Genomic DNA, 266,814 nt, shown 5'->3' on the forward strand with positions numbered 1-266,814 from the left:
ACTTTTAGCAGCTAGACTCAAACAGAACCTATAAAGAAAATTGCAAGGGTTGATTTTAGCACGCTTTTACGAAATAAACAAAAATTGAGGTCAACTGAACTTAGTTACTCAGTAGTAGTTCAGTTCTGAACTTAGTAATTATTCAGTAGTTTATTACTCAAGGAGACCTAAACCTACTTTATTAACTCAGGGTGATATCTTTCCCCATTTCTTTTCATACTATTTAGCTTTTGCTGCTCTTTCCAAAAGATTGAGTAGAAGTTATCAATTTTATCCTCATCTTGAGCTAAAAAAATGTATGATATTAACGTAAACTTCACAAAAACACACGACACAAAAAGACTGAGTTATATGCATTGTGTAGGTGCATCACATTACATTTGTAGCTTCATTAGAATAGTTATAAGTAACATATTCTGGATTACCAGCTTTGTAATCGGTATGATACCTGCTTTAACAATGGCTGTCATGTCATCTGACATAATTTTATCTACCTCCACTTGCACCGTATCATCAGCTAACAGAGTCGAAACCTTAGCTTCTAATTCTCTAATGCTAATAAAGAATTACTTCATAACAACAAGACTATCTTAAATAATACTGTTTTATTTCTATCTTCTGGCATTGCTCAATCTACATATAGTTAAGTGTAAAACGCACAGCTACTGACACTGACAATCTTGCGAATGAGACTATTACTAATACGATTACGAAGTGCAATATCACCAAATTTCATTAGCAGTAAAGGTGGAGGTAATTCGAGATGGTAGGTTAAATGTTGGCTGCGCTGATCGTTTTAAAGGTTGATCTTTAACCATATGGTAATAATTTAGCCTTTTCTGGTTGAGCCGTCTCTCTTTTTCATCTACACTACAACAACTCCTGCACTGACCACTTTCCTTGAGAAAAAGTTCACAACTTGCATTTCTAACAACAAGAAATTTGGTTCATTTAACAAGAAAAGTCTCTCCTTCTCCTTTTTTACAAATTTTCTCGAAGGTATCTTAAACAGAGTCACGGCAGGTGACCTGTTGTTGCACATTGGTAAACAGCACAAATTTGCCATTATTTCAGACTATTTAGCTTATTTCAATAACTTAAAGCCTGCAACATAAGACCTGTACTATTGAGTCTTAATCTGTAAAGTTTTTATTCTGCGCGTGGAGCGAAATTTTATGCGCAGATGAAACAATACAATATGACTCGGTCTATCTAAATTTTTCATCCATTCATTTTATTTTTCACCTTAAATGTGGTGAACGAAAAAATCTTCCCGCGCAACTCAAGTAGGCTAAGCCATGCCTTGATACAAAACAGCAGCATTATCAGTTTAAGGAACTGAAAATAAGTTAATTGCTGAACCTAAAACTCTCACCTGATTTCATTAATTAATTTCAATTAAAGTTAACACCTATTGGATCCCAACAACTGCACCCTAATAATAAGACTAATCTGTTCCAGCAGCAAACAGATCTGAAAATCATTGTCGTCGTCTGCATGTTTATTGTTATGTAGTGAACCGTGACCGTGGAGAAAGTAGAATATGCTCCAAGAGAATAAAAGAAAGAAACATGACGTCATGCGCAAAAGAGAAGTTTCTACTCATGTGTTTAAATCTCTTTGGTCCGTCTTAGCGAACCAAAATTTTAGGTATGTGGAATACAATAAATAATTGAAAGTTCTGACTTCTCGAGAAGGCTGAGTGTCCTTTCCAGCAAGCACACCAATATGAAAAAGCCTACAAAGTTAAAGTCTAAAATTTTTTTAACCAATTAATTTAAGGTAGTTCAAGACCACATACTTCTATTTGGCTTTTTTATTAGGAAGATGCGTATTGTTTTTCTTGAATTGGTATTAAAAGGCTTTTCTCACTCTATGCTTACACCCTCCAAAAAGCAATGAATATAACGACATGGTTGACTTAACATAAGTTGCCATCGTGATTTTCAATGCTCTAGGAGTCTAGATTAAACTGTACAAGACTGATAGAAGATATAGCCTGCTAGTGCAGTTAAAATAACCTATCAATGCATATGCCTACCTTGGTATTTGGTGTCTACTGTACATGTAAGATACTTGATTTACAGCTAGGAATTTAAGACTTTGTTTTTTGTTAAGGAACAGGAATTTGCAGCGTCAATGAACGAAGAACATCGCGTTCTGACCAAAATAATAGTCTAGCGTAGCCCATACATACTGACATATCCCGATACCGGTAGCATAAGACGAGCGAAATGGTAAATTGATTTCGCTGTCTTATAACTGCTTTATAAACTGTATATAACTCATTCTAAATTTCTGTGTGTTCTTCTAACTAACTTCTATTCTAACGGTAAACGATGCGACATGTACAAGTTTATATTCGTCTGCAAAATAATGTTTTTGATGGAGATAGCGTGTACCTCATATTGATAATGGTCGTTTAAACGCCAATTTATAATAAATAAACAAAGAATTGATGCTTTAGTATACTTCATAAATTTCTCATTGAAAACTGTTGGACATATATCAACACCTTAAATAGGGCTCAACTACCTCTAAAAAACAACATAACATATAGGCCTAGGCCTACTGAACTCAATATTTTTACAGCCACCAAAATCTCCACAAACACGTTCGGGAAAATCAACTCCCACCAGAGGGAAACCAAAAGAAGATGAAAAGTTAGTAGATGAAGAGGAAGAAAAGTTACGAGTAGAACAAGAAGAAAAAGAACGACGTGAGAAGGAGGTTGGTTCTGATTCGTTACTGCAACGTTTGGTCAGTTGGTATTTTGCACCATTAATATTTGTCTGTTGTATCAAACTTTGAAGCATCGACATTTATGTTCTACATGGAAATTCATTATTCAACATGAATAGCATATTTTAAACTTTAAAACAGCGATTTTAAACCAGTGGGAAATTTTGCAAGTTTAGGTGGGAAATCATAAATTTTTGCAATTCTGCTGTAAACACAAATCATACACATGAAAAAAGTGTTGTTGTCGATTAGCATTTATAATACTCTACTGAAGCTGCACTCACTCAATACACCCAAATTATACGACCAGCTCATACTTTAATCGATGTAAAGAAAGATCGAGTGTTATACTTAGCTAAGCTGTGCAGACTTTGAATTTGTAATACCTTTATGATTAAATTGTGATCATGGGCACGTGCACAGCAGATTAGATTCTGCTGTGTTTATGTGTATCACCAATAATTTCAGTACATGACTTACTTGAAAAGACTAGGTACACACTACATAGCTGCAATATTATCGACCATAGCTGCGTTATCATCATCCTTTATTATTGAGACAACTATGTCTGCTACATTGGCATTTGGAAAAACATGGTTCTGTGCTTACCTTAAATTCCAATTACCCTTAAATTTGCATTTCAGTTTCATTTTGTGATAAATTTACCTGGTGGGATTGCTATCAATTGGTTAAATTGAAGTGTTTGGTTGGTAACGTTCAATTATGTATAGAAGTGAGGCTTACAGTATTTGAGCGCTAATCAGACGATAGCTTTAACATTTGTTCAGTATGCCTTTAAAACCAAATGAAATTGTTTTAAAACCAAGAGGGGCAAATTTGGGTTTAGTGGTTGACTTCAGTGTAAATTCAGATCAAAGATGTAAGAACCGCTGCTTTAAAACATGCACATGGTTTATTGAAATCCTTTGGTTTTTTTCCAAACCCCAATGGTCACATAAACACCCATTATAACAATTAATTTTGCTGGTTGTGTAACGTTTAATCAAAAAAAATGTATAGTCAAAACAACACTTCCTGAATTTGCTGTTTGCCTTGCATTGGTCACATCATTGTATGTTTGTACTATCAAGGATATTGTCATTTCTTCAGCAAAGGCGTTACAATTTAATTTCACTTTATGTGGATAACTGAGGTTGAAATGAATGCTTCCTTTATGTTACGTTTTTTAATGTATGCACCTTTCTTTTGCCCATAGCATCCAAGGGTGCTATGCTGTTACATGTGCATGCACTATTGGTAGCTGCTGAAATTTATACTTTGCTTTTAATTATAGCGTTTTTGCTTAAATAATACCTGCAAAAAGCCGATCAAAAAATGTAATAAGCCAAATTTCCTGATTATTTTATAGGCAAAAATGAAGCTAGAGGAGAAAAGGATTTCAGCTCTTCGTGCAATCCGTGATCAGCAAGAAAGTGAAACTGAACAAGAACTTCGTATTGTTCATGCAACTGTAGAAAAAGTTATCAATGATAGGAGAGCAAATGCTGAGGTTATTGTTCTTTACTAAGATTAATAACTTAAGTACAAATATTTCAGAGATGTGCATAACATTAAAAAACGAATCGATCTTATGTTCACTTTTGTAATGGGTGCATTTCTATTTCAGTGGAAGAGGTTCATGAAATGTGATGGTAGACCAGACCCTACATCTGTCAAGGAGATTAACACATTCATTGCACTATCAAAAGACAAAGGAAAAAAAGATATTAATGTTGTTCTAGATGACGCAAAGTTGATTCTGTCTGTAAGTACTGACCCATGACAATGACTGTATTGCTCGGCAAAGGGCATACTTGCACAAATATATTGTTGAGTTTTGATCACATCCCAAACTTTTCATTTGTTTTAAAAACAATGAGTAGACCATAAAGCCCTTGAGTTACCATTATTTTCTTCATCTTAAAACTTCTTATGATAAGTACTTAACCTCATCTATCCATTCCAGTTAATCAGTGAACTGAAGTTCATACTGAAGGATGCAGATTCTGATGAAGAAACAGAGACAACAGCAAATCACAAGCAAACCATTCTCTCTCTTCAGGATCTCCTAATTACACAATACAATGAAGCAACACTCAAGTTGCTTAAGGTATAACTTGTTAAACATTTTTTTATGAATACCGTTGCTATTCTATTTAACTATATGGCATTGCATTATTTATCATAATTGTTCAAAATTAAGTTCTGTTTGTGCCGTAACAGGTACCATCGTGTTTTTGATTGACATTTTTGATTTAAAAAAATACACAATATGACACAAATGGATGTAGTCATAATACATACACCTTTATCACACAGGAAGCAAGCTACGAAGCAGATTCTGAAACCGGAAATTTGCAAAAAGTCATTAAAGATGCAAATGAGACTTTGATGTTGTGGGGAAATTTGAACAAGAACCCTCGATTTAAGGCATTTGAATTTGAATCAGAGAAATTCCAGTTTGAGCTGCCTAAGGTTTTGGCTATGGCAGATATAGCGGGTGTGTATGTGTGAATTTTTTTGAATCTGTCATCAATTATTTCATATATCTATTGTGTAAACCAAATATTGTTTACAGTTCGAGTGTTAAAAACTAGATTTGACCACTATTCACATCAATGTTCAACATGTTTACCACAAAAGAAGAAGACAGAAGTTGGTGAGCTACTTTTGAAAAACAAATTTTTTAGTCACGAAGTCTTTTATCACTGGGTTAACTACGAAAGTCATTGTTTAGATTCACTGTTGCTTGTTATACTACCTAATAGTTGATTTTCTTTGTTTGTCTATAGCTGCAGCAGAGGAGCAAACTGGAAAAGAGCCGATAACAGAAAAAGAAGAAGTTCCAAAAGTTGATGCTGGAGAAAATAAAGAAGTGGATGACACAAAGTCCACAACAACGGATGGAAGAAAGGTTAAAATTTGAGAAATACAACTTGGATGTCATAAAACAAGACTATGCAAAATAGTTTTTATTTTATATTTTTTTGTTTTTATGATCATTTTGTTTCCTCAACTCTTTTTCCCAATTCTATTTAACAAACGTTACTGCTGTATCAGGCTAGAAGGTTTATAAATTTTAGAAAGCATACAGATAGCACCGTTAAGTATAACATGATTTTCTTGATTAAACATGAGTACAAGTTATTATATGTTAATTAACCATAATTACATTTTTCAGAGTGCTATGAGTGCAGTTTCCAATAAAGAAGAGAAAGAGGGAGGAGAAGAAAATGCTGAAGATAAACCTGATCGTGGTAAAAATTTTATCAAAAAAATATAACCAAACCTTTCATCAGATCCTTGTCTTAAACCACATATGAAGAAATTTCATTACCCAGTTATGCAAGTCTGTTGAATATTATTCATTACTATTTCCAAAACTATCCTAAACCCAGTAAAGAAAATAAACTGAAATCTTGAACTTCTCATAAAATTCAGGTTTAACAACCCTGACTCTCAAAAAGAAGGTTTATTCTAGTGTAGGTACTTGCATATATTTGGGGTGACATGTCATGTTCTTGAAAATTGAGTTAGTTTTTTGCCATCAATTAGATGAACATGCAGCCACACCTGAAATCAAGGTAGAGTCTGAACATGTGGAACTGGAGGAAATTCTTGATCCTGACGTAGTTGACCTTCGACAGTTTACACCTCTGGGAGGAGTTTATCATCTTGATCTTCTCCAGATGCCTCCTCAGCCTAAAGTAGTCCGTGGGTGGACTCTCACACAGGCAAGCTTACTTGACAAATCCTAAAACGAGTAAACACAGCTAACTCTGTGCTTTGAAAGATCTATCAACTCAAAATTAAAAGCACTGCCCAATTCATTTCATTTCACCTATTTTGTTTTTCCAATATCTTATTGTTTAAAATTATATGTAGATCATTAATAAACCCCTGACAAATGTGACATATCCTGTGGACATACTGGCCGGCAAAACTCCTTCAAGAGCAGCATCTGCTGCTCCAGAAGGCAGGGAGGAAGGGAGCAGTCCATCCAAAACCTCACATGAACAACCTCCAATTGGCATTACAATGAGTTTACCAGATGATGTCATGTTCTTTGAAGAACCTCAAGTTGCTATGTGGGATCATACAGGTACTGGTACAGGCAATTTTATCCCATCCGAAAACGTCAAATGTCATATTTGTGGCAACTGCTTGACTTGTAAAACCCTCTACTTACATTTAAGACAAGCACTGGAAAAACACCACGGTACCAGATTCAACAACGTATGATGAAGAAAAACGAGTCATTTCGTTTAAGACCAATGAGTTTGGTGTGTTCTGCTTGATGCAAGACACTCACCTGAATATGCCATTTCAATCTTGGGAACTGAGACCGAAAGGCACTGACGCAGTCGTATTGACAGTTACTGCTGCCATTGCTGAAGCCGAAATAGAAATAAAGGTTTGTTTAACTGGTTATGGGCTCATGGCATATAAATAACTTGCCCCACTAATTATGACCAATGCTGCTTTTGTAATACTGAGACACAAACGCTTAATTAGTGATTACACTCATATCTAGCATTGCTTTGCAATCAACCACACTCAGTTTTTTCACTTCTCTTGGCCATATTGGACCAATCAGGATTGTTTATAACAAACTTTATGAACACAGCTGTTACATGATAACCTTGTTATACGTTTTTACAGGGTACAAAATGTAGACTAAATCCTCCAGAAGAAGATTCACCAAAAGAACTCTCACATATCTTTGATAAATGGATGTCGGTTGATGAACTCATTCAGGGGATGCGAGCAGCTGGAGTAAACTTGTTCCCTGCATCTGATTCAAGAAAATTCGTCAGCATCCAGGAAAAAGTAAGCATGAAATAACTTACTCTTAAACTTTTTTGTCAAATGAAAGCATTGTAATTCTGTGCTACCTCGCTTAACAGGTATTACCAGGTTTAGCAACTTTGGCACATTTTTAACAGCCCTAAGTAGCAGAAACTGAAACAGTAACAGAAAGTGCAGTGTTAAGCATGAAAGTCAGGGTCTTTTTTACTTTTGCATTCTCATACCTAGGTTTAATATTGAGGTATTAGTACGTCATAGCTTAATACGTCAATATTCCTTCCCTCCAAAGCATTCACATGAAAGTGCAAAAGTAAACGAGACCACCCGCCAAGGACCTATTTTCACGGGGAAGGGGGAGACAAGTCCCCCCAACTTTCAAACAAGAGAGACCTAAAAACCTGGCCTTAAAGTTTACTTCAAATGAACTTTAGAAAAACATACCTGTTAAAACCTTGAAACAATCACTTTAGAAGTAACTGGACCAACTAAAATTTCTTGAAAAAAGTAATTCGGTACCGACGGTATCAGTACTGAAAAAGTACCGCCATGCAGTAATTCGGTACCATAGTACTGCCAATGCATATCACGCAAATTTCGTCACCACCAAAGTTTTCTAGCAAACTAGGTCCCTGCCACCCACACAACCTAGAGTCAATTTGCATATGGCCCTTATGGATCGCGAGCGATCAAAAGTGCCCAGGAAGCTATTCACCTGAAATTTTGTATAGATAAAAATGTTGAAAGTCAGGTCACTTGTTAAACAACTGCGCATGGCATTCCGCGCGTCGTGGGTGGGAAAGTCGCAGGTGGGAGGTATAGACGCGCAAACAATCCGATGCTAGCCATTTGATTACATGTTTCGGAATGAAGGTTTAACGAACGGCTGGGTGAAGACGGGCTAATACCAATTCTACTTCCTTTTAACTTAAGCTGTAGCAGCAATTACATGCGCTACGCTAATAATGTGAAGATATGCAAACGACTTCTATTAATTATTACACCAAAACTCAGTAAGCTTTTATGGTACGGTACAAAAATGTTTGTTGCAGACCGTCGATGTGGATCAAGTCTACGATCAAATGGCCATTCTCTCCACAGCGTTTGCTTTTCAGTGGAGTAAATGGAACAGTGACATCATCAAGTCGCGAATTGCCATTCAGGTATTTAGTTTTACACAACGTTCTGCTGAACTCAAGAATATTAACTGTAAGTACTGGTAATACCAATAGTATTTACTTGTATTTTGTCAGGCCGCTCCGTTCTACGTAGCTGACGACAGCTCACGTGCTTCGGTTCCTGATGATGACTGGTCGACGTATTTGATAGGTGACGACCGCACTTACAAACTTGCACTGACGGAGTTTGACAACGACTTTAGCGATGAAATAGCATCTGGATCCTTCTACCATTACGACCTTATGCATGCAATGCGACTGAGTCCTGTACGGGATGACCCGGATGGGAAGATTCTGGCATCGTTGAACCAAAGATCGAGATCAGCCAATCGCTTTTACGTTGACACGGTCCAAACGCTTCTTAGGGCATCCAAAATTATCTCCTTTTCTTAAAACGAATTACTATTATTTTTAAATTCTTTATGCTTTGTTTTAATAAAACATAATTCAACTGCTTTGCGTTCCTTGTAAATCAAAACCTGACGTTAAACTTAGGCGTGAAGAAGCCTCTTTGTTGCGTGGTAGAGCTATGAATTTTGGATTCAATGCTGTCTTAGTCATATCCGATGTTTCAGAAGGCAACGACCACGACGTCATTAAAAGGGATTGTTTCAGTACTTATAAGAAAATAAAACTAGAGAAGCTCTAGCCCATGACAATTAGTTCAACAAACAGATTTAATGCTTGTAGCCTGAACCAAGATTGGAACAACTTTCAGCGGATAAAAGCAAATTTACCCTTTTAAACTTTGAGTATTACAGCAAAACTTCCAAAAAAAGACATTTTGCTGTCGTATGCTAACTGAAAAAATCCGTGAGAAATAAACGTTGCTTCCTTTCAGCAAAACAGGACTTTCATGAATCTAGGCTACACCTCACTATGAAACATGGCTAAATTTGGATCTATCATGCTTCCCCAAAAACCATTTTTTATAAATAACAGCACCTGTCATGACACCGTCTTCAAAATTCAAAACCCCGCAACAACACGAAATTATGCAATGCTTGCAGTTCGGATTAAGAATGAGTTGGAAAGAAACGAGTTCCAACTTTATTGTCAACGATGAAAAAAATCGGAATTACGTGATAAGAACGCGACTTAATAATTTGTCAAATTCATCAACTTTATCCAATACGTCTTTTTAATTCCCAAAAAGTTTTGAATAATAGCCAAGTATTTATTTTCTGTGTGCTATCTCTTGTGTGGCAGAATTATTCCGGCGTAAGTATATCGCAGGGTTTCCTTTGAAACAAAACAACACATAACAGAATTATTCGTTGAATTTTTAGATTATATCTTTGCGTTTGCACGTTTCGCATTTGCGATTAATGGTTATTGGGTGATTCACAATTACGTTGCGACATATCCGTCATACCGTTGACGATAGGCGTATTGCAAAACTTGTAATAATTCGTTAAAACGTAAGAGCTCATCTTTATGAATTGCTAGTAGCGACTCATGTTATAAACCCGCCCGACATGACGGTAATCGTTGTGTGCATGGTTTGCGTAATGCTGCTAGAGCTTTGGTTTATGTCATTTGAAGTAAAACGATAAAAATCGTTTTATACTTCAAAGTCCAAGTCCAGCTGAAACAAACTACTACCACATTCAAGCCGCGTTGTCATAGCGCACGCTTTTAAAGGAATATAGTTATATTTGTGGACTTCCGGCTCGGGTCATAGCACGGACGCGAATTGGGTCACATTTCCTAGAGCACGGTGCGTATCTCGACTGTTAAAATTCAAACCATATGCTTGCCAGTCGCAAATTTACGGTTTTTACTGCAGTTCAACGCAGCAGTACGTTGCATTCACATTCAATGACTGTCGAACCCATTACGTTGCAACTATATCCAGTTGTTTTAGTTCGCTGACGGCTGCTATCAGGACAATGAACGCGTAGTTCCGGTTTTGAAAGCATTCTTTTTGCGGATGGTTCTGCCCGTAGTATGGGAATATGCTGTCTATCTGATGCATATTAAAGTCGGATGTCTACACTGCACTTTCAATTCTGCAACGGTCCAATAATATCGGGGTATCCTCCACTAAGTGTTGTAGTAGTTGACAGATGGTCAAAAAATATCGAGATTGAGTATCATACTCTTCTGCCAACGCGTTGTAAGAACCTCCTTACTTGGCGCAACCTGCTGGACACAAACTCATACTAAACGTAAACGTAAAGAATTTCAAAATGCTGGTATCAGAACTGCTATATACCAATTTAAAGAGACATTTTGTAACAACGTATAATAATAATTTTTGTCAGTTAGACTATACAGTTTGTAGATAAAAACACATCGCGAGAAACTTACAACGCAGTAAGAGCATGCTATGACATCATATTCCGCACAAGCTGCATAAAACAAAATGCCTGTTAGGGCGTGATCAAGCAAGAAGCACTAGCACAAAAAAAATCTTGAAAGTGTTGTAAGTTACTCATCAATATACCAGTCACGGGTACACAGTTTGCGATGTCATCAAAAATAAAGTACTTTATAACGTTTAGTTCTTCGCGATTTTAAAAGTTCTTTTCCATAAGATTTTGTGGACCATAAGTAATCAACCTAAATGTTGACAAATTCCTTAAAAAGCATATATCAATCGTGCAAACAGTTCCTGTTATTTTTACACTAGATTTCAATCAGCAGAGTTAATTTGTTGATAATAAAGAAAGCACCAATTTTCAGCTAAAACTTAATTACTTTAAAACCGTGACTGTTTATTACAGAATAAATTTGCTTGCTTATGTCTCAACCATAATCCCAAATCACTAACCAAAGGGCTACAGCACAACTATTGAGCAATGCATGCAACTTAAACGGCATGAGAACCTGTACATAATACGATTGCCGCTTTTCACCACATAAAAAAACAAATTTTAAAATAAATTATCCTTTTACTGATGTTAATATATTGATACATATTACTCAACTCATAGGTAAGCAAGTGTTATTTCATCAATATTGTTATCAAGGTTTACGCAAATCAATACATTCAACGACTCCCAATGTAACCTAAGGTGACATGGGTTTAATTTAATATTACAAGCAAACATCAAACCAGTGAAGCGTATTACAGTCTGCGAAAGATTCTGCATCGATGTACAGTTTGCACACCAGTGAAGATGGGCGACTCTCGAAGCTTTGGCCACGAACAATAAAACTTATAAAAGCTTTAAAAATCATAAAAGCACAATAAAAATATTACCTGTACATGTACAATTGATTCCCACGTGATTAAACTGCAAGGCCTAAAACCGGACAATAGCGGCTTGCATAACTACATCTTGGACAGTTAAAATTGCTCACAAAGTAAAGAAAAATGTACAAAATTGAGATAAGTCTATGAATCGAAGCCAAAATAGTAAATCATAGAATAGGAGTAGCTTCATTACATTTCAATTGCAAACCGTTTGCAATTTGAATATTTCATTGAAAAGATTAGTGCAAATAGTTATACGTTCAAACAGAGTTTAAGATGGCAATCATCCAATGCATGATGCTATTGACTGTCGACGACATTAATTGAAAAGACAGAAAGGTGTACTTTAATTTTGACAATAAAATATTTGAAATTGGGCTATAAATTGCAACTATCTTGCCAATTTGATACCAGGTAAGTTTTACAGGTGATGTCAATAATTTCAGGTATATATAAAATGTCTGAACACCAAATCTCAGCATTTGGATTCATTGCAGTTATAAGTTAGCTAAAGCAGTATACACGTCTACTGTCCACAGTCAACCAAGCCCACCTGCATCAAGATTTAATCATGGGAGTTAAATAAAATTTTCATTTAAAGAAGGTTAATACCATAAAACAGATTTCACAAAATATAAGCAAAAACTGTCATCAAAGGCCAACAAAGATTCCCTTGAATTGCGTGATGTTGCAATTAAAAGAATTAAACTTTCTTTCGGCTTGAACCTTCACGTTTTGTGTCCGTTAATGGATTTTAACCATATTCAGGATTTTTTGGTGTCAATTACTTTCACGTGAGTGAATGGAAACCATCCAGTCTTACTGTTACATGTGCCTTCCCACTGTCCATTTTTGTTCATCTTTGTTACTTTGATGATGTCTCCAACCTTTATTAAAAGAGTTACCAGCATGTTTTAGTACCATATTTTGTATAAAAATGTGCAACAACCATATAGAACAGTGGTTCTCAAACTGTGGTACGCGTACCACTAGTGGTACGCGAGAGCTTTTTAAGTGGTACCGCGTACCGCTGAACATGATTTTCGATGTGCTGTGAGTAATGTGTTGCCCCGGATAGACAAGCTTGTGCAGAAGAAACAGTTGCTTCTATCAAATTAAATTGTGTTTTCTTGCTATTCATTGGTGTTATGGTATAGTAATAACGGTAATAACTAATAAATACCGGTACATTTGAGTAAAATAAGTCATTCAGGAGCCAGGTGGTACGCAGTGTAGCAAAAAAAACGAATGAGTGGTACGCGATCGCAAAAAGTTTGAGAAACACTGATATAGAATGAAGTTATTTGAATGTCCAGTATATATACATCTTTAAACGTGCACAAATACTGACAATACTATAGGTACTGCATCTGTATCAGAGTTATCTCACTTCGCAGATGAGATGACAAGATAAAAAAAATCTGTCAAGTAATTCAATTCCTTATGATAAACTTGGTTTAACAGAGATTATTCTTAGCCTCGTAAAATCTATTTTTTGTAGTTAAATAACTCCAGTGTAGACATATTCAAGTTCTTAAGATCAACCCTTTCAAACTTACTTCCAAGGCAAGTGCAGTTGGATCGTATGCATTAGGAACTCTCCTGGTTATAACTTCAGCATATACAGGATCATTTGCACTAGGCATTGACATAGGTCTCGACTGGATCTGGCAAGGAAGTTGGTAACATTACAGTTGCATTGCACAGTGAAAACACAACTAAATATGTATACATCCAATACATACATCCAGATGTTAAAAAATGAATGTATGATACCAAACTGAATGTTTAATAGTATGCTCAATTTAACTAACTCGGTATTGATCACCATTGTCTTAAGTATTGTTTGTACATATTCAAAAACAAAAAGTCACTTAAAAGTTAATTAAATTTTTGCAGGGTAGGCTTAGCCATAATTTTACAAAGTAGGCTTTAATCCAGCAGGCAATTTAATATACTGTATCACAACTGTGATTCAAATTATATCGCATTGCCTGAGCAGGCACACTAGCATACTGCATCTACAACATAATTACAGCCAGTGATTTTATAATGAAAAAAATATAACAAATGCAACAGATATTATTTATAATTCAAACTATTTCAACAATTCTAAAAATATGTTTTCAGCAATTCAATAAGAAAGCAAACTAGGATTTTAACACTTGGCAAAACAAAGTACACTAAAATCAATGTTTTCTAGGACTGACATGGGTATTCTTTTCGGTATTTGGAGTGCAAATGAGATAGATTTACTTTAGATGTTTGTTTTTCATGGAAAGCATTACTGTCCAAGGCTGTATTAAATTTTGACCAAGTCTAGATAAAGTCTTTTCAACGAAGCATATGATTTCTATTTAAACATTACCCTTTGGCTGAAGTTATAAAATTAATTTTGCTTTGCGTACAAACAAAAACAACTGTTACCAATTCCGGAAGCTGGTGTTTATTGCAAAATAACATCAGTTTACGGAAATATGTTTATAATACAATTACATACCATGGCAACCTGAGAACATAAAGTGGGACCTTACTTATCCACACCATTTGTCCCCAGAGCATCAGGTCAGATACAAGAAATTTACAAATAAATTAAATATATGAACTTCGAAATAATGAGTTTTACTGTTGTAACAACTACTATGAATATATGACATCATATTACTCAAATCTATCAATATGTCAGGAAGCAAAATTCAGACATACCAAATTGATATTTTACAGCCAAGTATATATATACTGAATTAGCTTAAACAATAAACGCTATCATTAAGCAATAAAAACTGTTTGCATAATATTAAACAGTACAGCAGCAGATAATTAAGAAAGCAAATTCTATGCTACGATAAATATACAATCAATCCTCTCCTACCTGTGATAATCCAGGAGACAAGTATGTTCCTGGTGTGGAATTCCGGTTTGGTACGTGAACCTCCACATAGGGAACAGGAATTTGGCCAATTCGGCCATGAGAATTTCTGGCGTTCCACCAATTTTCTTCTGGCTTTTCTACAATTTCTAATATTTCTCCCTTTGAAAAAGGTAAGTCATCTGAATCATCACTTTTAAAATCAAACAATGCTCGTACAAGAACTGGCATCGCTTCTCGCTTTGGAGGACTGACATCAGCTACATCTTTGCCGTAACTTGATGGGGGTCCATTGACAGATCCCAAAGCAGGTGGGTAGGACTGGTGACTGTTGGCAGGATGGGAACTCCCAGGCTTTGGCAATTTAGTGCTTGGTTCAATTAAAGTTGTTGTGTCCAAATAATGAACTTTGTAGAAATCTAAAAGTTCTGGCATTGAATCAAACATTTGATCACCAATCTTTAAGCGCTGTTGCATGTTATTGATGATGTAATGGCTAACTTTGCTATTTTCACTGACAGATAGCACATAATCTCCAGGACAGGTTGTGCTGTCACGAACTAAAAATGTTCCATGTTTTTGTCGGAGCAATTTCTCCTGAGATTCTTTGCGGTTGACTGCTCCAAAATACCAGGAGTCCTTATCATGAGAATTAAAATTGGCAGATGCCATTACGAGAAAAGGATATCACCTGGGTATAACAAACAGAAAACTTCAGCATGCTTTAACAACTGAAAGCAACATTTAACGGTTAACAGTATAATCTACACAAAACAGAACTCTGCAAAAAGAATTTATCTACAAAATCCTATCTTAACTATAACACTGTAAGTGCTTATATGAGTAGGCTACATCTTTATGTAAAATATAAGTAAATAGAATGGCTGTCTTGGGAAAAAGCATATAAACAAATACTTCGTAAATACTTTAGGAACATCTAATCTTTATCTGTAGTATTTACTAACACATTTAAACATACACAGGTAATAACCATACAAAGATGAAGTCTTTCTAACATTTGTACTCCCACACGTTATGAGCCAGACTAGAAAAGATGGCTCAACAAAGAGATGCTGGGGTGCTGACAAAGTAACCGGGTGCAGGACAGCAAAGTTTGAAGTGCATTGGGTTCAATATTGAAGAATACAAGACTTAGGCTAAACGTAAAACTCATTTTCAGAAAAAGAGTGCAACTTTCAAACTACTTCCTTGCTTGCCACTAAAAAACGAGGAAACAATTGTTTTCTGTTGTTTTTCTTTCAAAGACAAGCAAGGAAATGGTTGAAAGACTGCACTTGGGCCTTATATTGTACATTGGTGTAATAAAAACAAAGTTACAATATAATATTTTCTTAATAAATTTTGATATGGGAGTGAAGAAATTTGAGAGAAACCAAAAACATACAGTAAACATATCGATATAATTAAAGTACACCAATACGACCCAATTCAACAAAATGCCCTGCATACGGTAAGCTGCAAGGAATCTAAGACTAATCAGTCAGTTTGCAACTAATTTGAAAATTTTGTTTTTAAATGACTACGGAAAGCATTCAGTGTACCAATACCCTCTAGTGCCCAAACACAGACTATAGTATTTGGCTTTCCTCAGCAGTTTACAAGTTATATATATATTTCTTATTTTCAGCAAGGTTTATAAACTTATGCAACCAAGTGTTGTGCCACTTGCAACAAACAATAGGAAGAGAAACAATAAGAGAAACGCTGTGCATGAACATGTTATTAAGACAATATAAGTTGCCTGAAAGAAAAACCTTATCCTGACTTCCTGTGTCCATATCTAAACAATTATGATCACATAGACTAGAGACTGTATAAAAGCAAAAGTAATTCCTGGGAGTTCTTTTACTGTTTCTACAAGTATACATTGCATTGGGTAATCATAGAGAGATATCGCGCACTGCTGCAGAAAAGTTAGTTGTTATATTGGTTGAACAATATGGCAATTGTGTTGCTGGTCGTCACTTTGGTATGTCTGACCGCAACGTAAGGAGGTGGTGAAAACGCAAAGCTGACCTAGAAACATTACTGAAATTGAAAAAGGCAAAGAGAGGTGCGCCTGCAGCTTTCATACAATTAGACGCAAAACTAAGAGTGGGTCAAAGAACAAAGGAGTGCTGAAATTAGGATCAGCGCTACAGATATCTGCTTTAAAGATTTGGAAATTGTAAAACAATTTGATGGTGCAGTCAGCAACTTCAAAGCAAACGTTGGACCAAGTCAGGGCTTTCTAAAACGCCATGAACTCTAAATTCGTTGATGCATCCACATAGCCTAACATAAGCTGGAACAATTCCAACGATTCCAAAATAATTAAACGACATGGTGAGAAGAAATACGATTTATCTCAAACTGGAAACGGTGGCCAGACTCCAGTGACCTCCAATATTCCGTATCAACAAACACTTGATAGTAAGGGTGGATAACCTGTCAACATAAGAAAGACAGATAACAAAAAAAATAATTTTACTGTGATGCTTTCGGTAACTGGTGGCGAAGCAAAACTGCTACCATATGTTGTATTCAAGCAAAAAACTTTGCGGAAAGAAAAGTTACAGGCCTTGAGGTACGAGTACATAAAAAATATTGGTTTGATACCGATGTAACACATGGTCGGATTGAAACTGTTCGGGGCAAACAACTAGCTGGACTACATAAACAACAATCTTTGCTTGCTTTGGGTGCTTTCCGATGCCGACGACAAAACTCAAAGTCAAAGATCAGTAAAAGGAGATGAACACCGACCTTGCAACTATTCCCGAGAATATAACAAGAATTCCACGACCGCAGGATGTTAGTTTAAACAGACATTTTAAGTTGAAATTGCGTGAAGAATGGAATTGGTGGATTGTAGAAGGCCAAAAAAGTTTTACAAAGACTTGCGGAATTCAACAGCCTACAACCACAAAAGCGTGTTAGTGGATTAAGGATGCATGGCGAAGCATACCTGAATATTATATGGTTTTATCATTTAAAAAATACTGCATAAAAATGCTCTACATGGCACCGACGACCACCTAATCTATGAAGACACTGACTGCATTGATGATGGCGCCAACATCGAAAATGAATTATTAGACATTGCGTATGCGGACAATGGAGACAAAGATATTTTACAATCTATTTTAGAAGCAAGCAATGACGATAGAATTTAAAGATTTTTGAGTCCGGGAGTTTTTTTTTTCTATTTTGTAGTTTTTTCGTAGTTGTCATTGTTTATCGTTATCGTTTACCTATTTAAGTTCATAAAATTTAGAAAGTTGCAGCCAAATAGCCTGTTATTAATTACCGACAGACCATAGTGGAAAGTGTAACACACACACCAACCCAAACTGTAACATTTATATGGCTGTTTGTAGCAAGTTGTTGTGTGTGCCAAACAACCAAACTGAGAAATGCAAGTGTACAAAAATGCTTGGACGCACCTAAACAAATTGACTTAAGTGCACGGTTTCAAACTTGACTACAAAGTATGGCAGTTTGAAATTGGCACTCAAACAACTTAATTTGTCTTCTTTGTTTGTTATATATCAGCGTGACAATTAAAAAGTTTAACGTTCAGATTATTGATTAGGCCGATTGAGTCATCGTGTGTGCAGGTGCTACAGTTTATATTATGGATCACACAGTACTTTGTGTACAGTTTGACTAATTAAATCTTTAAGTGAACTGAAAATTATGTAGAGTCATACCCAAGTTAACAAAGTTGAGTCACAAGTCAAGTCATATCGCTTACATTTCAAGACTCGAGTCAAATCAAGTCAATTGATATCTGAAAACAAGTACTTTAAGTACAAGTACATCTTTTTCAGATTTTTCAATCAACTTTTTATGTCAATTATGCTACTTGAGAGTGACAATTGTGCCACTTCAATTCCTAATTCACCTACATTTATTTTAATGTTACTGCTTAATATTAATGAAATAAATGATGAATACCACATTTTTTTGTCATTTTATGTCAAACTGTATTGATCCTGGCATGGTTAAACAGTATCGTACTGTAGCAGTTTCGGTAATTGTGAATATTCAGATAATATGACCAAAATAGTCTGGTACTAAGATGGTCATAATAAGCAGAGTCTACTGTAATACGCTACTGAGAGGAAAATACCATTTCTATCAACAAGTCACAAAGATTAGGAATTTTACATACTTTGAGATATTTTGTTGCACCGTATAGGCTAGGCGAAGACAGAAATTTTTTGCACTAAATTTCAGAGTCATATTGCACCATCCAGCCTCTGCTGGTTACAAGTTTGCTTGCAGTGCACCGGATAAATGTGTCAAAAGTGGTAATGACGAAATTTGCACCACTCCAAGGTAATACTTATAATGTAGAATATGCAGCAAATTGGCAATACCAACTTTTTGTAGGGCATCCAGCTAACAGCCACTGCTCTAAAATTTAACGTCTACAAGTGTCCTGAAATTAGTCTTTGCACACACTATTTCTTATCGATAACTACCTTATCGCACTTTCCATGTTGCAGTCCGCCTAGTGAGCCATAAGATGCAATTCATGCTTGTCTTGAAGACAAACTATGGCAGTATGGTAGGCTACTGACAAATTGCAAACTACAGCACTTTTAACTGTATAAGATCAGTAGGGTAAAGGCACTAAGGCAGAGCAGCAGCGCTGGAAAATGTGGCTAAGATAAATAAACTCAGAATTCAAGCTGGCGATGTGAAAATGTTAAGATAGTTTGCACTTTTTGCCACTTACTATTGGAGTATTTACTAATTCGCTTGGTAATAATTAAGATATGGTCTAGTGCAGAAGTGTACAACCATAAATGACGTCACAATTTGAGTAGTTGCTCTAGTATACAAATGCATTTTGTGGTTGTGCGCTAATACACTAGACTTGCAAAGATTTCCTAAAACTAAATTAAATTATAATTCCGAGATATAACTAAGTTCCCAAACTAGGCTAGACCTACTTAGCATTTTACAGCCTTGCTTCAGTCCTTGCTTTCGCTGCTAGCCACAAAGTAGACAAACAGGTCTATTTTCATGCTTATTCAAGTTTTACTGTATGTACAGTTCCAAAATAACTAGATACTACTGTAACATATTGTACCTAGGTAACCAAGCATCCGACCTTTCTTTTACAACATTGCTCCAAAATAAACTTGTGATAAACCAAAGAGTTGATAATAATTATCCAACATGCTTTGAATCTGCGGAGTATGAATTACAATATCGAATTTAGGTCGTCAAAAAACTTTTGTAACTTTTCAAGTAAAAGTTAAAAAGGGAATTATAAATTAATTATGAAAGTTAATTCTATAGGATGCCAACTTATATTCTGTTTTTATATTTCACTACAAACTGGGATAACACGGTTTAACCACATTCAAGTTATTTTGGGACATCGACTTTTTTCCTGCTTGAGAGCGTAATCATATCTAGTTATCTACTGTAAAAGAGTTCCTTAACATAAAAGTTTTGGTTGCAGCGTTGCCAAATTGAACAACCTTAAAGAGCTGGATTTGCCATGAAAAAGTGCAAATATCGTTATTGGAAATGACCAATTTCTTTTGAAAAAAGTTCACCTATTTAACTCTACTATATGTGACTTTTTAACCGAAAGTTTAACCATTGCAATAAGCTGTGGTAAAAAACAATTTAAAAAAGACTTCTCAAAAAAAACTAAAAAATCTAGTACAAATAGACATTAACGAAAAAACTAGAAAACGTTATCGTATCGTTAATTTTTCGCATTGTCTGTTGGGGGAACGAAAAATAAAATGCAAACCATTATAACCTGATAAAAAATAAAAACTTTACCAGCAAATAATGAGCAGGAAAAAACAGTAGGCCTAAAGCCCAGGGAGGAAAACGTATAAGAATAACGTGCAGCGGCTTTTTCTACTAACATTGCACCTGCTCTTGCAATGCGTTTTCCAGTTGATTCACATTTATGAATATTTTTGGAAAAAGTTTATTTCAACTCCCACACTATAAAACTCATGCTTTTGTCAGTGATGACTGATGAGACAGACAAAGAGATTGTGTTGTGGCATTTGTAGTGATACAAATTGTGCATGTTATTAAGAAAGTTGTACTGTCTTTGGTTGGTTATCTCATTCAAACATTTACTTCATAAAAACGGAAATAGTTATAGCCGAATTTCAATCAATAGATGATTTTGGGAAATGCTTTTCAAATCCTTGTAGTATACTTTGAGTGTTACGAATTTAGAAATGTTTTTGTTGACAAAGTTCTGTGACGTAAATAGTGTTGTCAAATTGTTAGTGGTTAGAAAAGATAGGCCTCCCTCCTCCCTATATTCTGTGGCAAATCGATAGGCTATGTAGAACTGGTGGCCTTAACTGATTGGCTATAGCAAAAGCGATTAATACAATTGATCTTAGTTTAGCCTAATCATGCTTCTTATAAAATCTCTTTTCTGGAAAATCGGGGCTTATTAAAGGTCTATCGGAAAAGTGTGGTTGTGGAAATGATACACGATAATTTCTTCTGACGTGAATACAACTACATTTCGGAATGTAAGAATTTAGATTTTATGAACGTTGTGCTGACTTAAAGAAACAATAAGGGGTAGTATAAACAAAGGAGTCAAGAGTAAAATAGACAAAGAAAGTTCTAAAATCTAAAGGAACAAATGATGCCTTTTTGTTAAGTTTTGTCTTCCGAGTTCTGGGTCACACCGTCCTTATCACAACTATGCTTTATCACATGAGTAGGCCTATGTACAGGTGCATCAACTCAAGTTACCTTTGTCGCCTAGACACATCAACTACAATGCACCTGACTATGAGAAAATCCTTAACGAGCTCCCTAACTCTAAGTATTTTATTGATTTTCAATCGATGCGCAGCTCTATGTCTGAAACCAACCTTCTTAAGGAGCAAATGTAACATGTCTTAGCAGGTCTTACTATGACCGATGAAACTATGGTCAACGGCTCCTACGTCGCAGACACATTTGCGCACACCGCGAAACAAACGTTACTCCTTGCACTGTCGCAGACTTCAAATCCATTTCTTTCGGTTCTTACATGCATACTGCAACTCCTCGCAATTATGTGGCCTCTTTTTCTCATCATCGGGTACTTATCCGATCATCTCTCCACCTTTTGCAGTATGCCAGATCCCTTGTCTCTCGTAATCGCGCTTAGCGACACCAACATCGACCACCAGTTGCACATTCACAGCAAAATCAACAGTTGCCTTTCCCTCGACGTTCTCGTAATCGGGATCACGACATATGGCCGCGGGAAAGTGGCCGCGAACAAACTCACCGGGGTCAACTGAACGTGACGTAAATTGACCGCGGACAAACTGACTGTGACATAAACTGGCCGGCGATGAAATTAACCGTCGATAAATTGGCCGGCGATCAAATTAACCGACGACAAATTGGCCGTCAAAAGGTCAAAATTCTAATTCACTATCTAGTCGCTATCTAGTCACTATCCAGTATGCTTTTTTCATTTAAATCAAAATGTCAGGAAGCACATGCAGCAAATCGGACTTCAAAGAAGGTTTCAAAATGATCCAGAATTTGCACTACTGCTGCGTCACATACCGGCTTTGGCATTCGTTCCAATACAGCATCTGATTGAGGCTTTTGAAACATTAGAGGAATTTTTGCCTGATGAAATGCTTCCGCTTCTCGACTACTTTGAGCGTACTTACATCGGGCGTCGCTTTCGAACTCAGCTCCGAAGAGACCCGCCATATTCACATGACTTCTGGAACGTCCATGTTCGGGTGTTAAATGGCGAAGCCAGAACCAACAACAAAGTTGAAGGTCACCACAATCTAATAAACAGGATGTTATCAATGCAACACCCAACCATTTGGAAATTTATAGAAGCTTTGAGGAAATTGCAGAACATAAACAAAAACAAGATTGAGGCGCTCTATGCCCAAGGGCCTCCTGTCAAAAGGAGGAAATACAAGGATCTGGATGCGCGACTTCAAACCATCGTTGAAGATTTTGCAAACCGTGACATATTAGATTTTCTCAGAGGCATCGCCCACAACCTACAATTTGCGCAATAAACTTCCTTGTTTGTCAAATAACAGTTTGTGTAAATTTTAGTGCCCATATTATGTAGTGTCATATGTGTTTTGCAGTGAACGTCTTTTAATGTTGTTACTCGTATTTCTCGTATTTCCGGAAATATTTCTGTTAATTTCAATAAACGTTTCAATGTGTATTGAAATAAAAAAAAATTTTGTTAAAAACAAAGGAAATAGTTACAAACAAATATTTACATATCATATACTACCATCAACTTAAACACAATAATTCAGCACTTGCACGATCAATTTACCTCCCGGTCAATTTTCATTCCGGTCAGTCTGTTCCCGGTTAATTTCATCGCCGGCCAGTTTATGTCACAGTCAGTTTGTCCGCGGTCAATTTACGTCACGTTCAGTTGACCCCGGTGAGTTTGTTCGCGGCCACTTTCCCGCGGCCATATGTCGTGGAACCCTCGTAATCAACCACCTTCTTCTGGACATTCCAATGACGCGCCTCCCGATTCTCCTTCTCGCGATGCTTTCGCAAAAACCCACACAATTTAAATTTAAGTTACATTATTTATATCACTTTGTTTTTGAGTACCTTTAATTTCATGTACATGTCCCATCTTCTTGTTTTCCTCCATAGCCTACTTCATCGCCATTGGTGAATTTCTTTCTTCTCTCTTGTTTGTATAGTTGCAAGCTTATTTCCTTTTTCTTTGCTGCATAGCTTCGTCTTTGTGCTTATATCGTTTTTTAATCTTCCCGCTTTATTGGTTGTTTATTATTAACGTTTATGATTTTTCGCTGTTTCACTCATCTCATTAGGAGATGCAGTTTGCTTGAACAACCTTCAACTCCTCTAGCTTTTCCACAGATTTTGTCGTCACTACCGTTGGTGCCAACGAAACTTCATTATGTCGGTGTTTCCTTTATCTTCTCCTGGCTTCCATATTGACGATACCATTTACCATTTACCACGACACCCGATTCACCGTTTCCACAGTCGTCTCTCTCACCGTAACTATCGCTTACCAGACCAGGTCAACAAGGCTCTAATTACTTCATTCCCCGGCGCATTGGTCTGGCTGATAGGCAACGAGCGGTGATTCGATATAAAAACAATTTCAGCCATTTGAAAAAACATTTTGATGCCAGTTCTTGCTTTTCCTACGCCACCATCCACTTCGGCCTGCAGATCTCCTATCTTGGTTGTAGCCACTGGAAAAAAAAACATTTTAGCTGGTTCTACAATTTTCTTCATCGGGAAAAATCTATACCATGATAACGACTACATCTGCTCTCCATTTGGCTTACTTGCAGCAATTTTACGACTTGCTCGCGTGCCATGTTGCCAGTGCCGAAAATCTGCAATACAAACAGTATTTCCAAAACATGTTACTCTCGGAGTTTCACTCCATGATTTAGTTGTATTATCATCTTTAATTTTTCACTCATTTGCCAATGACTTCATTAAATGAATGTTGATTGTGCATGCTCACGTTTGTTCTCTTCAGTATGTTACATTTACATTGTTAACTTTCTCGTAGAGGGGGAGGAATGCAGCGGTTTGGGTGGCTTTTTTTAATGACATTGCACCAGTTCTTGCAATGCGTTTTCCAATTGTGAACTAAGTCCGAAATGTTCTTCCTTATTGCCTGCAGATGTGTTCATATAAACTTTGTTGAGAATTCGTCACTCGCTATCTTGGCGACGAAGATACCGAGATTTTTTGTTGATAAAGTGCAAGGCAGCCAAATTTTTAGCCAAACACGTGAGCACATGTGACACTATGCAAATAAACATACAGACAATGGGTAGACGGTCAAACAAATGCAGAAAGGTACCGAAGGTACTTCTGTTAGGTTTTATATTGGTAGTCTTAACCTTTTGCACTGGATAGCTAAAAACTGACCAAAGTTAATTTTACTTAACAGGAAAATAAGTTAAATTCTGAAAGTTATGTAATAGATTACGTCAGCATAGGCTTTCTTTTTTTATTTCAGTTGATGGCTGAGGTCGTAAGCGCGAAGGCAGATTTGATGGCCATATCAGGGAAAGCGGTGGCAGTTTATGAGATAAGATATGTAGCTTACTGACATAGAAATTTACTAAGCATAAAATTACTATCTTTATTGTTTTAACTGGATTTTCGTGAGAAGTTTTTCGTCCATGAAGAAAATGATGTAAGTAGGCAGTTGTCATTTTCCTTGTGTTTTGGCAGTGACTATTTCACCGTAAGTAAGTCACGCAGTTTCTTGTTAAAGATAGGTTGTTAGGTTATGAGAATGGTTATGCAAAAAGTTGATTTTAGTTATTTAGGGTATGATTAAAGGGATCTAGTATACAACCACAAGATGCCTTTGTATACAAGACCACAGCTACTCAAATTGTGACGTCATCTGTTTGTGCACTTCTGTACTAGACCCCACTTTTTCACTAGAAAAAATCATACGATTGAAGCTCTTATTTTGTGTTCCAACACTAAAATTTTTCATGTTTATCCCTTTTATAATTTACTTTTTCCATGAGTGCATGAAAAAAAATTGGCATATACCTTCAATATGGTTAAGAGTGGAGAGAACTCAGACAGCTATAGATGTGTATAACATGCAAGACTTTTCATTACGAGCAGATGGCTCAGAAAGGTCTTAAGGCTTGCAGACATTTTAGTTTAAAGGATAAAATGCTTCAAATGCAAACTAGGCTACGGCATTTAATTGAATAACATATCTAACTATCTTCCAATTAATCAATTATAATATGTTTTTATTTTCACTAAGAAATGCTTGCACATGTTTAGGCCTTGTTGTCAATTACAGTGGAAAGCATGGAAACTGCACTCTCAAGATCTTTGAAGAATTGTGCTTATTGCACTTGAACATCCACTTAGGAAGGGTGCAATCTTCAAAAATGGGAGACATTCATTTTGGCTCTTAAACCGTATTGCTCTTCATTAGACAAAAATATCATTATGCTTCCTTTCTTTAGAGGTTGCACATTTACTGCCGGAAAAATAGACCCCAAAGGCTTGACATATTTCCTAACAAACTGCAAAATGCACCAACTTGCACTCGTTTACCCGGGTGCAAGTGGATAATTTTTGCCTTCCTGCACCCTCGAGAGATTGTTGAAAGTGCCATGCTTTCCAGTCTGGCTCATTCATTCTCCACTCCGTATTCAGATAAATTGGTATGAATATTTATAAAGTATGAAATATGATTCCACAGATAAATTGACATTGTACACCTGTACAAATTTTACGTTTATGAAGTAGTATGAATACAATCACTTAAGTACATTTACTCAGAATTTCAAAAATGGTTTTGTCCGGTTGCCAGAAGTTTGCATACAGTGTTGGTCATGTACTTAATGACCTGTGTGCCTCGATGTGGTTCAGTTATTTGCTGGTCTTTTTTCACAAGGTATATATGTATGTTACTGTTCTGGATTAGGCTCCATGGTGTATTAAAATGTTTGCGATTTGGTTGAGTAGTTTTTGTAACAGCCATCATTAATTGGAAATAAGTTCATTATTAATTGTTCTTAGTTAATTCTATTTCACTTGTTGTTTGTTGTATGAAATGTAATTTTTTCATGTAGAGCATGCCAGAAATTATGTTATCATTAGTGTATATATTTATATACAGCATATCGAAATGATAGCTTATGATAATATGTTTAGATTAATACCATATTTTAATACATATATATGTTTAGATTTTGCAATTTAGTAACAGCATGTCTGGATACATACTTTTGGTGGGACAAATTGCTGATGGCATAGCTACTCCATTTGTAGGTTATGAGTCGGATAAATCCAGCATAACTTGTAAATACGGTCGCAGGAAATCATGGCATTTGGTTGGTGAGTTGCTAGCATATACTTCATATCGTTCTTAACAGATAGTACAGTATATATATACATTAGTTTTTAGTACAAAAGCAATGTAGCGTTTCAGAAAACCTGTAATAAATACTTAAAAGTCACTAGTTTAAAAGAACTGCACAGGATATCCATGCAAGAATCTTAGACGGGAAATGAACAATTTCCAACTTCCTTTAGGAACCATCTGTGTTACCTTGACATTTCCTTTGCTCTACATGCACTGTATTGGTTGCAGTCAAACTACTGCAGAGTATGCTCAGTTTGTGTATTATGCACCGCTTGTGGTCATATTTCAGTTTGGTTGGGCATCTACACAAATCAATCATTTAGCTCTGATACCTGACCTCACCAATGATGATGGAGACAAAGTAACATTAAATGCTTTCAGGTATGGAGCTTGGAAGTCATTACATAGTTTGATAAAAAATTTTGACTGTCATGTGTTGATATTATGCATGTAGTTTCACATCATTCATCACTACAATGCCATCTTGAATTTCATTAACTTAAATACTGGTATATGTAATTGTTTACTTTTAAAGATACGCCTTCACAGTATTTAGCAGCATATTGGTATATGGCATCGCTTGGTTGGTTTTGGATCTTCCTGGCTCTACTAGCAATGGGCATGAACTTTCTCCTATTGATGCTCCATCATTCAGGGTAAATGTTAATGATCATATTATTTTTCCAAATGAACTAATAACCAGACAAACTATTGATTGCCATATTTAATTAAGATGTTAACACTGTGCAGTATTGATATTTAAAACGGATATGTTAATATTTACTGATATAGGATTAATGGCAAGTTACCCAAGTTTGTTTAACCAAATTTTGTTGGTCAAAGCATAGATTATGCCATGATTAGCATTTATGAATAAAATTATATGCCATGTGGCAAAGAATGATGCAATAGTCTCACATATAATGATCATCCATAAATAGAATTTGACTATGATTTAATTTGTTTTTCTTCAGAACTTGGTACTGTCTGTGGTTGGTATTGGTATTGTTTTCTCAGGGATTTTCCACTTTGTCTTGAAAGAGCCACCTCGCACAGCTCATGCTAGCCCAGGTCTGACAGTTAATGGGCCAGATGGTATGTTAGTGCCCGTCGTAATGAAAAAAAAACTAATATGGAACAAGGCGAAAGATTTAACTACAGTACCTGAATGATTGTTCATATAATGGGCACAAATAATTCTCCATTCCATTATTAACTTTTTACTTATGTGTTTTGCTGTTTTACTAGCAGTGAATTGCCTTTGTTTTATGTATCTTCAGTGACACTGCTTAATTGTTGAAGATTTATCATTGTAAAAAATCGTGACATTATTGGCAGTTACCTCAAAATTTGACAAATTAGCTTATCCTGTCACGTCAGTTTAAATCTTTATTGCTTGCTCTAAAATTACCTGCGGTAATTAACTTTTGGTTTTTGCAAAAATTTAAATGTTCAATTATTGCAATTTTTGGTATAAATATCATAACTATTATTTGTAAATTGCGGTTGACCACATTTCACCTTCTAATTATAACATTGCAATCATTTGTAGAAACTGAGACACTTCTTTCCCATGGCGACCAAGGATTGTCTGAAAAGACAACCCTACTCAGAAAACAGACGTCAGGTAAGATGATATAAGTGACAATTTTTTAAAAAAATACTAAGCTCAGAAATTGAGTTTTTGTTAAACCATGAGTGTAACCAACAACTGAATATGCTTAAGCAAAGCTTTGAACAAGCATGTTTTATTGGAAATAAATTTGTACTTTGTATTTCTATTTCAAACATGTGCTTGATTGCTATAAATATTATTTGGACTTTAATTAAAGCATTATACAAGTTTTGCTTGTGTACGTTATTGATTTTTGAGAATTTGCATAGATATTTTTGACATTCTGGAATGGATTAACTTACTTGTTATGGTTACCTTAGGAAAAAATATTTGCAAATCAAATTTTATAGAACTTTAATAATCTTGACTCTTGAGGATCAAATAAAGTTTGTGTTCTTAGACATTGTTGTATTTAATGTTGATCCATTATAAAAATCACTAATAATTAATCAGTTATATAACAGATATTTTATCCTAACTTGCAGTGACTTTTAACTTGCTTCCTGCTTGTAAATGTCACAAGAATGTGTTTTTTTTTATATTTAACTCACAAAACTAAGAACTTGCTTGCAAACATTGCATAACATATTTTATTACCCACACAAAGAAATTGCAACACTCTTTACTTTTACATATTTGAGATGGGTTATTTTGTGGTTTTGGATTTTCATTTTTGAATCAAATAACATTGAAATATTTAGGTTTATTTAATCTATTGTAATGATCACAATTTTCAGTAAATGCAATTTTTTTATTGCAGACACAGTCACGTCTACTAGCAACATGCTTCACTGGTATCAGTGGTTCAAGAAACTCCCCTTTTATCAAGTAATAGTTTTAATCCTAATTAATTTTTAGAGCTTAGTGCTGCATCATTTAGTGTAAACAACTTTCATTTGTTTTATTTGCTTCAGTTAGTTTTATTTTTGCAGTATGACCCCAGTATAATTTCACATTTTTTTAGATGGCAATGCTTTATATGTGTACAAGACTGGTTGTCAATCTTTCTCAGGTAAATCTGAAAAATAATTTGTGAAGCTCTGTGCCGCATTATGGTGTTTTTGTACTGATTACAATTTTTTTTATTTTATACATTTTTGTCTTGAATTTTGCCCCGAAGGCAACCCATGACATTTGCTTTGTAAAGTGTCTACTTGCTATAACACTACTGAATGATTTTACAGGATGAAAACTGAATGAGTGAATGTGTTTTTGTAGGTTTACTTGCCAATGTTTTTAACTGACACTTTAAAGATGCACAAAAAGTTTATTGCCATTGTTCCTCTGATTGCGTACCTTTCAAGTTTTTTAGCTGCATTGTTAGTACGGCCCATTTCGAAAATTGTTCGGCAGGAAGTAAGAAAGTCAATTTTTTCACACATTTATATGTTTTTATTTACATATTAACCTTTTTATACATACCCATAAATTTTCGCTGATTATTAACTTATGTTCTTAAAAGTGGCCTAACTTTATTGTTGAGAACTAAGCTTTTATTATGTAGGTCATGTACTTTTGGGGTGCAGCATTTGTTGTAAGTTCTTGTGTGTGGGGAAATTTCATACCTGAACAAAGTATGCAAATATTTGGTCAAGCCATTTTACTTGGGTTTGGAAATTCGATCATTCTTATTATATCACTTTCAATGACCGCAAGGTTGATTGGAAAGGAGACAGTAAGTAGTTTAAGCTTTATGTTGTATCATAAATTGTATATGGCAATTCAGTCGGATACATTATCATTATAAGATTACCGGTTATGACACTGCACAAATTTCTGGTTTCTACTAGCCATGTAGTCATACAATGATATCATCAACACGACTGTAGCATTCAAATACTTGCTCAGTTTTTGTAAATTTGTAAACAACTGAATTCTCTTACACTGTTTATAGCTTTTCATTCATAAGCTATTCTGTTTTAGGCCACAGGAGCATTTGTGTACGGTGCTATGAGTCTAACTGATAAAATTTCGAATGGAATTGCAGTTGTTGTCATTCAAAACCTTAATCCCTGCAAGTGAGTCACTAACAGTATAAAATCTAATTTGACTTGAGTTAGAAACATCCATCATTTACTAGTTGAGTTTATTCTATGACTATGACCAACAAATTTTTCACTGCGCTCGGATGAGGTCAGTTGATATGTTATTTTCTATCTTGCAGGTGCAATTGTCCCCTATGTGCAATATATTTCCGTACAGTTATGACCTATGTTATTGGTGGAATAATGCTGGTAGCTGTTGTCACTTTGTTTATCACTGCCATAACAAGAAAAAATGAACCACTGGACGACGGTAGATATTTTCTTTGTCTGATAGTGGTGATGGTTGAATGTACTGGCAAACTATTAAGGCTCTTAAAAATTATACACTGTCTGATCAACAAAAGTAAATATTGTTAGCAGTCATACTTGCAGGGCTTATTTTGTTTATTTCTTCAATGACATCACTATTGTACAGGAAGGAGAGCTGGAACAGCTGAAGCATAGGATGGAAAATGCGAATGAAATACTTCATATACTGTATAATATTCCTTGGGAAAGTTCAAATTGCATTTAACGCTTCTCTAAAATATTTTTCATTTGATGATTGTGACCACCCGTTTGTAATTGAGACCATATTCCAATCCTGTTAATGGATGTTGTATTACATTTATTAGATTTTTCTTGTCAAGATGTCAACAAACACGTGATAAAAACATACTGCTTTCAATTAAGTTCGTTTGTTAAATTATATTATCACTACAATCCATATCAAAGGCACTAATGAATGGATTTTTGATTTCACAAAACAAATGTACAAATACTTTCTTGTCAAGTAAGACGAGTGAACTTTGAGATTTACCGTCACTGTGAAATATGCATTTTCTGCGATTCGCATTTGCGTCTTAAGTTTGTTGAATCTAAAATTGTTTCAGGCTTTCTGCCAAGTTTATGATCAAGATTTCATAATGTTATATGTTTATATCTGTCTGAGTGAAGTGTTATTGTTTTTTTCCTTATGCACACATCGATCAATATGGAAAGTGTTTCATGTAATTGTATCGCTAGTATGACCCTGGAAATATGTCAATGTCATGTTAAAATTAAAAGAAACACGGTTCCGTATTCTTACGCGTCAAGAAGCTAGCCGATCCTCTCCAACTTTTCCTTTAAAACAGGGCTACTCAACTGGCGGACCGCGGTCCGAATGCGGACCTTTTCAGTGTTGAATCTGGACTTTATCTGTCTCAGTATTTACGCAAATGAAATCGTTCATCTTTAGTTTTGTTATTCCTGCTTACTCAATTAATCGGCGAGTATGTAAGTGGTAAATTAATACCCATCCAGAGAATTATTATATTATATACCGTATTTTAATACATTTGTATGACTAAGTTATTTCATGAGAGTTATAACGGACCTAAGCAAATTTTGAACTATTGTAACTGAACCTTTGCTAAGAATAGTTGAGTAGCCCTGCTTTAAAGATATCAAGATTTAATATGTGCATGGAGTTGTGGTAAATCATTATATGTTATCAAACTATGCTATCCTTATTACCTGTGATAACTTAATACCCTTTGCTGCAATGGTGCCTCTCTAGTGTACAGTATTAGTACAATCTGAAGTGCAAAATTATTATGCCGAGGTTTGTATATACAAAATGTTATTATTTATTCCTATGCCTTTTGTGTTATTCCCTTCGTCTGTTTTGAATTATTGGGAAGAGAACGGACAAAGCAACTTCATACTCTGACCATGACAATACAATTAGTTAATTAATTGCTTTTGCTAGTAAGAACTTCGGCTTTGAAACTTGCTATTACTGTAATTTGATAAAGCATCATAATAGGTAAGATCAAATTTTCAAGAACAAGAATTTAATTTTGTCGGAACTGGCAAATATAATCCTGCAATATTTTGCGGGAGTGAATTGTGCTAAATGAATGATATCTAAGGATATGATACCACGACATGGGCGTACCGAATTTTCTCTTAAAAATTAATAGGCCTAAGCTACATATGTCATATCACACCTATTTCTGAGACGTTCGCAAATTTTCTGTCGCCGTGTAGTCTAACAAAGAGTCCAGCTGTAGATGATTAAAATTATTCGACATAATTGCTTTCAGATAGCCAGTTAAGATCGGAGAAAGGACGCAACCTTGGTTAAATTTTGTTAAGAAAGAAGAAATGCTTTTGTTACGACCAAAAATATGATAATATAAAATCTTAGCCTACATACTCTTTGTTGCGACATATATTTTGTGTTTTCAGTAAAAGTTGAACGTCGTCAACAGACATTTTTTGTAGGTGGGATAGACAATTGTCTAAGTGGCAGTGTTGTAATGACTCGAGTCACTTTTTTAAATGACATAACTTGACTCGTGTCAATGCTTGAAATGACTTGACTTGAGTCTAGGGAAACTAACTTGACGCAAGTCATTAACGGAATAAATGTTTAATGCTGCCCTCGACCCTTGTGTTTTTTTTCGTCATCTAGTTCAACGTAGTTTGAATGAGAAAACTTGCATTTTGTCATACTTCAGAAAACCTTCAGAAGCTAACATGAAATTGAGCCGGGGTCATTAATGTTAGATCTTGTTGGGGATGTTGTAGGTTATTTCAATTTGGTAATTACTGTGAAAAATACATGATAGCCTACACGGTAATGTTGCCTACTTCTCTGTTGTTGCATCATATTTTAGCATGACTTTACTTTACTTGAGTTAATTAGTAATTTGACTCGACTGGACTTAAGTCAACTTCCCAAATGACTTGACTTGACTTGAGTCTAAAAAAATTATTCGCTTACAACACTGGCAGATGGGTTTAATTTCAGAAAAAATGTTTAGCCTATAGTGTTTGTGTTTCATGGAGGCTGACTTTTTGCCTGCAGGATTGACACATTTTTTGCATTAAAACTTAAAAATTTTAAGTTGTCAGCTTGTAACTACAAATAGGTACCACAACAGGAGAATGAATGTTCCAGGGGACTGAAAAGGTCCTAAACCTAAAGAGTCATGCAAGAAAATTAGCTGAATAAACAATAAACCAACCACCATGACTAATAAGCTGTCTAAATTGTAATTGTAACGTTTATACAATTCATTTTTAAATTTTTGTAGGAGAAATAGAAACGCTTAGGGTTTTGGATAAGGAAACAGCCTTTATGACACAATGTCATTCTGATAGAAGTATGCAACAAATTATTTTGTCACAACTCTTTACTATCGCTTTCTTCTCCCCCTTCAGTATTTAAAGCTATGTTGTGATCGCCAGGTTTTGTGTTTATCTTTGTGACGACTTCAGAAAATCCGTTTGTGTGTGATGTAATCATGGTTGAGGGTATGGGAAGTTGTAGCATTGTCGTATAATGTGTAGTTAATATGCATATCATGGACATATGATGCGTTTAATATATTGCATAGGACTCGTGTTTGTATACGTAGATTGTAGCAAGGTTTGTATATGTGTAGGCTATATAGCATGTATAGGCTACGTCTGAGCGTTGATGTTGTTCCGTAATAAAAAAAGAAAGTAGCGTATGGTCAATCGTAAATAGTTAGTCATGTTTACAAAACAAAGCGTAATAGGCTAGATAGATAGACTAGTGTTAGGCCTAGTCAGTAGCGAACTTCTCTACATCGAAGGTTTAATGTTAGATTGCAGGATGTTTTGCTCGTCCACTGACTGACTGAAAATTTGTCATCTAGGTTAATATGGTATGTCAGTTTGGTAACTAGGCTAGCATGCCATATAGCAGTATAGGGTTATGTTACCAACCGACCGCCAAGAAACAGAGTGACGATTTCACCGTATGTATTATTTCATTATCATATAGGCTATGTATGTCGGCCCGTTGATAAAGATAGGCGGTAAGGTTGGGAGAATTGGTTGGCTATGAAAAAAGTCGATTTAAACTAGCCTATTTTTCCTAGGGTTAAATTGAATTTAGATAAGACCTAGAAGTAGAACGAAACTTTTAGGCTACATTTGGGTTACTAGGCCTATATTATAAAATTCAAGTTAGCTTAACAATAAACCATAACAAATGGCTTTGAACGGATGAAATACTGGCAATTGTCATTTTTCAGGCTTTTTAAGTGGTCCTTTTAAGATTGTGCTTGCTGCACTCAAACGGCACCATATTTCCCAGTCTGCTATTTTTTTAGCTTTAACAAAATTCTGACAAGATGTAAAAACCCTGATTTGGTGCATTTACTATAATAGATGATTTATTATGCCATATTTGTCACAAATTAGAATTACTTAGGGTACTACTGTAAACGGAAGTTACAACCTTTATAACTTGGGTAATATTGATAAATAAAACCTTGCTGTTAAGTTTATCATACAGTACTTCCTTGATTATCCAGTCTAGTTGGGGCAATGTTTTTTGAAATTTGAGCGGATAAACAAAAAAATGATGTTTGAATTCTTATATTTAAGAAAAAAAATCACTGTTTTATTTTTCACGCTGCTTTTCAATATGTACTCATCTCAAAATTTTAAGTTGCAATAAGCATTTAGTTTTTATTGATGAACTGCAAGTACAGTAGCATAAATAGGAATAGGCTATATCAGATATCACTATGTAGCTATAGCTGCATGAGGCCTCATACTTTGTTTGTTTTATTGCATTTTTAGGTCAAAAATTCCTTTCATCATGCGACCACATAATCGAATGCCAGTTAAATGAAGTACGGATAAATGGGATAATTGAAGAAGCGCTTTATATGTTTGCCACTTGGTATAATTTTAATAAAAAGAGACTGCTCTTTTGGTGTATGACTTCTCTGAATAATAACTGTATCCAACATTTCACTGACTCGTGCAGATGATATGGACCAGGGTAAATTACAGCATGAGATAATAGTAAATAGTTTTTGCAAAACCCACAAAAATAAAATTGCCTAGATATTAACAAAATTTCTACAAAATGCATATAAATTATGACGTATAGTTTTTACGACATAAAAACGCAAAATTCCTGGTACATGATAAGCAAGATATACAGTATATATACCTTAGAAGAAAGTTGCATCAAAGCGAAGTGCTTTCATATTGCAATAAACTTGGCTAAAAGGTGTAAGGCAAGGGTCTTCAATTAACTTTACTTTCCAATCCCACTTATAGATGTTTAATTTTATTGTTCCCAGGATAAGTTATATGTTAAAACTGTTTCAGCATTGTGTGGTGACTGTCTTTGTGAGTTTTTGTTTACACACTGGGTCATAGGCACTATATGTAAAACTGATATATCAACAAACTGTATGTTGTCATTCATGGAACAAGCTTGAGCTAAAATTATACAAATTAACCATGGCCGCATCAGCACGATGTACTCAATTTCATTCGCAAGTTAATAAGCTTATGTGTTCTGCCACGTCGAGACTCTATGGAACAGGTTGGTAAATTTACTTTCAGGCCTAAATTTGATCTGGTATATTGTCAGCTTGGTGCCTGTTTTACTTTCGTGATTTAGGCTTTATTTAAAAAATAATTTTTAAACAATCTGACTTAGTGTTATGATTTCACCAACGTGGGTAATGGTGTCACCATGTAATAAGATGTTTACTTTAGCATAAAGAGTGTTGTAATACTATTGCACTGGCATCATGTTTCAATCTGTAATTACATAAAAGCACTACCCACATGAAAACAAACAATGCAAAAACATTCAATCTTTAAATAATTCATAATAATAATTCATATAAATGATTTCTTATACCTACCATAGGTATCCCAATTGCTCTATCCCAGGATGCTATACCCAAAGCAAGGGAGTCTATGGCTTTTTCACTTTTCATAAATCCAAGTGTTATGCCAAAATCAGTGACTTACGCCAAATTACTTTCAAGCAAGAAAAATTTTGATCCTTCCCTTATTCCTTTTGTCTCTTACTCAACTGACGGAGATGATGACCAAACTAAAAATGACAAAAATCAAGACACTAATCGCCTTACTATGCTGTCTGATTCGAGCAAAGAAGGCAGTAAAACTCCTCGGGGAGGTGGCAGTGATCGAAGAAGTAGTGGTGGCAGCAAAAGGCAATCGGGATCAGACACTGGCGATTCAATAAATTGTCCTAACTGTGGTATTCCTTGTGAAAAGACAACCACTGTGTGTAAGCATATGTTCTTGTATATATTTATTAAGATGTTAAATCTAACAGCTTTTTCTTTTAATAACAAACATTTGTTTTGGAAACAGGTTGTATGTTATGATAAACGCAAATGAGATATGTGTGTTTTAGTGATAACTTGTTCTGTCAGGTTCTTCTTCATTTCTGGAATGTAAAAGTTGTGGCTATCTTTATACTATGACAGAATCTGAAAGTAAAACTTCTTTTGATAAACCCCCAGAATCGGTTTGGGATCAACGACCCCCACCACCTCCCAAAAAGGTATGACATTATTATTGTGTAAAGATGGACATCGTCATCTGTTTACTTGTAAATGTGTGCTATTAATTCAAATTCTTCTTACACAGTAGAATGGCATATTTGTGACACTTTCTATGGGTATGAATATTGTTTTTCAAACTTGTAATTGTCAACTTGCACATTTGAATATTTCAATTTAAAGTTAGTGTTGTGTACCAGTGTCTGAAATAAATCCCCCTATCATTTCATCACTGCAGATTTGTGAATATCTAGACAAGTATGTAGTTGGCCAAGACCATGCCAAGAAAGTGTTATCAGTGGCAGTATATAATCACTATAAGAGGATTTATAGGAATGTACCAACTAGACAAGTGGCCCCATCTGCCATGGAAGCAGAACGATCTCAACAAATTTATTCATCGCGAGGTATGTGGAATGAAGGTCACCTGAGCTGTAAATTGCTTTCTTTTAAATTCTTTTATAATAAAGTATATACTCTAACATGTTGTAATGTATTTTTCATTATTTATACATCTTAGGTCAATATTGTTGTAATTAACTTCAAGAAGACACAGTTTTTTTCTATAAAATTGTTGTTTTGTTAGAGAGTCAAGTCAATAGAAAGTATTTACTCAAGAGTCTTAAAATTCTGTTGTTTTTTGCTTGTTTGAAAGCACTGTGTGGTCAATATTTGAATAATAATATCAAAATGCTATGAGTTTGGGCTGGTTTTGTTGAATTTATTGTCTTGTAATTACCAATATTTTACAACTTTATTGTTGACAATACCAAACTTTGTCAATGGCATATATGAACAGCAACACTGGTGTAGCGAATACATTGAGGCATGATTTAAGGTTTTCGAATTCAGGGCTAAATTCTATATCTTAGTAAAACAGTATAAGAAGTTTTTGTACACTATATTCAACGTAAAAATATGTTATTTAGCGTTTAGGGCAGCATTAAAAAGATTGTTTTGGTATAGACTTATTTGGGAAGCAAAATCTAGAGGAGGCTGAGAGATTAAAATCTAAAAACCATACTTACTTGTCACCTGGTCACAATGGTAAGATAGGTATGTAAGGTGTTTCCATAACAATAATCTTAGTTTTGATGGAATGCTGTTTGTGTTGGTGACTGTGCTTAGTCTTTTTGTTGCAGTTTCAGTTCCGTTCATCCTCACAGTTAAGTGTATTAGTGGATAGATTTGTTGATCAACAGTATTCATCAAGTTTATTTGATTTATAGTTAGTATGTTATAGGACTTAGAAGACATCAGATGGTTCAGAAGTGTAAAATTTTGGAAAATTACTAACAATACTCTCTAACATTTTAACTAGGTACAATCAGAATATATTTATACACACACCTACCTGATCTATTGTGTGTTTTAGATGTGCTTCACATCGCTGGCCTACCAAACATGCCATCTCCTGGATCAAAACCTCACATAATCGTGAGATATCCTCCTTTGATGATGAACGAACATGAAAAACCCAACAAGGAGAAGAACCTCTTCGATGAAGAAGTGGAAATGGTCAATCTGGATAAGAGCAACATTTTAATGCTTGGTCCCACTGGCTCAGGTAAATAGAATACTTAGTTTTTTGAAGATATGCTTTGCTGTGTTATATCCAAAAGCTTGTCCATCTAGCAATTTTGTTATGTTGATTCCTAAATATTGCTGTATTGACTTTTGGCAACATTTGTGCACTACAATTTAATGCTTTTGAATTTTTTCAGGCAAAACACTGTTGGCCCAGACCCTTGCTAAATGTCTAGATGTGCCGTTTGCGATCTGTGATTGCACGACGCTAACTCAAGCTGGGTATGTTGGGGAAGATATTGAATCAGTTATTGCCAAACTACTGCAGGAGGCAAATGGAAATGTGGACAAAGCTCAACAAGGTTAACAATTTTGGTTATCAGAGAAAAATATTAATTCAACTCTTTCATTTTGTTACTCACTGCTAGAAGTTAGTGCTGATTAACCATGTTAAATAAACTTCACTAATTCGCTTTTGAAATCAAATCGCTGCACTTTAGGTTTTATAATTCAATGAGTTATGCATCCTGCTATTTTTTTTTACTGTAGTTTAAGTGCATATTTTACGAATGAGATTGTTTCATTTAATAAGACAAATAGCTTCACGTAAATTTCTTGTTAAATAATTTGGTTGCTTATTTTGCTATGGCTCATAAAACGATTACATTAAGCATGTTACTAAAAGAAATACTGTAGCATTCATAACAAATAGCATACCACGTAAGGAGAATAGCATAATTATATATTATTTATTACAACAGGCATTGTATTTCTTGATGAAGTTGACAAGATCAGCAGTGTACCAGGAATTCATCAACTCCGTGACGTCGGTGGTGAAGGAGTGCAACAGGTAATTGAATTTCTCATTTGTTTTTGATTTTTCTTGTAAGCACAAACAGAACCAAGTGGTTCTGTGAAAACCGTTAGTAGTGAGTCACAAGCAGGAAAGGCTTTGTTTGGCAAAAATTACGTCGTTTTATTTGTTTGCATAAACACCCTGGTAATTGTTGCAGGATCTGACATATTATAACTTCATGCATGAAATGTATTTGCACCAATTGTGATCAAACATTTTTACTGATATGTTGTACACCTTAAGTTGTAGTTTGACATTTTTCCAACGTTTTCTACGCGTGAAAAGTCCACTAACTTTCTATTGCAACATGAAATAGTTATGTAATCACTCTCCTCATTTGTATTGCCTGCGGCTATATTGTCTTAAATGTTCAAGGTTTCATCTGTATGTGTTAAGGTTTGCACACAACATAACATGCTTTCATAGCCTTTGTTTACCATCGCGGGGTCAACCAGGAACTGTTACTGGTTGAATGGATGACCTGGAATAACTTCTTTTGAATTGTTGTAGGGGTGTCAACACAAAGTTAAATTACCGCAGATGTGCATGATGTGTTGAGCCAATGAATGACAAATTCTTTAATGATGTTATTGACAGAATAAGCTGCTATCATGACACTGCAATCAGTGGTTTCCATTACAGAGCAAGTTGGAAAACAAACAATGTTGCTTTGAAAATTTTTGTTTATTGACATGTTTTAACAGTAACCTCTGCCAAGAGTTAGTCATTCTGAAATCTTCTGGTATTTCTGCTAATTCTTTAATTCCTAACTCAATGATTGAGGTTAAGCTTGGGGTATTTTTATTGTGTTAGTTCTCATGCCATCAAATCATGGCAATGCAAGCTATGCAATTTTTTTCAATGCACCATTTTTTGGCAAGAAACACCACTACATCTTTAAAAACCTTTCATTTAGCTGCCTTAAATCCATCTTTTTTAAGCACAGTGAAATTTTTAACTCCAGCTGGAGGTATCCATTTAATAACGTCATTCATAGTTTGATTTCAATGATGGTGAATTTGTTCAAGTTGGTAAATTTGGTAGTGCTTAGAATACAGTCCAGTACAATTTGGCAGATGATGGACATGATTGAAAACAAGATTGGTCATTACCTTGACATATTGTTAACATGGGGGCACCATGCAAACATTACAAATTAGAACAAATTGAAATGACTAACATACCTGCTGTGAAAACATTATATGACAAAATAAGTGACGTTTTTGACCAATTCTGAAACAGAATAGATTATTCATGCCCTAGGTTTGACAAAACACTGACATTCTAGCGTTCAAGTTAAGTTTAAAACATGTCTATGTGTATTTAATGTTAATTGTTTGGGGGTTAGATGTGCTACTTGCTCTTCTAATTGTCGAGTTAAGGAGAGTCAAGTTGTTGAACATTTGTATACTAACAGTTGTTCATTGAGTTAATAGTTAACTGTTTATTTTCATTTATAGGGCTTGTTGAAGATGTTGGAAGGCACAGTCCTCAATGTACCAGAACGTAATTCTAGGAAACTACGTGGAGAATCGGTGGCAGTTGACACTACAAACATACTTTTCATTGCATCTGGTGCTTTTAACGGTCTAGATAAATTTATAGGGAGGAGAAAAAATGATAAGGTGGTTTGATTAATGAAAGTGATTAATATTTTTCATTCTACAGTTCAAGCTTCCGTGTCAACCTGTTCCTGCGATACACTTGTAGAGAAACACCATCAAATTAGATAAAACAACTATCTTTTTAGACATTTGGATTTAACAACAACAGCAAAGTTGACAAAACGCAAGAAGAGAAAGTTGCTCAGGCAACAATGGGCTTCAACCAGCAGGAATTGAAGTCGGCTCTTGAAGAAAACAAAGAAAGGGACGAACTGTTAATGCATGTCGAAGCTAGGTATGGGGTACATAGTAATATGCGACAGCAACTTATAGTTAGCAAGTTGAGAGAAACTATTTACGTCTGAATATCATTGTTCGTATACAATATTTCGTGATTGCGATATGGTTTTTATTTTCCTCTGGTTTATTTGTAGTGACTTGGTTGAATTCGGGATGATTCCAGAATTTGTTGGACGTCTGCCAATCAGTGTGTCCCTTCACAGTCTTTCTACAGAGCATTTGGTCCAGATATTAACCGAACCAAAGAATGCTGTGGTTCCTCAGTTCCAGGTATAAGTTATTATTTCATTAACAAAAGCATGTCATAAAACTCCCTGCTATTGTGCTTTACATTATACAGTGGAATTTGGCTAATACATGCACGATTAACACAAACAACCGTTTATAACAAGGGTCGGCAACCTACGGCCCGCGGGCCCGGCCCGGCCTGCGAAATCGTCTGGCCCGAGACATAAAAATGGTGCGAAGGCGGTATACTAGTAGGCTATCTCGTACTAAGTACGAGATTGTCTGTAGACTAGACTAGTCGTTATAGATACAAAGAGAGATGCACACGAGCTTGAATTACTGAATTTTGCTCACGCTTTTCCGACATTCGTTCTCTACAAAATAAATTCAGGCTATTCAGTACTCCTTTTGATGTGGACGCCAATACCATTCCCGAAAAATTTCAAATGGACCTTATTCAAGTGTGAATACATTATATTTTGCTCTTTTTGTGATTGGTATGATTGAGATTGCAGCAATGTAGCGTAATAGGCATCCAGGCCGGATAGCGACTGTCAAAACAGCGACTTCATAATAGCGACGTAATCAAGTGAGCGACATTCCAAACAGCGATTGTATAAATGCCGACCGCATTAAAACAGCGACTGTTATGATAGCGACTTAACTAGGCTTACCATATTTTTTTGATTGAAAAGCGGAAGAAAATGCAAACAAGTACCGAAACCGTACGAAATAAGTTCTTTCAATAACCTAACTGCAAAAAGATCATCTCCTCCTCCTCCTAGCCTACTATTACTGAACAGTGAACAAGCGAATGCGCTAACAATCAACTCACCACTGGACCAATTACCCGCTACAATGATGTAACAATTACTTTCACATTTAACACAACGAAACAAGAACACGCATCGGGTATTGCTTTTCAGCAAATTGGCTAAACAAACCAATCACATCATGCTAATATTCGTGTAGTGTGGGGCAATGCTGGCTCAGTAAATGCCAAAGCGGGACTTTTAGTTGACTGATCGGGACGCCGGGACAAAGCCTTTAAAAGCGGGACTGTCCCGGCTAAAACGGGACAATTTAGAAATAAACGTGGCTTGATTTTTATTGCAAGACTTTTGGTTGTTTTAAAGTCCCTTTTGGTTTCAATCTTTCACTACGCAGTGTTTGCCTGTTTGTGCGTGCATACGTGTGTAGAGAGGTGTGGGGGATGGAAGGTATGTGCGGAGGGGGTGAAAGAGTGCGTGTGCGCGTAAGCCTTGGATTTAATAAAAGAAGTGAGGTCGCTGTTTTTGATGAATCGCTGTCGTGTAGTCGCTCTATTGACAGTCGCTGTTTTAAATGAATCGCTGTCGTGTGGTCGCTCTATTGACAGTCGCTATTTGGAACCCGAGCCAGCGTAATATACTGAAGTGAGTGTGAATTATAGTATTAATGAAAATTCCGGCCCGCCAAAGAGTTGTACACTCGACATTTGGCCCGTGACTAGCAAAAGGTTGCCGACCCCTGGTTTATAACATCCAAATTGCTTGGGACAGAATTTTCCTATTTATTTCTTCTACTGTATAAAAAGCCTGGTTAATACGTCCGCCTATCGCTCAATACCTCCATTGTCAATTTCCTATGCAGGCAACGTTTTCTTCGAACTGTGTTTAAATATGATGGACTTTAACTTTTATGAACAAATATCTAATCAAACAAGCTGAGTAAGTAAATGGCTATTTACTGTTAAAAACAATAACTGATTATGTGCAAATATCTAATCAAACAGAGGTTTTTAGAACATCAAACACAGATTGGTATTTTTTGTCATTAATCAAGTAAAGCAGTTTTTCGTAGCACATAAAACTAGGGTTGAACTATCCGAATATCAGTTAACCGATTAACTGATGCAATTTTAGCTATCTGATATCTGGATGAAATTTTGTTGATTGACCGGATAACAAATGCAAAACTTTGTTACTGTGTTTTAATGCCTTTTTAGCAAATTTTGAACTCCTGTTTTCAAAAACGGGTTGTCTAGCAGAACAAAAGTGGTGTTTGACTCCATGTTGAAGTCAATTGAAGCTTAATTCACAGCTTTTCGTCCTTTATTTTCTACAAAATCTTAAATATTGAAAGAATTAATTCTATTATGCCTCAAACAATACACAAATCGATTGAAATGCGGAAGTACAATTATAAGTTATCCTCCAGCCATTTAACAATTGACTGTACCAAGGTTAGGATGCATTGCTAGGTGAGGACAGGGCTGTTTTATAAAGAAAGCTGTTTGAGATCGATTGTACACTTTATGATATAATTTTAGCAGTTAATGTGTTTTTTTCTAGTTACTTGAAAACTTTTATTGTTTTCCGCTGAAAAGAGGGGGAAGCATTGTATAACGGTCATTTAACTATTACAAATTTGGGCCTGTAGTAGTTGAAAATTGTGGCTGTAGTGCCACTACATAGGAGTATGTTTTGTACAGACAAAGGTGTTTTAAATGTTATTGCCCTTTGCTGAACAGAGATTTTGCTAGAGCATACTTATGAACAACAAATTATTTTCAAATTTGTGGATGGTCACGTATAGCCTGAAACAGGCTGTCATGTATTTGCTGATAAAACATTTTAATGATACTGTAACGTTTATACTAATAATTAAATTAATCCTTTATGCACTGTAATGGGTCTGGCTACACCTTTCCATAATGTAATATGGGCCACAAACAGTGTAGATAAAAACTGACTATGGAATTGGTTAATACCAGTCGTATGTGTTAATAATTTTATTGCCATAATTATTCATATTTTTACTGAGGTCACGTATGTATTTGATAAACATAACTGTACAAAGATGTTCACCATAAATTTAGGGATGATTTTTGTAAACTAAGTCGCCTTTGAGTTTGCGGAAGGTATATAATTGCTAATAGATAGTAACCTTTTCTATGTGCTTATTGGAAAGTTATATAATTTTTATACTGCAGGCCCTGTTTAACATGGACAAGGCTGATCTAGCCATCACTCCTGCTGCTTTGAAGGCAATTGCTGATCTTGCCTTGGAAAGAAAAACAGGAGCTAGAGGACTTCGCTCTATTATGGTTCGTTAAGTTGTAAAGGTTATTATTAGTTTGCAGTTACTGGTTCACATTGTCTGAATTAAGTAAATAATGTTGTTATAATTTATGCACCAAGCAGTTTTTTATAAGAACTCAAAGTTAGCTACTAAAGAAACGAGATTATTTTCAAACGTGTTTAATAAATCACATATTTTTGTGACATTACATACTCTTGGCATTGGTTTTTCAATTATTGGCATTGACAGTTATTGATGTATTTGTATTCATATCTTATTGCCATTCAACGTGCATATGATTATGTGTGTGCCACGCTGATATTGTTGTAATGGTAATACCGAAGCGAACATGACAACATTTGGCAAATTCATTCTTACTCTTCAGGAGAAACTCTTGCTTGATCCCATGTTTGATGTTCCGGGAAGTGATATCATCGGTGTCTGCATTGACGAAGACGTTGTAAGATCAAGCAAGTCACCCGACTACATCCGTTCTCCACAAGCAAAGGAGGACTATGGGGATATGTCCAAGGAGAAGGAAGATGAAAACTCCGATCGTGTTGCAGCTTACAATGATTAACTTCTCCTCGTGTTAGGTATGTTATTCCTGCCACGACTTAAATTTATTGTTGTACATGTCTAGTATTGTTTATGTATTGACTTTTTTGTGGATTGGGTCTTTGTTTTGCATTATGTTGGATTGTCTATGTCACCCTCGCACTCACACTAAGATTGTTAAAAGCTGGCATTTTGTGAAATTTTAAAACCATATACAAGTTCTAATTGAAAGCACCATTTTTACACTATACTCTAGTTTTACCAAAGTTTCTGAAACTGGTAAATGCATTTTAACTTTATTACATGCATCTGTTCCCTACCAGCTGTACGACACTTTACGCAATGCAATACCCACTTCTTTTGTGGACTGTTTTAAGCGCCGTGTGCATTTCCAACTTTTTTGTGTTGAAATTTTGGTGTACCTTTTTATTCGAGATATTTTTCTGTTTTTTTTTTTTCTTATCTGGTGAGCGCGCTGTGATGTAAAAGGCACTCGTTTTTGTCATTTTCTTCTCCAAGCTTTGCTCTTTGCAGCTATGCTCAAATTTTAAATCTTACACTCGCGTGTATAAATCCAACTGTAGAAACCGTCAAACCTGAAGCCTTGCTAAATGTTGTTTTCTTATGTGGGAATGTCTGAACTATAGTTATTGCCTTTCTTTGGCCATAGAAGTAGTTTAATGATGTTGCGTATAAATGAAACATGTGAAATATACGACAAACGAGGCACAATGCGACTTGAAATCGATGTGACAGGATAATGTTCTTTGGAGTAAATAGTTGTCAGCTGGGCAGACGCATCAACATATAACAACAGGCCCAAATTCATATACTGTAATTAGTTTCTTGAAACGAGCGTATCTCGGGGAATTCCCTTCTGGTGATAGGGTATCAGCGTTCTTGCAAATGCTACCGTAAGTCCTTTGTTGGCAGGACATGATGGATGATGACAATTCATCATATCAGGACTTCGCTTCATTGATCTGTTTCTTTAGCATCTTCCTGTAAAACTCGTACCTACGAAAAAAAATAGCATCCATCAAGAGAGGAAATTCCTTTTCGAGCCACAGGTGAGATTTAGTTTGACAGGTAAGTTGCAGCGTCGATCATTAGCCCACAGGATGTCCTCAACTGACAATTAAGAGACAATAGCTGAAACGTTGAATGTGATTTGGCAACGTGAAGAAATATGTCGAATTCTATCCACGAGACGTCTTGCAAAATTTAAGTTGCTTATAGGAAAAGTAGTACAGTAATTAACCGTTTACGCATTTTCTTCACTTCTCTCTCTTCTTCCTCGTGAAACTTCTTCAAGAACATTTGCAAGATTCCGACATCCAATTTGATATACTGCGCCACCTAAAGACATGTTATAAGTAACTAGTTTAAGTAACTGCATGCATGGCCATGCAAACCAGCACGTTATTTATCAGTATGTGGTATAGATAGCATTAGCGATAGTGGGTGTGACGCTACATAATTTTGTAAGACTAGAAATGATGCAAGGTTGAACCGAATGCCCAAATGCTTAATCTCCATTAAGCCAGGTTCATCTGAGTAAATCATAATACAGTAACTTCAATGTCATCTTGAAACAACTGAGCCAAGTGTATTCGTATGTCAGCCGTTCGAATACACTGGACATCTCAAAGCATATAGTGATGCTACATAGTTAGCCAAGTAAGCATTTTGAATTTTTGCTTTGAATAATTACCTCCAGAGGAATTTCTTGGTGCATTTTTTTCTCCATTAGGAAAATTTTACCGAGTTTTTCATTTGGGCCGATTAGGACTCGACTAAGAATTGGAATTTCGTCACGGGGCATTTCCCGACGTTCTACAAAAAATGGCAACGTTTCAACTCTGGTAGAAATTGTTGTACGCCTTAAACGTAAAACATAGATATACCTCATTAGGACCGATTACTTTCTCCGCCTACCTTGAGTTTCTTTCACAACGTAAAAGGAAAACTCATCCGCCGGATTTTCGACGCGAAACTTATTGAGCAATTTCGTGATGACGTCGTTAGCGTTGTTTTGACTTGAAACTCGAACTTTAGTGACTGAACCGAATGCTGGTGTGAAGACTGAAGTCTAGCATGGATAAGAAATTACATACGCTTACACATTTTGCAGTGTCATACTGTAGTTACAAATAACATTGCTAAAACAATACAGATACGTGATTGCTCTTCGACATTAATAGTGCTATTTAATTATACCAATGGCTTGCAGTAATTAGCTACGCATTACGGATTTTATTTTCTTCAGATGCGTGATCGTTAGTCGCCCAATGTTAAATCAGCTTTGTTTTTTCAGTACATCTAAGTCTATGATGTGAACAAGTAAATTCAAAGTTAAAAATTTACCTTGTGATTGTAAGCATGTCCGTTGATTGAGGCTCTGTGGCGTAAGTTCCTTACACCTTTCTTCCTCATAATGACACTGTTTGTTCGCAACAAGCTCTCAGAAACATCCGTATCGTCTAAAATAGTGTAGTATATATCAACCACATTATGTTAATCGATGCAGTAAATCTTATTTCAAGTAGTAACACTTGTTTACTGGGGACACAAGATAGGGCTTTATACAAAGATGTATATATACAAGATGTAAATATAATCAAGGCGGTCTAACGATACAGGCGGAAGTCAACCAGCGTATTACGTTATTGAACGCGAGGCTTGTAAACAAAGTGTGGGCAACACTATTTAGTATTTACGTAGGCTACTGTACCTTTGCTTTGGCCAGGAACGACGAGCCGGTTAGCAGATTTTCGTTGTCTGCGTGTTTCTCCCCAGATAGCGTTATCCAAATCCACCGTTTGCCCTGTATCATGTGGCGAGGAATTACTCACTTTCGTATGATTCATAATATCATTTCGTACAGTTTCTGAATTTATTGGCTTACTAAATAAAATTTATACCGAATAATCACGCAGATCAATTGATTATACACTATATACAGTTTAATTTTCGCTGGAAGGAGTCCCCGATCAAAACCCACTTAAAGTTAAAACCCCATAAATATTTTATGAAACTGTAGCTACTTTAGAGACTGCAGATGGTGATCTAAGCAGCTGCTTACCTGATATTACCAGCGAGTTTCTTTCCGAGCTTCTGAATATAAGACAAAAGATAACCGTTGAGTTACAATTTATCAATCACAACAGACTTACCCTCCTTTCTCGATAGTTTTTGGTCTGATTTTCACGCTTTCATCAGCAACCTATACAAAAGTATAAGCATAGCTGACTATTGCTTTTACTTTTTTTTATCGGAAAGTGCAGCTATACGCTGGCACTTACGCTATTGAAAAAGTAAGAGCATACCCATCATGACTTTTCTTGCCTACCTGTAGTCTAATTGCTGTTTTTAAACCCCAGTAAATGTTCAACAACCCCTCAATCACCAAATCTCCATTCTTCGTCATTCGTTTGCGAAGTTGTTCAGATCCGTCGTCATAATATGTGTTGTAATCGTTTAGTCTTGCCATAAAGAAATCTCTACAAAATTTGTACCATATTAATTATTATTAAAACTTTTGTTGCTGGTCTAACTGTTTTCTCTGTTAGCTTGTTATGTGTTTTCCTTACTTTGGAACAGAGCGGCTTCCACTCAACCGAATGTCACTCATATTGGTGATCTACAATTTTCTTCTTATACGTCTAGCATAAACGACAATATTCCGTTACTTTACGATTCGTGAAGCGAAAACAGTCGTATCGGAATAGGCTGCTTACTGCAGTCCTCTGCTGATTTTACAACACAAAAACAATATCCTCTGCAAGCTGCTTTGGTACCCAGCTACTATGAAATTACGTGACAGAAACAACGCGTATCTTTATGTGGTTATGACGTAAAAGTCACGTGCTTCCGCTGGGATTGCCTTATAAAAGCAGAGTGTTTTGCCCAATATGCCAATAAAACACATGCTTGGTGGAACGCCTAAAAAGGGTTACCAGGCATTCTACCAAACATGGAAAAACGACAATTTTGCAGTTTCAAAATCATGTGCATAAAATTGTTGCACGAATCTAGTGTTATTGCGAAAGAACGCCTCGTAGTTAGTTGATAACGTTGCGCAAACTGGGTGATCAGCAATTTGACATCTTATCAGTTGTCACACATATGCCAACATTTAAAAACAATTAGGCTAACTCACATGAACTTTAAAAACAACTCGGCTAACTCACATGAACTTTAAAAACAATTAGGCTAACTCGCATGAACTTTAACAACAGTCAGGCTAACTCGCATGAAATTTTCTAGTAATGGTGACGCAATACGCGTACCAGGTCCTACACCAGCCTTTCAGTTTGATGTCAAATAGGCTATAGCTATACGCTTATATGAAAATAGCATATCCATATGATGGCCTGAGTGAGAAGGAATTGACTTACAACTTAATAATTATAACCCATCGATACTCGATCCTGTCAGGGGCGTACATTTGTGTACTTGTAACTTGACCCGAGTTTATGCATCGTGTACACTGGAGATTCTGTGAAAAATAGTTTTGTACAAAATTGGTCGAAACATAAAAATTTCACAGTAGGTCTGTCTACACCAACTAAGTGACATAGCCCAACTTAAGCGCTACCTTACCTCGACGTGTGAGAACCTTTGCTGTAAATTGTCATCACGAACAACGCACTTGTTTTCGCTTTCGCTTTCTTATTTTCTCTTTATTTATCATCATCAGTTACCGATGTCATAAATATCTATATAGTAGGCTATCTATATAGCTAGGTATCAACCGAAACATTCTCCAAGTATACAATTTTTACCGAAACCCTTACAATTATTTTAAAAAATTCCGTTGTGTTAAATGGATGTGCTAAGACATGAAAAGTACCCAAAAAGAGTGGTAGGTTAATGGCGGTACGCAGAAAAGCGTACAATAACTCCACACTTATTTTTTAATAAGAAATGTTTGGTTAGAATAACTTTTACTAAAATGGTTTTTAGTTTGTTCCGTATGAGCACAGCATTTAAGGTAAAATTTTCTTACAGAGTTTCTTAGTTTTTCTAAACTTGAACTTGTTTTGAAACCACAATTCAATGAAAAAAACGCCAAATTCAACAAAATTGGAGCTTTCAGCAAAGTTTTGAGCATAATCATACAACTTTATACATAATGCAAGTAACAAAAAAGCTTCTTAATCTTTGCCTGATACAAGAGTTTGTTAGCTCTCCATAATAAGGTTTCTGTATAGTTTCTTATGAAGGATTTCTTGTAAAAATGAGAGTATCGGATCAAATCACTGATTCTCCTGCAACGAATTTTAGATAAAAAATAACGTATTTTTGTCTGAGATATTAATTTGCTAAGTTAGAATAAACTTTGCATCAGATTAATCTTTCTGGGTGCTCTCACATACTTTCTTATCTGTACGCCTTATAAAGTTATATCCACCAGTGCATTAAATAAGTTTGTTGTTGCATCGTTTAAATATCTGGTAAAAGTTTAAATACAGTAAAGTAAAACACAACAACTCTTATTCGCTTTAGTCTTTCAATAGTTTTGTTGTTTCCAAGGGCTGATTTATTTTTGTTTATGCGGCCGCTTAAATGCGGTGGGTGTGAGAATGGAAATTCCTATTTGGGGATTTACGCACAGCAATACTGTACCATAGATATCTTATGTATAATAATGCAATAAATCAATGACATTCTTCATTACTTTACTTCAATGACCAAAGTGTGAAACGTTTTGTTCAACCAGCATTAGGTAAGGAAAAGCTAGGAAGTGGCCGGTTCTGATAGACAAAAAAGCAAAGAAATTCTCAAGTTATACAAAACTTGTACACTTTGAAAATGATGATACTTATCAATAGAAATGTATTGTGATACAGATAAACACTATTTTAGGCAGACAGGCAGTTTGTGTGTAACTGATGTTATCTTAATTTGCCTTTGAAAAATTGAAATCCACGATTTTCCCACCTTGTAGCAGCTACTGCATAAGTAATGGGAAATGATTAGGATGGTGGACTATTGTACCCTGTTCACAATAGCATTCATATCTTCTTACAGGGCCAACTTTAATGTCAACACACTTACTAAAAAATTGGTATTTATTGAGTGTTGAGTGTTTCAGTTGGATTGGTCCAACAAGGAATATAAATTCATATTCCTAGTTGGCATCACTTGGCAATTCTGCCATTTTTCCCTTTAAATGTTAACTTATCATAACTTAAAGGTACACTAGCACGCTAGCCGTACTGCAAAATTGATCTTTGTTATTAGGGTTTAATGTTCAATGAGTTAGATTTAGGTGAGGTCTATAGTTTACTATGTTATAATATTTCAGTTTTAAGGTTAGCAGAAAACTGAAAAGGATCTTCAAACAAGTTGTTTTTTTCTGGTGAAATAATAACAGCTTTTCCTAATTCCTTGTATTCAACACATGTTGCCTGGTAATTACCAATTCAGTAACCAAGATGACAGACTTACCTGCTCCTGAATTCGTTATATGCCTCCTTTTGTTTCATTCCGTTGTTGTGCAATGTGCATTGAAAGGCCATCTGAAGCCACTGGGTTCTCATCAACCTGCAGATGGTGATATTCTGCAAATTCCAAGTCTTACTGCTTCAGATTTTTATTCAAAATTTGTTAAACATAACCAGCCTGTGATATTACGAGGCCTTCTTAATAGTTCAAAGCCTTTGGATCTATGGAACGATGACTATCTGCATACAAAATTTGGAGACGAAGTTGTCAATGTTGATTTCACCAAGTATGAAAATCGTTTATCGTCGGGTGACGACTTGCAGTTGCATGAGTTTCTTGAAACCTACGAAGCTAGTTCAGACATGTATCTCATCACAACACTTCCAAAATCAATGCAAAAAGAATTTCCATTGCCTCAATGTCTCAATAGTGCTCTATTCAAAAATAGACTGCAAGTACATAGGTTTTATATTTTATTGTCTACAATATTGTTATGGAAATAAATCATTTTAGCTACATTTGTGATAGAATGGTTTAACTAGCTATTTGTTGCAAAGCATGTTGTTCAATAAACTGAAGTACCATTCTAGTTTATGGTTGATATAAAATTACAACTATCCTTTTGAATTCATAGATTATCTAGATATTTTATGGCGTATGTTGTTCTGAAAGCAAATTTTTTTATGCAAGATGTATAATATGAAGTAATACTAGTATGATACCAGGTCAATGGTATATGATATCGATATACAGTCGACTCCGCTTAATTCGGACACTTTGGTTCCGCTCACTTTTGGCCGAATTAAGCGGAGAAACGGCTTTGTCCGAATTAAGCGGAAAATCCATTGTTCATTTCATGGTCATGCGTAAAGGCAAACAACGCATTTAAAATACTGTACTGTTGCGTAATAAATGAATTGCACCTGCGCTATACTGCAGTAATTGGCACTGATCGCATAAAACGCACAAGAGTACGAGTAAATGAGTACGCATAAAACGCACATTCTGAGCCGCTTCCTCTCTGTCTTTAAACCTCGTCCACGAAGCATAGTCTCTTCACGTTGTTCACGCAGATTTGCATCATTTTTCTTCCAATCTTGCAAAGTACGTTTTGATATCCCCACCAACGCAACTATCTGCCGAACTGTCAAGAAAGCGTCGTCATTTTTTTCTTCGTTTACTTTAGTGAGCAATTTCACTTTTTCTTCTAAACTTTTCTGTACCATTCTGTTCTACAAGATGGTCGCAATGGTACCGAAGTAAAAGCGACTATGAAGCTGGCACGGCGTTATATGAATTCATTGTCGATTGTTACCGCATTAATCGTCATTGTTTCACCATAATCAATCATAATGCAACTGCATCTTGTGTTAAAACCAACCAAGTACTGTTTATTGTTTCATAACCTAACGATGTAACGATAGGAATTGCGAACCTGTGTCCGAATTAAGCGGAGAATAGTCCGAATTAACGGGAGTTTTTTACGTTCAATTTTTACTTTTGTTCCGTTCCCGAGCATTTTGGCCGAATAAAGCGGTTATCCGGTGTCCGAATTAAGCGGATTCGACTGTATATACAAATGAAAAATTATGCAAAAATTTTACTGCACTTTCAGTAATTTTTCATTTTGAATAATTCTTAACATGCCTAATTATTATTTTTTGTTTGTAAATGCATGTGCAGCATATAATATGAAACTGCTGATTTTTGTTACAAAGTTTTTTGTGAGTGAAGTCACTTTTTGCAGGATTTTGTTCTCTGGTTTAGCAGTGGTGGGACCAATTCACTTCTTCACTACGATACTGTTGAAAACTTGTACTGCCAGCTCTTTGGTTCCAAACATTGGTTTATGGTTGACCCATGGATTGCTAAAAAGCATATAATAGAAGATCATCCTGAAGGCTAGTCTTTTTCTGTTATTATTTTCGTCACATTTTCCTAACATGTTATTCGTTACATGAGATTGTGCTGGCAAAAGCAACTAAATCTGGTGTTTTTAATTGTATAATTTATAATAAAACTTGTATGAAAAGGTAAAGTTTATACACAATGCTATTTAAATGTAGGTCAATATACAAGTGTTAATGTGTCGATGGTTGATATGGAAAAATATCCTGGTTTGCGAAACATGCCATGGTGGTCAGCCAGAAGTTATCCTGGTGATTGTATATATGTTCCTTTAAAGTGAGATCTTATAACGCATTAAAATATTTATTAATATTGAACCTACTAGGAATCGAATTATAGTTTCTACAACCTACAGTTAAAATCCTTACCATAAACTTATTGTTTTGACAGTTGGTGGCATCAAGTGCACAGTGAAGAAAGTAGAAATATGGCCGTTAACATATGGTGGGCCCCATTATTTCACGACACTTTTTCATACCAGTTGAGATGTGAAGATGAAAGCAAGTCTATTTACCTGTCATCACTAAATTTTACCCATGGGGAATGGATAAGATGGAGTTTATCTATTTTTCTTCAGCAAAATGGTGGGAAAGCTGATTATCAACTTCTACATGAGAGTATTGTGAGTGAGCATACGGGTGAAAATCTTATTAGGAATGAGGATTTTCAATTACTTGATTCTAACTCTGACGGGTTCCTCGACTTAAAAGAGTTATCAATGTCCCCTGCTGAATTAGTTCATGAAGCCGTGCAATTTGTTGGCATAGGTATGGCAACGTTATAAGTTTTGACCCGTGTTTCTATAAAATTGTTTCATTAATTTATTAGTAATAGATTTTGTGCATTAGCTCAGACTTATCCATAATCATTTCTTTAATTCTCGACAATTGAATTTCCTGCTAATACTTCTCAGGTGCAATGAATATTAACGGGCTATCAAAGGCTAAACTTGCTTCTGAATCCAATTCCAGGAGCATGTACCAGCATCTAGAAAAAGAACTGTAATTGAAATCTTTGTTGTGTTTTTTGCCACTAGTCATTGAAAACATGCAAATCCGTTTGCGTTTTATATTTGTTATAGTTTTTCGTATGTGCAATAGTTGCCAATGTCTTCATTATCAGTGTGCTGCCTATGAGATTTTTGTTACTCAGGAAATTGTTTTGTTTGGACAGCAAAGTTATTATGCAGATATTATTAAAAAAACACAATGCATTCGATTATGTGATGCATTTCTTTTCTGAGGTTATCATACTGAAGACTGAAGAGTATAGCTGCCCAGTAACAGTAGTTCTATTCCATCATCGCTGTGATAGAAGTGCGGTTTTTGTGTTTTTTTTTAATCGAATTCATTACTTAACAAAATTTTCGACCATCTAGCTCCCTTTCTTAGTACAACGTGAGCTAATAAGCCAGTAGAAATTTCAAAAATTGCACAGTGTTTTTCTTTTCTGTGTATTTTTAGACTTTAATGGCTCCTCTCTATAGGATGCTCTAAATAGCCTTAAAAAGCCACTCTTCTGCAGAATTTTTAAAGACTGTTTCATATTCCATTTAAATCAGTCAACAGTTAGAATGATGTCATGAATTCACAATTTAGTTGCTATACATTTATACAGCGATTAAAGTAGACATGGTAATTACATGACATATTTTTCAGAATGATGAACAAGTTATATTGAAAGTTGCTTCTCATTCATACATTTTAACTACTTTTCTTGCGCAAACTATTTTATGTCATTTCCCAATACTTGAAATATTCACAGAAATAATATGATACAATTTGCATATAATATACCAACGCAAAACAAAACCAATCATCGTGACGCATATCAGCCCAAACGCCGTCGCGAAAGATGAGGCCTTTTGATAATACCTTACATTAAATTTACCAATTTTTCAAAAATTTCCGAAAATCGTTTCCTATACCCAAATTTCAATCATTATCTTTAACGTTAGAGATAATTTGAACTCACAATCGTAAGAACTGACAGTAAAATGGTGCTGTTTTCAAAAATAACACCTCTTTAATTCCAATAAATCTTGAAGAACGTTGAACTTTGATTTGGAAGTTTTTTCCAACGAGGAACGAAGCGGACTCCAGAAAGCCTTCTCCTCGTCTGTCTCAGCTGAATATTGAAGTGTAAATTGAGGATGCATTCTCCTCCGTCGGCCAATCCAGGAACCGAATTGAGGATCGTCTTCAAAAGTCACCAACACACATCTGTCGTAGCCGGTGGTATAAATCCAATCTTCCAACACAGAAAGCACGTATTTGCACTTTGGCGTCGTCGCAAATGTACCTGTCAAAACAACAATAACTTTCCTACTTGCTTCCATTCGAAGGAGGAGCTGTTTTACTTGGGCGGCTCCACAGTAATCTTCTTTGCCAACGATTCCAATTTTAAACGGCGGATTCCCGTTTTCCAGGCGTGGTACTAGGCAATAATCGATCCAATCGCCGACGTTGTCGTCATTCAAATCATAGAAGACAAATCCATGATAAACATAAGTCTTATCCCTCTTGTCATCTGAATCTTCAGTGTCAGATAGAAAAGGTCGAGTTTTAGTGTACTTTGCACGAAGTGCTTTTGCGCAAGTTCGCACCAAATCAGTCCTTGAAACAAGTCCCAGAACGAGCATGAGCGACACGATCCCAGTAAATACAGCAAAATATAAGACCTGCAAAGTAGGCACGCAGGGATAAGATGAACTGAACGTCAACAACGACTGCTTCGTCCTAACATGACCAGATAGTTGTTCTTCAGAGCAGGCAACACATCCACCAAAATAATCGAAAACAACATTTGGACAAACCGGTAATAAGCCAGGTGTCGAGCTGTCTTTAAGTTTCCCTGACCGAGCCCACCAACCAAATGTATGAGTTAAAGAACATGTGCACTCTATCAAATTTCCCCTTAAGTCCAAATGTTTCAAGTCTGTCAAAGCTTGGCGGTCAAATATGGTCGGTCCGACATCGGAAATGCTATTGAAACTGAGATCGAGATACACCAAATGTTTTAAGACAGCCTTGGCTATTACGCCAGGTGCAATATATCGAATTAAGTTATGTGAAAGAATAAGACTAGTTAAGTGAGGAAGACCTTTCGAAAGATCATTTTTTAATTCTCCAATGTTGTTGTAAGATAAATCAAGATATTCGAGATGGGGCACATGATGAAGTGCAACATATGGAAAAAATGCCAAGAAATTGTGGCTCAAATCAACACGCTTTAACTTCGGTAACCCGTGGAAAAAATTTGATTCAGGTGTAAAGTAGATGTTGCAGTATTGCAAGTTTAGCGAAGTGATATTAGGAAACGAAGCAAATATGATTTGGTTGGTTGATATTACATATGACTGAAATTGATTTCCGGAAATATCAAGTTTCGTCACCATTTCAAACTTTTCTTGCCTTTTGAGTTGTGGCGACCAAAGCAAATTTCCAGCTTTCATTGCTCCTATGTGGAGCGATATTGGTGACTGTAAGCTGTTTAAAAATGTTGAAGTCATGGTAGCTTCGTATTTCGTTAAGTTCATGTAAACGACAGATAAATCAAATAATTTATTAAAAACATCCGATGACACATATCTTAATGGATTGTAACGCAAATCCAAAACTTTTAAATGCTTGAGCGGGCGGAATGTTGTTCTGTATATGTAGTTGATACTGTTATAAGATAAGTCCAGATGGTTTATCAAAGGAACGAAACGAAAATCATACTTTGATATATTTCTGATCGCGTTTCTTCCAAGGTTTAGGCGGTTGGTACCATTGCTGATGAACCTTGCCTTTGCTGTATTAACTTCCTTTTCGACATAGTATGCTTCAAGTTCTTCTAAAATTTCAGCTGTTATTTCATCCATGAATTTCCTATTATTTTTAATATCTTTCTTTTTTCTTTGAGACCTCTGTTCAGCAAGCATTGGTGCTTCCCCTATTTGATTGATGGAAAGATTTATTGAGGTAAGTGACAATCCTGAAAACGCAGATAAGTCCAAACTAAGAACCCCACATCCTCCTAAAATAATTGTTTTAAAATTTTTCAAATCTTTAAGCACCTTCAAACTGTTTTTGTTTACACTGAGGTATTTTTTGCCGTGTGCTAAATATTTGTTTATCCAAGTTGTATCTTCAGGAGCTCCAAGTGATAGAGAAATTAAGTTGGGAAATCTTCTAAATGAATCTCCAAGTCGTAGTTCAGGTACAACCAGATTTTCTGGATGCAATTCAGCGCAGAACGTATTCCCCGATAAAAGTAGTTCCTGCAAATTAGGCAAGTAAGGCAAAAAAATTGGACCCGAAACGGCATGTAAGCAGTTGAACTTGAGATTTAAGTATTTCAGTCTTGTGTTTGTTTCCAAGAAACCTTTCGGAAGGGTTGTGAGCATATTTCCTGCCAAATCCAAATGCTCTAGCTTGGTCAGGGGACGGATAAAATCTCCTGTTATTATCAATCGTTTCTGGTTGTACTGTGATACCCATGACAAGATCAGGTGGGTTAAATTCGGACTGTTCAAAAACGATTCTTTGCCAACGGTCAAAATCGGATTTCCTCTGATTCGGAAACCGCGAAGAGAAGGCACTAAAAGTTCCGCAGGTATTTTCGTCCAACTGTTAAAGCCGACATCTAAATAAATTAGGTTAATGGACCTGAATGGGTTGCCGTGGATAGTAAAATTGCCCCGGCAAAAATGTTTCAGATCTCTCATTATGCAATTGCTTGATAGCAGCAAGATTTTCAAATTTTTAAGATGGGAAAGGACTTTTTCCTCTGTTGGCATCATGGACGTATAAACTGCTACTAAAATAACTAAAGTGTTTGGCAAGTCATCTGGTAATTGTTTTATATTATTACCACCGATGTCTAAATATTTCAGGTTAAGTAAATCTTGGAAAGTTCCCTTTTCTATAACAAAGTACGTTTTGCATCTTGGTATTCTCAAGTGATATAGCTGGTATGGAAGACAGTTATTTGATATTAATAAAGCAACGAGCGACCTGTAAGTCTGTAGTTCACCTTTTCTCAGATTTTGAATCAAATTTCGGTTCAGATTTAAAATCTCCAAATCTGGGTTCAAACTCACAGGCACTGATGTTAGGCCTCGCATGAAGCAAGACACAGAGATCTTCTTTTGCACCATCCATTCTGGGTAGGCAACGACCTGATATACGTTGTGCATGAATTCTGTGGTTGTAACAACGGACGATAAACTTCCTGGTTTTGGCTCCTCACATTGCAATTGCTGAAGTGATGCGGAAGCCCCCAGTTTTAAAATTGAGAAGCAGATTTTTACAACGTAGAAAAAGAAGATTACTTTTTGAGAGCGCTGCATTTTTATTCGTTTCTACACAATATCTGCAGTAGAAGACAAAGTTAAACTTGTAGTTTTCAAAACTGAAACCCCTTGTATTCCGCTGTATAGTGACTGACTTGTCAATTAAGCTCTAAAAATTACCACAGACGCCAAGTCCAACTCGGCTCACCCTAATATAAGCACTCAAACAGGATGCCCATATCTGGAGTTGGCTAACTTAATATTTCATTCCTTTTATTACATCCTTTAAAAATAGCTTGCATATGAGGAAGTTGGGGTGTAAGTTGGTTACAATAAATCGACAGCTTAAAGATGACGTAGAACATATATTTAGAAATGCCTGGGATAAACAGGCCGTTATACGGAAAGTACAGGCTTAACTTTTTTAACATCGCAAATTCTAAAGTCAGCATTTGTAGTGACCCTATCCACACTTTGTATGGCCAACCCTGCACGCAGTCACAACAAAACGTGGCGTACAGTTCCACTGGTTGCTGTAGAAACTTAAAATTTGGTGACTTTTCCTAAAATAGGTTTAGTTATGTTTCCATGTTTGTGTTATAAAGTTTTGTTTTGTGATTTTTAAAATATTGTCATATTTTCATAATTTTGCTCTCTCTCCGCTTTGAAGCGTGTCGTTTTTGTTTACTTATTCACACCCAACTAACTCCACTAACTGTTCTCTTCTCGCGGTCAGCTGGTTTTCCGAACAGCGAGGGCGAGTCGTAAAAAGAAAAACTTCTAGAAATGTACCACTTGTAGAAATACTTAATTTACACTAAATGCACTTTCTTGAATTTTATAATTATGGTGTATACAGGAAGCCAGGTGTTTTTGCTACTAACCTGTAAAAATCCGACTAGTTTACGAGGTATAGTTTCCGAGTAATTAACGATTAAAAATTTGTGTGCAGTGTCAGCACAAATGGTTTCGATAGAGTTTTATCATCCATTACCTACGGGCAACGGCACAATAAGTTTATGGTCGGGTGGATACGCTTACCCACTAATCTCTGATGCCGAATTCAAATCTCACACTGCGTAGGTTTTGACAAAAGTCCTCACACAACCGCTTTGGATGAAATAGTAATAACATGTATGGGTAGATATCATGCCGAAACAGAAACCTTTCAAGAGAAAAATGACGGTAGCCAGCATTTCCACTGTGACAACCGAACCATAACCACGTGACTCCATGCTACACCATAAGCCTACGTTTGGAAAACATCTGCATCGGAAACGATTATGTGAAGACCTCGTGACCAAAAACAAAGAAAAAGACCTTACTTCGCTTGAACTGGCACAACAATGTGAAAAACACAAACGTCAGAATTCAGAGATCAAAATTAGTCAAGATGTTGCAGTTTTTGTAAGTCATTAACGGAATGAACAGATGAAAGATTTATGCATTTTAAAGAAGTTACGTAAGTAGTATAGTACCACTCTAAGAAACCCACCTTAAGGGCAAATCAAGGGCAACCCTTTATGAAGGCAACTATAAAGGCAACTATGAAAGCAGCTATGAAGGCAACTATGAAATCAACTATGAAGGCAATTATGAAGGCAGCTAGGACTTAGGGTTGCCATACGTCCGGATTTCCCCGGACATGTCCGGAATTTTAGTGTTCAAAGTGCGTCCGGGGGGAAATGCTAAAATATGCTTAAATGTCCGGAATTTCACCCCATTCGTCTAGTTTCCGCCCATTAAAATGGTCCAGAGTACGGGAATTTCTTCCCATTGTAATGGTTGAAAGTATGCCTTTCTAACCCTAGAGTAAGATATATGCCTTTGGAATGGGGAGAATTTTACTTCGGCATTATTTCCGCCCATTAAAATGGACCTGCTTTCAGAAACGCGGTTTCCCACAAACGATATTTCTGCCGAAGTAAACATCTCCCCATTCCAAATGCACATTTCTTACTCTATAGTAAGAAAGGCATACTTCCTGCCATTCGAATGGGAGAATATTACCGCATTTCCACCCATTTTAATGGGCGGAGAGCAGACGAATCGGATGGGAATTTTTTAAAATTGTTTGTTGCGTTACGGGTAATAATTTCATTGTTACGTCATAAAGGACAATACAGCGCTCTATTTGGGATACAATCATACATGGATGAGTGGAGCTGAGCTAGTAGCTGAAGGCCTTATATCTTGGTCGATATTGCAAAATTTAGAACATGTCTGAAACGATAAGAGCGTATATTCGCTGAAGAAAATTATAAAGCAGTGAAAGCAGTAGAAAAATAGCTCAACAAGAAGTCTGTTGCAGACCAAATTAGAATACCAAGGAAATTGTCGTTTGTTTAATTCTTAATGATTTCGAAGTGGGCCGCGGGTTTTGTTCGCACCGTCAAGGTGGGGCATTGCTAGTGTGACGTCATATTGACAGACAATGTGTTTATAACTCATTTTAAAAACCGCTAGTGGGCACCAAAGAGTGTCCGGATTTTAGGCCCCGAAAATATGGTAACCCTACTAGGTCATGTTTCGCGAGCGGCACCACGCGGTAAGAAATCTGTTGACGGTCATCTCCAAAACCTTTTTGTAGGAGAGGGAGAGCGACATCACGCGGTAAAAACATCTTGGGTTTGTAGTGAAAAGGGAGTAGTCTAAGTCTGGTAGTTGTTGTAATCTAGTTTGTAATAGATTGCAAAATCTAGTTTGCAATAACATTATTGAAAGAAAAGATTAACCATTGCAAACAAAACGTTTCGCGTTGTAATAAAGTCATGCGAGTGCGTTATCCAATCCTTTAAATTCGCTTAAATAAGAACAAAAAAAAGCAAAACGCCTGGAAAGGATGAGGACGTTTCATGCTGAAACGCATTATGTCAAGAATTGTCTGATAACGTTTTGCACAATCTTTGTAAAAGAAAGACATGTTTTAGGCAAGTCAAGACTTGTCTGATAGAACCTATCGCATAATCTTTGTAAATTAAAAGTTATACGGGGAAATTGTTTGAAGGGTGTATAATCGCTTGCATTTGGAATCACGAACCATCGTATCAGTAAACTCTAAACAAAACAACTCTCCAGCCAAGGTCCCAGCATTCAATGACACACCATAATAAACTAAGCTATTTACAAGCCTATAAAACAAATTCATTTAAATTGGTTATAAACCTTAACAAGATTCAAAAATCTGATTTACGGTGTTTCAATATTGATCAACGATTTTCACTAACCAATTAAACATGACATTTAAGACCACCAATAAAGTAGCTTTTGAACAAATCCAATGATGTTTATTTGGCTGAAGTTGCGTTGGAAGTGTCGGCTGAAATCTGTGAAGCAACACAGTAGATTACAACGTGAAAACGGATGTGTCTTGGAAATGACACATTTGGCTTGTCTTGATTTATTGAAAATTTGGAAATGGTTTTACCTGTTTGTCTGCTTCCTTGGCACGTTGCCAAATTTTGTCAGTTACTTCTAGCTTATTGAAGCGGGCCACAAGCTTTGAAATCTTTATTCCTTGTTTGTCTTTTTTCTTGATAAAAAGCCATCTCGGCGATCCTGGGATAATAATCAAGGCGATTAAGAGGAAGGGTAGACCCAGAAGAGTAGAGACAAACTGAAACGTAAAAAAGTTATTTACTAAATTCGCCGAATAGCATTGCAAAAGCAACTTTCCATTGCTTTAATATGCGCTTGAGGTATGCTCAAAAACCAACCCCCCAGTAATGTGAAATCCCCGCATAGTTTTTTGAAAACAGTTTTGGGAATTACTCGTTAACGAAACAAAATAGACTAATTCTGTTTAAATGAAATTTTGTTTTAATTGAAATTTTTCGGAATCAGGGTGTTTTTGCCTTTTTATAGAAATTTGGTTGAAAATTACTCCAGTTCCTTTTATAGCTTTGGAGATTTCTGTTCTTATATTTTAAAAAGTATTCAATGTTATCTAAATATTTTAAGAGCGTTTAGCTTGGAAGGTATCAGTTACTGATTAATTCTGCTCATCCACAAAATGTTTGTAAAACAACTTTTATTAAAAAGTTTGCCCGTTTTTAGGAATGTTTACTGAATATTACATCGCGCAGTGGTAACAATTGAGAAAAAAAGGTAAAGGGAAGGATTGCAAACATTACAACAGTATTTTATATGTGGCACTCCTGTTCAAGCGAGGTAATTTATCTGAAGGTTATTAAAGAGAATTTAAGCTTGGTCAGCTATTGAAACGCAATATTCCAAAATGAAGTACAGTATCAGCATTTACAAAACAACCCATGACTCGTGACGTAACCGTCACACCACTGCAGTTATAACAACAGACCTTTTTAACAAGGATCCCGATATTAACTCCAACCCAGGATAATCCAACTTTCATGGCTTAGACATCTTAACTAATTATTTTTTGATAAATTGTTCAAGTTTATTCGATATAGTATACAATAATGCTCCTTTTCAGCGTTTCCCAAAAAACTGGGCGCTCTTCTAGAAGAACTACCGTTGATTCAGCCCATTGAGAACCATAAATTGTTATCTCCTTCGCTTTGAATCAAGCAAGGGGCCCACTACCCGGACTTGAGAGATGAAAAACCTGAGTGCCTTAAGGTTTTGGGTATCTTACGCTTCGTCACCACCGAACGTTGAAGCTTACATAACCTATACTGCACTTGATCTTCCAATGAGAGTCTCTAATATAGAGTAACCTGTATAGCTGGATCATAATAAAGGCAAAAATTCACTTGCAGCAGGATCGATAATACAACAAGTAAGCTGCCGGTACAAAGCACGGACCCACTTTTTTTAACCAGCACGGAATACCGTTACCGTCGGTATTATTTTTGTGCAGTATTTTAGAATTGTTTTGAACAGTAGGCTACTTTCAAAGTACCGACTGCCACCTCTAGTCTTTATACCGCCGGATGGTATTGTTAGCGACATAACTGTTTTTAAACTACGAAGAAGTTGCATTGTTTATGCTAATATCATACTAGAAAAATTCACATGGTTACACCGCTTCTTCAGTAAAGATACACTCATTCATTGATCAGTGATCACTATTCACCGCCACGGCAATTATATCTTGCATCAAAATCGTTTGTAGGCTACTTCCATTAATTACGCCGTAACCATAATGTATAATTAACTAAGCAAAATTTAGAAAAAAGCTAAATCATAAAGCTTTGTTTTCGTGTTCAAATATGCTTATTTTTCAGATGTGTTGTCTTTGGTCAATTGGGTTGATAAATTAGTTTATAGTAATTTCAACTTAACTCTACCTTTAGTGCCTTGTCACATGCCAATGCTGAGGCTGGATCCATTGTGATTGCACCCACGAAACTGCACCCAACGCAATTGCAAGTAGGGGAGACCGGGGTTAGTTGAAAAATTGGAGTTTTAGTACTCCCCGAACATCTTTGTAAATCTTTACTGCCGCTTAGTGATTGATAACACGTTTTTCTGTTTTTTACACTTTGAACTAAAATTCGAGCTTGTTGGTAAATATAGTGTAACATAGTGCTCTAGAGAGACAATTGAAAGTTCATTAGTCTATACTCTATATTGACCGTAGGTGCCATGGTACCAGAAAAGGCAGAGGCAATTAAATTACCTGGTTTAGTGGCTACATAAAAAGTAAGTTTTCTCTCCCATGTGCATACGGGGTTAGTTGGAAAATTTTGAATGGGGTTAGTTGGAATATGTAAAACCATATGAGTAAAAATTTCTTTTATTAATGCTTGATGGAATTCATATTTTTTACTTATTCAACCTCGTACAGTTAAGTTGGAACTTGTTATTTGATACAGATCGATAAATAGGCCTATCTACACTTTTTAATTGAAAATATGCGCGAGTATAAACGCAAAACTCGACGTGGATCTATGCCAGAGGTGACGAACCTGCGGCCCGCGGGCCGCATGCGGCCCGCCAAACAATTTTGTGCGGCCCACCAAACGATTTGACAAACGCCCATACATGCAAGGCATATAAGTTAGGACTTATAGGAATTAGGGTTGCCGTGCGGCCCGCTTACTCAGCTGTAACTACTGAAGTGGCCCGCGACAGCGAACGGGTTCGTCACCCCTGATCTACGCGGATCAACGAAACGCTGTCAGCAGAAATTTGTCTTCCCTGTTGACTTGTCGGGCTACAATCCACAATAGATTGATTGACATTCAAAGAACAGACACTTTTGAATACTGTATATAACAGATTGATATATTTTCCAACTAACCCCGTGTGGTTTTCCAACAAACTCCGGCTTCGGGGTTAGTTGAAAAATGTGACTGATGTCTGAAAAAATAAAGTTTGTGCGTAAACCTGTAACAATTTCTGGTCAGTCTTTTGTAATAAGTTGTAGACCAGCGTAGTCATTATGCCAGACTAGATAAAGGTTTCGAAGATCATTCTGAATTTTGGTGGTTTAAATTTTCCTAAAATTTTTTCCAACTAACCCCGGTCTCCCCTATAGGCGAATGACCTCGGCCGGGAAAAAATTCTTTTAAAAAAAGATATTTGAGTGTGATTCCATACGATCAAGCCCTAAACTACATTCAAAAAAGTCTGTTCGTAATGCATGTAAGATATTACGACTGGACTTTGCAAATAATGAAACTCATTGGGAACAAGGTTATTAAAAAGCTAACAAATTTGTGGAAATTGCAGCCCGTGATTTTGTGCATAGCCTAATGGTGACTGTTTGTTGTGACAATTTACATCAAATTCATATCTTCTGTGAATTTTGCTTTTCAGTGCAGTTCAGCGAATTTCCGAATATCAACTAATTCTCTTACTTATTGCAAAAGCTTACGAGACGTGTTCAAAAGTTGTCCGACTTTATTTTTTTCCGGCAAGTAGCAGCGCGTTATGTTGCGCGGGCAAAGTGTTTTTCTGCTGTTTTTCGGTCGTTTTCTCTGCTTCATGCCACGCGCTCAAAAGTGTAGTGCGCAGAGGTCGGATTAGTGATTTTATGTAGAATAACAGACTGCATTGAATAGAGATATTGCATTACGCTAATCTCAAAGCTTGGCGATAATCAAGCTAAAGATTAAACAGGTCTTTGTAAAAACTTATAACTAGTGTCGAGGCTACTTTCTAACAGAGAAAACAAGTTTCAGTACTTTCATGGGAAACAACTGACGTCATCAAGGTTAAAAAAATAAACAGTCTGTCAGCAATGCAAAATTAATGCTGACTTGTTTTTGAATCTTATCGCTTTCTACATCAAAAATGCATCATTATGTCAAACAGTCAATAAGAAATATTAACCCAACATTCTTCGTCGCTTTTGTGAAGCTGTTTTTGTATACGCAGCTAGAGCTTGCGTTTTCCGGTGGAGATTAGGATTAGACTTAAGTGGATGAGAAATCCGACCTTTGAAAACCATTTTTTAGTCAAAAAAACTTGAATAAACTGTGTTTTTTTTATTTTTTACAAACTGATCTTCTCCTATGGCAAATACCTTTGTGGGATTTTTATGTTGCTGAAGTATTTATTGTTTTATATGTTGGGAAATACCCTAAATTCGAATTGCAATCTTTTAGAAATTTAGGTTCTTTTGCCACGTGAAATTGGTTAATTCGATTCAGCATATATTGCTGTTGTAGGCTGCTCTGGGTTAAAACACCAAACCAGTAAAAATCTAAGTTCAATAACGAGACTATATTAGCTCATAGCCCCACCTACACGTTTATATGTCAAAATAAATAAATGTACTAGTCATATAGGCTATTTTTGTTTTAAAAGTTTCAATTTTCGTCTAGTCAAGACAAATTTTATTTTAGAATCTCTCTGAATGTTTGGTTAATTATAGCCTAGGAATTTTGCTCTTCCTATCAATTTACCTGCTAACACGATTCAGGTTACATTCATCATACAGCACTGAACTAGCCTAGATTATACAGTACAGGCTAAGGCAGTTGGCCTGGTAGGCTTTATGGTATACGCTATATGTATGATTAACTGCAATAACTATATCGTATTTTTATGTGTAGGCTAACGTTTGATTGCGTTGGATCGTGTAGGCTCCCACCTATTTAAATATTTGGTGTACAACATGGATAATCAGTCAGTGTCAGAGATCAACCAGGAAAGGACCTCAAATGTAAAATACTCCTGTGATGGAATTTTGTCCAAGATTGTTTCTTCTTTAAAGCCTATTTTTACATGGTAAGTTGATACCTCGACTGGAAAGTAGGGCAGTTTTTGACTAGAAATCGTGCATGTAAAGACGCAAATTTTGGGATAATGGTGTGCACTGAAGCCTAAATTCTTTGTTTATTTATTGGCGATCAAACAACCAGCTTTTTGTTTGTTTATCGTAAGCTTGAAGATAAAAAAGTTTGGAGTGCACATTAATGAATCTCATGCATGCAAGTGCCACACTTTCCAGTGTGGTCAAACTGCGCGCTAGCCTAGGCTACTTCAGGCTTGTGAACATTTCCTGATTTGCAAAAAATATCTTGAAATTACTAATACAACATTCCGACATATATGCACAGTAACAGTAAAGTATAAACGTAATCTGAATTTGGAATGTTGTTTGATATAAGCTCTGTTTCCAAGTAAGTAAGTTACGCATCTAAAGTACATCACTGTAGCTCATGGAAAGTAATATTGTGTGTGCCTATGCCAAGTTCTACGGTCTGGACATACTCGTTCGCAATTACATGAAATAATACCAACACAAGCACAAAATGTAGACTTGTGAGTTGTGACCATCAATCATCAGTCAACAAGAAATATTGTTGGTTTCCAACCAAAAATAAATTATGACATTGGTGTCACATTAGAATTGATTATTACTATTCAAAATTGCCAATTGATGTTTCTTGCTAGCAAAAAGTTTGCAAATGTTTATCAAACCAATGCTTTACAAAAATGCATTGAAATTTATTTGACTTTTTCAGAAGACTTTTTTTGTAATGGCAACCGCCCTTCTCTAAAAGTACTGATCTCAGCAAGATATCATGACACCTAACTCACCTAACTCACCAATACACAATTACTCTTCATTCAATTTTTCTTTTCTTTTTCTCTTGTTTATCATATGGAATAGAACAAAAGATTATTTCCTATAATTCTATCGTTTTTCTAGTTGGTGTCAAAAGGGTCCAAACAATTTAAACCAAATGCAACTTATTTTCTACATTTAAGGCTCTATAAACTTGCTCAGTGGGTGGCCTTGATCTACTGTACATTCTTCTCATTAATGTTTCTAACTACACTCATGGGTAGCTTGGAGATGACCGCAAAGCCTGCAGCTCTGCACAGTAAAGTATATTGTTCTAAAGATAAACAATAGAGAAGAGTAATGATGCTTGATGAAGTCAGCATTGAAATAGTATGCTAAAATCAGTGTTTGAGGAAATTTGGGGGGAATTGGTGTAACTATTTATCATGTAATGGGATGTGCAGTTGTGCACTACTTTATTTTGATTCATTTCTGTTAATGGACTAGCACTGGTTTGGTAGAGTTGCAGCATAACTCATGCTTACCTGAACAAGTTTTGAACTCATCTTTCAATTTGGGCATGGTGCCTCATACGTTCTCGACGAATGTAGGATTGATTTATGTTCAGTTCCTCAACATTCTTTCCAAGTGCTCTAGAGGTTTTTGTGAGCACAAATACAGCCTTTCTGTCGGAAACTTTTGTCCGATCAAAGGCCTCTGTTAGTGAAGACGTGACTATGTTTCTTGTTGCTCTTTTAGCCTTCTTTTGACTGGGAGATCTAACTGTTCCAGAGGCACTAGCATTATCTTCAGATGACTCCTTATGACCACTACCGCTTGGCGATGACTTGAAAAATCACAAAATTTTACTGCTAATGTGCAACATCGATTTTACGAAAGCGAACAAATTTAACCCGGTTCTCGTTAAGTTTTCCAAACTTTCCAAATAAGGACCACCCTATTATTCCGTCAAATGTATACATAATTTAAGATGAATTTAAAAGCATTAACACAGGAGCAATAAATTGAATAATTTGCAAACTGAATTCTCGCTTCTTCTTATGATAAGGTTGTCATTGAAAATTGCCTCTTTGGATGGTAAATAAACGTTTTAAAAACAGCTTTTTTCACAGTGAGCCAGACTGCCAAATTCTAAAACTTTTGTGATTTATTTTCAGGAAAATTCTAAAACCAGTGTTATATGGACAAGTTCTGTCAGTCCTTATATGCGGGACTGCTATTACTAGCAATTACCTTTCAGAAGACAAAATTGAGATTCCATTGACTCAGAGTTTCATTAACTATGTTTTACTTTTTTTTACCTATACGATGATACTCTGTGTCAGAAAGAATGAAGATGGTAAACCTATTCTGTTTCAGGTAAACCAAACTTTCCCATTGTCGATGTTACATAAGTAAAACATGTATGTACCCAGGTACCACTGGTTGTTACGTGTTTTGTTTGTAGATGCATTTCTATGTGTTTTTCTTTAAACTCTCACATGCTTTGCTAAATGGAATATGTAATGTATAGAAGACAGTTATTTTGTATTAAACCTACTTGTTTTAGGTCTTGCGGAAAAACTGGTGGAGGTATGCTTTGCTTTCAACCATTGACGTCGAAGCCAACTTTATGGTTGTTCTTGCCTATCAATACACATCATTAACCAGTGTTCAGGTATAATGTTGTACGCTTTGGTCATATTTTAAAATTTTATCCAACTGCAATAATAAAAACTTTAAGTGGAGTTATCGTTTTATTACAAAGTTTTGTTTGCTGAATTTCCAGCTGCTTGATTGCTTCGTCATTCCGGTTGTTATGCTCTTGTCCTACTTTCTTCTGAAAGTTCGTTACATACATGTTCATTATATTGGTGTTACCATTGCATTGGTGGGAGTTGCTTGTATGGTTGGAGCTGATGTATTGGTAGGAAAGGGAGGTGTCGGTATGTTTTATAATATCTTACTTGATATTTTCGATTAGCTGATATGCTAACTACTGACTTAGCTTTAAGTTGTTTGTTAATTTTTTGAAATGTGCTTGGTGGTTTGGTGTGGTTTCAGACACAAATATCGTGATATTATTTCATAATCTCAAAGCATATTTCATATCTATATTTATGTTATAGTATTACTGAAATTTGGTTCACTCAATCATGTTTAAATAAAATAATAGTATTAATAGAATTTAATTACCAGTAACTTACTTATTAATTCGTTGTTAAGCTAAGATGGCAAAATGCTTTTTGTAGGAAGCAACCCAGCATTGGGTGATATCCTCGTGTTAGCTGGGGCAGTTTGTTATGGAATTACTAACGTTTCTATGGAGTTTATATCAAAGAAGCACAACAATGGAAACATTGAATATTTGGGAATGTACGGACTTTTTTGTCCACTGGTGTGTGGTATTCAAATGTAAGTTGGATATGCTTTGTACATTGCTATCAAGTTAAATAGACTGAGCTCAGCTAACTCAATTCAAGGAACTAATTTAACTGCCAGGTACTGTGAGTTATCTGTACCCAATGTTGCTAAAATTGGTGTCAAATAACCATGAAATTGTTACCATGCATTTTGATAGAAGATTCACGGAGTTACTTGATTTATCAAAACATTTTAAACCAAGCCAAGTCAAGTTAACGAGTTTTCACTGTGTAGGATTTTGATCAGCATATGTTTACATCATATGATTATTATTGATAAGGCTCAAACCTGTTATGCCAGCATATGTTCGACTCTTAACCATTTCGGTTTAGTTTGTAAACAGAATTGATTTTGACCTTATTTCTGTGATTTTATTTTTAATTCCTAGGCTAATGCTATTTCTGCCTCGGTTTTCCAGCGTTTGCCGGTCAAACTGTATTTTTTGCATACTTGGTACCACATTATCTGTTTAGTGTATTTTGGGTTATTGGAAATTTTAACTATTGTTTTAACTTAAATCAAAAATTTAGCATTCCTTTGAAGGGCAATACTGGAGCATGATAAATTGGCTGCAATTGTGTGGACACCCAAAGTTATACTATTGCTTGCTGGATTTGGTGTTTGTATGTATCTCTTGTATTCCTTCATGCCCATAGTTATGAAACTGAGCAGTGCAACTGCGGTGAATATATCCCTCCTCACTGCAGATTTGTATGCTTTGTTCAGCGGCTTGTTTTTATTTGGTTACAAAGTAAGTTGTGTATATTTTAATTATTACTACAATTTTTTGCGTCTTTTGTTAGTGAAATGAATATATGATATGTTTGATGTCATGCATTATTTTTACTCTTAACAATATTTTATATTTTTGGATTCCAACAAGGAATTTCTGTATACACAGTCTTTCACTAACTTTTTTGTGCAAACAAAATTTTTTATACATGTATAAACTGTATATATTATGAATAAATAGGCTAGTAAACATAGATCAGTTTTGGTAAAATAAATTTATTGTCAGTTTCTCTGTCCACTGCTTAAGTTTCTCATACAAAACCAAATGAACATGAGATTTGACAAAAAGAAGCAATACAATTGAAGGAATGTAAGATCAAGTAGTTTATCCTTAGATTGACTAAGGTTAACGTATTTTTAGAGATGTTAATAAACATTTTCCTGGCATCTAAAGAAAGAACAATGTGTCTTAAAATTTTTCAATCACAGCAGAACGTTACTTTCAGCAGCTTTACACAGCTTTATAGTTTGCGTTGGGTGTTTTTCTCTACAATATATTTCCCTTTTCTAGTTTTATCTTTTTGATCCCAATGTTTCACTTATCTTCTGCCTACCTACTATGTGTAATGCATGGGCAATAGGCATGGTGTTAAAAATAATGGGTAAATTGATAATTCTACTACACATATTGTTGTTCAAATTAACTAATTATGCAAAATAGTAAATGTTTGTGGTGATGTTCAAACCTGTGCAGTTTAACTGAATGGTGAACTGATTAATTAAAAACGTTTTACAATGTCTGGCACTATTCGCTTTCACAGAAGAAAGCTCATATTTATAAGCTCAAATTATTCTGTAATATAATTAGATAACGTTGGTTCATAATATTATGAGCTTGTGTTGAGTTGCAGCAGAATGAAAACTGCCAAGACATATCAGCAGTCGTTTATTACATCGCTGTTTTCACTGTTGTCTTTGAAAACACAGCGCATTAAAATTGTGTACACAATGTTACATAACGTTTTTGCAAACTGCATAAATGGTGATTTTTTTCTAAATAACCTTTCTGTGCAAGAACAGAATTTAGAACAATTCTGAGCATACTTTTTCCTTTTCTCAGGAAAGATACAGTCGCAAAGCAACTATGTACGATATACTGTATGTAGTAAAGTGTCTAACAATTTTTACGCAACTTCGATTTGGGCACAATAAAATTTTCAATCCCAATGAATTCCAATATGAAATATAGACGATAGCCGTAAAAACAATTGTTTATCCTGAGGTAGTGTTAGCTAAAAAATGTGTGAGACAGAAAGGGTAAGAAACTAACGGTAGTTATTTCACTCGACCATCTGGCCAGCTTTAAAACAGTTAAGCAAATTCTATTGAAACAAAAAGTTAGCTTCAATTTGTCATACTGATTACCACCATACTTTTTGTTTTTCAGTTGTCACCATTATACATTGTATCCTTCGTCACCATTGTCATAGCATTAGTTATTTATAATTCTATGCAACCAACTCATCGTAATGATGCGGTGCAACAACCATGTGACTCGAGCAGCATGAATTCACTAACTTTGCCTGCAAATGATGAAGCAGAACCCTTGAACCATGACCTTGGAACATGGTTTTCAAAAAGTAATTCTGCTGGTGAAGTATAAGTTTTACTGTGGTGTCTGCACATGGCAGAGCTACCAATGTACTTGTGGGTCGATGGTTAGAGTCTACCCCGATCTATTTGATTTTATTAATTGTTGCTTTTATGTTTTAAAACACATATTAATATAGAATGCAGATTCATTTGTTGGTTGAGTTTTAAACACTTGTGAATGTTACCATATTGTGCCAATTATGATTTTTTTCGGAACGCAATTGTGACAAACATTTTTAAATCCAAATCAACTGAAATATTAGAATAAGTATGTGCTTTTGCATTTATTAGGCCTGCTTTGTTTGGTCGTTGTTTTATTTTATAAGTACTGAATCGTTTTAAAAGTTTAAATGTTCATTACACTGTTGTTTTAGCAAACTTAATTTTGTGCTTGGTATTAGACACATTTCCCAAAGTCTCTGCAACTTTTGTTTTTTTATCTATTTACGTGATTTTTGATTGCAGTAACATAAGCATCAACTTTGTTTCAAAATATTTAATAGCTTTTTGTAAGATGTGGCAGTGATAGGATTGGAAATATACAAGTCTAAAATCATCCCAAATCGTAATGGCCTAAATAATTCAAAGCAATAACTTCTGATATCTTTTCAATGCTTAACTAATTACATTTTTGGTCGTATTGCGATATTTATAATTATGTTTATCGTGTTGATCTTATTCCTTCAATCAATCATTTTATTTTTCGGCCAAAGTACGGTGGGTGCGAAAAAATTAAGCTAGCACGGCCACTAAACCCTTTGATGAAACTCATATTGCCATAATAAAGGGGCCCTTATTAAAGAAAAGGTGTATCTTGATTCTACTTACTGCTACTTGTTCTTTTGGATATATTACTTTTGCTTATTCACATTGATTAACAATACAATACTCCATTGTATCAGCAGTAATGGATTTAGGGTGAGGCGATCGGGGAGATTGTCTTGGGCCCCCTAAATTTTTTTATACACACTCTAAAAAATAAACATTACCGATGAATATTATTCTTAATTAGTTGCATTTTACAGGACATGAGTCATTCACTGGTTCATGCTATATAGCTGTATGAACTGTATTTAGAATAGGGGAGAGTTGTGTAAATCGAACCTCCTTGTGAATTGGTCCCCTTTTGCTTTGAGATTACTTTCATATCGCTTGATTTAAGGCATCCACCACCAAGACGAAGAAAAAGTTTCTGTCCCTGCTGGCAAACCTCTTAAGTATTAAAGGCGCTTGATAGCAACAAAGAAATGAAGGGTGTGAGATCTTGGGAAGGAGAAAAATTTATCGGGAGCCATAAAGTGAAAAAATGCAAAACACTGCTACATCTTTTGTAATTTTAGGGCCCCAAACTTATGCCGCATCATACCTCGCCTTGCCCCCCATCCACCCAAGCTTAGGCCACCACTGTATATTAGTAATATGCAGTAATTTTTTCCCACTGTAAAATTGTAAACTGAATTAAATTAAACAAAGCAAGGAAGGAGCATAAACAATGTTAAGTTGAAACATGTTTTGCTAGAATAAATTCAGTTCTATGTCAATTTGACCAGAGATATATAATCTATTTTCTCCAGTTCATATATCTCTGGTTTATTCATTTGATTAATCTTTGGTTACATTGCATTAGCAAGATATTTAAACATCACTAAGTTATAATTGAATTCTATTTCTTTATCAACTTTTTGATGATCTAACTTTGTGTCTATCCAAAGTGATTGTTTCATGGTTTTGAAAAAGGTGTGTTTATGCATAATTTCAAAATTCATATTTATTTCAGTTCCAATTTTCAGCTTCAAATACAAATCGAAGTTGTGCAAGCTGTAAAACGAATTGAAAACTTTTAATTTAAAAGTGAAGTTTACTTTTTAGTGATAGGTCATGCATACCTTTTTATGCAGGCTAGCCATTAATCATTTCTTTGTTTTCACTTTCTGCAAGCATGAATAGGTTTAGAATCACTGATATAAAATAACAACTTTATGAAATGGTCCATGGTTTGAGCTAAATAGAAACAACCAGTACTACATTAAATGTTTGATTATATCCATCTGGTAATCTTGGAATTACAATATTAATATTTTTAAGTTACCTGGCTATGTCTTAAAGTTTGAAATTTTGGACTGATCTGTTACACAGCTACATTGTAGTTTACCTATTTTAACGGTTATTTTGTTGTTGAACAAAATACCGTCTTTTTATCAGATTTACATAAAGTTTTATTCAGTGCACTTCACTGCACTAGAGTAGTTCATCTGTGCATACCTTATCACTGAAATTAGCCCTTTCTGTTGTTAGTTTGCTTCGGTCGTGAGGAGAATGGCTATGCAAAAAGTCTATTTTAGTTATTTAAGGCTTCATATTAGTTAGATTCAGATTAGAAGGTAGATTTAGGTGAAGTTTAGGTTGCTATGTTATTTATAACATTTAAGTTATATTAACTAGAATGTGTGAAAACTAGCGTTGAACGCACGATTTCTGCGTTGAAATAGCGGTAGCCAATGATTATAGTCTTTCGAAGTTTTTAGGTCGAATCAGCTGAATAGGTTGAAATATCACCCTATTCTAAAGCGTATTGTTATGTAATAATTGATATTCATGGTTTTATTTATCGTCCATTCGTGGTTTTTTGTTGTGACAGGCGGATACAATTGGGCATGGGCCTACTTCGGCCTATATGTAACATAAAGCAGATTAAATAGATTTTTAGAAAAAGTTTTAAAATACATGTGGATGCAAGTAATGTGTTCAGAGATGATGAACATGCAAGCTCAGGTCAAAATACTTCTACCGCTCAGGGAAAGGTGGCAGAGGTTTAAATGCCATCGGGCCTACCGGCACAGGTAAGCAACCTAAACATGGTGTGAACATGTTACAGATACGCGGATGTTTTGTGGAACGTTTGTTGAGTAGATGGAATTTTCCTTGGTAGTTAGAACTACCTAGGTCCTAGACGAAAAAAGCTAAGCCTACTCATTCATTCAATTAACTATCAAAGGTTAGCACGGTATCGGGTGTGGTTAAATTTTAAATATTAACTCAGGTATGAGCAGCTTTGCAGGCGACGAAGAAATCTCTCATTTGATGCTCATCCTTCAGTCTATATAACTTTGGAAGTCTTAGACCTATTTTACCGTAGTAAACGCAGCCCGTTGTAACGGTCAGGTTGGGCAAAAGTTCGACTTTTAGATATTAAGGTTTAATTGAAGTTGGATTTAGACCAGCAGAGATTTAGGTAAACTTTAGGACTTAGGTTAATAGGCTAATGTGTTGTGCTAGCTGAAGAAAAAAGAGATAAAGGAACGCTTTTGCTCTGTGATATGCACTATAAACTTGCACAGCAAAACGTTTTTTTTTATAGGAATGGGAAACACGTGAAAGCTAAATTAAAAGGCACTTTCTAAAGCCTAACAGTTTTTTTGTTAACGACCGTTAAACCACAATATTGCTCCCATGAGCTGAGCATAATTTCGTTCCATTCATTCCGTTTTGTTCGTTCATTCCGTTCGTTCAGTCGTTCCATTTTCTTCATCAATTGACTTGTTTGCGACTACTTGTCAATATGAAATAACTAAGAAAACTATATACTGTACTAGGCTGGTTATGCGGCGCTTCAAAATGATCGTGAAGGCCGTTGCAAAATCGTTTTATTGAGCGCTTTAAAATTGAACACTATAAATTGCCAGCTATTGTACGCGTAAATATAAAAATACAAGTTGTTTTGTGATACGTTTTTTAAGGCGTAAAACAACAAAAACTTTTGAGCTCCGCTCATTTTGGGCGGGGTGAAAAAAATACACGATTTTTAGACCCAACTTTCTAAAAGTTTTGCCCCCTCAACGTAATTGCAAATATGCAATTGTATGTTAGTGGTTGAGCGTGATTCACCGAGACAAAAACCTTCAGGGTCACTGCTTTAGGAAAACATAGCGCTATGGAGCTTAACGGTTAGGTATGGTTTTCACTCATGGCTTGAGAGGTTAACGATGCACCAAACATGTTTTCCTCACCTTTCTTTTAGACTTGTAAACAACTTACTTCTTGTGACGAATTTTATTTGCACGTCGTTGCGACCTGTATTGACCTGTTCATATTTTTTGGGAACTTATGTCAGAACTTTTTGTGGAAAAAACTTAGTAGTCCAACATAAATCTAACATGGTGATTAACGTTAATCCAATAAAAGTCTACTCACGTGATGCGTTTGATGATAGCCTGAAAGCAAACGAGTTTGCGTTGCAAACAAAAAAATGCTAAATTCGCTATATCAGACGTCAGGTGTCGTCAGTATGATTACAGCAGCGTGTCATGTCGAAATTAAAAGTAGTAATTAGGTCTATTGAGTGCGGACCAGACACATAGCTGATTGTGAGTCTGCTGTGCCTTTGCTGGCGGATACGTTCGCATGAAAGCAAACGCATTTAGACAAACTCTGGCGCTAGGATCTGGTTTTCTTAGATATCCTATCAATATTGGTAGAACTTTAACAACAAGGTGATTCGGTTGACAAAGGTATGTGAAAGTACCGCTTGACGTCACACCAGGATATGCTTGGAACAGTTAAAAGGTCATTGTAAAGTAGGCTATTGTTATTGTGCATCTTAAAGGCGTTTATTTTTCGTATCCGGTTAGATAACTTTTATGACAACATTTGGCAAGTTCAAGAAGTACTATCGCCACGAATAGTATTCACTTTATCATACTCAAAGGAAAATCAATAAGAAAAAATGTTTTGCGCGTTATTATTATGTAATGAAAAGCGGTGTATTGTACCTTAAACTGTAAGGTTTACCCACTTACACTACAAAGTCTGTTTCCTTGTGTATATCTTAACAGTGAACCTTGATAGACTTCAGCAATAATGACACAGGAAGGACTACTGTATAATCTGATTATATTTGAAGCTTCTTTGAACGAATACATCAAGATAGAACATTGTGACAGCAACAGCACAAAGACATGTTGCGGCGTTGAACATAGAAACCAAAAGAGACTGAATGAATCAAAATGCACGCACAGGGGAAGCATCGATTACGTCACGCAGTGTTATGCTTCGCTGATTCGATAGACGAGAATTCTATGTCGTACACAATTTTATATTACATTAATTGATATATTTATCACAATTACACCAATTCGAGCAACACACTTAGATTTTATGTGTTTGAAAACACTTAGTATTTTTTGCTTTTCAGCTAATTAGACTTTTCTCAGCAAATCCTCTTGTTTTGACCTTTTCATGTCTATAAATTATGACTAATAGATGAAATCTCGACCGGTTTATGATGTTTGCGATAAGCAATAACTTATACAGTAACTCTGTTTGCTAATAATTGCCTAAAGCTGGTAATATGCTGATTTTGTTGCGTTTTTTATTCTTAAAACTAGCTTAATTGATACTTATTTGTTGGTGCACAACGTCCATTTACAAGAACATCGAAAATAAATAAGGTGTATTGTACATGCACAATTTAAAGAGGTAAATTTTTCGTTTTGCAAATCTTTTGCAGCACCTGCTACAAATTGCTCGGTGATTATGTAGCGCAAAATGTTCAGGATATGCGCTACAACCAGTTTCACCGGTTTATTTCGTAACGCCTGAATATGTACGGCAGACTGTAAAAAGATTTTTGTAAGCTTTTGTGACTCACCCAGGTAATTTTGACGTTCCGAAATGAGATGCGGTCAAGGCGCTGTCATAAGACGAATGAAACATGCCGCCGGAAAACAGCACTTATCGTTACGCTTGAATTCCTTTCAACCAAACTCAATTTTTGTAAGAAACTTTGATTTGGAACTACATACTAGTAAAATTCAGCCTTATGTTTCTTAAGTCGGCGACTCAAATATTACAGTGAAAGTTTCTCATAGAGTGTCTTAAGTTTTCAAATCTTAACTTCCGTCTTACTCAAAAGAAAAAAGTTACGGTAATTTACTCTTTTTCAGTTTAAAAATTTAACAAATATAAATGTATACTACTAGTGTAATATACTAATGTAAACTCGTATTTGTCTTATATTACTGTATAACTAAAAGATTAAAGTTTTCAATGAAAAGAAGTTATGTCATTGATACAATCTTGCAGTAGGCTTAATGTAATTTTGGTGCAATATATTTACGTTCAGCTTGTCCATAACCAACAAGCTCTGTTTTGTCGTATGGCTTTTGGATCTCAGTCCGAAAGTTCCTCAAACTCCTCGCTCAAGCCGTGATTGGGCCATGCCACAAATTCTGCTTATAAGACGTAACACCGCAACAGACCTTATGTGAACAATAAACTTTACAACAAAACGCAAAATAAAGGAATAAGCATATGTAGTGTTTTTAAAACTACATAAGAAGAATAACATGTTTACGTAAAACTCAGGAAAATGTCTCATAAATTTTATTCATTGCGTGATTCCTTCTAGTGAGTTTCTTAGATTTGTGGAAAAGCACTTCTACAGTTTGTTATCGAGTACTGTATTTCGTATAAAAAATGCCTTGTATTGTCGAAGCGATTATATTATAGGTTAGCTAATGACACGTAATACCGGTTGTTTCCTATTGGTCCGCGAAATGTTGGTATAAGTGGGCGTGTTACTGTTAGAGGAAGGGACGGTGAGTAATCTTACGATTCCATTTAGGTTTAATAATGTACATTTACCATGTATAGCGATTCTATTCGTGTTCATATGAGTGCTGTTAGTCGGTTGAGCGTATATACAATCCAGGATTTCGGATACGGTTATTTCCAGTTGGCTCCATCTTACAAAATATTGACCTGATAAGTTTGGTCAGAAGTCTATAAGCATCGTATGTGAAGGCGAGGCGGGAAAGCATTAAAAATAAAATCTTATCCGAAGGGCGTTAATTTTTAACTTGGAGAGTTCCAATCTTGAATTGATGATTGTTTGCTTTTACCTTAGTTTTGAAAATAAAACTTATTGCAGCTATGATTGTTGTGTTCGAGCTAAGGTAGTTTGCAATGCTCGTGGTATGTAGATACTTTAGCTTTCATTTACGCCGTAAACTATGCGATAAAAGTGAACAAAGCTTATCCATGATTATTTTCGAACTTTCCATTTTCAGCCTCACTTATGTGCTTAGTGGCCGTGCTGGTTGTTAGCAGCAATTATTACCTTAATTATTTTCAAGCACGTTTTAAGCTTTGTCGGCTTTGTCACTTTTTTCCGTTCGTTAGCATTCACAACTGGCATGATTTTTTCGTCCCCACCGTGCTTTTGACGAAAACTGAAATGATTGAATGTTTGAACCTCTTTTTACTGTGGGTAATTCTTAAATAAACAAGTCATCAGTGTAACAAATATTTGCTCTATTGTTGCGATATTGTCTGCATTATAAATGCAAGAGCTAAGTGGAGGTTTAATATTGTGACATTTTAGTATTAAACTAGTCTTTTACTTGAACAGTCGTGCTTCAACAAAATTGGCATAGTCTATTCAATATTGGGTTGTTTGTCTTTATAATTATGACTTGTATTGGGGACTCCAAAAGGTGTACTGCAGATACCATCTCACCACTTCTTTGCAACAGGAGTTTGCGTCTCATTGCTTTGTTTTTATATTATGCTTTTTTGTCGATTTTGGTTAGAAATTTTATCTTTATATGGCTTACTTGTTTCTTATCGCAAGTAAATAGATTCCGGTGCAATGGGTGTTATATGTTTACTTTCAAGCTGATAGTTACGATGATAGGAAAAGATAAAAAAGAATATTTTGCTTGCCCGAGCGCTGGGACTTGTGTATGGATTGCTGTCACCCATTAATTGCAGTTGCATATAAAATTGAGAATGAGATACCTGGGGCTAAATTTCTAACCGTTGTCACTAAAAGTCATGGTTTATGAGTCTTGGCGTCACCGTGTGGTGGTTAAATTAGAGTACGAAGTTGATTATTTTCCTATAGCACTTGTTTGTAGCCGCAAACTATAGGTTTGACCGGGTGTAAGTTAAATCGTAGCTGATTTCTGATCGGTGTTTATTATCATCAAGAGATTTCGAAGTAAATATCTTTTCATTGTGACGGGCGGAGACGTCAGATTGATGAGGAGTGAACTCAGGCATTTCTACCGCACATTGATCACAATTCCGTGATCAATCTTACGTACGCTTTCAAGTTTTGTCGCTGCCAATCCATGCGTGGAAGCCGGTGAATTACCATACATTCCGCTTTTCATGAAACAGCTTTGTTGTTAAAGAACGTATGAAAGAAAACGTAAAGAACGTATACGTAAAAACTTATGTATTTGCATTTAGTCGGGACATTCATCAAGGTGCTCACATTGAATACATTTCTAACGCCCTTGGCTTTGGTGAATATTGACGTAATAAGCGGCACCCGAAGGCTACGTCTGTGTATGCCGTATGGCAACACCTTCTTATAGACCTAGGAATGACGTCACTGCGTCAGAATTTTAGCTCATTGTGAGACTAAAAAGAAAGAGAGAAAGAAGCGCGGTAGTAACGTGTACTGTGGGCGTGTACCGGTGGCTTAGTAACAAAGTAAAAAGCAAGTTTTTGTGAGTCGTTGGCCTTCAACGGTTGTCTACTTTGTTTATTTGAAAGATGCCGTAAAGTTTCCTTATAGCTTAGTTAAATAGATCCGCTTTGCAGTGACGTGGACTACTTCAGAGTAATGCCACCAGATATTTGCCAAGAATCGAATAGGTGTTTGGGCTAGCATTTTACATTAGCGTTTAAGTTAAGGCTTGTGTTATCTAGGGACTTGGAACAGTAAGTTTGAGAACCGGTTGCAATAAGCTTATACCAAAGTTTTTTCAACATAACCGACGAAACCACAAAAGAGATATACACGTTGATGTGATATATAACTATGAAAAGGCTTGGAAATATATACTTTAACATATTGCAAATTTCAATGACAGACAACGAATTGTCTGTATGTACTGCATGTACGTATTTATGTATGTATGTATTAAAATAATGTGGGCAGTCAGTTTATGCGTAAGGTATAATAGCACATTCCGTGCAGTATGTACGTATATATGCCCGTGTACAATAACCATACAGTGCAAGAATACAGTTGGTACTCGACGTATGATATCACATATTGCGGAAGACATGCTTCCTTTGCTGTAGTTGTTGTTGTCGCTCCTCGCGGGTTTTGTTTTTGCTCAGGTTACGTTTGATACTTTGGAGCGTAGGATTAACAAAAGGTTTTATTTGACATCAATTATGAAAATTGTCACCTTGCCGCACTTTTTCCGTATCACTCGTTTACGTTGCTGATGACTTTAATTCGAAAGGCAATATTAATATTATTATTATTATATGGTTTGCTTGTTATTTTCCAGAATTTCAGTGCAAGGTCACGATTGTTGTAAGTCAGTAGTAACAGGAGGCAATACAATGGGCGCTTTAGAAGACGAAGCTGTTGACGCACCTCAGATCTACAGCGAAATAGAGGAACTAAACGGATATAAAAAGAGCAGAAATTCCTCTGAAAGCTCGGGTGACGACAGTTTGGACGACATTGAATATATCTTGAGAGATCCTCAACTTATTAGGTATTTGGCGTTTCCAACATTCACTTGCTGTGCTGTTTATCTTTTTGTCATAATCGTTTTAACTTTTTCTCAATGTTATTCCATTACTTTTTTGCTGCTTCTAATAGAACTTTCTGCCCCCAATGGAATGCGTCACGCTTTACTTAGTTTAGTTGAAGATATGCGTAATGAACCGAAAGCGACCCCACAAAAAATGAACACGTCAATGCGTACTTGGGACCGAAACTTTAGCTCAAATAAGTGATGACACAAATTTTTTTTCTACAGAAAGGAAAAGTTTAAACTGATGAAAAATTTGCTCCTCATTTGTTTGGCATTCATGTGCAACTTCACGGCTTTTGGAGGAGCGTCGACGCTCCAATCCAGCCTCAACTCGGACCAGGGTCTTGGAACCGCATCCCTGGCAATTATTTACGGAGCACTCATTGTATCAGCCATGTTTACCCCAACTATAAGTGAGTTGTGACGTAATTTTAGATTCTTAAACACATGAAGATTCTTATTTTGATTTCCGAGGGCTATAGTTATTTGTTGGATAAAGCTATATGCCCATTCTAGTAAAGTGATTTATTTGATGTATTGCGTCATATCGAGATAAATATTTGCGCAACCGCGCTTCAAATAAGAGTTCTTTGAACTACCACTTCAGTTGACGCATTCTTCCATCAAAAACTTTAGATGCGTGTCATTGCTGTCACAAGCCAAAAATATTTGCCTGAAACTCCCCTTTGTCATGCAACATTGGTGATCCATGCGCTATTCACAGTTAAAAATACTGTATACCAGTACAGTACTACATGCTTGGGGGTGTGTTAGTACGTCATATCCTTGATAATCATTGCCACCCTTTACAACCCGAAGTTGTTTGATTATGGCGTTGCCTGGTAGAGAAATTCATTTTGTTCAAAAATTATAAGATTTCTGCGCCAATCGCACCAAAAACAAATTTTATGCCTATAGTTTGATTGTCTAGCTGCAAAGCATAAATCAAAATATAACGCAGCTTAGCAAATACTGTAAAGCAGATATTTATTAGTAACCCACAAGTGAATGGGACTCGTTCAAGCAGAAGTCGTTTTAACAATATATTTCGTGTGCCTCCTAGTAAAGAAAGAAGCAATGCAGCATTTGGGCATGTCCAAACTTTGTACCCGTTTTCCGAATAGTAAAACTACTCGTAAAAGTGTCCTAACTTTTACATATTGTGATTCACTGATTAGGCTACGTGCTCTCCAGCGAGTCGGATTTCGAAAAGTCTTGTGATGATTAGAATAGACTTTATTTTATGTACGGTGCAAAAGTCACGGTAAAACCTAAGCTAGTTCTAGATAAAATATTTTTTTATGACATACCATGATTTACGGCCTTGTTTACCGTATAAACTTGCACGGGTTAATAATTCAGAGTAAGTAAGCGTTGGCACTAAAAATCTTTGGATGCACAAACGTTTTTGGGAACGTCGGGGTTAGCATTCATGTGTTGTTTGCCGTATTCCTTTTTTAGACTGCACTTTACAGTGCTTTAAATATGACATGTACGGACCTGCTATTTGAAAGCCCTTATCTAGGAAAAGTCAAAAGCGCTTTCTGGAAATAAATCAGCCATTTTGGTTTAACAAACAGGGTTTTACACGTGTTTATACTCAGTTTCTCAGCATTTTAATTCCGTTTGCACTTTTTTGCAGTTATCAAGCATCTCGGATGTAGATGGACCATTTGTGCGGCCATAATCGGTTACGTAACTTATCCCTTGGCCAACTTTTACCCACATTGGGGCACGCTTGTACCCAGTTCTATCATAGTCGGATTCAGTGCTGCTCCGCTGTGGTCAGCCAAGTGCGCCTATCTGACAACCTCTGCAAAAAGGTAACATTGGGGCACATGTAGACGAACAACTCCTTTAGAAACGACTGTTTTGCTCACATTGCAAAATTTCACCTGTCCCATGCATAAGGCTATATACGTATATAAGACGTATCGTGAAAAACATAGTTAGACATTGTTTTGTTGATGTTACAGATATGCTCGGCTTACCAAAGAGACAACAGATACCGTTGTCAATCGGTTCTTCGGGATTTTTTTCTTGTTCTTCCAGTTCAACAACATCATCGGTCAGCTCATCTCGTCTTTTGTACTTTCAAGTGCAGATTCGAGTAATTTAAGTGAGTTTCGTCTGGTTTGAACTGAAGCTATTATCCTTGACTATTACCAACGTTGACTTGTACATTCGCTTGTGATATAATTCTAATACCTTACAATAAATGTTGTGTACATTTTGTGTGAAATGTGTGCATTTTTGTTTGTCTGTTTTGCAGTCTTTCCCAACTGTTACAACGAAACTTACATTAAGTCATACTGTGGTGCGAGAGACTGTCAGGACGATTTGGAAGAAGCCCGAGCCATGTTCAATGTCTCGTGTGACGTGTCATCTTCCAGTGGCAGCGAAGTTGAAGACTGGACTCTTTACACTTTGATGGGGATATACGCTGGAGTTGGTTTCACAGGGTCTGCCATCGTAGCTATTTTTGTGGACAACATCTCCATCAGGTTCGACTGTGATAATTTTTATTACATTCACATCCAGGCAATTTGTATAATAAGTTTGAAAAACGTGTTCAGACTAAGAGGTTGTGCTTACTTTACAACCTACTTTTGTTGTACTTTGCAATTTTGTTTTGGAATTTTTTTATTTATCAGGCAAAATGAAACAAGAGGTTTTTTCGACTTGCTAATCGCTACATTCAAGCACATGAAAGACAGAAGACAGATTTTATTGATAGTAATAACAATGTACAGTGGCTTTGAACAAGCTTTCCTTACGGGAGACTTCACCAGGGTAATTTTGTTTAATTCTGAGCAGAGTACACTGAACACGTATGTCGTATATACACAGCTGAAAGCGGCGGTTGAATCACATATCGCTATCCGCCATCTATTTTACCACAGTATGTGAACATAAGCGAGCTTATGCTTTATTTTCCAGTCCTTCGTAACTTGCCCTCTTGCTGTGAATTGGGTTGGCTTTGTCCTGATATGTTACGGTGCTTGCGATTCGGCCTGTTCTTTCCTATTCGGGAGGGTGGAGAAATACACGGGAAGGCTTCCGCTTTTTACAATGGCTTTTCTCATTAACCTCGCCCTTATCATTGTCTTCCAGGTACCGTAAAAAGATTTATGATAGCATCAGTGTAAACCCTTCGATACTGTACAGGTCCGAGTTTTATGCGTATTTTCTGTTTTTGTGTAGCTTTGGATTCCATACCCGGACACCCAGACTTTGTTTTTCTTACTACCAGCGTTTTGGGGAATTGCCGACGCCGTCTGGCAGACTCAGCTTAACGGTAACTTTGATATATGGATGAAAATTTGAAGGGGTAGGCAAATACGACCCCAAATCCAAACAGATTTGCCGAATATCGCCCGAATAAAAGATTCCCGTGATCACGAATTCTACTATAACACACTGGCGAAATGAAATACAGCACATTATTATTAACTATAAATTTATCGGCTTTAATAAGAAATAATGACGTAGTTAGATGTCTTTGCATAAGTACGGAAAACATTTTTGAAAAATCGTAATTTCCCTCATAAGTTACGGTTTTGAATGGTTATTTAATGAAAATGTTCGAAACAGAGCTAAATATTTACGAATATGTCATATTGTGAGCCAAATTAGGCTGCATGGTGATGAAAATTTGTGGCTTGGTTCTATTACAAACAGATTCGGTTTTTGTTCGTGTCGACCTTCATGATTTTTGTGATCGACTAGTTTTTTATTTGCACATCTTTAGAGTTTATGCAAAATAACGTCTTACCTTATTGCGTAATAACTAATAACAGCCCGAAAATTGTTTTTTTTCAACTTTGATTTCAGCATTATACGGAGTTTTGTTCGTTACAAACCAAGAGGCTTCCTTCGCAAACTACAGATTGTGGGAATCACTTGGATTCGTAATCGCCTTCGCCTATCAAAGTTTTATTTGCGTCAGCGCGAAGTTATGGGTCCTACTTGGTGTGCTTTTGGTTGGAATAAGCCTCTATTACTACGTTGAGGTATGGCTTAAATGAGATTTTGAAGCGGTCAATCAGATTTTAATGCTGCTTTTAATTGTAAGCTTCAGATTTAAAATCTTTTATACACGATCAGTTGCCATTGTTTTTTTTTTGAGAGAAAGTTTAAAACGAAAAATATTTTTTCCTTCACTGAAATGGTTTAGTTTTTTTTTTGGTTGCTCATCTCATCAAGGTTCATTTTACTTATCTTGTTTTCCTTTCTCCAGTTTACCGAGCGTAAAAAGAAGAACTCCGTCGACAGAGATTCGGATTCAGAAAAAGATTATGAAATTAACGAAGCTTACTTGGATTCCCGCAAGAGCATGAGCAAGGCACACAGCACGAAAATGTAGTTACTATTTTCCGGCAGTGTCTCACCCAAGTTGACAGCCTTATATCAACTACTGTTTGCAATCAAACTTATTGTAAATTGTATCGACTGATAGATTCATTTCTCATGGTGACCATTCAGCAATGTCCTACGATAGCTACTGAAAACTGCTTTTGCGTAATTGCAGTAGTACGTAAATGGTGCTAAGTTTAGCTGTCATTATTGCCCATTTAAACATACATATTCTCCAAATGCAGTAAAACCTCAACTTTTATGAAGTGCAGTGATTATGTTACTGTGATGTCGTTCGAGTGCCATGCACTTTTTCCTTATGCACTATCTTTAGTGGCAATTCTTAATTTATATTATCTTCTTTGCATTTATTTTCTTTAATTAATCCAGGCTAATGCATTCCCACCTCGAATCGTATATAGCTATAGGAAGAGAATCCTTGCTGATCTGTACAAATACACTTGAAGCGGTACACTAATTTACAATTGCACAATCTTTAAAGACAAAATATAAGTTTTCTGCATTGCCAAAATTCGCTATGGCATTAGGTTTGATCGTTTTTGTTTGCACTTTTGTATCAAATGAATTTGTTCTGGTAGAATGTAACTTTTTGCAGCTAGGCTAGCTCATGTATACATCGCGCATTACAGCACGCAATTTGTTCAATTGTAATTAGCTGTGCCTGGCAAATAAATTTTTTATTATATGTTGTGCTTTTGTGTAAATTTATTGGCATTTTAGTTGACTATGCTGCTGCTTGCTTGCTTGTGGTAGCCCAGCAATTTCTTAGAAATCTTTAGAACTCATCACATCAACTTGGTAATATCCATCATTTTTAAAACGTTATTCGAATTACGTGTTCAAGCATTTAATAGTAAAAGTACTTTAATGAAACATGCTTTTGTATTTTGATGATATTTTCTATCGATCGTCGATTCACAGTTAACGATATTATTTAAGAATTATAAAAATAAACTCTTCAGCAAAATATACATATAATTTGAAAATTATTGCAGCGTAATTATTCTACACTCATGCAACACTAACATATTTATGGTATCTAGAAAAGGGCATTGTGCAATCAGTCACTATGTCAGCTTAAGACAAACTACCGTTGCACCTGTTTTAGCATTTTGTCACTTACTTAGAACAATGCTGTCGCTCGGAATATGATTTCATTTCTGGATATATTATAAAACAATTATTAAGGGTGCAAAAACCAATAAAATATACTTCAGCACCACATCTGCAACAGACATTTTGAGCCAAGCATGATATTTAGTACGTGAGTAAAATGCAGCTATGACACATACCCCTATTATATTAGATTCCCATTGTGCATTAACCAATAGATAAAAACTTAATTGAAGAACCAATTTGTTGCAGATGAACAAAAGTGATAAAGTCAGCCGAAGTAGTCTCAAAAAATGAAGCACCTAACAACGCATTGATTTTTCAGCAACATTAAGTAGTTTCTCATGTTGTGCTTGTGTTGCACAGCATGTTTGGTCGATAGATGCGAATATGTTCATCCCAAGCACAGTCTGCTACCAAACCAGGAACAAAAGTACTCTGATCAAGTCCATAAACGAATTCAGTGTGATGACTGATAGTTTCCAACAATGGACTTAACCCTTGCGGTTTCATGAAATCCCAAAGTCTAAATAACGTTAGGGGTATTAGCGACATTGAAATGGGACGAATTCTACAACATAACATGATGTTCTATTCAACTTTTCCAGTTACAATACGCAACGATACCTCACAGTGAAGTCATAAGAACAACTGGCAACGCAGCTTGCTGAAAATGGTGAGCACCTCACTCTACGGACAGCATAACTGTGGCCCAACATCTGGCACAAAAAATGTCGCGTGTTTCTTAAATCCCAAACTCTGAGTAATAAAAGTAAATCTGGATCAATATACTACCCAGTACACAACAACAATATTTCGATAAAACAGCTTGAGTACCTAACAGAGCAATCAACTGAGCCCGTAACCAGAATATTTTGGTCATACTTGGACCAGTCACAAGATAGAGTTTCTGTTTCATGAGCTCCAATCATTTGTGTTGGTGTGTGAGAGGACCTTAGATCCCATATCCTTGCTGTGCCATCTCCTATTTGTAAAAACATTTATTGTTATTCATTATAATAAATCATATATTTGTAACAAAAATCTATTAATAATTATTTGCTCTATTAATTAATAGCTTCGGTAAAAAGTATTAATAAATATTATAAATTGTATAACTAAATTAAAGGTAACCTTTGAGGTACTAATTTATTCTTCTATTTCTTTATTCTATTATTGAGGTTAACACGGTTCTGCCACCATCAAATTTGATAATAAAATATATTAGTATGGTTTGATTTTAAAATATTCGTCTTTGAACTGAAAAAAAGCTTAGGACAACAACTTACATCTGGCAATTATTTTTCACTACTTGAGTCTGCCCTAATTACCAAGTCACATAACTTATTCACCTGATGTACTGGCAAATGTCTCTGTTGATTGTGGGCACCAAATTGTCGAGTAGACAACTCCAAAGTGTCCTTCAAATGTATTAATGCATTTTCCAGCTTGCATATCCCATACTTTTGCCAGACGATCCCATGAACCAGATACTACCAAGTTTTTATTTCCTCCGTGGCTCCAATCAACACAATATACTTCCTTATTGTGTTCTTTGGCAACAAGAACAGGTTCCTGTAGGTATAACATTATTTATTATTGCAGGATGAGCAGTTTGACTCTAAAATGATTTGTAAAATTAACTTGCTTATCATGATGTGGTTTATTTCTTTTTTGTTTTAAAAATGGTGTATAAACTAAGTTCAGCAAAAGCGAGGAGTAAGGCACCTTACCTTTTTGGTAATGTTCCATACCAGCACTGTACCATCGCCACTTGCAGTACAGCACACTGTAGGGTCCAGCTCACTCCAAGCAACATCAAATAATCCATCTGGGGCAGGAGCGGAATGAACTATTTTCACTGGAAGATTAAGTTCTGGGTCGAATTCAGCAATGAGCAGAGCTGCATTACCTGCAAATTTGCAATCAGGGACATTTCACAAAAAGATATATCTCTTGTTTTGAAGATACCTTTAATGTAATACTGTATCGGTAATGTACCTGAAATTCCGTATTGTTGACATGCAACACAAGCAAGCAGATTGGGAGAAAATGGAGAAAATTTGACAGAATATCCATGGAGACCATGTGTTTGAAATGTGGACATTATCCTGACTTTCTCTTGAACTTAAACCGATAAGTGTAGTAGATACATAATAATTCAATAAATTTTTGTTACTTCTGACCTCTAGTTTACTACACAAATTTATAGTCTAAACTTTAGACTCTAAAGTCTAAAGCAAGATCAATACCACTTGCAGTAACAAAGTAAACCATTTGCTTCTCACCAGAAAACCAATATTGACTTAGGGTTTAGGGGAAAAACCGCATAAGATACTGAAGTTCTGTTTTTATGGTTTTGTAAGATGAGACAATAATTCCTATGATATAAATAATCCTAAATTAACTATCTATTTTTATAACTAATAGTAAAAATGACGTATAATTAGTATTTTAAGTAACATATAATTGAGATTATAAGTTTAACATGAAGAACCATCATATCCAATGATAAACAGGCTAATTCAAAGCGTTCGGCAAAAAGTTTCTAAAAAAAACGTGAACGCTTCACTGACTCAATGGGCATGTTTTTGGCAGCTATAGTATGGCATGTCACGTTTCTCACTGATCACTTAATCGATTGTGTGTGGAAACTTTAGAAATAATAAATCAAAAACGGTTCATTTTATCATCACTGTGCTAAGACAGTAAAGAGCCCCTGGCAGTGACAAGTGACAACAGCTTAACAAGGGGATGGAGACGTGGTGGTAGACAAACTGTACAGAAACTTTAATCATAAGTAATACCTTGAGGTTCATTAAAGATTTACAGCATTAAATGCATTACTACTTTAGGACTGTCAGGCTGAGCCACTTGTCTACTTTGAATTTGATGTTTGCAAGCACAAGAAATATGCTATGGGCCGTGAAGTTGTAGCCTAGCCTATTAGACTCTATCTCTTTATGGTAGCTTACCAGTCAACTTGGTGGTAGAGTGCAGTGGAAACCAGATATATTGTTGACGTTGCATAAAAAATAAACCCCAAGGCCCGAGTTACTGTCTGGATGGCAAGATTTTTTCAGTCGCCTTTATATAGCCTACTTAACTATGGAAATTGTCGACCCCCTATGATTATTTTGCGACGTCGTATTGTAAAGATTTTGCTCAGGAAATTAGCATATGAATTTCTTTGCACGATAACAAAAAAATATATTGAAAACATTTTTCCTAGGCTAGTTCTTATTTTACAGCGGTTTGAATCCTACGCACTAAACTTGTTCGATATGATGTCTTGATACATGGACATTGAAGCATGCGACGTGAAATGCGTAATAATTTGCATGATAGGCCTTCCTTCGGCATGTGTAGTAAAAATAATTCTGTATATATTTACTGCTAGTCTATTGTTTAAACTTTGCTTAGAATGCAAGGAACAATGACTTGTGTAACGTGCAGCAAATACCACAACAACTTTTTTGCATTTTATGTTGCATGCTACGCTGACTATGCAACGTGACCTCATGTCCAACAAAACCAATACGTAGGATGCAGAGCACTGTAATAGAAATACAAAGCAACCATTTTTTGGTATTTTTTCTTTACTGTGTAAAGAAATTCATATTTTGCCCACCTGACCCTCTCTTTGCAAGCCGATACCCAGAACGCTTGCAATTTAAAGTGAATCGACAAGTTCCACTTTTAAGAATAGGCGATCGAAAATATCTCTTTTTCTTGATCACGCTTTGTGAATATTAGCAATTGTTTTACCTAAAGTTGCTTCAAAATGACAAAGAAAAAAGCAAGGCAACGCCAAATCATTTCTCAGGCAAATAAAAGTCAACGCAACAATTACAAGAAAGATTCCGCATTTTCAAGTAATAGTTCGACTACAACAGAATGTTTAAATCCTGGTAAGAATTTAGCGCATTTTGACACCATCTATGTTATACCTGTAAGAATTTGAGCAAAATTCTCAAATTCAGTTAACAAAATTTCAGCAATAAAATTTTGATTTGTAATTATTGCTATACAACTTAAATACAGTAATAAATTTACATAAATATTTGTTTTACAGATGCAGTTGCTGATAAATCCATCAAACAGGATGTTAATTTAAGTGATGTGGACTCACCAGCACCAGTTGGTTTGTCAAATTTGGGTAATACATGTTTCTTCAACAGCATAATGCAGGTATCTGTTTAAATCCCTGGTGTGAACATTTGCACAAGTGTAAAATTGGAACATGAGATTGTATTGTACACTAAAATTTTATATTTAACTTTGTTGCTAGGAAAGTTTTATTTTGCTTCATTTATTTTTATTTGCTTAAACATTTTTTATTTTCGTTCAAAATCATTTTTATTATGGCGTTATCTCATGCATATACGTAAATGCTGGTAATGCATCCAAAACAATTTAATGTTACAGAATCTCATACAAACACCATTGCTTCATGCTTTGCTTAAACATGAAATTAAGTTGGCTGATTCAAGTCGTACTGTAGTCGTTGATTGTGCTGATGACATTCCAATGCTTTCATATGTGCCAGGTTCAATGGGCCAGATTACACTGGCATTATCTTCTTTTTTTAACACGGTTATTACTACACAACAAACTGCCAGCTCTTCCAACAACACAAAACGATCAACAGCCAAAAACAAAAGCGTGAATCCAAAGAGTCTTTTTAATCATATTTGTTTCAAGTAAGATCGTGTTTTATTGTGTGGTACTGTGGTGATAGGTTTGCTATCTACTGATTATGTTTGGGTGTTACTTTAGTTTGATACAGTACATAAGAACTCGCTTGATAAAAGTTTCTTAATTAATTGCATTAGAAATGCCAGATTTCGAGGTTTTCAGCAGCAAGACAGTCAAGAGCTTTATCATTGTTTATTGGATTCAATAAAAATGGAAGAAATCAAAGTAAATGTAACTTTGTTAGCAAAAAATTAGCGAAATTGTTGAATGTTTGTTATTTTATCGTGCTACAATGGTTAGCATTTTATTTCCTGTTCCCCCGCAGACAATACAATACAACCTCATTGTGAAATTAATCTGGCAATTATTGATTTTGGCGGTTTCTTAGAGAAAGAAACAAGGCATACTGCGCTCATTGAATTTGGAAAAAGCAAAAGCAAAGGAAGTTTCAGATGACTTACGGAGGAAGGTAAAGCTGTACGGCACCCAAGTCAGTGAAAAAGAGGATACCATCATTGAAAAAGTCTTCGGAGGAACACTGATAAGCTCTGTCCTCTGTGATGGCTGTGGAACGGCGAGTCAAATTTAAAATTTTTCTATGAGCACAGATGTACTTTCATGATGCCTATGCTTCAATACATGTATTGAAGTTAAAGTTAACTATCTTTTAATCACTCTTTGAAGGTTACCGGTGTGACCGAATCATTTCATGATCTCTCTCTTCCCATTCTGGAAGAAAAAAGAAAAGAGTCTCACCATCATAACAAAGTTGTTAATGTTGAATTTGCAGAGGAGGAAAATGCTGCAGGAGATGGCATCATAATTACAAAGTATACATAGGCAGACATGTTATAAACTTTGTGAAAGTTCATAAACTCATCCCCTCTTAATTCGAAATTTTTGGATAATTCAAAGTAAATTTTAACTGGTCCTGGCAAAATGCCTTCTTCGATTTTAAAAAAGTTCTGTGAAAATGTGGAGTGCTTAAAGAAAATTAATTGACCCTACAGCTTTCAATTACTGAGCGTTCAATTCAATGATGAATTACACAGTTTATGCTCATAACTAAAACATTTGTTTGTTTGTAAAGGCTTTTAAATGTGAATGTTATTTTTTCAGAAATCCATTAAGTAAACACGCACAAAAGAAAGCTCGAAAAAAAGCCAAGAAACAGAATCGTCAAAATTTCAAAAAACAGACTCTTTGTGAAAGTCCTGAAAAACAAGGCTAGTGTTTGATAAAACCTCAAAAGTTTTTAAATATGGAAACTTCGTTGTTTTTGTATTGTATGACACTATGTCGTCATCTGCATTGTGCTTTTTCAAGTTTCAATCAGCATTTGCATTTAAAAAGTCTTCACTTTAATTTTAGTAATAAATAAATTATCATCACTGTTCAGAGTCAGATACTGACAAGATAGAAAAGGAAGAAAATAATGGTGAAGCAATTGAAAATTTGGCGAGCTCATTAGCTCAAAGTGCTTTAAGTAGTGCATTTTCCATGTTGAATTTAAATTTTGATAATATAGAGGAAAATGGAAATTTGTCAACAAGTGACACGTGTGCAAAGGTTTGTTAATCATTTATGTTTTATGCATGCAATCTTAGCTGGTGGTAGTGATACAGTAGAACATGCCAATTTAAGCCCGGCTAATATAAGAGAACTCAAAAATTGTCACTAGAACCAAAACTCAGTGTAAACCAAGTCATAACTAATCAATAGGAGGTAATATGGCCAGCTAATTATCACTGCAGTACGGCGAAAACAAACGTCATTAATGGAAGGTTTCACCATACTAGTTTAACAGCAGTTTTTGTTTTGTCTTAAAGGTAAAATCTGAATGTGAAATAATATTGTAATTGTATGCAAATAACAAATTTCAGATAACTCAATGCTCTTTAACTCAAAATTTGTTTTATTCTAAATGTTTCTGTTGTTCTCTAGCTCTGAACATATTTGGTGCTCGTTATCTCAGTCAAGAAAAACTTGTGTTATTGATTATTAAGATACATCTATTACCCACAGATTATGTTTTTTTTGTAACTCAAAGTAATGTAATTGATCCCTTGTAGTTAACTAGCGTTCACTCTGTGTTTTATAATACAGACTGAAAAATATTAAATGTGATAAACTCAGCTTATTGCAGTCATGGCTTAAGAAGTCTACTTGATCCATCATCATGACTAAATGAGTTTTTTCAAGAACCAAATATCTAGCGTTTACCTTCACAGATGAAAGGTGGGGCCGTTAATGGTTCTTATCTGAATCTCCCGAAAGAAGAACTTGCTGATCAAAACCTCAACTCATTAGAAGCAATGCTAAATGGAGAAGACCTCAAATCTGATTTAGAAAACAGTGTTAATAGTGTGATCTCTGACTGCGAAAAGACAACTGACAAAGACAGCACAGATGATGTTGAAATGTCGAAAAAGGTAACATTTTGTAGAGAAATGAAATCACTCCTTTTTGTAACAAGTGTCAAATGTACATATTGTATATGTATTGTAGATAACATTTAATCTTTTTTTCTTCTTGGCTGCTGGATGTTAGTTTGTAACCTAAAGTTATTTTGAGTTGATACTACAGGCAATACCTTCGCTTTTTGATACACCTCTGCGTCCCCAGTCTTTGTGCACTTATTCTGACTTCTGTAAGCTTCCTGAGTCACTTGCAAGCAGACATCATTCGACCAGTCAGGTGAATTTTTCACTTTTTCAAGAAATAAAAGTATTTTTGTCTTAAATGCAAGTTTAGCTTTTGAATTTGACAAAGTCCATCTTTTAAAAATGGTAAAGGTTTATTATTTTGCCTTCTTAGGAATGCTCTTTGCAGTCTTGCCTGTACCAGTTTACAATGCCAGAGATGTTGACTGGGTCCAATAAGTTTGGCTGCGAGACATGCACTAAACGACAAAATGGTGGAGAATTAAATGGTTAGTCACAAATTCTTAATTTAGCTTGAAGTTAAAGGAACCTGTTAATTTACTTCAAATTTTGTGATGTGTCGAGGCATGCAAACTTAATTTTTTTTTTATTTAAAAGTAGTAAAACATAGCACTGGTAATGGCCAACAGTTATAATTGCTTACGCCTGGATCTAGATGAGTCTACTAAGTTCTCATAGTTCTCTTTATGGTCACCTTATACCTGCTGTTATCTCATGTTGTGCATTAGCGTTAATTCTTTTCTTTCTTTACACCTGTGTCTACCAGTTGTTATATTCTCGACTCGAGTTCTTAAATGTTATACTCGTAGTTCACTTGATAGTTTTAAGATCAAGAAGCATTAAATTATATATTGTAGACCACAACATTGATGTTTGACCTAATAAATCAAGTTTACGTCAACAAATCATTAGTGCAAGCAGATGATGTTGTTTGATTTACAATAAACAACTTTTCGACTGTGCTAATTATGCCCTGGGCATCACAAAAACACTTTGAGTTAATTAATAGTTGGTTACGTGCAATTTAATTGACAATTTCAGCAGGACAGTTAAAGTCAAGTTGACAACCTTTTAATCTTGTTATGTTAAACCAGTGGTTCTCAAACTTTTTTAAAGGAAAGTACGCTACGGTCCCCTAGCAATTTTTTAAATGCCTCGCGGTCCCTTAAAAAATCAACACAGATAAACACAAAACAACACGTTGGTTTTTATGGTATCAATGTGACGGATGTACCTGCTTCTTTGCAACCAGTTCGGCTATGTTTGGTTCCGTTTTGGACAACGTAACCCTAATATCGTGAATCACATACAATCGGTTTCGAGCTTTTGGCTTGATGGCAAGTAGTGCCGTTCACGGTCCCAGAAAATTGTCTCACGGACCCCAAAAGGACCGCGGACCCCAGTTTGAGAACCACTGTGTTAAACAATTCTGTTAATTGAGGTAGTCTTTTACCAAACTATTTGTTGTGTTTTGCAGAAAAGACAAAGCTTGTTTATTGCAGTGCAAGTAAACAAATGCTTATAAGCAAACCACCACTCATTTTAACTATTCACTTGAAAAGGTTTCATCAGGTTGTTCTAATTATCCCTTTCTTTGTTATATAAAGTATTTTTTAAATAAAATGTATTTACTTTTTATTCAGTTTATGTTTGTTGTTTAAAGTTTAATTTGATGTGATTTCAGGCTGGATACAACCTACGCAAAGTAAATAAACATGTCAAAATTCCAACAGTTCTTGATATTGCGCCCTTTTGTTCTACTTCTTGTGAGGTATTGTATATATGGATGCCAACCTTATTTCGTATATGTATATGAGGATGCTTTTATACTAGGGATGTGCCGCGAGGAAGATTATTCGGGTTCGTGCGAACCCGAATATCATGAAGGTCGACACGAACGAATTCCGAATCTATTCGTATTAGAACCAAACAATAAATTTTCATCCAAAAGTTGTCAAGTCTTGCTTGTAACATGATGTAATCGATAAACAAATCGCTTTTTTGCGAAAAATAGTGTTTTAAAAACGATTGAAAAAGCAAAATCGTTAGGAAAACGACTTTCATTGTAAGTACTGCTGACTCTAGTTTAGCTTTGTCGGGAAACTAGATCATACTTTTTAACAAAAGTCAGTAAGTTTATAATTATAAGTAATATTGTATTCGGGTTCACCATTGTTGATATTCGTGTTCGCCCGAATCTTCCATAAAGGCGATATTCGGCGAATCTATTCGGGTTTGGGTTCGTATCGGCCTATCCCTATTTTATACTGGTTGTATATAGAAAGAATATATGTAGAAATTTGCAACATTGTTCATGTTCTTTTCCTCTTTTACTTTCAGAAATATGCAAGTGAAGATAGGCACATTTTCTACAGCTTGTATGGAATGGTAGAACATTCTGGCAGTTTAACCAGGGGGCATTATACAGCGTACGTTAAGGTGCGGCCACAAAACAAACGTCTAATCAATACTGCGATATCAAGTAAAGTCTGTGATGATTTTCAAAGTGAGTATTAACTTTTTGCAACAAATTTATCAATAACAGCTATTTGTTGTTTTTACGATCCTGATAAACACATCTCTTTATGATTTGAGGTTCCAACGAAGATGATATCCCTGGTCCTGAAGAATGGTATCACATAAGTGACACGATAGTTTCCCGAAGCAGTGAAGCAAAAGCTTTGAACTGCAATGCATATTTGCTGTTCTATGAGCAAATTATGTGATCAAATTCTGTGGTCTGTGTCCAAAATCTTTTGCTAAAATGGTGCTTCATTGCTACACGCAGCACTTCTAGTTTTTATGGTTCAATCCGTGTCTCTTCACAGTATCTTCCAAAATATGGAGAACCACTGTAATATTTTATTTCAATTGACTGGCTTATTTAAAGAATGTCTGTGTTTATATTGAAATTTGCAATTTTTTCATCCACACATGTTTGGTTTTGTGAGTTTAATCCATGTTTGAGGCTAAGTGTAGAGATGTTTTATTTAGGTTACATGGTAACTTAGTAAAATCCATGCACTGATTTTTTTCGTATGCTAATGATATTTAGACTTTTGATGCCAGCTCCGGCTAAGCAAGCCATAAAGATTACCTAGACAACTACCTTTTGTTTTTCGTTTTAAGTTCAACTTTTACTAATGAAATCCGTCACATTAAGATTCCATTTTGCCGTCAAGTGATTCATGTCACCTCTGGGTTGTGCAACTGCCACTTCTGATGAATGTGAAATGTTGTGAAAACTGCTTTTTAACTTTTGTTTTAACGCTGGATTGTTTAGTGGTTCAATAAAATGCCCTTTGGGAACAGAAATTGATCATTGTTTTGACTGAGGTACACTATTACATCCACTGTACAACATTATTTACTTCCTATTAATGCATTAGAAAACACTTTGCAAATCACGTCATGTTCCAACAATCCTGCAAGCATCATCATGCCACATTTAACCAGTAGAAACTTCACAGCTCTAAATTATTTAACACCCTGAATTCAGCACACAAGTTGTGACTAAACCATGACGGCAACAACATACACCATACAAGTTGAATGATACAACTTAGGTAAGATTGTTTCAACATATTAATTACATATATATAAGTTTGACAGCACAAAAACACCACTGTTTTTAAAGGTTTAACTACAGAGTTGAAATATTTCATCAGCAGTACAGATTAAATGCACACAATAATAATTGTGGCAATTCTTTTGTGTCATAGATGGATTGCTGTACAGCTGAAGGTAACAATGGAAAAATTTAAAATGTCATCATTGCAACAGCAATATGACATGATGCTGGCTTCGCTATATCTGTAAAAACAATTAAACATGTCACACATACAACCACATTTCTCCATTAGGTCAACTGTTGGCAGAATACAGATCGCTACTCCTAATATGGTAAAGTGCACTTACACCATCGACATCCAATAATGCTCCTCCTTTTTGTTTCATTTTATCTGATTTCGATATTGGCGGAGCTTTGTAAAAACTCCCACCTCCTCCTTCATCCTCCTCTGAGTCTTCTTCCTCCTCAGATTCATCGCTGCTGCCAAATAAATTCTCTTCGTTTTGTGCTGGTACAACATTACTACTGATGTCATCAAATGTGATGTCATGTTCATCATCTTGAGCGAAATTGTCATTAATTTTAGCTGAAAAATAAATTTGGTGTAAGTTTCTTTTAAATGTACATAACACAAAAACTAGCACTGTGGAGCATTCTAATCCAAGGGTGTGCTGAAAGTATTGTTTCTGAGGTCAAAGTGTTCCATAATTGTATTACATGAAATCATAAAAGTTGTAATGCACATTTTATTTTCGAAAGTGTAGTATTATACATTATTAAGTTGTAAGCCAACCATTATCAGGAAGTTCTCCGTATAACTTGAGATTTCTCGCTTCTTCAGCCGTGTACTTCATGATTACATCTGCTTTATGATCTTGATAATCTCTTAACCCAATCAGAATAATGTCCGACTGATTTATCCACACCTAAACGAAACAGAAAATATTCTAGAATTTCCTTCAACTTCGAAGTAAATAATGCTTGTTGAAATCAGAGTAGTAATCAGTGAAATCATTTAGACCAGAGTCAAACCACTTCTCTTGCATACTGCAATCTGTTTTGGCTGACACAGTTACCTTTTGACCGTCGTCAAATTGGATTAACTGGCTCAAGTCAAGCATTTGAAACTGCAAATGGAGTCATTACAACACTAGTTGACATGCAGCATATTGTACGAAAACGTTACGACAGGAGTTGGCGACTCCTTTGAACATTGTTCCAGTTTATGAACTGTTCACAATTTTGTGTGCCAAACTTTTTTTGTTTTGAACTATCTGATTTGAACAGTAACCAGAAAACAGAAAATTTATTTAATCATTTTAATAATAGAAAACCAGCCTATAATGTATAGCACCAGAAAAGTCCTCTCAGGTGAGCACTCCAGTGAGTAATCAAACAGTTTGCAACTTTTCTCACGCAAGTGAACTCACATACGAGCAAAGTGTCCTCATGTAGCCAAGCCTTAAATCACCTGGCTTGCCACAAATATACGGCACACAAAGATAATAAAAATTTCATAAAAATCAGTTAGATTAACATTCATGTGATAATTTTTAGGTTTAAATGACCTATAGATGAAAAAAGCACTCTGAATACACAAATTTTGCCAGCGAAATAGACATTGCCATGCACAAGTAGGAACATACTTTTTTCCGCAATTTTCCACGAATGTGACACAATCTTTTTGTTCCATCAAAACATAAAGCTTCTAGCCTCCCGTTTCCAAGCATTTTAATAACCTTCAAAAATTAAAAAAGCTCCTAAATATTTTCTTTTGGCAAATGATGATGAAACTACCGTAAATTTACTTTATAGTTATAACAATAATTCTGTCAGTCATCAATAAGGCAGTAAATAATGGTTTTGTGCACTAGAATTTCAGATGTTGACATATATAACTTTACAAGGCTGCACAGAACACGGATACAGTGGCATACATGTATACTGGTACCTGAGCATATTCTTGTCCATCTTCTTTGAAGACAAGCTCTCTTTTTTCTCTGTCATTTTCATTTTTTCCACGGCGTCTGTTTTTACCTCCCTTTCCTTAAAAAAACGTAAAATACTGTCATTTCACTTATTTAAATCTAAAGACATGCAAATTGGCTCACTCTTACCTTTATTTTTTGGCATGCTTGTTCAACAATGTCTTTTATTCACTAACAGAATTTCACAGTTAACCAAAAAGGATTTTAATTTTTTCCTCAATAGGCTATTTAACAAAATTTGTTAAACAAACACAAAAGATGTAGAAACTGAAACAAGATAAGAAAAAAACTGATCACACGATTGATATAAAATCGTATTTCATCATTTTCCATAAAACAGTAAAAATACTAGACTAGTTCCTACTGCAGTCTCATCCCCCGACTGGAAAGTACTTAAGACAGTTCTCTACAAAAAATTGTGTGTGCAAAGACAAAAATTTTGCTATCACGTTATGCACTAAAGCCTCAATTCTTTGTAGTGTGGTTCCCCATTTATCATAAAAAGTGTGGCTGCTGCTATAGTCATAGTCCAGGGTTCATTCCATGTGATTACGCCGAAGATCTTCGCAATGAGCAATAAGTTAAACGGCATAAAAAGGAGCCAATTTACGTCTTGGGCTAACCACGGTGCATGACTGCAAATTCGCTTTGCTACATGAAAAAAGCAGTTGCCAGTTGGCATAACGTCTTTGGCGTAGCTAGCCTAGGCCTAACCAATTTTTTAGCGCATCATGCAGACTTTCCAGTAGGGCATGGCATCCATCCCGATCCAACTCCCATCATCATGTTTAAATGTCAGATCTCACTGACGAAACATTACAATCAATCCAGCAGGTTACTAGCCTTGAGCCTATAGCTTTAACAGAACTCAGTCATAACTTATGGAGTCAACAGATTATACAAAAGCGCAAACATCAGCCAATCATCAAAATTCAAAAACAGGAAGCTAAAATAACAAAGAACAACACAAAATTGTGCAAGCTGACAAGACTGATGTCACATTGCCACTTACATAATAAAAAAGTCCCACCACGTACAAGCCAAAACACGCAGCATCATACATTACGATTACCACTAAATCTGTGGCAGGCTATGTAGGCCTAGTGTGGTCACCGTGGTGTTCGTTTTGTCCTGGTTGCCACAAAACACCTTGTTAAAGCCACAAACTATTTCTTTGTTTCGTAGATGAGTTGGCGCCTGCTTCATTTGCAAGTTCGCTTTTAAAATGCTGGTATTTTAAGCAATTTGTTACAATAAATAAAAAAAAATTCAAGGAAATTGTTTCTGACTGACAAATCGCTCTAACTGCTAATTTTGAATGTTTTTACAAATTCACTAAATAAAGTAGCTACTTTGATAGTTGGTAAAACAAAAGAAATCAGGGAAGAATTTTAAATTTATGTACCTATATAAAATGTGGTATGTAAATAATATGGTTTTATCACGTGAACTGTCTCTTATGGCAGCGCTGCCGTTTACAAAATATTTTCAAACATGTTAGTGGCATCCGTTGGTGGCACCGATACTACATTAACTTAGTTTAATTGTTTTAATATTAGTTAATTAATTATTAATTAATAATAATTAATAAATACAGGCTACAGGGCGCTGTTTTGCGCAATGAAAAGAATTAAACATTTATTTTTATTTAATATATTTTTCTCCATTAACTGTGGCAAGCGAAAAGAATGGCGTTAACCTTGTTATAATAAAAAATAAGAAGAAATACCCTCACAAACAACCAACCACCCATGATAAATATCGCAAACAAACAAATAAAAATGCAGTAAAAGAACACAAACAACGGTAATTAATAGCTTTCTTGGCGTTCACTTAGCTACATTTAGCTCCGGGGGGTCGACTAAAGCTGGGTAAAACATCACAGCTACACTCCCTGGAACCTTCGCATGACTCCTCCCAAGCTCCCCTAAAGTGTTCTGGTCTTGGGCAATAGATCACACAGTGTCCTTGACATTGTGGACTTCCACTTGATCCATATCCACTACAGGAACAACTTGAATCGTTCCCATCGTGGCCGTTACAAACACCAAATCCGCAAATGGCTTCACAAACTTCTGCAAATGAGTAAAAAAAGTTTGGTAATGTTAATGTGAACTGAGTGAGTGTAATTGCAGTCTTTTGACTAAATTACGTTTTCTTTGTTCAAGATAGGTTATATAGTTTTACGTACCTGCGATTGGACTGCGTATGTTGGTAAAGACGTTTCTTTCTTTTTCAGCCCGGATTCGATACTGGGCCACTATAAAAGTTTGTGAATTAAATTGCTTCACTGCACAAGCCACGCTGCTCGTTTCTCTCCAGATAATTTGAAGAAAAGAATCTGCAGAGTTAAAGATACACAAACTCATTTTGCAATATTTTTGTCAACACAGCTCTTTCTTATTGAACATCATGTGATATGTTTATGTTAACTACATCACAAAAATTGTTATTTTTTACAATCATTAAAAATCTATAAGATAGGCTATACATACACTAAGATCAACCCTAATCGTGTGGTTATTTATAAGCGCCATGTCTTAAGCTTATACCTGTTCCCAAGCCTTTTGGAGAGGTGTCGTAGTCATAGTCCAAGCCTTTTGCGTACCAGCCCACCACCGCGTCATTTACAGTTAACCTTCCATCGGATTTATACGCTAGGTTTTCTCCGACATCAAGAGCCCTGTCGATTCCTGCAACACAGTTTGATGTTGAATGCGTGGGTTTTGTAAATCAATCAAAAATCCGTCGAATGTTCATCATATTGTGGTATATATAGAACTGCAACTTTGTAGTCTTATAGGCTACATCTCACCACAGGAAAAACGATCCAAGAGATAACTCACCAGCACGAGAGTGTGTCAAGAAACTTGATGTGGAGACGCCATTGGCATACGCCTGAGCAGAAATTTCAAGTTCTTTGTCGTATCTGAGCGGTTGTACTCCATGAAGACAACGATAATAATTATGAGCATTCAGGCATTGTGCAGCTATAGAGCTTCCAGGGTGTGAATTCCGGTCGCAAATTACAGTATTTTTATCCGGTTCTGTATAAGTCATAAACAGTTTGTTATCCAAAGCGTTAAAAGCTTATTAAATTATTTGAAGACTACAGGTCATGTAAACGCGGTTTAGCTCTTACCTGGTGATAAAGTTAATGGAACGTTAGGACGAAGATTTGGGGATAAAGCATGTGGCGCACTTGGACGAAGGTTTCCAAATTCAAGATGCTGGCTGGTAGAAGACCCATCGCATCGACTGCAAACATCGCAGCTTAAATTGCAATTACTTTGCATCCAATCAAGATGTTCAGAATCATTTTGACAATACCCGAGTTTCGCCCAGTGGGGACAAGAAGAATGTCTGTCTTTGCAATCTGCAAATTCACATGCACAATGATAAGCAAGCTACCATCATATAGTTTGTAATGAAAAGTGGTTTATGGTCCCTTAACCTGTAAGGTTTACCCACTTACACTACAAAGTCTGTTTCCTTGTGTATTACTTAACAGTGAACTTTGATAGACTTCAGCAATAATGACGCAGGAATGACTACTGTATAATCTGATTATATTTGAAGCTTCTTTGAACGAATACATCAAGATAGAACACTGTGACAGCAACAGCATAAAGACACGTTGCGGCGTTGAACGTAGAAACCAAAAGGGACTGAATGAATCAAAATGCACGCACAGTAAGAGGGAAGCATCGATTACGTCACGCAGTGTTATGCTTCGCTGATTCGATAGACGAGAATTCTATGTCGTACACAATTTTATATTATATTAAGTGATATATTTATCCCAAGTTTATATACACTGCTATATGTCTTTTAGCTATACGTGGTCTTATCAGAATTTTAAGAAAGAAGTTCTGCAAAATTGTTTACATTTCAAGAGATGGGCTACTCGACACTATACTACTATAGCCTACATTAAGCTACTTACCGCTCGTGCATCTTGATATCGACATTGTGTTTGACAAGAAATTAGCACAGATGGTACAAACCCCACACGATCGTTTGCATTTCTCCCTCACGTGTTGACCGTATATCTCATGCTGGCAGTAATTGGGAGCAAGAAATATTGGGCACATGTTGCTTGAGTCTTGACATTCGGTTTCTGAAATACCAAAATCTTATTTCTGATCCATACTTTCAACATGTAGGCTATATTAGCAATATAGTTTGAATTCATGACACCACCGCTATGTGTTTAATTGCTAAAGAACCGTCATGTATACATTTACCAAGTGTGTTAACGTTGTTTACCCGATACACATTCTTCGTGTTTCATGTTTTCACTGCATGGTTTGCAAGTTCCGCACGAACTTGGACATTGAGTTTTAACAACGATAGATAAAAAGCTAGTTCGGTTGCAAAAGCTCAGCAATTGCGAAAATCCACACCATTTGCTTCTGTCTTGGCAGACACCTATAGATATCAGATATATTCATGAAAATTGAGTTTAAGTAAATGCTTTGACAAAACACAATAAATTGTTTGCGTAAGGAACAGTTAAATAAAATGGCTTACTGCAGGACTTTTCTGATCCTGTTTGGTAGAGTTGACCATTTAAACGACTGTACAAGATTTGCCGAAGAAAATTTCCAAAGACCTGTTGCATAGGAGCCAGAGCCGCAAAAGCGAGTAGAGTCCATATGTTCATGTTGTACGAACCAGTGTCGTAACTGAATGAGTGCTGGGAAAATTAAGGATAAGAAAGACAAAAATTAAGATTAAATCTGAAATGTAGCATATTAAACAGTTTGTTTAATTAAAACAATTGATTTACTAGCAAAAACCTGCTCTTGCAAACTTATATACCGACTAACTTACACAAGCATTCTTGCTTCTGTCTGCAAATGCCTTTTAGGGACTCTTATTTTCCGAAGTCGGCCAAATAACTGCTGTGAAGCGAAAGACGCCCATCCGGGTATTTAAGTGGTTTGCGAGCAATAAGAAAACAGACTTCTCATAAAATAAAGTTATATAACTTCAACATATTACCTGGTCAATTGGTCACTAACTTGAAATAGATTGAGGTGAAAAGTTAATTTGGCGTAAGTAATATTTAAATTTCCGTAGTTTAGAACAGGTGCCGTTGACCAAATAAGACGAGAGCCGCCCCACTATTAGAGGTTACAATCATCACGAATTCGTTAATCATTCGTTCCAAAGCGTCAGGAAGAAGATTTTCTTCACGAGGCGCGCTTGCTTACCACTAAACGCACGCGCTACTCTATGTAAACCGTGGGCTGAGTGTGCTACATAGGTGATGTAACAATAGGTCAAGCGTAGGTCTACCGGTCACATCATTAGTACAATGTACAGTATAACTATCCAAACAGCATTACAAGGCTAGCGAGACCGTATAGTTAGTAGTTACACTGCATTATGAAAAATGGTAAAACGGTATTGCACCCACGCTTAATTGCTCCGGCGAGCATAATTTGATGACGATTTTTTTATCAAAAAAGGTTTGTCAAGAGTGTATGTAAGTAAATCCTACATAGGTGCAATTCCAAGGGAACCAAAAATGATACGTTGAACAGTTTTGCATGTTGATGTCACATTAGGCTTCTATACTTCCTCACGTTAAAGGCAAAGCCTTGGAAACAACACGGATTTAATAAGCAATAAATGACAAAGTGAAATAACAATTGCAAAATGAGACCTTTAGTACAAATATTACAAAACTTTACAGAAATATCAAAGTACCAGCTTGCAAAAAATGTATCAGCAAGACAAAAAACGTAAAAAACAGTAGAGTACAATATAATTCTAAGATACAAACCAATAAAAATACAGAAGCATTTTTAAAAATAAACACAGGAAAAACTTTATTTTGAAAATGTTTTTTTTTGCCAGGAGTAGGACGTTTGGACTTAAGCCAACTCGTGGGAATTCAATAAGGTAATTATCTATTCTATGACATCAATATAAGAGGCCTTGCTTGCTGACAAATAAAGATAACTAACTGTTCGTCAGAGTTTCTTAATTGCACGTTTAATGTGTTGCTTTTAAAACTCATCATAAAGTTGCAAAACGAGTGGGATATCTGCGAGATTATTTCAGCTCATTTCTTTGCAGTGAAGCTTCGCAAAGCTTCTATGAAGACCTGTTTCGTCTGTTTGGTCATTTCCTCGTACATTGTGATGTCATTTCGCTTGTTTCGCAAAGTGCTTTCCAGCGCTTCCTTGAGAGCGTTATTTTCATCTTTCTGTTGCAGGAGAGTGATTAAACGCGATATACAAATACTGCGGCTTAAACTGCGAGGTAATCGACATGGCAACGAACTAGATACCTGAATCAAAAGTTGTGCCTGCAGCTCTTTGGAAGGTGTCACGCCTTCAGACTGGCTGGTGGCGTTCCCATCTGAAACAAATTTTGACTTTTTCCAAACTTATCGGAGACATCGACTTACTCCTTTTCATTCTAACAATATCATATCTCTCGCCAAGCAACGTGCATCGCCTAACGTTCTAACCTGACTTCAACGAATTCCTCAGTGTTTCAATTTGCAATTCCAAAGAGGCGGACTTCTTTTTTTGTTCATGGACTTCACCGATGCCTTGTTCGATCTTTTTGGCAGATTCCTCAAGCCTAGAATAACGAATTGTCATGTTAAAAATAAGTGTAAAAATTTGATTCTGTAAAATATTGTGTTCATGCGTCACAGTATTTGACATAGATTCTAATATTTATTTCAGTTACTTTAATAAATTATCTACGGGTACCTGCTGTTAAGACTTGACACCATTTTTACCAAGTGCTGAAGTTCGGTTTCAGAAGCGTCATAAAGAGTTTTTAGCTCGATGCATCGTTTCTGCAATTGCTCCACTTCGCCACTAAATAAAATATAGTAAAACTTCATCAAAATTAATGCAAATCAACGAATGGCTCCAGCTATAAAGCTAAAATGATTTGCAGATAACTGAAAATTACACTACCACAAAACACACCTGCTGTTAGATGAGGAAGGGGAAACTTGATTATCAGTAATTTGATGCTGAAAAAAAGTCGCCATATCAAATTAATCCTATAAGTGCATTGAAACAGTAGAAGTGGGAAGCAACTATACCTGGCTATTGGATGGAGATGTAAACACTGCAAGAGGTTTGTGTTCATCTTCATCTAAACTGTCTGACATATTCACCTGATAAAGATTGCAGTGCAGATTATGAATGTGCACAGGTTTGCAAACAGGCTCACGCACCAAAGATGTAAAGACAGGAATTTCATTTAGGTGCAGAGCACTTAACTTAATTTACATAGGTAAGGTTGAACTGCTTTTTACCAGCCAAGTGATAGCAATAAGCGCCATCATCTTGTAATTTACTTTCGTGGTTATCACTCCGATAGAAATTAGAAATGCGTGTTTACATCGTGAGATAGTTATGATCGAAAAATTATTTTTAAATCTGCAATATTACATCTTCCACTTTTACCTGTTCTTCCAGCTCTCGAATTCTTTGCTCCTTTTCAATGAGTACTTGTTTTATTCTAGTAATCTCCGCAGACTCTTGCTGCTTCCGATCATAAAGTTCTTTGTTTATCTGAATGATAGATTGACAAAGTTCTCGATATATCAATTAATAACAGAGCTCAAATTTTGCTCTATGTAGATATGGCTTAAGTACGATAATGGAAGGTGATGACTTTATAAAACTGAGATGTAAATTATCAAACTTTGCAAGTAGCTAGTCTAACCTTAATTTCTGCTCTTGTGGAGCTGTCGTGTGATGCAGAACTTCGTTCCAACATCTTCTGAAGAGATTCCTGTTGCCGCATTAGTGTTGCTATCAATTCGTTATCATGTGTTCCCTTATCAGTTAACATGGCAATCTGTAGCACAAAATTTTAAAACAAAATTTGAAATAGTGAATATACAGCTAGAAACTTAAAACAAACATCACTAATACATAGGCAAGACATATAGATCTACAATTTGTACAAACTAACAGCAACCTAATGATATAAACTATAAAATAATAACCAAGTACTTGGGATTTTTGTGACTTTATTTCTGATATTAAAACTTTACTTCTTGCTTTAGATGCTTCCAATTTGCGGTTAGTTTCAGACAATTGTTCTTGTAGCTTTGATAAGTTTTCCTTTAATGCCTGATCAAAAATCAGCAAATAATAAATTTGAAACATTACCAATACCACAAACACTGAAGATAATCACATAACTAACGTTATCTAACTGATAGTTAAAATTTCTTTTTCAAACAAACATCTGTTAATTTACTTTAAAAAACACCTAAAGTAAAACATGAATCAAAATAAAACCAGTTACATCAGCTTGCTCTCTGCGAGTTATTTCCATTGTCTTGATTCTGGCGATATTTTTATCAAGTTTGGGGTTTACATCTAGATCAGCTTTCAGTTTCTGTTCCAATTCCCTGAAAAAAGTGAAGAAAGCACGATACAATACCGTTCTACGCAAGTATGTAAACATTTTACTCAGCAGAAAATTCCAGCATGTTGGAAGTTTAAAAACTACAATGAGAGAAGAAGATGATTTACCTTATTCGGTTTTGCAACGCAATCACTTGCTGTGCACGACCCCTGTATCCCTGCCCTCCGTTATTCAACAGAGCTTGCAAGTTGGCCTGGTTTTCACCAGTTTCTTGACTCAAAACCTGGATTTATTCAAACAAATTGCTAAGTGTATTAACTGAATAATAGATATGGAACTATGTTACATAGCATAATAGACTAAACTTGAGGTATATGTTTCAGTGTTCTGCTTCAACGTAAATCTTAATAGATAGAAAAAATAAGAAGATAATTCCATTACCGATAAAATCGAAAACTTAGCTGAGCCCAATCATACCTTGAGAGCTATTTTCATGTCTTGCTTAAGTGCTTGAATTTGATTTCTGTATTCTGTTGTTTTAAGGTTAGCCTGATTAAGTTGGTCCTGCAATTCTTCCATTGTTTCATTGTTTGGTGATTTTAAGCTTCCCGACAATGATTGGTGCATAACTGATGCTTTTGCCAATCTTGCCTGTTCTCCAGTACCGCCGAGTGGTAAATATGCTAACTAAATCACAAAAAAACCATAACTGTTAAATCATAAAGTATAATAGATGATTCATCACTTCCTAGTTCCTACACATCTAATACATACAACATGTCAAGGAAATGTAACCTTGCGTTCAAGTTCAAGATTCTTCTGCTGAAAACGCAAACATTTTGATTTCTCTGCTTCCAGTTGAGCTGTCAAATCTCGATTTTTCTTAGATAAATCCACTATCTTTGTAGAAACTGAATCACTTGCAATGCCAGCACCTTTTTCGTGGCAAACAAACACAGATTACAGAAGCAGGTTTAACATGCTGTTACATAGGCAATGTAAAAATAACAAATTTAATAGAATGATTACTTAAAAATTTCACAAAGACCAACTCACCTGCTAACAACCTTTTCTCTTCTTCAGTCTTTTCAATTTTCCTATTTAAACGCTTAATCTCGTAATCACGTTCAGCAAGAGATTTTCGCAATCGTCCAGTTTCATCCTGTAGTTCCCTGAAGCAAATTAAAAACTGATTTGAACAGTTTTGGTTTCATCAGAATTGTTAAGCTGGGTTATCAAATGAATAGCAAAAATCTACCTCAGTTCTTCTCTCATAGAGGTATTAGCTGCCTCCAGTGCCACATTCAATCCTACGGTTGAACTTGCGCTTACATTACTGGTGTCCAGATTCAAGTCATCACTGACACCAAATGAAGAATTGCTCTTTTCCATCTGTGTAATCATTGGCGTGTGATGATTTTATTTATATAAACTTGACATAGTTGGTTAAAGTGAAAATGCTATAAAACAAAACATTTCTATGACAAGAGATTGATAAATACAAATCTGAAAACTTATAAAATGTTGATAATGTTGATGTTGTTTGTGCAAAGGGCATAGATTCTATTCAAACTGCTAAATTGTGTGTAGAGGGCATAAGTGTGTAGTATGATGGCCTATAATCTTTTGTATTATGTGGGAAAGGTACATAACAGTGTTGGAGTCTATGGCCATATGCATCGATGTGCCTTGGTGGAAAGTGCGACACACGCAAGCGTGAGACTCATCAGCATGAATGCCGTTTTTTACACATTTATGTTGATTTATAAAAAAACAAATCAGGTAAAGTTAATTGCTGAAACACAGTTTTATAACAACTAAACAAAGAATTAAAACTTCAGTGCATGCCACCACACCAAAATTTGTATCGTTGCACGCACGATTTCTTGTCAAAAACTGCCATACTTCTGGTCAGGTCAATGTCTGTGTTAGTAGGTTAGGTTTGTATGGCATGATGACACACATTGTCACTTGAATCATTCGTTTATTTAAAATCTGCGTTCAAGATGCACATTTGCCTTATGCGTTTTTATGAATTAGCAGACCTGTGCCTAAAAAGTTTGATGTGAGCAATTGTTGACAGCTTTTGTTTAAACATGTGACACTCTTTTTACTTACCTGACTAAGCTATACCATTTCAAGGACCAAAAACACACATACAGGCAAACAACACTGAAAAACACGTTGCAAACAGACCTAATGCCATATATAATGACATTAATTGTCAAAACTAAATTTTATAAAAATATAACATTAAACTTGTTAATATTTGGGTCAAATGGAAAAAATGGTCAGTGGAAAAAATCCGAAACTATTCCAAAAATATCCCATACATGTCTGCATTTTTTAACACACTATTGGCTAGGATCTTAACCTTTCTTCCTTGCTGATTTTTTCTTCAGGCAGTCAGTATAATAAGAATAGTGTCCACATACACATATTTAAATAGTGTTTATTGATAACCTAACCAACTTAACATACTCACTTCATTACTACGCTTAGATTGGCTTGCTTGTTTTTGTTTCAGTTTCAACAATCTTTTATGTTGTTCGTCCTGAAGCTGTAAAAACTGTTTTTGCAAGGTAGCATTGTCCATCACCACAAAATCGGCAGATTCTCTTGACAAAAATAAAAAAGGCGTAATCAACTGCAACCTTTACGCACTTCTTACGCTTATTACTTGTACGGTGTAGAATTCAGCGTTTTGGTTTAAGCGAATAAGAAACTAGGCCTAAAAAACAAGGCCACCAGACCTGGTTAATTCGGGATCGGATAAGGATAAGCAAAGCGTTGTTTTTCCAAGCAACCGTAAAGTTATGGTATGCTTTAAATTGTGATGTCTATTTATTATTACATTAATTATAAGAGCTGATTGATAAGAAGGTACAATTTTGAATAAACGGTATCTAATTGTATCAACGTAAACCTTTTCGGGTTTTTCACTTTTTCCCATTCATTAGCACATTCTAGTAACAACTGGTTTGATTTTTTCGTCCTCACCGCGCCTTTGACAAAAAATATAATGATTAATTGGTTGTTCCTGGCAGCAAAAAATATATTATTATTATCGTTTAAAGTAAACGAACACTGGTACCGAAGGAGATTCTTAATCTTGCTTCTTAATTGGACTTTTAAGTCAATTTCATGTAAGAGAAGAAAAAGCATTTAGGAGACTTTCTCACCCTTAAATCTGAAAATAGGCCTACTGCTTCGAAAATCTGTGAAGTTTCTGAATAAAACATTCCTTAACAGCATATTGTTTTAAATTTTTTTTTAAATAATAAATAATTTTACATCACAAATTTACTCCGCACTTAGTTTTCAATATGGGGAAATCCGGTATACGTTTCCTGTAGTGAAGTGTACTGTAGCCTACTGTATTTCGTTGAAGATAAAGAAATTGTGTACAGTGGTGCCGCTAGCGTCTACCAAAGGAAAGCAAAGTTGACAAAACGAAAAAGGCATCTCGTCCTTGACAGCTTGAGTGGCTTTTTTAAAGGGTAGGCCCGCAGACACAGCCTTTGAAATGGCGGTGAATTCGTGCAAATTATTCGACGAAACAGCTTCGTGGCGAAGTAAGGATGATGTCATTAACATGACGAAAGCTGCAACTCCTGCAGGCGATATCTTCAATAATAATCATCGGCTCGACGACAATTGTAATAATAACAACAATAGAAAAAACGCGGCAGTCGTTGTAAATAGGCCTGAAACAGCAGATGATCATGCATGCTTGAACGATGTGATGCTACAGCAGGGGAAGCAGCCAGAACCACCGCACAAAGACGCAAACCAACTCGAAGCTGAACATTTAAACGAAAGTGAATTAATCAATAATCAATCCAGTATATTAACTGTTAATAAAGACGGAGACAGCATGAAGTTGGACTGTAATTATGACGAGAAAAAAATTAATGGTTTGCTTGAAACCATATCAGTAAAGGAGCAGACAATGGTAAACAATACTGATGTACAAAAATCAGAAGAACCCAGTTTGCCTGATACACAAGAAACTTTAAAAGAACAACTACTACCACCAAGTGGTGAATCAATACGAGAAGATGATGAACAAGCAATTGTACCTGATGACGAGATTGATCAACATCCTGATTGGATTGAAGAAAGATTTCGTGTCGATCGTAAAAAACTTGAGCAAATGTTACAAGGTATGTGGTGATACGAAAATTTTGTGTTCAACTAATCAGCTATACAGGCCCATGTATTTGCATTATATACATTAAATACTTTGTCATCATAAATTGACTTACTCATTGCTTTGATTTTATTGAATTTTGTGATTACCATTATTAGGATATTTTATATATGATGTGTGGTTTCAGTAGGAAATTAAAAGTCTTATGCATGGGATAACATACTTATCTATGACTAAATGTGCATCAGACACCAGACTAGTGTGTATCTGCAAGCAATAAAGACAAGTACCAATGGCCTAATAGTCTAGATTGCATGCTTTCCTGGCCAAGAATATATTAATTTTTGCTTTTATTTCAAAAAACTAGTTGATCAGGAAACTAATTTGCTGAAATTTACAACCTTTGTTCTCCATAAATGTCAAGTGCACACTACTTTCTTCTCGTAATCGTATGCAGTTACGCATGTTCCATATATGTTTTTTATGTATGGCTTGTAAGTATATTAAGAAACTTTATTTGTAAGATACGTTTAATAATTGAGTCCCTAATTTTAGATTTGGTTGTTTACTATGATTTCTTTCAGCCAAATTCAGTTCTATTGTTGTTGCATCTAATTGGTTAGTACATATGATATATCAGATTGGAAAATTTGGCTAATTCCAACTGGATTTTTAAGTTATATCCGCACACTACTTTTTTATGTATATGCTTTTGGTCTTTAGCACATGAAGGACTTTTCCCAATCAAGGGCGAACTTTCCGAACCAGATGGTACAAATATTTATTATTGAATTAATTATGTTTAAACTGTTAAAAAGGCCAAATTATTTTTTATCATGTATTGATTTAAAGGTCTCATGATTTTTGCAAAATACAAAACAGAAAAATTCTTCATTAAAACAATCATGTTTCTAAAGCTACCCAAACAAATTCCATTGGTAACTTATTGCAGAAATGTGAAACATCAGTTTAGTATAAAATATATATATATACAAGTAGTAAAATAACATTAAATTCTAATACCAACAGTTTTTTTTCAGCAACTGTTTTAGTAGAGATTCCTATTTATGAACAATGCTTAGTTAGCTCTAGTATGTAGCTTGCTGCTTCCGTTTGAAATATCTATTTTTCAAAGTTACTAATATCTAGCTTTACTTGTGTCAACTTCCCTAGTGTATTGTATATAAAACAAATAAAGCCCTTGCTAAGCGTTTCTAGTTTCCACAGGGATGATTTTCCTTTTAACAAATGCACAAAGTTTTAATTTTTTTGAACATTTGTATCTTGTAATCCCTGTAACATTTCAAAAACTTTACTTTTCTGTTTTTTTTTTAATTCAAAATTATACAGCTTGTCTTTTTGTAAAGAGGAAAACATTTTCTAGCTGCACCCTATTCAAGAATTAATCTCTTGAAACCTAACATTGTTTAAAAAAGAAATTCTCTTTACTCGGCATTAGTATAGATTTCACGTAGGATCTGCTTAATGTGTTCAGAACAAATGAATTACGATTAAATCCGTGCTTGTTTCTTTGTGCCAAGGATGGGAAAACTTTGAAACCAATTGTGGTTGGCAATGCTATATTGAAGATCGGATGACTAGCAATTGTGTGGCTTGGTTTGTCTGGCTTTCGTTTGTGCGCCATGTAAATTCAAACAATCTGGCAGTTATACGCACTTCAAACAAAATTAATTTTACACCATGTACACACATAACATAATCATAACAGCAATATAGTCATTAATCAATGCGGTTTCAAATGATAAGATCATCAATTCTACTTGTTCTGTGAAGACACACCCAAAGATTGCTCGTTAATTAACACGTGCTTTAATTAATCTTATAATGTCATGACTAACAACATGCATTTATGACAAGCTTTTCGAAAAACAAATGGTTTAAAAAAGACACTGCGTGGGTACAAGTGTGTGGCACTTCATTGTCGCTTTGCATTGACCTTTGGGAGAGGTTTTCCACCTTGAAAGCCAGGGCCGTCTATTACAATTATTGCTGCTAGTTACTTGCGAGCCTGTGCATTTCTTTGGTGCTATTTGCCCACGATCATTTGCGTTCGTCTTTCGCCAGCACCACTTTAACCATTTTTAACATTAAGGTATTTTTAATTTTGGAAATTCTCACAATTGCTTATACCACTCGCCGCCCCTTTTTACCACGAAATATTTTGCACTTGTCCAATGTTGGTCACTGGGGCGTGACAATGAACTAAAGCGTACTGACGCTGCCGTCTAAGGCATGATCTATTATTAAATTTTAAAGCAGAACCATCACGATCCCAGTTACTCAGAAAATTGTGCTATGAGGTGATCAGCATTTCTTGCATAAGGTGAAATATTGTAAACTACAGCTGCATTTCACGTGAAATAATCGAGTTGAGTGTTCCTTATTAGTATTATTGTAACGTATGGTTCATTGACGTCATGTAAAATTTTCGTTTAGTTGAATTTTTGCGTGCCTTGTAAAAACACAACATTGTCTGCCAACATGCTACCCGCTACCGTGTATACTTCTTGGCAAGTGGTTCTCAAAAATTGGGAAATTAAGGAGAAAAACGTGTTGCCTAAAAGATTTGAAAAGGTTCAGATATTTCCATATGTATGCATTTGCTTTTGATCAGTGCTACGACTACATTCATGAGCGATCGTAACATTCGTCAAACATCGCGTTTCTTCTTGAAATTTGAACGTTATATGGATACGGCCAGGTTCATATTCCTAGACGTATATTAGCTTTTGCTAACGAAAACATACTTGCAAAGCCTTTGAAACTTGATGTTAAGCTTATTAATCCATTCAGCTTTTATTTTAAGCACAAGAACACAAGTTGTGTGCACAATATTGCGACAAGTATACTTGCATTACTTTCTTAGCAAAAAAAATGGATTAAAACTTATCGTGCGTTATCTTTTTCAGCTGCTGCCAATGGGAAGGGTCAAACAGGCGACGACTTCTTCGGAAAGGTGAGTCGACACAGTGGTAAAATCTTACATCGGGTAGCACCATATACTTTTGATCTTGACAAAACTCTTTTCGTCTTGCGTGAATGACAAATGAATTGCGGCATTTTGACGTCGGAAATAAATTGTAATGTTAGACGTAATTGTCCGTCGGTTTGCTTGTTGTTTTCAAATCGCCTAGTGTAGTCGTAAACCAGCTTTGGATTTCATTTGGGACGTTTCAGTTTGGATTGAGTTATGCGTAAACTTTTTCCAGAATGAGACGTATGCATTTTGCTGGAATTTTTTTTCGAGTTTTAATTCACATCTTTTCTATCTTGTTTTGCAGGTGATGAACGAAACCAACACGGAAATTACCTGGCCTTCAAAGATAAAAATCGGCGCCAAGTCAAAAAAAGGTAAAATAGAAGACAAACAAAATTACCCTGACCTAACAGAAAAAAGTGTCACAAACCTTGTGATTACCAGACGCCCGAAGCCTGCTTTTAGACTTCACGAGAATTTGCCAAACTTTTGCCTCTAGGTAGATAGCAGGCGCACGAATTGCCTGATTTTGGACTTTATTATGACTGGCTGGTATTGCTATGGGCATGGTATATATATGAGTGACTTTGCACGTAATCTTCGAGACAACGCGGTTATGAAACTCAGTTGAAATCTCCATCAAAAACTGGTTTCTGTTCTGCATAAGTTCGCTTGTTGGTCAACGTTGCTGATTTTAATTGGTTAGTTTAGCAATTAAAATATGTTAACCCCTAGCTATGTCTCAAAACTAAAGCAAACAAGTGAAAGGTAGAAACATGTTTTACCCGCAAAATTCTGCAAGTCCTGCACGATTTGGCTTTGTTTCAATTAATGACGTCATGACAGTGCTATGCTTTGTCTCGCCATTGTTTTGTTGACTCTTGACCAGAAAAATTTTGAAAGGTCACAGAATCTGCAGACGATGTTTACGTTTTGCATTTTGAGTAAAAGCGCATTTGTAAATAGTCGTAAAAGCCGTTAATTAGCAAAAGTAAATGGTGTAGACTCCAGACCCTGAAGCTTGCGGAAATATCGTTCATTGAGCTTCAGAAAGTGTGGCAGATTTTCGCAGAAAAAACTTAAGTGGGCGCTTAAATTTTTCGCTGTTTGTCGCCGAACAATACCATCCTTATAAGACGCAGCGAAGGCAGTTTATGTAAACATTGCTTGCGTCTGTGTTTGGCACGAATACTCAGCTTGCGGGTCGACTTAGCGACTGCGTGGGCACATTAACGGCAACGCCGTACGAAAACACTGCGTTTGCATTTGGTGATTCAACACATTGCTTTCCAATTAACGCTATGCGTTGTACACTAAATTTCTCACTAAGCGTCGGAGATTTGTATAAGCCCATGCCGCTAAATTGGTAAATTTTCTGTGTTTTGTTTTGTTAAACTCTTAATCAAACATTTGGTAAGTTATGTCCACTCTAACCACATTTACGTTCTTTCAGAAATTGGTTAAGCGGATTGATGATTATGGTTATGCTTAGAAAGTCAATTAAAAAAATCCTTTTACAAAAGATTTTATGTTCTCCAAAACATTGATGACAGATGGTTGATTGCGTCACAATATGATTGTCTTACGTGCGAACCGTATCAGCCCACTGTTTGTCGTGAAACAGATAGCAGACGTACATTGTCACTTTCTCAATCACCGACACTTTTCAGTAGCCCGTGCTTTGCGATAAGATCACCTTAAATAACTGCAAAAACAACTCATTCGTGCTGGATATATTCAATATTTGGCATCTATTAAAACCGTTACTCGACGTATATACAGGGCTGGGCTTACTTGACGTTTTCCTACTACTGTACTTATTCACGCCCCATAAATCAATCACACGTCTATGAATTGTTGTTTAGTGTTCTCATGCCGTCGTTTACTTGAACTTAATGATTTAAACGTGACTGGTATATTTGTTCAAATGATAAAGGTTAAACCCCGTATTGATCACGATTAATAAAAATTTGGCCAATTCGAAAGCGGTTTATTGTGACATTATAATACGGAATATTTGATTAGTTTTGTTAGGAAACAATGGATTTCGCCCCGTTTGATCTGAAGGTGTCAAGCCAAAACTCTTTTGTAATTTTAGACCCTCGCAATATGTTTCATTTGGTTTAGGCTAATGTAATTTGATATCGCTTTGTATGGGTACTTTGTCACCCAACCTGTTTGAAACATAGTTTTAGTTCTGGTGTAATTGTTCCACGAATCAATCGTTGAAAGTTTGTTGTTGTTATGTATCTGTCGTTTCAAAAATATTTATCGCCCGTATCGCACCACCATATGTTTTTGCAGGCCTTCGTTGGAAATGTCCTTCAAAGAATAGCGTTCCGTTTCGCTTTTTTTACGAACTTCATAACTTTTGTAACGTAGCAAAAAAGTTAAAGAGAAACGTATAGAAGTTTCTTTTAATTTTAAGTGAAACCCATTTCTCAAATACCGTCGTTTTGCGTATATAAAGGCCTATCCCATATTTAAATCCAATTATTTTTGCCGAACTCTTGCAAAAAACTCTTCCTATGTTTGCCGTATAACGACAAGAACGCACCGTGCGAATATTATGCAATCTTTGCAAATAACTCAATAGTTTAACCATTTTTTTCACAAAACTTCTTTTGCCTGCGTATCACGGGTAAACACGTTAAGCCAGGGGTTCCCAACCTTTTTATGTTCTCGTACCACTTAGCCACCACGGATTGTCAACACGTACCACTATTTTCAAAACAACTAATTTGATCCAATATTCGCACAGCAGCATTGTATTAATAACAATGACAGCAGGGAGAAAGATCGACAAAAGTAGCTTACTGAGTGCAGAGAATTTAGTACGGAAAGAAATAAAAGTGTTGTTCGCATATTTTAGCAACTCAAAATTAAATTGTTATACTACTATACTGTATATCGCATGCAACGGAGAGCTGCTCGCGTATCACCTGAAAAGCTCCCGCGTACCACCGGTTGAGAACCCCTGCGTTAAGCTATACTTAACACCAAAGATTTAGATTGTTTTGTAAACGTTTTGCTATATGGCCGAGCAAGATTCCCCACTACATGTAAGTTAAACACGATGAACGCCATTAGAAACCTTTTGTTTTCAAATCTCAACCTAAATGGTTTTGTTAGTAACGGGATCCGATACATCCGGTAATGTACCTTTCTAAGCCGAAACTTATAAGCCGTCCATTCACCCACTAAATATAATCGAAACTCAAGGCAACAAGTACAGGCCATATTATTGCGGAACGAGTTAAAAAAACTGAAAACTGCAATATTTCCGTTTTTAACTATTTCTAAGCGTTTGGATCATAAATTTTGAGTATAATATTTTAATAAGGTAAAATAATATTTGGCTGCAATTATTGCTACGTCTAGAACGCACACTTATGTTGGGCGCATACTTTAGGGAAGGGATTAAGATGTCAGGGAAAAAGTTATAGCGCTTACTTGTGCTGGTACACCAAATAAGTTATTTGTCTGGCTTAAATCCGGACGTGCTTAAAGTTTAAGCTATAGATATCAATCATCGTTTGGCGTAGAAAGCTCGAACATTACAATATTTGATGATAATTACGCACTTTGCCAAAATTAGGCACAAGTTTGTTCTATTAATATATTTTAAGCCCGGTTCAAAGTGACAGGCATAACTTTTCGGATTTTTTCGAACTCTCTTCTCCCGTTCAAGACAACAGGTCAACCATGTTGTTTGCAATATCACGGCATTAATTTCACTTCATGAGCCGAATAATGTCACTATTAAAGCCACTTAAAATTCCTCAAGGCTGCTGTTACGTTACTTCATAAATAATTTTGCTGAGACAAATTCTCAGCAATTTTTCGAGCCTCAAGGAGTCGAGCCCATTGTTTCGCATGAAAATGCATCCTGTGTTGAATCCACTTTGAAATGGCGGTGCGTTGTCGAAACTTCACATGTTTTTAAACATCGTCAAAAGCAATATTACTTGTCCCGTTATTTTATATTATTATTTAATTAACGAAGAGTAGAGTAAATTTAACTTTATGAATACGTACGGTTAAGTTGTAAAACATGGATTCGTGGTGTTTCGAATTATTGAGCGAAACATATTTCAAATTTTGTTCAAATAATTAAGAAGGATTGAAAAGAATCCTTTAGTTGTAGTGTTTTTTTTTTTGATAATCTTGGACCATCGTGATGTTTGCTGTTCTATCATCTAAGATTTGAAGCAACTCATTTGCCGACATTATAAGACACATTGGATCTTAGTATTTTCTCCTATCTTTAAGGCCTCGAAACGTTACTAGATTACCTAAACGAACACAATACATTCGTGACCTCTCTTATCAAACTTTCAATCAAGAGACCTGTGTCCCCGAGCTATATAATTTAGAAGGCAAGTCATGTCTGAAGCGTTTTAATCGTTTCGAGATCTCATTTCCTTTTGTTTCGATTTGGACCGGTTGTTATGAAATAATGCTGGCTAACTACTGCTTTAGCATTTGAGCTAAATTGCCGAAATTGAATATTCCGTGCGTCGTTTTGTGACGTAATAACTATAGTACTTATAGGTCGCCATTACTTCACAGGTTAACGACACTCTAACCTAACAAAACATATTAAATGCCAAATGGGTCAAACCGAAATACGAACCGTAAGTGACTAATATATGCAGATATAAACTGCCCTATATTTTTGTGTTTTATCATACAAGCGTCTCTTATCATGTTATGATATAGCTGGAGCGGAATTACCAGCTATTATGGTCCCAAAAACTTATACTTTGAAGCTTTCTATAGTTGTAACACGAGCCCCGACCATTTCATGTTAGTCATTAAGCCGACCCGCTATTACCCGAGTAACCAACAGGAACGTCTGCAAATATTCGCAATATAAAATTATACCTTCCGAGAAGTCTATGATTTACTTTAAGCGAATTAATAATTCCTTAACTTGGTACGAAGAAAATTTTAGCGTATTTTCTCACCTTCCTAGTAGGCCATCTCTTAGTCGCAGCGACCTCGTCATAGTTTTGTTGCGGTTGAAATTGTACCCAACAAGAGGCGAATTCAGGGAGTTTACTGCAGGTACGTTTGTACCCTTTCTCATCGCCGGAATACCCATTTCTGGAAAGCGCCAGGTCATGACATCCTATTAACAGATGTCATGGACAACTTGAAGTTTCATAACCCATGAAAGAAGCCACTTATCAATAACATTGGTTTTATTTGACGAAGCGTGTTCCGGCCAATGCATCGTTTCGTTTTTAAGTTTACCCCGTTACCAAGCAACCCGGGTTCTACCATAATCTATTGTTATTTGAAGTAGTTTAAACATACTGCGATCCAGTCTAGCAGAATTGTGCCTTCCGTAACTGTTGGTGATGGAATCAAGTAACTTCGACGAGGTTCACCTGTGTTTGACGTCACAAAACCCATTGTTATGTAGTTAATCGTATCGCGACATTATTTGTGGATGTTATGTATTTCGTCGCGTTTCTGACGTACTTGGCAAATGGAAACAAATGCGGAAAGCCCCAAAAAAGTGTGCTTTTGGACACTTCGGAACCCGCGACTCTGTGCTTATGCACACAAAAGGACTCCAATCCAACCCGAGTGGAGTGGTTTAACGGGGTCGTGGCGTTTTCTCCTGACTTTTGAAATCTTCTAAATCATCATTCAGTTAAACGCAATGCAGTTGTTTATTGACGCAGTGTTTTCATTAGCGTATGATGTGCTGAATCAAAGCAATGGAAAGTGCCCTACCTCACGTACCGTATGCAATGACGTCATGTATATAGATTGGCAACTAACGAACAAGGTCTCGGGTACCTGACCGTTTTTGTGATAATATTTTGGGTGTATCCGCTCAAAATGCCGTTTTCTTATTATTCCAATTTGTCCCGGGGATAGCATATCGCTTTATGGTTATTATCGGTCTAAGTTACTATTTTGTTCAGGTAGCCCTGGTATGATCATGAGATGAAGACTGGCCACTTAACATATCTTCGCTTTTGTGTTTGCATTTCGCAATGAATCATATTCGTTGCTCCTCGCGCAGATTATAGATGTAAGATGTCGATATTAACCGACACGTCGTGGCAACGTCAAATAACGGAGAGGTCTATTTCGACATGTCAGGTTTAAAACCAGTAACGTTACAAATGGGTTTAATTGGATATTACCGAAAACCATTGATTCCGGTTTGAAATGATTAATTTTCGCAAACTATTGCGCATCGTTGGCAAGCAGCAGCTTGTTCATAGGCATACGAGAATAAGTCGATTTAATTTGAAGAGGTTTAACGACCTTAAAAGTGTCCCGAAATATGTGACCCCATAACGTCATAACACTTCCAGCTACAGTCACCCGACGCCTTTAGCTCTCTAAACTTGTCACGGATAAGCTTAAAGTCGCTTTTATCATTGAAAAATTCCCGTCGATCTAAACAAAATTTACAATAGCAGTGAAGTTTAACTTGTTTGTTCTTGGAAAAAATTCGCACTACCTTTCGATTTCACCTCGCCAATGTTCACGTTTTGGTCGTGTTTGTCTAAACACGGATCCATTATGGGGTCACAATGGTCCTATAGATGACTGTTTACGGTAGAATTGCATTGAATTAACTCGATCAACGCTGGATAAGGCGTTGGGGCGAGTATCGCTGCACGGTAGCTTGTTGTTGGTGTGTAATAATTTCCATTGTGCCACTTGAATACGTTTACATAAGTATACTTGAACGAAACGCGCAACCAATGACCGTGGCGTATGTATGCAGAATATCGCAATCTAACTTGCCACTTGAATACATTGAAGGAGGCGTTGTGTGGAAATAACGTCGTTTCATTTCCAATGTACAACACAAGCCGACTTTATGGGATAGTAATTGCTTTTTCAACTTATGCAACAGGTTTATCTTACTGACGTTTATCCGGGTCGTTTATTGTATCCCATGTCCGTAAAACTCCGCTAAATTCCTTTGTAAACATTAAACGCTTGACTTGTCTAAACTGAGAAAAACCATTCGTGATCAACGCTTATTTGCGATAAAATCAACCGCCAACAGCATGGACGTATGCTGTGCTGATTTAGCTTGCTTGCTTAAAGTAAATATAAAACATAGTTAAACACCCGACAATTTGTGGACACTTCCCACTATCATACTATAACCAGTGGCTATGTTTGGACATTTTCATTACGCAGATTAGCGTAAAATGGTCCGTTCCAACCCTCAAGGTTGTATTTGAACAGTATCATAACTTTGATAAGGTTGTTTTCTACATTACCGGTGACAGATGGACTTAGCGTATAGACTTTTATTTATAGACTACCTTTGTTTTTTTTCGGATGTTGAAGTGCTTTCCCTTATCAACGTCTCACGTACAATAATACCAATATCCCGGTCGATTATGAAATCCCTGCCAATCTTTTTAAATATAGTTGGCAATGATAACACAAATCTCAAACAAAAAATCGCCAAAGAAATTAAAGCTATATCCTGATTGACTTTGTACCTGTACGCCATGATGACCATCTGTTATGAAATTTATGTATATTTGCTTGATTATGTTTGATTTTCAATATGTTACAGTTATCCTTTTTGTCAAAATTATTACAAAGTGGTGGCATATGTTTTCAGATCCACACATCAAAGTACGCGGAAAACAAGAAGATGTCGTTAGAGCCAAGTTACTGGTCATGCAAGTTCTAGACACAAAGTGCACAAGGGTTACATTGAAGATGGATGTGTCACACACAGAACACTCACATGTCATAGGAAAAGGTGATCTGCCTGGATTCATAAAAATCAATCCTAACTCCATACTTGTTTTTTCGTTTACAGAAATCTATTCATTCAATCACACATTCTTCCATAACGACCATAGTGAATTATCTCATTCTGGACTTAATCTTATCATCTCTGTTTCATCTTTATTTGCTGCAGGTGGAAACAATATCAAGCGTGTGATGGAAGAGACAGGATGTCACATTCATTTTCCCGATTCGAACAGGAACAGCAATGCTGAGAAAAGCAACCAGGTAAGCCCAGCTTAATCTGGTAATGACTCAGCGTTTTGGTGACACATCTGCTATTGCAAAAACACTGGTTTGGTTTTCTGTGATTTCTCGTTGTTTTCTTATTTGTATAGTTTGTTGTTGATTAACATCATTAATTGAGAAAACAATTATCAGTTGAACCTCATTAAGCTCGGTAACCGTAGTGGTTGACGCATAGACTTATTTTTGGCAAAAGCTGACCTTGCTTGACAAGTCACTGACATGATTGCAAATATTAACTGAAAACATGTTGATAGTTCATTGAAATTCCATGAACAGCTTCTATGTCCTCGATTTATCACTGTATGATTCTCTCTCCTAGAAAATCATTAAATGCTCTTATTCCGGTCGAAATATTTAATTGACAAATACTAAACATATAAACATATGCCGGCTTATGTATACGAGTACTCTTACTAATCACAAGGTTGACAATAAATTTGTTTTGGTGGTACACCAATAGCCAAAACTAAGCTACCAGTAATGATTTAGATTTGAAACTAAACTAAGCTTGTTTTCAAGGTATTTTAAATAATTTCTTAAATATATTCCTTCTTATATTTTTCTGATTTTAGGTTTCAATAGCTGGCCAACCCGCTGGTGTAGACATGGCTAGGGGGAAGATAAGGGTAAGTTACAGGTGCTATGCACACAACAACTTTTTAAAATGGCTGCATCAACTAAGAGTGTTCCTTCTTTACACAGGAGCTACTTCCAATTGTTGTGTCGTTCGACCTTTCTATGTCGGGTTCAATTCCTGATCCCAATTCTGCTCCGATTCAACAGATCGTTCAGTTGTATAGCATCAGCGTCCAGTTCAAACAGAGAATGAATCGTTATTGCACAACCACTTGCACTGTGCGAGGATCGAATGATAACATGGCTGGCCTAGTGGTGAGTTACCCCTTCCTGTTAACATTTTTTGTTTAATTTGTTTTGTATATCCAAAAGAATTTAAACCCCAGAATTTGTATATAAACAAATAAGTCTGTTGTTATGAAAGGCGGTTGGGTATAAATTAAAAATTTTAACGTCGATGTAATTGTTATGAAGAAGTTCTGTAATTTAAGCAGTTTTATGTAAGTTTAAATGCATATTGTAATGAAATTTGATTTTAATTATCACAGGAAGGAACGCTAAAACTTATGCAGCATCTAACCGGTGGAGCAGTGGTAAATAGTGCTAAATTTTTCTTGGCTTTTATAAGTATTTTACTGAAATAACACATTACTTCATAATTCCGAATTGTCTTGTCACTTGGTGGGCCAAGTATATAAAATTGTGCACAAGTAATCACAAATAGCAGGAGGAAATTTAGGTTTGAAATTCTCATTGACATCAAATAAGCATGAAATAAACATCTTTAAAACGTTTTTCAGGTTCACGTCACTTCACAGATGGAAGTTGCCCCACAACAACATTCATATATGATGGGCAGAAATGGCTGTAATATCAAGCATATTATGCAGAGAACTGATGCTCAGGTTGGGATTGCTGTTTAATTTCCATTTTTCTACATACACACATGGTATCTTTTTCAAACCCTTTATTTTGTCTGGTTTTGGAAACTAAGATATTTTTTAGTATTCTCAGTTTCAACTTTTTTGATTAAAAGTCTTGTAAAACGAATTCACTTTTGTTTTTTTGTGTTTTTATTTTTAATTAAGATCATCATGAGTATAATTGGATGCCTTACATCAAGTTTTTGATAAAATGTCAAATCACGTCAGTTGTATTTTTGTGAACAGAAATCGTAGATAAGATCATTATGCCTTTAGGCTTAGTTGAGCTTCATGTGTGTGATATGGGAAGAAAATTGCATTTGCTCATATAGTATCGCTAATCAATCATTGCCCCAGAAGAAAACGAATGATTGCAATCATTCACATTATGCATGCAAAATGTGTTTTAGATTACTTTTCCTGATCCAAATTACGTTCCAAAGAAAAGCACAATTCTAATAACAGGCAATGTACAATCAGTGGTGATGGCTCGACAACGTTTAATGGTAAGAGGTTTGACTGGCTCCACTTTACTTTAAATATACTTGGATGATTTAAATACAAATGGCAGTGCTGCTAGATTTGATGGTGATATAGGTCTTTGCCTACACCTATGTCATCAGGATTATGATATCATGTACATTTGAAGGTTTTTCGACCTGATCACTTTTTTCCTGTGCACTTGCGAATGGTATTATATAACTTACACTGCTTTCGTTCGTATAGGGCTAATGACAAAGAACAAAGCTTAAAATAAATATATAAATTATTCATGCCATTCTGCAAATGAACATGTGGTATACATACATGTGATCATAAATCTCAGCTGTTGGGATTTTTCTCCCTCTTGCTTTTATTACATCTTTTAATCATGTATACTTAACAAAATAGATCTTTCACTTTCAAGTTACACTTGTTTATATCTAAATGTATTCAGTAAAGGGATGCTGTGTTGACTGTATATTGCACTGCCATAGATGTATATTTAATTGGCTTTATAGACGCACTACCTCTGTCATACAAAAAGCAGCGTGATGCAATTAAAGTAAATAATTTTTATGAATATTTTCAGGGTTGCCTTCCGCTTGTACTCATGTTTGATATGAAGCAAGATGACAGCATCAGTGCAACTGAGGAAGCGAGCAAAAATAACCAGCTTATGGAGTCACTTGATGTGTTTATCAGCATTAAACTGAAGCCAAAGCAGCCTAGCAAGGTACGCTTTGCATTTATATCCAGAAAAATAATTACCCAATCATTCACAATTTTCTAAGATTATTTTTAAAAACACACAATTATGGCTTTTGTAGCTTGGATTGTTTTCGCTTCTAAGCAATGTGTTGTTGTAAAATTCGTGCCAGCCTTTGATCATGATTTTCATGAGAAAGTATTTTGCGGTTGCACAGTTCTTTTTAAAGGCCAGGCGTTTTGAATCATTTTGTTGGAAACCAACCTTATATTTGACTGGTACATTGTTATTTATCCTAAATTTATAGACATTCCCTGAAAATTGATAATTTGTAAATGAAATGAAATATCTTACCCTGCTGTTATATCTGTTCAGCCTGATAATTCTCTTTTGAATTTAAAGGCGTTTGCCCCACTATCTTTTGTTCATTTGTCACCTAAGCCTTTAAGTACAGTCTACTTCTAATGGCCCTGACACAATTGAATATAGATAACAGGCAGACCCTATTGACAGGTATCTGATTGTTACCTAACTGATGCTTAGAAATCTATATATTGTTACACCAAAAATGTGTGAATAAAGTGGTGTGATTTACTAAAATGGCTTCTTGCTTAAGCTGTGCATATTTTTCCACTTATATCTTTGGAATTTGTTGTTTCGGTTGACGCTTGTTCGAAATGTGCAATGTTTGTTTTCATATAAGTTTACAGGAAAACATTCGGCTTACTTTTAACATGCTTGTGCAAAATTTATCTTGTTTACTTTGAGTCATACTGCTACACATACGTTCACTATAGGAGATTTCATTTCATGTATCCATTGAATTATGACCTGTCTCTTTTTTCAGTCGGTGATCGTAAAAAGTGTTGAAAGAAACATCTACAATATGTTTGAAGCTAGACGGCAGCTGCTTAAACTGGATTTGAATGGTTTAAAAACGCCCCCGCCATCTACGTCACCCCCACCGGTCAGCATTTCGTCAAAAAACAACATTCAAGGCACCCCCATGATCCACCTTACCCCTTCCACCCATCTCAAGCCCCATTATATAGGTTTGCCATGTTTATGCTCTATTATTTTGTCACATACCGTGCTAAGTATTTTGTATTCGTAGTTGTCCCAATCTTCAAGGCAGTCCACATTAAAATGCTGGGGAACATGAAAATTGTAGAGGTGTTTGTAACATGTTTTGATTAAGAGAGCACATGTATGTAACTTAACAATCTTAACAGCTCTTTATAAAAAAGCCTAAGTAAAACCTGATTATCTAGCATACAACGCATTTTGTCCTGGAGAATCGTGTTTAGTAGTAAAGGTTTATGGCTTTGGTTTGTTTGCTTTTTGCCGTTGACTAATGTTTGACTTTTTTCAGGAATCATTCAACCTAACAATGTGGCTCTTGTCAATGGTCAGATGACCACTTTGTCACGTCCCACATCTGCCACACCAACTGGTGCCTCTATTCTGAGACCAAACTGGGCAGCTAGTCCATTGCCAAGTCCATCACAGAGCCCTTTTCCAATGTCACAACAGGTGATTAAAAATCGGTTTTGCAGCTTTGGTATGGTTGTCGTTCAATAGGCACTGCTTTAAAAAAATTATTATTGCCCTAATGGATGAAGTTTTTTTCCTTTCAGGGAGCGGTTGCAGCAATCCAAGCACAGCAGCAACAAAACATGTTGCTACAAGCTCAGTTAAGTGCCCAACAACAACAGCATATGGCTGCGGCAAGTCGATCGAGTAGCATGGCTGGTTCTCCACCGTCGCAGCGACCCAACGACATCGATGTTCCAACAAACGCACTTCAACTCACTCAACAGTTTATCCAAGAAAACAACGAATCCCAAAACGAAAGACTGCAACAAAAACCATCGCTGCAAGATGCCAAAAGATTATCGAATGTTGCCAGAATTGAGGCAAGTTGGGGGTCTCAGGAGAATTGGGTGACTTCAGCAAAGCTTGAAAATGAATCATCAACATCAAAATTTTTCATCAATCAGGGTATCCCAGGAAATTTACGCGGTTTACAACGGCAGGTGCTGGAAGTGCAGAAGAAGATTGAAGGAAGGATCTCAGCAAGCAATTCCTTCAACAAAGGAAACTCGGGAAAATCTATTGTCCATTCTCATAGCTTCAGTGATTCAAATCTTCAATGCGATGAATTTCCACCCATCGTAAGTTGACAACTTTGGTGCTTAATTTTCACACCACTTTATTTGCTATGGAAGTAGTTAGAGCAGAACCCTTTATTGCAAACTATTCCACCCTAACTCATAGTGTATGGATCATGTTTGAGAAGTTTTCTAGCACTTCTAAGTGGTTCATATGATGACCACTTTGATTTCTGTCTAATAACTCTCTGCTCCAGTACAAACAGTTGAAACATATTTTAACTTCAACTCTAGCACCATCAAGCTCGTCATTCATTAGCGGATTGTTTGGAGAACTGCAGCACTGAAAATATCAACGCTGTTGCAAAAAGCTTTCTACAGGTCGGCTCACCTACTCATAAAGGTGATACTGATGCAAATGATCCCAGTGTAATAAGGAATTTAAGGCACATTAAAGTTTTATTGTGGCATTCTTAACTACGTTTATTTTGATGAAAAACTTATTGCTGTGTGTTATGGTTGTTTTAATAAATAGAAATCTTTTCAAGGAATTCCTGTCAAAACTCCTCCCGGAAGCGACAGCGCGAGTCCATTGTCCGAGCGATTGAACGATTTCCAGGCAATGTCCCCAGAGAGTAACAATTCAGGTATCACCGGTTTTAAAGACTGTATACCACCACCATTTAATGCAGTGCACCTTACATGACTGAGATGTTCTATAAGATGTGATTTTAATCGCAGTTGATCTGAACAAACAAGTAAGCAAAATGCATCCCAGTCCACATTCTTCAGCGTCGTCAGCTGATCTAAAACCTCTTTTCCGTAACTTGCGTAACTCGCCAACCAGAGGAAAGTATTTACACCCAGATCGGCTGAATGAACAACCACCCATCCCTATGACCGACAGTCAGTATATGAGGTAAAAAAAGAGTTAGGTGGACAATGCTTAATCGCATATAGTTCTCTGCTACTGTATAGTTGTTTTATAAAATTCTTTAATTTATTTCTTCTGGATGGGGAGAAAAACTCTTTTTGGTTGTAAAACCTAAAACGATTTGTGATACAATTAATCTCGTAGGGAAAGCCATGACAACGAAAGATCTCAATTCGGAAAAGAATCTCCGGCACCTCCACCCGGCTTCAACAACTTCCCAAAATCGACACATTCTCCATTGGTATAAATATCTTTATCTACCGTATATATGAAGAAGAATATCTTTGCCGTTGCTGTTTCAAGTAGTTCGTCGTCTCCAAAAATCACGCCATACCTAATTGTGCAATGTTATTTTATTTTAGGCCGGCAGCGATTATGAGACCATGCGGCAAAAAGCATATGAAGCGATGCAGAGTATCCCGGTTGCGTCTGAGGTTCGAACACCTACCGTGGTGTGGGCAGGAAAGGGTTTCTCGAAATCAATGCCCAGTCAGGAATGGAAACGTCTTGGTTTCGATGAAAAATTCAAACAAAACCTAGACACCACATTCGAGGCAAATATATTTTCAGTTTAAATCTAAAAATGACGGCAAGCGTTTTACGTCAATCACTCAATCAACAATCCATCAATTAACCAGAGATGATTACATCATTTTAGACGCCAAAAGTGTGTTAATCTATGGGTTCCTTCGCTTGTTATTTTACTATTTGCTACAATATTCTAGATGAGAGATGACGGTTCACTTCACGAAGAAGCAACTTCACCTGAGCCAAATCCGCTTACAATGAGTCAGCATTTAGGCAACTCAAGCAACAGAGGAGTGGCGCAGGGAAAGCTGTTGTCGTGGCGAGAGAAAAATCTTCACAATCTCTCGCAGTCTAAAGATCTGAGAAATTCTCTTCCTAAACGGCGACAACATTCTACATGTAAGTGGTATTCCCACTGTGGATTGTTAAGGGATCTTTCTCTTTTGTTGGTCAGTCAGTAAAACTTCCAACACACTCCGTGCATTGCGCTTTCACTTTTAAGTTTTAAGCTTGAAGTTCTATTTTACCTTCGGGCAATGTTTTTAGCTTATTTGAATAAGTTGCTAATTGATAACACATCACTGCACATAACCACTTTGTTGTGTCGTGAGAATCTTTCTAAACATCCGTTATCATTTCATCCAGTCGATCCTCTCATGGATGAGTTCGTGAAGCCCACTTTACCTCCTCCTCCTCATCCTAACGATGATAACAATCCAGTCGCGTCCTACCCGTCCTCGGATCCTTCCCTTCGAGTCCAACCTCCTTCACACATCTCGAATCAACCGTTGGAAGCCGCTCTATCCTTGCTCACCAACAACCACCTCGGAGGACATTCCAACTGCGTCGAACTTCACGACCTCCTCAGTCATCTGAACCTGGAGAAATACAGCGAGGTCTTCTCAAAACAGGAGGTCAGTTAATTCTCGTACCGCAGCTCTTTCCGTACTCACATCCCTGGACGTACGATGATTTGTTAGGGGTGATTTGTTGTTTATGAAACATTTTGTTTTATTGATCTTCTAAGCTTATGGTGCTTTGTGGCACATAATGCCTTGCATGCTTCATGCACATAGTTCATAACATAATGTCCAAAACATAAGCTAATGTACACTAAGTTAATACTGGCCGTGACAAACTATGCTTACGTTACACTTCTACAAATGTGTGGGTTGACTAACCGGAAATTTGGTGGTGAGGGTTTTAGGTTGTTATTTTCACTCAGGTTGATCTCCAAACTTTTCTGACCCTCACCGAGTCCGATCTGACCGAGTTGGGAATTAAGGTTTTCGGGCCAAAAAGAAAGATTCTGCTCGCCATTGAAGGTAAGGTCGTCTGTAACGTGCACCAAGCTCGTGCGTTTTACACCGAGGTTACACCCATCTTGTGCGATGTGTCATTTCAATAATCTGTAAGAAAGTATTTCACTGCAACTTAAAGAAATAACAGACAGTACTAACATATTTTGAATGTGGTTTCAGCAGTGTTTTGTTGTTTTTTTTCAACAGAACTGAAGAAAAATCGAAATCTACTTTACGGAAATGCTCTAAGCGCCGCTCCTGGTGGACCCACTTCCATCCGAGCCCCTCAACCTTCTGCAGAAAACCTGGGTGACTTTCTAAATGGTCCAAGGCCCCAGTCACCCACGTTACGGGGTAGACGGAATCCCTCGCAGCTTTCGTCCAGTAGACTTTTGCACAACCCCAGGGGTATCGTAAGCCAGAGCGGACGGTGGTGATTGCACAAAATAAAGGGTAAATATGGGGCTCATCTGAAGCACATCGGTAAAAACTTTTGTTGATCACGCGGCAGCTTTTCATAATCTCTATTTTTGACAATCTCAATTGTGGCACATTTATGACGTTTGTAAGATTTTGTACGTGGAAAATCTGTACGTTTGTTATTTTCGTACACACCAAGGTTCGTCCGTTGAAATTGTTGCTATTTGTAGCGCGTATACCTGTCGTTGTATTGCTCTTTTTGTTTTGGAAAGATAGTTGCGATATTCAATCCCAGCATATTGTCATCATATATACATGACAAAAATTCTATCAGACGCGATTTTGAATCTTGTTACGCTTCGTTCCGTTTTTCTCACGCTTCTCATCATATGGCGTCCACTCTTTTGTAATGTCAGACGGACCTTTTTTTCGTGTCGCATTTTGATCTTTTCATTCTCTCGTTCTCGCACTTACGTTTTTCAACTGTTTTCTAAACAAGCAATGTGTGCTTGACCATTTTGCAAAGGCTCAAAACCTTCCTGTTATTTTTCAACTATAACAAAATTGTTTTCGACATCCAGCGAACTTTATCCAGTATCTCTGTTTTATGCCACTGACCTTAAACTTTGCCTTGATCGTTCAACGGTATCTACTGCCACCTTATACCATTCTACCCCGCACTGGCCTGTATATACGCTTTCTGTAATTTCACTAAATTTGTGCGAAACGGTTGTTATTTTTACTGAGCTATACAAGCTTTGAATTATTTTTGACGTTTTTAACTTTGTACGTTACGGTGCTGGCGATACGTTTTCTGCAATTTTTATAACTCGTATTATAGTAAAAACCTTTCGCTTTTTGCATATGGACGTGGCATCGGTGCTTTTCTAAACAACTTAAAAACAGTTTGTTTACTTTTGTTCTACGCTAACATGTTAATTGTATGCTCTGTATTTGTGCATCTCATGAAAAACATATTTTGGCGAAAATGGTTGTCTCTGTGTCTTAATTTATCTTGCAACTTTAAGGTGCTTTGCGCGTATTTTTGTAACTTTTAAACGCTACTTGTCACGTTGAAAACGGTACCACAGTATGTAGGCGCGGAAAGTTATCAGTTTTCATCAACGATGGCTCGTTTTTCTTAAACTTCTACACATAATTAATCGATGGCCTTTTTGATATTCTGTAGCTTGTAGAGATCTTAAGGTCTAACCACCTTAATGAGCCTTTGCTGTCGTATTTCAAGTGTTGTGGCATTTTTAAAAGTTCGTTGCACATCGTTCTTATTTATTAAAAATGAATTTGTTGCATCAAATCTTACCATATTGTCAAGTTCTACATTTACATGTAGGCTTACAGTGCATGTAGAGTAATGCTGAATCACTGATTTTCTCAACCCAACATTTTCCAAGAAGTGTCCCTAATATAGCATTGTTCTTTTAGCATTCAAAATACATGGCAGATATAGGCTTAACAGAAACTGATTGAGCAGTCATCATGCAGTCCAACGAGTTTAGACAAGTTTTCAATCACGCTCTCCATTACGACCCATAGCAGCCAGTTTGGGAGATATTCGGAAATGACATTCAGAGTCTTTACAAAGCAGTTGACCAGTCTATGTTATTTCTGGACTTCCACTTAACACATTGAAATAAACCAAAATTACAGATCGCTTGCGCAGTTCGTGCTTGATTCGGCAGCAAACCTTATTTTGACTTCTTTTAACATGGCTGAGATGTTTGGAGAATTGGCCGCAAACCTGTTCTCTTGAGGGGTGACCTCAATGAAGTACTACGAACAGCTCTAACATCTGGTTGAAACTTGTAGCTGTCATCGGGTTTAAACTCCAGTGTAAATGTCCAGGATAGGGCACCACCAGGCATTAAAACAAACTTTGTCTTTGCGGTGGTAGGATTCCCGAAAACGTTTCGCTTCAAGACGTCCTGGGGCTGTCCCATAGGGCGTAGCTTCACTGAAACAAATGAGGCACTCGCCTCCGCAATGTTTCTGGAATTTTGGCACAAAGCAATTTAGAGCTAAACTACATTTAACAATAAGCGTAGTCTCAGTAAAAACGTTTTCCTGGCTACGACCTTGGTGTCCAAACATCCGTCAAAACAGATAGAGCATAGGCCTACACGAATCTGTGTGATGTTTGCTACCAGCAAAAAGATAGAGGAGGATATTTACAACGCGCTACACACCATGTAAAGAGGTTACTGCTTTGGAACAATTTTGTTTTTTCAAACATTGTGTAACGTTAGTATGACAATCTCTACTTTTAGACATCTTTTCTCATTTAATTACATAGCCTACATTAACTTAACTACCAAGCACCGTACCACTAGGTGGTTCTATCGAGCAATTTAAGCAAGAACAAATGCCAGAGCTGTTGTGCACAGACCTCGATCCCTGGTCAAAGACTGCTAATGTCGATTTTTTAAGAAAAGCAAAGATATGTAAGCATTATAACGTTTGTTAACTTTCCCGTATACCAAAATTACAGTCAATGGTTTTATGACTATACCAGACACCAGCACAAAAAATTCATGTTTAAAATTTTAAACAAAACAGCCAACATGTGCAACTAACGATGTTATAAATTTCTTTTAACCTAATTCAACAAGAAATGTATGTACTGTATTTGTAAGGAATGTGCAAAAATATTGCGCTTCACCAATTATCCCCGGAAATATGTTGTAGATTTGACTTTTATTGCGCATGGTATTTCGACACCGGTAAATAATTTCATATATTAATTGACAAAAATAAAAAGATTGGAAAAAATCATTTCCCTTGACGATTGCTGAAAATTTTCCTACTAAATACAGTTCTTACATGCAGAACTGGCCTTTTTACAAGCTGTTTTCTTTTGCTGTACAAGCAAGTTCAGAGTTGACATTTCCATAGAATGTTTTCCAGTCCTTCACTCAGCAGGTGGCGGCCCTAAGTTCAAGCGCGAGCATTGATATATGACACCACTTCGACCAATTGTTGGGGATTGAGAACCAAGCTAACACAAAACATTGGATTGAGACAATTGTGATAACCTTAGTAAATTAGCCCGAAAAACTTTGTGGATGAAAATTTAACAAAAATGAAATGTAATATAGTTTTCAAAAAGTTGGTTGTGAAGAATGAAATCTGTGACCAAATCATTTCCACCTTTCTTTCTATAGCTACAAACTACAGTTTCGAAACAGCTTCGGTGTGTTGTTTACATAAACTAACAATTTAATTAACTAATTTCAAAAACTGTTTACTTTATCAGGAAAATCCCCAGCAATTCGTTTATACTGGTTACAGGCCTCTTCAGTCGTGCCCTTCAGTGATCCGTAGCGAAAACTGTAGGCACGTCACTTTGTAATGCTTTAATTGCGTTAAAGATAGGTTAATTAAATTAGTCAAAGATTAGCATGAACCACTTTTTCAGATACAGAAAAAAAAATTAATTCAACGAGTTTCAGATCAAAGCAAGCTAAGAGTGTGAAAGATTGTGAAACTGATTTTTTTGAAAACTGAAGGTCAATCAGGGACCTTTTATTGTAAGTGTCGTCACAAACGTTTTCGCTGATATGTAAAGATGAGTCAAAAGCTTTTACAAACCACAAAAGCTACCTTGGCCACGTGACTATGTGATGTAATATTCAAAAAAAACTTTGATTCTGGGTAACTACACACTTAATGTCACGTACAAAAATACCATTTTGTATAATATAAGTGGCACTTATATCGATTCACATGTTCGTGGTTCTTTATTAAAGGTACTACAATGTATACTTTTACGGATTGAATCCAAAACTTTAATTCCTACTTGGAAAGTTAAACCAAAACGTAATTGACTTAAGTGAATATACATAAAGGGCTAATAGAAGAAATTGTTTCAACTTTTAATTTCAAAACCGTTCATGTGCAAGTTGTGATACGTAATTCACACATTTTATACTGAACGCTGGTATGAAATATGTTACGTTTTCTAACACCGTGCTTTTGTAGGTCCTTTCACGAAATAAACAATTTCTCGGCATACATGGACTAAAAAAAATCGGCCGTGGTTTTTCCGCTCGATTTGCAAATTCGTACAGTGACGTAGGTGACTGATGCCCTATGACGAAACAGTCACATTGCATATCACGAAATTTACGCTCGGTGTGGCGCAATGTCAAGTTTTGGGCACAACTTTGAAGCAAAGTTGGTGACACGTTGTAGGTTTGTAGTTAAACGTTAAAACGTGCACTCGGTCATGTGTAGGCGTCCCAGTTACATTTGTGTACATTATAAACCACCTTAGACTTGGTTTCGTTCGTGTTTACATATCTGAAAAGATAAGAGCTGTCAAAGCTATAGCTCGAAGCGTCTAATTGCTGGTTTTAACATATAAATACAATACCGGCACTGACAAAGCACTACACATTCACTTATAATCTTGCTGCACTTGAAAATTGGTTCATGTTTTAATACCATAGTTTACATCCAGATAGTACCACGAAAGATTTTCCTGCTTTTGTTCCTGGAAAACAGGTTGCTTTTTTTGACACGTGACTTGATTCACGACCTGACAATTTATTGGATTTTCATGGCAAATTTTAGAGTTTTTAGGGTACTTTATTGTTCCTCGATTAAAAAACTCAATAGATTTTTCACAACAAAAAACGCGATTCAATAGCAAGAAAAAACATCACTGACGTAAAGGCAGTACATCACCACTTGGCTCTTGTTACGTCATAATAAATAAGGCTGACACGGGTCTCCCACAATGCAATAAGAATAAAGAAATTTGAAAAACAGAAAACAAAACCAGTATGCGCACGATGCGCAGATCAGTGATAACTGCGGTGACATTCGTGCACAAGCACACAAGGTAATGAGCCCTTGTTTAGTCTATGGAAGTCGATAAACTGAATGAGGTCAAGGAATCTGGTCTCCCCGTTGTCGGACGTGTAAAAACATTTGCCGTCTTTTTCAAGCTGCAAGATAACACAAAACGACGTGTATTAGCTGATCTATGACAAGTCGTGCTAACGTCATAGAATCACTGACTGACAAACCTGTGTGACCGGTATATGACGTGACTTTTGGTTATGACATATGGTTATGACGATTCCGCCCGGTATGGTGTGACTGTCGCGCACCAAAAAGGTTCTATGAAAATAATGATTGAACACGTCGTTACAAACCCATATTGATGGTAGTATTTGATAAATGAAACTGAGAAATTTCGCAGCTGAAAAGCTTTAGAAACCACATAAAGCTATGTCGTATATCACGTGATTCCCCACATGCGCATATTACAGCATCAGCTGTGGAAGTTATCCATATATGGGATAAATTTAAGTCGTTGGCCATTCCAGGATACTTTGCTCCGAGTGTAAATAATACGCAGTTTACATTACCTAAGACCCGTTTAAATTCAATATTTACATTTTATAGAAAAAACCCGCCGTGGTCGTTGCAGCAATTGACCGAGACAGCAGGTTAAAAAACGCGGCTTTGCTAGCGATTAAGACGGATAAAGGTTATCAGATAAAAATGCGCTTTTCACCAACTTTTTTCAAGGGGAAAGAGAAAATTTCCAAGTCGATATTACGCGGCTACTCACCCGTCAAGGCTCCCGTGCCTCTGGATTTCATCTGTGGCCGCTTCACGTGATATCTTCCCGTAAAACCAGGGCTGTGTTTGATGTATTGCTGCAATGAAAGTGGAGAATGGTTCACTGTCGAACTTTGCGACGAAAGTATATTACCACATAGTTTTGGAGATTTGGAATATTAACTCCCTGAACCAGTTTAATTAAACACTTTGAAGCCTGAATTAGTTATAAAGTTTGGAATCCGCGCTTAGTATTCGTCAGAGAGGTCAAAGGTGAAACCGGTCTTATGATTGGGCTGTATACAGAACATATCGGAAACCAATGGAGAGTACAAAGTGCGTTTCATCACTTGATGATACAAAGTTTATACACGTCAAAACATCATGATGTGTTTCAAGATACTTACCGCGAGTAAACCAAGCTATGTCCCTCGTGGGAGCGGAATTCCCAACTAAACCTCTCTCCATGGCTGCAAAATGATAAATATAATAATATGAGCAGATGTGTTATGATGCAACTCGAGATTAAGTCTGCGCGGGTTTTTATTTGTTCTTCCACAATGATATAGTTTAAAACCATTTTAAATACTCGTTCGTCGCGTCTCGCTGAAAACGGCGCAATTGCTTATTTACAGTAAAACGTCTATTTAAAACACCACGCCGATCACGCTTCTCACTCAAAATCACACCATAGCAAAAACTAAACTAAATGCGCTCGTTCTCAAATTCCAACCTGCTGAATTGTTTATTGTTCGATTCATGAGGCGGCGTCTCCATGACGATTGTTGTTCGAGTTCTACCATGGTTGCCTCCATCGGGTCTTGGATGATGCGGCCGGTGGCGCCACTGAAGTCCATGGCGACGAAGTTGGAGTCGTATTTCTGAACGAACAAACAGCACAGATACAGAGATGTGCTACTATGGGTGTGTTCCTAAGTTTTAAACTGAAGGAGCGATGAATTAGATTCTTTGTCTTAAATTTATATGAGACATACGTTGATTGCTCGATCGCTCGACGAACGAATGAGGTTGGTCGGGCCGTATCTCCGGGCACTGAGATAGGATTCGTGGAAACGACTTCCATTCTAAGCAATAAATATAATGTGTAAAGTCTGTTTTGAAATATAAACACAACTATCGACAAACACCGTGGCACGTATGGCTCTTAGAGAGAAAATAGTCAGCCCAAGGATTAATCTATGTTTTTGAGCAGTCTCAGCGAAATAAGGTTAAACGAATAAAATCACTGCTATATTTTCTAGTTAATTCATATAAGTCGTTCAGAGCCTAAACTCAATACCTCTTCACTACAGAATTAACATTACATATTAAGACCGAAATGTTTACAGACGAAAGCTAAACAATGACCAACCATTGTAAGTCGAAGAGCACTGATCCAAGCCGACCTCACGTGATTATTTTCCGCGCAAAACCACCTGATGATTGAACCTGTTCGAAACGACCGTGGCTATGACGAAATATTGCCGATTAGATAAACGATATAGATAATATCAACTTTTAACATACAAACAACAATAAAAATAACTTACACGATATATCTCCAAATTAGATGATCACGTACAATAGGGAGGTAGAATACATACACTTATTGAAATAGAATTTAAAGGTTACAATTACCTTCAAGCAGAATGAAAAGGCGGTTGGCGAGTTGTTGGCGACTTTCTTGTTGTTCACCGGGAACCAGACACGAGCAGAATGAACTTCGGCGATGCAGACTAAATTCATGGGTTCCTGCAACATTTAAAGAAATTGAAATCACGTTACGGCAGAGTCCTAACTTTAATAATTAGTAATAAGGCTGTCACTATTTTATGAGAAAACGTTTCGTACGTTCGAAGCTTTTTTTAAGTTTCTTAATAACCAAGCTTAAATGCTACAACACTAACCGAAACATAACAACCTAAATCTTCCTTCTAATCTCAGTCTATCTTAAAATAGACCATATATATTATATATAGCTAAAACCTAATTTTTGCATTTCGATTCTCCTAAGCTGCCTTTGACAAGGGTTAGTATAACCGTTAACCAACTTACGAAAAATGGCCACTCTGTAATAATAACTTAAATTAATTAATCATTGATTGTCTGTAACGCTTGAATTTTTTAGGTAAAAATATTCGTACTCGTTAATTTCGATACAAAAAACATTTATTTTCACACCTTGCTTGTGTTCTTGTTACTGAAGTAGAGGCCGGAATTTCGTAATATGCAATAAAGCTTTTTCCACGACCTTCGACCGACTTCGCGCACATGCAACCAGCCGCACATTTCCGGAGCAGTCTTGGTTAAAATGTGCTGCATCTGCATTCTTCTCACGCTATCAACGCCGGCGATCGCTGACGAGGAATTTCCCGGGTAAGTGAGCATATCCGGCGGAAGACAAAGCTGAAAAACAATCTGCTTTGTAAAGAAATTTCGTATGGAGGCAAAAAACAATTCCAAAAGGTTCCATGACAATATGAAATGTCTTTATTTCACAGTCAGGGAAGATCTCAGTTGGAATCAGTGCATTTTAATGGATTTAAAGTACGTAGTTGAACCTCTGTTCGAGATACGATTCAGTGACTGCTGGTACCCTTTTTTGATTTAGTGTCGCACAATTGAACTCAAATATAAACATCCTGCGTTTAAGGGAAGGTGATGACGACATTATCCATCACATAGCTTTTAAGAGCTCGTAAATTATGCACAAATGCAATTTAAGTGTTTACTTGCGTTCTAGGACCTGATACACGTCTACATTTCGCAAAATATTTCACACATGCTGTCGAGTCAAGCATGTCGTCAATAAAATATCGTTTCCCTTTGTTTTTTGACCGGTCTGGCGTCAGCAAATATCAATTAACACCGCGGAGTTAACTGAAATTTCCGGAGTCGAGTTGACAGAAAAAACGGGTCATTTTTGATTGGCAGTGACTAGTTCAATCACTAGGACAATGACATCAGTTTCAAGTGGATGTTCGCAAATAAGGCGCCAGCCTTGTTTTACCCAATGAACAACAACATTGTTGCGAGCGTTTGCTTTCTCATGCACAAACTCATACCTCTGGATTTTGAAGAATGGTGTACTTCGCTGAAGTTTTGTTCAGGCAAAATCTTACGATGTTTTCCGTCTCGGAACTGGATATGAGGTCATCCATTATCTCACAGTCTTCGACGTATCTCTCTGTAAAACAAATAAGGCAGTGACGTCAGTAATGTTAGCCTAACACGTGTTCCCAGTGGCATGTACGCCTCTTCAAAGTAGTAACCCACACATACAGATGAAGCAGAATGCATTTAAAAATTCTTGAAACTCTGACAGATGTATGTTTAAACCATCAACTAAATGTCCAAGTCTTGCGCAAAGTTGACCACGACCAGTTTTTGATATTAATTGCTACATGAAATCTGACGCAGTAAAAAGAACAGATTGTGACTAATGATATGACCTCAGCTGTTATCAAAGAATTTTAGGAGTTGCGCAACAAACCTTATAACAAGAAATTCGACAAACTTGGTAAACAAGTGATAGTTAGAAATTGGACAATTGGATAAGCAAAACTGTGTCACGCAGCAGTAAAAAAGTACATATACATGAAAGTCGTTGTACAAAGTACGTAAAGCACCACGTGGTAGGTCAATCGGTTCTGCATAACAGGAAATTGCAAATATTTTCAAACTGTGGACCAAGCATAAAGTTATTAAACTGGGTGAATATTCCAAAGCGTTAAGGTTTTATGTTATAATTAAGCGCCCACCTATCATAGTTTCTGAGTTTTGCTCGATGATAGACCACTGTGTAAGATCTGGATTTCTTTGAAGCTTCGTGAGCAGTTTGTGAAGTAGGAGCGCGCACGTTGATGAATGCGGAAGCTCGATCTCCTTCCAGCGAGCGAGGTCGGTAACCCAAATATTCCAATTTATCTGAAAAGGTGCGTTTTGATTTATAGTGGAAGTTGCGCTCGTGTGCAAAGCACACATGGATCGTTATGCTAAAGACAAGTGAATGGAACTTCCTAAATTAACGTCGACGGCGGTTAGCTTTCAAAAGCGGCGCAATTAAAACACTTACTTTGATCTACGACTATATGCGCTTACGTAATTCCTGGTAAAAGAATACGTCGGCGCGATTTGCATTTCAAACGATAAAAACAAGGGAATTATTAATAGGTATTGATCTATACATTATTCAGTTATGATTCACATCTTTTAATGAAACAATATTTTGCTCACTTGTTTTGATCCGTTTCTCTGTATTTTGCACGAGTTCATTCTCTCCATTTTCTGATGCAAAAGGGAGCTAGATTGGGACGAAGACGGGGTGGATGGCATCGAGTGCGCATGCGCAGATGAATGAGACGAGCACGCGAGATCAGAATGGGAACCGAACAACTTCCTGAACGAATTTAGATCGCTATTTTCGACGTAGACCACTCACAGAAAGTTTAGGTAAAACAGTAAACCTTGGGCTACAATCGCTACATATAAGCATTTATTTATAGTTCCTCGGGAAGTTTACTGAGCTAGATATGCAAATGACTGTACCGTAATTAATTTATGTGGCCAACATACATATGCGATAAAAGTGACATAAACGTGACACAAATTCGGTACCTCTTCGCCAGAATAGCCACAGGTAAGGATTTAAGAAAATGTTTGTCGAAAAAACTTGTTTTGTTCGTTGTATGGCTCCCTTCTTCGCTTGTTATTGACTCGTTACTTTCATGCAGGGCATCTGAGTACCATGGACAAGCACTATTAGCAATTACAGTATAAGCCTATCACTGGAATGTTTTATTCGACATAATTATCACAGATTACTGTTAGTAAATTAAAGCGTAAGAGTTTAACTTATGATTCACATAATCTGTTATTTTGTTGTTTACGATTTTAACCGAACCTGCGTAAGTCTCTGTAACTAGCAAAACAACAAGTTGACCACCTCGTCAAACTGTATGGCAGCTATGATTTTACATCGAAAAAACTGTCAAATGTCCACTCCTAGATCGTTCTACTTGTTCATGAACTTATCACAAAATCACTTTAACCACATAAATCAAACTTCAGCACTGACAAAGCAAGCATTTAATTTACGGTATTACTCGGTCGTTTATATGCTTAATTGGTTACGTAATTTTAACCACATGAACGCAATTGCGTTTACTAAAATTGTCTTTGAAACATAAGTTTCAAGAGGGTCCAACTAATTCCAGACTAATCAGTAACCATACCTTGACAAGCAACAAACCAAATTACCGCGCTCTATTACAACAAGCCCAAACTACACACCGGGCATTACAAACGTCTACAATAACCGGTAATGATTCTTGCTAATACAAAAAAATCCCGGATGCCATCTTTACGTATTGCCCAGTCAATCATCGGGTTATTAGACGGAAGTATGAATATAGCTTACGTAGTGTAGTTGAAAGATAATACATCAGTGTACAAAAGCGTTTGCAAATATCAAAAGTGTGCGATTAATTATAATGACTAACTTTTTCGATGTGTACTAGATTCTCATGAAACCAGTGTTGTTTTGAGTGACTAATTAAGTTATTTCGTTTGTTCCATCATGTTTCACAGAATATATAACAATACTTCGACTAGCCTGCTAGTCTAACGCAACTTTTACCAAAAGATTCGCTATAAACAACTCGAAACACATATTTTCCGACAAGTTAGGTCTGTTGAAACCTATAACTGTACACAGTAATTAATCCGGTACTAAACCAAGGGTAAGTTACACTGCAACACACTTTCAAGCATCTTTGTCTTTCTGTGAGGCATCAACCACTCTGCGAATCATTGTAATTTCCTAAGCTGCATTTGTGAATTACACGCTTGTCTCTAACAGTCTAATCTATATCAAGCGCAACGCTAATTAATAAAAGCTAACTTTTGTTTACGATGAAGTGAAAAAAAAGAGCTGACTCCAGTCATGTAGAGCGAAATAAACCGATATATCGTAGAGAGATCAAAAACTCAACCTATTTACAAGTGATATAGACCAGATGCCACATGGAAGCAAAGGCGTGAGATCATAGAAGAAACTCCCTCTCCAGTGAATGAGTCATAAAAACACAGGGTTAAAAATGAGCAAAAAAACAGTCTTAACACAACCGCCAGTAGCGACTTGTGTAGTTAGAGAAAAAAGTTTCGATTTGGCACTTGGAGTGGTAAACGAAGAAATAAAACTCCACCTATAATTGGTTTCCTAATGCAAATTGAGAAACATCTAAACAGTAATTTCCTAACCTTTTGTTTAGTTCCACCATACGCGCTTGTCCTAATTACAATGAATCACTCAAACTCAGACCGACTTAATTTTTCCTATCGCAAGTACATAGAGATTACGCAAGACCAATTAATTCCTTTTTCTTGCAGGCAGATTGCGTGAATTCTAATTAGTACCCTTAAACTGTTTCTTTTCATTTAAGACTTTATTTAAACTGTTACAGATTATTATCAATAATTACCACGTGAAAAAATATATTGGATTAGAGATTTTTTGAACTATCACAACGAGCGTATACAGGTTTGATTAAAGTAGAAAAACAGCACAAATTTGGATCATAGTGCACCTGTATTCGATCACAAAATATACAGTTTATATGACTAATATGCCGCATGCTGCCCAGAAAACCGTTAATCAGAATCATAAATACTATTTTACCCACCTCCATCTCCTGAAGAACTACTGAGGTCGGTGACGTCAGTTTGTGATGTGTCATCATTTCCTATATCTATTTGCTGTATCAGCGATTCCAAGTCCACGTCGTCCTCTGCAAAATGAAAAAATTAAAGAAAATTATTTGACAACATTGTCGAATTACATCTAACGTTTGGTGAAAAACGAAATTTTGGTTTATTAATTGATATCATCAATTATATAATTACTTGAGTGATCAGCTGACAAATTAAATTGATTAAAGGGAAGATCTGTAAACGAAAATAGCCTAGGTCAATGCCTAACTTAGTTTTCCAGCTTAACGTTAACCACACTTGGATGATGATAAAATCACAAAAATAAAAAGTACATGGGCATTAGTTTAAAAGCCGTAAAACACATCATTTGGGCAATCGTGTATGTATGTTGCAGTACTGCAACTATGGGCGGAATGTTAATCTCATATAACACGCTTGAATCATCGTCTTGTAGCAGAAATAAGGTAGGCCACATAGAACAGCGGGATATCGTGTTTCATCTTATAGGCAGAGAAAGGTAGACAGCATCGGATGAGAGAAGCCGATGAAAAAATACTATCAGCTACATGCTACATAAATATGATCCCATGGGGTATACAAAATGTAACTTTGTCTCTAATAGTGGTGAGAAACTGCCATTGGTAATTTAACCAAGGGCATTGTATACAAGCAAAATGCGTCATAAAATACGTCAATGGATAATTAAAAACTCACCTTTGTTTTCAAGTAACTTCTGAGACTGCACACAGGTTGACATCTTTTATCGCTTTTGAATCATAATATAAACAAAGATTTAACTACACCTGTACCTAATCCTGCAAAAATAAAGTTTGAAAGAAAACGCAGTTGTTGTGTAAAAAGTTGCGCTATACACAAAATCATTCAATCATACTGTACAGTACTGTACTCTATTTTACAACTGAGAATAGTTCACACCCTGAGGCTCAATCTTTGTCTTTGCACTTGCTCAGTGATGCATTAGATAATGCATTTTACCAACATTTCACCTTTCAAACTTGTTTTATCTGACCTTGGAGTTTAAGGCATTGAGAAAATTGCAAATAAACAATTAATTTACTACAGCTTGTTGTTCAATAAATTAAGTCAATTCTTTAATTATAGTCTCAGCTACACTTAACCACAAAACCATAATAATGAAAATATGAAGAAAGCGATTGTTTACCCTCACTTATAAATTTAACTAAATGTAACTTATGCAACAGCTGCACACAGTAAATCTGACACCTGCAAACGCACAGTATGAAGCTAGCACTCAATCTGAAATACAACATAACTGGTTGATTATATAACAGACCTCTGGGACTTTTTATAAAATGTGATTAAACAGGCACTCCTACTACATCAAACCATTATAATCAAACTAAAGCCAAAGTTGAGCATTATGCCATTTCAGCAAACACTGGAGTGTAGAATTTCCAAAGTTCTGCTAATAGTTTGATACCATTCAAAGCAGACTGCTGTGGGCTGTTGTATACACAATTTCAGGCCTGATGCAAACCTCAATAGAAGTGAGCGAAAGGTGATATTTACAAATGTTAAGTCTGCCAATGGTGGGTTTTGAAACAAAGACCATCATTGTTAAAACATTCACCAAGCTAACAACCAGGGAATCAAGACTTGGGGGAAATCTGGCGTGGAGAATGACGTCAAACAACCTTTTAAAATACAGCTTGTACCAAGTGAAGCGTAGCTATGCCATGATACCAATCACCAGCCAATATTTATACAACTGATAACAGTGGCTGCATTGTTTGAAGTTAAACTTATTCTGTTTGCACAGGGCCCAACTCTAAAAAATTAAGTAAGAGAACTGGTCTACTCTAATCTCATACAAGGTATTTAAAATGAATTAAGCTAAAATGCTTAAAAGATTGTATGCTAGTATTGACTTTGTTAGTTCTAAGAAGAACCAGTCATAAATCAAAATATAAATATGCTGAGCATCAAATGTCTTACACATACAGTTTTACGAAGCATTATTGATATTCATGTATAAATAAAACTTTCTTTCATCAACAAGGAGTTTTATCAAACCAAATCTTGACTCAACAAAATTAGAGACTCATCTTAGGGTTTGGCTGGTATCTGTAGCAATGTACTGTATGATACATTGTATGAAAAAATACAATACTGACATAAAAAGCACTTTTATGAAGTAATATTCCACAATCTACATAGCTAAATTATTCATTGCACACATATACAAACATAGCGAAACATGCTAATAACCTAGTCACAGATTTGAGATTTTAATGTAAAGTTTGAACATAAATAAGAAAACATTGAATCGTGGTAGACTGGTGCCTTTTAATCATCAAAAAAAATTTACTTTATAATGAAAAAAACTGTTAATATCAAAAGCCTGTGACATAAAATATTGCCTGTCTTCTAGCAGATACTAAGTTACATATGCAAATCAAAAGTAGACGATGTAGCCTAAAATGACAATACTAACGATTGCTATTAAATAAACCATGAGTTAGACTACCATACTGTCCCAGCTCTATCAATATGTCTTCAGCATACCAAAATATCCACAGTACACCTATACAATACATAAAAACGCAAGCTAAACAACCACGCTATTCCTGGGCTAGAATGTCTGTTAACAACAAACGTACGATACTAGAAACGACTACGATCATGATAACCTGCTAAACCTTATGTACCTGCGGCTGTACATACCTTCACGATATTTACAAAGTAGGGTAAGATGCATTAACTCAGGTTGCTCGTGGTACCTAAACTGCCGTTATGCCTAGCCAATTTAAACAGAATGAAACAGGCAGTTGCCAGTAACTTCAGCGTACATCGCGGTGTACACGACGCACGCGCACGCGAGTTCACTTGACACCAAAGTTCGTTTGTAACTAAGCAAAGTCTAAAATAAAACGTCATACTTAACCATCGCACTGGAACGAGCGATTCTTTACAGTTATCGTTATCATTGAAGTGAGCTGCGTCATCAATTCACTCGTTTTCATGTTCCTGTCATACAGTTTTTGTCTCTCTATTTACACTGAAGCGATGTGATAATAAACCAGGCATTTTTGTCATACTACTGCCGATGATTTGGTGTTACGTCATGCGGATTACAGGGCGCAGTGATATCGTTGTTGCAAAATAATGTAAACCGTACGTAACATTTGCTGTTACAATTTTTAACTCGTATGAAAAGCGATACAACATTTTTGTCCCAAAGAATCGTTTTCTTCAAACCGCCGAAGTCTTTATGACATACTTTAAGATTTTCCAGCGATGAAAGACCAACTTTGGTACGTCTTTCTTGGTAGTAATAATTAATTAATTAATTAATTAATTAATTAATCTATCCATACACCACCTTCATCCCAGCAAGCACACAACAGTACCATTATAACTTGTAGGAATATACCGTCACTGTGCGAAAATATTGAACCTGTACCTTGGCGCACATGCTGTAATTGCATGAAGTTAATGCATGGTCGTTCACGTCACCCATCAACCTTATGCCCAATAGACGTCATAAATTTATTCGGCATGTTTAAACAGATTTTTGTGTGTGTGATTTTAACCAGGCTAGTTCATCTGCTTACGGTCCCGTTTTGTTATCGTAAACTCCTAATCAACTAGGCCAAGAGAATACTAAGTAAATATAACGTTGGTTACCACCAGAAAGCAAGGTTGCAATGAAGTCAACTTAAGGATCAGATCAAACGCCGCGAGAATTAGATCGAATGCCGAGCATATCAAACAAAATCTGTTAACGTATGAATCAAATCAGAAAGCAACTTTTTAAAATCTAGCTCTTGGCTTACTTTCCTTAATTCTACTTCTTGCTATGCTCCTTGCTTGGTCTTTATTATAGCTTTCGTCAAAGGTAACCAAGCTTGACGGCTTAAAGTTTTTAAACTTTCGTTAACGTTATAGTTAGACGATTTACATATCTCAACGTCATGTCTAGTTAACGTGTCAGACCAGTTGGCGAAATATGCACCTGCAATAGAATGAATTACGTTAAATTTAAACCAAGATAATGCCAGGTTGTTGTTAACCGGTCCACGCTCAGCAACCAGATTGCTTCCAAACAGGAAGCGATATGACCTCACCAAGTTGAAAGAACTGATTCCTCCTTACGCATTACCGTTTTTCCATCTCTTTGAACGTCATTTTTACCTGAACATCTCAGCGTTCTCGTCATTCTCGAAACTAATGCAGTACTGCAACACAAACTTTGAAAAAAGTTTTTGTGTTTCAGAAAAAGATGTTTTAGCAACAGAAACATATGCGGTATCCTTCCGCAAATGGTGATTAATTATAATGATACCATTTCACTACGAAAAAGAGTAAAACTGTTTTTCTTAAGCTGGCTTCACTCGGTTTTGCCTTCTGGTTTCTTTCGAGGAAAATCTATTGAGATAAAATCTGCCATTTTGATTTTCTCTTCAGTTCTTTTTATAATTTTAAAGGTTAAAATAACTTTAGTTGCTGTCCTTAAAAAGTTTGAAAAGAAAGAATAAAGTGATGAGAAGGGTCCAAGTGGATTAAATGCTACAAAACGCAATAAGAAATTAAATGTCTCTATAATGAATTGAGCAACTTTTCTCCTCAATTGATTTGCCATTATATACAATATGCAGAAAAATAATTGTTTCAGTTGATGATTAATTACTCTTCCAAAGGAAACGGTAAGCTAAGACTATAATAACTTGCGTGATAACCATCACTGTGGAAGGGAAAATACCGGAAAGCCTAGCATGCAACAGGTTTATTAGAAGAATAAGACCAAATGCCTGAGAAGTAAAACTAAACCCGTTAATTCGAAGATTGAAAAAAAAAGCGTAATAATTTTTAAACATGATGGGCAGACGTTTCAATAAAATCGCTAAGGCTTGTGTCAAATTTATGTAGATTTAAACCTGTTTCGCTGTACATGTTTTAAACTTTCAACCCAACTTTGACCAGGAAGACTTTTCAACATCAGACAAAAAAGCTGTTTGATAGCGCCATCTAGTGTCTTTCGTACCTGCAGGTTTAACATGACAGAATGTACTCCAATGATGCTAGATGCTTACATAACATGTCAATTTGGGGTTTCACGAAAAATTTAGTTTACTTAGCCGTTGTTCTCACTTTGGTAAAAAGCAGTGTTGAAGAGACAAGCAATGCTTGGTGTAGCGCATATCTTTCGCTGGGTCGCACCTAGTAGGCTAACCCAAGCCAAATCTGCATGCCACTTTGTTTAGTTTGATAATTCCGCGTGTAGGTAAGAGGCATGCTAGTCTCAGCGAAAAATGATCTTATCTGTTACGCTAGCGTTTTTAACAAAAATGGAAAGACTTCTTGACCCTGACGTTTTCACGGTCAACATTGTAAACATAAATTCAAAACAGTTTTAACACAAAACAGCATTGAAGCATATCCGTTACTCTACAGCGGATCAACAAACAAATTTTTAGGTGAGAACATTTTAAGTTTTATTACGAGCCTCAAAACGATATTGCAACGTACAATCAAAAGATCGAAAAACGGGACTTAATCAATACCCATCGATACAAGAAACGAAATTTCAAAAAAACGAAAAAACGCGACATTATCCGACAACTTCCATGCACCTTATCCGCTTTACTTCCTTTATTAAATGTTTCCGCAACGGTTGGTTAGCTCTGCTGTAACATCTCACAGTAATACACACATATATGCGAATAAGATACTTTCAACGTTAAATAGAACACGAAATTTCGTATACAGTTGAAGTTGATAAAATGGGAAAAACAGAGAGCACGGCACAGGAAAAACAGTTATAAATAAGACATAAACACACGTCACAATGCAAAGGTTTTCGCTATTTTGATGGCTTTATTAATCCTTCGGTTACACCAAGAAACACTGACAGCACTTTCAACAACGGTTGAAGACGAATCAATTGACAGGGATAGTTGTAAAAGGAAGAAGTTTGGCAAAGGTTGAGTGTCGTCTCTACTGACAGAAAAAGATTTCGATTTAACTAAAATAAAATGAAAGTATAAAATTGACTGTCGCGAAAACGAGAACAGTAGACGTTACGCCAAACGAAAAAAAGACTTACAAAAATTTACACGCACTGTCAGATATATTATTTTCGAAAATGCGACGGCAAATGAAACGATGAAGCGATCTGAACGTTAAAATGCATCGATAATGGTCGCCCACCAATGTGTAATTACGTGGTCTTAAAAATAGATCTAAAGCAAAATGAAAATCAAATGCAAGTTGACCTGCTCACGAAATAAAGTTCATATTGTTCTTAATTCGCAAATGATGATGTCATTCATTCATTCATTCAAATATAATTAAAAATACAATTTCCTAAGCTAAGGGCATAGCAACATCGACCATCGATTAGTGCAATTCGACTACACGTGATGGCAGGGCACCAAGAGACGGATTATACCAAATTGCGAGATGTCCAAAGCGGGCCAATCTCATTTAAGTGGGTTACAAGGCCGGCTCCAAACATGATAATATTGATAATTGTTTAAAACGAAGTTTTTGAAGTCTGCTCATATTTGGTTTCGTTGGAAGCAATAATTATTGGTAATTGATAATTGGTCAATACATAAAAAAGGATAGAGCAGTTGGCTGTACATGGAGCTGGGTTCAGAAGTTTGGTGTCAACTCAACCTTCTCAGTTTAAATTCGGGGTCGACTCAACCGATTCGGATTCGGATTCGGTTCGAAGACAAAAACAAAAGATATTGAGCCAAATTGCCAGGGGCTAAATTGACCAGTAAAGCGTTGAAAAAGGCTGAATTGACCAACCGTCCTGTGGTCCCAGACATTCATTTCGTCACGACCACACAGCGCAGAAGGTCTCTTTGCTGATAACGTCAAACTCCCTTTATCGGCGATCTCCGCGCGGATACAATCCCTTTGTGGTACCAGCGAGGAAATGGGAAAGGCCATTCGAACTGGCGGGGAAGGGGTCCTTTGGAGGAAACGTTCCTTTCAAAGTAACGGAACAAGAAGAACCACCAGGCTCGCGAAAGTACATTCCCTTCGCTTGCTTCTTTCAGGGCCTAAACGATAAAATAACGTCATAATACCATGTTGCTACGCAATGATGACATGAAGGCATCCGTTAATGGGAAGAGGACTAACCTCGTAATTGCACAATGTATGGTATGACCAAAACAACCGAGTGGTTAAAATATACGCGACGACCACATCGACTGTATAATGATCGTGGGCAAGAAGTATACAGACCACTCCGACTGTTGCCAAGGACCAACAAATCCAGTGAAATATCCACCACTTTTTCGGGGTGTCTAAATGAAAACGAATAACAGGTTATCTATCTTAGCTATTGAAGTCAACCTCATAATGTTTGGTGATTTGTTTGCATAAGAACGAGGTGTCTGCGCTGTAAGCAAGAGCAGGGCAAAGGTTGGTGGTGTATTTTCGTTGTGTTTATTTAAAGATGTTATAACGGCAATTGTTATTAAAGCTTTGCTCCGCACCGGAAACTTACGTAAGTCTGGCGCAATATTGCAACATTTTGCGGTTATAGGTGAGTTGAGAGGCAAAGAACGGAAAACTGGGTTACTCACCGTCACAGAACTTTAACAACCGGTCAAAAACCCTACGCAAAAGCAACGTGGACTCACATTCTTGAATTATTAAGTACGTCAGGACCAGTATAATTGTGTGGCCGCTAAACAAGTAGTCTCCACATAAATGATGAGAACCGGTGATCGAGAGTCCACCTCCTGCCAGCAATCCGGCCGCTCTTCCCAACATCACCGAGATCTTTCCATCGGCCTACAAAACAGATGGATGGATGAAATATGTAGCTGTAGATTAAAATTATACTTGCCTGATTTCAAAGACTTTTTACATTTCATGTTATTACGAGCATGTCGTAGTATGTTCAAAGTTACATGATTAATCCCTATAAAAAGTACAAATACTAGGATAGACTGACTGCTATCGAAAAAACGTTACTTTGTACAGGGCAAGTTCATATTTCTACAATTCACTTGGTCATTTACCTTGGGAGCGCATTTGAAATGTAAACCGGGTACAGGTAGAGTTGTGACGTAGATTGTACAAGAGCGATATAAATACAGTGTTCCCAAAATAAAGAAGATGCGCCGAACAATTATAAATCTGAAAACAATCAAATATTAGTTCATTGCGTGATAAGCAATACAACTCTAAGCAACAGAATTGTTTAGATTAGTCCTTCGTAAACTTTTAACTAGTTGTTATTTATGTGTTGATTCCAAACTGATCTACTATCGGAACTCCCTAAAAAACATGACTATTTTCAGCACAAGAAATTCATAATACTGTATTGCATAACATTTAGTCCAACGTCATTTTTCATTTGACACTATTTTATCGCGATTTAACTTATTCAAAAATATTACAGAGTACATTGTGAGAATAGCGTATTGTAGATATAAGGATTACAACGTACAGTCATTAGACTGCTGATTATCGCGGAAAAGTGTTAAAATCAAAGCGAACGAACACAGGATGATGACTCAAGCTATGAATACTTCACCAACAACTATGAAATTAAGGGACCGTGTTAACCCTTACATGTGTCAGCAACTAGATTGAACTAGATACCAGGTTCATCCCGTTTAAGTTTGCAAAACGTTGACGCGAGTCGCGAAAAAATGATTTACAAACTCGGAAATGCAATCACAAAATCTCGAAACAATTAGCGATAATAAAAGTAATGTAGATTTTCAGCAGTAATGTATATTCTGCTGGGCGCATGTGAATTAATAACAACATTGTAGGTCATTGACCTACCTATGTTTGTGAAAGACAAACGTAACGGCGCATAGAATGATCATGACCATCCCAACGGTCTCACACACGTTGAACGCTCCCTCTATCCTTCTCGGCACGATATCGAAGAAGATGTCTGGAAGAGGAGGGTCTTCCTCTATGGCAGGGACTCTCTCGTGCACGAGCTGCAGCATCAGCACGGACACGACAAAACCTTGAGGAAAAAATTAACAAACGATTTCAAGATATCTTGAAACATTTGAAAGTCACAGTTGCTGCAGCACATCGATCTTTTATGCGTTATGGACTTCCGCAGCAAACGACTCACGCGTTAATATGCAAGTAAATAAGGTGATCGAATGGATACGAAATTGCGTCTGTTCCATTGCTTTTACTCGAAACGAGCAACGGCGAAATGGCTATCATGCGTGTTGGTTACTCATCGGGTAATACATAACCCGAAACATCTGCAACTTACCTCATAAAATATTTAGTGGACGGAAAGGCCTTATAGCCTACTATAGAAAACTGGTCACACAGCAAAAACGCTAAAGGATGTTAATTGTTAAGATGCATCAAAACAGTGCTTTGTTATCAAGCAGCTGAAACCGGATATTTTTAAAATTTTATCAAGGAATAAACGCGCTAACTGTATAATGTTACTATTTTTGTTTTAAGTCAACAGGAACTGCAACAGCGGGAAAAAAGGAAACTACTCTCTCCATTTCGTCACGCATGAAGGCGTTGTTTTCAAATTGAGTTGTGTGAAAAGGCCAAATAGGGCCACCAGAAAAGCAAATCGTCACGTGGTATGAGGCACAACGCTTTTGTGGAGATGATATCAGCTCGTACTGACAAAGTAAAATTCGAAAGCTCATAAACACCGAAATTTAACCATGACACGAGTAATACTTGTGTACTGCTCAAGTAAAAAAACAATTATGGCATGTTTCTTAACGTCAAGATAGGAGTTCTATTTATGAGATTTCAACGCAGCCTTACAACACGCAAAATTGGATTCTGGTTATTATATTAAAAATATACGATACATTGAAACACCTTAAATTCGTGTTTGATTTCTAAACCCTAAGATCTTAGTGATGCATGGCAAAGAAGGTAAAAAAATCATAGAAAAGCCAGTGAAGTTCATTGCCTACTCACCCAACAACATATACATTAGGGCGACAATAGTTTTCAGCTTCTCTGACGGATATTGTTCGGATGTCAGGTTCCCTGTCACTTCGTTCCCTGAAAAAAAGTTAAAATAAAAATGTCTCACCAATAACGTTTCACAAGTAGATTGCGTAACGCTTATGATACCAGATTAGCAAGAAAAGCCTAAAATAAATTGCGGTTTGTAATTATTAGTATTAAAGGTTTTATATCATTCAAAACAACGATAACACTTTTCGAAGTGGTTGTTCGAAAGTGCTAATTCAGCAAAATATCAGTCATTATTAAATCGAAAGAGTGCTTGCGGCTTTCTACAAGCCGTAAATTAGTCTGAACTGGAATGTCAATTATATTAAATTTCACATAACTAGGAAGTTATCATAAGTGAAATTCAACAGACAGAAATCCAATTTATATCTAATGCTCAATCTTTGGAATTTGAGGTGAAACATTTTACAACAGGTAGTTTCTTAAATTCTTAATGTCCCATCAATATAATGAAAAAATTGAAACATTGTTTAAAAGTAACAACGGCTGATAAAATCACAGTCAAGGGAATTATTCTGTTGTAAAAGTTACGTCATGCAGTTTTACGTAACACACATTTCTCCTGAAACCGCAAACTTTCAACGCATTGTTGAAACGACGTATCACGTAGATCTGCATGAGCTTCAAGCGTTCTTACTGGGGCAAAAAATGTAAATTACTTATTACAACTAAAAGGCACAATTTAGCCATAACATTTTAATAATAAACAAACGCCTAACCTATACTTGACTTCAGCGATACTATGTCATGAGTTGTCAAAACACTTTCGCTTGAGGTTGGTCGCATTTCCAGTGCGACACGGCAAAGTGCATTTGGATGCTTATTCACAGTCTTCATATTCATGACGCGAAAACCGTCTCAAGCTATGAACACCTTTCTTGAACCACTGTACTCACAATCGATTACATTTAATGTCCCAAAGGAAATCACTAAGTTGATTGCTGAGCTGCACTGACTTATACTGTGTAGTGAGGATTTTACATGCTGTTTCTGCTAAGCTTTAGTATCAATATTCACTACCGTTTGAAAAAGAAAACTAAGGCATCAAATCATGAATTCAAATTGTCCTTTTACATTGACGAAGATCTTTTGTTGCAACACTTTTTACCCCGAAACTCATCGCACTCACCTTTTAAGCAACAAAAATGAAATTTAAAGCTTCGAATACATTACCTAAAGCGATGACGTGAACAATCCTGATATATTGAAACCCGTAATTTAATAAAGAATTAATAATTTATCCCGGAGAAACATGTTTTTGATTCGTGAAAGAATGATTCGTGAAATCCACGCCAGTACTATTATAGGTAGCCTAGACGTTCACAAACTGACGTCAAGCTTACATCAAAAACCACAGTAGCGTTTGCGGAAGTAGGCAACAACTTGGAAGCAGTATGAAACGTATTTCATATCTACCGAATATGACATCCACGACATCCCGGATCTTTATTTTGTTCACATTATCTATTCTGCTTCGGGAAGGCAACATGTTAATAGAAGATCGTAGGCCCGCGCGCTCATACCGTGTGGTTTATTTTTTGCCTCTGACTGCAGGGAGCCAAACTTATGGTGCTTTCTTCAGTACAGCTTAATACGGAAACACAATCACAAACAATCAACGAGAAATAGAAAAGCGGAGAACCACCGTGGGCTTAAAACGAGCGAAATATTCAACAATGGAAGGTAAGCACTACCACTGAAAATGTCCTATAAGCCTCATGTTGGTTACATGAACAACACTGTTTTATATAAATCGCTACTACAAATATTGTAAATTAGTGTTTGACACTTCTTACGGACACAACCATATATGCATAAAGGCTAACCTGAAAGCAGTGGTGTGGTAAGTGAAGAGTATCTGTGTGCGTCCCCACCTTTCAGGACGTCAGAATAGGTGTGCCCGTTATCTGTTATGCCATTGGCTATTGCATGCTTAGATGTGTTGTTGTAGTACCCATTTCGAATTCCCTGAAGGCAAAGTATTGAAAACCGCAGGTTTACTCCAAGAATAACATGCTACCGCATGCAAGTATAACGTGTTATAATATACTGTATAAATATTAGAGTAAAAAAATCAAGCAACCATTTCACTCGCAAACGTTATGCTAAATTCGGAACATCTGCAAATAGATTGCTATAGTTACTTATATCTAATGTTTGTTTCTGGTCTTAAACGACGCTTTGCGGCAATTGGCTGCCTTCACAGACGCTTTAGGGTGGCTCTAAAGTTACTAAGGACCATAGTAATAAATGGGAACATTTAGTTTAAACAAAAAAGATAAGTTCACTCACGTTCTGTTCGATTTTCCTCATGTACTTTGTCAGTTCTGACTTGCGCAGACCTTCTATACACGAATGAAGATGATCAACTTCATGTAAATCAGTCATGTGGAACGGCGCCTGCTGCAGATCGTCGCGTGTCAACGACAATAGCCTCTGGCCGTCAATCGGCTTGTGCCCGTTGAGGAGCCCCGTCTAAAATTCGATCATATCAATATTTCATTACGCCGCAGAGATAGTTTTACTGTGTGAGGGCGAACTGTTATTGTTTAATGTTTTTCCCCGAACGTGAGATGAGGTTTCCCTCTCATGTGTTAGTTGTGGTAACGGCTATCTGGTTTATATCGTGATTGCCTGCAATACATCTAGATTCTAGAATATCTTTCTTGTGTGCTGCGAATTCTTTGGGCTCTTCATGGAATATTATATATTTAGATGCACATACGTTTCAGCATACCTCAAATTCTTTGTAACCATTATCTCTGAACCAGTCTCGTACTTGTCCGGGGGTCCAGTGTGATGCATTCTCTTCAATGACGTGACCGTTAGTTGAACTTATATCAACCACAGTGTGTTCCACCATTTTTCTAAAAATAAATGAAGTTTCAAGTAAGCTAGCTTGCAGGAAGGAAGCGTGTTACTTACACCAATGGAGGTGTTGCAATGTTGTCTCAATATACACAGTGAAAGCTAGTCAAAAATATTTGGACAATTTAAAGTAACTCGACGGTCAACAAATGGATGACCAAAGTCGCAATAAAATCAACACAGAAATTAGATCAAACGCCGGGGAAATAAACCTAAGTCCATTAACATTTAAGTCAAGTTGGTATAAATTTGAACCTATCCAGCAGTACATATTTTATTCTACTTAGGCCGTTTTCCTTTCCATCAGGATGGCGTTTAACACAACTGGTACCAGTAAATTGTCTACATAGTATGATACTATTAAGAATTCAACTTCAAAATAACTTAAATTTTGGATAATTCCGGTGATTTAATTGGTCTTTTTAGCTTCGAGTTAACCAGCTTCAATTGGAATAACATGTTGTTAATAGTTTTAAAGTGCTACTGAATGAAGGGCCAAATCAGCGCATCCGTGTACAGTTGTATGAGAGTCAGCTGCAAATTCACACATTACTCACTTATCCCAACGGTTAAGTAGTCCAAGTCAAATCTATGATTCAGAAAATTCTATACGGCACCACTACCATTCCTTTGTTTTCCAGGTTGATGCCAACTTAGGCTAGCCGTCAGAAATGTACCGCTGCCTTGTCCACTACTTGCACAAATAACTCACAACAGCGCTTGCATTGATTTCATTTCAAGTCAGATACTAACGATACAGACTGCCTAGATTTTACCAACCTACGGACAAAGCTTGTAAAAAATGACGAAAACTGATCAAACACACTGCAAGGTGCAAGTTAGGCTTAGAAGGCAACCACGGTATTGCACCCATGGGCATAATTTGTTGTGAGGTTACTCCTTTACCTGATGGAGTCGTAATCGCTTTGTGCAATTCCAAGGGAATCAACCTAGACAAGGTACGTTTATAACAATGATCTCAGAAGTTACAGTACTTTCCCCAGACTGAAGCCTAACACACTTTGTAAGTTTTCTTTTCTATTCTAATAGGAATGCCCATCGGGATTAACCTGACTGCCACTTTAGCTCCTGAGTGACTTAAGCAATCAACAGAAACAGATTAAATTGGCGGCTGAATCTGAGCGGGAAAAATGGTATAATTTTAGGTAACCTGGGAATAATTAAATACATAATAACATCATAATGTAACATTGTGATTTACAGTACAGTAATACAATACGACAGTAAACAGATAGCACCTTTAAGTTAACTGAGTTTTCCTTGTAAGCATACGCAAGGTTTACTTTGCTGCGATGGGTGTAAATAAATAAATAAGCAAGCAAAATATCTCCTAAGAACCAATCTTCGAGCAGCCAATCTCGTTACTATGTTTCCTCGTTGCACTGTTTGCATCATGCACTACGTCACTATTACGTTTTCTTGCAGATATCAGCATAATTACTTCAAACATTTTTGCCTGTTTCATTATTAATCACATCATATTATGACATTTGAAGGCTTGCACTGATCATAAAAATGACAAAGCTTTACAGTGATTTAAACGACAGACCACACGGTATCTTAAGACATACAAATCATTGCCGATTCCCAAAAATTTTTACGGCACCGGTGCGAATAGTATTTCTAGCTTCAGTAAACCGCCCACGTTATGTTTTCAAAGAAATCATATCGTTTAATACTGAAATATCGTGCAATCCAGGATGACGCGAAATAAATACCGCCCCCAGAACGCACACGTGGTTCGCTTCCCGATTTAAATGAAGTACCTTCGGACCAACAAATAACAAGCAGCCGTAAACACCATGATCTCATGATGATCGGAATTTCAACTAAACACTGATCTGTGATATTTTGACGGTGGGAACAATGGTGACGCATTGCAAGTCGCATAAAATTTCAGTTGAGGACGTACAATGGTAGGGTCACACTTTCGGTAGGATTTTATGAGCAATATATTTAGCCAAACGAGAAGCTATTAAGGTGGTTCATCCAGTGCCATAAACTCAAACAATTTTTACTCAGATATGCACAGTAGTTTAGCTTAACGTGTTTAGCCGATAAATATATATAAATAAACCTGCCTCGTTTTCTAAAACTAGCATTTTCATAATCCAGTAGACAAGAATTTTCAAATGAAACGAATAATTATGGACCTCTACCAACGAAGATCAAAACTAAGGGATATTTAACCACACAATATATAACGATAAAGCTTGATACTTAACGCTGCCTTTTCCAATGCAAACCTTGTGTGGAAATAAAAAAAATCCAACAGCAAAAACTCAATAGGCCTATACAAACCAAAATCGACTTATATTAGCGTTTCCATAGCAAGCGGTTGTAAACCCGCAAAATTCTAAAGAAGCTTTTAATATTATTTCTCGTTCCTGGAATTCATCTCGAATCGTTATTGCGGTTGGTCTGGAAAGCGATAACTCGTCAACATGGAGCCCTGTCTATTGCTGAAGTGAAGAGGTACTTCAATTTTGAGACCAACCGATGGTTAAGTGCTTTCCAAACGACTTCCAGTTTATTATGTAGGATTTAATAACTACGAAGCGATGGGGTTAGTTAAACAGACAAAACAAAACCCTTGATTTGTAGTATGATGAAGCCAATAACAATACATACTACGCAAATAAACTGAAAAATATTCTGCACTGCCTCTCTCTTTAAACTTAAAGACTACACAAGGGAAACGATACGATGGTCATGAAGCCCATTTCCTACCAACACGTCTGATTCATTAAGCCAAATTCCTTTCTCCCAACGAGTTGATGGGACACTGGGAGAATTATAAATAGCGTCATTTGTCAAGGATACAGGCGGCAATATTTTAGTATTATAGACATGTACGATAACACATTACAACTGCATCCTATCAGGTAAACAGCAGGTTCATTTAATTAACTCTCCACTAACCTCTACAGTCTACACCTACGAAAATGGTATCTCATAAAGGTGCACATCTATACGCAGGCTTTTTATTAAAGCTGATTTACACAAAGCGAACCACACTTTACGAAACCAGCCGTTTAAAGACGTCTTGCTGTGTTTGAGGCTGCACTAAATAAAAACATTTCATTCAGTAGCCAGAAACTTGGACGAAAGCTGACGCCAACTACAGTATTGCGGTTTAAAATTCATTACGGGACGAGGTTGGTGTATTACTATACCATACAATAGCATAGATTACTTCAACAGACCCTTTTGCCTAGGTAATTGCCGCTTTGTCTATAATGACCCGTTTCAGTGGTTCACACTTCCCAGCTTACAGCTTCGCGTATTTTTTTTTTTAAGACAATGGCAGGAATACCCAGTTACTTAATCACCATTTATTGAGCATAATACGTAAACGGAAGGGGGAAAATCGCTTAACGAAGTCGATTCATGGGGCATTAGATATTCAAATTTATTTTATTATTGTTATTATTCAAATGAGTTGCAACCATCTTGGGAACTCAAACTTTCGTTAACAATTTTCCATGATATCTTGTTTTAAGAATGTCAAGAGCTATATGACTCTTAAATAGCCCTTCAAATATCCTAGTCACTAGTGTACAAGTTTTCTCAAAACTTTCTTTTGTAGGTACAGCAATAAACGTTTTGTATGACCAACTTTCTCGACGCTCCCAAAGAAATCACTGCATCTGTATCAATAAGTCGGGTGATCGAAACTCAGTCTGGACTAGTCAACGACAAAGTCAAACTAACTAACCGTAAACCGGTTTGAAGGTGGGGTTTGTTGCAGAATTAGTTTACCTGAAAGTAAAGAGCACTATGAGCTGGTCAAAAAATATTTGAAAAATGTTATCGGCAGACAAGTAATTATCGCTAGAAGTACGTCACATATTTGACTCGCGAGCCGGAAGTTAGGATCAGAAGCATAGAGGAAAATCATTGCGCGATAACAAGATGCTTGCTTGCAATGTGTAAACTGAAAAGAGTATTTCGCTGAGCTTTGCGTTGAGCTTAAAGTCAGCCATGCGGTTTCCAACCGGGGAATCCAATGATAAACCAAGTAGGGCTAAATCAAAGTGCAGAAACGTTATCAATTTTGGGTGGAACGAAAATGACAACAACATTCAAGTTTTTGTAAAAAGATAGAGGCTGTCGAAATAACATGCTGTGAAACGAAGGTAAATCTTGTTGTTAACCGTTGGCGCAAAACTTTTCCACTGCTAAGAGTCACAAAAAGTTTTAGATCTACGAAGTGAGTAACGACAAGGCACTCTTGCGAGTGAACTAGGCTGAGCCCTGGGCTACGTTATAGTACTACTATAAATTAAATTTGGAATGGTTTCAACCAAAACCTGGAAATTACTTAGGCTAAAAGACATGCATCGTGATTTGTAACACTGCGTCAACGCAAATACAGGCTACCGTAACAGTAGGCGTACTGGTGCATAAAAACTAACCCCTTGCTTATAATAATCCATGTACTATGCCTATAAACTGATAAAAGTTACTTTTCCTTTTCCATTTCATCGCCACCGGTTGCTTATTGCACAAAGTCAACTACAAACTTCTCCTTCGATTCCAGCATGGCATAACCTAACGCAAGAATCGCCAGTAGCCAGGTCGTCAAATAACTCGGTTTCATTAATCCACAGCATTCGCATAAAGGTACATTTAAAACTAAAGATAGTAATTCACACGGCTTATTGATAAATGCAAAAATTAATTATACATTATAAAATATAAATCAATGAATGATAAACATATACAAATGGTATACAAAACACAGCTGATTTTGGGTCACTTTTACTGTGACTGAACGCAATACTTTGGCGCCTGCAGTTCTGGCATTTCGAATTTCTCTGTTTAATGGTGACATATCTACGTCACAAAGCAATGACAATGCCATATTTAGTCGTTCGCACCTGCCAAGATCTGGGGATCATTCATAGTAGCCCGAATTGCTGGAAACTTTTTTGTTGTTTTACAAATATTGTTAACAAAAATACTTCACGAATCTGAACTAAATGGGTATTACCAAAGCCTCACTGTTTTCCAAAGCCACTAAGCCAGACTTATACAATTTAAACGCCAATCCCTATACATGGTTTTACATGGTTAGCGCCTGTCTGTTCCTTCTAGAATCTAGGTCGAACTTCATCAAAATCTATACAAGAACCAAAAATACTACAAGTCGATAAACTGATGTCTTTCAATTGCCTATTGCAGTTCCAGCTTTTTGATAAGTACTGCGTGTGTCGGAACTTGACCCGAAATGACTTTTGTCAGCATATACAGTATGTTATACGGCATATCTTACAAACGTTTCAGACTGTGACTGTGACTTAGTCTACTACGTCATATACTAACTGCAGTCTTCACATGACCATGTGTGGCGGAAGTAATATCCAACCTGATAAATAAAAATACAAGGTACCAATTGCGTTACCGATACTTTTGTCTATATAGAATGAAGCGATAAAAACGTATCGTTTTAGTGTATTATCCACCCATGATAAAAACAAAACTACATCCGCCCTGGATGTGAAACTTTAAATGACTTATGACTATCGTCGAGTAGTATACAGCATGAAGCGTAATAACAACAAACCATAGGACTACAACTGAAACTGCTTCAATATAACAACACTAGCGTAAAATACATAACGGACTTATTCACGCAAATCAGCAGAATGATAAATAAATGATGAAGTAAACTAAGCAATAAAGTCACAAAAAAGTCATTATCATTTTATAGTGACCAAAAAAACTTTTTCATAAAAACGGCTAAGAGTTCTGCTCAAGACAGCTTATATAACCTGGCTACATAGCCTGAGGGGTAATAACTGCTGTATAATGTGTTCATATTGTCTTCGAGAAACTGAAATATAATACAGAGGAAGCTTATGGTCATTGGGTGCTGATCATTGGATTACCAATTGTAATGAAGTTTAGTGGGATAACGTCTCGCGTTTTCCGTTATCGTATCTTATCGAAAATGGTCCTTACATTATGTCTACAGCATGTGCAGAATCGAACCCGATTATCGACCAAATTTATTATTCTCAAGAATAAGAATCCAGCAAGAAATTCGGGGAAAAGTCTTTATTTTGCAATAAATTAAGAAACTAACAGCAAAATGTTCAAGTTGTCTATTGTATAGGCGATCGAAAAGACAATGGATAGATTGAAAAAAATTAATAATTTTGCGGAAGTGAAAAACAGATTAATTTCTCTCATTCGCCAACAACACGACAAATTTAAGGATTCTTTTGCTGAAGCTCTTTCATAAAGCAAAGTTAGCTTATTCGGATTCGCACAAATATCAAAAACTATTACAGTATTTGTATTCTTACGAATCCCCACTCTTTTTAATTTGGAACATCCTTCATTACGTCAGACATTCCCAAACGGTGCGTCCCGCGCTTTCACAAGCTCGAGTTTCCAACACATTTAATCGATTATACTTCAGAAGTACAGCAGACTACTCTACAAAATAAGTGTGTACTCGCATGAACGATGTAAAACCTACATTATAGGTTGCAACTTGAACAGTTTAACTTGAAGATTTGGTTGTATTTTGTTCTTCTGATAGCAATTAAGTTACTCTTGTTAGAAAGCAATCAAATCCAATTCGTTCTGTGATGAAAAAACGTGTACTGTACTAGCATGTGAAAAACCTTGCAAATTAGGTAATTGCTGGACCTGTAGACCCCGTAGACAAACATTTTTATTGAAGTCCATGTAAGAACTGTAAGTGGTCTAGGCGTGTGAGTTATGCGAGCATATGGGTAGCTTGCTGGCACTGTTTTAAAACCACTTCATAGTGCACTTCCAATGTGAAATTCTTTTGTATTCATGCCGCTTCTGCGCCGCATTGATAAAAACCATACAGTGGTAATTTATTGCTAAAAGCCACTACAACCACTAAAAGCGTCGCTATTTCACAAAGTTTGGAAAACACTGGTTAAATATCATATGTGCATTATTTTCTTTACTGCTTTTCGTTCAGTCTGGGCATTGTGTCATTGCCACAACGCAACCTATAACATGCTGACATAATAAACTGGATTGCTCGGAACTATAGCGTAAATAGGCTGCCGACAAATAGGTTGTTTTGTAAAAAATTTAACTTAAATTTGCTTTTTGTGATTTTTTACGTCTAATTTACTATTTCAGTGCCTTTCGTTCTATACTATCGATAAATAACTCAACTGCAGTGACAATATTATTCTTAATGCCGAAAACACCTGTGGTAATTAATCAATAACTGCTGTTGTTCATAACTAGAATAACTAACCAACCATAAGAATTTACTAAAGTACCTGCCAAAGGTTTCTTAGACTAATACTTCTATCGCTACTGATAACGGAGGTTTTGATAAATTTTTCCTGCTGTTTGACGCTGCACTGTTTAAAACCCAACAGAAGGTTTCATAATTTATCAATGCAAAGCCGTAAGCCTATGTCGCATAAACTTTTTCATGATGTATCTCTATCGTTTCCTTTGCCAGTTGTTTAAAAGCCCTTGCATTGTCCCTGTGTCCCTAGTGTTAAAGCTATAATAGTTCTACACAAATTTACGGTGTAGCCGTGTCTACAAACATTAACTTCAAAACTGCGTTAACTTTTACTGCGCAAAACCCAACATCTGAAACGATCTGCGCCGTAAACTGGCCGATATTACAATTCTACTGTTTTAAAAATTGCTTTATTCGCATTTTACCACCGCGCAAACATACTCCCAACAAGCTCTATTCCAGCACTGCGTTCTTGTAAACGTCAACTGCAGTCACTCCATAGGGTTACCTTGTGCCATTTTTATACTGAACAAAGTCCAACGCAGGTAAATCAAATTGGCAAGTCGCACATTGATGTTGAAGCTGCGAGATTCCATGTAACGAAAATATTTGCTTAGGTCGACTTTGCACCAAGCTCGAAATCGTTTAATCTTTTTCATAAACCTAAAGGCTGCTATACTTACATTGATTGATACGTTCATACGCCGGTAAGAAGCACGGTTTATGCAATTGCGTTCAGCTGTACACTCCAATTCAGCAGAGAAGCGACTGCCCGGCTTTTGATACGATATTTAGGTATACCTAACCGTCAAAACACGCATCTACAGCCTAGAATAAACTTCCTTGTAAGAATAATTTACCAGTCTGAAATCGCAAACGGTATTAAAAAATTGGTACAATAAATGCTGACGTAGCAGGTTTCCGCATTCCGCCTCCATGCAGTTTTTGCAAAGCTTTCCATATACAGTACTTTACCACACTGTGATACAGTTTCAGTTGGAAACGTCTGCAGTTACTCATTAAAAGCTTCACGTCATCAAAAGCTCTTTTTGACTGCAAGCCTTTCCACGTCTGCGCCTCTTAAAAGAAGTTAATTGGGTGCTGCAAACAAAGAGAAGGCTGACCTCATTTTTGAATTTCATCGATCGAGCGCTCTTTGGTATTTAGCACGCGTAGTGTTGGTGCGCTCATACCTTTTCTTGTATACAACATTCAATGCTTACCAAGACCAGCAGTCCAGCTCGCTAGATTGTAGTTGACAGTCGTCAACTGGTCTGCTGGCCTAGCCTACATAACACATAGCAGTTTATGTCCGAAATCTTATGTTGCCGTCTGTGTACAGTAATTATTTTATTGGTCACTGCTTTAAAGAGCGGAACACATAACAAAGCACAAAGCATACAAAACTGCCTTTATCCTTCATGCAACTCTAGTAAACTAGTAAATTTTATGAGCAGTATAGGCATGTAGGAGTCTTTTTTTCTTGCGTAATTCGAATAAAACAATGGCTCTATACCAGTGGCTGTAGACCACTACCGAATTACGTCATTGCTGTAATTGTACAGTACTATTACTGACTCCGAGATACTGAGTTAGTTGCTGTTGGTCATTGCGAAATGTATTGGGGTGCATTACGTTGCTTGGGGCCACATTCTGTGCTCATCGATAACACTGTTCATAATAGCAAAGTGTCGAATGGTTAAGTTGCTATTGTTTCCTCCTCGTCACCGAAGAATTACAAAGAATTTTCGACAAAAAATAACAATTTTCAAAAAAAACTATTGTATATATTACGGCTATTTTAGAGTTGTTGATAAGTTATTCTTTAATTCTAATCCCACGTTACTACCTTACAAATATCATGGCATGTTTTTTGCTTTGTGCTCGACTGTAAGCAACAGAAAAACAGCTCACAATATTAAAATACTCGAATTCTATAGTAAAATATATTGTCAAACACTTTTTAAGGTTGTTTGACAAAAAATATAGGCCCAGTATTTTTGTTTGTTGGGACTAGTTGAAAAGCCAAGGCAATAGAAACTGCAATCTTCTCCTAGAACAAAAAGTGTACCTAAGCTTAACACGCTTAGGTCTGGAAGCTTCCAGAACTCTTCGAAAGACAACATAATTATTACCATTTGAAACCTCTTCAAGCTTGCAGTCTTCGTTCATCGCCGATATTCCAACGCTGTCTTTCAGTCACTTCATTTGTCTTTTACTTTGGCTTAGGTTACACTAACTTAATATAAAAAGCTGTCACTATTTTACAAGAAAGATTTATTTTTCACACTTTCCCGTTGACTTTACTTAAATATTATACAATAGCAAACTATATAAAAGGCTAAACCTTACCTTGATCTACGGTATCTTCTAATCTAAATCCTACTTCAATCACTCCTAAGTAGCTATAATCAACTTTTCCATACCCATTCTCCTAACATTACATTACTTCAAGAACAAGCTACATGACCAATACTGTACCAACGATGAAACAATCGATTTTAATACAAAATGTTGACACGATAATAATTCTGTCTTACTTTGTCCTAACTCTGAATGCAAACAAATAACCCCAGTTTATCTTTTTGCAATCGCATGGATGAAGAGTGTCGTCTTGTGATTCTTAAATTCATTCTTTTTAGCCGCCAGACAAACTTTATTTACTCAACTCGCATTGTGAAGACATTGTTTTCTTTCAAAATGATTATATTTGAATAATTTAACTCAATACATACACTTAAAACACGAAACTGTACGAGGATAAGAAAAATAAAACAAAATAAACAATAAACCACAAAACACTAAAACCGCGGAATAGAAACGCAACTGTTGCACGATTTTTGTTTTGTATGAAACCATCATGTTTAGTAAACAGGTATACTTCCGCTTGTCGGTACTACTACTCTCTACTACTTTGTACATCCGATCAATTTTATACTTTGGTTTGTCATTTAACATATCGGTAATAATAAAAATATCAACAACAAAACTACCAAAACGCAGATTTAGCATGAGATTGTTATTTAGGTTTTCAAGAGAATTAATACTACCGTTTATCGGGACCAAAAGTTTTTAAGACCTAGTACAATTAGTCTGACGATATTTCCTGCACTTATGCCTGAAAGAACTAAATAGATAATCCGTCGTAAACAATACAAGTGAACTTCATTTACTTATACTTGGCGACAAAGTAATTATTTGTAATTGCTTTTGCACTTGCGCCCTTTGCAATCCAGTTATATTTCCCAAAGATTTAAAAGTAATTTACATGATACAGTCCAACTACTGTTTGTATATTTCTGAGATGATTTTTGTTTAAGCCCAGCTTCCGATGTAGGAGCAAATCGCTCCCAGGGGTTTGTATAAATCCATTTATAACTTTCAAAAACATTTTCCCTCAACTTTTTTACTGCAAAACGCAAATAAATTAGGTTTCAATTCAGAATGTGATTTTTTTTCTGAGATTGATGAAGTGCAGGCTGCCGTGGGTGGAACAAACTTTCAGAGGAGCGCTTACTTCTTCTTGTAACGTTTCTGTATATGGCATATACCACCTTTGTAATGATTGGACTATGTGTAATTTTCTTGTTGTTTAAATACTGTTGTGTTAAATATACTTACAACGAAAAGTTTGCAGTACTCAAATGTAATTTTTGACTAAGCTGCAAACAGACGTTTTCCATAAGATCAAAAAAATCGATACGAAACATTTAACCCATTCTGAAAAATAACTGCATAAAATCGTTATAGACTATACAACAAATACGACCCAAAATATATAACGAAAAATTTTGGACGTTTGGAAACGAAAATTATAAAAATCATTCGACTACAAAGGTTACTCACTCGAAAAATACACTGAGGGTGATAGAAACGCATTACAGTATATATCTCTTTTCATTTTATGCTAAAAAATTTTTATATGAGATGATTTTTTTATTCAGAACAAAGGTTTTAGCATCAGAACACGAAAAAATTCATCATATCTTTATCTACAATTTTGATAAAGGGTTTCATCAATTTTCATTTTCTTTGTTATTTCATTGACTGAAATACATAAAAAAAACATTTACACGCATGTGTTTATGGTATTGTCACGTAGTTTAAGAAGACAAAATGCTTTTAAATACATTTCCCATTTGAGGGAGGTCGTAACCAAATGGTCCACCGCGTCCTTCATAAGCAATAGTACCATTTAGAATGATGTACAGACGTTCTGGCATAGCTCCGTATAAGCATGGCTGACTTCATTCTTGAAATTGTCGACAATAAGTTTCCAGCCCATTTTGCTCATCCAGTAATGTTATGCCGTTATACACATGGAAAACCTGTTGATATGAAACAGCAAACACGAGTAAAAACAAACCGATGTTCAGCATAAATATCGGCACATATCACTGACTGAAACCCTTTTTGGCTTTTTCCTTTGTCCTATATTTTATAGTAAATAAGATTTATTGTGCTGTTATTCCTTAATAAAAGTAGCTTAGTCAATTAGCCAGCTAAGTGTCTCATTAAAAGAGACTAATTTGCAATGCTGTGATGCGCAACAGTTTCCAGATGAATTTAATTTTATCGCGTGGGAATGACGCGTGACAACAATAACTTTTACAGAGGCATTTTAGGTCTGTAGCGACACTGCCGCTTACAACGATCAAGTTAAACCATATTATACTTATATTCAGCAGCAAAAAGATGTTTTCTAAGAGGAGATGTTAATATTCGCCAGCACAGGCCCCCTTATCATGGAGTATGATACAAGATACAATTCTTGCATTGAGAACCATTGCTTTAATTTAGTGATTCTGGTGAATTGCAGCAAATTCGGCCAAGTTTACATAAAAGCTATAAAAACCAAATAAACTTACATTCAAAATGCACAAAAACAAGTTCGGTAGCCAAGGCTCCAGTGGATAACCAAATTTCCCAACAGGCCTATACGCAGGGTTGCCATCGGTCTGGACTCAAAAATAAGGACGAACAGGAAACAAAAGACGAATACCACCTTAAACGGTGCACAACAGGAGAAGGCAATCAATGTCCCAAAAATGAAAAAACGAGATACTATTTGCATGTTCTCAATTTTTGTATCTCTTTGGCACAAAATGATATACTAAAGGTGTCAAAATGCCCAAAATAGGAACCTCTGCCCTAAAAATAAGACGAAAATAAGGACGCAAGTGAAAATAAGGACATTTCTTAGAAAAAAGGACAAAAATATTTTCTAAGACACGGACCTTCAAAATAAGGACGGTATGGCAACCCTGCCTATACGCCATTATATGCTTCGAAAAAGTATAGTATTGTGTCTCTTGCGGGTCGTGGGTGAAATGAAATGATGGTTAAATCTCAGGTTACAAATTTAACTCAAAATTTCATAAAAGAAATAGAACATTTTAATGCAAGCTTTTAAAAGATGTTCACTTTTTATTTTCATTTCAAAGAAACACTGACAAAGGAGATTGAAAAGCGCATCAGATCTTTATCTAACATTTCGATAAAAATTTTCATTTGATTTCATTTCTTTGCCAATATCAATCGAAACTTGAAAATATAAGCCTATACATAAGGCAGCAGCTAGGCGTGTACCTCTACTAACCACCACAAAAAAGTGTAAAGATAGAGACTATAAGAGAAGTAAAGTTGTTTAGACTGATATTATCTTCTTCAGTGCAAGTTCCATTTCATTTAAGTCATACAGCAATGGTCCTTTGCCGCCTTCATAAGCGATGTTGCCGTTGAGAATTATGTACAGACGTTCGGGAAGAGCACCGTAAGCGTTGTTGGCTTCATTCTCCATACCATCGACAACAATAGGACAGTCGACGTTGGCATGTTCGACAAACATTTCAGCGGCTTGCACTCGTTCTTTCATGTGCTTCGGTTTCTGTAACTTAAACTGGTTGGAATCTAAACTCCATCCATCCAATGGATGTGCTTCTTCAATGTAGACAACGAGAAAGTCGACTGGGTGTTTTGAATAGCGCTCAAGCATGTCTTTGAAGATAACTAGCTTTTAAAATATAATTGTGCAGTTGGCCACCAGTTTCAATTAAAAATACACGCTTGTAAGTGTTGATAAATAAATGCAAACCAAAATATCACATTCCGTTATTTTACCTGATGCATAAACAGGGGTCAGGAGCATGAACCAAAGTTGAGGACTAGTGGACGATCTTGTTTCATGAAGTCAAGCAAGTTGTGTTCATCTCCATTTAGGTCAAAGACTTTAACGTCAGGCGCCTTTCCACCAAAATATGCCACTTTGTGGAAGTGTATCATGGTAGAATTGAAACATTGCTTCGCCATCTGCCACTGCAAAGTAAGCCAATAAACACAATAATAATATAAAACAATATAACATTGTGTGTGTTTTACAGCATGAAAAGCTCGTTATAACTTGATATTAAATTTACAATTGTATTTTTATTTAAGAATTTTTGGGTCTAATATTTATAAATAGAAATATTACTTTCATACCGAAAACGTCATTTTTGCGTTATGTTTCATGCCAAGTCTTCTTCCGAACTTTCGCTGGAAATAAGGATATCTAATAAGAATATTGCGCAGGAAAAAGAAAAATGGTAACATCGCCACAAAGCAAAAGGCTTTCAGAGTCTTCACAAAACGCCAAGTCATTTTAATTATCCTATTTTGGGCTGTGATTGTAGTACTTCAAATCTGTAAAGTTCTAATAAATATATAATAATAATAATAACTTTTAAACTTTCTAACGCTGTAAACAGTTACACTATTTGAAGAAAATAATTAAGTTTGCAAAAAAGCTACGTTCGTCTGGAAAAGCTTATATGAATCTACATTTGAGTTGAAGGAAATGATTACAGCATTGAGAGTAACTAAATAGCTACGGGCACCCGAGTTAACTTCACCAACACAGTCAGATATAAACTAATTCAAAGTATTGGAATAACACTATTACCGAATGGAATAAAGCCTAAGTTATAAGCATTTAATAAAATATGAAATAGTTACGAAAACTTTGTGCTTCAGTGGAACTATTTAGGCTATTTTGAACTTTTTCCTATGATGATATTAGCTGCTTTGGACGTCATCATATAACAACGCGACATTATTCTCACTGCACAAGCTTTTTCATTCCATGACTGTACAACTATATTTATAATAAGGCTGATATGCTTGCTTGCCACTTCTGCTTCACTGTACTGAAAATAATTCATTGTCCGACATCATTGTCACGATATCCATGCAAATTAAACAACAAAAGAAAAAGTAGTACACGTATTGTTACGACTCAAGTGAAACTGATCGGCTCAGCAAGCGATGTGAAGAAATGGCAGCAATGCTTGAATGCATAATGCAGTAAAGTTGGTATTGTTTGATACGCTCTGTTGATTTCACTAGATTTCCAACATATAACTTACGCAGTTTGTAATTTAGGCGTGGCCGACGGGATTAATTGCCGCCGATAGGCTACTTCTACGTTTTGACCAATAGATCAGCTCGTGATATAAAATGGGCTATATAAAATGCATTGCATGATTATAAAAATAAACGCTCTATACATGAAAATGAATTAATAACACGGGAAGATCAAATAAATGGCCACAAGGTGAGTAATGATAATGACCACATAAAGCTTTTACAATCAACAAACTTAGCATAAAAAAATCAAAGTATTTGCTGTCATTCTATAAAAAAATACAGTTCAGTTCAGTTGCACACTTTACGCAGTTCATATGTGGACAACATTCTAATTAAAGCCTTTGAAGCTCCGATCTAATGAAGTGCTCCCAATAGCTGATTTATTTCAGGAGTATAAATGGTTACATGGTTAAAATTTTCAACAGCATAAAAGCAAATTTGCTAATATAAATGGACCTTTATGTATACACACTGCTTGAGTAATTTCTGGCCAAAAGCAACAAAAAACAACGAGGACATACTTTTGTATCAAGCACAAAATAATATCGTCATCGGAATAAGTTCAAAATAGCATAAATAATTGTATGAAGTTCTCGTTCTTTTTCATATTTAACTAAATTCGGTCTTTGTCTTATTTCATCCCTTGTTGGTTTTATTCCAATATCTTTGACTTTGTTTTCGTGTAGATCTTATTTCTCAGATAATAAATGTAGTATGGGCGCCCAAAACAACAGGTCGGCCTACTAGTAAAAAAACTTCATACGTGTAATGTAGCTTTAATTGCCTACACCTGCTGTTGTAGACACTGCTTTTCTGGATTCTAGTTAACTATTAACACTACCAGGTTAGTGTAGGCGTTTCCGCTTTTTTATTCATTTCTATAAGCATATTGCTTACTTAAAGTCCTATGAGCAGTTACTATACTTTTTATTTATAACTTTAGACAGCACAATTACAACATCAATAAACGTAGGCCCTTATCTCTTTGGTAAGTCTAATTGCTGCTTTTGTTAGTTACATTACGCCTTGTCCAGAAAGCGATTAGCATTTATATGTAGGCTACACAAGCTTTTATGGTTTGTTGTCTGACCTTTCACCCAGTTCTCACGTTCGTAATCGCAATCGAGCTTTCCGTGATTTCAACATAAAAAAAATTGAGAGTAATGAAAAGTTAACAGCAAATAAAACTAACAATGAATATTCGCCAGTATGATGGAACGTTTTTGCATTCTTTACTTTATTTTTTGAAAAAAATAGATAACTCGACCATACAGAGTGTTTTACACGACAAGTTTGATAAATAAAATGCAGCATAAATGCCTTCAATTATATGGCCATATGCTCTAAAATAGCTCAATTTACGCTTGCCTTCGACGAAAAATTTATGTCGGCAAGATGTGTAAAAAGTTGATTAAATTATATTGATTGATTAGACCTTGTTTTAAGAGTTTCTGTTCAGTGTACAGAAAACGTGACGGCCTGGTATCGGCCATATGTGGATTTTGTACATACGTTTTTTGCATAGTCATTTTCAACATATAGGCGATGACATATGACATAGTTTTAAATCTTTTAAGAAAAAACAAAACTTTGCATGAAATGCACATTGGTATCTTAAATAAAATTCTTGTACATAAATAAGATTTAGGCTGCCATTATTTCACTGGAAAAAATCGTGTGTTCAAAGCTAGCTTTCACAATTTCTTGTCAACCTAACTTAAATGTTATAACATAACAACCTAAAACTAACCTAAATCTACCTCTTAACTTAAGTCTAACTCCAATAAAACCTAAAATAGCTTAAATAACTTAGACTTTTTCTAAACCCATTCTCTTAACCGCCTAACAACAGGCTGCGTGACCTACATAAGATGAAATAAGATTCGTAAGATTTATTGTAAAACTCAAAGAAACAGCAGCAAAACATGAAAGAATAAACAATATCAAATTTTTATCGTACATTTTGATAAAAATTTTCATTAATTTTCATTTCTTTTGCGATTTTTTTGAAAAATTGTGGGAAAATTTTTAACACTTTTGATTAAAAACAGGAACTACAATTTCAGATGAAGCAACTTAGATTTACAACATTTTCTTTAACGCATTTTCCATTTCAAGCAGGTCGTAACCAAATGGTCCCTCACGTCCTTCATAAGCGATGGCGCCATTTAGAATGATGTACAGTCGTTCGGGTAGAGCACCATAAGCATGGCTGGCTTCATTCTTGAAATTGTCAATCACAACTGGACAGCTGACTTGGGTGTGTTCTACAAACATTTCGGCGGCTTGCAATCGTTCTTTCATGTTCGTTGGTTGACGGAGTTTGAATTGGTTCCAATCAAAACTCCATCCATCCAGCGCATGAGCTTCCTCAATGTAGACAACGAGAAAGTCGGCTGGAAGCTTGGAATAGCGATCAAGAATTTCCTTGAAACTCGCTATCTGTATAGATAAATGAAAGTTGCAGTTATTCAATGATAGTATTGCAGATTACATATCTTACATATATATATGTGTGTACTTTTAATTTCATTATATTTTATACCATTTTCACATTACCAAGCATATTTCCTATACCAGCACTCGCAATATACGTTGTTTTATTGAAGTAGGCTTACTTGATTCATAAACGGGGGTCAGGAGCATGAACCAAAGTTGAGGACTAGTGGACGATCTTGTTTCATGAAGTCAAGCAAGTTGTGTTCATCTCCATTCATGTCAACTACTTTCATGTCAGGCGCCTTTCCACCAAAAAATGCCATTTTTTGGTAATGTATCATGCAGGCTTTGAAGCGTTGCTTCATCATGGCCCACTATGAAAAGTAAACGAACATAACATACCGAAGTAAGTTATAGATGAAACCAATATATGAGGAGTTTTCATTAGTAAACCAACCGACCAATGCAAAATGAAAATATTATTTTAAATTTGATTAGAGTAGTTAAATTCTGTCATTATCGGTTATGTGAAAAATGCTGTTATTTACTTATAATATATACTGTTATGATCAAAAGTATTGTTTCTTTATTCGTTTGTTTAAGTGCAAGCACAACACTGTAAAACAAGTTTGTCTTGCTACAAAATATTTACTATGCAATTAAGGTAATATGTCTACGTTTGATTTACACAAAACCTCACTCAATTAATTATAGCTGAAAATCAAGAAATTATTCACCCACTCGCCCCACCATTATTTTGAGGTCATAGCGCGCCGGATATTTTTCAGCGCTCATAAGATATCCACTCATACCATTCAAACGTGAAGTTCTTGTTGTTGGTTGGGCGAATGAAAAATTTTGTGTTTTTCTGCCACAATTTTTGAGGTCAAATATATGATGAGATATTAACTTCAAGATGCAAACTTCATTTCAATATAAGCTTAATTTAGAGTTCAAACTTAAAGTGAATGTCATAACTCATAACACAGTAACCTAAATAGCATTTTAGATCTTTACTGACCACAGTGAAAACAGACCATTTCTCTATCTATGTACTGATAAAATATTATGGTGAAATTAAAACTACATAGGCCTACGTGCTTAGCCGTGGCCTACTCACTGACATGACATGTTGCATAGCAACTCTGTTTAGTTATGTTGTAGTTGTAATTATCATGTTGTGCATTTAATCAATATAACTATTTGTTATAAAAATAGTGTTTTCCATTTGCGCGCAGATGTTGGCTTGGATGCACTTTCTAAATAACTAATTACAGTACAGTATGTTACACTAGATTTTAACGCAAGTGTGTGGCTAAAATAACTTTAGTAACGGGCAAGAGCAGATGACAAAAGAATGGAAGTTGTTCAATAGTTTACTTTATACGCAACCTCCCGTTACTGTATAATCGGTTCCACAGACATTTTTAAGTTGATAATCCGATGTTAAGTTTTAGCTGATAAATCAGGTTATAACCTTGAGCAATACGAAGAAAAATATGCCTTCTACAATTGAGATACATTAAATTTAATTTCTACATATGTCCATGAAACAGCCAGACAACAGCAAAGGAGTGGGAGAAAACGTTAAACCTATCTAAAACCATTAATTTCCTGGTTTTGTCGTTGTGAGGTATGATGTCATTGCGTTTGAGAGAGTCAATATAGTAAATAACAGAAGTAAATATTGCTACTTCTAACAAGGACCTTTGATAGAGACCTCTCCAAATTGCTAAAACCTTACTCAAGCCCGCAGTGAAGGCCAAGATGAAGGTCAAGCAGGAACCCGCACCTACTACGCAGCAGCTGCAGAAAAAGGTAACGGACGCCGCTCTGCAAAGGGCTCTATTATTTTATCTTACCGAAACTGCCATTTTTTGATTTGCTTTCACGCCGTGCACAGGTTCTTTTGTGTCCTTGAAAAATGGAGATTTGATAGCAAGGACAATATTCCTTATGAAAAAGTAAATCACCATCACTGCCACTGAGCAAGAAGCTCTTAGGATGTTGATACTCCAGCTCATTTTGATTTCTGTTAAGTTTCTTAATCTTTTACATATTTAACAGTACAAAACCTGAACAAAAAGAAAAATAGAGTATTTTGGTTAACTTTGTACAACAGAATGGGATAATTAATACGTCGAAAGCTATTTATGACATGTCTACATATCAAGCTTTTCTCGTCCTTCAGAGTACGTTATGTACTTCATACTTTGGCCTAAACGACAGCAAAGTACGGTTCGATTCCTAATCAGAATACTCCGCTTAATACCGTTGTCAAATAGTATAAATATGAGCCGTTTGTAGATTAATTATTAACTTATTGATAAAGGACCGAGTCTGGTCTGGAATGATTAAGCATTTTTATAAGAGCTGAAACGCACACATTAAGTGTGTAAGTATACGTGATCATTCCCTCGTGTCTTTCTCTGCTCTATATTGATCAAATGAGCATAATTAATCGTGTTATCTGCTACAGATATACGATCGTAAGCCGTAAATCAATGCGGGTAATCGAAGAAAAATTGTGAAAGTGCTGGGTTTACCAGCCTATATGCTAACATAAAAAACAATTATATTCTTCTTAAAGATAGAAACTACCCTGTTGCATTTACAGATACAGCAAAGTAAACGAATATAATATGATTAAGGGAAGAAAGTTATATATGAAACCAATATAACAAAAGTTTTCGTAAGAAAATATTCATTTTGTGTTTTAGCTATGGAGGAAATGAGGATAACAGTTTGACAATATATTTAGACTTTTGCATATTCGTAACTAAACATATATAAACTAAAGTTTTTTAATTTGTGAAATTGTTAATCTTCTATTTTGTTTTATGTCAAACTTTTCTTCGAATCTTTGCTGAAAATACGGAAATTTTAGGCTATATATAAAATAAAACTATACGTGAAAAAACTGATTCATTGATAACTTTGCGGAATTCGTTCTTTAAATTGTATATTCCGTGGAAACAGAAATAACAGTTTAAAATGATGCAAAATTATGCCAGACAATCAATAAGTATACGCTAATAAAGCTGAAATTGTATCTTTTATCATTAATTGTCTTACCGTAAGGTTGCGTTCGCGCACCAGAACGAAAACCAGGTTCTGTTTCTGGTGGTCCCTCCCTAGGGTTCACATGCGCCAAAAAGTGCATTTACCACGAAATTACGCTGTGGGGAAAGAGTCTAATATAGTTGTATTGAAACATGTCCTTTGACCAGCACATAGGCATATTAAACTAGGAACTTGAAAAGCTAAAAGGCAATTACTGCCCGACGGGCAAGTAATAACAAATAGCCTACAATTTACTTGCCTGCCGAGAAAATCTAATTGTCTTGGACGTCCATAAAAGTCAAAGGGAGATATTTTAGGCCTCATAATTATTATCCGCACAAAATCTACTGAATAGGTCAATCGAGGTTGACCATCTATCCATTCGAACACAAGAACGAATCGATTCGATCGCAAGCAAGCTAAATTTTTTAATGAAAAAATGTAAGTTATTAGTTGTCTGTACACTGTATTAGAGCTTCAAATACATGAATATCGCTTAATTGTTCCTAAAAACATTATGGATTCAAAATCAATCAATAATTTGTATATAATGTAAACTCAACTTACTATATAGGCTAGACTACTCTTTACATTATCACTTTATCAAATATAATGTAAATTAAAGGACTTGGCCAAATAGTATAGGCCTACCAGGCCGACATACGACGGCATAGCTTATTATCGATGTCGTGAACGTAAAAGTTATTGTTTTAAATTTTTAGGCTAATGAGTAATGACAAGTAGGCCTACGTACGCCATTAAAATCAAGGCACATCAATAAGCCAATACTTAGTTGGAATACCATTCACATTGCACAAACTTCGTTAAAATAAAACAAACTTTCTTTGCAGGATTGATTAGGCTTTTTGACATAGGCATTTTCATGAAGAAGAAAAAGTCTGTTATAACCTATTCGAAATAAACCGATGTAACGACAAAAAACACCTAACTTAATCATTGTGATTAATCGAATTCTAAACAATCCTGTTTCTCTTTCATATAATCTGCAATGTCGTATCATATTTCTACATAAAAACACAGCTATAGTTTAAGCCCATATAGTTGGCTTATCTAACGAAACTAAGCAGGGAGATGAGAGCTAGACGCAAGAACGAATTCTAAAGACGGATATTTACGATTTCTGATAACTGGTTTCAATAGAAGCATACAATTAACGCTACACGTGAGCAATTGATTCTCTTTCCTGAAACAACTACGATACATGATTATTTTAATTTTCATTGTTCAGACTAAATCCACACGGCTTTTTTTGCCAGCAGAATTTACGTTTGTTTTATTTAACCCAGTGAACAAGCTGATAAAGCCAGAGGCGAAGTTAGGGGTGGGGAAATGGGGGACGTCTGTCCTCGCGCCAAGCCATATGGGGAAGCCAAATAAGGTTAGAGTTTTTCATAATGCTTACAAAATTTTAAGAGGTTTGATAATGATGATGTGTGGTTCTCTAGTATATTGTACTTGCTGAGTCATCAAACCCAGAAAACATGGCCCGGACGGCAAACTCCATAATAGCTCGCGTCTTCAGTATTTGCACTTACATTTATTTCGAAAAGTGGAGGCACATAAACTGCCTCTCTCTCCAGACGCTAAACACCCTAGCTACTCCTCTGGATAAAATTAAACATAAAAACATAAAACATAAAACACAACATAAAAAAACGTTTGCGAAAATTTTCTGTGCGGATCGAAAACGAAAAGTGCTTTCAAGTGAGCATTAAAATTATTAAATTTTCCGCTTTCACCTTACGCCAGTAAGTTATAGTTATAGCCCGGAGGTTATGGTGGTGCTAAAAGGCAAGATAAAGCTGCGTTCATTAAATAATACTGCGTACTTCTTACTTTAATTCCAATTCTATCATGTTATATTTATAAAGACAATTATATGATTATACCATAGATACTACGTTAACAACTTATCATGTGTTACCAAAACCAAAGTTTTGTAACTAAACATATTTTAAGTCACAAAATTTTCTCAAATGTTTGTCGTGTTAGGTGATTTCCCAAAATTTTTTTGTTCTGCAAAATGTGCACCACAGGCGACTACACATAATCAAAGTCTTTGGAATAATTTTTTCCATGAAATTCAACGTTACCAAGAAGAATGCAGTATAACATTGTTTTTACTGTGAAGTTCGTTGCAGTTTTTGGTGCATTTCTTTGTTCCTTTGGTGATGCTTTGTACGAGGATCAGATTGGGAAGTTTGACTGGAAAAAAGAATTGCTTGGCCGAGTACGTGTTTTTTACTTTTTAATATAATTTAGGTGTGTTTCAACCTTAATGGAAAATGAAAGTGAAATTTATCTCGGGTGTGCAGCTGCCACGAAATACAGACCGAAATAATTGTAATGCAAAAATTTGCTGTTTGAACTGAGCAACGGACTACAGAATTTGGCATAAGCAAACACAATATTGCATGAGCTTGAGTGTCGCACTTAGGTTGCGTTATTTCGCACTTTTCAAATGGCTTTGGTAGAACTTCTATGCACTCAATTTTCAATTGATTAAAAGATTGAATAAGTCAAACTGTTTAGATTACTGTGTAATTGTGCAACTAAGTGTGCAGTTCCATTGCGTCTTAGCATTTTTGTCCACCGCACTTGCCATTTTTTGTTGTTTGATGCACCTTGCTGAAAACAGCCATACTCTGCGTTTCAGACTGAGCACATATTAAATTTTTTTCATGACGTTACCTATTGCAGCCTGTTGTTGTGGAGTAGCACCCTGTAATTGGTGACGTTACATAGTTGCTGATTAATGATTTAGAGATGCAGGGTTGTGTTGTATTTATTTTTTGTCATGTCTGTGGGGCCCAACTAGAAAGTTTGCATCCAGTGTGCCAGTGATTCTAATACCAAAATTTGCGCAACGCCAACGTAATACTTATGACATACAATATAAGGCAAAACAGCAATTCTGCACCAGAAAATTGGATTAGAAGAAAACTTTTTGTGCCAGAGAATCCTGGCGCATCAAACAAACTTTCCAGTTGGTTGGTCTATTTCATGGCAGCTGCACAACCGATATAAATTTCAGGCCAACTTTCTGCCCACTTAACTTTTTATAATCCATAATTTGGGAGCCAAATATAACCAGTCAACAGTCTAAAGTTAACTTCAATTAAAAATTAGTTTGAATGATATATAACGCTACTTATTCTACCCTTCTCTTATATAATTCTCCTTTGTGGTAACAATCGAAATGAGACGCTACCACTTTAAGAAAGGCTTAAAAACGCAAAGTCTACGCAACTTATTAGCATATATGTTCGACCATCAGAATTTTCTATTGAGGTCTGAGTCAGTCACAACTATCTAAATGTTGTCAAGTGGCAGGCGAATCTAAAACCAATAACGCTTTGCAAAACTCACATACTAAGGCATAATCATAGCAGAGAAAAAATCACAAGTAGAGTAACATTTTATAAAGACATGCAAGCGTAACAAGTGTTAGTCTAGAAATGCAGGAGATTGATTGAATAGTTGCACACTCTGCTATCTATTGCACACCTAAGTTAGCCCATCTGCACACCCGAGATCTCTGTGAATCTTGTCAAGAAATACAGACTGGCCAGTTGGGCTGTGGGAAAATGGACAACAAAATGCTAACCATTATAGCTTGATAAAATAAAAATTAACAATTCCACCAGCAAACAATGAGCAGGAAAAAGCAGCAAAGCCGAAAGGCGTAATACGTGCAAGAATAATGTGACGGAATAATAAAGATGAATAATTATTAGCAAGGCCACTAAATCCAACAAACAATAAATTTATAAGTTAAAAAAGATTACAACTACGAAACAATGCTCACAAACACATGTAGTAAGTTAAATTAGTTGGATGCTGAGGCACTAGGCTACAAATAACCTAATAAAACAAACTTGCAAAGATTCACTTCGTGACATGGTGAGCAGCCATACCGGAAAGTACACAAATTTTGGCGTGATGGCATGCACCAAAGCCTCAATTCTTTACTTATTATAAATGTATTACAAACAACCAGCTTTTCTTGGTCTGTTTATTATAAATTGGCAGGAAGAAAGAAAAATCCGGAGTTAACGTTAATGAACCTTATGCATGCAGCTACTGTATGAAAAAGATCTACTATGGTAAAAGCCATGGTTATTAATAGAAAAATACGTTACTCTATGTTTATGGTGATGTAGGCTACGTTAAAAAATACTTTTGAAAAGATATTTATATATCAATCTAAGTCGCATATATATAGGTCTTCATTAGCGATGGAAACAGGTAAAAAGCATGCTCTATTAAGTTAGCTCGCAAGTTTGGTTGGTTCTTAATTATTTCTAATCGAAATTAGTTTAGACGCAATTAATTTATTTAGCTTGTTTTAAAGTATCTCGCAACTTTCTGGCATACCGCTCGCTTTCGTGTATCCTAGGCTAAAACAAATTGTTTTACTTTGCAGTCTGACGTTTTTGGGCGATGCTTAAAAAAGTTTTGCCGAAAAAGGCTGAATTTACTTATAAAAAATCGTCCAAAAGTTATACTAAAAACATCTGTTGTAAATGATTTAAAAATGTGCCAATCAGAAGACAGTAAAACCAACAAAAATACTTGTGAAACAGAAAAATTTTGTGTTTTTACGCTGGCAAAAATTACGTAGACTGGCTTCATTCGAAGAAAAACTGAGTCCACTGCAAAAGAGTTACGATCACTTGTAAAATGATTGGCTAAGCAATGCAGTTTAAAAGTATGTTATGGTTTAAATTTTGTTGTTGTACGTTGAGTATAACTTGTTTTATTTGTGTTTGAATCAGTGGCATAGAATGTTTTTTTCGTACACTGGCCTTCTGACCCTACTTATAACATAGAATATAGTGTTTAACGGTTAGTGCAGAAGCAATTTTCCGCGGTGCATCATACAAATTTCCAGTAGGGTGTTTTAAGTTTTATTTATAAACTTAAGATGGCATTGTGCTTGTAGTTGTAAGTTTTCTTTGTTTTCCTTCTTCACCGTAGTCAGATCTTAGTAGTTTGGAAAGGTTTCTGTAGTCTGTACACATTTTTGCGTAGAATTTTATACTTTGAATGGTACTTTTTCTGGGTCACATTGAAAAGTTTAGAATGTGATTGGCTGTTTATTTTCTTGTCATCTGCCCATTTCCAACCAAAATGCCACTTAATGCACCAAACAACAAAGTGTTTAGATTTCCTAGAGATAATTTCCTCATATAAGAAGAGCCATTTTGAATTAGATACTAGATCGTCAAATTTTCAGGCATGGAAATTGTGTCTTAACATGCAAGTCGCAAACCTATTGAGCATTATATTGACATATTGCCCTGTTTGCGATATAGGTGTTAAATTGTCTCTATACCAAGTTTGAAAACTTGCGTGAACGAACTCTTATTTTTTTATTGAATTATGGTATATTCACAATCTGCGACTGATTTATTATTTTTAACACGTACGTCATTGTCTGCTAAAACTATGACACATTTATGAAAATAACACTAAAGCATTACATACTCAATTGCACTTGGCCACAACTAACTGGTTCTATTATGTTTGCATATAGGTTGAGCATGCTGTATTTGATAGCTCTGTTTCACTCAATAAGCATGGCTTTGTCACAACTGAAAAGGGTGCCATTGCTTGTATTAACATGCGTACTGGAGAAGTGAAATGGCGACGCATACTTCCAGAATCAGACCGACAAGTGAGTCTTCTTTATAGATATATTTTAATAATTCTGCTTGCGTAAGCTTCATTTCAGAATAAATGCTTTTTTTGCTTGGACGCACAGATCACATACTTGGCTCATGTTAGAGATGGATTGGTTGTAGTTTCAACTAAGGGCATGGCAAGATTGTGGGACTCAGCTAGTGGCATTTTGAAGTGGGAAGTGGATTTGTCTGTCGCAGCAGAAAACAGGTGAATAACTCACCGCTTGGCAATATTGTTAAGTGTCTCAGTGTTGAAATATAATAAGATTTGTGTTGCATTTTTGTTTGATTTGTATTTGCTTAAAATTGACCACTGATGAGGTTGTGGTTTCCGCATGTTTTATATTTTGACAGGGAAAGCTTCACAGTCATTCATGCTGCTACGCTTGAAAGAAGTTACTCCGAGAAAACTTTGTTGGTGATTCTGTCAAAGACCGGTTTGCACACTATTGCCATATCATTGACCAAACGTAAACCAGAAATCCAAAGTGTCTTATTGAACCAGGAATTGACAGACGGAGATCATGACAAAGCAAGTCCTTAATTTTTGCCTGAATTGGTTTTGACCAGTTTTCAACTTTGATAATAGTTTAATTCAGGGGCGGGCAACTTCTTCGGTCGGCGGGCCTGATATGAGAAAATGAAGTACTTGGCGGGCCGGATTCCTGAATAGATTGGAACGCAGCTTTGTCTTATTAATTTTCATGGTCGAAAATGTTTGCTCATAAATGTATGTAGACCCGAACAGAACAAGTAGATTTATGGCCATCTTTCTCTGGTTGGCAAACTTGGACTTATTCAGTGACGCAATACAGGGATTGCGGCAGAATGTGGCCGCAGGCCACATTATCATGTAAGACCGGAAACTGTCTGCGGGCCGCTCAAAATCCCGTCGCGGGCCGGATCCGGCCCGTGGGCCGTATGTTGCCCACCCCTGGTTTAATTGCTCTTTATTGTTTGGTAATTTAGATGCTATACAGCTAATTGCATTGGCCTAAAATTGCGATTTTAATGTAGCATTATGCACATCCACTTTGTTTGTTTTGCTTTCTTCATCCACTCTATTACTTGTCTATTATCCAGTTCATTAAGTAATTGTTAAACATCAGTATTTGTCCACCAACATTTTTCAATGTAAGTGCATTTTTTGGGCGATTTAGTCGTTATCATTTAAATTTGTTTTCTGGTTATGTAATGCATAGTGGGGAAAATAATAATTACAGTACCGCAGTGCAATGTTTAATGTTTAATGTTACAAGCAAACCTTTTTTCATTCGGGGCACAGATAATGAACTTTAAAAATTCAGCCACACACCTCAACCAAGAATGTACACAAAATATGGAGATAAAAGTTCTTCTATGAACAAAATATGGAGATACACTTGTCATGACATGCTGTAATAACTTCTTACAGCAGTGCAACGCCACTGGTTTGCTGCACAACTGGTTGATAATTTATGTCTTGCTGCAGTGCTTGGTATTTTGTGACTTTTCTTGTACATTTCATTTGCCTTTAACGTTGACATCAACCATGGTTTATTATTGACCACTGCACCATCATAAAGTAGATTGTACAGATATATCTCAGAGGATTGTTTAGCCTTAATTCATAAATTATTCAGCTATGTTTTGTTGTGCTGTTAGCATGGTATCATGTGAATCCTCATCCTTGGTTGTGTCTGACAAGGATAAGATTTGCACACCTCTCTGGTCACTGAGAAGATCTTATTGGTATGGATTACAGAACTACTGCAGTGGCAAGGCCTAAACGATAGTTTGAGATTGCCCATGTATTATCAGATATACCGCTACTTCCTCATTATTTGTTTGGAGCAGATTGTTTTATCTGTGGCAAAAAGCCTTTTTTTCTTGACTGGGCGGGTCTGGCACCCTATGACCAGAATGCAATCAAAATATCCTTGTTAAGATGCTTTGAGATATGATCTGTGCATTCATGACGCTTCATTGTTGAAGTTTTCTTCTTTTGTTCCACTGACCAGTGCAGATCTATTGACTCATGCAACGTCTGATTTGGTATAGTTCTTTGGCTTTTGGTTGTCACCTTCTCGGTCTGTGTTGTAATTTTTCCATCAGGGCTGTCTTCTCTTAGTGACAAGTTGTGGAATCTCTGACCCAATTTCAACCACCATTATTGTTTCTGCTTAACTTTGAGCATGGGATTGTTTTTCATCCAACCATAATACAACTAACCACCAGTATTATTATTTTTTGCGACCCATTACCGGCCTTAGCATTTAGAAATTTTCCTGGATCTTGTGATCTTACCAGTTTTCTGGTTCTGGTCAATATTTGAGTTCTTCCAAATAGCATGCCTGTTACTATGTTAGCTGCCTTCGTTTTCATAGTAATTTGTGTAGATAGTGATCTAAGTCTTGTGTGCAGTTTCCAAGCTCATCAACTTCAATGGGCCCTTGCGTTCCACAGTGTCAGAAATGCCTAGCCCAAGTCATCGTAGGTGATCTTCTCCTGCATTTACGTTTTAATGTTGTTGTTCCTGGGAATTGCTAAGTGATGTCTGGTACTGTAGTTTTCTAGCTATTTTTGACTGCCCAGACATCAGTTTGTTGAGCTGGAATTATCCAGTTTTTTTTAAATCTTTCATTCCCAAAAGATTTTCACCATTTTGTGCTGTACTGCTGTTGCTGGCTTGTGTAGCCAGAGCCTCCGATTTGTTGGAAGGTTGCAGTGTTCATTAGGATAATGATTGTCAATCAAATTTATGATTACTTATCATTGCTAAAGTGGTTGCTTATTTCTGATTAGTTTTGTTGCTGTTGTAGATATTTGTAGATTCCCAGAATGGAAAGATTATCCATTTGCAATTGCAATCAGGAGTGCGGCTTGAAGTCACTGTTTACGATGCTGATAATTTGTCTTCACCAAAACAAGTTACCATCAGCACATCTTGGCTTGACAGTCTGGCAATGGTACCACAGAATATTTACAATTTTTGATTTTTTCTTATATTGTATCTTCTCCAACTAACATGTTGCAGAAAACACTTGAAAAAGTTATCCTACTTTTACAGACTGCATTACTTGAAGATGATACTTTACTATACGTTAGTAATGATGTTGGTGCAATACACCTAGTCGATCTGGAAAATGGTAACACTCAGGCTACCGTACCATTGCTCCGTCTTGGAATTAAAGATCCTGTGACGATGATGTCATCAAATGAAGAGTAAGCTCATCTCACTTGTCTCTATAGTCGTTGCATTAAAAGATATTGTGATGACTAATATTCGAGTAATATCAGTTTTATTTAACTAAAAGTAGCTCTGAACAACATAAAGGTTCATAAATAAACAAATAGGCACAGAACTAAAATAACCTTTGAAAGAACTCATAAGCTATTGCACAAATAGCACTCTTGTTTATCGCTAACAACACTGACAAAGATTACTCGTGTATAAAGAAAAGTTGCAGTGTGAGACACATGTGAATGATGGTGCCGTGTGCAGTGCCACAGGCAACAGTAAACAAACACTAGTATATGATAATATCATTATCGATGGAAATGCAAAACTTTTTATTTATATATAAATCTATGTATTTTTACTGCAAAAAGCGTTAAGATAGCTTACCCTAAGATGAATACAGTTACTATAAGTGACACCATGCTTTTGTTATCTCTACTTTCATAATTTATTTCATGCTTTTAACATTTTATAACAGCCCTCATTATACTTGGACTAACTGTTTGTCTTGCAGAGAAGATGTTGCAGTGCATGGCTCAGATGTTATTTTATCACATGGTGAAGGACAAATGTCATTGATCAAGATAACTGGCTCCACTGTGAAGGTATGATTTTATGTACAAACAGGTTGTATTTGATTGATGTATCGCTTCAAAATTGCAATTTTGTTTCTACAGCTTATGCAGACCAAGATTATTCCAGAAGTATCAGATGTAGTTTTTAAGCAAAAAGGCACTGAAGTTTATGCATATTTTGCTTCCCAGATCAACAATGTTGTTTCCATTGTCACTGTTAATGTCAAAACAGGTATTGACTGTTATACATGTTGGCTGCTACCATTCGTATACTCCCGGCCTTACCTATAGGCCACATCTGCACTGCAACTGACATGTCTTGTCTTCAGGAAAATACAACAATGATCTCACAATTAATGTGACACTGCCTCCACACACTGGCACTTTGGAAAAAGTCTATGTCAACATGTTTTTGAAACGAAATACACCCGTCGGATTCAGGTATCATTAAGCTAATAAAAAATTTGCATGCTTGCATTCCTTGCAAGTTTTTAGTCGCTCCAACTCAAAAAATACATCAATTTTATTGTAGAGCATTGCTTCAGACGACAGACGAGACAGTTTTCCTTGTAACCCAACCAAACAGAATTGCTTGGCAGAGACAAGAGGCTATTGCTTCGGTGGTTCATGCAACTATGCTTGATCTTCCTTTATCTGATGTAGACGCTGGTATTGAGGCTGAGTTTGAGGAATCGGGCAAGACTAAACTAATGGAAATGTTCTTCAAGGTATGTTGGTGTTTTGTGACAAGTCTTTGCTGAGTTGTGCTGCATTTTATATACATTACCTTGCAGAGGGTTTCTGCGCAAGGCAGTCAGCTCATTTCTTGGTTCAACAAAATCCTCAGAGACCTTAAAGAGGATACACTCTTCACACATAAGACTAGAGATCCACTCATACAAGTATGTATCATTTTGCATGTTTTTAAAATGACATCAATTTTTTTTTTAACAAACTGAGAATGAAGAGCATTAAATTTCTTGGTATTTGAATAATGATTAAAAACCCCAATAATTGTCAATTGCCTTAATGTATGATAAGCTTAACTTGGTTGCATAACATTCCTAAATGTAAAATTTTTATGCAAAGGTTGAAGGTTTGACAAGAGATCCGTTTTCACTTCACAAGATGATTGTTCTTGTCACCAAGTCAGGAGTTTTATTTGGTATGGATAGCTTAACAGGGGAAATTGTTTGGAGGTAAGTACTGTAAGAGTATAACAAGTCAGCAATAAGAAAATAAGTGGCCGAAAAAACTCTCATCGAGTGAGCGTCCATTTTTTTCTTGCAGGTATTTTCTTAGTCAGCTCAAAGGAAGACAACTCCACTTTTTTGTGCAACGAACCACTGCTCACTACCCTCATCCACCTCAAGCTCTCCTGCTTGGCTTGGATTCCTCTCAGAGTCAACCTCCTATTGTTCTCGCTGTAAATCCAATTACAGGGGTAGTGATTGATCTTTCTGGTAAATGCTTCTTCTTAACTGATTTTTTTATTTGGAAAGCATTTTAATGTAAATTTACCAATGCATATACCAGCACTGGAATTAATTGTCCACTTTGCTTTTTCTTGATTATTAGCTGATTTCATAAACCTGGAATCCCCGGTAATCCAAGCGATGCCATTTCCCGTACCAGACAACCATCATCTTCGTCCTCTTATTATGCTGGATGCAGATGTAAGAAAGGAGATAAAAATTTGCTACGTGGACTGTATTGACCATTTTTTTCATTGTTTTCGATCATATCTTCCGTTAATTACAGCTGAATATACACCTCGTTCCGGACACAAGTGACATTAGAGCTATTCTCGGTGAACTGAATCTTTTTATGTACGATGTAAATGTCAGCAATGGTCTGATACGAGGCTTTTCGCTTTCGGAAAAAAATTCAGCACAGTTGATATGGTCAATGCATTTACCCAACACCCACAAAATTATCAAATTCTCAGGAAAACCAGCTTTGGAAAAAGTATGTGGACCCATAATTTTCTTCAACTATTATTATTTACACGCATCAAAAACGAAACTAAACCTGCCTTTTAACTGTCTTAGGTTGACTCTATGGGCAGGCCTCTGGCTGATCGCAGTGTAATTTACAAATATTTAAACCCAAATGTTATTGCAATCTTGAGTGAATCATTTGACGATGCTGTGGATCGTTCATCCCTCCTGCTTTATGTCATTGATGCTGTCACAGGAGCGGTTTGTGATCTCACTGTTGAAAATATCTTCTCACATTGAATTTGCTATTGTTTTTGTCTTATGATCATTGCATAGTTTCCATAAAACTAACTTGCTTAAGTTAGAATAACACCGAAGCTTAGTGATTCTACTTTGGATAGGTGATCCATTCAGCTATCCACAAAAAGGCTTCAGGTCCAGTGCATATGGTTCATTCTGAAAACTGGTTAATTTACTCTTACTGGAATGCTAAAGCAAGAAGGAATGAGATTGCTGTGAGTGAACGCACTAGAATATTGTAAAACACAATAGAATAGTTCTTCCTAAATTCCTGCGCCATCATTAGTCTTCTGTATTAGTGTGTTTATAATTAGTGTACATTGTTATTATTAGTTTGTTAGTAGTCATTATTAGTCTATTACTAGTCTTCATTAGTATGCTTGGTCTTTTTAACGATTAACTTCTTGCTTAGTCTTTCGAGTTCTATGAAGGGAAGAAGCAGTTCAACGCAACAGTATTTTCATCATTTCAAACGCGACCCGATCCCATCGTAATGCAACAAGCCTACATATTTTCAGCAGGTACACTGCACCCACCACTTTGTCTGCTATGGGGTGTAATTCTTTTCTGTGAGGAACTTTCGTATCAGCTTCACATGTTGCGTTCAGAAGTAGATTGTACTGGAGATATTTGTTAGCATTTTCTTTTGCATTATATTATATATATTACCAAAGCTCAGTATACTTTTAAAAGGCATCTCTTGCATTGGCGTGTCACAAACTGATAAAGGAATCACATCGCGTCAAATCTTGTTTGGTTTAAAGAAAGGTGTTCTATTCGGACTACCACGACGATTCTTCGACCCACGTAGGCCCTTACACGCAACGGAACGTCACAGGTATTACCCAAAACGAACTTGCTCATAGAAGCGACGCGTTTGCTATAGTTTGATTGAGTAGGATTGACTGAATACCTTTTTTATTACAGAGAGGAAGGATTGGTGCAATACATGCCGGAAATCCCCATTCCACCAGAATTATATTTATCATACAACTTGACCGTTGAAGGCATGGAAAGAATTTACACAGCACCTGCAGCTTTGGAATCAACAAGCCTTGTTTTAGCAACTGGGCTTGACCTGTTCTTCACTGTATTTACTTTTACAAATTATACAATACTCAATTGCAATTCTCCCCAAGTTATACAATAGGCTACTGTAGTAATTACTGTAATTTTAATTTTTTAATCAAATTTTGATTTAGTTCATGTAATTACTTTGTTTTGACAGAGAACCCAACCATCAAAAATGTTTGATGTTCTGAAAGAAGACTTTGATCACCTTCTCATTGCGGTGGTGTTATTAGGAATGTTTGCCGCAGCCTTGATTACACGGAGAATGGCTCAGGTCAAGCAACTAAATAAAGCCTGGAGATGACAGCAATGAAGTGGCAGAAATTACTGACGTGCAGAAAAGCTGCTGTCGGGCTTGAGTGAGGCATCATGCCTACAATGGATATTATTTTGTGTTTGTGCGTGCAAATGATTTTAGGAAAATTGCTGCTCTAAATTATTCAATGCAGTTTATGTTGTTGAAATACTTGTGATCTCGTACGTTTTGCAATCATTGGGATGCAATACACTACAACAAACTTCTCTTGAAGCTGTAGTTTATTTTACTTTTTTGCCAGGAATAATCTTGAGACAAAGCAATATACTTTACATGATAATCTTAGTTCTTGCAACATTGTGGTAGTTATGCTTTTGCATCAGCAAATCTCTTGGAAACATTTTTCCAGTTGACAACATTGAAAATTGCCTTGACGTAATCTGGACGAACATTTTCGTACTGGAGGTAATAGGCATGTTCCCATACATCAATCCCGAAAAGAGGTATCAGACCTGCATGATGAAATATCCATAATTTTAGACAGTCCTATTTTCGTTTTTATTGACTATGGATGGGCTGAGCCACATCCGAAAAGATTCGCCGGATATCACCTGTGTGGAAGATTTGAGCAATACAATACGTGAAACCGAATACAATAATACTTACAAACTTATCGACTTTGGTATGAAATAATGATCTATTTTCTTGGCTAAGCTAAACTAGAGCCAACATTTACTTAAGGATTTTGGTTTTCAAATTGCCATTTAATCAATAATTTCTAGCAATTAGAACACGTTACAAGCAAGATTTGGCAACTTTTCAACAGAAACGGTGTTGTGTGTTGAAACGAATCATACATGCAGCACAACCCTAAACAGAATTCCATTGGGAACTAATTTTTTAGTACTCAATGTACTTCAGTGTGGTGCTTTTATTAGTAGTAAGAGTAACATTCATACTAACATCTTTAGCTTTAGAACTTAAACTAGAATAATTAGAGATAGATAAAAGCAATTCTGAAAATATACCGTACAACCGTCAGTATATTCTTAATTAAACCTTATGTTAGATTCAACCTAATAATACCTGTTGTTGCTTGCAGTGGATTTTGGTTTCGACAGGCGGCAAGCTGCAGGCGACCATCTTCTTTATTATAACCCAACCAACCCCATCCTGAACCTTGCACGCCAACTGACATGGCAGACAATTTTGTTTTCATGTTTTCCATCGATCCAAAATCTCTCTAATGTAAATGAAGTTTGTTAATTAATCATTAATTAATTAACTCTGATCCGATAAGGCCGTCCACAAATAATGCTTTCTTTAAAGGGACATGAAATGGTACACCATACAAGCGATGTAAGCTATATCGTACTTCTATGGCTGCCTTTAGGTCACCAGATGGCTCTCCTCCTGAAGGTGAGAGAGTCTCCCAAAATATAGAATGATTAATGTGCCCACCACCGTTAAATTTAAGAGCAGGCTCAAGTGCAATGATGGATGAAACATCACCTAGGCACAATAGATAGTAAAAGTGTCAAAATATTGCCAATGACCCTTACTAATATTGCCAAGCTGTGCTACAAAAATTTCAAATTTCATGCAAAAAGTACAGTAGAACTTGCTTGTGTTTGCACTTTTCAAAACTGGAAAACCTTATATTGAAACAGTCGATATAGATGCATTATTATGCACAACGATTTTAAAATTGCGCTTTTCATCAATACTGTACCGACATGCATTTCATGGAGTGCTTTGCTGGTTAATATCATGCTTAATTTAATCAGTAAAATATAACCCAATGGTAAAATGTGTCTTAATTTCACTTTTATATTTGCAAACAACTTCAAATTATTTTGAAGGTGATAGTTTTTCTTTTACATACATACACCTTCTTTATGGGTACCAAAGAGATTATGTCAATACATCTAAATTGCTAAAAAGGATCTAAGTAAGTTCTACTGTGTACAATATGTTTATCACTGCAACAGGAACAAACCATACTTGCGCTTTGTGCAGTTGCAAGCTTTTCCGCGGCCACATTTAAGTTGTTCACATATGCGGCATGATGTTTAGAATGATGTAGTCGCATTATGTCGGTTGATATATGAGGTTCCAATGCATCATAATCATATGGTAAATCTGGCAAAGTATACTTGGACCTGCTAGTTATTGTAGCTGCAGAAATCACATTCCTGTGGCAACAAAAAAGGCAAATACAATGCTTATGGACTGCTATTGAAGCTTATCAACTAAGTTACAGTTCGGCGAACTTGACAGTATTAAAAAATTGTGCAGAAAGTTAATTAATTTAAATCTCAAATAAAGTATGATAAAAAACTTTTTTCCATGTATGTACATGCATGCTTTGTATTGTAATTTGGGACATCTTACCTGTGAATTGTATGTTTAAGTAACTGAAGCATTATTAAGATAAGTTTCAGTATCTTACACTATAAAATATACGTTTAAAGTAATTTTATTTCTTGGCCTGTCGCCTGCCTGTAATAAAATCAATGTTGGAGCAAATTATTAATTGACAACACAAAATAGCCAATTAGCTTTTGATTTATTTGTCAAATTTACTAATTAACACAATGCATTGCTCTATGCCGCTATGATATCCGAACTAACCCAACTCGAAAGTACAGAAATTTTCAACGAGAACAGCATGCAAAGACACAAATTTTGGCGAGATCGCGTGCACTGAACCCTCAATTCTTTGTTTGTTTATTACAAATTGGCACTCAAGTAACCAGTTTTCTTTATTTGTTTATTATAAATCGGCGTGCACGTTGATGAATCTCATGCACACAGTTGCCACACTTTCCATTATGCAGCTATAGCTAACTACAAAATAATGTGGTCAACCGGAATAAGCACAAGCAGCGCCACTGCAAAAACATCATAGAAAAACGGTAGTTTAACATCAACATTGCATTGAAATATTGTCTACTCTATGATTGCAGGACCTAGGCCTGTACTAGTATATTTGAAAACATAATTCATCGCATCGTTGCTGGTAACTTGCAATGGGGTTAAATACTAAAGTAGCAATGTTTCAAGCCATTCTACTTAATGCACTTAAGCACTTGCCGGATTGTTTGTAGTATAAAAAAGCAGCGGTAAGAAATCGTCGTCGAGTTTAAAACATTCAAACTTTGCTCAATCTGAAGACAAATATTCTTCCCGAAAGAACCATTCTGTGTTTAGACTGTTTTCATATCTATGGTCGTTTGTGTTTGCCAAGCAGTATTAAGTTAGGGGAACTCCAACTCTTGAAACCAAATTTCAAGTGTAGTGTACAGAAGCAGGATGGAAATTTTACAATAATAGAAGTACAAGGCTCACAAGAGTTTTGTCATGATTGAGTGCTTCTTTTTTTTTAACTTTTTACCTTCAACAGTGAAATTAAATCGCATGTCAATAAGTTGATTAATACATAAGTTTTTGTTAAAAGTTGTTCAGTGTTCAAATCTTGACAAAATTCTTGGACAGAGTGAGATTATTGCAAATTTTTTTGATGTGGTGGTAAAACTAGATGTATTGTGGTAGCCTTAAATTTTTTAATATCCATATATATCATACAGCATCAATAATAAATATACGGTCAGAGGTGGGCAGTCGATACTTTGAAATTACCGTCGGTAACGGTAGCCTACTGGTATTTGGCAAAAAATATATCGATGGCTCCGGTATTCGGTACTGTTTTAAAAAAGTAGTTCAGTATTTTGTGGGTACTGGGTATCGGTGCTTTTCGTGTAAACGATGCTGCAGCAAGTGCAATATCTTCCGCTATTATGCTCCAGTAAAGGATACTTCAGGTCAAAACATACGAGAAGTTACTCCTTTAAAATTTTACTTCACATTTCTAGATTAAAAAATATCAACAGATGCTACAATTGGTGTTAAGGACTAATTAACATGTGTTTTTGAACACATACTTGTTAAAATTATGACCTAATCACGCGAAAAGTACTGAGTACTGGGACTGACTGAAATTTCTTGAAACAATTAATTCGGTACAGAGATTTCACTACTTTTTTTCAAAAGTATCGACGGTACTGGTATCGGCACTGAAAAAATAACGCGGTACTGCCCACCTATGTATATGGTGTATAGCGAGAGCCTGGTAATAAATGACTGCAGTCTTTTATTACTATAAAATATCATCTTAACTTATAGTGGTCATTTATTCTGTCAAGTTCTCATCTTCTTTTTCTTGATTTGAGCTTGTCACCTTTTCTAGTTTTCGAGACATGAAACGAACTGCCACGATATCATCTAATCTGATTTGACTTCACTTTTACAAAATTATCAGTTAAACGTACCTCGCATTAAATTAACTTCTTTATGTAATTAATTTATTTGACGTTTAAACTTTACATTCTCTTCACAAAATATCCTATGAACGCCTGGTAGACATTTTGTTACCATTCATCGCGCATCGCCCCCCAAGCTAATCTCTTTTCACGGTCCTATATATACAGGTGGAAGCGAAAATAAAGAAAGTAACAAATAGGCCTACTCCGATGAATATGAAGAGCGTCTGCGGTGTATGTTGAGGTATAATCTGACTCCGTATGAACCTGCTGTTGCGCGTTCTTCTCAGAAAGCACTTCTTAACATAACGACCGACAGAAAATAATTAAAGAGCAAATAAAACTTTTTGATGGAAATCAACCAAATCCAACAGGCAAACGAATCGTAAAGTAATGCAAGAAGATAATTTAAACTAGAAAAACGAAAAACTAAAAGTAAAACTGACCAAAGGCGTGGCACTTCACTTCCCCCGTAGATGAGGTTTGGAAGTGAAACACAAGTAAAACAAATGTAAAATAAACAAAATTACAGAATAACCCAGAAGGTAAACGAAGATTCTTGAAAGCTGGAGGATCCACTATTAGCAAAAAACAAACTTCTAAATTCGAATCATACAAACGTACAAAACACTGATATAGTTTACATACGCTATCTTAGCTTTTTGTTTAAAACTTCTTTCAAAATCATTTCGAAAATCACATCTTTTGCGATTTGTTCTGTGTTGTGCATGTTATTTGAACGATATAGTGTGATTACGGATCGTAGAGCAAGTGAGGATTGTTTCATTCACTGCGCGCGGGGCCCAGTTTAAAAAAATCGGTGAAATCAACCTAAAACCGGTCCTGAACGGGCGAGTGAAGCAAATCTAGCGTCAATGTGGAAAAACAATAAAGACCGTCGGAGCAAAAAACGCGTCCATGCTGCAACATAACAACAAACACAGGCGAAACAGAAGGCCGTCTGCGGTGAAAAGGTTGAGGTGATATTTAACTGCACGTCAGTCTGTTGTCGAACGTTTTTCGTGGAAAGCACTTCTTAGCAGAACAACCAACAGTTAATTAAAAGGTCTAGATAAAACTTAATTGGCGGAAACAAACTGCAAATCAAATTGACAAACGTAGGCTATTAATGTAACGTAAAGTAATGCAAAAAAGCATGAAAGACAGAAAAGCTTATAAAGCAAGATAATTGATGTAACAATTTGAATTAACCATGAAAACAAATACTTGAAGAAAAAGTGGCCGACCAATGGCGTGGCACTTTCCGTCACAAACACAATTATAAACTGCTTGAAGGCAATGGCGGTGTTATGACGAGAATGCAACTTGCAACTTGAGTTAGCAAATGAGAATGCACTAAACGTCTTATTTTTTGTCTGTACAAATGCTACTAACAATAATTTTGGAGGCCGTTTTTAGTCAAGGGCGGCTTATATTTATATGTCTTCCAATTTGTGTTATGAAGGAAGCTGACATACGAATAAATACGACAGTAACCACACCCTCGTAACAAAAAGCGCCACACACCTTATCGGCCATTTTCATAACAAAGGGGCGCGACAATGTTATATAACATCACAAACCATACGCTTCACGTGCGTCAATATGTTGTAAGACGTCACGCAACAGCGGCAAATAAATATTTGGCGCGTTGTGGCAGTCGCGTTTGAATATTTCCAATTCTAAATTAATAAAACAAACAATTATTGATAACATCGGATAATTTACCGAATGGAAAGTAAAGTCTAGTATTGCCCAAATTCCCTTCTGCATCACATTTCCGTGACGTCACGCGCCAACGTTAAAACGTCATGTGCCATGTGCTCCACTGCTACACTAACGTGCCAGAGTCCATAGGTGCGAAACGTATTATTTATTTAAGCTATACAAAAAACAAGTCCCAACCAATTGTGACAAATTCTACATGACAAAGAAAAAAACATTCATAAGTCTTTTATTATTATTTGATGACTTGATAATAGTCTCAATATTGATTGTAAACGGAATTTTTTACATTATTAAGTATCTTTTTCCGTGTTTATTTCTGTGATTTTTCAGTAAACAAACCGTTTTTTAACGTTTGAGGTTAAGTATCAATATTATAAATGTTCAGTTGATATGAACGTGGATTGTTTAATTGATGTTCCCAGCAAAAATACTGATCCTGCTGCCAGCAGCAACTTCGTCACATCATTTTGACGTCATCATCGGCATCCATTAAGCTTGCTGCATACCAACTAAGGCTTCCCACCAACGCCCAACGCTCGCCGGCATGACCACCAAAACAATAGGTTTCTACCTGAAAGGGAATTTCTTTTATATGATGGACTTTATTTTCCCTAGAACCAGCTCGTCGTAAATCTAGAATATTTATAAACTTAGTTAAGATAACTTAAATTTAAAAAAGAAACTGCTACCTTTTGTGTTTCTCGGTTTTGAAGTTTAGCAGCCGTGTTCGTTCTCCCAAGCAATTTGTCGAAGCCATTGTTTTTGTCATCAGATATGTCACGCATGTTTTAAGCCAAAGCAATGGTACCTTTGTGTGATGTTATATAGCGAGTTGTTTGTGTCATTTTCATCCTGTGTGTATTTTCTCTGAAACTTACCGGTGTGTTTTGGTTAACTTCACATAGTGCGAGCTATATGTTATTTTGAGACTTGTACATTAGAAAGTAAAAACTGTTATTGCCTATAATGATACTACTAGAAGGGCTAGGAGACTTTTTAAAACAACAAAGTCTCCTAGACAGGGTGGCGAACCGGACCTGAACCTAAACCTTTTCACTGGCTTGAGCGGATGCCTTTTTGGAAAACGGAACCAAGGCAGACAAAGAGGCAAGGAGCCGAACCGGAACCGAACCTTTCTCGCCGTAACCACTTTTTTAAGTGCAGTTGCTGTATCGAGAAAAATTACTGAAAACGTGTTTTAAGCTATTACTATTTTAACTGAAGAAGCTGTTAAACGGTATAAGAGACCCATCCCTGATGAAATTCGTTGAGGTAACGTAATGCTGCTTCAGCAGTGCAGTTGCAAATTTTAAAAAGGTATTTATCTGGATAACGTCATTTGAACCGGGAAAGAACCGTATATTAGCAAGTTTTTGTAACGTGGATTCGCAACGGAATAAATGTGCGCATCCAAAGAAAACCTGTGTAGAAGTAGAACTGGTGAAATGAAATTTCGTTTAACTCGAACCGGTGTAAAAAGTGTTTTCAACTGCAGTTCGACACCCTGCTTCCAGGATTTGTAATTTTTTTCCCCGCCTTATTGGCACATGTACTAATATGTTGTCAACTTGCACCGATTTTCGTCCCCAACAACGAAATGACGAATCACGGAAAATTATACGAATGAATAAATTACATCAAACATGATATAAGACGATCAATCTCAAGCTTTACTCTAAAACATTGTTGGTTGATTTCACCGATGGTGGAATACGTAGCTCATATGACCCCAATGCTGTACTGAATGAAACAACTATTGGGATAATATAGCTTTGCATGGATACAGTTTTTCTTTGTATAGGTATACTCTGAATTGTAACTTAATTGGCGCCAAACATTCCAACGTCGGAACTTTTCAGTGCAAGGGTGATACTTAATGACGGAAATAATTGTGACCATCACATACTTTGTTTTAAAGTTCATTAGATATGCGTCATTCGGTGATTTTTGTGGACTTTCCCAACATCAAAGTAAAGATAGATATTTTGACTTGGATCTAGGTCAGTTAAAATACACAGGACAACTTGATGATGAAATATTCCAAGAAGAATCTCCCTTAGAAATTCCCTAATTAATTGTTGATGTTAAATTCGTTTGTCGTTTCTTTCTCGGATGAAACAACAGTCCTGCACACAGCCCAAAGTATAAAGGCCAACATTAGCGAAAATAGTTACGTGTATAAGGCAAAAGGCTGCAAGTCGATCCTGAAAATTAGACGAAAACGTAGAAATATTATGGAAGACTCTTGTCTACAAAGCCTGTGTTAATATTATACGAATTTGTATATTACTAACTTTAAATGTAAGCTACTATAGTACTTGAAGTCATTATAATTGACCTAAAATCAAGTATTTTAGCTTATCTTCTTCCAAACTAAACTCATCTATAGACAACATCGTAACTCATTCCTGGCGTTTTTCCATAACATAACGACTTTCACGAAACCATTGTATACTTAAATACTGTAAACTTCTATCTATACCTATATCAGCATTAGCACATGCTTACTTCCTTTTAAAACCCGAGCTAAATAACCTTGTGGTAATTTCCTTGAAAAATGTGACCTATTACGTAGCTTTACTTGATTCGGATTTTTAAAATGGCACCCCATTAATTTCATGTGTTACTAGTTTATGATAAACTTACATCTCCAAAGCATTTTGCCGTTTAAACTAAAGTAAGAATTTTTTATAAGTGAAGCTTTTGTAATCCTTTCTAAATCCTAGCCTAAGTCTATGATTCGGTTGTAATCGAAAAAAGTCAATTATAAACGACTGGATAATCGGATACGTGTGATGTGGATTTCATTTAATCGTGTAACAAATTTACTTCTCCCCCTTTCTTGGGCTGTTGAGGTATTTAAAAAGTCTGCAGTTAACGTCAACGGTAGCCTGCGTTTTGCTTAACCAGAGAACAGAGCAAACAGGTGGTTTTCCCTGTACTGCCAGCATGCATTCGTTTGCATTTCTAATTTGTTTTCTTTGTTTGACTTTGGTCGGTTGGGTAGATGCACAATTTCCTCGAGCGTGCACCAGCAGTCAGTCACTTCAGCTTCGAGAATGCTGTCCTGCCGGAATTGATGGGTCGAAATGCGGCGAATCTCAGGGGCGAGGAATCTGCGAGAAAATAAAACAAGCCGACACTAACCTTTCGTTGAACGAGGTAAAAATCATGTAGGACTTAGACCAGTAGAAACAGAATCGCGGTTCGACAGAGCAGAAATAGAATAGGCAATAGCGTTGTAGGCTATGTATCGTTGTAGAAAACCTTTGTTTTGCCCTTAAAACATTTTTAAGGTACCCAATTGGTGCTGCAAGAAAAATTTTTTGAAAGCAAAGCTTTTACCGCAATGATTTATACTAGGTTTTATAAGCCTATGGTACTACGTTAATGACACTGAGAATGGTTATTTGATAGGTTGTTACAAATAAGCGTTGGATGAAAACAAATTTTGCATGTAGACAATGCTACTGCTTTTGGACGAGAGAGCAAGTTGGCCGACGGCTTTTTATGATCGGGCATGTCTCTGTTGGGGCAACTATGACGGGGTAGATTGCTCGAAATGCAAGGCTGGTTATCAAGGTGAATCCTGCAATAAGCGGACTGCACTTCGCACCCGGAGGAATTTCACCTCATTGTCAGTTGAGGATGTAAAGGTATTGCAAGCGCTCGGTGTCTAGAGCACCAAAACCTGCATTCATTTATGAAGTCATTGCCTTCTGTTGTAGAAATTTGTCAGCATACTTGACCAGTCAAAAAGAATAAACAGTGAAAACTACGTCATTCTTACAACATCCTACGACCAAATCCTGCAAAAGCAAACTCCAGTTTTCAAAAACGTAACAATTCACAATCTTTTTGTTTGGATGCATTCTTATGTTTCGCGCAATAATTTCATGTTTGAAGAGCAACACATGCAAAGGTATGGCCAAGTTGATTTTATGTTTTACAGCAATTTAAATGTGATTGTTTTTCAAGGTAACTGTAACTTACCTGTTGGTTACTGTCAAGTATATACCTACTTACCAACTCAGGTTAAAATATATATATTTATCAACTCAGGTTAGTCGGAGATAAAGAAATCAGTTTAGAAAACAGATTGGATATTATCGATGAGCTATTCCAAGAAAACCTTAATCTTGATATAAACGGTGGCGTTGACTACGCACACGAAGTAAGTTCGTAAGTAGCAAGCAACAAAAAAACAAAACTTATACCCAAAAACTAGAAAATGTACTTGTTTGCAAAATATGTATAAATACTAAATAGGTCCGTCTTTCCACCATGACTTATTTGCAGTTAAAACTTTATATCGTGAAAGATTCGTAAACTGTTTTTTATGGTTAGAGCTCGGCGTTTCTGCCATGGCATAGACAGTTCATGCTTAAATGGGAGGCTGAAATACGTGAACTCGTAGCGAAAGATCCGGCCTTCGCACTGCCTTACTGGGATTGGCTCGACAATGACAATTGTGACGTGTGTAATGACGCCATGTTAGGCGGCCGTGACCACGAAAACAAAACACTTTTGAGTCGTGGGTAAGCAGAGAAGCTGAACATTACCCGGCTTAATATAACACCTACTTGCAGCAAAAGTGGTTTTGAATTTACGTTACATTTTTTAAGGTCGCCGTTTTCAAAATGGGAAGTAATCTGCACGAGAGGCGACGAGTATATGAAACAGGGCCAACAATGCACTGGCGAACCGGAAGGTCTGTTGTTGCGTAACCCAGGAGCGTACGACCCAGCAAAAATTAAAGGTTTACCCACCACTCCGGAATTGATCAACTCACTGCGTATAGGAGATGAATACGATTCGGCCACCTTCGATATTTCTGCAAACCAAAGTTATAGAAACATGCTTGAAGGTTTTGCGAACTCGAGTAGTGGAAACGCAGGTAACGCCGAGTATATATATATGTTTAAAACTTATTCCAGCGTGGCTTTTATACCGTATACAAGTGTGATTCGGTCGCAGTATATCTGTGACTGGTTTTATCAAGGCTTCAAAAGTTTATTTTTGACACCACAGATCCTGCAATGAGTTACATGCATAACGCCGTGCATCTTTATATGAATGGAACTATGTCAGTTGTTGGGGCTTCAGCAAATGACCCAATATTTGTTGTTCATCACTCGTTTGTTGATAGTCTGTTTGAACTGTGGATTCATAGAAGACGTGATCAAAGAAAACCAGGTATCTCTTCTTGTAAAACTACAATATCTTGCTCTGAATATCGAATTGCCTTTAATGCATTTATTATAGCGTATAACTATATCAAACCATGTTTTGAATTTGTGCAGCTACATTCAATATTGATCGTGGTCCGAGACTTGGTCATCGTCCGCAAGATTTCATGGTTCCTTTCTTTCCATTGGTTCGAAATCGAATGGGATTTGAGGACACCCAACAACTGGGTTACGTTTACGATTACATTGGTCTTCAAGGTGACCTTGCGTTAACGGAGGGGTCCACTGAAGAACAAGTCCCTAGTGGGTCCGACCAGCTTTCTCTTGGTGGTTCAGTCAATCCGACTGGACAAGATTTTTCTGTTGCAAATGACTTTCCCTCCGACCTTGGACCAATCATGAATTCTGTACAGTCTCTTCAGCAGGCCAGAAGTTCTTTGGGAGGTAAAAGCTTAGCTTTAGGTTATAGGAGTCCAAACCATGGAAAAAAAATAAAACCTCCCAATAGGAGGTACCGGCTACGCTCACGCACACTTGGGGAAGGCGGGTTTTCTGTTGATGATGACTTGAATGAAATATTTCTACCCGTGATTGGACAAATGGAACTGTATCGCGCTGAGGGCGAAGGTATTTCAGTTATGATAAAGATATCATTTTAATGTTACTTAGTCACTCATGTGATTATAATTCTCTTTGTTCAATTCGTTTAAAGCAAGCTCTCGTTACGATACTTGTGTTTCCAGTTGCGTCGGCCGCAGTAGAATCCACTCGCAATCCCACCTTGTGGCAGAAAATCAAGAACTTTTTCGCTAACATAACTCGCGCTTTCAGAACAATGACGAAACGAGACATCGGTTTGTTGGTGCTACTTTGCGCGTTATTGCTCGGATGCATTTGTATGTGCGCGTGCATGTGTAGTTCACGATCATCGTTGAAGAGAAAAGAAAAAACTTCCGGCGGCTGCTGTTGCTATGGTGACAAAGGCGTGCCGGAAGAGACGTTCGCTCTTCTTGAAACCGGGGAAGCCGTCTACCCCAGGAAGAAGGTTGTAAAAGGAACAATCTACAGCATGTGACACGCCGTGTGACTTGTTACTTCCGTGCAACAAAAGGCCTTCATGTTACCACGATATTAACCACACAAAGAAAGTGCTATTTATTATTTCCTGGCAACACCATACGTTCTGAGATTGATTATATTTCATTGAAATACGTGATAATAAAAAAAAGATATGTGAATATTACAGGGAGAGTTTTACCCTGGAGTTAAGTATACCGGCAGCACATACTGCAGTACAAACTTTTTAATAATGACATTGGTAAAGTAATTTCAGGTTTGGAATTAAAATACATTCTAAGTAACACATTCCACATTAGAAAAGTTACACAAAAATTTTTAGGATATATAAAACCTTAGAAGCAACAAAAATACAATAAACTAGCTCAGATATAAAATGGCGTCGACCCACTGATTCCTGACGCTCAGAAGTCTTTCAGAGAGTGTCATTTCTAGTCCCTTGTCTTTCACAATCTCAGTTTCTGTAAAATTAAACAGATCAGTGGCTTTGCACTGCATTTATTGTTTGTTGAAAGGATGTCTTTGATGTTTAGTTAATTTTTTATTTCATACAAAACGATAACATGCAAAAAGCTCACAGGACAGTATAATAATGGCAAGCAATGGTGATCATAATATACAGTGTCAGTGTTGCTTGATAATGTCGTCAAAAACAAACATTTCTAGCCCGACGTATGTTTTAAAGCTATACGTATACATACCTTTGCTCATTTCAAGGTCCACCCCACATATGCGTTTGTTTGATTTAGTTCGCTCTTTCGACCATATAGCAACGTACAAGCAACCGGTGATTAGAAACTTGCGCTGGATGTTTTTGAGCACAATTTGTTTGTTCCATTCGACGTGTGAAGAACATTTCCTTCCTTTCGTCTTCATCTTCGTCCGCTTCGAACCGAACTGTTTATTTTGTAGAATTCTATAATAGAGATCATAGCTAACTATTGAAGTTTATTGTAAAATTGTTGAGGCGCGCACGCAGATAAGTTAACTTGAACGATATGATAATTAGTCGAAGGGGAACTTGTTCTATACATTAGTTAACTAGTTTATCCAACCACGGTATATTACAATTAAAAAAGTCTTTATTTTACACATTGCACAATTGATATTTCAATGTTGACTGAAAACCTTTGTCTTACATTTTGATGTATACTTTTGAGTTGTTTTCATTCAAGCCGTCCATATTCTTGATGAAGATTTTGAAGTCGCAGGCATTGTCGTCTTCAACAACAGAAAATGACTTTTCGTCCGACAAACCGACTTGAGAAACTTGCATTTGCACAGATAGACTACAAGTAGTGGGTATACCAGGTCGTAGTCCACTACCGTAAAGAGCTAATATGCCTTTTGGCACCTAAAAACGTATTAATCAGAGTTTAAATTGAAACAAAGCCAGCTTTTGCATGGTAAACATTTCATCCCACTTACCGTTACAGTTTTTGAACTTTCCGGAGCGTTTTGAACGACAGGGTGAACATAGGCAGATTTTGTTGCTTCATTTTCTTTGACGGTCTGCTTTGTCACAGCCTGATCTGGTTTGTCACTCACAGATGTTTCTATTGGACTTGCAACCGAAAAGGTTTTATCCAAAGTGCTGGCCGAGTTATCGACATATTCCAATGCAGATTCATATTTTATGTTTAATTTGTCGTCAGTTACTGGCACTGCCTCCAGCTGCCGTAGCTTTGGTTGTTCGAACTGCGTTGCTGTCTCAGAAGAAAACTGTGTTGTTTGAAGCTCTGTTGTTTTGTTAATCGGTCTGTTACGTTTCTCTGGCACAGCTTTTCCGATCGCTGTTACTTCAACTGGATTTTTTATGTTAACGTTTGACTGATCCGTTTTGCAGCAAGAAATACACTGTCCCATTTGCTCTTTGTTTAACTCCTGACGTTCACTTAGTCTTGAAGCTTTCGTCAGAGCTTGGCAATTTTTTTCTAATTTTTCATTAGCATTTTCATGTAAAACGGTCCCAGTTGTAACTTTGGCATTATCTTGCTCATCAGTTTGCAAATTGTGATTCGTGCGCTTAGGTGCGTCAGTATTTCCGTTCGCACTTGCGTGCGTTGACGTAGCTGTTTTGGTACCGCTAGCAAGCGCAAAGGTTGACGTCAATTTACATGAATTTTCATAATTGCTTGTGCCACCGTTTGTTATCTTTTGCTCGTATTTGTCCATTTGGGCGTGCACGTCTGCAGTAATGTGCAATGGGCGGTTTTCCTCGTTCTTTTCATCGTTTGCCACTGAACTCCGTTTGACTTGCGCTAGGTGTCTAGTTCCTGTGCTAAAACCTTTACCGTTGTCGCCATTTGGAAGTAATACCTGAGAAGTATTAGCTGGTATGTATGTAGAAAGATTTGCATCGTTTATTTGTTCAATTTCATCAGAGCATTGTCTAATTGCAGCAATGGTTAAACACCCTGGTTGATATAAGTAAGCGGTTTTCTTCTCTGCTTCGTCATCGACGACTGGGTGCTGTTCATGTACGTCTTCAGAAATGACAGCTTGTCTGCACGCGCATACCACTTCGTTTTCTTCATTGTCACTTACCATGCTTTGCTCGTCGTTGTCAAAAGCGCCTTCCTGCTCTTCTAATATAGGTGACATTGGGCTTGAGAGAAGCATAAGCAATTCCTCACTTTCATTTTTGTCGTTTTTCTTTTGTATCCTAATACGAGAAGTATTGGACGTGACGTCGTCATCCCTAACACCTTGAAGATTTTCAACACAAAACGATTCCAGTTGTATTTGATTTATTTTCATTTCTACCTCCATGCTACTTAAGTGTTTGTTGTAATCCTCTTGTGTCGAAGCCATAAATAGCTTTAGGTCGCTGTTCGGCGCTATCACCGAGCTGTTCTTGTCGTTTACCTGGAAGGCTCGGTCTTTCTTAGGAGGCTTCATAACTACATCTTCTGCAATTATCTGATTTAAAACGTTTGAGATTTCAGTCTCTTGGTGTAAGTCGCCGTTTTCTGTACGAGCAGTAAGTAGGTCATGAATGGCACCATCTGTTTTGTTTGTCACTTCCCTTCTTTCTTCGTTGTGTTTGACAACTTCGAGCCTGGCTATTGTATTATGGCGGATTTTGTCGTCGCTGGTTGTTCTAATTAGGTTGTTTTCTTTTACGCTCTGATTATACACAAAGTTGGTCGATGCCATTGAATCTTCATTGTCATCGCTTTCCTCGCCACTGGTCGTTGATAATTCCGACGTCAAAGTCGATTGTGATGACGAGCCCAATGACGAAGTGTCGGACGATACTGAAGTTACAGACGACGATGTCTTCTCGTCATCATTACAAAGTCTTGATTCTTTCTCATTGCTGTATGCTGTCGCTAAGTTGTTGGAATCCACATTTTTTGGTTCATTTTCATCAGATGATTCTTCAAAAACTTCTCTTGGAAAAATAGCTTGGTTTTCATTTGTGAGGAATTTTAATTCGTCGTCATTGGTCGATTCACGGATTTCAAAGTGGTCCTCGTTTATTTCCTCCTTCAAATTGTCGCTATTGCTCTTGTCTACCACGTCATAATGAGCTTTTAAGCCGTTAAGTAATTTGTAAAATCTCGAAAATGGAACGGGAAGAATAGCATCGAAAACGCTGGTCGCCGTTTGAAACCTTGTTTTTCGACCTGGAACAAAAACCGAAAAGGTCTTGTATTTACTGTTAACTAAGTTCCGCTTTTGAAGATAAAGAAGATAGATTGCATTTACTTTTATCACGTGATTCGCCGTCACGGTCGATTTCTGTTGCGTCATCAAACAATGTTAGTTGCTCCTCATGTTGTTTTCTGAACAAAAATGTCTGTTATTCATCTTCAACGATCAATTTTTATCATCTTAAACTAAGTTACAGGTATAAAATTACAAATAAATACTACGTTATATCATTTACTTTTAGTGGTTACCTTTGCTTGTAGTTCCGGTAAACACGCAGGACGATCCCTGCACCGATGAAGGCCACACTTATAATGAAATAAACTTGTTTACTCATTTGACTGTTGGAGGTCTTCTAGAACCACTTCGGTTGTGTAATGAACAAGAAACTAAATTAAATCAAGAAAAACAACCTATTTATATTTGTTTCATTTATTGTCTGTTTAAATGAATTAAAAAGCTATACATTACAAAAATAACGTCTAAAATTCCTCTTGTAGTGCTTAAATAATTTGCTCTATCTTTGCTATACATTCACGTAAATAGTAAATTATTGTCTTACTGCTGTTGCTTTAGATGCACTTAGTAATGATAAATGAAATAGCAGCAAATGCAACGAACATCTCCAATATTGATTTTGTTACCTAGCATCATTGCAAGCATGCGGTTGTTGCGATATTGCATTTTACAACAGGAAAAGGACATTCGAAATGTCCTTCGGTACATCTTATGCATCAAATACTGTGTAAAAGGCTGCAGTGTACTCGTAATAAGCAAATAAAGCTCGTTACCATTAATTGTTGAAGTTTCCTTGCTACAAACTCGATTTCATATCTGTGGCGTTTGTATGTGTAGAGTGTATTGAATTTATTATATCTTGACAAAACACGGGTTACCAGTCTGTAGCCAAAGTGTAAGTTTCTATATCATATACACTATATGGTGTAGGTTACATCGATTTTATAATCGTTTGATGCTGCATGCTAAATTAACTTGAAATAGGGAAACACAAAACGTAAAACGTAAAACGAGATCGTCGAAAAACTTTTAATGCCTATACGTATACGTTGTTGAATACAAAGCAAACCATAATTTGCTGAATATGAAATATGCAAATACGGCAGCAGAGTCATGTGCTTTTATCAGACTACTGTATAAAGGAAGGACTTGACAGTTATTACGCGTGATTCCCCACCATCATCTGTTCCTCTGTTTCCATGTCAGTGAGCAAAAAAATACCTTTCGTCATATTTTCGTAATACAATATGCTACACTTACAGGCCAACAACATATAGGACTTGAACGTGCGACCATTTGTGAAAACCGTGACTTGCAAACTGAAAGAGTTCATGCGTTGTTTTACATATTTCCATTGCGTGCAATGGTAGTGTTTGTTTTGGCAGTACACAATTTTTTCGCGTGCAAATTCGTTCCCACCGCCTCCCTTCGCCCCTCTGAAAGAGGGTTAAACGAGGACATGTACTGTAGTTTCAGTTTGCTGCGTAAGCATTACCCAGGAAACCGTTAATACTTTACAGGTAAAGCTTATAAATTAATCTGCCATTTTGTGGTTACATGCATGTCAATCTACACCACAATGGCATGCCATAAATACAAACAACCACGGTCAGTTCTAACCGATTGTTTTTTGTTCTACTTAAAATATCCTTTTTATCCGATACTGATCCCATTACCATTTAATCTGTTTGTCATGCGGTAAAGTTTTTCAGTGAACCAAAGGCATCATGTTTTATTAAGCTGCTTGCTCATTGTTATATTCGTTAAGGTGCCGTGTCATGGAGATTTCTATCTCATGGCTTAGCGTTAAAAGATTAACTAACTGGTCGTGGCCGGTGTGTCACAACTTCGCATGGGTGGTAATAAAGTTGCATAAAATTGTTTTGTCACTACTGCGTTTACAACATTGGTGTCCAACGTTTTCCGGGTCACGGGAACCCACCTAAAAGAATTGTTGATGATCTGATGTGAAAGTGACACAAAAAAAATTTAAAAACCAATTTAGGTTATAATTTACGCGAGTTCTAACTTGTAATGCAGATTCATCGCTATATCGTACAGTACTTCGACAAATTTGTAATAAAACGTCATTAGGAGTTGTAATTATGTCAATGTTTTCTGGTTCGAGCCAGGTCAAGACAGTTTAAATTAAACACTGACTAGAGTCAAGTTAAGTCAAGGCATCTTTAAACAAATCTGGCGTCAAACTATGCGTTGCATTAAATTGGTTGTTAAAACGTCGCTCGAAAAGTATTCGTTTTGGTTAGGCTACCTCCCTATGCATTATAAAGATATATTTTTGCAGTCCAAATTTTCATCACGTGACTTGAGTAACTTGAGACTTTTGACTCGAATCAAGTCAAGTTGTGGGGAAAATCTGGGTCGAGTCCTTTCGAGTCAAGTCAATATAATTGAAGTCTTTACAATACTGGTTATATTAGCCGTAACCAATGCTCAATATAAAACCTTGTCTAACTTATTAATTTGATATCAGCTAGTATAAACGAACAAACAATCGAAACGTCACAACAAAGTCTAAAAAATGATTACATCTTCTTTTAAAATAGTTCTTGATGATGTTCTCTACCGTAATTAAGTAAATTAAGTTCATCATGACATTCATGGACCCCCAGGTTGTGAACCCCTACATAGATAAAAGTACCAATAGAAAAACGCTAATGGCTAAGGCCCAAACAGGGTGGTCTTAGGTCAAAAGACAATCAAAATTTGAATCTACGGCACTTTGTCAGTTCTATATGTCAATGTAAATAAAGGAGTCACAAAAATTTAAACAATAAGCGCCTCATGTGCAAGAAAACTCTAAATTTAGGAACTGACATGTTCATTCTTTAAGGTTAGTTATTTGATTAAGCGCACTTAACCAAATAAGTGTTCTCCACGAACTTAAACATTTTATTTAATGATTTTGCCTTTTCATGTTAGCTCATTTAGAAATAAAAATCAAAGGAAGCTCGAGATATACGGAGATAAAATACTTGATAATTAATATTTACAGAGATGAAATGTAATTGTCGTTTCTAGTACCAACGTTTTCAAAATTGCAATTGTTGAATGGGTAATTTTGACAAGTGCTCTTCACGCTTATTTAAATTATTTTTTGTAAAAATGCGCTTGGAAAGCTAAAACTCGTAAGGAGTCGACCGCATATATAATATTGCTTTTACATTGAGAAATTATCTAAAGAATATCATACTCGCAATGATTTCTTGGCATAGGCATATCAGAATTAGTGGCCAAAAACACCACGTCCACTTATGTCGTCAATAATTTAAAAACATATTTATTTTGTATCTTGTGACGTGTGCAACGATTTACGTCGGGCCCATTGACAACAGAAGCACGTGAATTTTCCTCGAAGAAAACACAGCAAACAAAACATTTCCTATTGTCGGTTGTCAGAGCCTTTGGAGTGAGCACCTACATAAAATAAGCAAGTAATATAACGAGAATTAACCATATAGTTTTATTGAAACCATGTTTGTCAATTCAGTTGTTTAGGCAAGGACAAGAACAAGTATAAAATGGAAAAATTGGAACTTAATAATAAAAACTGGGTAAGAGGAACAGATGGACAATATAAAGTTGATAACTCTTCTAGAATATAAACCCTTAGACAACTCACTAAGGAGCCTTTAAAATAAGAACATGGAAATTTTTAATATAGCTCACACGATAACACTTTTTCGTATAGTCCGGAATGTAAATAGAACGACGAGCGTCAGGCAAAATGCGGTTTCACCTCATATTGACCTTAGCCGCTTCTTTGCTTACGTCTTCATAAATATGTGAACAATACAAGCTGAGACCAGCACAACGCACAGTTACGTGATGACCGGATTTGAACTATAGGCTGCTGTAAGTCTTAATAGAGGCTTCTATTGCAAAAATTGCAAACAAACTTTATGTCAGTTTTTCACAATCGCCATAAACCATTGTTCAAATCAGGTCCGCAAAAATACAATGCAAGCTTGCAATAACGTATAAAACTTATAAAACAGAGACTTATTCAGAAAGTAAGAAGCTTGTACTTATCCTGTATGCAAAAATGAGTGATCCAGCCATCTTGTTCTTTTTTTAGGTAAAGAGCATGCTCCTTTTTTGGAAAATCATCAAACTAGTGACATTTAGAACTTATAGAATTGCCGAATACCGGTATTATAAGACCGTGAAACTAATAGACCAAACATAAAGACTGACAGACGTGTTAAATATGTTTATCGTATTAAATTTCGAAATTAGGGTTGTATATCCGAATTATTTTGTAAAAACAATAGCTATATAGGCGAAAGAAAAACCAGTAATTTGTGGTTTCATGTGTTGTGGTGTTCTTTGGTTTCAAATAATTTTCAATTTCCAGCAATTTTCTATTTCTTTAAGATAGCATTTCTGTTTGAGTTGTATGAAAAATGAGGAAGTCACTTTGAGGCTGTGAGGTTTTTGATGTTGATTGGCGGAACATAACAGCTTTTTAAGGACATTCCATAAGGTCTAACTGATGACTAATCGTCTTTGGCAATATTTATTCAACGTGCGAAATATATCATGGGTTTTCGTCAAGCAACCGATGAAAAATTAGTGAAGCGATAAAGCCTATTTTTTCATCAAACGATATAATAACTTAGTGTGGTCCACAACCCATTTCTTCTCAACGATGCTAAATGTTGGGGGCGTGGCATATTCTTTTCTAATTTGCGGACGAGCTCATTCAAAATGTAGTCCGGGCATAATAGCTATTGTTCTCGTTGCATTTCCATCATATGTGTTTTCCAAAAGAACTCAACCTCACGGAAGTTACCTTTTCTTCTGAACCCACCAAGAAAGATTTAATCTGATGCAAGTGGACGATACGTATCGCAATAAACCACTGGTATAAATAGATGGCACTTAACGGCTTATGCGGCACTGAATGCAAAGCAAGATAATTTGACAAACACTATTCTGCGCAGATCTTCATCAAAAGAATCGTATGATAGTAGGTTCCTTATGTAATCAAGTGTTAAATTAATTCAAATCCTAGGTTTTGTGCGGAATTCTGTGGGTGGGTGACAACTCATCACTCCTTGTTAAAACAAATATTTTTGCGGCAGGCTCAAAGGGCAAGGTATTGTGCAGTTGGCGATAATGATTGCGATTTTGCTGCTTGCCAACTGCAAGTATTTGGTTCATCTAAATTCTAAACCCAAATTGCGTCCAACGGTAAAACGTTTTTGCGGTCCGCGACTAGGCTGATTGTAACAAGAAATTTTATTGCTTATGATGAAAAGGTGTATTTGTAATAACAGAAAACCTATTTCTAAAACCGATTGTTCGCAACGAAGAAGGCACCATGCAGTGAACCGTTGTAAATCTCACAAAACGTATGCTTGTACCGTCACTTTTATTTTACGTAATAGTGCAGTAATTGTATTAATTATTATCTTGTAAACGATTAGATTGATACCATATTGTCATTGGCAGTATTTTCTCACAGTTTCTAGAAACTTAAACTGTACTCAAGCTGCCAATACCGGGCTTACTTTACGTCCCGGTCTGCGGAGCTTGTATTAGTGTCCCGACTGTTTACAGTTTTTCAGGGCTTCGGGTAACGAGAAACTATTTCAAAATAGTTCTTATTCTATACTAAACGCAATATTTATCAAAAACCAAGAGGTAGTGTGGGTCCCTCACGCGATGAGTTTGTGCTACTTCATAAACAATAAAGCTTCAATACTCGAATCTGGAATAATATCCTACACTGAGTATCAAATCACATTGTAACTTTGTAATCAAATAACATCTTGAAGGACACGGAATTTGTAACGTCATAATGCTTGTTGTTACAATTAATACTATACATGAAAACCTGATAAAAAAATTAAATACTGTACAGCCTATACAGGAAGTTTTGGGCACCATTTATGAAGCGAATTTCGGAGAACATTTTCAAATAGCAATAAAATTTCGACTATTTTTGGCATTTTTTTCTTTGTGTTGCAGAATACCATAACTTTGTGCCACTAGACGCCACTGGTCCAATTAATTATCTTTACAATGGTTGAAGTGAGTTCATTATCCTTCGGGGTGTGATCGAAAAAAGACCACTGAATACTGCAGGGCAGAAATCGAAGCGTGCTGCGTGCGTGGTGACACAAAGCAAAACAAACCGGCGAGCAACAAACGTGAGGTACGTGAAGTGCTTTTGGTTTACGCTTGCAGTAATAAAGCGTTAATAACATCCTGTCTCCGCGGAGGTAGATTGAGGCTTATATCTTAATTTAAAGGAACCAACCTATTTATTCTGCTGCTTAAATGAGGAATAATAAAAGCATAGTCTTTATATGTGTATATATGCAGGTATATAAAGGCAATGTCTTTATGGTGCTGTATTCGTATTGCTTTACAGTAGCTTATAGAGTGTCTGTAACTTGAATATTGTACTAGCCTTATTGCGTTCGTTATTATTATTACGTACGGTGAGAGGTTTGATACTTTGTGGGTCAGTAAAAAACTTACACTTATGTTTAAGTGCCAATGTAACGTTGCGGCAATGTTTAGGGTAGTGCAGATTGGCGCTGGTTTACTTATTTTTAGTGGGTGCTTATGGCCTGTGGCAACGTTTGCTGCTGACAGCTCACTAGGTTATCAGAGCGTGAAGTATATTTATTGTTGCCATGCTTGCCGAAAAAGAAAGCTACATTGTACATTATTGATACGGCATCGTTAGAACAGTTTACTTTGGGCTGTCAGAGTTACTGCAAGAGGTGCGAAGTTCAAACTGGGGTACTATAGCGCAACAAATATGAAGGACCAAAACATAATTCCCCAGCCGTATATGTTTGCGTTAAGCCTAAATAAGCAAAATTCAGCAAACAATCGTTCTCTCAAAGCGAAAAACATTCGCAAAATAAACAAAATAGCGTTGAATTTTCATTCTCACAGATTGTACAATGCATGTTTTTTTAAAACGTTACAATCTGTTTAATGCGAACTATAGTTGACTGCGACTAGCAGATGTCCATCTATTACGAACCGGCGACCTTTCCCTTGACAAGGAATGGCCCTATAAAGGTTGCAAAACCCTGAGAATACGTGTAAGCGCTCTCATTAACATGGATTCATTGTTGCTTTTCTCCATTCTGTTTAGGGTCAGTCAGCTAGATTTGGTAGGTGACGTAATTAAAACCGTTGAGAACCCTCGATGAAAGGTTACTTGTGTTTTCGACTTTGACAGTGCCTAATAAAGATTTAAACTTAAATATAGCGGTACGTGGGAAAAACTTTTGCCAAGCTTTTACATCCCCACCAACGGCACGTATGACGTTCGTAATCGGAAATTTAACTATAAATGCGTGAGTGGATGGTTTGATTTGGATAACGAGTCTTGGAACAGTGCGAAGGAGACGTCAGTTGTCAAATCGTGGTCTTCACCCAAACGTTTCAGTTGTGTTTAACCTACTCCTTTTCAGTTATAATTTGGCAGGAAACGTTCAGTGCTGTGGATTGTAGACGTTGCGTGCGTGTGCGGGTAGCATAATTCCAATGGCCGCGCACAACAGACTTATCCAATTTTACTGACGGGCGACTTCGTGTGGAGTTTATTGTCTCACTGGTGGGATATTACGACGGCGGACTGGTTAGACCGGAACTAACGTCTAAATTCTGTTTTTATTTGGATAATAGCGAGCAGAATTGCAAGATAACCTTCCAAGAACCAGGCTAACAGCTTATCGCATGGATATAGATCCAGTTAAAAAAATATTATTCAAGGTAAATGTTCGGCTACTTCAAGAAGAAAACATTAATCCCTAAAGACAAAGCGACATTAGATGTAAGACTTTTAATCCCGCGTCGTTTTTTTTGGACCCACATAAATGAAATTGTCAGCCGCAGCGTTTACCGCCATAAATTTGTCACTTCGCTTAGTACTGTTACCGTCATTGCCTGGAACAATTGTTGAAGAGCGCGTTCTTATTTTGACCAGCTGACTATGAAGCAATAAAGCTAAGCTGCTAAGATGCGTCACGTGTTTTTGACATGAGCTCATTGCGAATCGTCAGGTCGTAAGTTTAGCGGCGTGCGCCCTGCTGTTTCGGAGACAACATTAACGTAATTGTGGTTCTATAGGGCAGTCCTACTCAAATTGTGGTACGCGTACCGGTGCTAAGTTTATTTTAAGAATTCTCAGCATAATTCCACATACAGTACTTTCTTTGACTTTTCAGGCTATACAGCATTACAATCGTATTCATTGACAAGGCAATCTTTTCTGCAGGCAAGGGGAACATTCAATCTGCTCTCGCAGCTGGATGCATTGTTACGATACAATAAAATTTTATTTCGTGACTCTTATCTGTCTACGGTTAAGCTGATAAAAAGTAATAATCTGTTACAAAACTAAAATTCGACCTGCTATTGTCTGTTTTTCTTTATGAAATATGTAACTGGTACACCGAATGACGGAAAGTGCGCTGGCGGCACACTATTAAGAAGTTGGAGAAGCGCTGATAAAAAATCCCAGACTATAGAAAGTATAGATAAATAAGCCGCTACCAACTATTGGTACATTAGGGTCGCGCGCAGATTGTGCTAAGTTGTTAAAATTATGACTTACGTTTTGTAGTTTTTATGGGACGTTGCGACAAATGTCGAGTGAGGAAATATTTATGAGGATTGTTTCGTGGTATGCGATTGATGATAGAAGTTTCTATCATTTAAACATTTAAGCAATTAATTTTGTTTTAATGGTTTATCAAGACATCAGTATACAGCATACATATGCTACTTTCAGATTTAGATTTACAAGGTTAGGTTTTCTTGATAGATGTGAAGTCGTTACTTCAGTTTGTAGATTAATTATACAGCTGCTATCGAATTTATGCACAAATGCCATAAATACGTACTTTATGAAATTTCGCCTCGACTTGGCGTTATTTTAGGCATTTTAACAGTTTATAGATAGAAAGCTTATATAACTCATTCGCTGAAATATTTGCAACTGCTACTACCAGCCATACCTCAGACGTTATCACAGTAGTGCGTTGTTCCCTCTGTCCTCGACATTTTTTAAATGGGTGCCAAACCGCAGTTAGGTAACGCGTTATGTAACATCTTTACTGTATTTTTTCATATTTTATCAGTTAAAGTCTAACATATCGCTAGCTAAGCGTACAGCTGTAGATTGTGAAACTATACCAAGGTTGCGTCTGATGTATTTTTATAGTTTCCTACGACTCTTCGAAAAAATAATTAAACTACAGTAATGTGATATAAAGTATTTTATTTTTTTGTAATTATATTTAATTATTCTTCTATACGTACAGTATACCCGTTTCGGTTATTATTTACCGTTTCCTCGTCTCCTGGGAAGGTACACGGGGTGTACAAGCGAAATAACACCAGCCATACATTTATTGGGGTACATATAATAATACGATATTCATACCTGAAATCACATAAAATAAGGCAATTGCACAAACTTAGCAAGTAGACCAAACAGTAGGTGCTTGATGCAATATGGGTGATTTTTCATGCAAAACCGGTTGGTTCATGTTGGGGCAACCCCTGTACATCTGTAATGTGTAACGAAAAAACAAATTTTGCTAGTGTTTCCGAAAAGCCAATCAGACGAACATTTTATCGCCAGTTATAAGTTAAAACCACCGTCGTCGACAAGTTTGAAGCACACAGGGGAATAAATGAACGCCCAATGCATACCGGTAGTGACGCAGCGCAGTCTTTTGTCAAATTGGCAGATTGCAATCTATCAAGCGCCTTTGAAGAGAGAATAGAAATACGAAAAAATCATTAGTAAGTAAAAAACAGACGTGGTAACATACAACAAAAGAAAATACGTCTCGGAATCACTTTTCCGTTGATGTTTCCGCCTTTCAAACCTTTTTCCCAAATATTCTGAACCAACGTGTCTTCCAAAAATTTTTTATATTTCCAAAAACTGCCGTTGATGCCTCTTGTGAGGTTAAATTTTTACTTCCTCCTATACATAAGGTATTCATAGACCCCCATGCGATATACACCTTCACTGAAATAACCCCGCACCACAAAAGAAAACATAAAATTAGAAACTTGCCGATAATTCAAACATTTTTGAATAATTTTAAGACTTCGGGGGTTAATTTGGGTATTAGTATATAAGTATAGTATACAGTATATTATATTACTATATATTATACAACAAAATATTGCCAAAAGTGATAGCTAGCATTTGTAATATTTTTGCGGAGTATTTCGGCGTTGGGATTAAGGTGGTATCTTATTTAAGCTGAACAATTTACACTTTGGGTTCATCTCGGACACGAATCGTTAAAACGGAAGTTTATGAAAGCGCTATTTCGAAAAACGTGCTGTGCATTAAAAGTTGCGGATATTTTTTGCTGTAAACCCATAAGTTTTTCGAAATGCCTACATTTATGGTCACATGACAAAACGCGTTGTATCATCATCATAACAGTTAGAAAGTTAGTTGATATCGGTTCTTAAAAAAAGGAAGGGAGAAAAAATACGTGAGCTGCCGCACACATTTTACTTCACTCGTTACAGAAAAAGGTTTCAGTGGACGGGGGGTTATAAATGGACGTATGCCGAACATTTCACAAAACACCAAGGTAAGAGGTAAATACAAATAACATTGAATTTGTAGTAGCGATTTTTGTAATTAATATAAAGGATGCCTGCAGGAATATTGTTGGCTGTGAGTAGAATAGCGCAGTGAAGTGAAGTAAAAAGCAAAAGTGAAACAACATAGCTATGGTGGGTTTGTGAGATAGGTTGAATTATTTGCAGCAAAGTTATTTGGTACTTCTTTTTGTAAAGATTGTTTTGACTGGATATGTTCCATTGACCTACAGTGTGTACACTGTACAGCAGGCCGCTATGTTATTACATGAAACTACTTTGCCTGAAGCCATGTTGTGTGGTAACACTTGTTTTATATTGGTATTTAGAGAACTTGACTTGTAACTGTATCAAAACAAAACGTCTAAGAAACCGTACTTATCAATCGAACGAAATGTTAAAAATGATGAATGCTGGTTAAGTGAAAAATGTAGTGTGCGATTAGGTGCGAACTTGGTTATCTCTTGTATATTAAAACGGAAGTGAAAGATAGGCGGTAAAATTTTACCAATGTTTAAATGAGATATATAGAAAAGAGCAAGACATAGACTTGTTTGTTTGAAAACTTATTCGCAAATAGGGATCGGTTGACAAACGGTACGTATTTCAAAAATTTGAAACATAATTTCGTCGTACCTGTGAAGCTGTGATATGGATGACAGTATAGGCGAAGATAAAAGTTAAGTTAAAATGTTCAAATACTCGCACCACCAATTGCTACCTGCCCTTGTGTGTATTGGGGCTATAGTTCTGTATGATGAAGGATGTAATTGCAGCACTCGCTCTCACGATTCATGTAAGTGCGCTTACATATTTCAAAGGATTGAACGAAGCCAAACCGCGATCTCGGTCCCCTTCTTCTCAGCGGAAACTCATCAAGCAAAACGACAGTTTCAAAAAATTACAGAAAGCACCGCGAATTACTGCACATGATGTGAGGTTACAGTGAACTTTCTTGACTTGATGCTTCCAAAATGATATCTCGTTGGCAGTGAAGGAACTGATTGATTGTATTGAATTAGAACTTAAAGTAGCCAGGAAACTAGATTAGGTCAGTTTGTACTAAATGGTTTGAAAGACTTTGCGCTGTATATGTATGATCGGAAATCGGCCCCGCAGAGTTATAATTAGCTCAACCATGAGCATGGGAATTTGTTGCTGATGAATTGTTATGTCAATGGTAATTGTAGGAAGTACGTGTGCACTTTAATGAGCTGGATTGTTTGTCTCACGACCCCTGGTTTATAATTACACTCAACTAGTCTTATAACGGGTGCAGAAATTCACACATTAAAGAAACGTAAAATGAAGAACGAAACTAATATAGTTATATATTATATAGTGGGAGTTATATAGTTTGGTCAGAAGGTGCCTTTGGCTATGTATTTTCTTATCAGAATTGTCATAGCCACGCTTTCTTGTCGGCAATCATGTTTTGATATAGTGTGCTTTATGATCCAGATTAAGTGTAAGTTGCATTGAAAAATAGTGATTCAAATAAATAGCTGTGCGGTAGCTTATTGCTGAAAATATTCACGATAGTTATATTTGTTTTGGAAGTTTATAGTTTTTACTGTAGCATCCGCGTCACTGCAGTTTTTGTTGCACGTTGCAGCGAGCTATAGTTTAATTTCTGTTCAATGTGTGCGGCATGCCGCTGTGTTTCCAAGGTACAATTAGCGCAGCACGCGTTGTATATAGAAGTGATGACGGGAAATTGGTGTAAGTCTTCCCGTCGCCAAGTTAAAAGCTTGTCCGATGTCGGCACAGCTGTTAGTTAGTCAGAAATGCAGCGAAGATCCATTCACTGGATTGATAATTGATATAGATAAAACCGTTTACATAGTCTCATGTTTCGCGAAAATAAGACAACTTTAGTGGTTTCGCTGCTTAATATTCAATGGCATCTCTGCAACATTCCTTTAGGGGTCCCGCTCAATGCATGTAATCTGTAGTTCAAAGTATAGAACATTACACAACCGCGTAATTACATCCTTCAATGAGCGTGTAATGGGTTTGTCGATGTAGTACAGTGCTGTTGCTTCAACATCGGGATTCTTAAAAGATCATATTCCCTCAAAACATCCTTCCCGCGCCCAGGACAACAGCTGTGCTTGGTCGTCTTATACGTAATTGCTGAAGGCCAAGAAGTTTCGTGGGTATGTAGGGCTAAGGTCGCGAATTGATTTTGAGGAAATATCGTCACTTCCTGTTTTAATTTGATCCCCTGGGTACTTGCTTATAGAATAGGTTTAGCCTTTGAGGCATCGATTGCATTTTTACAAATATTCTGCGCTTCGTCATTGCATTCATGCAAATGTAAGTGGTGCCATTTGAGGTTCTCGCCTACATGCTTAATCTCAAAAGCGATTTACTCATTTATATTATTTATCATTTTGCTTTGGTGCGTTCAATAACGCCATAATCCAACATTTAGCCATCGCAAATTTAATTTCGGTATTCACCATGACTTCGTTCTAAGCTTCATGATTAGATAGCGTGCTTGCATGATTAAATACACTTAACTGGTCTTACAGCCTTTGCATTCTGATAACAACGCACACTCATCAAGGGCGGCTGTTTGGGTACATTTGCGGTGGCCTTGCATTCTGGCATTTGTTGTGCTTCGTTGTAAGTTGGTAACACGCCTGTCGTGGACTTGGTTTCATATTTTGAAAGTTATAGTTTCCATACAAGAACTGGATTAATTCTTATTTTTCCCTCAGGTATTTCTTAGATGTACACAATACTGATATTAATTTATATCGTAGGAAAATAAAACAATCAATATACAAAATATTTTAACTGGAATTTTTGCGGTTTGAAGATATATACAACGACCAGCGACAACTATAAACCGACCATGCTATCCAGGTAAGCGTTGTGTGGATATTGCATTTATTTTCCTTCGAAATTCGTTTTGGCTGTAAGGCACACTTATATGATGTGAGCAATGAGCACATAACCCACAGGGCATTTAAAACACGACCTATAAATACGATATTATTGTTGCTTTTGAGCGAAAGATTAATGTGAAAGTTGCTTTGAGCAACTTTTTTCGAACAGTTATCTGTCAAGTTATTTAAACTTTCTTTAAGCTTATTTAACGCAAAATATACGAGCTCGGTTATAAGTTCGACACTAATCACATCGACGTTTCTCAACACGGCCTAACTTTATAGCCACGCACTCAGTTCCGTTCGACGTTCGAAGACGTTCAATTTTGACAGATGTACTGTATTATTAAGACTAGCGCTTCAGCGTATTTATTTAAACAGGTGGAGAGATCTGATGTTGTCCGGTAATGTTGAGTTGCCGACGTCTTTAATCTTTATAACAAAGTAAAAATTTGACTGAAATTTTTATATAGGGTAAAACCGGACAACAGTTGCGAGAAAAATCAAACAAATCCAATTGAAAGCGGTGACCAAGAGCGATTGTCCAAGCCAAACAGAGAAGAAACTGATAGCCCGTATCGGGAGATGAAATCAACCAAGTCCATTTCCTTCTGTCCTTGCTTTTGTTCGAGCGAGATCAGTGTTGAAAGCAAGCCATACAAACAACAGTACAGTCCCATACATGAAGGGGACAGGCTGTCGAGAATGTACGTGAAATAGTGTGATTTTCTTGTTGTTATTATCAAGCGTTGCAAGTTGTAAAGCTATAGTATTAGTTTTCATTTTTTACTATAGTCATAATTAACAAGCGAATCCCAAACAGGAAGGACAATTCTCATCTTGAACTTCCTTCAATGGAAGAGGAAAAGCGTGGGATGTGTGGACCCCTTCCTTGGTCCATCCTGCCCGTCCTCCTAAGCATCACATCGTGCATTGGATTTGTGACCACGTAAGATGTAATTAATGCAAATTATTGAGTATAGTCGATTCCGTTGATGAATTTAATAGCAGTCAGTTAAGTTGAAATAACGGTTTATCTCCTACGTAGGGTTTAACGTGTTTCTTATCCGTACCAGGTATCTATTTGCTAAAGCCAACTGCCACATTGAAAGATGGATTTTCCCCTACTTGAGGTATAACGTCAATGAAATTAAAATTAACTTCGACTGAAATTTCCCGTAATATTTACACAGCGGGTTTACGATTTGATAAGCTAACCATGATTTCAAAATATTTTTTACAGTTATACTGGAACAGAGCACCCGGAGTCCATGATATTTGGTTTAATTTTGAACACAGAAGGGTTTTTAGGTATTTTATGATAGTTTTTTTTTTGTTAATTTACTTAACAAGTCTGACGTGCTTTAAAATCCTATTAACTCGTTGGACTCACAGCTAAGATTTAGTTTGCATTCAGCAGACATTAGAAGAATAATACAGGGTGTTCACAAAGTCAATACAGACAATTTAAAAAAACTGATTAAGATAAATTGTCTAAAGACTTTGTGGACATGTTGTCATATACAAATCCCGTATAGGCTATTGCTTGAAACCTACACTCATAGACATAGACACAAACGTAGAGTCTAACCCAACAAGCAAATTAAGTTTCTGACACAGTCTTCAACACGTTTTTTGAAAGTCTTTGTTCTTATCTGCAGTAATAAATATTCTATATTTAGGACTTATCGTCGTGTTCCTCGCATGGAGGTTCTACCGTCACATGGGGCAGCGTTGCTTCTTGAATATGCTTGGATTGATGTTTGGTGGATTGTCTTGCCTGGGCGTGATCATGGTTGGAAATTTCCAGGTGACTGAAGATATTGTTTTGTGACAAAGCCTAAAATTGCTTGTCAAATCGCTGTAAACTTACGTTATTGCGCTCATAACATTTTAATTGATTGTATGGTGACATATGTCGGTCTTTTGTTCTTTGGATGTCACGTTTTGTGTGTCTTTAGGTTACCAAGGCTAAGATACCGCACTACATTGGCGCCGGGCTCAGTCTAATTATCGGAACATGCTATGGAGTTGTGTCGAGCATTTTAAGCCGTAGAGTGATGCAACAGATCCAACCACCTCTTAAATACGGAGCTTTCTTTTGCAGAATACGCTGTGGCATTGCAATTGTTATGGTGCTGTCGATCATCTGCCGTAAGTACCGCCTCCAGTATTTTTCATAATAACCTTTAACATACAGTGTCTGTTATCTAAATTCACATCTGTAAGCGCTTGTTACGTTTGTTTACAAATCCAAGTTATTGAGATTCTAAAACGTTTCATTGTATTTAGTATCTGGAGTGGGAATGTACAAAAAATTAACGCCGAGGAACCACACGGGGGTAAGTACAACACCCCTCCCACTTCACGGATAGTTTGTGTTGAATTCAATGTAACGCTATATCTTTGTTTACTCGTTTACAGGAGGTTGACCCAAATGCACCGCTCATGCTTGCAAATGGAAGTTGCCGTGATCTGCTGAGTAGGATCCCACTTCAAGTTCGATACATCGATTTGCTTGGCTCAACAACAGAGTGGCTTTTAACTGGCTGCATTCTGCTCTGCCTAAGTCTCTTTGCATATGAGTTCAAAGTAGGTTATAGTTGCCCGACAGTTAATTATTTCCAAAAACTCCAGATGCTCTTAATTTACTCGTGTATGTTTTTTGCAGTCGTTTAGGAATATTAAAGTGGTTCTTCTTGCCAGCAGCGGACCTCTTCATTGCAAAAGCCGAGCCTACCGAGGCCATATGACGTCATGCAGAGACAGCTACGCGATTTCAAATATCTCTGCTTCCAGAGGGCATGGCAGTTACTTTCATTCGACTCCGCACGACCAGCGTATAATGTATTCCAGGTCGCAACCCTTGCAACTTCAGTTATCAATGGGTGGTGTTTGTCATACGTCACACCATGATACTGCGGAAACCCCTCTGACGTCACACGACGATTGCGACGGGGTACCGGTTTATAAAGAAACGTTATCCCATAATGGTACTAGCGATAGTGGCATTGAAGACAACTTAAACAATCACGACAATCTATCACTTAGCCGGCTCTTCGGGAGCGAGAAAAGTTCTGCGACCTCATCTCACACTTTATTGTTAAACAGCATCGTGTCAAAATCTTTACCCAATATTTGTCAAACACAGATAGTTTAACAAAGGTAACGGAAGATTGTCAAGCACACAATTGCTTATGACATATGCAAACATATCAAAAGCATAACGACAACTACCGATTTACATTGCCGAAGAAATTTTTTGTCAAGAGCTCAACTGTTTTTTAATTTTCTCTGTTAATGGTAACATTTAAATTTGTTCCCAACAGAATAGTTGAAAACTAAAAAAATATGTTATGCAATTGATTAGGTTTTCAAATTTGATAGCTTATTGCAAATCAACGTGCATTGATTTTATTGTGTCTGATTTTATTTCTTTTTCTTCAATTACTTGTAATTGACGATTAGCGCTAAATTCGTCATTAATCTCTGTGATAATAATCGCTGTAATAATTTCACAAATCTAAGATGTATAATTAATTTTATGTAATATTCTATTATAGTGTGGAGTTTCGTGTTTATTTTTAGTTATTCAAAGCTAATGATCTGATTTCACTGCCAGGTACCAACATTCCATTACGTTTTACGAATTATGTGGCCTATACTGTGTAATGTACGTCATAGCATAGACTCACCATAGAGCAATGTGGATCGTGGTTTAACTGCAAGCCGCAAGTGTTTTGCATACACGCAACACATGTTGCTATCTGTCCTTGCGTATAGGCCTATTGCGCGTTTATAATAAAAAAGAGAACGTTAGATTTATCTATTATGAAATTTGCTTTACATAGGCTACTGCTAGACTAAACGCAGATAAAACAGTTTGCAAGTAAGATAACACTTAGCGATGAGATTATGGCAGCTCAGAGAAATTCATTGTTTGTTCACATTGGAAGCTGGAGAGCATTATGAGTTTGACAATTGTGGCATCGATAACCATAATCCACCATTTCAAAGAACTTCAGAAATGTAGAAGGCTATTTTTTTTATTTTGTTCATTAAAACTCGTTCCGAATTAAATTTTAAAGTCATTAGGCCGCTGGATTACAGTAGAATAACCGGTTTTAAAAGTTTTGCGTGTTCCACGTTACCCATTGAAAAAATGTTTGTAGTCCGCAAATCATATACATAAACTAGAAGTCCAGAAACTCAATAATGAATAACTTGTACCTCTATAAGACGCTCTAGCAAATCTCCTACCAAGTCATTAGTCAGTCAGTCATCCTTACTGGCTTTTTAATTTTTTACATTCATGCGTTGGTCGCTGCATGGGCTATATTTCTAACTAACTAACTTTCTAATACCAACCGCCCGAAGCACGCTACATATACGAATTGTATTTGGTAGCATATTATACGTGTGCAGTGTGCACGCCATGATAATACACATCGTTTGGTTAAGCAATATGATGTTATAAAGACGATTAACATTACATTGATCAAGTAGTGGCTCATTAAATAAACTTATGAAAATAAAATCCGATACCTCTATCCAATTCTGTTAAGTTACAACAAAAGACATAGAAATTTTGATCAAATATCTAATGGGTCTATAGCGTGTGTCTGAAAAACAAATTCCATAAATGACAATATCTCGTAAGATACAATCAGGAAACTGACGAACGCTACATTTACGCAATGCTTATCCAGTTGGGAGAAAGATATTAATGTAATTGTCATCTTACGCTGGACTTCATATAATCAAGAAGTATGTTTTACGGAAAAGGTGGCGGGTCCCAATTTAATGCGAAATTTTTTTTGTTTGGCCAATGTGATCGTTTGCACCGAAAAAAGATCATATCAAAACATTGTTGTTGAAGACAGCAACGCCAGATAAAAGGACATAGACCTTGTCATAAAATATGACCAGGCAGGCAATGCATGTGCTGCCTCCAACTGCAGTACTGCGGTAGCTACAACAACGGAAAAAGAGATCGACCTTGGTCTTTATCATAAACCCAGAGTGTTTGGGCAAGGTAAAAAATATGGCCGAATGCAAAACATGTGAACCGTATATAACAGGGGTGGCCAAACTGCGGCTCTCGAGCCGCATGCGGCTCCTTGAGCCTTTAATTGCGGCTCTTTAATGAATTTGGATTGTTGAATTAGACATGCATTTTCCCGGTCTAGACGAGTTGTTTGATCAGATTATGAAACAATGCGTTCTATCACACGTAGTAACGATGGACTCATTGTTAGTAATAATCAAATTACACTCCAAAAAGGACATTATTGTACAGAAGTGTGCTAACTTGTACACTGTAGTTAAGTAAACTGTCAGTTTGAAGCTGTACCTCAGGGCTGACCTAGTTTTAAGTCTTGGTTACGGTTATACTAATAATTGCAAAAAGACTTGGTGAAACCCAGGTGGAGACTCATAGTATCACCACGCAGCACGAATGTTAATCAATAGCTACACTTCGTTGTGAGTGAATAAATTCGTATTTTTTATTGTGTTTGTGTTGCGGCTCTTTTAAAGCTCGAATTTGTAATATGCGGCTCGAGCATGAAGCAGGTCTGGCCACCCCTGGTATATAATAAGAATGTTTCGGCCGTATATAATCGCAACCAGGTGATAATTGTATTGTTAATCTTAACAGCAACCCAACAATTTGTTTACAAATTTGTTTGTTAATCTTGACAGCAACCCAATCACATTAACAGATCACTTTAAAAATATTGGTAAAAGTTTTTCTAAGTTTTTTTTTTCTAAAAGTTTTTCTATTTTCTAGTCACAAAATTGATGAAAGTGTCGACAAATCATAAAGACAAGCGGCGGACGATGATGATTTAAAATATTTTGGGTGGTAGCTGCCCCCGTGTGGCCACCACTGTCTGGTGCTGATCTTGGTCAAATATTTTGATCGGGACTAGAAATTTCTGCTTTTTTTCATATTCATACTTAGCAGTTTTGCTGAACATTAGATCGTAAAAGTTAATTATGGTTTGATTGGTTTCTTTAATGTTTATTCTTGTAGGAGTTTGATTGGTTTGGCGGTCTGCATATGTTGCCATTTTCATTGGCTTTCTAGCACCTTTACTTTATCACCGTGATGTTTGTTTATTGCAGAGGTGACGAACCTGCGGCCCGCCAAACAATTTTGTGCGGCCCGCCAAACAATTTTGTGCGGCCCACCAAACGATTTGACAAACGCCCATACATGCAAGGCATATAGGACTTATAGGAAATTTAGGGTTGCCATACCGTCCGGAAAATTCCGGACATGTCCGGAATTTAGGGTTAAATTTTGCGTCCGGGAGACCAGCAGTCTTGAACGAAGCGTCCGGTGAGACCAGCAGTCTTGAACTTTCTTTCACCTGTTTCTAATCTTTGCGCAATGAGATATCAAAAGCTGATAGCACAATTGAGTGGCAGCAGTATGTCTTCAATAGATTGCCGCACTAAAATAAAGGGAGCAGCTAAAAATCTGCCAAATGAAGCGGTTGTGCTTGAATGCTAATTATTATGCAAAATGTTAAAAAAATTGTGCGGCCCGCTTGCTCAGCCGTAACTGACAAAGTGGCCCGCGTCATCGAATAGGTTCGTCACCCCTGGTTTATTGTATACCGGTAATACTATGCCTTTACTTCCATTGGCTTCTTTGGTTCAAATCATTCTTACTTTTAGTAATTCCATGCTCCCATGAAATGACTTTCAATGTTGATTGCTTTTTTATAGCTTACCTCCTACCTTTGGTACTTTTGTAATACCAAGACTTCAGTTCAGTTATAAATGTTCGTGAAGCGTCAAGATATTTTTGCACCTGCGTAACCATTCATTTGCAGTTTTCCTGCTATTTGTTTTGTGACTGTTGAAATGCACACAGCAAGCAAAAGTTATTGATGATGAACCTTAGTTTGCTGGCATTGTAAACTTTATTCGAGGCGTTGCGAACTACTACCGGGTCAGTGCACATGAAACAGCTTTAGTAAAAACACTTTTGGAAGCCAGAATTTATTTCGTCATAACTGTGGTGTGGTAGTTAATCGTGGAAGTAGCGATTAGATTAGAATCTAGCATTTAACAATGGCCTATTATGCAACATTTGCAACGTATACCAATTATAATTTATGTACCGTCACGAATCCATTTTCTTTACTTTTCAGGAACAGTATTACTGCTAACACTGGCTTCTGAGGACCATTCTAAAGCTGCAGGACTCAAGTGCATGAGCATGAAACAGCAAGCATTCAAATCTACGGAAAATCATGAGTTGGTTATTCAACATCATTTTACTTTTTAAAGCTGTTAAATAACAAGAACCCATAAGTTATCCCATGACTGTTAACTGTATTCAACTGCGAAGCAAAAGTATAGCAGCAGATCTTGAAGAAAACATGTAGGCAGTGATGCTGAAATGACATATTTTGAAATGGATATCTACTCTAAACGAAAACTGTATCACTTTCAGTATGCTCAGTGTTAAAGATGCATAATACAAACATACCTTGCAGACGGTTTTAGTTTGTAGATACAGTAATAATAAATGTATAAAAATTAATGGCAATAAAATGACGAGCAACGTTATTGATATCAACCTGTACCTTATAAAAAGTGCCTTTGGCTTAACTAAAAAAAGACTATAAATCGATATCAGTCAGCTTTATTGACTTTATAAGCATGTAAACTTGAAGTTAACAATGGTCTTTTCAGTTTAATTCTTCCGATTCGATTTTGTTGATTTTTATGCTGTTGATTATTACAAAGATTGGAAGTTGATGTTTTTGAGGGTGACTGAGTTATTGTTGATGTAGAAACCGCTGATGAATGGGATTGAACAGATCCCATAAGTTTAACATTCTTGTTTGGCACAGTTGAACTTTCATGTTGGTTGCTACGAACAATCATGGCTTGTTTAGCCACTTTCGATCTTGAAAATAGACGATCCATCTCTGGAGTTGCGTTAATTTTAGAATTGACAGCGGATGCACCAGATTTCTCGGAGTTCCTTTGACAAGGTTTCTGAGCTGAGCAATGGTCCAACGTTTTGAAAGTCTTAGTTTCAGCAAATTGTCTTTTTCTTTCAGACTGATGACACTTGAGCATCCATTTGCCCCTCCTGTTGCTACGCGGGGCTCTTCTTGGCAAGGATGCAATGTTTTTGTAAAAACAGAGGACAATTTTATCAGGTTTGTTCTGGATGTTTGCAATGACTTCATCATCAATACCATGCTAAAGCATTTTGAAAAAGGATCTATAGTAACTAGATAATTAAAGCATTCAATGTTTGATTTTGATTCCCTTTGGTCAAAATCAAGCTTGAATAGCTTATATACAAGTTAAATTAGAAATTCAAAAACAATACTCACAAGTCACGACACCCATGTTCAGGGTCAATGGGCAAAAATGAACATCATCATTAACATGTTTTTTTTTACTGTGTTACTACTTTTATGTTTTCTATAGACTTCACAAACAAAATTCTTAGATTAAGGTTACTTTCACAATTTCACAAACCTCTCTTAAATCAGCAAGATGTAAGTGAGCTGGATAACATTCAGGAAAAACATATCGGAGCAGTGATTCCATTTCTTCCATCTTTCTTTAAGCAAACTCACTCTACAGGTATAGACTAGTTAGATTAAGGTAGTCTTTTTAGGACAGTGCAGAAAATTGGAGATTAGAATACAAGTGCACAACCACAGGATGCCTTTGTATACTAGACCCCAGCTACTCAAAATGTGACGTCATCTGGTTGTCTACTTGTGTATTACACCCAAAATATTTCCAAGTTTGTTTAGTAATTATTTTACTAATTGACTTATTTAATCGGTATGCACATAAAAAAGTCTGGCGTGTGTGTTGATAAATCGCGGTGCCACAGTTTCCACTATGGTAGGGTTGCCATACGTCAGGATTTTCTCAGACATGTCCGGGATTTTAGCCTTCAAATCTGCGCCAGGTATAAATGTTAAAAAGTGTTTAAATGTCTGGGTTTTTGAATAATGCAGTTTATGAAATTTAACTGACAATATACTCACAACAAGAATTTGTTTAGTGCCAAAGATTAAACTTTGTTATTGTTTTACTGTACTGTTAAAAATGGCTAAGCAAAAATGTAAATTTACTGATGAGATGCAGGCAAGCTCTGAAGAGACCCTTTTAACCTATAAGGGTATCTTAACTTAATTAACCTGTTGAATTATTTATCTGACTCTATTGTTGCGTGCGGTTAGAATACTCTAACCTTTTGCCGGCCGAAAGGTTTTGATATTACAGCAAAAATAGCTTACAAGAAAAGGATTTTATTATAAGTGCTGTACACTTTCTCAATATCACAAATAACCAACAACATAAGTAATATTACTGCTTATAAGATGTCTATTGTCTATTTAACAGAAAGTTGCTGGACAAAGTAAATGTGGCAATTCTGTGCTTTTTCCCCTTGTGACATTGCTGCTGTCTTGCGGATGTAAGAACATATTGCAAAATGTTGTGTAGCACCTGCTTGGTGTCGCAAAAGTTGGTCATTGAGACTGTTAGGAATTTGGCCTTTTCTGATATGGTAACCCTAAACTATGGACTCTCATCACAATTCATACAATAACATTACTGGTACAGTAATAGGTCTGCTAACCTATCACTGTATTATGCTCCTAGACTAGTGATATCAGTATACTGATAAAGTCATACAAATCGGATCTACAGCCGATACCTGCAACTGCAAGGATCTCTACTATCTTGTACTTTTGTGCTCCAAGTGGAAAGCTTGCTGAATGAGATGGAGTTATATAGCAAACTAAAAAATTATTAGGTAATAATTCTGCAATACTCGATCCTGATAATGATATATGAGTGCAAAAGTAAAAGAGACAATCTTGAACTAGAACTAACAACTACATGTTGGAACCTCACATTTCAAATGGTAATAATGATTTTTAAAACTTAATTTGATACCGTCGCAATTGGTTCTTTTTCTTAACATACAGCAGTGCAAAAGTAAAATATTTTCTACTAGTGATTGATTCTACACTAGTCACCCTTCAGTACTGAGTATTGGGGACAGTAATCGCCATCATGCAGCCAATTACCCAGCTTACCCAAGAGAAAAATGCAGCATGATATGCAGGATGATGGAAGCTCTAAGTCTAAAAGGATATAAACAGCTGATACCATCGACAACATATATAATGCCTTTTCGACATAATACCTACGCTTTACGATCGTTGTTTGGGTCTCCAGTAACCGGGATAATGCCAAGTTTGTGTTTGACGCTATGCTATTATTTTCATCTCGTTAAAGGCCTTGTTCGGTGTTCTAAATTTATTCTTGTTGCGTAATTTTTCCAAATAGTCGAACATGCAATGTGGTATGCAATGTTTCGTTTTCTCACAAAGACCTCGGCCGTAGCTACATTGCGGCTGCAGATTGACGATGATGCTCCTTGTGCATTCTCCGGACGAAGAGCCTTCTATCGTGAAAACCGACTTGGACGACGGTTAACAGAGTTTTCTTGACAGTAAGAACTTAGAGCGAGGGGGACTCAAGCCTGATAGACGATAGCACGAAAAACTCATCTTGACTCTGAAGAACGACTTTTGACTTATGAGGGTATTTTAACTTAATTTACCTGTTGAATTATCTGACTCTATTGTTGTTTGCGATAAGAATACTCCAACCTTTTTTTGGTTGAACACGAACATAAGTATAACTACTGCTTATAAGATGTCTATTGAGTTGCAATCACCTTGACTAGCTTAGACAACTCATCTATTGATTTCGATGATTCACACGTCTAGCTCTGCTCGCTAATATAACGTGAAAACGATAACCTGACACCTTGACGCCTGAAGAGCGTGTTCGCCCCAGCATCACTGGCTGCTAAAATGCTGATCTAAAGAGGAGCAATGCTAGAAAAGTAGCAAAAGTAAGCTACAACCGTAGCCTACTTTACTGGACTACTCTAGACCGCGTGTTTTTTAAACGAGGATCATTTTAAATATAGCGCAAGCACGAAAAACGCGCATACGAAATCTACAAAGAGATTAATTACAAAGAAATCTTACAAAACAGCTGATGTTGTACGCCACAAAATAATTATCCCGACTTAAATGGTGGCCGTAATCTAAATATAACCTGGCAGAGACGTGTACGATAGTTAATTGGTCACATTTTTAATAAATATGTCTTTAAAACATAGTTCTACGTTTAAAAAAGAACAACATAGGACGCCTGCGCAATATGTTATCAACACAAACGATTACAAGACCTGAGCACATGAAATAAAAAAAAATTCAAACGCTTAAGAACATTGTTGTGGTTGCGATATAAAGAATGCCCAATTGAATTATTATATAGACAACTATATTAATCATAAGTTGTAAAGCAGCAATACAAAAAGATATGGCACAAATGTATAAATATAGAGAGGTTATATATATGTATAGGCTATATGTAGGCGGTTATATGTAACCTAATGCTCAGTAGTGCTTGGATTAAGTTGTGCTATACTTACATAAAAAAATAACTTCATGCTCTATTATAGCAACAACACCTTCAAATCAATTGAACAACTATAATTTAGTAAGTGCATGGGTAGGTGTGCCTGAGTTAACAGATTAATCAAGCGATAATAGAATTCAAGACTGCCATCGTCATTGTTGTAATGACAAAGAAAGAAGATTTTGTAAGGGTTATTTGCGAACCACTGCCGTGACCACCGTCGTTGTTGTCGTTTGTACTTTGAATTGAAGCCTGATTGTCATCGGTCTGTTCATTGCCATCATTTCGAATGAGAGTGTTGTCTTTGCACCCCAACCACCATTCGTCAGCGCGACGTGGGTAGGGATAACGGTTGGATTCGGCGACTTGGATGCGTTCATCGTCAAACCTGCACGTTTTTTTCAAGTTAAGTCATCAGAGGTTATACGAAATTTTCGAATACCATGCACCAACCGACCAATGCAGCAGTAGCCTATATCAATATATGCAGTATACATACAGTCTTAATCTTACATTACTGTATAAGGTGTTATAAACTACAAACCTGTAGTATAAGCCGTCTCGGAAAAAGTATGTTTTCCCATTCCACTGAAGAGATGCATCTATGTTTTCGGGAAGGCCGCGCCATACAGATAACGATTTTGGGTAACCTGGATCAGTAGCTCGTCTTTGAGGGTTATAGCGCCAGTATTTGGCACCTACAAATTGATCGGTTGAAGTCCTTGACGTTCCAATATCAAACGATTTTATGAGTTGTGTACTTCTTTTAAACAGCTCAAGATATAAGTCGTAAGAATTGCAAGTGAGTAGATTCAACCCACCTTTTGTAAAGTAGATTTTGCCGTTTCCACTCCATTGAAAAACAGCGTCAATACTTGAAGGGATTCCAAAATAAACGCTTGATATTGGTAGCGGGTAACCACGTACCCGCCGATCTCCCACAAACCGGTAAACTCGACTTCCCTTTACAATAAAAGAAACTATTATAATGTAATATGTACAATGTTACATTCAACATCATATGCCTTCACGTAATTATTAATAACATAATATTAATTATCAGTAATTGTATTTATGTGGCTGCACGTTTTCTCAAATACTGAAATAATACCTGAAATATGTCTGTATAACCGTTATACGATAAAGCTGCATCGATTTTTCCCCGAATGTTCCACACACTTGCTGTTTTCTGTGGGTAGCCTTTGTCGGCTCCTTGATCATTCAATCTCCAGAACTCCTGACCCAAGAACGCGTAAGTACTTCCGTTAGTCAGGCGAGTAATGGCATCAAATCTGTAACAAAAACGAAAAATTTAAAAGCTGTATAATATGACGACGTTATAACAACATGTAGTATACAGCAGAGAACGCAGACCTTCCATTGCAAGCACCAACTGGTGGTACCAGGGTGGTAGTAGTAGGTCTTCGAGTGGTTGTACGAGGCTTCCTGGTTGTTGTGGTAAGTCGAGTGGAAGGAGGCATTCCTGATGGTTTTACATATGGCTCACCGTACAGATGTTGAATTGCTGTGTATGGAAAGGTTTATACTGTACAAGTAGTTGTTGTTTCAGTTATGATTAAATCGTCAGCATTTGTTGGTAGTCCTATTCTTTCCGGTTACGGTTCATTTGTTGTCGTAACGTCAACTTACCTCGAATGTCGTCGAAATGAAGACCTTTGGATTGTGGGTTATAGAAAGGAGCCATTAACGCTTGTTGTACGTCGCTGTGCGAAAGTCCGAGGCTGTGACCGAACTCGTGCGCAGCCACGATGCGAAGCTTAGCTGCAAAAAAACATCCCCATTAAACCGAATAATTCACTTTTGATATATACGCTTCGAGTTAAAGCAGTGCGTATCAAATTTACCTCCACTCCTGAAAGACGAGGTAAAAAGTGTCCACTGTTCGGATTCATCAAAGTGAGCGTCTCCGCCATATGTAGGGAAGTAAGCATGAGCAAGTGTTTGTCCTTCTCCGTCAAAAGGATCCCCATCTCCGTGGGCACCGCTAGCAAATTTGATGTCAATGTCAGCCTTAGTACTGCCACTAACTTCTTGAAAGGTCAAGCCAGATTCATCAGCCCACCACTACCACAAAAATCACGTCGTCACTTTTCTTTCAATTTAACATTATGACAAAAGTAACACCATTTGGAGAAGGTTGACACTAGGGGTATTTTGCAAACCGGTATATAGGTATTTGCACAAATAAATAAGCTATTTACAAAAGATACCTTGAAAGCTTCTGCAATTTCTTTGGTCACATGGCTTCGTTTCAAGTCTGGAGTAAAATTCAAAATTTTATAGGTTAAATGTTTCTTTGGCCATCTGCTGCCTTGTATAGCATATCTTCTTTTTCGTTTGGCGTTATCCGTGCCTACGCAAAAAAATTGTGTTCATAGTGATAAAGTTAGTTACTTAAAACGAAAATAGTCAGTTTTTTCATGTAAATATTGTTTTTATAAATCTGTACTGTTAAATATATTAAGGTTTACCGGATATATCAGAATTGCCACATCGCTTGGCCGACATTTTTTCTGTTGTAAGCTGATCCAATTCTCCAGTCATTGGAATACCGGCAAATCTCTGAAACGATTTGATCGCCTTGGTCAAGGATTCCAAAGTTTGGAGATTTCCACTCATCGGATCAGGTAGTTGTAAGTGACCATATTGCCTCAAGTAAGACTGTAATGAACGATGAAAAGCGTTAAAAACATGTATGTTGATAATAAGGCAAAACAGTTGTGGTTTTAATAAAATTAATTTTTATCACCGTATTAGTGATGACAATGATGACAATTCAAAAAAATCATAAAGTTTTCTAAACCGTGCTGTGGTCAATTTTTTCAACAAATTAATTGTATGTAGGTTTATGTTCAGGCAAAGTAACAGCCTTGAAAACAAAAACTTTTGCGACATCCGCATACTGATTGATAAGGTTTTCAAATATCATTGAAAGAACAGTTAAAAGTAGGTTAATTGCTCAGTGGGGCATCATTACGGCTTAGACTGGTATCTTTAAACTAATGTATAGACTATAGAGTATAATATGGACTAACAAGATTCCATGCGGTTTTACATTCAAAAGCTAATATACTTACCATGGCAAACGTCTGTGATACTGCTGCGCTTTCTGCGCCTTGAAGGCACAAGATTATACAAAGGGAAGCAAAAGCAAAATGAAATATTTTCATGTTTTTGTCAATTGCGCTGGCAGGGTATGGCAAATTGCGTTTGCAGAAATTCATAAAATAAATATTACAAAAGTAACACCTTTTTGTCACGTTTTTATTCTGTAGAAAAGAAAAATTTACTGCATTCTGGTGAAGTACATAAATTCTTAAAGGACAGTATGCTGTTTAGGTGCAGCACGTCTGCACACGCTAAAATGAGAAAGTCTGATAAAACTGTTAAAATCAAAACTGATAATACTAGTTCAACTAAGCGCTTTTTGCGTAAATATAAACTGGGATTTCTAAAAAAACCTGCCAGTTTCCACGCCCAATCTATACCAGGAAGCGGAACAAAAAGTATAAGTCAGAAATTTATGGCAGATCTTTCACGTCGTAATTATATCAATAATAATTACGCAATTACTCCAAATTATTTTAAAATAATTCTGCTGATTAATTAAGATGAATTCTGACAACGTTAACCAGCAGCAACCTCGCAATAAAACCTACTCGGGGCTATAAAAGAATGACAATAAAATCTATAAAATCATGTCAACTTTCTTTGCTTGTCTCTTTACTTGATCGCAATCGAAGCTGATGTGTGAAAATTTGCCGCAAACGGCTTTTTATACCCGTCGGCTAATAGAAGAATATACCTGTCGTAAAACTTTTTCTGATAAGCTGACGTCATTTCTTCGGCCTACGTATATGACTTGTCGAGTGTTTCCCAGACATGTAGCGAGACAAGCCTATAGAGCTATACCTTCTATATAAAACCATGCTGCTTTTGTGTGAGCTGCGTGCCTTTTCTCCATACTCGCAAGATTCACATGATCGGTTTGAGAGTATTGCCTTATAAGGTAAAACCGAGTTAAACATTTTGTCAGGCAAATCCTACTTCCAGGTGTCTATCTATTTAGAAATAAAGCTTTCAAGTCTGTCACTTTATGCTGTAAGTAACTAAATATGTTTTACTATTTACCCTTTAACCCACACGGTTTTGCTTGAATAAACCCATTATTTAAATAAAATTACGCCTCACCCGATGGTATATATATATATACATGATGACGTAAAGGGTGTTTTTAATTAAGCGGTCGGCCAAGCATGTGATGCTGCGAGAATAAAAATTAAATGTCAAAATGCAGCAAACACATAGCGACAAGACAAGCTAAAGTTTGACTATTGCATGAGTTGTAAATTTAACACATTATAACTTAGTCTTAGCAACACACGGTGTCCTATTTGTTATATCGCAAAACTGCTTTAAATCAAAGGGTATTCACGTTCATAACCCATACAAACGATATTTTCATGAGGTCCAACTTATTGTGCCAAGTGAATAGGAAGTAAAGTTTCTATGAGGAAATACAGCATTGAAACATGTTGGGTTATCCCCAATGTGATGAATTTTAAAATACCGCTCACGTAGCAATGCAGAGCATAATCACGTATATGGAATGTAGCTGAGGTATATCGTTAAACAACACCGAATATATATTAAACAAAGTATACAAAGCAAATCTAAAAAGCTTCCGTGCAAGTATTGTGATTCACTCTATTTCAGCATAACTATAGGATATAACTTCCGTAGAATTTTGCTGACTTTGTGTTTATTGTTTGCATTGTCAATGAGCGTTACGGAAAGGGCAACAGCTTTTTAAGCATAAATGGAATGCCCGCAAATGTAGTATAATCGAAAGAAAAGAACAAATATGACAACGCATACCTAACATTTCCTCACATCAAAACAAGTATATAAAAATTTTACATATTTTGTTGAGATATTTGACAATATATTCAGCACAGCATCAGACATGGACACTTATGTTCCTATATTTTTTAGATACGACAATTTTTCGCCCGACAAGCCCCAATAAGATTGCTTTATTTGTGCCAAATGTCCGTTGCGCCTTCGCAAACAGCGAAGTTACAGCTTCTAATTGATCTTGTACATGTCGGCAAAGATCATGTCACAATGATATCATTTGAATTGCCCACACAGCCAGGTTGATGACCAATATTGTATAACTAGCTATGGGTTGCTATGATCCACGTAGCAAACACGGAAGCTAAGTCCATATTAGAGGAATGTGTTTACGTTAGCAATAATGTTGCTATTTGCGTAACATAACGTTGCCAATAGTGAGGACAATTTATAGGCCTCTGCAATGCTATTTTTCATATCCATACTTTGTAAAAACTCAGAAAATAGGAAGTCTGTACAGTAAAAGGCATTACATATATGGTTTATGTAGTTTTCACGTTGTTGTTAAACTCAATGCTTTGCATTGAAATTTTGTTATACTTTCGTAGACAAGTAAATATTAGAAGGGTGAAAATCTGTAAATACATTAACTATCCTCATCAAACAATGTGCATTTATATTATACTTACACGACAACATTATCTACCAAAAACAGAAAAGGACCCGATACAACAGCGGGGTTTATAGCACCCGTTCTTTTTATTCAACCATATTAAGTAATATAAATTTTTCCGGAAAGTGCATGCGCGGCTTTTCCGTGTTGTATATTAAGGTTGAAGTAATTTAAAGCATGCAAAAAAGAATGGACAGAGCTTCCGGCTTAGGTCAGTAACATATCCGTCCTTGTATTGTTTACCACTTGCGTTATTCTTTATTTCATGCATACCTGTAGCTCTTACGTAATTAAGCAACGTAAAAGGAGCTTAGTAGATAAAGACAATGTTGTTGTAATATTAGTGATCTAAACAAATTTTTCGAACGTCATAGTACCAAAAATCGTCATAAGACGTCTAAACTTAGATGAGTCTACGATTTTCGGAGGTCAATAAACTTACATAAATTCGTATACAGTAGCCGCCCGTAGGAGCGCATTTAAGGTTGTAAATACGCCGACTTTTCCATACACGTGCATTGGCATGTCAAACAGAATCTATTGTAATGCTATTTGCTGAATCACGTGCTGAAACAGATCAGAAGTTTTGTAAAGTCATTGCGCGTTATGCAACATAACGAGTCTGTAAAGGTTTTTCTGAAAATGTCGTTCGGTTTCTGGTTAAAAGTAGAACAACTGTACCCACAAACGTTGATCGCAAAGTTGACCGTGTCAAGTTACCTCAACCATACGCCCAAATGAATTATTTAAATGTTTTGTGAAACACGAACCGCGAACCGCAAATGATATGAACAACAATGATTTATTGGGTTAATGACACCAGCGCTACCTCACGGCAATCAAGCGAGCATTGCCACGTAGCCTACTGCTTATTGTTTGACACAAGGTCGAAGTAAGCATAGAAAAAATACAGGAACGAAACAATTTTTAGTTATTACCATTACGTCATGTTGCTTAATTTATTCTGTAAAAACTAAACGCCCCCGACGTCTTCATGGTTGACGTCCTTGTTTCACTCTTGTCTTCCGTGGTAGTCAGTAGTAACAATTAAGTCATCGGTTTATATCTAAACGCGTCACGCAAATGTAAAAATCTTACATAGTAACTTTACACAATTGTGTAGCCAGCTGATTAAAGGAGGAAACAATTTTTGGTCTAAATCAGAGAAAAGGACCATGTTCATTTACATTGATTCACAACAGTTACTGAATCAGCACCAAACAATTTGTTATGAATCAAAACTAACTTAAATAAATCTCTCATTTAGCCCTTTGTGTCCCAAACAAAGCATTGCGGTGGTAAGTAATACTTTGCGAAAGAAAATGTCGTCAACCGCAAAAAGGTCGCTAAGGTTAAGTTTAAATCTAATTCGCTGAAGTGACATCAACCATAAATCAAGTTAATAAGTTATGATGAGGTCACGATTTTAATGACTTCTAACTAATTCTAATTCTAACGGAAGCGATGAAGGTTTTTTAAAAGCGCTCATGGTTGCAACATCGACACTTTTCAGTTTAAAAAAGAAAATGCGGTCGCATCCTACGGGAATCTGGTAATTTGATTTTTGTGTATTAACACAGTTGAACGTTTGGCGCTGAACGTAACAACATTTTGATGTCTTTATTGTATATTTATAGGCCATCTATAAATTAAAATTGTTGGTGCCACTTATTTTGGAAACAAAGGGCAAACAAATCCTGCTTTTAATATTATTGGCGGTTCGGTAGCTAGTGGTTAGAGCACTGGGCTTGCAATAATGCGGCCCACGTTCGATATCCAGTGGCGCTATCGCTTAAATGCTCAATGAGGGTGTGAAGAAATGTTTGCACTCAAACCCAGTTAAATTTACCGGACTTTTCACAAGAAAAGGTAAAAATCGTAATATATATACAGTATGTAACAAAATGTGCTACTTGACGTTGTAAATTATTGTATACCTTTTACCTCTTTTATTTGCAAACGATACTAAAAAAGACAACAAACCTATATAAGTATATAATATGCCATTTAAATGTTGACCATTGGTAGTTAGTAAAGACGGCATGCACACATATCGCTTTATCTGCAAAGATAATGCCATAACTTGACGTGCCAACATCATGGCTTATCAGACGTTTTCCGACCCTGGCGCATTATTATGTTGCGTCACAATAATGAAATAGAGGTTATACACGTTTCTTTAAAAAGACAAAGCTTTCGTCGGTGGGGAATCCCTCATCAAAGTGGCCCCTACACTGTGCTAATACATTACAGTGCGCCAGCATATATAAGAACAGAGAGAGTCCTGCATTTGCGACATTTGCTTTTTGTTTATCTAAGTAAAAGGTATCGCGAAAACATGCTTTCAGCGGAAGAAACTCTAACTTTGTTTGGACGGGCAATGTGCATCCCAAATTATCCCGTAGCTGACGCTGAAAGTGTGGAGCCTGATATTGATGAAAGTTTGTTTGCCAAAATAGAACGAAGGCTAAAAAAGGTCGCGGGACGATACCCAATCAATTTCTTACGTTTCAATTACGTAAGAGTCTACGAAGTTGGCCATTTAACTGGCAATGAACTGTTACGTTGTATGACATCAGTTCTACGAAATAGGGAAGTTTACCGCACCGGAAACTGTATTCTATTCTCAATCGAAGATAAATACAAGTTTGCTTTGTTGGTGTTCAAGGGAAAATGGGTTGAGATCATAACGCCCCCGGTAGAGGTGGACCAGCACAGATATTTCTTTTACAAGCTCTTTGATGACGAGGCTTTCAAATCATTCGACTTTAAATGCGAAGAAGTGCACAAGTTGCGGGAGTGTTTGCCAGAAAAATTTACCGCCTTTATGCACCAACCAGTGTCACAAAATGTTTCTTGTCCATACACCTCTTCTTTTTTGGGTGTGTTCAAGGACATATCTCTTTTTTGTGTCGACGAAAAATGGGACGAGCCCGGAGCGACAAACGAGATCAAAACGTCACTTCTCGCCTGCCTGAAGCTTGCAATTGATTCCGATCAAGCAGGAAAAATTCAGAATGTTTTGCTCTACAAAAGCCCGGATTTTGAAAGCTTCAAGGATGACATAGTTTCTGCGTTTGTTGAAACCCACCAAAGGGAACCCACTCGCCCGGAAATGATCAAACTTATCAGAGAAAAGAGAGCGCAATGTCGTATGGAAGAGATTAAGTCCATAATTTGCAAGTAAGTTGATATATATTCAATATGTGGCAATTGGTCTGTGTGGTTCTTTATTGATCTGCGGTCTACTACTGATTACTATAAATATAGATTACATTTTTGAATTTCAACTGCTTTAATGTTAGCATAATCCACGGATTATACAGTATACTTGTCCTTGACAACATTTGTTATTGTTTTTCTCAGAGCACTTCATCAGAATGAAAACGGAATGTTCACGGAGGAAGAGGTGAAACGGGTAATTCAAGAAACAAAAGAATTTTATGAGCTTTGAAAAACGGAAAAAGCATTTTTATTTCATTCTTCACAAACCTGTGTCGCCTGATGCCGCGTTGTTGGAATATTTATCTTTACAATGCATTTACTTGTGAAAACATACGTTTATCTTGCTTATATCGAACTATGTACATATGGTACTGTACGTTCCTTGTCTGAGAAAACATAATTTGATCAAATGCTTTTATGTTAAACTACTTCGCAAAACGTGTAACTTACATGGTTGTGCTTTTGTTGAAATTGTGTTTTTGCATTTTCTATTCCGTCTATTGTCTTTCAATTAACTTTTTTCTTTTCCTTAAGTTGTTTTTAGTTGTAAATTGGACAGTATTACACCTGCAGTTTTATAAAATGTGTACGTTTCATTTTTTGAAGTGATCATGAGGATGTATAAATAGTGAAAGATTTAAAAGCAGAACCACGAAAGCATACTTGGGAGAGCAGCAAAAGCAGTGGTTTGCAATTGTACAACAAACATGATTCCCTTTGATGCTATATAGGTCCTGAAACTACTTTACAATGCTGAATTGGAGTAACTAGTACGAAAAAAAACAGAAGCATGCAAACATTTGAATTTAGTTTTTGTGGAATAATATACTTGGCTTAAGACAACAGAAAACTTTTTTATGTATAGTTTCTTTTAACCGAAAAAATAACTTCGATTCCACCACTTTTTGCTAAAATACTAACAACTTAAGTGTAGCTGTGTGATCTACTGTAAATTGAAGGCCGTCAGGTACAATATCATCTTATGTGGTGAGTTATGTGACGAACAACAGATTACAAGAATTTAGGAAAACAAATCCGTACCACTCTTCACTGGTCGTGATACAAAACGTGTGTGGCAAACGTTAGAAAGACTATAACCCTATTACACCAGCATGGCTCAATTCATGGTTTCACAACAATGAAGTTCCGTATAGCATTCTACAAGAAAAAACTTTCGGTTATGGGTAGTCCCCTTTGACGAAATCTTTGGATCAAACCAAGTTATACAGGTAGGCTAGGTTGTAATACGACTAGTTACAAACTATACAAAACGATTTACGTAGTACTTTTCAGCAATAATGCGTGAATTGTGCACGAATATCTCCAAATATACAAAGCTGCTCTCAGGTTTATACCCGCACCAAAAATTATTTACCTGGCTGTTTTTGCTAAATTATTATTTGACAAAACTTGCAAAGTATATTGTTATTTTATTGTTTTAATTTTGTTTCTGCATCTTCTTTTCGCCGTTCAATAACGTTCGTTATTTTTTTGATTTTTTGACTTGGATTTAGCTTGTAGCTCTACCGTGGATAGCAGAAAACTGAGTTTGTGGACTGCTTACGTAGGCTACATTACTTAACACTTTTTGGAGAAATCCTGAAGGTCATATACTGTAAATAAGTTAACAACAGAACCTCAGGTGTAGTCGGGAGAGAAATTGTTTTTTGTTGCAGTGATACACCGCATATAACCTACTTATCATGTGATGCGATCATGAAACGACATTACCCTACAGTACGCTGCTGCGAGAGTAATTATGGTAATGTTAGGTAAGATCAAGTGAACAGACATGCAAACAGAAGAATGAAATTACTTAGGACTGAAGACGAAGTTATAGTAGAACATACATCTGGGTTAGGTTTACATCAGTTTCTGTGTGAATTACAATTACATGCAGTTAAAATTTAACTGAAAACAAAACACTTTCAATCCATGATATTCCCATTGAAATAGCCAAGACTGGTAGCCTTAAATTTAAATGTACGATCGATTTATAGAGTTATAATCACGAAAATTTTTATTGAAATAATACAATCAGGCATGTGATGAACATGACGATCTACAGTCTACACGAACAAAATTTTTAAATAATTATGAAAACAAACCCATACCAAGAAGAACATTCTCACATATACGATGGTATGGAAATTCGATATGTAAGTACGTGGTCAGCGTAACGCGGCGTCAACCATGTTTCATACAAATCTTACAATACGCGATTTCATAACGACTGCGAAACATCTCTAAGAAAAAATCTTTATTATGGGAAGTCCCACTTCGAAAATCACTCGGACCAATCCAAGTTCTGTGCAGTTTGCAACACACCAGCACAATGGTTGCGTAAACTTTTTCACGTCACTATTTCCAAAATGTTTGAAAAAGTTTCAACAAACGTATGAAAGCGCAGAAAATTGGAAGTAGTTTTTTACAAGTGAAGAATGAAAATGTTTTCAGCAATTTCATGATACAAGCACGTAGCGAATAAATCCTTCTCATCTGCGGCATCGTATGTCAATCGTGCAAAAATTACTTATTCCAACATTGCAGCTGAAAACGTGGTGCACCAGTGCGGCCAAATTGCATTAAGCAAAGTGTTTCTTTTAAATAGTGGGCGTGATTAGACACAAAGCCGATTGATGTCTTCTTATATTCGTCCAACACTTGAAATGACGATCAGGTTGAAGTCGATCCATGATGCACGAATATTTGTTTGTGATTAATAATGTTTTTAAAAAATGTTTGGGGTATGAAAGTTTTATCCCCCCCTTCCTTTGCTTACTTAACGCACGAGTCAGCACAGGTGGACAGAAAAGTCTTTATGCTTTTGCGTCGATTTGAATAAAACAACGATTATGTCTATTTTAAGCGGCCTGCAAACCTTACTATGAATCGCAATAAGTGATAATGCCAGATACTAAGAAAGGGTCCTAAAAGCATTCACCATAATATCTTAAAATGAGAATAGTAGTTGCAAATTGCATTACCTGCAGTTTACCGCATTCTGGTTTTTCTTTTTGTCTTGTTTTTTAATCAGCAATTATGTCAAACGGAGCTGAAGGTTGCGTCATTCATTGCCAGTTATCTGAACTTTTGGGTTCATTTTGCCCAGAACACACTTTGTAAACCACTCACTTAGTCCTACACTCATTACAAAATACCAAAGCAAATGCTTTCAGCATCATCCCCCAATTATAATTATGTATACCAACACATCACCATTTCAGTGATAATGCTTTCCAACGGGGTCGCTTGAAATTACAAATTTTCTGCTAAGTAGAACTGCCAACACCAAATTTGAAAACATCTCATAAACTTCGGAAATCCTTCCACCTGCTATGCGCTGACTTAATGCGTGAAGTAAGGTTAAAGATCAAACATGAATTGATGCTAGCTGCCGGGTCTATGGTAGCATACAAGACAATAGCCCCGGCAACCGGCTTCAGGCCTCCGCGTACAATTCTGTGTTTTACAGGGTTGGTTCTCATCGATGCTTTCTTCGGCACTGGTCGTATCAAAGAAACTTCCCGATGTTAGGTTTCTATCCCGCAGTTCTTGCCAAGATTGAAAACAGGATTCACAGAGATTCTGCCTTTCTGGTATTCCGCGATTCATACAGCCGGCTGTCTTGCATTTGTCTTGATGTGTGGAGGTGTCGACGTAATTGTTTCCGATATCACTGGGTTCAAGCATGGGGGTGGAAAATCTCTGAGAAAAAATATAAAAAATTTCAACCCAAGATTCTCAGCTGTGGCCAATAATATTTCCAGCACCCGGTGAAACGGAACGGAAGAGTAGCCAAAGTGTTAGTAAAGTTTACCAAGACGTGTTATATCTATTTCAGAAAACTTAAACATTATCCTTTTTTATGGTTTGTCTGTATCTAAGTCCTAACTTACAGTATATTATGTTCTATGTATCCATATATGACAGTACACTATAGATACAAAAACATAACAATTTGTCCAAGATAAACAATTTCTGCCAATATGCAGTAAAAATCTTGAACTTTCAACTTACTGTGTCGGTTGATTCACAGCTGATCCTCGTGTAGTAGTCCACCATCAACCGAAAGAAACCACTTCTCTTGTCAAAAATCAACTCAAGCTTAACTTTGTCTTCTTGTATTGTCCGGTAAATGACTTCAACACCGGGCGCGTCAATGATCAGTCTGACCACGTCACTGGAACTGTCCAGTCTCTCAAGCTTTGCCGTGACCTTTTTATGGACGATAATCGCAGTTATAAGCCAGTTGACAGAATATTCACACTTCAAAATTGACACAATTCAAAACTGCACGATAGTATAACTATTCCTAGTAAAATGGATTGGTGAGTTAATAGTATTAGACCAGGAATTTCAAATGACAGAGCACACAGTACCTTGCTCGCGGCGAACTTGAACGTATCTGCTACAAGTTTGAGAATTGTGAAGAATATCAGACTGACATTCTCCACAGTCACTTTAGTTGTGCCTTCATACGCCACTAGCACTCCGTTTGAATATCGAACTTCACTCCTGCGGGATGATGGGGCTGATGACATTGCTCTGGATGCAACCACGGACTCTTGATCTGAAGAAGGACATTTTCTTAAAAACCTTACTTAACCAAAAGCTTGAAGCTATTTATTTGAAAGATGTGCGTGGACAAGTTTGTTGAGCTAAGGAGCAAATTTACCACAGCGGGATTGTTCGAGAATAATGCTTGAATAAAAACCACAGCATTTCATACTGCAATTACAATTAACGTTAATAACACTTTCTAAGGTTATGAAATACAGTAGCAAACTTTGACACTGCTAAAAAACTGACTTAAATTACAACATGGTATTATCCAGAGAAGAGTCACTTCTATAAACAGATTGAGAGATCGATAAATCCAAAGGGTCTCGCCGGTCATTACTTCATTACGAAGAAAAATACAGCAGTGAACTGTTCGTTGAAAGCTATTTTTCCAAGCTCCATTGTTTACTTAACTTTCAGTAAACTAAAATCTGGCTGAATTCATTATTCATAAACCAAACTCAAAAACTCAAATCGAAATAACGAAAACGAACTTTTTGCATATATTTTTTTCCTAACTTAACCGCTCATCTGTGACAAACAGCTGCGTGACCTACTTACAGTGAAATAATGACGTCTTAACTCCATTACCCTAAAATGTCGCTTCTTTTATAGATGTTCACACGATGGCACCAGCGAGTTACGCGATGTCGTAACGGAGGTTGTTCAAAAAGTAAATCGCAATAATGAACTAAGGTGTCGAAAGATAATTTAGGTACATGTCAATCTAGCATGCGTAACAAGATAAGCATAACAAGATAGAATTACTCACCAGCATGATAATTTTCGCTTGCCAATGCACTGGGTCTGTGGAAATAAAAACATTAGATTTCATACCAACGTGTCACCAAGCAAAGTATCTATTGCAAGATTACGCGATGCTATGCGAGCCTTCTCCGATTACTGAAAAAAATCTGCTGAAATGATTGATTATTACTTGTACGGGAGTTCGATTACTGTAAGTTTGTATTGCAACACAAATCATGTCGACACAGCATAATATTTACGAATTGAGTTTAACGACCTCGCAAACTTTGTTACAAATTGTAAATTCGCTTTGAGGGAGGTAAACATTTAGTGTCTGTACAATTGCTGGAATTTAATTTCACAACTATTATTGGCTTGTAACATGATCTGCGTATTCCGACTTTCCAGCGTAATCACGTTAATACAAGCCAAAAGATAGTCCCAACGGGACGCAAACGCGCGGTAAAACAATATATTTTATGAACGTGTTACGTTGAATGGTGCTATATGACAAAAAATAATCTAGTGGGCCTGGTAACTGACTTACGGTACTAACCAGTAGCTACAGACTTGTTACCTTGATATGTATGCACTCGGGTGACCTGTCAGTGCACTTTCTGACGGAGTTGAAACGATCTTTCCACCGAAAGTGGAGCTGACCATGCCCGCGGAATCTGGTACACACTCTGAATCATCCAACGCTCCGATGCTGTGCAGGTTCGCTTCCGCTTCCGCCGATCCGCTAGGTAGCGACTGCTCCCTGGAAGCAGGTCTTGCCGGATTCAAACTCGCGGCTTCATTGGTCTTGCTGTTGCTGGAATATCCCGACTCTGATCTAGCTTGTACGTGTTCTAAGCTTCTCACCATGGACGATGTCCTGGTTAAAGGAAGCAAACGTGCTAACGAAATATCTATTAACTCAATTTATGGTCGGTTATGCCATACTTTAAATATTTTGTGCTTAAAATTTTTTACATTTCCTATACAAAGATAATATTCCGCAATTCTAACACGGAAAACACCCTGAGCAATAATTTTAACATAGCGCGATAGAACGTGTATTTTTACGGTGATTAAAGCAATAACTCCGTCATCACCATATAATTTACAGCAACCAAACACGTCATTTTGAAAGACAAATCACCCGGAGTTATCTCAGGCTGTATAAATATCGCGCAAGGCAACGCGTCACCAGAAAATCATCAACACAATATTTTCGATAACAAATTAAGCCAAGAAATTGTAACCAATAGAAACCTTTGTCTAAACTAGGATCAGTGATTACTGATTATATATAATGATTACTCAATAATTGCCAAATATTAAGATGCAAGTCGTACGTGTTCAATGATGAAGTCATCGAAGTATGCACCGAACGTCCATCCGGTATCACACTCGTGGTAGGGATATCTGGTCCATGTCCTGACCCAATCGCTGCCGGTATCGGAAGAGTTGCTGATCCAATATCATCGTCCTCATCATCGGGCATGTAGTCGCTCTCAGCCTGGTAACTGAGGCTTGCAGGCTGGATAAGATGAACGGTATTGTTCAAATGACGATATTTAGTTTATGATTATAAGTAATGTCTTACAGATTTAACAACAAATGATCTATTGATTAATTTCTATTGATGGTAAGGTTGCTTGGTCATAAGACTGTTCAGTGATGGGGCGGATTTCAAATTTTTCACGGTTTTCATTGCATTGAAATGTCTTTTGAATCCCAATAAGTGGAACAACAATTTAAATATACTTAATCTTATACGGGAGCACTTTGTACTTTCCAGTTTTTTTATCATGCACTCAACTTGTATTTGTAATACATGAACACTTCAGCACCCCCTCAGTTTCGGTCAGGTAACTACAAATTCAGTTTGTTTGCACATAACATATCTTTAAACGACAAAAATCGTAAAGCGTTAACGAAATAATTTTTGATGCCGATTTTCACAAAACAGCTGTTTTTTTACTTTGATGCTGTATTTAGGATTTAACGATTAATCGTTTAAACCCCGGCGATCAGTAAAACATTTGACAAACTTTGTACACTCATCAAAATGCAGTAAACGATAGCCTTCGCCTAAATGCCTCATTAAACGCAGCCCAAAAGATCTGGCATTTCAGTAAGTCAATGTTAATTTTGCTTTGTTTGTCTCAGTTTTATTTATTTGATGCTATTTGTTGACCACAATTAACCCTGCTTTGGCGTCGTGCATTACATTGGGATTACGAATATTATAGCGGATTTTCATTTGCTGCTGTTGAATTGTTGGACCACTCCCAACAAACCATAGCAGGATACATTTCCTTTTTCCCTAGAAACATTGTCAATGCCTAGAATCGGCTTTAAAATAAATCGATAAATTGACTTTATAAAAAAATTCCTAAATCAACACCATGGCGGTTCGCCACGTTTCCGTTATTTAACAAATACTAGGTCTTTCCTACATACAAAGTTTAGGTTAACCAAGTCAGACAAATAAAATAAGGATATTCATCAAGAATCATGCTAGAAAATTGTTTCAATACAAATGTAAAAGATTTTTATTTCGCGTAAGTGCGACTCTCGATAATTTCTGCGGTGGTATGTTATTAATAAAGGACAAAATAAATAATATTTGTGTAAAAGTCCCTTATAAAAGATTAAGCATACGCCTAAAACTAGACTTCGCTTTATTAATAATCTGCGACATTGCGCAAATGTAAAAGATGTGTTATTTTTGGCTAACATATTTATCAAACACACGTCCGTGTTTGATAACATGGCTCGTGTGAGATCGACATTTGCGCTATTCATAGAAAAACACTTCAATTTTTAATACAAAGGATATAGGCTATAATAATAATATTACCCCGTTGCCTGTAGCTACGAGCTATATAGCTATGGCGCAATTATCGATATGGCAAAAGAGAAACTAGAACCAAACTATACTGACTGACTTGCTATTTATCTAATTGTAAATTTACTGTAGACCCCATACGAAAATGGAAAACCCGATGGAATGAAAGGGTAAGTCATAAACGCACCTAGAGTCCCACCTCGAGCTATTAGGACGTGGGTTTGACCAAATAAAATATATAAATTACCGATAATAGGAAGAATTTGAAGAGTAAAAAATTGCATTGCGTAACGTTAGAATTCGGACATGTTTACAATGATCCATCAGGCCATCACAAGATTACAAATCAGCATGACTACTTTCAACAACTTGTGCCAACAAAAATGAATCAGTTTAACCAGAAAACAAATCTTACTTTGGCAGTGCTGCTACTGCTTTGGCCTTCTTGCAGGACAAACCTAACAAGGTTGGTGGTGAGACCTAAATTCCATGTCCAAAGATGTTTAACTACACTCGGTTCCATGCCGTTGACCAGGGGTTCAAAGCAGGCTTTTATCATTAAATTTGGGTTCAAGTCCCGGTTCTCGCGAGGTAAACCAAAGTCTGGCATCCTTGCAGCTAGCACCTGAATAAAATAACAAGGATTTATGTTGAAAGTCCAACTTCGATTTGAATACATTGTTAAAAACCAAAGACGTGAAGTAAAATGCCAGTGGAAAAGTTCTCAGTATAACAGCATCACAACAATCGTCGGCAAAAAAAAAACTTGTTTATTTTTTTCGTGAAATGATGAAGATGAACTAAAATGGCAAATATTCAGCAAAGGTTCACCAACCTCCTTGAAATCTCTCTTCATGGTGTAACCAATTTTAGTCACGAATAAGTATTGCTGAATTGTTTCATCTTCATTTTCGTGTGGAAGAAGAAATGGCGTTTTGAAACGTTTGAAGTTGCGGGTAACAAGGGGTACACACAAATCGCGAATGTCATCGTCTACAATGTTGTGTTAAGTTATGTTGTATATACCCATGAAGTAGAATAGTAAATTGAAGGAAGTTAAATGGCAGCGCAACAGCGGAAACTGAAACCATTCAGCAAGAAATCATATGACGTCAGCTTCCCATGCATGAAAAGGCATGATTTATTTACATGTCTAGTCAGCGGTAAGTTTCTTTCGGTGAAACACCCAGGTTTGTACCTCCGCAACGTTAGAGCATATTATAATCCTGTTGTGAATTTTATATCATGCTTGCAATGGTTTCGTTTTAATATTTAAAGCAAACAGGATTTTGCGCAAATATAGCAGACTTCTCTTTCTTTCAAATAATATGAAATATTCTCTTTGAAGTCGACTATATTTTAAGAGAATTGCACTGGTACAACTTTATACTTCTGCAAAATGCATTGAACCGCTCCCCATTACATAAAGTAAATCCATTTAGTTCGTTCATGCTAAAGTCGCGTTAATCCATGCGTTTGTTCGCATACAATGAGTCTTGTATTTGGTCAGAAAGTGTCTCTGTTAAATCGAAGAAATTTGTTGTTACGCGGATACGTGGTAAAATAAACTTTGCCAATATACGGACTTGTGGTGAATTCATCGGTGTACACCAATGGTGAAAAATCTTGCCCGTGATGGAAAAGATAGACAAAAGATTTCAGACAATCTTCCGGTTTCAACAAAACTGGAAGAAAGATAGACGAAGGAAAATCATCTGAAAGAAAAATACCATAAATCACAAGGTAAACACCTAATACGTCCTTTTCCACAAACGTATAACTCGCATAAAAAATAGTGGCCTTTGCAGATGTTGAATTTTGGTTGTTTTACCGTTTTCCTCATCAGATATGACGATGATCGGCCGTCGACAAACGTGTGCAAGCACGAATACGTGTAGTTGAGAAAGTCCGGAGTATACTGGATGCTGAGAACTGTCAGCTTGATCAAGGGAACGAGTGGAAGACGCCTGGCAGGTCTTTTGCCATTCACGTTTGATCCCCTTTGAAGTTAAAGAAAAGTTTGATTTATCACACTGATGTGAAATATCACTTTGATTCATTATTTGCGTTTAATATACTAATACTCTGTTAATACGTTAGCAAATCGTTGACCATTTAAAATATACGATCTTTCAGTCTATCTAACCTCTTCAGATAGTTCCATGTCATTCCCCTCGTGTGTGATGTTGAAATGATGCAGCCAACGCTCACCAAGAGGTGAATCCAACTCCAGTTGTCCGTGAAGAGTTTGACTGAGGCAGCGACGGAACAAGAGGACGTAGTCTGGGATTCCATACAAGATCATTGAACATGCATGACAAAGCGAATTACCGTCCTCTGCAAAAGAATAAAAAATGATTAAGAACTAAAATAAATAGTTGGTAGAATTGCGTTCAAATACAAACATAATCTGTATCTATGGTGATCAAAGCTTGGAACGTTGAAATTATCAGAAAAAAGACAAATAACAGCATAAGAAATATGGGGACTGGTAATGGGACAATTAATTTAATTGTTAATTAATTAGAAAAGACCAGTGAATTGTTATATTTGGCATTGGAGTCGGTTTGTTAAAATAATTCAAAATAAGCGTTTTTGTTTGTTGTTAAGCGGTTTTGTTAGAATCGTACCATCCGATTCATAACCAGGCATAACAAATAAACAAAGGTAATACTAACTTGGTACAAGCAGGGGACAGACTGCTTTGGTTACTCTTGTCCAATTAAATAACTTTTTATTCTGCAATTTGGCAACATCGTCATCTTCAATAAAGGTTTTGGCAATTTCATATTTTTCTTTGTTGTTCAGTTGCCCACAAGGAATAACAGGAAAGCTTGGCATAACCTGGAAATACATACAACATCAAACTCTAATCAGAACTAAGACCAGAAAAATGACTCCATACGATCAATCGGATTTAAAGATTTTCAAAATTACTTTGCTTGTTGAGTAAATGCTGTATTCTCCAGCAAATATAGTCTCCATTGTAAGAAACCTCAGCATGCCAATGGCAACCTGTTCTACTTTAGACTCTTGATCAGGTATTTGACTGCTTTGTCGCCCCATTGTTGTCACAATTGGTACTTATAAGAATTCTAAACCCAAAAATATTTCCATAACATAACTTGGTAGATAACTCGACAAATGGTTTAAAGTACACATTTTTTCTCTATAATTCTCTTCTGCATAAGTTGACAAAAAGTCAACAGTTATCAAACTAAACTAAAACTAGCCAATAGAAGCACGTCCTCATAACAAAACAAAGTCCCGAATCAATTGTTACAAGGTTCAGTGAAAATATAAAGCATTAGAATTTTTACTTACAAGCTACATGCTTTTGAAAATAGAGGATATTTTATAATTTAAATGTGATAATAATATTTTGTTTAAAGTTATTCAATAAGCCTTAAAAATAGTGCATGCATGCAATTTGCAATCAAGATCAAGCTTAAATGATTTTGTAAGATAACTTTGTTCGTTTCTTCGATTTATGCAAGTAGAAGAATTCAGGAGACTTTTTCATCGAATAATATTCTTAAGACCAAATGATGTTCTTCATCACAACAGTTTTCTCTCTAAAATCTTGTGTTTATTCCAGACGTTGATGACTTTTATGAGTTCTTTATTGGGAACCTAACGTTGATTTTTTAATTAAAAAAGCTCTTCATTCCCGTAGCAGCAAATACCAACGGAGACAGAAATGATTACTGAGGGCAAACATCCATTGCAATAAAACCAACATATGGATTTGACCAACTAATATAGAGATAACATCAATCTACTGATATTAAGTAAAATCGGAAAAGAATTTAACTTATTTTAACAATACATGTTCTTCTTCTCCGTTCCTTTCTTGTCTTTTAAAATGTTGTTGAGTTTCAATGCTTCACCACACTATTATTTTTGAATCCTTGTGTGTAATTTCAAACAAATTTGACATAAGCAACCTCAAATAACGTTGCATTTTTCCGTTTGCAACAAGTCAATGACAATTTAACTTACCACCATCATTGTATTTGCATTTGGTTTCCAAGTTTTATGGGCTTGCTAACCTACCATGTTATAATACAATTATGTTGTTACTATTTTGCACGTATCAATTTCTTGGCGCCTTTAGTTGTTCTTTTTTTGGTTGTGAGCATTTCCAACGATTTGTATTGTATTTTTCCATCTGCACAGTTGAAGGAAAAAAGAAATGATGCAATATCAGCCAAAACAACCAAGAGCATTCCTTTTCTCATTCATTCATTTTCATTTCCATAGTGTTAATAGTAACTTTCAACGACAAGCTGGGAAGATAAGGTCCCATTTGCATGCTCCATTTTCGTAGTTGTGACATCTTCATCTAATATATACATATTGTGCATCTTTTCTTAGGTGACTTTGCCAAATATCTTGGCAAATCTTCTTAATAATTAACAAAGATGTTGTCCTTTTTTACAAATATTTCACTGCTTCTTGATTGCAAAAAATTGAGCTTTTTTGTATAATACAATTCTTCATCATCCAACATTTGCAATATGTGCAAATAAAATTCAGCAAAAACTGCAGATATGCAGCAATTTGATTCTTGTAATTTTCAATATTCCTTCTTCTCTTGAATATTTGTACATAACATATGTACTATTTGACTCCTTAAATGTGTTGCCAGAGGTTTGGAATGCATGTTGAACACACTTCAGGAGGCCAATACTAAATGCAGAAGTAACCAATTCAAACATCACAACCAATTTGAATACTTGTATTGTGTTCGATAAGAAGCGAGAAAACACAGTGTGTGAACCATTTTACTGCAATAGCAAACAGCATTTTTAATTCAAAAATAATTAGGAAAAAATCGGAAATAGTAAATGTATGTTTTCATTGACATAGAAAAATAAATACTGATTTATCAGTACACTGCACATAAAGTCAAAGTGCTGAGTAGCATAACAACTTAATACAAAATGGGGCGGGAAAAATTCAATTACAAATCAACTGTAACAAAGCATTGTTGTACTTTCATATACGACAATTTGTATTTACTACAAGATAATATTACCACGCCAGTTTAAACTCTCCAGAAAACTGTGTTAACAGTGAATCATAGTATTATTTTAAAATCTACTGTGTATGTGGAATCGCAAAAAGCATCTCTTACAAATATCAAAGATATCACCAAAGCATTAAATTAATGTACGTGTTTTATAAACCTTTTAAGCTGCTCACAAATATTTGTGTCATACAAATAAAAAAAATTGATGTGGACTTTTTTTTTTAATTTTCACGCTGTAGTTTGCAAAAATTCAGTCTGGCACAAAAAACAGGCCAGCTTGAAAAGTTTTCCAAGTGCGCGGGGGATTAAAATTAAATACAAGTATAATGATTATTGTTACATCTTGTTCCGCAGGGAATTTCTCACCCAATAACTGCAAATTTTCCAATCTGAACTCTGGAGTGCAGGTACAACAGAGTAGGCTATCATTTTGTATCTCCCAAATTAGGATATGAAGTGGTGCCCCATTCGGTATTTATTTGATATTAACATGGATTAATCCTTAAATTTTATTCTAAATCGAAAAGCAAGGAAATAAAACACGAAAGGTTGAAATATTACCCAAAGGAAAAATTAGCAGTCGCTGTAACTTCTTCATATGGTGTGACAAATTTTGAAGGAAAGGAATCAATCTGTAGAACCAAATCCAAAAACTAAATCCATACAATGCAAATTGTAACGAGACCAGCTGACCAGCTTTTAGACCTAAAACAGCAATAATGGCAGAATTGTTACCGTAATTGTTATCGCTGGTTACATCGTTACGGTGTAATAGCCTACCTTTACACTATCGCAAAAGCAGGGACCGGCATATTTATCTACCATATATCGTTTTATCATTTAAATTAATCATAACTAGGCCTATTAACATAAAAATATAACAACGTGACTATTTTTGTTGCTGTTCTCTACTATCGTTACTCGTATCATACGGTACCTCAAATCGTCAAAAAGCTGTCTAATAAGTTATGTTTTATTTATCTTGCATTTTTCAAGGGCAACAATAATTTACGGAATCTGTAAAAATGAGGAACTATAAAATATTTTATTTCAATGTTCAATCATTGTAATAGCATTTGCTGAAGGGCAAGGTAAGCGGTAATGTTTTGCGTAAAATCAGAAACTAAAACTTCCAAAAGATAAAACTGTAATTCTCCAAGTCAAAAGAATTCATCAAAAAGTTAAAAAGTAAAATATTTTATAATTTCTCACCTTCCGATTTCCAGAAATCAACGTTGCTCATTTTCAACAACTTCAGCGTATATTTTGGCTGATTTGTAGCGCATTAAATTTCAAGAACAAAGATTCAATGGATCAAATGGTTCTATACCATTTCACAATAAAAAAAGAAGAGACCCTCTCTCTCTCTCATTCTAACCGGTGATAAAAACGCTCCACCTAAATTAATAAGTGCTCTTCATACATAGAAAACATAGATTCAAGTGCATGTCATTTTTTTGTTGCAAGTTTAGATAATGTTGTTACGTTAAAAGATAAAATAAGAAAAATAATACACTAAAAGGTAACCAAAACGGTAGCTTAATTACAATAAAATGACTTAGATCTACAGTTTATCATTGGATATTTACCATAGAACGATTTCTCCTTTTAAAAATTTAATGCATAGCGCAACTTTTTTTGAATTCTCTATTTTTTACAGGTTATAGCTGAAAACATCTGAAAACTGTGTTGATTTTAAAAAGAGGTTTACTGTAGGCTTATCACGCATCAATTTTGTCGGTATTAACATTCATTGCCATTATTTCAACACTGAACTCTTGACGTTGAGATGTTAACGTTTCCCTGTTAAATTTTTTTATTACACCGAGATAAATTAAAAAAGCAAACATAATTTAATCGTACAAGCGTACTTCGAAATCACCTGCCATGTAACCATAAATATACGAAATGCCACGAAATCTCGTGCAAAATACACATTTTTTATATATGATAAAGTAATCAGAATAGCCTTAAGCTTGAGCTACTTTGATATCTATTGATAGAGTTGGTTACTTGCTTACTTTTTGGTCAGCTAGAAAACTGCTTAACAAAGATTTAATTGATCAAAACAAATGAAATTACTAATGCATTTTTTTCAATAATTTTTTAAAAGCGTTGTTTTTAAAATTAAAAAGTAAATTTCTTCAGCAATAACTTTAACAAATTTTTGGCCGAAACTTTGCCAGTTTTATGACATAAATATTGGTTTTTGTAATGCAGTGTCATTATTGCAGGCCATCTGTTAGCCTAATTACCATATGAAAAATGCTTTCATATTGAAAACATTTCGGACGAAATTTTCTACCAACTTCTAAACGAAATAAAGCGATTTAAGCAAGCCTCAATCAATAAAAAGTTTAACTTGTTCTGCAATTACTTTATCCGAAATAAGGAGCTACTTATAATAATATAAAGTTAATTTATACTATTTTACATATTGTAAGTTTTTCCATAAAATAACGGGTGCATTTATAAAAAATAATCTTCTGTACATTTTTCGTAACATTTTTCTCTGTTATTTCCTTTACTTAAATAGTACTTAAATTAATTCCACATATATTTCAAATAATAATTACCTTCTAAATAATTGCATCAAGCACTAAGCGAAAATATCTCGTACATTAACTTGCTGTGACTTAGTAATAGATAAGCTATGCTTCTGTTGACATATTTCCCTTCCATTGCTTTAATTGGATTCTTGTTTACTGTGAGATGAAAAACATTATGAAAATATTGATTTCATTTAAATTTCTATATATTAGAGATTTGCACCGATTAATCGACAAATAACCGGTAGAGGGATTTTTTACTGGTTAATCAGCATCGGGTTTTGATGGCCGACTAATCAGTTTTAATAACTGACTATTGATAAAATTCTCCTAACATATAAGATCCTTAATTTTTTCAGAACAATTTATATGCTCTTTAGCATTATCATATTTTAGTCTTATTATTCCGAAATATTGTATCTTCATCATTTTACGTTTTAGTGTTTTAATCTATTTTTTTCCCGTTATTTAGCATATCAATATTATAGCATCTATAGCTCTAAAATATTTCAAAAATTTTGACTACAATTACATTACTTCGTTTAACAACCTTTATCCCTCTTCACCATTGACACTTTGTATAACTTAAGAAACATTGATATTACAGGTTATATTCGCGAAGGCCCTATAGACGTAAAAATATTAATGTTTGGTGACAACATGAAGTAAAAGGCAAGTTAAAACCAAATATGACAATATAAATGTTCTACAATATAAGAAAATGTTATAAAAAATACTTTGTTTTAGATTTTCATGTCATACGTTAAAATATTGACTACATGAATTACGCTATTTTTCATCAATTTCTTACTTTCATGTTTTCGATCAATTTCTACTACATCTGGAAAGCATGAGGTAAAGTGTAATCTTTATATTATTATCATTTTATCAATGTTAGAAGGGTTCCAAAATTTCATTATATTTTCCAACTTTGATCAAGAAAAACACTTTGTGAATGTATCCAGCTTGTTGTTAATATAGTTTAGCTTTGTCTAAAAATTCATAGCTAAAATAAATTAACGTAAAAATGTCGTTCCACGAAATAGACCTTCTATTAGGATTTCAATTGACCGGCGATATTTGTATAGTTTAACTTAGTTTCATAAAATATTGCACGGTTATGAATCAATATAAATACAAGGTTGCTGCGTATATGTAACCTTTCTGTTATCCTAATTTGTTTATAATATCTGTATATAGCAAAACTTATCGTGTTCAATCCTTTTAATGTTCTGGATTGCTTGAACAGATTCAGCGCTGTTCACGACAACAACGTTTGGCGCGAAATTTGAAAGGTTTATTGTGGAAGCAAACAAAAGAAACTGCCGCTACAAAATTTTTCAAACGCTTTATGCTGGTTGGTCCGGAATGCCGACGGAACGTGCATGTACAGAATACAAATATTTATCCGTATGGATTACTTAAATCTGCGTGACCAAGCTCTAAAGTTAAACAATCCGTGCTGTGACAGCCTATTGCGAATTTTGACTATGTTCTGCATCGATCTTTTAACAAATTTGAGAATTTGCAAACTGCCGGGTATCGCTCGATTTTCTAAAGCGAACTTAACTACAATCTTATGTAGTAGATATAGATATAATGATGAGTGTGAACAGAATTATAAACTCTCTTTGTCAGTTTTAGCAACACAACACGCTGATGTACAATTTTGTACATTTTTATCCGCATAAGAACTCACAATGCGTCTGCATATTCAAGATGACAGATATATAAGGTTAGCAAGTGAGTGTTTGCTCAGTAAAGTCTACACAAAAGCATTTTGAAATGAAATAGAAAAATGCGAGGCCGAGACCAAGATATTTTAGACTCAAACAACATGGAACAAAAGGCCTATTATGTTTACGTCCTATAAATAAAACGATCCAACAAAAGCACTCCGTTGTTACAACCAATCATTTGTGAGCCAATGAATACCTTTCCACAAAAAGAAGCTCTATGCAGCCATTATACAGATCGTAGTGTAACTGTGATATCCATAAGAAGCGGCGACTTAAAATGTGATATCTGCTTATTAGCTTTTTATGTAGTAAAATTTGACAATCAAAACAAAATGTACGTCAAATCTAATTGTAAATATTTTGTCACAACTATTTTGTTAAAACTGAGAACAACAGCAAGCGTATACACGCTATACTTTATGTTTCACACAAAGTCATTTTATCAAAAATGGGTGTAAGAAAAGCCATCAAACATATTTTAGTGGTTTATAATTTCTGATATAAAGTTAACCGAACAAATCTCGGTGAAAAAAATAGCCTACAGTTTAAAAAGAGAATAAATTGCTATTTTACAAAAGATGATCTGAGGAAATAAGCATAGGAAATTTGTTACCTAGCCAACAATCAGTTTGCTTTCTATACGAAACATAAGCTACTATATGAATAAAAATTTAAAAAATAATAAAAATTTTGATCAAGGCTTTTTGAAAAACATCATAAGGTTATATTCACTCTTCCTTTAGAAAATTACCTGCAAACTTCTGATGAAAATCATAGGTTAACCTCATCGTGCTTATAGTTTGTCGAAACGCACTGAACAACTGTAAATCCTACTTTACTATACCATTTGCTGTAAAGTTCAAATTAATATTTAACTTACTAAGGAAAAGAGTTATCGGGTCAAAGTAAATATAGAAACGTTTAATCGTCAAACAAAGTAAAGTTATATACAACATACAGTATAACGTAAACGGGTCGTATAGAATTTATATAAACGATGCATTCACTAAAAGCATGTAACGCTTCCTTTGTAAATTAACTTTATTCTATCATTTGCAATTTATGTCCCTCCAGAAGCAACCACTTTGTATCGTTCAATTTTATGGACTATATAGCATAGCTATACCTTTCAGCTAACCTTGAAAAAGGAATGATAGCCTTCAACGATTTTCTGGAATGGGTCTCGCTGTCTTTTTCAAAATAGGAAACGCTTCGTTACACTAGTTTAACATACACTGTAAATGCTGTACGCACGAGTGGACGACAGTTATTTTATGCCCCATGAGCTTCATTTCAGGTGTGACATGTAGTGTAAAATAAAACCAAATAGACCAATATATGTTGAAGCTTAGAAACGTGTATGTAAAAGATTGACCAAAATCGGCACCTGTGTGCACAAACTATGATGTGTGTAAATGTAAGTGCACAAGCCCTGTTATAAACGATAGGAATATAAGCTTACTGCAAGGCTGCGTCTAAACCGACATCTTTGGGAGAATCCCAAAATCGGTAACATTTGAGAAAAAAAAACAATAAAATCATTCGAAAAACGATCAATAAAATTCTGTAAAAGACTGAGAACGCAATGTTAAAAAAATCAATTTCGATGACATCATACCTGTTTTAAAGTAAATGTTAGCACCATATCCAAATGATCAAGTTTTTACTACTTTTTGTAAAGTCTAAGTAAGCAATAACATAATGCTTCATCTGGCTAAATAATTTTGAATGTCATTCTAGGTAAAGATTTTCATAAAACAATGCCAAAACTACTGCACATAGTTAGTTTTCTCTGCTGGTAAAGCTTCTTCTTTTATTTTATTTTCTTTTAAACTGCTTTTGTTATCGACAAAATTAAAATTTTTGCCAGCAACCTTAACAGTTACCTCAAATGCTTAAATAAATTTGTATAATACAAGCGGTGATATAGTGCAGAAAAGATGCAATTGTACAAAATAATGTTGAAATGAAAAGTAGATACGTTTTAAGAAAATCGTAAAATTTAAACTTTTTAATACCTGGCTATGTTATGTCTTAGAACAGTTGCCGAACAGAAGTTACAAATCAGCATGAAGCTGGTTACCTGTTCCCTGGTAACTAATTCCCATAGACTTATTCGAATCATGCATTTGGTTACTTGTCATATGCTGGTTTCTTGTTCAGTTACTGATTTGCAGATGAAATTGGTTACATGTTATACCATTCATGTAACTATAATTATTAAATAAAGATATTTACCGACATTGAAGAAGTAACTGAAGAAGTAACCAGTGAACCGGTAACCAACTTCATTCCAGTCAGTTACATAGCGTAAAACGTTTATAAATCCAAGAATAGTCTGAACTGAGCTCTCTCTCACAAAAAAACCTCAAATTATAGTCTTAATGGTCGTTTGTAATTGATAGTCAGTTATCTGTGTCTTAGACGCCGGTTTATCAATGCTTGAAAGGACATTCCTACAGAAAGCGTGTTATCTGATACTCCTTACCTAACCTGTAGATTTATGCTATACAAAAAAAAACAAAGAATAGAAGTATAGATAAAAAAGAACAATATCAATCTTAAAATTTTCCTTACTCTAGAGACTAGAACTTCAAAAGTCTGGTCAACTCAGAGTTGTTTGACCAAGTGTAGTCAGCTTAGCATGTTCCGTGAAAATTAATGTAAATATATCTCAATGTAATCTTGTCAAAAGTTATTTCTTTTTGATAATGGGGAAATTGCAGTTGCTAGTGCAATATTGTATTCTTATTTTTATTTCTTCAGTATTAAAAACTTTTCAGGGCAAATTTTTAGCTGAGGTTTATCATGCAGTGCTTTGTCAAACATTTATATTGCTCCTGCTTTAGAAGGAAAATGAATATGATTACAACCATTTTTAAATGTTTTAAACGTTTTTACATAAAAATATTAACGAAAACCTTTTGTATATGGACCCCGTTGTTTGAAAACATGTTACTTTTGGGGTTTACAGCGATTAAAAGACTCATCCAACTGAATTGATTGTATCATGATGTGAATTTAATCTAGCGATAGTTAACTAAGCAATCAGCTGACACCTCACACATGATATTTCCACTTTTACGATTTCGAACGCCTTGTGTACATTAAATAACAAATGGTATTGTTTATATCTTTGGCGACGACTAAACTTTCTATAACCTCAAGTTAAATGTCTTTAAACAAATCTTATTAAAGAGGCCTTTGTGTTATGTAGCCTTGAAAGGAATTTTTACATACTTTTTACAAGATATCATAATCAGAACACAAAGTTAAATAGACTGCGATATGTCAGCGATAAATGTCGTCAAGTGATGATAGAATTTGCAGAAGTTTTGTGTTCTTTAACGGCGATAAACACGAGTGCTTCGGTAATAACAGGAAGGGCTTTGTTGTCTCAAGCTGCCAACACCAGCTTTGTTGTAGGATTTCGTTATGTGGAAAGTATAGGAATAACGAATTACTTTTTCTAAACAGCATAACGGTACTGGCGTTGTATTTTTATCCAAGCACTGGTATCGAAACCGACGTTAATTGCAAAGTACCAACTGCCCACCTCTGGACATGGAAAGAGCTAAACTCATAAACTTGTTAATTTTAGAGTTCGTTCTATCTTTTACTCTACAACAAGTGTGTTCATGTCTTAAAAATATACTGTAAGTTAACTTGCTACATGGAAAGCTTGACGGCTGCTAAAAATATCTTGTCAGAAAATTTTATTTTGAAAAACGTTATAAGAGTATTGCTAAAAATTTAGCTAAATATTTTTCACTTGTGCATAGAATTGTTTTAGCTCATACAGTAATTCTACCAAAAAAAAACAATTAATTAGAAATTGTTTTGTACCTAAAGGGCTTTACGTACATATGAGACTCGATGCTTTTAATGTACGTCACTTTCGGAATTTTGCTTCTATTTAAACATTCAAAAATGTTTTTTTCGCATGGTTTTGTTTCGCTTAATGAGTTTGAATAGCTTAATTTTAAAACATATGACGTTTCATGTAACTCGGAAAAAAATGAAACGCAAAGTATATAGTCTATGTGCATAGGCTATTTATCTTTTGAAATGCTAGCTACCAACAACTGTTGACAATCCAGTCAGCCCAAATAGACTATACAGCTAAGACAAAAATTAAAACAAATATTTGTTTAACAAAGAAACGGAAAGAGGAAATCTAATGTTTGCTTTATCGATTGAAAAAAGCTAAAAACGTATCATGTTATTATAAAATGACACCTTAAAGGTTTTTATGTCTCTATATACCTAACTATACAGCCCAGGTTCCAAGCAAACATATCACGATTATCTGACCGCATTATTTCCATTGCAGCAGACAACATCTTTGGCGCAAAATTTGAAGTGCCTATTTTGTAATTGAAACGCGTTTTACATTATGTTTTTTCTTGGTTGTATGCATGTACATCGCTAACGTTCACTGCTAACTAAAACTAAACTATGCTTTCTTCTATATCACTCAATATATGGATTGTTGGACAAGTTTCGTAGTCTTGTGATACATATAGTTTTACATACGTTTCTGATAAGTATTTTACATGAAATACTAAACATGTTACTGTTGTTTACAAAAGAAACACATTCGATGGATTTGCTAAAAAACTTAAAATGACCGTAAATAATTACAGTACTTATAAGTAGGCTACCTTTGAAACAAAGTATGACACAGAATTCTAAACATATAAATTCAAAATTTGGTCACTGTTTTAAATAAAGGTATAATGCCAATGCAGTTGAGCAAGTTAACATTCAATTTATAAAACTTTAACTAAGATTGGACAAATACATGTAAATTTAGATATACATATACATAAAGCAATTTGTGGGAGCAAACTATACCTGATCCAGCTTAGTGTTATATTTTCGAAAAAAAGTTGAAGGCTAAAGTTTGTCAAATGACTGACCAGTAGTTCTGATCTAATAGTACCATTACAAAGGACTGTCATTTTACGCTCTCCTAATAATTTCCAAAATAGTGTTTGTTTTCTATATTTTACTGTTACTTTTCTTTACCATTTACTTTTATCGTTACCAATCTTTTTTAGATATTTTTATAACACAACCCAAATAGAATCATATTTTGCACTGGAAGGCAATACCGTACTTTTGTTAAGCGTACAGACAACTTCTTTTATTTAATAAAGCTTTTTGCTGGTTGATGCGTTTATAGGTAGGGATGTGCCGAACACGATCCTGAGCCGGAAAGGTTCAGTATGAGCTTTACCAATTCTAAGTATTCTCACAATCCGGGGTTTCACTCACGGATGTAAATCGTTAACTTTTGGCAAAGAAACAAGTTATTGCGACAAAAGAATTCTTTTTAAAACATTTCATGATCTATAAAGCTTTCCTAAACCTGACATCAATCACAAGGTTATAGTTACCTCCACAGTATGTAGTAAGTAACCTATATATTTATGCATAGCGTGCTGGCCCTGTTTAACGCTTTATGTTAGTTTTTCTTCTACAATAAAAAAAAAACAAGCAGAAAAAATTGATTAAACGAGAAAAAAACGTATGAACGTGAAGCATATACTGTAATCTACAAATAGAGAAAATCGATTTAGCCTATATAAAAGATCTATGTTCATTGTGTAGCCTCTACGTGTTTTAGAAAAAGTGCGATACTTGTCAAGCTAAATCAAATATAATCGGTTGTGTTAATGCAAACTTTCTCTTATTCCTTTATTTGCCACTGACAACTGTTTGTACCCTCGAAACAGCCGTTATGGAATTCATGCATGCGGTAGACAGAGTGTCACTCGCATGTCACAGTCACGTGAGTGTATACGGTATACTGCTGTAACTTAGCTTCCTGAAAAGTCAATCACACAACTTCTGTTAGTCAAACGTTTTCATTCCATAAATCCAAAAATATATCTATACCAAGAACCATACAGCCTAAACCATAATAATTTGCTTTGCTCAAACTCACGTTTCCAGTGGAAAACTTACAGGTTACATTTTCAGTTATAGTATACTGAATAACTGTAAAACGTTTACTTTAATATACCGCCAGTAATCTTGGTCAAAATCATAACAGCCGTTTGTAGCAGACAATTTCTTCTTTGCCATAAATTTTATCGTTGTGATGTTTGCTTATACACTATATAGCTCGCATTTTAATTTCAAGTATATATTGCAGGTATAACAGTGTAAAGTAAATATTTTGCCATCATACAAAATTTTTAAATTTAGTTTAGGTGTATTAAGTCTGATACCAGTTGGTAGTCGGTAAATTATTAAAAGGTTTTTGTTATCGCGTTACGGTGGATTGTTAACACAGATGAATGCCATGATATAACATTTTAAAGTATGACAAAAAAAAGTTACTGCGTTGATATACCGTAAGTGCCATTAACATTTAACAGTGACAAAGATAAAAGTTTGAAATTCAAAAAGAGGTGAGCTCATAATGCCTTTTCAAGAGATTTGGTCAATCACAGTTTTTAGGGACCATTAAACACTATTTAGAAGTGTTTGGTGGCTTTAAAGCAGTGATTCCCAAACTGTGTGCCGCGGCACACTAGTGTGCCACCATAGATTCTCAAGTGTGCCGCGAATCTTTTTGGAATGTTGGAAAAGAACTGTATAAATATTTAGAATAAGGCATGCAGACAAGCATATGCTACTTAAAAGCTTTCTAACTGCTTCAATAGCTGATATATAAGCACATGTGACGATGAATACAATTATGGCATTGCTAATAGAGTAGCGTAATTTTTTAAAGCAACTTTTCTTCTCTTGTAAGTGTGCCACGAGCGTTTTATAATTTTTCTAGTGTGCCACAAGCTGAAAAAGTTTGGGAACCACTGCTTTAAAGTGAAGGTACTGTACGTAGGGTTTTTGTATGACGCTTAATATAATCTCTGATAGCAAACAAAGTGATTTTTGTGTTTACCAGTGATCAAATTAGGCTAAAATGATAGCAGCATTAAAGAAAGTTGTTAAAGCAGAAAACCACATTATATTACAAGCTCTATACACAAAAGCATTTACTTCTTAGGAAAGCAAGTTATCTAATCATCCTACCTGGTTATATTACCAAGATCTCCACATATAACACAATTATACTGACTTACTTCTGGTAGCGGCACCATCCAGGCGCCATTCTTAGTAAAGTCAACAATAAACTCAAATTGTGTGAGTGTGGTTGTACTGGTATGAATAAGCTCAATTGTTTGCCAAGGATTTATGAGTTCTTCCTGTATGATACGATGGTTTACGTAATTTGAAAAGCCTTTTACATAAGAACACTCTGGTAGTACGTACTACACACTGTATTTTTTAACATGATTACTAAATTTTTCTTTATACCTAAACCATGGAGTCATTCCTTTCATTAGGCTTTCTTTTATATCTCCTTTCTATTTGCGATCATTATATTATCATTTAGACATAATATGATAGACATGATGTTGTACGATACCCTACCCCTGATATGCTTTCATGTAAGACCCTACACTGCATGCAATCATGGTGTTTTTTTGAATCTTATCCAAATTTTTTACCAAAATAGCCAATGTTTGTAAACTTTCTTAGTGAGGCGCAACTAACTTGCGCAAGTCAGGTAGACATTTAGTCCGGCAGGGCTTTCATCTCCAAGATTTTCACTTTTAAACGTTTTTCTGTTCCATTCCTATCCCATTTCATGGATGTTATATGTATTACATTACTATTATAAGTACTCCATTACACCATGTTTCATAACCAGTCAGTATACTGCATTCGGCATTCTATGGAATGCCAAATCGTATGCACATGTAATAATTTTAAATTCAGAATACTCCTACTTTTTTATGCCTCAGTTTTGTAATTTATTTTTTTAGGACAAGAATATTAGATATTCTTAAATGTGGAACAACAAAACAAAAAAGTCATAACCAAGTTTGCCAACCTTAAATACGTTTTATATCTTAATGTCTATGGGACAACTTTCCTGTATAGTGTATACAGTCCCATGCTATTCCATCGAACAAATTTCATATAACATTGAAAACCCTGCTGCTCATTCATATCAAACAAATAGTTTTTTAAAGAAGGTTTATAATAACTCTGCGGCAGACCCGCTATAAAGCTTCCTATAAAGTATTGACGCAATAAAGCATCAAATCTCACATGAAATAACCAATAACAACACTCTAACTCACAACATTTGAACAAACTAGCTACTCATCTTTTTCGGTTCTGATTTGTTCGACCACAGGTGAATTACTTTTGTATTTTCAGAAACCAGGATTCACTTGATGACCTGTCACAGTTTTACCCTTCTTTGAACATTATCTTTAATTTTTTGTCTAAATCAGCTCTTTTGAAGGCATTGTTCATGTATTTCTTTGTTCGTTCGTTGTTCATGAGCCTATAACTGCTGACGACTTATAACTTCTCTTAGTGCTTTTATGGTTGGTCTGTTAAATATTTGCGTTTTTTCAGTTTTAACCAGAAACTGCACAAGGCTGCAAGAGTTGTAGTAAAACTATTAATGTAACAGTTATTACATTATCACGGAACATATGCAGTCAAATAAAAGCCATAAAAGTCTTCCATAATAAGGTTGACTATATAAGGAAAGCGATGTATGACAGCATTTAAGACAGCTTCACCAAACTAAAACAGCGCCATATAAATGTGTTTGAAACGCAAAACGACGTTGGTAATGCAGTTTCCGGGCGTCTCATTTTGTCTTATTGCTGGGAAGAATACGCGTATCCCGGTGATACAAATACAATAGAAATGGCCTGCTATAGTAACTGCGGCTATGGTGACATTTCGTGTATTATGACACGTACTGCAACATCCCGTTTGCAAACCATATGTTTTGCACTGAAAAGACTTGGTCTATGGTGACATTGTGTAAAAGAAAAATTTGCTTAAAGTGCTTCTGTTCCTTAAGCTTGTAAAAATTTTGCATACGGTGTTGAAATTGTAATGAAAAGTGGTGTATGTTACCTTAGCCTGTAAGGTTTACCCACTTACACTACAAAGTCTGTTTCCTTGTGTATTACTTAACAGTGAACTTTGATAGACTTCAGCAATAATGACGCAGGAATGACTACTGTATAATCTGATTATATTTGAAGCTTCTTTGAACGAATACATCAAGATAGAACACTGTGACAGCAACAGCACAAAGACATGTTGCGGCGTTGAACGTAGAAAACCAAAAGAGACTGAATGAATCAAAATGCACGCACAGTAAGAGGGAAGCATCGATTACGTCACGCAGTGTTATGCTTCGCTGATTCGATAGACGAGAATTCTATGTCGTACACAATTTTATATTATATTAAGTGATATATTTATCACAAAATCAATAGACGTTTGGTTGTGTTCGTTATCAATGTAAAGTTATCACGCTTTCAAAGCAGGCAGTAGCATACATTCAATAAGTCAAAGTACAGTGAGACCTCGTTAATCCGGACCACTTCGTTTCGTCAAAAAATGTCGGTTTAGCGGGGTTTCCGGATTATCGGAAAGTAAAAAATCAATCATTCTTGCAAATGCAGCACCGTGTTCAAAACGAAGTATGCACCTTACTCCAATTCTAAGTAC

General features: G+C 36.2%; 26 protein-coding genes and 2 pseudogenes across 39 annotated transcripts; 12 read left to right on the forward strand and 16 right to left on the reverse strand.

Annotated features, from left to right (window-relative positions):
* Nucleotides 1–1,655: 1,655 nt before the first annotated feature.
* Nucleotides 1,656–9,181, forward strand: LOC143466248 (dynein axonemal intermediate chain 7 homolog). Of its 2 annotated transcripts, XM_076964902.1 has the most exons (16): nt 1,656–1,782; nt 2,119–2,237; nt 2,593–2,730; nt 4,112–4,252; nt 4,370–4,507; nt 4,709–4,852; nt 5,062–5,242; nt 5,321–5,401; nt 5,535–5,656; nt 5,924–5,999; nt 6,298–6,476; nt 6,628–6,844; nt 6,939–7,156; nt 7,405–7,572; nt 8,601–8,711; nt 8,802–9,181. In XM_076964902.1, the coding sequence occupies exons 2-16, from the start codon at nt 2,235–2,237 to the stop codon at nt 9,117–9,119; spliced, it is 2,235 nt and encodes a 744-aa protein (XP_076821017.1). In that variant the 5' UTR covers nt 1,656–1,782; nt 2,119–2,234; the 3' UTR covers nt 9,120–9,181. The 2 variants fall into 2 exon arrangements, with proteins under 2 accessions (XP_076821017.1, XP_076821016.1); XM_076964901.1 differs by lacking the exon at nt 1,656–1,782 and having other exon boundaries at nt 1,967–2,237.
* Nucleotides 9,182–10,957: 1,776 nt separating this feature from the next.
* Nucleotides 10,958–15,586, reverse strand: LOC143466251 (crk-like protein). The gene is made up of 3 exons (XM_076964904.1): nt 14,801–15,586; nt 13,488–13,595; nt 10,958–12,815 (listed from the first exon to the last, which is right to left on the reverse strand). The coding sequence occupies exons 1-3, from the start codon at nt 15,467–15,469 to the stop codon at nt 12,693–12,695; spliced, it is 900 nt and encodes a 299-aa protein (XP_076821019.1). The 5' UTR covers nt 15,470–15,586; the 3' UTR covers nt 10,958–12,692.
* Nucleotides 15,587–24,872: 9,286 nt separating this feature from the next.
* On the forward strand, nt 24,873–31,990 carry LOC143465412 (major facilitator superfamily domain-containing protein 12-like). Of its 2 annotated transcripts, none has more exons than XM_076963667.1 (13): nt 24,873–26,246; nt 26,542–26,689; nt 26,888–27,098; nt 27,253–27,373; nt 27,692–27,788; nt 28,270–28,344; nt 29,093–29,160; nt 29,297–29,344; nt 29,551–29,688; nt 29,837–30,007; nt 30,256–30,350; nt 30,497–30,627; nt 30,793–31,990. In XM_076963667.1, exons 1-13 carry the CDS (start codon nt 26,142–26,144, stop codon nt 30,819–30,821), a joined length of 1,437 nt encoding a protein of 478 aa, XP_076819782.1. In that variant the 5' UTR covers nt 24,873–26,141; the 3' UTR covers nt 30,822–31,990. The 2 variants fall into 2 exon arrangements, with proteins under 2 accessions (XP_076819782.1, XP_076819781.1); XM_076963666.1 differs by having other exon boundaries at nt 24,874–26,246; nt 27,692–27,812.
* A 3,378-nt stretch (nt 31,991–35,368) lies between these two features.
* On the forward strand, nt 35,369–45,589 carry LOC143464713 (ATP-dependent clpX-like chaperone, mitochondrial). 3 transcript variants are annotated; one of them, XM_076962647.1, is made up of 13 exons: nt 35,369–35,724; nt 36,058–36,444; nt 36,593–36,723; nt 36,960–37,128; nt 37,688–37,768; nt 38,097–38,288; nt 38,446–38,610; nt 39,010–39,098; nt 40,565–40,729; nt 40,855–41,003; nt 41,143–41,278; nt 44,211–44,324; nt 44,685–45,589. In XM_076962647.1, the coding sequence occupies exons 1-13, from the start codon at nt 35,640–35,642 to the stop codon at nt 44,877–44,879; spliced, it is 2,058 nt and encodes a 685-aa protein (XP_076818762.1). In that variant the 5' UTR covers nt 35,369–35,639; the 3' UTR covers nt 44,880–45,589. The 3 variants fall into 3 exon arrangements, with proteins under 3 accessions (XP_076818762.1, XP_076818761.1, XP_076818764.1); XM_076962646.1 differs by having other exon boundaries at nt 35,371–35,724; nt 37,688–37,777; XM_076962649.1 differs by lacking the exon at nt 37,688–37,768 and having other exon boundaries at nt 35,437–35,724.
* On the reverse strand, nt 45,500–48,676 carry LOC143464714 (ras association domain-containing protein 2-like). Its single transcript, XM_076962650.1, has 10 exons — nt 48,451–48,676; nt 48,210–48,360; nt 48,034–48,083; nt 47,943–47,974; nt 47,592–47,684; nt 47,225–47,340; nt 46,796–46,949; nt 46,572–46,693; nt 46,119–46,216; nt 45,500–45,874 (listed from the first exon to the last, which is right to left on the reverse strand). Exons 1-10 carry the CDS (start codon nt 48,489–48,491, stop codon nt 45,820–45,822), a joined length of 912 nt encoding a protein of 303 aa, XP_076818765.1. The 5' UTR covers nt 48,492–48,676; the 3' UTR covers nt 45,500–45,819.
* Nucleotides 48,677–50,560: 1,884 nt separating this feature from the next.
* On the forward strand, nt 50,561–54,436 carry LOC143465856 (jumonji C domain-containing protein 5-like). Its single transcript, XM_076964365.1, has 5 exons — nt 50,561–51,765; nt 53,058–53,211; nt 53,377–53,494; nt 53,609–53,985; nt 54,132–54,436. Exons 1-5 carry the CDS (start codon nt 51,301–51,303, stop codon nt 54,221–54,223), a joined length of 1,206 nt encoding a protein of 401 aa, XP_076820480.1. The 5' UTR covers nt 50,561–51,300; the 3' UTR covers nt 54,224–54,436.
* A 301-nt stretch (nt 54,437–54,737) lies between these two features.
* LOC143465303 (uncharacterized) lies at nt 54,738–58,552 on the reverse strand. Its single transcript, XM_076963528.1, has one exon. It carries the CDS (start codon nt 58,398–58,400, stop codon nt 55,227–55,229), a length of 3,174 nt encoding a protein of 1,057 aa, XP_076819643.1. The 5' UTR covers nt 58,401–58,552; the 3' UTR covers nt 54,738–55,226.
* A 4,684-nt stretch (nt 58,553–63,236) lies between these two features.
* On the forward strand, nt 63,237–73,147 carry LOC143465751 (solute carrier family 35 member F2-like). Of its 3 annotated transcripts, none has more exons than XM_076964216.1 (8): nt 63,237–63,255; nt 66,482–66,656; nt 68,619–68,820; nt 69,011–69,118; nt 69,230–69,386; nt 69,693–69,855; nt 70,408–70,615; nt 72,044–73,147. In XM_076964216.1, the coding sequence occupies exons 2-8, from the start codon at nt 66,544–66,546 to the stop codon at nt 72,257–72,259; spliced, it is 1,167 nt and encodes a 388-aa protein (XP_076820331.1). In that variant the 5' UTR covers nt 63,237–63,255; nt 66,482–66,543; the 3' UTR covers nt 72,260–73,147. The 3 variants fall into 3 exon arrangements, with proteins under 3 accessions (XP_076820331.1, XP_076820328.1, XP_076820330.1); XM_076964213.1 differs by lacking the exon at nt 63,237–63,255 and adding an exon at nt 63,719–63,863; XM_076964215.1 differs by lacking the exon at nt 63,237–63,255 and adding an exon at nt 63,724–63,848.
* Nucleotides 73,148–74,938: 1,791 nt separating this feature from the next.
* On the forward strand, nt 74,939–86,882 carry LOC143465063 (protein unc-93 homolog A-like). 2 transcript variants are annotated; one of them, XM_076963201.1, is made up of 11 exons: nt 74,939–75,089; nt 81,561–81,773; nt 82,041–82,228; nt 83,458–83,638; nt 83,792–83,934; nt 84,088–84,319; nt 84,470–84,608; nt 84,756–84,929; nt 85,020–85,113; nt 85,650–85,828; nt 86,056–86,882. In XM_076963201.1, the coding sequence occupies exons 1-11, from the start codon at nt 74,974–74,976 to the stop codon at nt 86,179–86,181; spliced, it is 1,785 nt and encodes a 594-aa protein (XP_076819316.1). In that variant the 5' UTR covers nt 74,939–74,973; the 3' UTR covers nt 86,182–86,882. The 2 variants fall into 2 exon arrangements, with proteins under 2 accessions (XP_076819316.1, XP_076819317.1); XM_076963202.1 differs by lacking the exon at nt 74,939–75,089 and adding an exon at nt 76,596–76,812.
* Nucleotides 86,883–87,088: 206 nt separating this feature from the next.
* LOC143465064 (peroxisomal targeting signal 2 receptor-like) lies at nt 87,089–89,567 on the reverse strand. The gene is made up of 6 exons (XM_076963203.1): nt 89,307–89,567; nt 89,039–89,217; nt 88,658–88,880; nt 88,143–88,290; nt 87,933–88,064; nt 87,089–87,831 (listed from the first exon to the last, which is right to left on the reverse strand). The coding sequence occupies exons 1-6, from the start codon at nt 89,410–89,412 to the stop codon at nt 87,648–87,650; spliced, it is 972 nt and encodes a 323-aa protein (XP_076819318.1). The 5' UTR covers nt 89,413–89,567; the 3' UTR covers nt 87,089–87,647.
* Nucleotides 89,568–90,664: 1,097 nt separating this feature from the next.
* On the forward strand, nt 90,665–97,762 carry LOC143465076 (ubiquitin carboxyl-terminal hydrolase 16-like). The gene is made up of 15 exons (XM_076963222.1): nt 90,665–91,216; nt 91,381–91,496; nt 91,734–92,008; nt 92,141–92,228; nt 92,392–92,577; nt 92,688–92,833; nt 93,123–93,229; nt 93,403–93,572; nt 94,235–94,435; nt 94,590–94,700; nt 94,821–94,935; nt 95,925–96,019; nt 96,132–96,218; nt 96,788–96,953; nt 97,043–97,762. Exons 1-15 carry the CDS (start codon nt 91,090–91,092, stop codon nt 97,171–97,173), a joined length of 2,121 nt encoding a protein of 706 aa, XP_076819337.1. The 5' UTR covers nt 90,665–91,089; the 3' UTR covers nt 97,174–97,762.
* Nucleotides 97,763–97,995: 233 nt separating this feature from the next.
* LOC143465077 (eukaryotic translation initiation factor 1A, Y-chromosomal-like) lies at nt 97,996–100,294 on the reverse strand. Its single transcript, XM_076963223.1, has 6 exons — nt 100,136–100,294; nt 99,970–100,064; nt 99,665–99,757; nt 98,812–98,944; nt 98,366–98,604; nt 97,996–98,260 (listed from the first exon to the last, which is right to left on the reverse strand). Exons 1-6 carry the CDS (start codon nt 100,149–100,151, stop codon nt 98,255–98,257), a joined length of 582 nt encoding a protein of 193 aa, XP_076819338.1. The 5' UTR covers nt 100,152–100,294; the 3' UTR covers nt 97,996–98,254.
* A 1,359-nt stretch (nt 100,295–101,653) lies between these two features.
* LOC143465575 (uncharacterized) lies at nt 101,654–105,033 on the reverse strand. The gene is made up of 9 exons (XM_076963947.1): nt 104,843–105,033; nt 104,540–104,705; nt 104,276–104,437; nt 103,953–104,126; nt 103,149–103,382; nt 102,853–103,053; nt 102,559–102,699; nt 102,198–102,347; nt 101,654–102,081 (listed from the first exon to the last, which is right to left on the reverse strand). The coding sequence occupies exons 2-9, from the start codon at nt 104,670–104,672 to the stop codon at nt 101,840–101,842; spliced, it is 1,437 nt and encodes a 478-aa protein (XP_076820062.1). The 5' UTR covers nt 104,673–104,705; nt 104,843–105,033; the 3' UTR covers nt 101,654–101,839.
* A 582-nt stretch (nt 105,034–105,615) lies between these two features.
* On the reverse strand, nt 105,616–111,137 carry LOC143465907 (coiled-coil domain-containing protein 13-like). The gene is made up of 16 exons (XM_076964429.1): nt 110,856–111,137; nt 109,629–109,762; nt 109,427–109,542; nt 109,166–109,305; nt 108,848–109,057; nt 108,538–108,653; nt 108,308–108,413; nt 108,010–108,129; nt 107,717–107,851; nt 107,455–107,562; nt 107,088–107,162; nt 106,969–107,015; nt 106,744–106,854; nt 106,494–106,609; nt 106,311–106,381; nt 105,616–106,226 (listed from the first exon to the last, which is right to left on the reverse strand). The coding sequence occupies exons 1-16, from the start codon at nt 110,964–110,966 to the stop codon at nt 106,083–106,085; spliced, it is 1,860 nt and encodes a 619-aa protein (XP_076820544.1). The 5' UTR covers nt 110,967–111,137; the 3' UTR covers nt 105,616–106,082.
* Nucleotides 111,138–111,798: 661 nt separating this feature from the next.
* LOC143464699 (protein bicaudal C homolog 1-A-like) lies at nt 111,799–132,861 on the forward strand. The gene is made up of 24 exons (XM_076962630.1): nt 111,799–112,536; nt 115,454–115,500; nt 115,826–115,895; nt 123,143–123,286; nt 123,449–123,543; nt 124,137–124,190; nt 124,267–124,455; nt 124,689–124,733; nt 124,941–125,045; nt 125,474–125,569; nt 126,136–126,279; nt 127,100–127,304; nt 127,625–127,785; nt 127,890–128,168; nt 128,253–128,426; nt 128,658–128,766; nt 128,912–129,010; nt 129,105–129,282; nt 129,442–129,538; nt 129,660–129,851; nt 130,023–130,224; nt 130,471–130,739; nt 131,051–131,150; nt 131,334–132,861. The coding sequence occupies exons 1-24, from the start codon at nt 111,897–111,899 to the stop codon at nt 131,561–131,563; spliced, it is 3,924 nt and encodes a 1,307-aa protein (XP_076818745.1). The 5' UTR covers nt 111,799–111,896; the 3' UTR covers nt 131,564–132,861.
* Nucleotides 132,862–136,089: 3,228 nt separating this feature from the next.
* LOC143465124 (growth factor receptor-bound protein 14-like) lies at nt 136,090–144,695 on the reverse strand. Its single transcript, XM_076963291.1, has 15 exons — nt 144,561–144,695; nt 143,819–143,923; nt 141,753–141,873; nt 141,372–141,534; nt 140,897–141,062; nt 140,201–140,322; nt 139,317–139,541; nt 138,774–138,887; nt 138,508–138,603; nt 138,131–138,220; nt 137,869–138,016; nt 137,543–137,605; nt 137,146–137,233; nt 136,595–136,688; nt 136,090–136,513 (listed from the first exon to the last, which is right to left on the reverse strand). Exons 1-15 carry the CDS (start codon nt 144,601–144,603, stop codon nt 136,367–136,369), a joined length of 1,785 nt encoding a protein of 594 aa, XP_076819406.1. The 5' UTR covers nt 144,604–144,695; the 3' UTR covers nt 136,090–136,366.
* Nucleotides 144,696–149,298: 4,603 nt separating this feature from the next.
* On the reverse strand, nt 149,299–166,154 carry LOC143464916 (phosphatidylcholine:ceramide cholinephosphotransferase 2-like). Of its 2 annotated transcripts, XM_076962971.1 has the most exons (11): nt 157,626–158,158; nt 157,277–157,499; nt 156,589–156,718; nt 156,144–156,326; nt 155,678–155,819; nt 153,792–153,878; nt 152,652–152,844; nt 151,877–151,994; nt 151,493–151,646; nt 150,987–151,153; nt 149,299–150,904 (listed from the first exon to the last, which is right to left on the reverse strand). In XM_076962971.1, the coding sequence occupies exons 3-11, from the start codon at nt 156,712–156,714 to the stop codon at nt 150,716–150,718; spliced, it is 1,359 nt and encodes a 452-aa protein (XP_076819086.1). In that variant the 5' UTR covers nt 156,715–156,718; nt 157,277–157,499; nt 157,626–158,158; the 3' UTR covers nt 149,299–150,715. The 2 variants fall into 2 exon arrangements, with proteins under 2 accessions (XP_076819086.1, XP_076819087.1); XM_076962972.1 differs by lacking the exons at nt 157,277–157,499; nt 157,626–158,158 and adding an exon at nt 166,134–166,154.
* Nucleotides 166,155–168,711: 2,557 nt separating this feature from the next.
* Nucleotides 168,712–170,875, reverse strand: LOC143465280 (type I iodothyronine deiodinase-like; annotated as a pseudogene). Of its 2 annotated transcripts, none has more exons than XR_013118601.1 (3): nt 170,479–170,875; nt 170,119–170,313; nt 168,712–169,995 (listed from the first exon to the last, which is right to left on the reverse strand). The product of XR_013118601.1 is annotated as a type I iodothyronine deiodinase-like, transcript variant X2 (transcript). The 2 variants fall into 2 exon arrangements; XR_013118600.1 differs by having other exon boundaries at nt 168,712–170,011; nt 170,479–170,835.
* A 2,404-nt stretch (nt 170,876–173,279) lies between these two features.
* LOC143466101 (type I iodothyronine deiodinase-like) lies at nt 173,280–175,934 on the reverse strand (annotated as a pseudogene). The gene is made up of 3 exons (XR_013118700.1): nt 175,704–175,934; nt 174,021–174,215; nt 173,280–173,844 (listed from the first exon to the last, which is right to left on the reverse strand). The product of XR_013118700.1 is annotated as a type I iodothyronine deiodinase-like (transcript).
* A 3,020-nt stretch (nt 175,935–178,954) lies between these two features.
* Nucleotides 178,955–190,247, forward strand: LOC143465188 (ER membrane protein complex subunit 1-like). The gene is made up of 21 exons (XM_076963376.1): nt 178,955–179,155; nt 182,465–182,605; nt 182,693–182,820; nt 182,967–183,144; nt 185,414–185,560; nt 185,662–185,816; nt 186,347–186,437; nt 186,510–186,639; nt 186,737–186,848; nt 186,940–187,135; nt 187,202–187,309; nt 187,497–187,606; nt 187,698–187,870; nt 187,986–188,083; nt 188,169–188,375; nt 188,459–188,608; nt 188,749–188,862; nt 189,060–189,168; nt 189,341–189,485; nt 189,575–189,737; nt 189,876–190,247. The coding sequence occupies exons 1-21, from the start codon at nt 179,027–179,029 to the stop codon at nt 190,020–190,022; spliced, it is 2,931 nt and encodes a 976-aa protein (XP_076819491.1). The 5' UTR covers nt 178,955–179,026; the 3' UTR covers nt 190,023–190,247.
* Nucleotides 190,238–192,522, reverse strand: LOC143465189 (superoxide dismutase [Mn], mitochondrial-like). Its single transcript, XM_076963377.1, has 5 exons — nt 192,369–192,522; nt 191,979–192,169; nt 191,350–191,486; nt 191,061–191,217; nt 190,238–190,486 (listed from the first exon to the last, which is right to left on the reverse strand). The coding sequence occupies exons 1-5, from the start codon at nt 192,398–192,400 to the stop codon at nt 190,341–190,343; spliced, it is 663 nt and encodes a 220-aa protein (XP_076819492.1). The 5' UTR covers nt 192,401–192,522; the 3' UTR covers nt 190,238–190,340.
* A 6,287-nt stretch (nt 192,523–198,809) lies between these two features.
* Nucleotides 198,810–202,434, forward strand: LOC143465786 (tyrosinase-like). Its single transcript, XM_076964255.1, has 9 exons — nt 198,810–199,186; nt 199,486–199,680; nt 199,753–199,946; nt 200,087–200,198; nt 200,372–200,562; nt 200,650–200,921; nt 201,056–201,220; nt 201,328–201,840; nt 201,957–202,434. Exons 1-9 carry the CDS (start codon nt 198,974–198,976, stop codon nt 202,286–202,288), a joined length of 2,187 nt encoding a protein of 728 aa, XP_076820370.1. The 5' UTR covers nt 198,810–198,973; the 3' UTR covers nt 202,289–202,434.
* On the reverse strand, nt 202,345–206,374 carry LOC143465785 (uncharacterized). The gene is made up of 6 exons (XM_076964254.1): nt 206,199–206,374; nt 206,005–206,081; nt 203,719–205,922; nt 203,430–203,644; nt 202,992–203,206; nt 202,345–202,751 (listed from the first exon to the last, which is right to left on the reverse strand). Exons 1-6 carry the CDS (start codon nt 206,282–206,284, stop codon nt 202,651–202,653), a joined length of 2,898 nt encoding a protein of 965 aa, XP_076820369.1. The 5' UTR covers nt 206,285–206,374; the 3' UTR covers nt 202,345–202,650.
* A 12,670-nt stretch (nt 206,375–219,044) lies between these two features.
* Nucleotides 219,045–223,313, forward strand: LOC143465837 (uncharacterized). Its single transcript, XM_076964335.1, has 10 exons — nt 219,045–219,471; nt 219,968–220,201; nt 220,318–220,443; nt 220,571–220,627; nt 220,738–220,805; nt 221,177–221,304; nt 221,456–221,648; nt 221,787–221,836; nt 221,919–222,086; nt 222,166–223,313. Exons 1-10 carry the CDS (start codon nt 219,461–219,463, stop codon nt 222,652–222,654), a joined length of 1,524 nt encoding a protein of 507 aa, XP_076820450.1. The 5' UTR covers nt 219,045–219,460; the 3' UTR covers nt 222,655–223,313.
* A 3,511-nt stretch (nt 223,314–226,824) lies between these two features.
* Nucleotides 226,825–230,014, reverse strand: LOC143464976 (uncharacterized). The gene is made up of 3 exons (XM_076963065.1): nt 229,210–230,014; nt 228,012–228,113; nt 226,825–227,726 (listed from the first exon to the last, which is right to left on the reverse strand). The coding sequence occupies exons 2-3, from the start codon at nt 228,090–228,092 to the stop codon at nt 227,148–227,150; spliced, it is 660 nt and encodes a 219-aa protein (XP_076819180.1). The 5' UTR covers nt 228,093–228,113; nt 229,210–230,014; the 3' UTR covers nt 226,825–227,147.
* Nucleotides 230,015–230,652: 638 nt separating this feature from the next.
* LOC143464975 (matrix metalloproteinase-18-like) lies at nt 230,653–234,307 on the reverse strand. Its single transcript, XM_076963064.1, has 10 exons — nt 234,095–234,307; nt 233,489–233,678; nt 233,228–233,370; nt 232,862–233,081; nt 232,647–232,778; nt 232,371–232,521; nt 232,108–232,288; nt 231,818–231,959; nt 231,541–231,694; nt 230,653–231,384 (listed from the first exon to the last, which is right to left on the reverse strand). Exons 1-10 carry the CDS (start codon nt 234,239–234,241, stop codon nt 231,117–231,119), a joined length of 1,728 nt encoding a protein of 575 aa, XP_076819179.1. The 5' UTR covers nt 234,242–234,307; the 3' UTR covers nt 230,653–231,116.
* A 4,534-nt stretch (nt 234,308–238,841) lies between these two features.
* Nucleotides 238,842–240,368, forward strand: LOC143466098 (uncharacterized). The gene is made up of 2 exons (XM_076964710.1): nt 238,842–239,730; nt 239,914–240,368. The coding sequence occupies exons 1-2, from the start codon at nt 238,886–238,888 to the stop codon at nt 239,999–240,001; spliced, it is 933 nt and encodes a 310-aa protein (XP_076820825.1). The 5' UTR covers nt 238,842–238,885; the 3' UTR covers nt 240,002–240,368.
* Nucleotides 240,369–242,017: 1,649 nt separating this feature from the next.
* Nucleotides 242,018–258,096, reverse strand: LOC143464678 (uncharacterized). Of its 3 annotated transcripts, XM_076962601.1 has the most exons (17): nt 257,996–258,096; nt 255,533–255,661; nt 254,169–254,354; nt 253,518–253,661; nt 250,859–251,016; nt 250,600–250,765; nt 250,068–250,258; nt 249,753–249,921; nt 249,508–249,636; nt 248,757–248,914; nt 248,337–248,546; nt 246,423–246,607; nt 245,660–245,959; nt 245,108–245,142; nt 244,155–244,345; nt 243,793–243,990; nt 242,018–243,480 (listed from the first exon to the last, which is right to left on the reverse strand). In XM_076962601.1, exons 5-17 carry the CDS (start codon nt 250,985–250,987, stop codon nt 243,163–243,165), a joined length of 2,379 nt encoding a protein of 792 aa, XP_076818716.1. In that variant the 5' UTR covers nt 250,988–251,016; nt 253,518–253,661; nt 254,169–254,354; nt 255,533–255,661; nt 257,996–258,096; the 3' UTR covers nt 242,018–243,162. The 3 variants fall into 3 exon arrangements, with proteins under 3 accessions (XP_076818716.1, XP_076818717.1, XP_076818718.1); XM_076962602.1 differs by lacking the exons at nt 254,169–254,354; nt 255,533–255,661; nt 257,996–258,096 and adding an exon at nt 253,737–253,907; XM_076962603.1 differs by lacking the exons at nt 254,169–254,354; nt 255,533–255,661; nt 257,996–258,096 and having other exon boundaries at nt 253,518–253,725.
* Between the last annotated feature and the right edge of the window lie 8,718 nt (nt 258,097–266,814).

This window comes from Clavelina lepadiformis, chromosome 7 (genome assembly GCF_947623445.1).
Source record: "Clavelina lepadiformis chromosome 7, kaClaLepa1.1, whole genome shotgun sequence".
Taxonomy (NCBI): Eukaryota; Metazoa; Chordata; class Ascidiacea; order Aplousobranchia; family Clavelinidae; genus Clavelina; species Clavelina lepadiformis.

Coding starts and splice junctions, on each gene's coding strand:
- LOC143466248 (XM_076964902.1), top strand. Junction 6,845..6,938: donor TGCTATGTGGGATCATACAG/GTACTGGTACAG, acceptor CTTACATTTAAG/ACAAGCACTGGAAAAACACC. Junction 7,573..8,600: donor TCGTCAGCATCCAGGAAAAA/GTAAGCATGAAA, acceptor TGTTTGTTGCAG/ACCGTCGATGTGGATCAAGT.
- LOC143466251 (XM_076964904.1), bottom strand. CDS start 15,469: ATGGCATCTGCCAATTTTAATTCTCATGATAAGGACTCCTGGTATTTT. Junction 13,596..14,800: donor TGTCTCCTGGATTATCACAG/GTAGGAGAGGAT, acceptor CTTCCTTGCCAG/ATCCAGTCGAGACCTATGTC. Junction 12,816..13,487: donor CAACTGCACTTGCCTTGGAA/GTAAGTTTGAAA, acceptor CTTTTAATAAAG/GTTGGAGACATCATCAAAGT.
- LOC143465412 (XM_076963666.1), top strand. CDS start 26,142: ATGGTTTTGTCCGGTTGCCAGAAGTTTGCATACAGTGTTGGTCATGTA. Junction 27,813..28,269: donor GACAGTTAATGGGCCAGATG/GTATGTTAGTGC, acceptor AATCATTTGTAG/AAACTGAGACACTTCTTTCC. Junction 28,345..29,092: donor ACTCAGAAAACAGACGTCAG/GTAAGATGATAT, acceptor TTTTTATTGCAG/ACACAGTCACGTCTACTAGC.
- LOC143464713 (XM_076962646.1), top strand. CDS start 35,640: ATGGCCGCATCAGCACGATGTACTCAATTTCATTCGCAAGTTAATAAG. Junction 35,725..36,057: donor GTCGAGACTCTATGGAACAG/GTTGGTAAATTT, acceptor TACCTACCATAG/GTATCCCAATTGCTCTATCC. Junction 37,778..38,096: donor TGGTCACAATGGTAAGATAG/GTATGTAAGGTG, acceptor TGTGTGTTTTAG/ATGTGCTTCACATCGCTGGC.
- LOC143464714 (XM_076962650.1), bottom strand. CDS start 48,491: ATGAGTGACATTCGGTTGAGTGGAAGCCGCTCTGTTCCAAA. Junction 47,341..47,591: donor CGTTCCTGGCCAAAGCAAAG/GTACAGTAGCCT, acceptor ACACTATTTTAG/ACGATACGGATGTTTCTGAG. Junction 45,875..46,118: donor GTGAAGAAAATGCGTAAACG/GTTAATTACTGT, acceptor TTTTTTTCGTAG/GTACGAGTTTTACAGGAAGA.
- LOC143465856 (XM_076964365.1), top strand. CDS start 51,301: ATGACAGACTTACCTGCTCCTGAATTCGTTATATGCCTCCTTTTGTTT. Junction 53,212..53,376: donor AATAGAAGATCATCCTGAAG/GCTAGTCTTTTT, acceptor ATTTAAATGTAG/GTCAATATACAAGTGTTAAT. Junction 53,986..54,131: donor CGTGCAATTTGTTGGCATAG/GTATGGCAACGT, acceptor AATACTTCTCAG/GTGCAATGAATATTAACGGG.
- LOC143465303 (XM_076963528.1), bottom strand. CDS start 58,400: ATGCACAACGTATATCAGGTCGTTGCCTACCCAGAATGGATGGTGCAA.
- LOC143465751 (XM_076964216.1), top strand. CDS start 66,544: ATGGATAATCAGTCAGTGTCAGAGATCAACCAGGAAAGGACCTCAAAT. Junction 69,856..70,407: donor CTGGTGTGTGGTATTCAAAT/GTAAGTTGGATA, acceptor ATTCCTTTGAAG/GGCAATACTGGAGCATGATA. Junction 70,616..72,043: donor TGTTTTTATTTGGTTACAAA/GTAAGTTGTGTA, acceptor TTTGTTTTTCAG/TTGTCACCATTATACATTGT.
- LOC143465063 (XM_076963201.1), top strand. CDS start 74,974: ATGTGGATGCAAGTAATGTGTTCAGAGATGATGAACATGCAAGCTCAG. Junction 75,090..81,560: donor CATCGGGCCTACCGGCACAG/GTAAGCAACCTA, acceptor GTTATTTTCCAG/AATTTCAGTGCAAGGTCACG. Junction 83,935..84,087: donor TGCAGATTCGAGTAATTTAA/GTGAGTTTCGTC, acceptor TCTGTTTTGCAG/TCTTTCCCAACTGTTACAAC.
- LOC143465064 (XM_076963203.1), bottom strand. CDS start 89,412: ATGTCCACATTTCAAACACATGGTCTCCATGGATATTCTGTCAAATTT. Junction 89,218..89,306: donor TCAACAATACGGAATTTCAG/GTACATTACCGA, acceptor GCAAATTTGCAG/GTAATGCAGCTCTGCTCATT. Junction 88,065..88,142: donor TCAGTTGATTGCTCTGTTAG/GTACTCAAGCTG, acceptor TTTATTACTCAG/AGTTTGGGATTTAAGAAACA.
- LOC143465076 (XM_076963222.1), top strand. CDS start 91,090: ATGACAAAGAAAAAAGCAAGGCAACGCCAAATCATTTCTCAGGCAAAT. Junction 91,497..91,733: donor TCTTCAACAGCATAATGCAG/GTATCTGTTTAA, acceptor TTAATGTTACAG/AATCTCATACAAACACCATT. Junction 93,230..93,402: donor TGAAAGTCCTGAAAAACAAG/GCTAGTGTTTGA, acceptor ATCACTGTTCAG/AGTCAGATACTGACAAGATA.
- LOC143465077 (XM_076963223.1), bottom strand. Junction 98,945..99,664: donor GTGGAAAATTGCGGAAAAAA/GTATGTTCCTAC, acceptor TGTTTCGTTTAG/GTGTGGATAAATCAGTCGGA. Junction 98,605..98,811: donor CGGAGAACTTCCTGATAATG/GTTGGCTTACAA, acceptor TTTATTTTTCAG/CTAAAATTAATGACAATTTC.
- LOC143465575 (XM_076963947.1), bottom strand. CDS start 104,672: ATGAACATATGGACTCTACTCGCTTTTGCGGCTCTGGCTCCTATGCAA. Junction 104,127..104,275: donor ACACGAAGAATGTGTATCGG/GTAAACAACGTT, acceptor TTGGTATTTCAG/AAACCGAATGTCAAGACTCA. Junction 103,054..103,148: donor TCCATTAACTTTATCACCAG/GTAAGAGCTAAA, acceptor TGACTTATACAG/AACCGGATAAAAATACTGTA.
- LOC143465907 (XM_076964429.1), bottom strand. CDS start 110,966: ATGGACAATGCTACCTTGCAAAAACAGTTTTTACAGCTTCAGGACGAA. Junction 108,654..108,847: donor ACATGAAAATAGCTCTCAAG/GTATGATTGGGC, acceptor GAATAAATCCAG/GTTTTGAGTCAAGAAACTGG. Junction 106,855..106,968: donor CCTTCCTCATCTAACAGCAG/GTGTGTTTTGTG, acceptor TATTTTATTTAG/TGGCGAAGTGGAGCAATTGC.
- LOC143464699 (XM_076962630.1), top strand. CDS start 111,897: ATGGCGGTGAATTCGTGCAAATTATTCGACGAAACAGCTTCGTGGCGA. Junction 125,046..125,473: donor TGCAGAGAACTGATGCTCAG/GTTGGGATTGCT, acceptor AATGTGTTTTAG/ATTACTTTTCCTGATCCAAA. Junction 125,570..126,135: donor TGGCTCGACAACGTTTAATG/GTAAGAGGTTTG, acceptor GAATATTTTCAG/GGTTGCCTTCCGCTTGTACT.
- LOC143465124 (XM_076963291.1), bottom strand. CDS start 144,603: ATGTCAACCTGTGTGCAGTCTCAGAAGTTACTTGAAAACAAAG. Junction 143,924..144,560: donor GAAGTTACTTGAAAACAAAG/GTGAGTTTTTAA, acceptor TTCATTTTGCAG/AGGACGACGTGGACTTGGAA. Junction 141,063..141,371: donor AGAGAAACGGATCAAAACAA/GTGAGCAAAATA, acceptor GCACCTTTTCAG/ATAAATTGGAATATTTGGGT.
- LOC143464916 (XM_076962972.1), bottom strand. CDS start 156,714: ATGGTGGAACACACTGTGGTTGATATAAGTTCAACTAACGGTCACGTC. Junction 153,879..155,677: donor TACCACACCACTGCTTTCAG/GTTAGCCTTTAT, acceptor ACTTTTTTTCAG/GGAACGAAGTGACAGGGAAC. Junction 152,845..153,791: donor CCTAATGTATATGTTGTTGG/GTGAGTAGGCAA, acceptor TTTTTCCTCAAG/GTTTTGTCGTGTCCGTGCTG.
- LOC143465188 (XM_076963376.1), top strand. CDS start 179,027: ATGCAGTATAACATTGTTTTTACTGTGAAGTTCGTTGCAGTTTTTGGT. Junction 187,871..187,985: donor GGTAGTGATTGATCTTTCTG/GTAAATGCTTCT, acceptor CTTGATTATTAG/CTGATTTCATAAACCTGGAA. Junction 189,169..189,340: donor AGCCTACATATTTTCAGCAG/GTACACTGCACC, acceptor TACTTTTAAAAG/GCATCTCTTGCATTGGCGTG.
- LOC143465189 (XM_076963377.1), bottom strand. CDS start 192,400: ATGCTTCAGTTACTTAAACATACAATTCACAG. Junction 191,218..191,349: donor ACCTAAAGGCAGCCATAGAA/GTACGATATAGC, acceptor CATTTACATTAG/AGAGATTTTGGATCGATGGA. Junction 190,487..191,060: donor TCCACTGCAAGCAACAACAG/GTATTATTAGGT, acceptor TTCATCATGCAG/GTCTGATACCTCTTTTCGGG.
- LOC143465786 (XM_076964255.1), top strand. CDS start 198,974: ATGCATTCGTTTGCATTTCTAATTTGTTTTCTTTGTTTGACTTTGGTC. Junction 199,187..199,485: donor CTAACCTTTCGTTGAACGAG/GTAAAAATCATG, acceptor TTTTGCATGTAG/ACAATGCTACTGCTTTTGGA. Junction 199,681..199,752: donor TGTCAGTTGAGGATGTAAAG/GTATTGCAAGCG, acceptor CTTCTGTTGTAG/AAATTTGTCAGCATACTTGA.
- LOC143465785 (XM_076964254.1), bottom strand. CDS start 206,284: ATGAGTAAACAAGTTTATTTCATTATAAGTGTGGCCTTCATCGGTGCA. Junction 203,645..203,718: donor AAAGTTCAAAAACTGTAACG/GTAAGTGGGATG, acceptor ATACGTTTTTAG/GTGCCAAAAGGCATATTAGC. Junction 203,207..203,429: donor TCAAAAGTATACATCAAAAT/GTAAGACAAAGG, acceptor TCTCTATTATAG/AATTCTACAAAATAAACAGT.
- LOC143465837 (XM_076964335.1), top strand. Junction 220,444..220,570: donor TGCATTGGATTTGTGACCAC/GTAAGATGTAAT, acceptor TATCCGTACCAG/GTATCTATTTGCTAAAGCCA. Junction 222,087..222,165: donor TCTTTGCATATGAGTTCAAA/GTAGGTTATAGT, acceptor TGTTTTTTGCAG/TCGTTTAGGAATATTAAAGT.
- LOC143464976 (XM_076963065.1), bottom strand. CDS start 228,092: ATGGAAGAAATGGAATCACTGCTCCGATATGTTTTTCCTGAATGTTAT. Junction 227,727..228,011: donor ATCTTGCTGATTTAAGAGAG/GTTTGTGAAATT, acceptor AAAATGCTTTAG/CATGGTATTGATGATGAAGT.
- LOC143464975 (XM_076963064.1), bottom strand. CDS start 234,241: ATGAATTTCTGCAAACGCAATTTGCCATACCCTGCCAGCGCAATTGAC. Junction 232,522..232,646: donor TCATTTCGACGACATTCGAG/GTAAGTTGACGT, acceptor TTCCATACACAG/CAATTCAACATCTGTACGGT. Junction 231,960..232,107: donor GTTATACAGACATATTTCAG/GTATTATTTCAG, acceptor TTTATTGTAAAG/GGAAGTCGAGTTTACCGGTT.
- LOC143466098 (XM_076964710.1), top strand. CDS start 238,886: ATGCTTTCAGCGGAAGAAACTCTAACTTTGTTTGGACGGGCAATGTGC. Junction 239,731..239,913: donor ATTAAGTCCATAATTTGCAA/GTAAGTTGATAT, acceptor TGTTTTTCTCAG/AGCACTTCATCAGAATGAAA.
- LOC143464678 (XM_076962601.1), bottom strand. CDS start 250,987: ATGGGGCGACAAAGCAGTCAAATACCTGATCAAGAGTCTAAAGTAGAA. Junction 248,547..248,756: donor TGAAGAGAGATTTCAAGGAG/GTTGGTGAACCT, acceptor TATTTTATTCAG/GTGCTAGCTGCAAGGATGCC. Junction 245,960..246,422: donor ATGACTTCATCATTGAACAC/GTACGACTTGCA, acceptor TCCTTTAACCAG/GACATCGTCCATGGTGAGAA.